At 42.0% G+C, this 286,940-nt stretch overlaps 15 protein-coding genes across 40 annotated transcripts in view; 7 read left to right on the top strand and 8 right to left on the bottom strand.

Annotated features, from left to right (window-relative positions):
• Nucleotides 1-766: 766 nt before the first annotated feature.
• Nucleotides 767-28,494, bottom strand: opn4b (opsin 4b). The gene is made up of 10 exons (XM_056366221.1): nt 28,120-28,494; nt 20,186-20,322; nt 19,722-19,855; nt 15,637-15,840; nt 13,492-13,663; nt 11,959-12,120; nt 11,444-11,551; nt 9,598-9,769; nt 9,282-9,473; nt 767-3,119 (listed from the first exon to the last, which is right to left on the bottom strand). Exons 1-10 carry the CDS (start codon nt 28,240-28,242, stop codon nt 2,919-2,921), a joined length of 1,605 nt encoding a protein of 534 aa, XP_056222196.1. The 5' UTR covers nt 28,243-28,494; the 3' UTR covers nt 767-2,918.
• A 4,594-nt stretch (nt 28,495-33,088) lies between these two features.
• On the top strand, nt 33,089-42,231 carry LOC130162480 (GTPase IMAP family member 8-like). Its single transcript, XM_056366222.1, has 6 exons — nt 33,089-33,206; nt 38,264-38,293; nt 38,383-39,069; nt 39,438-40,187; nt 40,309-40,476; nt 40,565-42,231. The coding sequence occupies exons 2-6, from the start codon at nt 38,269-38,271 to the stop codon at nt 40,723-40,725; spliced, it is 1,791 nt and encodes a 596-aa protein (XP_056222197.1). The 5' UTR covers nt 33,089-33,206; nt 38,264-38,268; the 3' UTR covers nt 40,726-42,231.
• An 810-nt stretch (nt 42,232-43,041) lies between these two features.
• Nucleotides 43,042-48,357, top strand: LOC130162475 (GTPase IMAP family member 8-like). The gene is made up of 5 exons (XM_056366218.1): nt 43,042-43,146; nt 43,236-43,922; nt 45,667-46,416; nt 46,538-46,702; nt 46,781-48,357. Exons 1-5 carry the CDS (start codon nt 43,122-43,124, stop codon nt 46,939-46,941), a joined length of 1,788 nt encoding a protein of 595 aa, XP_056222193.1. The 5' UTR covers nt 43,042-43,121; the 3' UTR covers nt 46,942-48,357.
• Nucleotides 48,358-49,136: 779 nt separating this feature from the next.
• Nucleotides 49,137-53,549, top strand: LOC130162476 (GTPase IMAP family member 8-like). 2 transcript variants are annotated; one of them, XM_056366219.1, is made up of 5 exons: nt 49,137-49,305; nt 49,393-50,079; nt 50,423-51,172; nt 51,899-52,063; nt 52,859-53,549. In XM_056366219.1, the coding sequence occupies exons 1-5, from the start codon at nt 49,281-49,283 to the stop codon at nt 52,906-52,908; spliced, it is 1,677 nt and encodes a 558-aa protein (XP_056222194.1). In that variant the 5' UTR covers nt 49,137-49,280; the 3' UTR covers nt 52,909-53,549. The 2 variants fall into 2 exon arrangements, with proteins under 2 accessions (XP_056222194.1, XP_056222195.1); XM_056366220.1 differs by having other exon boundaries at nt 49,139-49,305; nt 52,146-53,549.
• A 22,022-nt stretch (nt 53,550-75,571) lies between these two features.
• usp54b (ubiquitin specific peptidase 54b) lies at nt 75,572-135,106 on the bottom strand. 4 transcript variants are annotated; one of them, XR_008826268.1, is made up of 21 exons: nt 133,193-133,364; nt 122,788-123,389; nt 113,911-114,003; nt 105,554-105,688; nt 104,032-104,145; nt 103,802-103,884; nt 101,233-101,338; nt 97,413-97,559; nt 93,982-94,131; nt 93,459-93,651; nt 93,047-93,229; nt 92,450-92,669; nt 90,932-91,318; nt 90,546-90,673; nt 90,285-90,443; nt 84,065-84,212; nt 80,823-81,649; nt 79,606-79,733; nt 79,372-79,503; nt 78,991-79,130; nt 75,572-77,992 (listed from the first exon to the last, which is right to left on the bottom strand). XR_008826268.1 is itself a non-coding variant. In XM_056366066.1 (20 exons), exons 2-20 carry the CDS (start codon nt 122,941-122,943, stop codon nt 77,906-77,908), a joined length of 3,576 nt encoding a protein of 1,191 aa, XP_056222041.1. In that variant the 5' UTR covers nt 122,944-123,389; nt 134,994-135,106; the 3' UTR covers nt 75,572-77,905. The 4 variants fall into 4 exon arrangements, 3 of the variants coding, with proteins under 3 accessions (XP_056222041.1, XP_056222040.1, XP_056222042.1); XM_056366066.1 differs by lacking the exons at nt 78,991-79,130; nt 133,193-133,364 and adding an exon at nt 134,994-135,106; XM_056366065.1 differs by lacking the exon at nt 78,991-79,130 and having other exon boundaries at nt 133,193-133,363.
• Nucleotides 135,107-135,760: 654 nt separating this feature from the next.
• On the bottom strand, nt 135,761-145,328 carry myoz1b (myozenin 1b). Of its 2 annotated transcripts, none has more exons than XM_056366069.1 (6): nt 145,191-145,328; nt 142,548-142,634; nt 138,046-138,212; nt 137,889-137,955; nt 137,336-137,519; nt 135,761-136,418 (listed from the first exon to the last, which is right to left on the bottom strand). In XM_056366069.1, exons 2-6 carry the CDS (start codon nt 142,630-142,632, stop codon nt 136,184-136,186), a joined length of 738 nt encoding a protein of 245 aa, XP_056222044.1. In that variant the 5' UTR covers nt 142,633-142,634; nt 145,191-145,328; the 3' UTR covers nt 135,761-136,183. The 2 variants fall into 2 exon arrangements, with proteins under 2 accessions (XP_056222044.1, XP_056222043.1); XM_056366068.1 differs by having other exon boundaries at nt 137,889-137,958.
• A 2,679-nt stretch (nt 145,329-148,007) lies between these two features.
• On the bottom strand, nt 148,008-160,652 carry LOC130162083 (synaptopodin 2-like protein). Its single transcript, XM_056365598.1, has 5 exons — nt 160,356-160,652; nt 156,925-157,076; nt 156,498-156,785; nt 155,980-156,368; nt 148,008-151,675 (listed from the first exon to the last, which is right to left on the bottom strand). Exons 1-5 carry the CDS (start codon nt 160,455-160,457, stop codon nt 148,890-148,892), a joined length of 3,717 nt encoding a protein of 1,238 aa, XP_056221573.1. The 5' UTR covers nt 160,458-160,652; the 3' UTR covers nt 148,008-148,889.
• Nucleotides 160,653-162,357: 1,705 nt separating this feature from the next.
• sec24c (SEC24 homolog C, COPII coat complex component) lies at nt 162,358-179,556 on the top strand. Of its 4 annotated transcripts, XM_056365594.1 has the most exons (25): nt 162,358-162,569; nt 164,353-164,531; nt 164,812-164,892; nt 165,497-165,623; nt 166,690-166,856; nt 167,009-167,743; nt 167,834-167,976; nt 169,237-169,305; nt 170,423-170,531; nt 170,748-170,875; nt 171,499-171,637; nt 171,737-171,852; nt 172,784-172,908; nt 173,266-173,457; nt 173,566-173,659; nt 174,042-174,158; nt 174,289-174,459; nt 174,568-174,664; nt 174,791-174,936; nt 175,206-175,344; nt 175,988-176,106; nt 176,619-176,798; nt 176,998-177,183; nt 178,005-178,094; nt 178,829-179,556. In XM_056365594.1, the coding sequence occupies exons 2-25, from the start codon at nt 164,372-164,374 to the stop codon at nt 178,967-178,969; spliced, it is 3,771 nt and encodes a 1,256-aa protein (XP_056221569.1). In that variant the 5' UTR covers nt 162,358-162,569; nt 164,353-164,371; the 3' UTR covers nt 178,970-179,556. The 4 variants fall into 4 exon arrangements, with proteins under 4 accessions (XP_056221569.1, XP_056221571.1, XP_056221570.1 ...); XM_056365596.1 differs by lacking the exon at nt 164,812-164,892 and having other exon boundaries at nt 162,364-162,569; XM_056365595.1 differs by lacking the exon at nt 169,237-169,305 and having other exon boundaries at nt 162,365-162,569.
• A 1,436-nt stretch (nt 179,557-180,992) lies between these two features.
• On the bottom strand, nt 180,993-186,356 carry LOC130162085 (NACHT, LRR and PYD domains-containing protein 3-like). Of its 2 annotated transcripts, none has more exons than XM_056365600.1 (10): nt 186,251-186,356; nt 185,948-186,137; nt 185,565-185,711; nt 185,421-185,492; nt 183,520-185,299; nt 182,992-183,153; nt 182,729-182,902; nt 182,384-182,551; nt 182,231-182,277; nt 180,993-182,128 (listed from the first exon to the last, which is right to left on the bottom strand). In XM_056365600.1, exons 2-10 carry the CDS (start codon nt 185,991-185,993, stop codon nt 181,608-181,610), a joined length of 3,117 nt encoding a protein of 1,038 aa, XP_056221575.1. In that variant the 5' UTR covers nt 185,994-186,137; nt 186,251-186,356; the 3' UTR covers nt 180,993-181,607. The 2 variants fall into 2 exon arrangements, with proteins under 2 accessions (XP_056221575.1, XP_056221574.1); XM_056365599.1 differs by having other exon boundaries at nt 185,948-186,150; nt 186,251-186,350.
• A 145-nt stretch (nt 186,357-186,501) lies between these two features.
• LOC130162087 (tripartite motif-containing protein 59-like) lies at nt 186,502-191,980 on the bottom strand. Of its 3 annotated transcripts, none has more exons than XM_056365616.1 (8): nt 191,855-191,980; nt 190,640-190,965; nt 190,024-190,364; nt 189,654-189,734; nt 189,331-189,552; nt 189,227-189,249; nt 188,324-188,442; nt 186,502-188,215 (listed from the first exon to the last, which is right to left on the bottom strand). In XM_056365616.1, the coding sequence occupies exons 2-8, from the start codon at nt 190,905-190,907 to the stop codon at nt 187,953-187,955; spliced, it is 1,317 nt and encodes a 438-aa protein (XP_056221591.1). In that variant the 5' UTR covers nt 190,908-190,965; nt 191,855-191,980; the 3' UTR covers nt 186,502-187,952. The 3 variants fall into 3 exon arrangements, with proteins under 3 accessions (XP_056221591.1, XP_056221592.1, XP_056221593.1); XM_056365617.1 differs by having other exon boundaries at nt 190,640-190,826; nt 191,855-191,974; XM_056365618.1 differs by lacking the exons at nt 186,502-188,215; nt 188,324-188,442 and adding an exon at nt 188,517-188,889.
• A 4,081-nt stretch (nt 191,981-196,061) lies between these two features.
• LOC130162086 (calcium/calmodulin-dependent protein kinase type II subunit gamma-like) lies at nt 196,062-229,545 on the top strand. 15 transcript variants are annotated; one of them, XM_056365601.1, is made up of 23 exons: nt 196,065-196,288; nt 198,404-198,498; nt 205,277-205,336; nt 208,991-209,045; nt 209,229-209,294; nt 210,985-211,057; nt 212,285-212,387; nt 212,872-212,955; nt 213,485-213,579; nt 214,191-214,313; nt 214,480-214,563; nt 215,149-215,191; nt 216,037-216,099; nt 218,915-218,955; nt 219,761-219,844; nt 221,637-221,681; nt 221,808-221,862; nt 222,082-222,162; nt 224,471-224,611; nt 225,354-225,429; nt 225,576-225,670; nt 226,384-226,620; nt 226,810-229,545. In XM_056365601.1, the coding sequence occupies exons 1-22, from the start codon at nt 196,224-196,226 to the stop codon at nt 226,614-226,616; spliced, it is 1,860 nt and encodes a 619-aa protein (XP_056221576.1). In that variant the 5' UTR covers nt 196,065-196,223; the 3' UTR covers nt 226,617-226,620; nt 226,810-229,545. The 15 variants fall into 15 exon arrangements, with proteins under 15 accessions (XP_056221579.1, XP_056221582.1, XP_056221580.1 ...); XM_056365602.1 differs by having other exon boundaries at nt 196,066-196,288; nt 221,808-221,853; XM_056365604.1 differs by lacking the exon at nt 219,761-219,844 and having other exon boundaries at nt 196,062-196,288.
• Nucleotides 229,546-234,993: 5,448 nt separating this feature from the next.
• Nucleotides 234,994-264,396, bottom strand: LOC130162455 (neurotrypsin-like). The gene is made up of 16 exons (XM_056366196.1): nt 264,119-264,396; nt 263,506-263,590; nt 261,282-261,460; nt 256,520-256,562; nt 248,831-249,073; nt 247,645-247,783; nt 246,917-247,095; nt 246,468-246,615; nt 244,726-244,904; nt 244,206-244,347; nt 242,718-242,938; nt 241,484-241,625; nt 241,094-241,372; nt 239,985-240,107; nt 239,517-239,785; nt 234,994-238,198 (listed from the first exon to the last, which is right to left on the bottom strand). The coding sequence occupies exons 2-16, from the start codon at nt 263,516-263,518 to the stop codon at nt 237,615-237,617; spliced, it is 2,883 nt and encodes a 960-aa protein (XP_056222171.1). The 5' UTR covers nt 263,519-263,590; nt 264,119-264,396; the 3' UTR covers nt 234,994-237,614.
• On the top strand, nt 250,977-255,633 carry LOC130162456 (E3 ubiquitin-protein ligase TRIM39-like). The gene is made up of 2 exons (XM_056366197.1): nt 250,977-251,064; nt 252,289-255,633. Exon 2 carries the CDS (start codon nt 252,291-252,293, stop codon nt 253,968-253,970), a length of 1,680 nt encoding a protein of 559 aa, XP_056222172.1. The 5' UTR covers nt 250,977-251,064; nt 252,289-252,290; the 3' UTR covers nt 253,971-255,633.
• Nucleotides 264,397-271,398: 7,002 nt separating the features above from the next.
• On the top strand, nt 271,399-279,298 carry LOC130162014 (cerebellar degeneration-related protein 2-like). The gene is made up of 6 exons (XM_056365441.1): nt 271,399-271,628; nt 272,490-272,602; nt 274,883-275,031; nt 275,136-275,303; nt 277,019-277,238; nt 277,446-279,298. Exons 1-6 carry the CDS (start codon nt 271,547-271,549, stop codon nt 278,055-278,057), a joined length of 1,344 nt encoding a protein of 447 aa, XP_056221416.1. The 5' UTR covers nt 271,399-271,546; the 3' UTR covers nt 278,058-279,298.
• An 852-nt stretch (nt 279,299-280,150) lies between these two features.
• Nucleotides 280,151-286,940, bottom strand: part of polr3e (polymerase (RNA) III (DNA directed) polypeptide E) — a 12,260-nt gene continuing 5,470 nt past the window's right edge. Inside the window, exons 13-21 of the mRNA XM_056365439.1 lie at nt 286,880-286,940; nt 286,424-286,505; nt 286,250-286,309; nt 285,509-285,666; nt 285,277-285,338; nt 284,716-285,173; nt 282,538-282,615; nt 281,777-281,899; nt 280,151-281,675 (exon numbers count right to left, since the gene is read on the bottom strand). The exon at nt 286,880-286,940 is cut by the window's right edge and continues 60 nt beyond it. Of these exons, the coding sequence (XP_056221414.1) occupies nt 281,619-281,675; nt 281,777-281,899; nt 282,538-282,615; nt 284,716-285,173; nt 285,277-285,338; nt 285,509-285,666; nt 286,250-286,309; nt 286,424-286,505; nt 286,880-286,940 (1,139 nt within the window). The 3' untranslated portion in view covers nt 280,151-281,618. The remainder of the gene's footprint in view (nt 281,676-281,776; nt 281,900-282,537; nt 282,616-284,715; nt 285,174-285,276; nt 285,339-285,508; nt 285,667-286,249; nt 286,310-286,423; nt 286,506-286,879) is intronic.

Consider the following 286,940-nt stretch of genomic DNA (forward strand, 5'->3'; position numbering starts at 1 on the left):
TCCATCCCTCTCACCCACTTACACCCTCTGATTATGTAAATTGAGTACCAACTCTTGCCTCTGCAGGGCACCATAGTTATGCAGGGAGGCCAAACAGCTTACAGGATAATTGTCCATTATATTTGCTCTCTGACATTTTGGACAAATGACACATATGAGCTACACTGATGCTGTTCTGTTATCTGACATTAACATGTTCAAGCTGTTATCCGCTGTGCCAGATGGATCTCTTCCATTCAGGAAACTGACCCAATGATTTATGAAAATATCTTTCAGCTGACACGGATGGACAGACGATGCATTAGGAGCTGCAGTAACTACAGTCCTTATGGTGCTGCACATGAATGTGTATGAGCAGAGGGCGATTATGTTTAGTTTTTCATCTACCAGATGTTCAAACCTCTTAACTTTTTTGTGGATGGTGTAATGCATTAGATTCCAGTTTAAGGTACAGCTGAATCATTGACAGCAATTTAATTGCCTAAAATTTAGCCAACTGATTAAGTTATTTTTAAGCAAATTCTAGCTTTTTAAACATACGTTTTTGGTGGTTTTCTTACTCTTCTGTGTTAATAGAATTAATCCGTTTGGTTCTTAGACTGTTGGATGGACAAACAGTCTGAAGACTGGACTTTATAAATTGTAATGGACATTTTTGATAGTGCACACCTGCAAACCAACAGGTGCGTAAGAGAAGAAAAAGAAAATGTAAAAATATACTAATGCTCATTTTATCACCATTTAATAAATAAACCAGAGAGCAGGAGTAAATCTTTTGTGTTGACATTATATAGAAAATAATCATCAAATGAATCCATAATGAAAATCATCACTAGTCGCAGTCTCCTCACTTAATAATTGGCTAGCTGGAGAAATGCCCGGAAATCATGCAGGATTCAGCAACAATTTTATTTAGAAAAATAAATAAAAACAACACACAACATTTTGTACAAAGAAAACAAAATCAACATGAAACCATCACTTCATTAGAGCAAAATTTTAATTTTATATATCCCCATTCATGTGAATGGGATAGTATATTTATATATAATTTTATACATTTATATATATATATATAAAATAAAATGTTTTGTTTTGTTATAATGCCAAAAATTGTATCCATGACATTTTAAACATGTAATTTTGTACATTCATTGATGGAAATTCGGGGAAAAATGAGCAAGAGTATCAACCTTTCTTGCCTCATTAAATAAGATTTTAATCTTTAACTTAACTGTTTATGATTTAACAAACATAAAAAATGACAGCATGTGTCAGATTTATTTCTACATTTGAAGAGAACAATTATTACAATCATAGTCAATGATGCAGGAATTTTAGCAATCTCAAAAGGGAACCGTAACGCAGAGGTGGAGGAAAAAATGGAAAAGATGGTGAAACACAGTTTCTGTATATCTGTCTATGACGAAGTCTATGATAACGATCCTGAAACCACACTTTTAAAAAAAACAGTGTCATTTAGCACACTGTCTCCTGTATAGCTACTGTAATAGTAGATATCATAGCAAGGTATGGCATCAAGAGGAATGCTGAATTACAGTACTGAGTCCAGTTCTTCTACACACACTCTCACACTCACATACTCATACACAGTACTGGGCGATGTACTGTGGTGTTGTGACACTTTTGTGACCTGATCTGTCCGATCTGTGGTACTCATGTCACCGGGACTGGAAAAATCATTGACAAAGAGCCAGAGGGGAAACAGAATTGGCTGCATGCTTTCCTGTCCTGTTGCATTTAAAGATCTGTTTGTCTGATTACCCAGTTTTGAAGTAAAACACCTCATATTAAAGATGCATGAAGTATTTATGCCATATTTTTTATTTGAATACACCACCCGCGAAAGACATGCCAATCAATCTGAACTTTCAGCAGATTTCCAAGCAGTCTAATATTTTCCAATAATAAATACAAAAATATACAAAAGAAAAAATCTACACAGGTGGACTGCTGAACATATTTCATATATGACAAACAAATATGGAGGACCAGGGATGTTAAAGCTAAAGTAATAAAATATTTCATTAATTTCATATTTCAAAACCGGATATGATATGGCTGGTTAGCTCTCAAACCAATCAGAGAGCTTGTTATGTCCCATGGCTAATTGGTATTGTTTAGCCTGGTTTTACCAGCACTGAAGGCCCAAAGTGTCACAGAAAGGCTACATGGAGAGGCTAAAAGGAGAAGCTAAATGACTAAATGAATCGATTAGCTAATAGGAAAAGAAAAAGCTGCTTGAAAAAGGAAATGTATGTATTCCCATTTTTAAAATGCCTTTTCAAATAGTTTTTCATTTACAAATTCTTTTTACGATTCCTATTTTTAATGCCAATTAAAATATTAAATTAAATTATGACATCCCTGGTCCTCCATAAACAAAAGCATAGGCAAACTCCTGCCTACTTATCATCTGTTGAATGTACACCCAGTTTCCACTGTCACTTCAGCTCATAGCTTCATCCACCAGCTCCTGAGAAAAGCATCTGTCTCTCTCTGTTTGAATATTTGACTTTCTTCACCTGTTACTTGTTTACTTTGACATTTCACATTGTGTGGATGCAATTAGCAAGTCCCATGAGGGGAAATCTTGTTCTCTTGTTTTGATTGGCGGTTGGCAATCAGCTTGCAGGTGCTTTACCGCAACCTACTGGACTGGAGAGCGGAGCATCAGATTCGCAGAAAAAAACAAAACAATTTTCTCTGTATTAACCCTGTTTCCTTAAGACACTTATTATTAGGTGATTGTACATTCCCCATAATGCATCTCCAAGGAGGTTCCCTACTGTGACGGTTAGCTTGGTCTTGCTGATATCAATGAAGGGAAATATTGAAACACACTCCCACACATAAACACACGATTACACTCTCTCATTGCACTTTTGTCCAGCAGTTCATTGTAATGCTGTTGTCTCCAGCCTGGCTACATCAAGGGGCTCCTTAGCAACAGGGATGTAAGCTTTGGTGAATTTCTGGTTGCCATGAAAACCTGGGGGACTATGCAGTATAGACGGGCTGGATATGGAGGTGACAATGACAGATGATGTTGGTTTACACACAGTCCTTGGCCCCGACTCCTCCACCATGTTATCCATCTATGTAGGCAGAGGAAGGAAGAAAGAGAGAAAGATGTTCAGGTATTGTAACTGAGACTCGACATGTGAGTAGGTGGTTTGACGTTTGTGGGAGAGACAAATGTAGAGAGGAGGAGGTTATGGAAGAGAATGAAGTTTCATCAACTATAGCTCTGAGTTGGATCAATACAGCTCTCCTCCACTTAACTCGCCAACACAAGACATAAAATACTCACAGCTGATCAAAGGCATTGATTGGTTGGATTGATGAATGACTTTTCCACAGTGCCCTTGATGGAGTGGTACTGTATCACTTAGTGGACACCCACAAGATCAATAGCTCTGCACTACAGGAGCATAGTACTCTAGCTGGGCATATTTAAGTAGATTTTTTTTAAGATAATAATTCTTATTACAACTTGGGTCTCATTGTTGAAGTTTATGAGTGAAAATGTGATTGCTGTGACAATGTTAAAGAAAAAATTTACCATTTTGGTAATCTCTCACATCTGTCAGATAAATCTGAAGCTACAACAGCTGATAAGCAACTTTGCTTAGTGTAACGATTGTAAACAGGGGGTTAAAGCTAGCCTGCTAGCCTCAGCAATCACTTTAGTAGGCACATTGTTTTTATAACTGACAAATGATGGCTCAAGTTGTAATATTAGTTAATAATATTAATAATTACCCTTTGACTTAGTTTTACATATACACATAAAATTAGTAAAACCAACCATGCACAGAAATGTAACCAGGTGTTTTTTCGCAAAACAGGCAACTAATGAGAAATTAAGTCATTAGTACAACAATTAATGGCTTCTTTTTTTTTTTTTTTTTAATACTAAAAAAAGTAAAAAAGTAAAAACTTTATGACTTCCCTGTGAAAGTAACTTATTTAAACTTCAGTGATCTGCAGAACAGTAAGTTAGACAGTATTGTTGGTGGGTCACAGTCGGTCTGTCTTTACAGCTTTGGACTTGAAGAAGATGACAAGTCAGTCACTTCCCACTTTTGAATGACAGTAAACACAAACACTTGGTTGCACCAACATGAGGATTGGATGTGAACGTGTGAGAAGAGGATGACAGATCAAAGCTTCTAAGCTGTTGATTTTCCACAAGGTTTGATTAATACTGATGTCAGAGTAGCAGGAAATGAATGAAACTGGACGGGATGGAAAGTATGGTTGATTGGATTGAATAGAATGGGCGGGGGGGGGGGGGGGGGGGGGGGGGGCTAAAGTGATATGCCAACCATTTCACATTACTCTGCACTTACTTTTAAAACAGCTTGGTTAGTTGTGCTGCAGAGTTCATTTTTTAAAATCTGGTAGAATAATTAAGCAATGCAAAATGGGTGACATGCCCCTTTGAAAAGCCCTAAAAGACAAGTGGCACCTGAGCAAGACAAACAGAAAATAATAAATTAAAGGATAAAGCTGGCGCAATTCTATCTCTTTATTATCAACGACAAATCCCTTGACAAGATTAAAACAAAGAATTTATCCCAATGACGTATTTTCAGTGAAGACTAATGTGCGACTTTGGCTGTGAGTGAACGCAGCACTCTTGTTCATATGAATGGAGCTTGTCTGACAACACAGCACGGATGCCAACACAAAGGGCTCTGGACAAAGAAAAAAGGCATAAAAAAAACAAAGAAACAATGCAATGAGGCATGTATTCCCCAAAAGTTTAGTCTGAAACATCTCCATAACAATGACTTCTGATCATCTGAGCTTCTTGTGAGGAAGAAAATCTTGTCGTTTTAATGAGATCTTTTATGCTATTCTTCATGTTAGAATGAAATATTTTACTTGTTACATACCAAATTATTTCCTTTTAACAACACTGTTATAATACATATTTCTTTATCCTCTTCTATCATTCCTGATAATATTATTCATTATATTATATTCCTGTATTATTTCTCATTACTACAAAAACTCAACTAATGAAAACAAGAAATGGTAATATATATCGTATCAAATATACAGTATCTCAAGAAAACACTGAGTATGTTTTCACTGACTGGATCTCCCTTCATGTTATACCATTGATCCAGGTTACAGTGTCTCTGTTGGCACTGACATCTTTTGTTTAGTTACAACAACAACATACAAAGTTGACATGTTATAACAAAATTGTTTTAAGGAAATAATTAGTGCAACAAGGACATTTTGTGATGTTACAAGATACATTGATATTCTGTTGTAACAGGAAAAGGTTCTGTGTTATTTGGTATGTTGTCATAACAAGGAAAATATATCACTATTTCAGTGTTGCTTTTGAAAATCATGATATCCTGCACTACACTATAGAAACACACTAAATGACTGGACTGCACTGCAATAAAGAGACTAGAGAGAATAACGATATTGAAAAAAATGTGACTAATGAATAAAAATATGTTAATTTGTGGCAGCAATATAGATACAATGACCTGAGAGGAATAATCAGTCGTTCACTGAGAACTAAACTAAATCAGGCTTTTTTTACTCAGCCAGTAGTTGTTAGTAGGATAAATTTGCTTTCATTTTTTTCATGGGATTTGTCGATTTTCTTCATACAAAAAAAAAAACAAAAAACAGATGCCACATCTAGTGCACAGAGCAAGATCGGAGGACTCTTACAGTAGCAGGCAGACAACTGGTTGGCTGCAGACTGATGTCCGACATGGAGATGTCTTCAGGCTCTGTCAGAGTCTGAACAGTACGCACATAAACACAGCCCTTTAGTGTTAGTTATACTCAAAAGAATCTTTTGTACTATTTGGGCTTTGAGGTCACACTCTTACTAAATACAGAGCGACTTCAAATTGGGATTTGATCATTGACGTTTCAGGTAAAGGAGCATCTCATTTGAAAGTATCTCATGTTGTTTCCTGTCGTTGTTTCAGTGACATTCATTTTTACTTTTGGGTCATATGAAAAAAAAACGATCACGCTCTTACATCTGTCTGTTAAATATGAAGCTGGAGCCAAGAGAAGAAAGTACATAAATGAGCACATTTTCCAAAATGTCTATATGTCTATGTCTAAACTATTTCTTCAAGTCTAAAAGCATCAGGTTTTAAATGTACTTCAGAGGTATCTTAGTTGTACAAAACTCTGAGCACAAAAATCTGTTCAAATGTAACATGTTACACGACGTGACTTTGTAAGAGAACTGCAATTATAAATAAAAGTACACATATATCCTCTGCTCTGCGCAGGGATGAAAGCAGATGGAGGTCAGAGACTCCTAGAGAATCAGTCATCTTCTTCGGCAAACAAACAGTATGTTGAAACATGGGGTCACGCCACACGAGCTGTGGATTAAGTCTGAAACTCCGAGATTACTGGATTAGTTTTTGGACCCTCTGTAATGGAGTCCTCAATGAACCTGACCTGCATGGTAATACCTCCTGTAGTATGTGTGTGCTTGCATATGTGCGGACATGAGGGTTGCTTGTGGGTTATATTTTTAGTGAAATAAGATGATTACAGAGAGACGGAAATGCCCCATATATCGGATGCCCCATATAGGATGACCTCTTACATTTCAATGGTGCGACAGCATGACATCATATGAAAAGTGTTGGGTTTTACCAAACCTCAACGTGTAACTATCCTAAAATGCTAACAGTTGGATTTCAAGCAATTAAAAGAAGCTCACGGTCAGTCCACAGTTTAACATACCTTTTATCTACTTCCACTAATTAGGAACTGAAGACAAAGGTGATCGATCAAGCCATCCAAGCTGCTGAATGAAACAGCTGATGCCTCTAAGCTGAGGCGAGGCCTAGCAGTCGGCCTCAAATGATGCTATGCTCCGTTAAATATCTCTTGAAGTGGAAAGTCAAAAGGCCACTGGACTTGCTTTGATTGTTGAAGATGTTTCACCTGTCATCCAAAAGATCTGTTCAGATGTGACTGACTGGTGGGGAGTAAAATACATTTAACCTCTGTAGGGTCGTTATCAGCTTGAGAGTTGTTGGGTCGTCGCATGTGTCATGGGTCTCATTAGAATTACATGAGTTAAGGTGTGAATGGATTTTAAACAGGCTGTAATGGGATATCATGCAAGGCAGCGAGGATGCATGGACCTATACATTGGGGCCATTAAATGGCTTATAGTTGGTGTTGTAGACCGCCATGTCTTTTGAGTTATGGTTTTTCCAATTTGACATAGATGGCTTCCTTCATTCTTCTTTAATACCACTTGTCTTCTGTCTACTAGCACACATTCTTGTCTTCAGAGTAACATGGCATTTTTGTGTTCGCGTAGGTAGAATGTTAAAGCCAGATTCATCATCCTGCCTTAAGAGTAGCCACTACACATGAATGAATAAATCTAAAAACACAGCAATTACACAGTGGTAGTTTTGCATACAGTAAGGAAATATGGCAAAAGAATAGGTTGCCTTGATGGAACTCCAGTTCTATAAGTATCTGTGTAGCTTAAAAGTTAAAGACACTGTAAACACGGTTACTGTAGGGTATATAATTAAAGCACAATAGTGGTGGTATTCATAATGTTCAACAATTAAACAGAATCTACAGCTGACTGCCAATAACCCCTTGTGTTGACTATAAATTCAGCTTTAGTCTTGACCTGCTTGAGCTGGCCCCCGTGTTAGCGATTGTTTTGTCTCCCCAGTGTGCACATCTGGGCAATCCTCTCTGCACTGCATGATATCCATTTACAGGCAGTTTAAGACACATGACAACCAGGTGGAGTGATGACTCACTTGTGACCTCAAGCACCCTCAAGGTGTGAACAACCCTACAGAGGTTAAACGCTGAGGACCCTGTATCGTTAAGCTTTGAACAGCTTTGGAAACACTATAAACCCACAGAAGGCACACCCACTTTACTTATGTCAGCTGTGCAGAGGTGAGAAAGGACCAACTAAAGGTGAACCTTTAGTTCCACTTCCAAATAAGTGGTTCAGAATATTTAGGCAAAATGGTGCATTATGAGACTTTGATCACCAATGACATGTCATGTCTTCATGAAACTGTGGGTAAAAAAATCCAGGCTGTATTATGCATAATGTTCCGTATGTGTAGGATGGGATAGGAAAATGACCACACAGACGACTCAGTAAAAGCATCAAAAACATGCATGATGGCTGCAGCAGTTAATACCCTCCCACTGATCAAACCAAGAGACATTGGGAGTTATGATGGTTTATTTTAACTTTAGCATGCACCTATGGGCGCAGGGGCAGCTGTGGCTCAGGAGGTTGAGCGGGTCAGTAGTTTAATCCTTCAGTCTGCATGTCCAAGTGTGGCAAGATACTGAACCCTAAATTGCCCCTGATGGCTGTTCCATAAGTGTATGGGTGTGATTTATAAATGTGTGAGTGAATGGGTGAATGTGACAAGTTTGATAAAGCCCTTTGAATGGTCGATTAGACTATAAAAGTGCTATATAAGTGCAGTCCATTTACCTACAACTTCTACCCAGAGGCTTTAACTTAAAGCAAGTTGGGTGATGATGCTATTCCAGTCTAGGGGATGCTAGTGGCCACAAATCTCATTTTTAGCAAGTCATGTAAAACTCACAGTTGTCTGGAGCTACTGTATCCTTGTTGGAACTTTACTTGATGTGTATTTATACATTTTAAAAAACTGAAACATAAGTCCTCAAAGATACAAATGGGCAGTTCAGAGTGTGAACCACACTCCAGAAGAAGATGGCAGATGATACTGAAACACTGGAATCACAAAGTCAAACCATCCAGGACAATCAGTGATATTCACGGGGGATCTCAGCAACATGATCTCATCAGACTACACGCTGAGGAATCTTGTTCATAACCCTAGGGAGCCTGGATTTTAAGAGGATTCCAACCAACATGACCTTACAGAGTTACCCTGCCATGAAATACCGAACATAAACATGACGTCTATTGACTTTAACAAGACCCCATAACAACATGACCTCACTTCTTGTATTTAGGAGGACAGGATATAGATTGGCCTTGACGTAATGACAAAACAGAAGCAAAACCTCCCATCATAAACCTCATGAAACCAACGTGAGAAAATTTAAACAGAGACTCCAGTCTGATGACACCCACCTGACACCAAAAGCTTTAGATTTGGGAATTGTATGACTTTCTGACTGCATATATCTTTAATACATATTAGTGTATATTAGATATATGTTGACACAAGTCAGGCGTCCATACTCACAATGATCTGTGAGAGGTGGCATATGGCCAGGTCGGTGGGGTTGTGGGCAGCAGTCCTCTCAAACTCTCCTGTGTTGTAACCTCTCACCTTTAACCTCTGGCTGGCACAGCGCACCTGTTTTACATCATTTGACAACTGACAAGTGACAGGCGTCCGAGAGGAGCAATCCTCCTCAGTGTCCGAGAAGCGGGCCTGAGACAACACACAGACACAATCACCAACAAACGAGACTAAAACCGGCAACTCGTAATTCAAAGCATTTGCCATAGGAAGTGTAAGACTGAGACATACCATATTAGATATGAGGTACACTCACTGATTCGCTCTCAGACTGGGAGGAGTTTCGGGGCTTGCTGGGGCCTTTGGTCTCTGATTGGCTGGTGAGAGTTGATCGGCGGGTAGACTGGAAGCTGCTGCTGCTGAAACGTTCTCTGCCAGTGATGCGCAGCAACGCCCCGAGGTAGGGAATGTACCTGCTGAGTGCCGACCTGAGAGGGAGAGAGAAATATTCAAACCCATAATCATTAGTTTTACTAGATGATAGGGAGCTGAAATTTCCACTTTTAATTAGGATCCAAAACAGAGCAATCAAAGTCTATAAGCACATTAGAGTCAGTGACCTCCGCTCTGACATTACATTAGTCCGTGCTGCCAAAAACAGAAAAGTGAGCAGTCCTGTCAGCCAGTCGGCTGTGAGGCTGTGCTCCCTTAAAGTTGGATTATATATATATATATATATATATATATATATATATATATATAGCCTGATACCACAAATTTGCCTCAAGAGGCTTCACAATCTGTAGAGAGAATGTTACTCTATAGCCTTAAGAGAGTAAGAGAAGGAAAAACTGGCCAAATATTTTTATTTATTTATTTTTTAAATTAGAAAATGGAAAATCATGATTACCAAATTATAGATAGATTGCAAATAAGTATGAAGAATATGTATTCTGGGGGACAAAGAGCAACTTCCAGGTGTCACCAAACATGCAACCTCCTCTCCACCAGGTGAATATTAAATTCTTTTAAAAGTGTAAGTGAACAAAGGATAGAGATAGCCTGGATAGCCTAGAGATATCCTAAAAGCTCCTGGCACTGTTAGAGACTGTTGAGAGGGAAGAAAACCTGAAGCAAGTTGAAGAAATGCGCAATAATCTGCTGCTTTTCAGGAACTCACATCTAATAAAGACATGTCTGCTAATTGCAATTGTTGCTCTATATCACAACGTGAAGGAAATAAAGAATGTCAATATAGTAACTGGGAGGAATATAATTAACGTAATTGTGCGGGATCAGACAAGATGCAGCCGGATCACGTACTATATCCATCTACTGCTGCAGTGGTGCTGTCAATGCTGTCAAATCCAACGCTGAACTACAGCAAGACATTAATCCCTTGAGTCAAGAGTAAATCCATCTTAACAGAACACTGCCTCAGCACAACCCTTACACAACCTAGACCACCCAAAGTACAGAAAGTTCACCAGCTATTGAACATCTACTGTAAAAACTTAAAATAATCTAGTGCTGATCAGGCAGCACTGAAAGGGAGATTATCTGGTCACGTTGAGGGACAGGAAACTGAGAACCACACTAACTGTGACAGGTGGACACAGGCAAACCTGTCAGAGTGTCAGTTATGCCAAAAACAAGTCGAAGAAAAACAATACCAAGAAGCTGACACACTGTCAAACCAAAATAAAATTCAGTATTTACTCAAGGAATAAACTGACATTGCCATAGAAGCAGCAAATTATGTGGAGGAATGTAACAGCCAGAGGAACGACACACATGAAACTTTACTGCGCTTCTTCAAAAACTAAAACAATAAAAAAAATTATAATAATATAATATTACTCATATAATTTGGTTCATATTTCATACCGATTTTTGTATCTTCTAATTATTACTAATTTTTTTATTTATCTTATAAAACATGTCTGTAGTACAATTTGATGCACATATTATTATATCTATATTGTCAACCTGCTTTGGCAATACTGTACTTAATGCAAATAAAGGGGAGCTCTGAGGGAGCGAGTGGGAAAGAACATGGTCGAGTCCCAAGTAATAGACTGGATAATTCAGCATAATGTTGTTTCTATGCCATTAATTTAATCTGCAGTTAATGAAAACCAACACTCGAGTGCGCATCCTACCTGTATTTCGGATGTGTAATAGCGTATATGATGGGGTTGTGGATAGCAGATGCTTTGGCAATCACAGCAGGAACAGAGTTCATATAGGGAGTCAACATGTCAGCGTACCTGAGAGAGGAGAGGAGAGAGAGCGAGGGAAGACAAATGAGAGGAGGAAATGAGACACATTCATGTGACAAGGGAAGTGGTGGGTGTGTTGCCTGGTGTGGGATTAGTAGAGACACACAGTCACACATACATTCTAGTTTAGAGATCCCACAACATGTGCACTTGAACTATCAGGAACACAGTATCTTCAAATCATGACTTTACGCTGCAGTAGAAGGTGTAACATATAAACTTCCAACCATTTCTTGGAGAATGCTTTAAAATGTAAGACAGATTTCCTAAAATGGAGTGATGGGAGAATTGCCTTTGACTAGAGCAACTTTAATAGCATAACAATAAAGTCTGATTGTTAGGGATGTCTCTTTAGCAATCTGTGATAAAGTACACACACACACATACACACCTACCCAGCGAATGCAGTGAGGGCTGCACAGGAGTAAGGAGCCCAGGAGATGACAAACAGCAGGATGACGATGAGTGCAATCTTGGCCATCTTCCATTCGCTCCTCATCTTATGGAACCTCTTTGCAGAGTCTCTGTTTCCCTCACAGTTGATCTTTGTTATCGCTCTGTCAAACACAGACATACTCACCACAGTTAAACAAAAAAAAGTCTTCTTCTCAAAAGACAAAGAATAAGATTGAAAACGCTGTGCTAATCAAATAATCAAAGGACAGGGGGGGTTTGGGTCTCCCTAACCTGAAATGTCACTACTGGCCTGGGCCGCTCAGCTTAGTGCTGTGATTGAATGCATTGATAACACCCAGGATGAGTCCAGAGCAGAGCTCAGCACAGGGGATCAGTCTGTCAGTCATACCTTTCTTGAATAAAACATTTTGGAATAAACTTCACATACAATAAAGAATGAATGGATTAGTTGCACTTTAGAGAGAGGCTGGGGGAACACACTCTTTGTCAAGAGCCGTGTCAATTGTTGGCAACATGGATTCCCTGCCATCAATGTGGGATTGTGGTTTCAGATAGAGGGCAGCAAAAGGCCTGAGTCCAATAAATTAACTGTCCGATGGCAGTGAAACAAATTCTTTCACTCAACTCCAAAACCAGTTTACATTACCCCCCAGTGATCTCTTCTGATTCCTACAAATAAGGCGCCATATTAAAAGTCGTAGAGAGTAGGAAAGGATCCCACGAGTATCAAACAGTATTTTATTATAGTATAGTATAGTATAGTATATATAGATAGTATATATCTTCTACTTCTGCAGATTGTAAGCAGCTGATATGTGAGAAAATACCCTCCATGTGAAAGAGAAACGTGAGCTAGAATTAAATTCAAATATTGAGGACAGGACTTGGGAGGATATCTGAATGAGTTGCCACAAAGGCATTAGACATCATCTATGGAAAGAATTTGATTGGAAGATAAAAAAAATGAGATTTTTCAGGACTCCACTGACAGTTTTAATGTTTGATAAAGGTTCAGCATCAGCGCTACATTGGGAGAAATGACTGGAAACCACACCCATATCTTCTGTGAGTGTCCAGCACTGCAGGGATTTTTGGCAAGAAACTGCAAATGATTTTAAATAAAATTTGCTATTTCAATCTTTTTTTCTCAAGAGGGTGTTTATTGTATTTTACTTCTAAGTTATTTGACTTAGACATGTATTGTATTTTATGCACACACACACACACACACACACACACGCACACACACACACACACACACACTTTCATCATCACCTACATTGCCAGTGTCACCTGCACAGGCAGTATTAGTGTTAAGGTTGAGCAAGACATCAGTGGCGATCAATAGGAAAGTGCAGACGCATCATTAATCAACAAGACATCAGCATCAATGCACACACAGCAACGTCTCGGACACCAGTGTCTTCATCAATGCACGGGGAGTGTGTGCTACAACACAGGAAATAGTAGCCTGGCTAAACATAAACGGTGCGGTCTGTGCAAGTACTGACCGTGTTGTGTGTCGGATGGCTCTGAAGATGCAGCAGTAGCAGAAGATGATGATGAAGAGAGGGATGAAGAAGACGAAGGTAAATAGCAGCATGGTGTAGGAGCGGACGGAAGGGGTGAATGTCATGTAGTCCCAGGAGCAAGACGTCATCAGACCCTCTGGGACATAGGCACCTGTGGGAGCAAATACACAGTTTAGTGCTGTGAAATTTGACAATTACTATTTTTATGTCCGCTCCTGGATTGTACAGCGTTCCTGCTTCTTCACTATCTGAAGCACCTTGAATTGCTTTCATCTGTAATATGGAAAATGACAGCTGTCCTCCAAGTGTGCAGTCGCCTTATGATTATCTGTAGGCGCAGCTGAATTTCAAATGAGAGTTGTTTCAATCTTCTTGTCTTACCCACCAAAGCAAAGAAGAAAATAACAATAGGTACAAATTTACATATTAAAATGAAACATGATTTGACACAACTTTGTGTCACCTTTGAAGCACTAAAAAAAATTAAAGTCTATGGTTGTGTTAGGAGTCCCTACGGCACAGTTGCTTGTTTGACTAAAAAGTGTATTATTCAAATGTATGCAGTATTTTCTTACATGTAATACGACCTGTCAAGCTTGGGCTTTAATATATTACTATGGGACCTAAGTGGCCCAAGTGCAAAATCCATCATAGGAAGCGGGCGGAGCTTCTCCCTGGTTGTTTCTGCTGTGGAAATTATCACTCTATGAGTTTCTTCTGTATGGTAGTGCAACCTTTGTTTCACACAGAAGAAAACACAAGATACACTATAGTGTCCTCACTTACACATTATAGAACACAACTAACCATATACATACATGTAATGATTTATAAATATCATGTAGCATCAGGCTTTAAAAACACTATTTTTCCTTTTTTCCAGACACGGAAGGAAACCATATGTCACTTTTATTACTTGTTGTGTTAAGGTGTTGTGATGGTGGGGGCTCCAAACTCAAGAGACAATTTTAGTGGAAAACAGCCACTGTAGCAGAACAGATGCAGGGTGGCAGAGCTTCGATGGGGGCTACCAGTGTATGTGTCCAAAAGACATCTAGTTTCTGTTTGAATACAATATACAATATGTCCGACCTTCTAAACTCGTGGTGCAATCTGTGTGTTCATTGGAAGTTAAAGTGATATAGATACATGTAAAACTTATGGTATAATACGCTATGCACAACATAGCCTATCCAATTGCTAGATACTAAGTACAAGAAATCATAATCACACATTTTGAAAATAAAGGCAAAAAAACACATACAGTATACAAGAAATACTCATAGAATTTGGTTGCCTTACTTTTTATGTAATCATGTATGTTCTGTATGTATATATAAATATGTCAGTTATCTTTCTCATATATTGGTATATACTGTATAGTACTATATAGAGTCTACTTAGATTGTAAAGCTCATTTATGGACAGGTTTGGTATCTAAATTGGTTTGATTCATAATTGCTATTGGAGTTCCCCAGGGCTCTATACTTAGTCCTTTACTGTGCTCAGTTACATTATACAAAGACACAACACTGATGATTGAAACTCTTTTGTACTTTCCCTCGATGGTCACAATGACCAGCAACTTGACAACCTACATAAATGTGTAATACAGTTAAGTGCATATGTATGCAATTTTTCTCCCAGTACCAGTCCCAATTACTGACAGTGTTTTGTTTTGCTCATTGATTCTCCTGTAATTTAAATCCTGTCCAGACAAGCTGATACGTGTTTGAGAATGAAAGTTACTGTTACTGATTTTCAACAGCTCAGTTTATTCCCATTTGGGAGCACATACAATGAATGAAACTTGAAATGTTTGTAGGAGAACAAGACTCCATAACCTCTTCAAATGTTGCTGGGCTGTTGTAATGTCAGCTATATGTAATCATGAGGTGATCTCAGTTATGATAACTGATTTTGTAATAAATGTATTTGGCATGTTGACAAAAGAATAAGTAAGATCTGTTTGACATATTAGTGGCAGGAATTTAAGATGCTGACACAAATAAAAACAGTGAGAGCGAAGTACTACCACAGAGCTCAACATACTAAATCCCACAGAGAAATCACACTGATCAATAAAGACTCTGCTTCCAGGTCTATCAGTGTAGTTGTACTCACTCCAGCCAAAGAAGGGGGGTAGGCTCCAGCCCATGGAGTAGATCCAGGCAACAGCCACAATGCTCAGGGCTTTCCTGCGAGACATCACTCCCAAGGAGGCCAGAGGCCTGGTGATCACCACGTACCGGTCCACCGCAATCACCATCAGTGTCATCATGCTGCAGATACCAAACAGAGCTCCGCAGAAGGCATACAACTCACAACCTGTGGAGAAGAGAGAGAAAGAAGCAGTAGAGAGGAGGGATAAATACGTTTGCCTTTGTTGTTACTGAATGTAACAGGATAAATACATTTTCTGACAGTAGTTCCTGCAGCTCAACGACAGATGGAAATACTGCAGCTGTTTGTGTATCTAAATTCATAATTATGTTTTGGAGGCATATGGGCACTTCCTGTGCTGGTTTGTCAAGTGATCATGTCACTGCCATTTCAGTTCTAATGTATGTTTTTGCTAATATATTAAAAAACATGTGTTGCACCTGTGATTCACACATCATTTTAACTTAGACTGTAATGGCTTATTACGTATCACATTAGCATTAATTTCCTTGACAAATTTGCATCCTGTTTCATCCTACAGTTGATTTAATCGGTCTGACTCTGCTCAGGCTAACGCTACAGTTCAAAGTATTGTGAGATAGATTAAGCAAGATGAGAAGATTCCCATTTGGAGACAAGTTTTCTCACCCACAGTCTTGCTTCAACTGCTTGTGACTGGAATACACCACAAACATTTTAGACATGGCAGCAACATACCCTCGATGGAGGGTATTGGTTGGTTTATTCTGTGGTTTGTTGGAAAGATCTCCATTTGGGCCAACACTTTGATGCTTTCTAATTAATCCTTTGGTTCAAAAAAATATTTCAGCATAAGTTACATGTACATTTTGGTCCACAGCCCCACCATGGAAATTATCATCAGAGTGCATATACATGCTATGTCCATATGATGTGAATCCATTAGCACAAAATGACCATTTGCTATAGCGCCACCCTCTGGGCAGACATTTTATTCTGTTATTATAAAATAACAAAGGTGATTCAATTTTCAGACTATTTAGTTTTGTGGTGTGACTTTATCTTCACATATCACGTCTTTTCCGAGCGCATTTCTTACAAACCAATTTACTACATATTTAGCCATTGTTCAAAGCTAATTCAGGCTCCGGGGATAACAGCCAATGTTGCTGTCAGACTTGTTAGGCATCTGCAAATTTTATTTCTTTTCAGTCACTTGAATGTTATGCTTGGTAACAAAATCATCCTCAATTATATGTTTTGGTCTGGAACAGTAATTTTGTATTTGATTGAACAAAGCCCATTTGAATTGAATTAAGCAGGAAGGAGAAAGTAGGGGAAAAAGGGAACGAAAAAAGGAAAAAACAGGAGCTTAAAAAAATAAATGGAGGATGGAAGGCAGGAAAAAGGAGAGTAGAGGTAAGAAGGAGAAATGGGTGAAGTAGAGGGAACGGAAAAAGACAGAATAATTAAGAGGAGGGAATTGGATGGAAAAGGAAGGGAAAATGAGGTAGAGAATGGGGGAGAGGAGCCCAAGGTGAAGGATGACTTGGGGTGTCAGGTGAAGAGAAGTTGCAGCAACATAAAAGATTGATGGATGGCAGATTGGAGAAAAACGTGTAGGTTGACAGGGGAAAGGATTGGAAAAGTGTGGACTCCACAAACAGCATACGGTATTCATGTTTAAATATTTAATACATGTTGAACATACAGTAATGAAACTATTACAGGCTTTGTATGGTTTAATTCAGAGGCTGCCACAGCGTTGAAAAGACTTCTGACATGTCTCTTCGTTCCATAATCTAAGGTGCTGTTCTCTATGGAGTCTATTATTATGGTAATGTATCCATAATATGTGAAGAATCCATACACCCATTCATGCACACTTGCAGGTATATGTAAGCCAATACACACAGAGAGACACACTATACACACTGATAAAATACACACACTCAATCTTCACTTTATCAGCTTTATCCTCAGGCGTGTGGAGTGTGCGATAGCCATCAACCATAATATGGTCACAGCGCCAAGTCATCACATCCAAACACAAGACAAAATCTGAAGTGTGTCGCTTGTGTGAAGAAACTCAAACAAATAGCTACTACTCAGGCAATTAAATATGTATCAGAGTGCCTGTGTGTCTGTCGTCCTGACTGTCTGTGTGTGTGTGTGTGTGTGTGTGTGTGTGTGTGTGTGTGTGTGTGTGTGTGTGTGTGTGTTTGTTTGACAGCCCCTTTTTAAGTTACCGAAACTAATGAAGTCCAGATTGGCTCCCGAGCAACAGCAGATGTTCTCTGGATAAGAACAATATTTTAAAGTCCTGGGGCATTTCGTGGTAACAGCAAAGTTCACTGCATTGTGGTCAAGCCCAGATAATGAGTACATGTAAAACATCTTGAAAATGGAAAGGTTGTTTAATAAGGTTTTATGATTGTAAGAAGCAAATCTTTGTTTGCTCGTCTCATGCACATTTTCTATCTGTGCATTAAAAACCTGAGTGGTTTATTCCAGATATTTGACAAAAAAAGTTAAAAATATCCCTTTTACACTTGGCTGGAGTGGAAACGTTGGTGAATCAATAAAAACAAAATCGTGACTTGGTGAATAAATCGTGACGTAGCCTACATGAAGCACTTTGGCAGGTTCAGATTTACAGAGGTGCAGTTGTGGTTTAAGCTAACTGGTAATGTTAATGTTAGCATCTTAATTATGCCCACAGTTAGCACATTAATGTGCATTTTAACAACTCTTGATGCCTCGTCCTGCGCTTGGAGACGTATCCATATCAGTTCGGGGAAACCCTTCAGTCATTTAAAACTGCATTTGACTTCATTAGATACTGGTCAGAGTTATGGATATCAACTGGCATTGACTTTGTTTAGATTCCCCAAAGAGCTTCTTCATTTCTCCCACGACCCCCACTTCCTGAACTACTACAACTTGCTTTGGTGCTATGGTACAACGAGTTAAAGCCAGGAATGCTGTGATTGCTTTTTTTTCTTTAATGGGCCTATACATGTTGGACAAGGGTATTAAAACAATCCTGTTGATGGCACTACAGAGGGAAAAAAAGCAGAGGATCAACAAAGTCATCAGAAATCGTTCTTTGGGGACATGAATGTCTTGCACCAAATGGTTGTAGCCTCCAAAATTAAGTGTTCAACCAACAGACTGACAGATCATCCAACTTACCACTGACCTCCCTGCTGCTAAAGAATCCCATCATTAAAGATTGCATGGGGAGGTTTGACATCTATGAATTCTAGTATAAACACAAGTTAAAGACAAGGCTCAGCTGGCTTTTGCTTTGTGATTTTCCATTTACCTCATTTTTCTGTTGACCTTTCTTGTTATGTCTTTTGAGAAGGATAGGCTGACAGAAAAAAAGAAGTGTCTTCTAGGTGTTAGGGGGGAAAAAAAAAAAAAAGCGAGAGTCCTCTTGCAGTAACCACCATGGAGAGTTGAGCTTCAGATCTGACAGCGATTGGCTGTCTTCATTTAGGTCAGGACAACTCCTGAAGGAAAACACAGTGCTCCGACTATCAGTGTTTGATCAGTGGAGTGAGGATTCTCTTTTAACACCTCTGTGACTGTTGCCAATAGGTTGCACACTGATGTATAATACACACCATAGTAGAACCCACCCACTCCCTCCAAATACACACATATAAGACACAGTACCAACATGTATTCCTGCATGCTCTTTGTGATCAATGAAACCTGGATACTGCAGAGTAAACCTTGGGTGCTGCTTTTTCCTCTGTGGCAGAAAGGGATGACAAAGGGTAGCAGGTTTGTGCGTTCATGTGTGTGTAGAAACTTAATTGAGCTATAGGTCACATTCAAAAGGGTAAGGAAATAATACAGGTCCCTGCGGAATTCAAAGTGTGTGTGCATAAATGTTCATGTTTGTGCTTGCATGCACATGTAAAAGCGCATATGAAATATCTTGAGTCCGTCGTTGTATTAAACGCTTTGTGCATATATTTTTTTAAAAATATGAAACAAGTATAAATTGTTGTGTATGTTAGTTAAAATGTCACACTGTGCATGTGCTCAGTTACCTTTTTTTCCAAAGATCCATCGTTTGTGCATGCTGGTGATGAAGAAGATGGGCGTCTGGGTGAGACACATGAGGAAGTCTGTGACTGCCAGGTTAATGATGAAAATGTTGGATGGTGTCCGCAAGCTCCGGCTCCTGCGCGCGCGCACACACACACACACACACACACACACACACACACACACACACACACACACACACACACATACACATACACACACACACACACACACACACACACACACACGCACACACACACACACACACACACACACATACACACACGCACACACACACACACACACACGCACACACACACACACACACACAGCTGTTGAAATACTGATTAAATCGGACATCTCATTATCACACATATTGTTATCACAGTTTGATTCAAAAAAGTAGTGCTGAATAAGGACAATTATAAAAAGAAAAACTGAAGCCTAAGCGCAAAAAACATGGTACCTGCAGAAGGCATATATGACCAGGAAGTTTCCCAGCATGCCAGTGATGCCCACGGCCAGGATGACAACACCAATGGTGTAATGAGCGTGGTCTGGGACGTCGACTGTTGGAAATGGGTGGCTTGGAACTACAGAACCCTAGCAACAGGAAAACAAGAAGGACTGGTTAATCATGAATCAAGGAATCATGATATCAAGTCATGAATGCGAAGCAAGATAATCCAAAAAGAGTGTGGTTTTCACTGCAGGTGTTTGATCGCTCACATCCTGAATGGTGCTAAAAATGGCATTGGCCCTTTTAAAGTACGGAGGATCATTTTAATGGCCAATAAATTATTATTATCTTAGTACTCTGGATGATGAGCCCACAGTTAAATGGAGTAGCTGAAAACAAAAAGTTGTTTCTGAAGCTTTAATTTTCTTGGTTCAATTCCACATTTCAATTCCACATTTGCATTTAAGTTGTATTACAAGAATTTCAATTTCACTTTGTATTTTGAAATTGGTATTTCACAATATCAATTTCAATTAGTAAAATATAATAATAGTTTCTTTGCTAGTTCCCCTTTTAGCCTAATTGTCCATTTTCCTTTTCAATCTTAATACTTGGTGAAATGATCCTCTAAAGAAAAGACAAAGATGTTTTCCGATCGATACTGTGTTTCAGCCCTCATGTCTTCTGTCATAAACTGGGCTGCAGTTGACATTTAAAGCAATAAAATTCAAGATGTGTATATTCTTTGGCGGTTGCACTTAAATGTGTCTGCAAGTATTAGATTAAAGCCTTGAAATGGGAGGAAATCCATTTATTCTGGAGCCCAGTCTGATTGAACTCTATACACCAAAAATACAACCTGTCTAAATAATAATTTGATATGCTTTCCAGTAGAATAAATAGAGTAATAATTGGTTTGAAGTGCTAGTATGTTTTCTAATCATTAGATGACCTGATCAAGTGACCTACGGTGCATCACTATCCGCAACAGCTCACCCCATTTCAAGAGCTGAAAGAAGATGAAAGCATCTAAGCTTTATGCTCCAGTAACTATTTCTTTTTTGAAGGTCATCGAGATCAATGCCTATCGACCTCTGTCAGAAGCAAAGAAACTCTACAAGGCCTCGGGCGCAGCTTATATAGGCTTACAGTATCTGTAACTGACAGGGTCTGAAAAGTCTTTTATTTAGAAATAAGATATAAGTTAAGCAGAGTTGAATCATAAAGCAGATGTTGAAGATGTATTTCTAGTCATTACTCACAGACAGCAAAAGACAATACTGCACAAGTGATACATTCACAGAGCATCTCTATACTACATTAGATTATACTGCTCTTGTTTCTTGCAGATTGTGGAATACTGTGGAAACAGTATTTTAATATTGTAGCTTGTCCAGCGTTGCTAAAGTCAAACAAATTACATGTTGGATATGATATAAAAAACATATACAGTATAGGGATTCATCATAACTGTAAACTGATATACTGGAGACTATTTTGTGCAAAGCATTACATCAATCACAAAAATGTAGAGAAGTAAAAATTTGAATACATCTATTTGAAATATATGTGGAGTAGAAGTGAAAAGTCACACAGAACGGAAACACTTTTCAGTAGCAGTACCTCAGGCTACGTCCACACTGCTACGTTTTCATTTTGAAACAGTTTAAAATGGTAAAGCTCTGTATCAGAAACGATCTCCATCCTGACTAACACACCTGAAAACGCACACAGAACATACATGACCATTCACATACACTGAGCATGCGCGAGCCAGTGTAAACAGGAAGCAGATGGTCTACTCTGCAGTTGTTTAGTTGCATGAAATACTATGAGCGAGGAACAGCAAAGGCAGTTGTAGCGTTAAAATGCAGAATTTAACTGCACAACAGCTGCTATAGCAAAGACAACAAGGTCAGTAACGCTGGTAATTCGTTATTCATGTGGTATTCACCACTGGTAGTCGAGGCTGATAAGACCCAAAGCGACCGTTGGTGCTGATGTCATCATTTCCAAAGGTCAGACCACAACACAACACTGTAGTTTTCACACTAAAACGGGGGCCAGCAGCGTTTCCAAAAGTCTCAGTTTTCAGGGCTTGTAAACTCCAGAGTATTGTGGATGGCAGGAGGAAACGTAGGAAAAGAGATGCGTAAAACATAGCAGTGTGGACGTAGCCTCAGAGTTGTACTTAAAGGTACGCTGTGGAGTTTCTGTCCACTAGTAGCGCTATAGAGCAATGTTTATATAAGTGGGTCCCCATTTTGTTTGTAGTAAGCTCCTGTGTGATCTATGTTGTGTCGTTGGTTGTATGCTCTTCTGCTCAGCAATCATTGGGGGCGGTAACGCACAAAAAAAGCATAAGACTGGGTGGTGGTCCGCTGGCTCACCTGGTAGAGTGCATACCATTTAGGCTTTGTCCTAACTGCAGCGGCCTGGGTTCAAATCCGACTGTGGCCCTTTGCATCACCCCTCTCTCTGACTTTCCTCTCTCCATCACAATAAAGGCAAAAAATAAATAATTTAGGAAAAAACATAGGAATGGGCTCACAAAGCCCAAACAAATGAATGTCAACAATGCGATTTTTAATGTACCAAAAGTCTTTGCAAATGTTTTATGATGAAGGAAATGCCCTTGATGTGTTTGTTAGATCTCAAGGATGCACAATGTGTGCAGTAATAAGGCAAAAAAATTTAAAAAAAGAAATAAAAAAAAAGAAACAAGGCTGTCTGTTGTGAATCCCTAAAAGCAAAAGCAAAGGTTTTCCCTTGACACCGGCATTTTGTTTGTGAAAAGCTGCTGCACCTCAGAGCGCACCGCTCCACTTGAGAATTCATTTCAGGAACCCTGACACACCCCACTGCATTAACACTTCCCTTTTGTCTCTCACTGTGCGTCTTTCAAGCATGTGACCACCCACTCACTCACTATTCTCACCGAGCTGGATCTTCCTTAGCTGTCCTAGTGTTCCAACAGATCTCTCTCACACACACACACACACACACACACACACACACACACACACACACACATCCACACACATCCTTTTCATTAATCCCGGCCTCCACATTTAAGCGTGCATGTGTGTGTTTTTCTGTCTGGTGTGTTTGTCCAACATCTGTTTCAGCAGTCCTACTTTCCCCACAGGGTCACAAGCTCCTGTTACTGAAAGGAGGACATTTGGATAGTACAATGAAAAGTGATGGAGTAGTTATGTAAGCAAATGAGTGAAAAGGTCATGGGATGTGTTCCTGTAAGAGGGGACAAGTGCAGTAAGGTAGTATGCAGATGTGGCGTGTGTGTGGAATGTAAACCCGCTTAGATCCAGTTTAACCCTGTCACTGCTGATGTGGTGGTGACACACTCAAGGTCTTCCTCCCCTCCCTGCTTCAATTCTTCCCCCAGTCCCGTTTATCCTTTTCACATCCCTGCCACTATACCAGCTGAAATCTATTTCTCATCTCCACTATCACTGCTCAATCCCGATCTCTATTAATTCCCTCCTCCATGTTTCCTCATCCTCTCGATTCCTTCCTCAATTGTCTCCTAGCGCGAGCGTCTCGGGGCCAGATTAATGGCGATCACACGGCGTGGTGGAAGGAGAGGGACAGTGAGGGGAGTGGCATGGAAGTCTCTTCTATTGTGCGAGATTTAAAGACTGAAATGGTGACTGGTAATATCTCTGTGCCGTATGCGTGTGAGCACGTGCTGAAGCCAAGGTGCCAGCACTCCTGGGTTTTAGTCTTCGTCAGTGGAGAGTAAGTAATATAAATGTAAATGGTCTGGTGGCTGTCTAATGCACAGCGATTTAGAACCGGCAAAGGCAAATAAACAGAGAGGCACAGATAAAGATTAGGGCTAGAAGACAGAGCGAGAGACAGAGCGGAGAAGGAGAGGAGGAGAATTAAACATCCACTGTTGGAATTAAATCTGAATTTTAAAAACACACACATGTGCAGAGCTATGCTTCTACGTGCATGCATGTGTGTGTTTTTAAAATTCAGATTTGAATGCTTACAAATTGTACTATAATTGTAAAGGCTAATATTTAGAGGCGCACACATTGTGTAGATGGATTAATGTGTGAACACAAAACACGGAAAGCTACATCAGTCTGTAACAGCCAAGACTAATCTAATAAACAAAGCCACAGGGGCTTTTAAATAAGAGGTGCCTCTGGTGACAGCATTATCATACTCGTAAACAGTGGGACGGTTTATCTTCAGTAGAGGGTCGTGTTTTCATTAGAAACAAGAAACAGTTATCTGAGCATATAGCTGCTCAGGTATTGCCTCAGAGCTGTGGACTCAGTGACTGAGCATTAACAGTAAATGAAGAGCCTCACTTGCATGTAAAAAAGGGCTATAGGTATTTCAGAAGTGCGCTGTGGACACCGGTTAGCTCTGGTCGGTATTCCTGTTATAAATCATTCATGGTTGATTGCTATTCATTACAGTCATGGAATGTACATCAATTCTTGACTGTATACTCTTATTGAGTTATTGTTTAATTACGTTCTGTTGTCAAAGTTAATAGATGAAATCAATTAAATTTAAAGAGCCAAATGAACATAAAAAGAAAGGATTAGAGACCATCTTACAATGGGGATCACACCAAGTGACCCGATGAGAACTCTTTAGTCATTACTTCATTATTACATGACTACTCAGTACTCATGGGTTGGACAACACCCATCTTCGAACTTAGCCTTCATTTATATGTCAACTACACACCTGTAAAGTTTCATGTCTGCATATTGCATGGTTGTGATGCATCACATTGACAAAATCAGTCCACAAACAGAAGTACTCAAAACCACATCTGTGGTAGATCCCGCTAAGCAATCATCAGGGCCTGGCTTCACTCCCTTTCACACAGATTTCTATCCGTGGACAAGTCGGGCCAATCACAGTTCTTTATCTAAAATTGGATTGGATTTGAAACGATGATTGACAGAGGAGCACTGATGAAGCATTTTCGTGAACAACCAAGGTGGCTGCTGCTGATGCGGAGAAGTCTGTCGATCACTATCGCGACACTATTAAATGAACTGCATTGTATATTTTCTCGAAAAGAGAAACAAACACCTGCACCTACACCGTTTGTAGATGCGAAAGATGTGTTTGACATACTACCAACAGGATTTGGTAGAAGTTTAATTTACCCACTGGCCCCACTCTGTGCTACGTCACACTTTTCATTGCTCTGATTGGTTGTAGGTCTGTCTGTCTTATGTCAAGAAGCATTTTGATCAGTGACGCCCCGTGGAAACTGACCACCAAGGCTGAAGCCAACACATTAGCACCAAAAAACTACAGGTCTTCGAATGGCCGCTTGAGTCTGGCTCCAAAAGCGAGTTAATAGACTCCCATGTTAAGAACATGACTTTACAGCAGAAATAAACATGTTTACAGCCTGGTACCAAAAATGGTTTTGGTCTTTACAACTAATTTCCCCCTTCATGACAACTGTGCAGGGTGGATTTTATTAAGGTTTAAATTCCTGCATAATTGAGGGCGCGTCGCTTTGAGTGACAGGCGGGTGAGCGTATGCCTGCCACAAGCCAGCATGGACCGAAGTCTCGGCTCAACGCACACCACCAGCACCACCACCTCGCCGCTCATTTTTGGATTAGCCCGGAGTTGGGATGGCGGAGCAGCCCACTCGGAGCTTCAAAACCACTCTTCAGAAACCTGTGGATGACGTCCACCTTTATTTACAGTCTATGTTCTAGACACATTCGAATTGGTCTGATGACGCCAGGCTAAGCTCCCACTACACTAGGTGTCTCCAGGACCGTGTATTTTGCCATGATGACACACACAGACTCACATGATGAAAACACCAGCCAAGCTGTCGTGACTGGAAAGAAAATGATTGGATATACTTTTATTGATTGATTTGACAAACAGCATGTTAGGATACAATCTACAGTTAACGACTGAGAAATGAAGAGCAGTAGTGGGTAAAAAAAAAAGTGACTGAAGACCAATTCACTCACAAAGTGGAGTTTTTAATCCAATTTTTTTTTGTTGATTTGCTTGCTTGCAAGTTAAACTGTATTAGTGCTCAATTGACAGTTTCATCAGGGTCCATCTCTCTTACACCAACTGAATGCAAATGTGAGCAACCAATCAAAAACTGATTCCACCCTTTTCTTCAGTTCAGTATTGATGAACGGTGCACTCACTGCACAACCGATTATCCGCCCACTGAATCTGTCACGCGTCATGTGCAGGTTGTTAATGCGCCTATCACTAATTTGGCAAATAAATCGTTACCTGCAACTTCAGAGGCGAACTCCTTTGTTTGTTTATCTGCTAACACACACTAATCAACCGCAGAGCAGGACAAGATCACAAAGGGGCCACCCACACACACACACACGCTCTATCAATGTGTTCGCTTAGGTCAGAGGACTTGTTGACAAATCCATAAGCACCACTACAATCAGATCAGCAGTCACAGACACTCCCGTGCACAAATGTGTGTGTGGGTGGGTGTGTATGCACACGCACACACACACACACACACACACACACACACACACACACACACACACACACACACACACACACACACACACACACACACACAGGGATTCACAAATTGGACCCATATTTTTTCATAATAGAGAAGAGATTGTAGATTAGATAGATGATTAAGAGAGACAGAGTAACAAAGCAGTGGTGAAAGGAAACACAAACTCCAGAGAGAAACACAGAAAACCTGGAGAGTTTTTAAAATGAAAAGCACACGTCTTCTTCTGGAGTAGGAGATCCCATCTGTCTCAGTCGAAGCTGGCCTCGGGCACCAATTCAGTATCAGCTTTCCCAGCACTTCCACCATGAAGCCCAGACCACAAAAACTGCAGAGACTGAAGCCTGCAGGTCTGAACTTCAAAGTCAAGATCCAAACTGAACCATTCACACTTGCTGATCTACATTTGCCATAGTGGTGGACCCCATGTGTTTCTCAGTAGGTCTTCTAAAACAGCTGTTATAAACTCTCTCTCTCACACTCATTGTCTGTCTGGACTCTTGGGGGTAAAGTTAAAGCAGTGTATTTTGTTTGTATATTTTTTACGTAAAGTCCAGAGGTGGATACACATCTGTATAAAAGGATTTCCCTGAAGGCTCTGCATAAACTAATCCCACACTCAGACAGAGAGGGAGACAGAGAGATGGAGTCTGATTCATCCCTGAGACTTGGTAAGGAAATCATTCTTTCTGCTGGGAGACACAGATCTTGGACTTTCCAGGAGTACAAATACAGGCAGAAAGTGTGATTAAATAGAGTTGGATTGGTGCAACACTTAGTCTCAAAAGTTGTTACTGACCACACAGAAGTCCTCTGACATGTTGCAGGATTCCTAGGTGATGAAGTCCTTAAACTCACCACAAATTAACAAATAATGTGACAAAAACACGTGATTGGCATTTTTTTTATGCGCTCACGGATGGTGGCATCTAACAACGATGCGCACTGCTACTGTCTTTTACATGCATTTTCTCCAATGACACAAGCAGAAGAAAACACCAGCGTTTCATTCAGGTCCGGTGCTGAATGAGCGGAGCGCAGATGCGCAGGGGAGGATGATGTGACTCATTCATTCACAGAGTTAACACCTCGCTCGTTCACACCTCGCACATGCTGTAGTCCTCGAGCTTTATGAATGAGCTGGTGAGGGGAATGAAAAGCAGCAGATAAGAACGGAAGCCCGATGTTTTATTCGCCTGTTTAGTCAGATGTGGCGAGTTGGTATCTGGGTGCTCTGGGTCGGATCTTGCCGCTGTTACGCATCGCTGCGGCGCACAGAAGCTCACCAGTCACACCAAGGGGTGTTCCTTCAAGCAGAGACATTAAATCGAAGAAGAAAAAAGAGGACGAAGAAGAAGAAGAAGAGAAGGAGGAAAAGGCATGGGAACAGGGGACTTACAGTTGTAGCGACTGGCGCCAGCTCCATCAGCCGCTGCGGACTGATGGAGCTGATGTTCCAGGATGCCCGGGCGGCCGGGTCCAGTGTGGGGATCCCCGGTCCAATCAGCAGCCTGGAATCCATTCCCAGTCCACGGTGGTTAATGGAAGGAGGGTTTTGTGTGCGTGTGTGTGTGTGTGTGTGTGTGTGTGTGTGTGTGTGTGAGAGTGAGAAATAAGTGAACGTGAGAGGTGTTGCAGTCGATATGAGGTGGTCTAGGAGTCCAAGTGGCCAGTTGTCATCGCCGCCCTGCTCTCATATCCCACTCTGACAGGACCACTGGTAGTACAGCGGCTTTGAAGGGGTGGGTTAAGAAGTTCTCTCTCTCTATCTCTCTCTCTCTCTCTCTCTCTTGTCCAATCCCTGCTCCTGGGATGCCTCTGAGTGTGTCAGTAGGTCTATGCGTGTGTGCATACATAGAAATGGCCATTGTTCGTTGTTTATTTATCTTTAAGAAATCAGTGGAGCAGTGTTTCTCTCACATATCAATACCTCTTTCCATTCACTTCCTATTTTAATTTTTCCTTTAAGTGGTGAACATGAACAACACCATGAAGCAATAATTGGTTAACACAAGGATTCACCCTTTAGTTTGAATCACACAGGAACCTGCGTGGCTTGTGTTCTCTATTTACAGTCTTTTTATTTTTGTCCCCTTTTCATCTTGCAGAAATCTTGCTCACATCTTCTGCATTTGCATAATAACATAAAATCTATATTTATTATATTGCAGAGAGGTACAGACAAATGGAGCGTGTTTTATTTGTGCAAAGAGGAGCTTTGGATTTTGAGTGGGGAACATGCTGCTCTGTAAAGACCAAAGAGGCATAGGAGAAATGGATAGATAATGGAAGGATTTATTTCTGAGGTTGATTTGGTCACAGAGTCACTGGGTGTACTGTATGCAGGGTTGTAATCCTAAAGAAAGGAAAGGCAGAAGGTGAGGATGTAAGAATACAGACAAAAAATGGAGGGATGTATTAACAGAAACAGGAAGACTTAAAGGGACTATCAATCATGGTAGATGGCAGATAAATTGGTGTATCAGTAGTCTGCTAGTTGGCTAACCAAAGAGCTAGCACAAATAGAATCCATATGCAGTTGGCAAAAGTAGCAGACCCAGAAACAAACTTCATGGAAGATATATGTACAATTTTAGTTCATTAGGAAGACTTTAGGCTTGCCATGATATATATATATATATATATATATATATATATATATATATTTCCCCCTTCAAAAGTCAGAATAGCCACAAATATGACAATACAACCCAGGTTGACAACTAGAATTGAATTTCTTTTGTACACATCCAGCAGATACAGAACAACCTCATTTGAGGTAAATCCTGATGGAAATATCACACTCTTTAGATGCAATTTGGCGTTGGGCGGGTTGAGCTATTTCACTTAAAACAGTTCCTGCTGCGGATAAAAATGACAGACAGCAGCAACAGTGAAGCGCAACAGCAAAAATGTGGGTCAGAAAAACCAAAACAGTGAGCTTAAAGACTGCAAAGCGCTTGCTGCAGAGCTGAAAGGATCTGCAGGACTGGGTGATAACCTGTTTTCGATTGGTTGTAGAAAAATATTGATTATAACCCCGTCAACTAACGACGGTCGTCCACATGAGACCACAACAATGGTCAGGTGAAACCAGTACTTTCACAGGTACCTTGGTGGACCCACCCACAAGAGGTTAAATACCTGGGTCCTACTCCACTTTCTTGGTCAGACCAGTGCGGACTAGAGAGACCAATACATAAGAACTGATGAAGCCGCTTGGATAAGAGGCGAAACGTCATCCACAGACAAATACAAGTCCAGTTGCCTTCGATTTAATCTGAGAAAGAGTCCTAACACATGTTTTGTTAGGTCACCCAGATCTTGACTTTTGACCTTTGACCACAACAAATTTGAGGAAAATTCCCTCTAGGCGTTTCTGAGACATCATGTTCACGAGGATGGGACATACAGACAACACCAAAACACATTTCTCGCCGTCATATAAGAAAATCTTTTTTTTTAATGTTAATGTTTATTAATTTGTGTATGAATGTATAGCTGTAAAGCTGTATGCCAGAGTCACAGACAACGCACCGATAGAGCTCACAGATGAACTATATTTGTGCATAACTACACTACTGTCTCTGTCCCATGATTTCTGGAGCGACTACAGCGTGTTTGCTGATTTACTAGAGAGGAAGAGAGAGCGAGACCTGTACCAGGAACATATTCGGATGTGACTCGAACTGCTCCCTGGTGAACAATAAAGCACGCCTTTCATCGCTACAGATCCAGGGTGACATTTAGCTTAGAGCGCTCTACCCTGTGGACGAACACAACGCTGGAGAGCCTTTTAGAATAATGGTCGATTGTCAACAGAAGAAGAATGATGCTGAGGAATTTAAGCATGACCATCTTCCAGTTTTTCTTCTTCCAGAGGAAAGTGCAAGGTCTTATGATGCCTCTTTTTTGATGTAGCATCCTTGTTTCCCTAACCTCCTTTCATTCTCCTTACTCCATCACTCTGTTTGCCTTTGGGCTTGAATTTGTTTTTTGCACACCGAGGCAAACTAACCCTTGCCCCCATAACCTATTTTACTGTTTATATAACGCCCTATTCCGCAGCCTTCAGTTTTCAATAATAATATGTTCCCAATGCTCTCTAATGCTGTTTAATGCTACGGCAAAACTGCCTCTTCAACTCCCTTAAACCCAATCAAGTTTACCCAACCTCTGGAATGCCGGGTGCTGATATGAGGAAATTCTAGGAGACAGTGGCTTTAATCTGGTGGGAATTTAGTTTTTTTTTTTTGGTTCTGTAGAGAAACGTGATTGGCTAGATCAAAGGTGAGTCACAGAACGGTGTGTGCAAAGAGCATCTACCACTTCTTCCAGGTTTGGTCCCTGGGTACATGAAGGCTTTCTGCTTGTCTGCCTCTCTCATAGCACCTTACTACTCCATAAAATCTCCACCACTTGTCCACACACACACACACACACACACACACACACACACACACACACACACACACACGTTTAAATGTTTAACTTCCATCTTCTTCCCTCCTCACTGAACTCTCTAACAAACAAACATCCTTCCTGCATGGATGTTGTGTATTTTGATTTTACGTGCAATGGTGTGTGTGTGTGTGTGTGTGTGTGTGTGTGTGTGTGTGTGTGTGTGTGTCCGTGCGCATGTACGTGTGTGTGGGTGTGTATTCGCAATCTACACGACCCTCTGGCAGCTGCAAAATCCACAAAATAACTGGTCCTGTGATGAGGGAGCTCTGGCTGATATTAAGAGGATCAAAATTTACACAACAGTAGCATTATACAAACAAAACCAGTAATGCTAACGCCAAAACAATACCACTCTGTGTGGCTTGACCCCCCCCCCCCTCCCCCCTCCCTCGTACTTCCTTCCTCCATCTTACGGATTCCTGTTCAGGTTAAATAAGGTTGTTTTTCATCCCAGGGTCCTACGTCATCCACGCAGCAGCTCAGAGTTGAGAATAAACGATCATTAGTTTCAAATGCAGTGACTCAACTTTCAGGTCAGGCAAGCTGATGTGTCCTGGATATTGCAGACATGTTTGTTTGTTTGTTGTTGTTGTATATGTCAATGAATGTGTCAACCTAAAAAGCCAAATGATTCTCTTAAGCACCACTCAGAAAAAATAAATTGTAACACAGTAAATTGCAAACAAACAGAACAAATATTTTAACTAATGCAGAAATAATCAATTCCAGCATAAACAACTGGGATTTGCTAAACATCTGGCCAGGGTGAAGGCTGAAAGCCCACAGACGTATCCATGCTGGAGCCCTGCAACACTTGCCTGAGACAAGGCAACCCAAAAGTTGCCCTTAATTCAGCATGATGAGGCAAAAGGTGCTGCCAAAAATTTTAAGTGGATGCTCTCGTCGGATTTTCTCCAAGAGCCATCGGATGAGGAAAGGAAGCTTTAATGTCAGTGTGCAAAGGAGGGAAGACCACAGGGGGCAATTAGCCATTTCTGTCCGACATAATTAAGCCAAAAAATCATGATGTCAAGTGATGGTCTTCTTCTAGATATGTTGTTGTACAGCCAGTGTTTCAATGCGGGTTATGTGGAGGCCTTTTGGAAAAAGCATAGCGTCTCTGAGGCCTGGATTCAAAGTTCAATTTTTTTTCTTTTTTTTTTCCATTGAATTAAAATTTCACCAGCTGCATCTCGCCGCTCAGGAAATGCAGGAGGCCTTGGGGGAAACGCATCACTGCATCAACTACCAGCAAACTGAAAAGGTACATGAAAAAAAGGCATCCTTCAAAATCTATTAAAGTAAACCCGTAGCCTGGCTGCATCAGTAGCTTTTTGCATGTGTGCATCCAAAGGAGCATACAAGCAATTCATGTGTGGATTTAGGGCTAAGACATGACTCATATCTCTGGTTTTATCTCTTTATTTTCCAAGAAGTAACAAGAGCCCTTTCTCCTTGTTCTATATAGGATCTATCAAATTGCTCCCTTGAGCAACAGTTTCTTTCCTCCATTGAAAAGGACAGCACGCTCTTTTTTACACTAACGGGGTCATGGATCAGCGAACTCGGGACAGCGCTGAGATGGCTTGGTCTTGTTTTTCTGATTCAGAGGAGGACAACTGTAGTGCCCTGCTACATTTGATTACATTTTGTTTCTTTAAATATGTGTTTCAGTTGATAAATATGCAGCATATGTTGAAATATTGTCTGTTAAATTACTGCTGGTGTGAAATAAGTTTGCATTAATATGGACGAATTTATATTTGATATTTTATCTGGGAAAGTACTGAAATGTCCTCTGTTCTGAATAGTCCTTGAACATCTCATGTGTTTTTTCTTTGTTTATTTGGGCTGCCTCCCTGCTGCTTCCACGCATGCTGCTGCTGTAGAGGGCGCTCAGGACTGTGTGTGTTTATACGGACCGGGCTCCACGACTGGTTTCTCCATCTCATCTCACGTCTCGTCGCTGGACAGAGGGTTTGAGCGAACTGCTGCCAACAGTTTCTGAGTTTCCAAGGATCCGTGAGTACAATGAAAATACTTTTCTTGAGGATTCAAATGAGCTCCAACATGCGCGCCAACGATATGGTGCCATAACTGAGTTTACAAAACCCTGGATATTTTATTTCATTTTATTTTAAGAGTCACCAGGACATTTCAAAAGGGTGATTGCCGGTTTATATTTTTGTGTCAATAAATATATTATGCTGCTGCATTATATGTTGTGGGTTTAATGTTTATTCATGTCTGATAGGTAAGGGCTATGGTGTCTTAAAGGTATGCATGGGAGTTTGTAAGCTCACATAAACAGTATAGCTATAAAATCAAGCTAACCAGCCCTCTCTGCACCCTAGTCAGAGTCATATGTTTTTGTTAAAGTAGACACATCCCAAATTCAATATTTTAGTATCCTCCTACCAATTCACCTCCCATGCTAAAAGTGTTATCAGGTGTAAAGAGGTATGCCATGACAATTCTGTAACAAATTAGAGTTGAGTAGGAGGGCTACACAACATACAGAGGTGGACTACAGTTAAATGTGTTCATTTTTTTATGTGACAGCTGAGGTTAGTGTCATTTCAGAGAGCAGATGTAACTGACATTTAGAAAATCTGGGTGTGGAACAGCAGGTCAGGCTGTGGGACACAGATTTCCCAGAAATGACATGTGGGGTCAGCAGTCATACTCTCTGCAAATGGAGATAGGATGTAGCAACCAGGCTAAAAGGCTAGGACCAGAGAGGTACATCGAAAAAATACTTAATGAATGAAGATTTATTGAATTTGTTTCCAGGATCAGTACACTGTCAAACACTTCTCTACACTACACTCCATGTTAAGAGCTTATTTTGTGCGTAAGCCTTTAATTAGCTAACATTATTGGAATAGACCAGTCTATAGTCCATAGCCATGTTAGCTCTGTCGTGGTCCTCCCAACGTAAACGCACAGCGACTGTCCACATGAGGGATGGCACAGTGCAGTACGCAGTGTTCAGGTGAAAGCCACTTTCCATATCTTCCTCTGAAGGAACCACGTCTTCATCTAAAAAGCTATGCTGGTAGTCTAGCGCGACATGTACTGGCAGTGATTACCGTCTACAGAACCCTGTTAAATTTGAAAAAAAATTCAGGACTTTATCACCTTCCAGTAGTAGTATCAAAAAAGACCAAAAAATGTTCCCTCCCCTCACACACTAAAGATCTGACCTGGGGACAGAGAGAAAAGGGTTGAAAGCAACTACCAGACCTTTTCACCAGCTACAAAGACTTCTGTTAGAATAATTTAAAAGATGCTTTAATCACATTAAAGATCATTGTGGCTTTAAGAGCTGAGGACTTCAAACATAGCCACCAGGTACTGAATATATATTATATTGCTAAAACCCCCGAACTGAAGAATTCCTACATACTGACTGTACATATTGTGACAAAATATGCTAGAAGACACAAAGTGAAATGAGGCCGCAGCAGTAATCTATATATGCTGTGACAGTTCTGGAGCACACATTACGTGGTATATCTAGACATGGTCTATGTAAATATCTCTTCCCTACTGGAGTCATATGAAAACACCTGTGACAGGAGAGATGATGTAAAGGAACACACAAAACACGTATCATGTTTCCCCAAAAGCCAAACAAACTAAAAACAGAATAGCTTCTGTTTCAGGGACAAAACAATAGCAACTTCCCCTTCAGGTTCCAGGAAGTACAAAGGAATTTCCCAAGGGGGGTTTTCTTGTTAGTTTTTTTGCTGCTAAATGCAATTTGTTCTCTAATCAATTGCACCTGATAGTCCAAGTTTTAAAAGTTGACGCACGCAGCTGTCGGCCAAAGAGGCAAGGGGTAAAGACAACAAAAATATACTGAAATACCCACATTTAATTATCTCGGAGCCAAAAATTTGATTATAAGATAATTGAATTGATTTTCAATTTACGCATGTAACAATGTAAAAACCCCACCAGTAACTTTAGGAGCAGCAGCAGCAAGTGGATTGAAATGACAGAGAAACCAACAGTCCAGCGTTCGAAGAGTAAAACTAGCTGTTGAAAACTAAACTCTGTGCATTTTGGCTCATCAGTTTGATTTTATAATAAACAGCTAAATAAAGTAAAGGCTTATTCAAATATTTTTTGTGATATCACATTTCCTCATTTCCTAACATCCTGTAGATACTCCTAAAATGTAATAAAATACTGGTTCTGTGTGACAGTTTTAAGTTCCCCTGTTTTACATTTACAAGCAGTACATAAACATTTAGTAATAGTTTACACACAATGTAGTTAATAAACACATCTACGTTTTTCTTATTGTATTTGTGAACAACTATAGTTCCTCCTATGGACACCTATAACTGGAGGCTGGTGTGTAAACAGTTGATGAATGACAATATAATAAAACACAGCCGTGATAATATAAACTGTATCTTCATGGAGAAGTTATGATGGTTGTCGAGTACCGTCCATTCATAAATGCTTAAAATTATAATATATATATAGTCAAGGCTGGTCAAGTCAACTACATTGTACAGAATAAAGCAATGTAATATTTACGTTTTGGACAATCGGGTTGGCAGCATTATTGAAGAATATGATCTGGGTGGACATCAAGCAACTTCCAGGTGCTGCCTGCAGATAGGACCTGAGCCACACGACCTCCTCTCCACCATGAAGAACTGGAAAGAGTACAGACGACACAAAACCACATCATTCACACGTGCAGGAGAAGCAAACAAACACGGAGAGCAAGGGAGCGACGAGGAGGAGGCTGGGACTTCTGGAGGACGAAGATCCAGATCCAAAACATCTGGAATGAGGCACCGACTGCCAGGGGAGAGGGAGAGAGGTCCCAGAGAGGCCAATGGTCCAGCACAGAGAGCCTGAATGAAAAGAGAGGAGGGAGGGAGGAGAAAATAGGGGGATAGAGAGAGAGAGAGATAGGCACACAGCCTGGACGCTCATGTGCTTAAGGGAATAAATAAGCAGAGGATTAGAGCGCTGCAGTGGTTATCAGGAAGTTTACAGTGACTTTACTGTACGTAGTATTGAGACTGAGACAGACCCGCCAACAGGAGAATGGTAACAAATACCAGACCTGGAGTAATCAAAGAATAAGCCACTAATTGAAGTTTAAGGCATAAAGATGATCAATGTGGTGCCTGTGCGCGCAGCAGTGAGCTCATACAATGGCGATTATCTAAGGAATTTTATTTGAGGGATTTTATCAGGTGTTTTGTGGAACACTTCACCACCACAAGTAGAAGGGTGATAATTAGATGGTGGGGGAGGGAGATAATCTCAACATTATAGACTGGGCTGTCACTCATAGTCTGCACTATGAGGATCAACTATGCCAGTGGACTCCAAAACTGCACCACCTTTAAATCCGACAGACTTGCTTGGTGAGCGTCAAGTCCCGAATGTCAGACCGGACTTCAGCGGCCGTCTGTATTCCTAAAGTATCAGCGTCTGTTCCAGAAGGATGAAGGCCGTCCGCCGTCAGCAGGTCGGGACGGCCTCAGAAAGAAGGTCAGGTATCAACAAAACCAAATCCCTGCTCACTACAGTGACAAGCCAGCCAGCCAGTCAGTGAAGTAAGCCCACTGTGACATCTCATCATCACCAGTGTTGTGCATGAATGTGCTTAAGGAGCACTCTTCATTGAGTGTGTGGGGTTCCTCGTTTCTCCCTATGAAATGCCAACACCCCCAAGATTAGCCACTATGTCAAAAAGGTGCTTTCCCAAGGTAACCAGTGAATAATGCTGCGGGTGATTACATAAAACATACTGTCATTTGTCAACATTTAACCCTCTGAGAGGTTTGTCATTCAAGTTATAAGAACAGCGATCTGATCAAAGTATTGTACAAATGATGCTAATGGAAAACTGCCCATTTCCAACCAGCACTTTATAAGGGTTTTCATTAAGCAGCCATTGTAGATTTCTGATGTTCCAAGTAAGCAACGCACTCCAGGGAGCAGGATTAACATAAATAATAAGGACAGATGAAATTGAATTATAGGGCTTTATGGTCACGCTGGCAAGAACTCAGCGCCCTCTTTCTGGCACACTGGTAGTAGATGTAAAAGATATTAAAAACATTTACAGTGCTCACACGTTGTTGATCAAGACAATATAACTGAGTATTTATAATGAAATCAAACTGTAGCTGGTCGGTCGGGTGTGTTGCTATTAATGTGGTTATGTGAAGGAGCTGGCAGAGGCAGCAGGTAGAGCTTGACACGAGGAAGCTGCTTTGGGACCTGGAATCGATCCAGAACAACCAGTTCAGCAGCATACCAGCACGTCTCAGTTTCTGAGAAACAACGGCTAACAGATAGAATAATGTGATCTCCTCCATGCATGTCCACACAACCTCTCAGTTTGAAGATTAAAATATGCTTTATTTATGGTCACTGTTGCACAGACTGTGCAACAATGAAATAAGACCAAACACTAATTAACCTAATGACACAAAAATAATCAACAGCAGTAATAGGTTAAATGGAAAATATAACATATATGAAGGTTGGTGCAGATTTACATGTATACATACTATAAGGCCACCCATTCACACAAGCAACATATTGATGAGGTGTGAAGCCAGAGAGAGAGAGAAATAATAACAAACAGGTTTCACAGAAGGGTGGTGACACTAAAGGGACTTTTACACCTGATCACTTTGGTTTAAACAAACTGCCGTCTACATATAAACATACTGTGAATTCACCCAATCACCAAGCCACATGTTGCTGATGAGGCTGTAAATTCTGAAATTACTATGAATTTAAGCAGCTACAACATCAAATTGTTAGAAAAACTGTTTCATTGGAGGAAACAAACAGCAACATGGGTTCCATGAAAACAACAGGTGTGACTTTCTGGTGCAGAAAGTCAACTAGATGACAAGCTGATAAGTTTTATCAATGATCTGATCTCTTCTTCATGAAAATATGCTGTTGGTCCTGTGACTGACAAAGGAGGGAGTGGGTATGATGAAAAACAAACACACAGTCAACAACAAGACGGAGGGAATGAAACTCATTAAGAAGCCTAATTAGTTAATTTCCCTCTTCAGAAAACATGAAGAAAGCTACATCTGCCAAAGGTGAGTTAATGTAAATGAGAAATGATTCATCAACAGGCTGTAAGTGTATTTTTCCTTCATGTTACCATCTCTGTCTCACTCTCTGTCAGAGCTGAATGTGGTGATTGTGGGATCACAAGGCTCACATAAAGATCTGGTTGGAAACATCATCCTGGGAAGAAACGCGTTTGATGCCGTAGATGCAACATTCGACTGTGAGAAGGGAGAGGGAGAAGTGTGTGAGCGAAGAGTCACGTTGGTCCAAACCCCTGGATGGCTGCGAGGATATCAGCTGTGTGATACAGCAGGACTTTTCAAGACAGAGACGATTCTCAGCGTCACTCTGTGTCCACCTGGACTGCATGGTTTCCTGCTGGTGATTAATGCTGAGCTTCCATTCACAGATGTCTACAAGAAGACGACAAAGGAGCACTTGGAGTATTGTTTTGGTGAGAAGGTGTGGGATCACACTGTAGTGGTCTTCAGCCACAGAGGCGATATGGACCATGAAACCATTGAGGATTACATCAGTAAAGAAGGGGCACCACTCCAGTCGCTGCTGGAGGCCTGTGGTAACAGGTATCATGTTCTCTGTGATGATGGGACAGACAACAGCACGAACGTCAGACAGCTGTTTGAGAAGCTCGACACCATGGTGGCAGAAAACAGTTGTTATGAAGTTGAGAGCAGGCTGATACAAACTGTTGAAGAGAGGAGGAAGGAGGTGGACAAAAAAGCTGAGGAGTTGCGTCTGCAGACACAACAAGAAAGGCAAAGGCTCAGAAGGCTCCTGAGTGGTCAGTTGAATGTTTTCATGAATGTTTGTTAAAAAGAAAATATCTGTCTTTTAGCCATCATTCCTTTTGGTAATAACATTGTAATGGCAATAAAACAGCAGCTACAACATTGTAAACAAATTTATTTGGAAAGGCAAACAGTAAATTACCACCTAAAATGTCTGTTGTAAACATCCATCACACTTTACAAGAATGATTTAATCTCAAAAGGTCCACTTTTTCAGAGCTTTCAACCACATTTCAGTCACTTAGCAGACCTGTTAAGCTTAGATTGTTTTGTTATAAATTTTAAAAAATTACAAAAATCATACTCAGCAAGAATTGTCCTTTAAATTAACCAGATTTCTAAAAACTGTTTTCTTACACAGAGCCAAAACCCAGTCTGAGAATCTTGATGGTCGGGTGGGTGTTTTCTGGGAAGAGTGCCGCTGGCAACAGGATTTTAAGAAGCAAACAGTTTCAGTCTGGTGAGAGAACAATGAAAGCTTTAAAGCAAAGTGGCGAGGTGGCTGGAAGAGAGGTCGTCATCGTGGACACTCCTGGATGGTGGAAATTCTTCCCAGCGACGTACACCCCTCAGATTGTGAAGTCTGAGATTTTAGAAGGGGTGTCTCTGTGCTCGCCATCACCAAATGTCGTTCTGCTGGTGGTGCCGCCTGACACATCATTTACTGATGAACAAAAAAGAGTCACAGAGGACAACATGAGGCTACTTGGACAGAGAGTGTGGAGACATGTAATACTGCCGTTTACATCTGGGGACACTTTGGGAAACAAAACTATAGAGCAACACATTGAAAGTGAAGGAAAGCCTCTCCGTGGGCTGATTGAGAAATGTGGAAAGAGGTATCATGTCCTTGACAACAGGAGCAAAGCTGATGATCAGGTAACAGAGCTGCTGGAGAAGATGGAGGAGATGGTGGCAGGAAACTGTTCTTTGTACCTCAATGAAACAGATGATCCACAACAACAAGAGAAAAGTGATGAACCAACTAAAAACAAAGATGAGAGCACAGCCAAAGAGATCACAGAACAACTTAACATTGAATGGGATCGCAAGAACTGGGAAGAACACTGTACGTTAAAAGGAGACGACAGTATGAGTTTCCTAATGAACTGTAAGCATCCAGAGGCACTGACACAACAGTAAAAAGCCACACTTTGCAGTATATTTCTACAGTATCTTTAATTTATTTTATCCTTAGTATAACTAACATGATTATTGTATTTTCTAACCAGTTAGTGAAGACAAGCAGAGGCTCAAAGATTTTGAAGGAGAGGAAGAAGACAAACTACAAAGTGAAGATGATGCAGGATCCGTCTCTCTGAACATGATTAAGAGATTGATGGAGAAAGAGTGGATCAGACGAGAGGCAGCAGTGGAACATATCCACATGTTCTTTGCAGGTGAATATATCAAATATCTAAAGTAAAAGCAAATAAATTCTGTCTTGTTCAGTTTTGTATCGTTTTAACATTTTATTTTCTGCCACAGGTGAGAGAGCCATCTCTGAACCAGATGCTGTTAAGCTGCGGGAATCAAGAGAAAAAGTCCTATCATGGCGGGAAACCATCAAAACTTCAGGCTATGGGTCAAACTCTACCACCAGCAGGGAAGCAGAGGAAGAGACTGAACAAGAAGTACTTCCATGTTAAAACCATGTTTATAATGTGAAAGAACACCAAGTCATTTACTGCACTTCATTGAACCAAAGTGTTTGGTACACACAGGACTGTCATCAGGAAGCTTTACACTTGTGTTCAAACCATTTAAATACAAACTACAACACATTGTAGAGGGAAGTTACTCTGCATTGATGATTTGTAGCTGGTTAGGCTGTAAAGACGCTCCTCTCAGTCGGACAATATTAACAAAATATTAGATTGTATTTGAAAAATTATACACTGCAGTATTACTGATGGAGTAACTAGCTACATACACCTCGTTTCCAGTTCAACCAGTGAAAACCATTTCTGTTTGAAACATTGTCATGATCATGTTGAAGAAAGAAACTGGGGAACAAGATGACAGTGTGCAGATATTTTCCATATCTTTTAGTGCAGATTATTGTTACCTGGCCAGCACCTGCAAATGATTTATAGTTGTGGTTGTGGCTGATGATTGTCTTGTTAAAGTGAAAGCATCTCATGAACTAGTACAAAGACGCTCCAGCAAAAACAACCCTTAATACTATGGCCTCAGTTTACTACTATTATGTTTGTGTTGGAGGCCAAATCAAAAACAGGTACATGTGTTTTTAAGTGTAATACAGGAGGATCATGGATATAAAGGATTGTATAACTACATTTTATTACCTATATTATTTTATGATATACTGTTGTTGACCCCAGACAGTGAATAAATATGGTCTGGGTGGAGATGTATGTATATTTGTACAGTTAAAACTCCAGGACCTGCCCTGTTGGCTGAAGCTGGGGCAAATGGCGCCAATGATGGATGAAGAAAATCTGAAATACCTGTCATACTGTACATTGTTTCTACTGCAGACAACAGCAGTTTGACGTGTGTCACTTTGTCCCAGGATGATTTCGTGACAGCAGTGAGATTATCTGTACAGACAAGCACTGATATAATCTCTGCTATGAAGAAGAAATATTTGGGTTTTTTCATGAGAATCTTCATGACAAAAATATTGAAGACGCAGATTTTATTTTCACTTTTGGAAAGATTGTTTTTAGAACAGAAGAAAGTCATTTTTGGAAGTATAATCAAAAGCTTACAATGACATAATCTGATTAATGTGACAAATTAAGTTCCAGACTAAAATAAAATTAAAAAGTAATCACATCTCTAAATAAAAAGACTGAAATATGGTTTGCTTTAGTATCACATAATAAAGGAGAAGCTTCAGAGATAAGATTAAACACATTCACTGATTTTTTTTGTTTTATACTGTTAAATGATTTTCTATACCATATGACTATTTTCATTAAAGAATAAAGTCTTAATAATAAAAATATATATATATATTTTTATGCTGCTATTTATGATCTTGTGAGTCTGTACTTCACTGTATGAAGAATGAAGTGAGATCTACGACATTTACCCAGGAAATGCAGGATTTGTATCATGTGTGCACTGTTGTATTCTATGTACTGGAATAAAGATGCCTTCTCCAATCCTCATCAAGTCCTGCTTTGATCAATTTGATCCTGCTTTATTATTACAGCATTTCAAAGGTGGAGCATTGTTTTCCTGTTCCTTTGTACTACTAAAATAAAAGCTTACAGTTCAGCTGTGTGGCAAAAACAATATGCCAAGACCATGTTCCAACTTTGTCAAAAAACAGTGCCGTGACCCAAATGCAGACATGGTAGAAGCAGGTAAGGATAAGGTGAAGTCTTTTTATTTTGAAAGGAGCAGGTGAGTGGTGGTGAGCTGGTTGCAGGCTTGGCAGGTTAGTTTACAGCGATTCCTGTAGACAGAAAGGACTAAATGTTGAAGTTGCACGTAAAAGCCAAATAACGACCAGCTTGATAACTATGACTGAGCTGGAAGTGAGGCACATAAATCGAGCTTGATAGCCAACGTCTGGCAGAGGGGGGAGGGGAGACAGGTTTCATGGGAGGGTGGTGACACTGAAGGGACTTTTACACCTGACCGCTTTGGTTTAAACAAACTGCCCTATACATATATACATACTATGAATTCACCCAATCACCAAGCCACATGTTGCTGATGAGGCTGTAAATTCTGAAATTACTATGAATTTAAGCAGCTACAATATCAAATTGTTAGAAAAACTGTTTCATTGGAGGAAACAAACAGCAACACAGGTTCCATGAAAACAACAGGTGTGACTTTCTGGTCCAGAAAGTCATCTAGATGACAAGTTTTATCAATGATCTGATCTCTTCTTCATGAAAATATGCTGTTGGTCCTGTGACTGACAAAGGAGGGAGTGGGTATGATGAAAAACAAACACAATGTGAGAGCTACATTCAGTGTTGAGCTCACACAGTCAACAACAAGACGGAGGGAATGAAACTCATCAAGCAGCCTTATTAGTTCATTTCCCTCTTCAGAAAACATGAAGAAAGCTACATCTGCCAAAGGTGAGTTAATGTAAATGAGAAATGATTTATCAACAGGCTGTAAGTATATTTTTCCTTCATGTTACCATCTCTGTCTCACTCTCTGTCAGAGCTGAATGTGGTGATTGTGGGATCACAAGGCTCACATAAAGATCTGGTTGGAAACATCATCCTGGGAAGAAACGTGTTTGATGCCGTAGATGCAACATTCGACTGTGAGAAGGGAGAGGGAAAAGTGTGTGAGCGAAGAGTCACGTTGGTCCAAACCCCTGGATGGCTGCGAGGATATCAGCTGTGTGATACAGCAGGACTTTTCAAGACAGAGACGATTCTCAGCGTCACTCTGTGTCCACCTGGACTGCATGGTTTCCTGCTGGTGATTAATGCTGAGCTTCCATTCACAGATGTCTACAAGAAGGCGACAAAGGAGCACTTGGAGTATTGCTTTGGTGAGAAGGTGTGGGATCACACTGTAGTGGTCTTCAGCCACAGAGGCGATATAGACCATGAAACCATTGAGGATTACATCAGTAAAGAAGGGGCACCACTCCAGTCGCTGCTGGAGGCCTGTGGTAACAGGTATCATGTTCTCTGTGATGATGGGACAGACAACAGCACGAACGTCAGACAGCTGTTTGAGAAGCTCGACACCATGGTGGCAGAAAACAGATGTTATGAAGTTGAGAGCAGGCTGATACAAACTGTTGAAGAGAGGAGGAAGGAAGTGGACAAAAAAGCTGAGGAGTTGCGTCTGCAGACACAAGAACAAAGGCAAAGGCTCAGAAGGCTCCTGAGTGGTCAGTTGAATTTGTTTTCATAAATGTTGTTAAAAGGAAAATTCTTTAGTCTTATTTTTGTAGTTTTGGCATCATTCCTGTTGGTCATAATAACATTGTAGTGGCATTAATGCTGAGCGATCCGACGATTCTATATTGTGGACGATGATGTTCTTTTCAGATGAATCTTATAGATCGCATTATTAAAGCTATATTTAGATATTTAAATCTAACAGTTGAATTGCTGCAAACCAGACCATTGTCAACTGTTAAACAGCTAGCCTAACTGCAGGTGGCAACGCCAGTACTTGTTCTGCTCTGCAGCCTCTGCCTCTGCATACTGGCATATGTACCAGTTCTCCCCCTGAGCAGAACAGGAACTAGCGTCACCAGCTGCAGGTCAAGAGGTGGAATTACAGTCTGTCCTTGTGACGAGAAACCTGCCTGCATTTCACTACATACCTCAGTTTTTAATTCACGGATCAGTATGTTTATGGTACAGTGAAAAAAAGACAAATCATTACATTTCTTTCAATTTATTATGAATTTAACTTGTTAACATTAACATGCAATTGTGAACTTGTGGCAAATTGGCCATAAAACAAAAAGTAGAGCCTGGAGATAAAAGAATTGTAATCATCCGATGTAGAAAAAGTCTTATTTATGAGAGAGCAGTCCAACAGAATTTCCTGAGCAACTCAGAGCACTATTTCTTATTTCAAAAGAAACAATATACAAATGACAAATTCAACCAAAATATATTAAAAAGAATGAAATTGGTCTTATAAAAGCAGATCAATTATACAAACTGTGAAAATTATCATTGCAACAGTTACAACCTCCATCTAATGTCAGAGATATCCAAATATCTTGTAAGTAAAAACCGACCTTATTTTCTGAATCTGCCTTTGTGACGATGTCATCATCCCTTCCTCTTGCTGCTGTAGCCCGACACCCATGTGTCATGCAGTATCCCCTTGCCTTCATATTTTGAAGGGTAAATAAAAACATACTGTTTGTATTATGAGAACTTATGATTTGTTTCAGTGCCAATAAACAATTTTAACTGTCAACAATATATAAATAATAAATTATAAGGAACATGGGGAAAACAACAACATGATTAACTGGTCAGGGGCAAAGAGAATGAAATGAAATGCTTCTACCTATGGAGGTGGATCAAGTAGCTCGATTTTACACATTACGCCTTTAAACTGGGGCAACAATTCAGCATGCCTGATCTCCTCAGGCAGGGCATCCCAAAGACTGGGGGCTCTACAGCAAATGCATAGTCACTTTGGCTTTTAATGTGTTAAATAGGTATTAATGATATTGCTGCAATCTACTAACAAGACTTAAAGTGCTTCAGAAGATTATCAAATAATAAAATAATAAAATCAAGATCCACCAGCCAGATCACCCACCCCTAAGTGGCACTGTAATGGCAAGAAGCCAATCAAAGAGGTCGTTAAGCCCCCATGTTAGCCAAACCTAATTGGAAAATCAAACAAGGGCAAACAATAATTTATCACCCAAACTGTCTGTTGTAAACATCCATCACACTTTACAGAAGTGATATAATCTCAAAGGTTTATTTACAAGTTTTCAGACCTTTCAACCACATCTCACAGTCTAGTCACAGCCATTAATTAGACCTTTTCTTTTGTTATAAACTTTAAAAAAAAATTTAAAAAATTCATACCTGAGTTGTAATAACCAAGAATTGTCCTTTAAATTAACCAGATTTAACTGTTTTCTTACACAGAGCCAAAACCCAGCCTGAGAATCTTGATGGTCGGGTGGGTGTTTTGTGGGAAGAGTGCCGCTGGCAATAGGATTTTAAGAAGTGAAGTTTTTCACTTTGGTGAGAGAACAATGAAAGCTTTAAAGCAAAGTGGCGAGGTGGCTGGAAGAGGGGTCGACGTGGTGGACACTCCTGGATGGTGGAAATTCTTCCCAGCATCATTTATCCCTGAAGTTTTGAAGTCTGAGATTTTAAAAGGGGTGCCTCTGTGCTCGCCATCACCAAATGTTATTCTGCTGGTGGTGCCACTTGATTCATCATTTACCGATGAACAAAAAAGAGTCACAGAGGACAACATGAAGTTATTTGGACCGAGAGTGTGGAGATATGTAATACTGCTGTTTACATTTGGCGATGCTTTGGGAAACAAAACTATAGAGCAACACATTGAAAGTGAAGGAAAGCCTCTCCGTGGGCTGATTGAGAAATGTGGAAAGAGGTATCATGTCCTTGACAACAGGAGCAAAGCTGGTGATCAGGTAACAGAGCTGCTGGAGAAGATGGAGGAGATGGTGGCAGGAAACTATTCTTTTTACTTCAGTGAAAAAGATGATCCACAACAAGAAGAGAAAAGTGATGAACCAACTAAAAACAAAGATGAGAACACAGCCAAAGAGATCACAGAACAACTTAACAATGAATGGGATCGCAAGAACTGGGAAGAACACCATATGTTAAAAGGAGACGACAGTAAGCCTTTTCTAATAAACTGTAAGTATCCAGAGGCACTGACACAACAGTAAAAAGCCACACTTTGCAGTATATTTATACAATATCTTTAATTTGTTTAATACTTAGTATAACTAACATGATTATTGTATTTTCTAACCAGTTAGTGAAGACAAGCAGAGGCTTGAAGATTTCGAAGGAGAGGAAAAAGACAAACTACAAAGTGAAGATGATGCAGGATCCATCTCTCTGAACACGAAGGAATTGTTGGAGAAAGAGTGGAACAGACGAGAGGCATCAGTGGAGCATTTCCACAGGTTCTTTGCAGGTGAATAAATCAAATATCTAAAATAAAAGCAAAAATATTCTGTCTTGTTCCGTTTTAACATTTTATTTTCTGCCACAGGTGAGAGAGCCATCTCTGAACCAGATGCTGTTAAGCTGCGGGAATCAAGAGAAAAAGTCCTATCATGGCGGGAAACCATCAAAACTTCAGGCTATGGGTCAAACTCTACCACCAGCAGGGAAGCAGAGGAAGAGACTGAACAAGAAGTACTTCCATGTTAAACCATGTTTATAATGTGAAAGAACACCAAGTCATTTACTGCACTTCATTGAACCAAAGTGTTTGGTACACACAGGACTGTCATCAGGAAGCCTTACACTTCTGTTCATATCATTTAAATATAAACTACAACACATTGTAGAGGGAAATTACTCTGCACTGATGATTTGTAGCTGGTTAGGCTGTAAAGACGCTCCTCTCAGAGTTGGACAATATTAACAAAATATTAGATTGTATTTGTAAAATGATACACTCCTGTATTACTGATGGAGTAACTAGCTACATATGACGGCATTTAACCAGCATTTTACCCATACACCTCGTTTCCAGTTCAACCAGTGAAAACCATTTCTGTTTGAAACATTGTCATGATCATGTTGAAGAAAGAAACTGGGGAACAAGATGACAGTGTGCAGATATTTTCCATATCTTTTAGTGCAGATCATTGTTACCTGGCCAGCACCTGCAAATGATTTATAGTTGTGGTTGTGGCTGATGATTGTCTTGTTAAAGTGAAAGCATCTCATGAACTAGTACAAAGACGCTCCAGCAAAAACAACCCTTAATACTATGGCCTCAGTTTACTACTATTATGTTTGTGTTGGAGGCCAAATCAAAAACAGGTACATGTGTTTTTAAGTGTAATACAGGAGGATCATGGATATAAAGGATCGTATAACTACATTTTATTACCTATGTTATTTTAAGATATACTGTTGTTGACCCAGACAGTGAATAAATATGGTCTGGGTGGAGATGTATGTATATTTGTACAGTTAAAACTGCAGGACCTGCCCTGTTGGCTGAAGCAAATGGCGCCAATGATGGATGAAGAAAATCTGAAATACCTGTCACACTGTACATTGTTTCTACTGCAGACAACAGCAGTTTGACGTGTGTCACTTTGTCCCAGGATGATTTCGTGACAGCAGTGAGATTATCTGTACAGACGAGCACTGATATAATCTCTGCTATGAAGAAGAAATATTTGGGTTTTTTCATGAGAATCTTCATGACAAAAATATTGAAGACGCAGATTTTATTTTCACTTTTGGAAAGATTGTTTTTAGAACAGAAGATAGTAATTTTGCGAAGTATAATCAAAAGGTTACAATGACATAATCTGATTAATGTGACAAATTAAGATCCAGACTAAAATAAAAAAAAGTACTCTCACATCTCTAAATAAAAAGACTGAAAAATGGTTTGCTTTAGTATCACATAATAAAGGAAAAGCTTCAGAGATAAGATTAAACACATTCACTGATTTTTTTGTTTTATACTGTTAAATGATTTTCTATACCATATGACTATTTTTATTAAAGAATAAACCATTTACCCAGGAAATGCAGGATTTTTATCATGTGTGCACTGTTGTATTCTATGTACTGGAATAAAGATGCCTTCTCCAATCCTCATCAAGTCCTTCTTTAATCAATTTGATCCTGCTTTATTATTACAGCATTTCAAAGGTGGAGCATTGTTTTCCTGTTCCTTTGTGATACTAAAATAAAAGCTTACAGTTCAGCTGTGTGGCAAAAAAAACTTGCAAAGACCATGTTCCAACTTTGTCACAAACAGTGCCGTGACCCAAATGCAGACATGGTAGAAGCAGGTAAGGATAAGGTGAAGTCTTTTTATTTTGAAAGGAGCAGGTGAGTGGTGGTGAGCTGGTTGCAGGCTTGGCAGGTTAGTTTACAGCGATTCCTGGAGACAGAAAGGACTAAATGTTGAAGTTGCAGGTAAAAGCCAAATAACGACCAGCTTGATAACTATGACTGAGCTGGAAGTGAGGCACATAAATCGAGCTTGATAGCCAATGTCTGGCAGAGGGAGGGAGGACGGACGGACAGACAGACAGGATTCACAGAAGGGTGGTGACACTAAAGGGACTTTTACACCTGACCACTTTGGTTTAAACAAACTGCCGTCTACATATATACATACTATGAATTCACCCAATCACCAAGCCACATGTTGCTGATGAGGCTGTAAATTCTGAAATTACTATGAATTTAAGCAGCTACAACATCAAATTGTTAGAAAAACTGTTTCATTGGAGGAAACAAACAGCTACACAGGTTCCATGAAAACAACAGGTGTGACTTTCTGGCACAACCTGGAACACGGAAATCTAGATGACAAGTTTTATCAATGATCTGATCTCTTCTTCATGAAAATATGCTGTTGGTCCTGTGACTGACAAAGGAGGGAGTGGGTATGATGAAAAACAAACAATGTGAGAGCTACATTCAGTGTTGAGCTCACACAGTCAACAACAACACGGAGGGAATGAAACTCATTAAGCAGCCTAATTAGTTCATTTCCCTCTTCAGAAAACATGAAGAAAGCTACATCTGCCAAAGGTGAGTTAATGTAAATGAGAAATGATTCATCAACAGGCTGTAAGTGTATTTTTCCTTCATGTTACCATCTCTGTCTCACTCTGTCAGAGCTGAATGTGGTGATTGTGGGATCACAAGGCTCACATAAAGATCTGGTTGGAAACATCATCCTGGGAAGAAACGCGTTTGATGCCGTAGATGCAACATTCGACTGTGAGAAGGGAGAGGGAGAAGTGTGTGAGCGAAGAGTCACGTTGGTCCAAACCCCTGGATGGCTGCGAGGATATCAGCTGTGTGATACAGCAGAACTTTTCAAGACAGAGACGATTCTCAGCGTCACTCTGTGTCCACCTGGACTGCATGGTTTCCTGCTGGTGATTAATGCTGAGCTTCCATTCACAGATGTCTACAAGAAGGCGACAAAGGAGCACTTGGAGTATTGTTTTGGTGAGAAGGTGTGGGATCACACTGTAGTGGTCTTCAGCCACAGAGGCGATATAGTCCATGAAACCATTGAGGATTACATCAGTAAAGAAGGGGCACCACTCCAGCCGCTGCTGGAGGCCTGTGGTAACAGGTATCATGTTCTCTGTGATGATGGGACAGACAAAAGCACGAACGTCAGACAGCTGTTTGAGAAGCTTGACACCATGGTGGCAGAAAACAGTTGTTATGAAGTTGAGAGCAGGCTGATACAAACTGTTGAAGAGAGGAGGAAGGAAGTGGACAAAAAAGCTGAGGAGTTGCGTCTGCAGACACAAGAACAAAGGCAAAGGCTCAGAAGGCTCCTGAGTGGTCAGTTGAATTTGTCTTTAAGCCATCATTCCTTTTGGTAATAACATTGTAATGGCAATAAAACAGCAGCTACAACATTGCTAACAAATCTATTTGGAAAATCAAAGGCAAACAGTAAATTATCACCCAAATGTCTGTTGTAAACATCCATCACACTTTACAAGAATGATTTAATCTCAAAAAGGTCCACTTCAAGGTTTTCAGAGATTTCAACCACATTTTCACCTTTTAAGCTTAGTTTCTTTTTGTTATAAATTTTCAAAAGTTACAAAAATCATACCCGAGTTGTAATAACCAAGAATTGTCCCTTAAATTAACCAGATTTAACTGTTTTCTTACACAGAGCCAAAACCCAGCCTGAGAATCTTGATGGTCGGGTGGGTGTTTTCTGGGAAGAGTGCCGCTGGCAACAGGATTTTAAGAAGTGAAGTGTTTCACACTGGTGAGAGAACGATGAAAGCTTTAAAGCAAAGTGGCGAGGTGGCTGGAAGAGAGGTCATGGTGGTGGACACTCCTGGATGGTGGAAATTCTTCCCAGCGTCATTTATCCCTGAAGTTGTTAAGTCTGAGATTTTAGAAGGGGTGTCTCTGTGCTCGCCATCACCAAATGTCATTCTGCTGGTGGTGCCGCCCGACACATCATTTACTGATGAACAAAAAAGAGTCACAGAGGACAACATGAAGCTACTTGGACAGAGAGTGTGGAGACATGTAATAGTGCTGTTCACATCTGGGGACACTTTGGGAAACAAATCTATAGAGCAACACATTGAAAGTGAAGGAAAGCCTCTCCGTGGGCTGATTGAGAAATGTGGAAAGAGGTATCATGTCCTTGACAACACGAGCGAAGCTGGTGATCAGGTAACAGAGCTGCTGGAGAAGATGGAGGAGATGGTGGCAGGAAACTATTCTTTGCACCTCAGTGAAACAGATGATCCACAACAAGAAGAGAAAAGTGATGAACCAACTAAAAACAAAGATGAGAACACAGCCAAAGAGATCACAGAACAACTTAACATCAAATGGGATCGCAAGAACTGGGAAGAACACTGTACGTTAAAAGGAGACGACAGTATGGATTTACCAATGAACTGTAAGTATCCAAATGCACTGACACAACAGTATTTGTAATAGACCAGAATTAAATAGAAGAAACTTTATTGTCCACCTGGACTGTATGCATCTCAAATCATCAACATCATACAAAAATACTATATTTGTAGAATTTTCCATTATTGAAATTTCCTGGCATGGGACCATTTTTGGGCTGTGTACTTTAGGTTGGCCCACAACAGCAGGGCCAGCCCTTTAATGTCCATGGTCCAGCCATATACAATGTCTAACCTCGTCATGTTATATAATGTACGTCTTTTACTATGGCTTCCCCCTAAATGATGATGATTTGACTAATTTGGAAGCTTCATCACTGTACACAGACCATCACACAGTAATAGCGCTTGGCAGGCTGTAAACTTTTAAGTCTCTTAGTTCCTAAATTGAAAGTCGTAATAACTTATCTACACCTGTTTTTTTTCTACTATGACAAATCAAAATGGATGCAGTGGGAAAGATCAGTATTGAAACAAAACTAGTAAAAATTCAATTAACTTGGTAGCCTATTGAAATAAGTTTTTCATCAGTGGTTTACGTGACATTCCCCTCTAGTGCACCCAGTCTAGTTCTACGCAGCCCTTTACCTGGACAAAGCTGCATTAAACTGATCGAAACAAAAAGACATGCTTTAGAATATTTTCCAGAAGTATTTTCAGTAGGTTTCATCCTTTAAATAACTAACATGATTATTGTATTTTCTAACCAGTTAGTGAAGACAAGCAGAGGCTCAAAGATTTCAAAGCAGAGGAAGAAGACAAACGACAAAGTGAAGATGATGCAGGATCCGTCTCTCTGAACATGAAGGAATTGTTGGAGAGAGAGTGGATCAGACGAGAGGCATCAATAGAACATTACTACAAGTTCTTTGCAGGTGAATAAACCGAATATCCAAAGTAAGTAAATTCTGTCTTGTTCAGTTTTGTATTGTTTTTACATTTTATTTTCTGCCACAGGTAAGCGCCATCTCTGAACCAGATGCTGATTAGCTGTGGAAATCAATTCTATTGTGTCAGAAAACCTGCGCAACTTCAGGCTATGAGTCAACCTCTGCCACTAGCGGGGAAGCAAAGGAAGGGAATGCACGAGAAGAAGTACTTTAATGTACAAACCATCTGTTTGTAATGTGAAAGATAACTAATTTAATGCACTTTATATTCAAGCATGTTTAGTAAATTTAGCGCGTTCACAGTGAAAACCATTCCTGTTTGAAACATTGATATGTCCATGTTGCACAAAGGAACTGGGAACAAGTAGGCAGAGTGTGGGTATTTTTCTTTTCTTCTTTTAGTGCAGATTATTGTTACCTGGCCAGCACCTGCAAATGAATTATAGTTGTGGTTGTGCCTGATGATTGCCTTGCTAAAGTGAAAGCATCTAATAAACTAGTACTATGGCCTTGGTTTCCCACCTTGTTTATTTGCGTTGGAGGTCAAAAGCAAGTGTAATATAAAAGGATAATATAACCACATTTTTATTACCTGTACTATTTTATAATATACTGTTGTTGACCCCAGACAGTGAATAAATATGGTCTGGGTGGAGATGTATGTATATTTGTATAGTTAAAACTCCAGGAGCTGCCCTGTTGGCTGAAGCAAATGGCGCCAATGAACGATGATGATAATCTGAAATACCTGTCATACTGTACATTTTTCTTCTGTCCCAGAACGATTTTGTGACAGCAGTGAGATCGACTGTACAGACAAACTGATGTAATCACTGCTATGAGGAAGAAATATTTGGATTTCTTCATGACAAAGATATTGAAGATGCAGGTGTTTTTTTCCGTTTTGGAAAGATTGTTTTTAGAACAGAAGAAAATGATTTTGCTTTGTTCACCTGAAATGTAGAAGAAAAAAAAAAGAAGATACTTAAGCACTGTTTTGTTTATTTAAACCAGCTTTTTTCTGATTATTACCTGCTCTACTTTGTCTCAGTAAAAGCTTCACAGATAAGATTACTCCATTAATTCACAATTTGTTCTGTTGAATGATTTTCTATACAATATGACTGTTATCATTTTAGCATTAAGTCTTAAGAGTAATAAAAATGTTTTAGCTGTTTTTATACAGCTATTTATAACCTTGTGACTGTACTGTAGATGAGGCAGTATGATACGGCATGTTGAGGCGGAGGATTTGCACTGTATGACATGATGAGTTGGCTGAATACTGAGAAATCTACTTGATTTTCCCCAGAAATACAGGCTGCAAGAACTCCTTTATAGTTGCATAGTTGATGTACTGTAATTAAGATGCCTCCTCTAATCCTTATTAAAGCAATCACACAAATAGTCAAATAATGATGTACAACTTTGAAATGCTGTTATTATACTAATAAAGCCGGATCAAATATCAGGTGGAGCATTTTTTCAGTTTCTAAAATAGCAGCTGACATTTCAGCTGAGTGACAAAAATCACGGTAAAGCCGCATTACAACTAACGATGCTTTCACACTTTAAACAAACTCTGCTGTGCTGTGTTTCCTCATTTAGATTGGTTCATTTAGTCTGGTGTAAAAGCTGTTAATCGAACACTGCTGTGGACTAGATCTAGATCAGACTGAGGCGGCCCCAAGATGTGGGTCTTGGTCGATTGCCAAGAATACGGGACTAATATTAAATCCATCATCTGGCCACAAACTGTCAGAAAGACTGTCCAATCAGTGACTGACAGCAGGTCATGCAGCATTTTGCTGCGTAGTGTGGGTTTATTTATCTTCTGTCGTTTTCAGAAAGCGACAATGACAAGGTAGAAACAGGACGAAGAAGAGGCCTCCTGTACCACAATACTCGAGCAGGGCTAGGCAATACAGCAAAAGCACAACATTGGATTTTTTTTTTTCTTCTTCAAGCTTGGGAATGATTCACTTTAATTATTTCCCCCTTCAAGATGAGCAGTAAGACTAAAACATGACAGCTGCTCAAGAATAATAAAAGATTTGTACCATCTGAAGCTCATTAAGCATAAACAGAAGTACAGGTTAAACCACACAGTTAAAGACTGAGTGCGAGAGGCTCCAACTGCAGTAAGCAGCCCACAGCACAGACATCCAGTTCATTTAATAATCAGCCCTGCAATAGATACAGCAGAGAGGCCTGCACACATCTGCTCCTGCTGTTTGTGTCAACGACATTGCATCAGCCTGATATCTGCAGACTGATGGCTAGCCAGTGTTAGCTACCCGGCTATACTGCAGGAGCCAAAGACTGACTGAATAAGTTGGAGTCCACACGCTGCAACCCAGTGGCTTCGCCTCTTCAAAACACACGGATCAGTCGGTCTTCTTCATAGATGGGATTCATAGGTGATAGCTATAGAGCCAGTGAACCACCTCTGGAGACTCCTGCGATCACCAAAGTCCCCCACTGCTTTATCAATATCGTCAGGTCAGCACTACAAAGATGTCCTCACAATCCCATCCAACCTCTTCGATGAATTACAGAGGGTCAGAAATAGCAGAAATGCGTAGAGGAGCGTAAGACGAAGAGTGACGAAGAGCCGGGAATGTGTACTTGAATCCCACCGAGGCCCCTGAGCTCATCAGCAGGAAGGGGCAGCAGAGGGGATTAGGAGGACCATGGATTACCAGCAGAACGGTGAGAGGAGATCCGTTTTATCAGAATGAACGTTAATCCAGCGCTAAACCCTCAACATGTCTGTATTCACAAAGGCACAGACATCGATACATGAACACGTAACACACACACACACACACACACACACACACACACACACACACAGTAGCGATGGAGTGTCTGATAGCACACGGTGACATCAGTCTGATACCACGATGTATGCTTACCTGTTTACCATTTAAATGGCTCCTTAAACATCCTGGTCTTCCTGTGCACACGTGCACATAAAAGACCAACAGGTGGGTTTAAAAATAAAAAAAAGAAGAAAGAAAGAAGAGGTGGCAGTGCGGTAAACAAAGAAGGCAAAGGTAACAAAGAAGAAACAGAAGCAGACAGAGGTGATAATGGTATTCACAGATATGACACCTGTTCCCTCTGTGCTCTGTATAAAGCATCTGATAATCGGTCACACTACAGCGCTCCTCCTTTGACGTGTTGCTCATTAACGCTGTCTGTCCTGGTGTCTCTTTGTTCTTTGTTTGTTTTGTGACGTACGCACACGGTCACATCTGAAGGAGAACTGACCCCCGGCGCTCAAAGTGGAAGAAACATGTGCTGGTGCTCACCGGTATCAGCAAATCATTTTTTTTTACAGTTTCTACAGTGAAGGAAAAAGCAGCAGGAGAGTCTGCTGATGTTCACAACATCCATTTAGTTAAGAGGAAAATAATAGATGTACTTTAAAAAGGCTCTAGGAAGTCATGGGGTCGGATTGGTCCTGACTCATGAAGTTGCTGACTCCTCTATAGACTCGTCATGAGTGGAAGAAGCTATTTCTGGTGTCACTGGTTCAGGAAATAAAAGTCTCATTCATTTTTCCTATAGCTGGAGCTCTCCCTGCTAATTCATCAGTACAAATCTACAACTTTGATCAAAAAAAAGAAAAAAAAAAGTCAAACACAAACCAGTGTACAAAACAACTTTGGGGGAGAAGTTATGACTGAGTGCTGGAGTGCATTTAGGGAATGAATATCAAATCATCAAGCTGAAAATTCTGTTTCATGGAAGCTAAATCTACGGCTCCACTGAAGAGAAAAACTGCAGCAGACAAAAACAGATCAGTGCGGACAAGTGAGGAGATTAATATTCCTCAAATGCATACATGACCCAAATATAAATGGAATCATTCAGTTGGATTTTGCGCTACATTTGCATGAAAACCTTCTCATGAGAAGTGTCAGTGCTCAAAAAGAAGTTTGAAAAGATTATAAAGTAGAAATGTGGTGAGTGCAGTGAACACACTTTGAACACCGACGTCCCCCACCTCAAACTCTGCTCGCTCACTGACATGAAAGATCAGAAAAACCAAACCATCACGGTAAAAACACAGCGAATGAACACGAGCACACCTGTATTCACACACGCACTGATAATCCATCGCTGTGAAACTATTGTGAAAACACATTACTGTAGCATCCAGGGATTTCAGATGGTAAAGTCAATGTCATTGTGTGTGATTGCATACACGGTAAATGGAACTACAAGAGTGGACACAGACATGGATTGAACATAAACTGAGGCAAATAGTATGTGTGAGAAAAGAAATTTTCAAGGCACACTCAAGTCCTGTGTATTATTTCTTTTCTTTTCTTTAAAAAGCCTTAAATATTGCATGACACCTCCAGTGCTCTCAGAACGGTCATTTGGACCCCAACTGTGTATGTGTTTTGGCAAAAGCCTTAATCAAGATCAGTCTGAAGAAGGCTTTTCTTTCTTTGTTGTGGCCCTTGACTCCACATAGTAAGACTTTTTAAATTACTTTTTCCAAGGCACACTACACTTCTCTCTGTTGAAGGATCCATGTGAGTCGAAAATGTTTCAGCTCGACACTTCACAATGTCATAAAGACGGAAAGAAAACAAAGAAAATAACAACAAAAGAGTTCCATCTAAGTTTTATAGACTGGTTCAAGCTTGAGCTTTCACCCATACGAATAAACAGCAACATAAATTATGTTTATATGATACCAATTTGTTTTGCCAGGTACATTTTTGAGAAAACATAATTGCTGCCTGGGTAATGTTTAATGGCAAGGTTGGAAAAGATTGTGGTTTTGGTTAAATGTTAATAAAGTAACACGTCCGGTGTCGATGCTGTTGACTTCATCAGGATCAAACCAGAACATGATCTTCTGCTAATCTTATCCAAGTGCATGCTGTGAGTATCTAAACATAACCTTAACAAAGGTTAATCACTATTTGCTTCAAGCAGTTATGATTTTGCAAAAGAGGACATTGAAGGGAGTTACTTTGTTGATCAATGCTCACTATGAACATTCTGTGACTTCTGTGACAGTCATCCATTAAAACCCTTTGTCATTATGTTTAAAACTTCATATGGATTGTATTGCATCAAAAGCAAGAACATTAGCAGTACATTTCTAGGGGACATTGTTGGGCACAGGCACCTCGCACATCTGCTGGCTTATACCTACACCAAATACACATACAGCTGGTACACTGGCTGTGTATGGCAACATGGCCACGGCCTGTCGTGTGGACAGTATATAGCTTATATTACATAACTTAACATAAGTCAGTATAGCCTGTGGTTTTCATCAATACATCACCCAAATTCCTGGTGTTCTGCCCGTATGTTACAAACTAATTTGGCAATGTTTTCTCTATCAGGAGAACTGAGTATGTTTGAAGGTGCATGATGATAAAGACAAAGAAGAAAGTCTCCTTTGTGCTGAGTCAGATGACAGGTCAGATTTCCCCTTCCTGCTGAGTCTGTCGATCTCCTTCAGGTCACAACCAAAACTTGTGACCAAAGGTCAGGCAAGTCACTACAAACACTACAGGCCTATAACAGCAATGACCCAGAGACAGGCTTTCTGTCAAGAACACATGCAAGAAATGAGGCATCAGGGTAAAAACGGTGGGAACCTTGCAAATGGTATTTCAAGGAGAGTTCAAGTCCAGTTCATTGAGAGTTTTGAGCTGGAAAACAAAACACCAAGTTGTAACATTTTTATAGAAACAGAGAAGTGGTTGTTGCAATAATTTCATTTGATCCTATTATCTCGAGATCATGAGTTTCTTGATATCTTCTGATAACGTGTTAATTTGTTTATTTATTCAACTCATAAAAAGGTAATTATCAAGTTCTTATTATTTTCTTCTTATTCATTACTTTGGTATCCCATGAGCAAGCTACTTTTTTCTGGACACAGCCGAAAAGTTGAAATAAAAGCCGAACAGAATCTGCAAAGCTGTTCTGAAACAGCAATTGGCTGAAGTCTCCCAGAGATGCTCTGCAGTTGTGTGATTCTACTATATCTGGAACTCGCCCATCAGTTTCTGAAATCTGAAACCAAGTCTACTGCACGTAATACTCTATGTATAAGTACCTCACACAACTCCATGCCAAAGACAACATTGCCCATAGGAAGGAAAAAGGGATACGACATCCTGCCTCAGACTTTTTTTGGGTGGATAATTTCTAAAAGCAAACAATGCCGTCATTTTTATGGCGAGAACAGTCGTGATTTTGAAGGAGTCTGCCCTCCCGTCACCATGTGCAGTTTTGAAAAGGGATTAATTGGGACTGCAGACAAGATACCGGTGGTTATTTTCCAATGGAGAGGAAGGTCTACCAGCAGCATGAAAACAGGCTGTTTTTTCTACAGGGTATTAACCATGCAAATACATAGTTTTCATTTGACTGCAGTGAAACGCTTTGGCAGCTGCGGGGTCAATTTGTGGATTTGGTACGGTACCTTTTAGCGTCAAACATCGATCAGGCTGCTCCTCAGTGGCTTAGCTCATCAGCGCATGACATCGCAGGAACCTCTTGCTTTCCATTTCAGCGGCCACGTCACCAGGTCACAGCAGCCACTCAGCCTTCATGAGCCGCGTGTCGAAGGTACAGCTCGAGCTTCGCTGCAGCGGTGCATCATCTACAGTCTCGTCATTGGAGGCTGAATCTGAATATGTCACAGAGATGAAAGAAAAAAGTTTTATTATTATTATCTTTAGGGTTGACTGGACCCAACCAACACGGCAGAGTTCTTGCAAAAAAAAAAAACAAATAATTTATTAGATAATGTCAACACAAAAGACTTACTGAAGTGGTAAAACAGAAATCCAAACTGAGGAGGAGAGCCAAACAACGTCCATGAACAAAAGTCCAAACCCAGGAAAACTGAACAAAAAGCACTAGGGAGAACAGGGGAAACCAAACTGGTACACAAGGAAATACTGGGCAAAGTGGGAAAAAAAAACCCCACTGTGAACACAGGAGCAAGAGAAACAGGAAACGTCAAACTGAAGCCAAACAGATGGACAGACAAAGACAGAGACTTAAATACACAAGGAGGCCAGGGTGAACACAGGTGAAACACATTAGGGCGGAGCACACAATCACCAAAGAGAGAAAGCACGTGACAAAGACAGGAAGTAAAAACAACAGTGGACACACAAGGGACTCTACTTCAAAGTGAAACAGAAAATAAACCAAAAGTCCAATTTAAGAGTCCAAAAGGCAACAAAAATAATCTCCTCAGGCCAGATCATGACAATTATTACTTTACTATTGTTTTAGCAATTGTATGTTATTGGAAGACAAAGTGAAGGCTAAGGCTCTGCTGCCGTCAAAGCTACATTTAAATAAATTATTGCTCCAGAGCAAATTAGAGTTGATGCTTTAGTATATGAGTGATTAGCTCCATTGGAAACATTAATTCACATGCAAGGGGGAGTGATCAAAGGTTGCAATCCCAGAACAGATCACAGCGGAGAAGAGAAGAAGCCTTTGACTTTGAACTCTGCAGAGCAGATAATAGCTGCAAAACAGAACAAGGAAGGTTAGGTGGTTTAAAGAGCATACAGTGTGCATGTGAATGATTGCAAGAAAACGACAGTATTGATGAAGATTACCTGATACTGACAGGGAGAATGGAGGATTTAGCATTGTGCTAGCTTCACGGGTGTCTTCATGTATCATTATGTAAGCGATACGAGGTAGTGAGTTGGAGGACATCACTTAAACACAACACAACGGCTGGTGTGTCTTCATTTGATGCAGTTACCACAAAAAAGCATCTGCCTGCCCAGTGCACTCCACACATAAAAGGCAAACAGATTAGATTAAAATGGCATACAACAGATTAAAATGGCACAGCAGGGGAAGCGATTTCATGCAGCTGGCAGACGAGATGAACGAGGGCATGTCAAAACTGACAAACAGCAAGTTGGGACTCTTTCTCTGCGTGTGTATAAAAAGAGGAGATTAGGTGAGACAGAGTGAATGAGGGAGAGAAAAACATTAATCATCAGGTTTTGTAAAGAGTGTGTGGGAGGGAAGGGAGTAGATATTTTTAATGTAGAATAAAAATGAGAACAGAAGACAAAAAATTTGCTTTAAAAAGAAAAACTGACAACACGTCAAAGGGTACACAGATTTGGCCAAAAGAGGCTGTGCCACATAAGCCTGTCTGCCCCCGAATGACCCTTGAATTGAACAATTTTGGTGTAGAAAACACAGCCATTGCATTGTGGGAAGGAAGCATAATAGCTGAGCAGGAGGGGATGGACCACACAGCCACGTCCCAACGTTATTTTTATGCATTTTGATTGTTCTTTACCAAAACATCTGACAATTAAACACGGGGCATAAATGAGATCTGATCAGGATGATGTGGATTTCACCACCTGCTCATAGTGTACATAAAGTACACACACACACACACACACACAAACCCCTCATCCCTCAGACACACACATACACAATGTTTACAGTACAGTGTTGCCAGGTGTGACTGGTATTTAAATGCATACATTCAAATCCGCTTCTCACACTCATTCCACTATGCCTCAAGCTACCATTGCAACTAATGATTATTTTTACTATTGATTAATCTGTTGATAATTGTCTCAGATATGAGAGCGGTATTAACATTATCATCTAACTCTCAGTTTTGTGTCTCTCGCCTTTTGTGCTGCTACGGGATCACAGCATGTCCCTGTGAGCTAATCAGATAGTTAACTTGACTCGGTTAAACTGACAGGTCAGGTGAAAACGCCAAAGATAATGCTGGGTTTAGCTAAAAGGGAGAAAGAGAAGACTGGTGAGACGGCGGAGAGGTTCATCTGTATGGACATCAGGTAGGGATTTCATGTAAGCATGTCACTCTGAGCCTGGTCTGCCGACATCCCTCTGTAAACAAGCAGACTAAGTCCACATTAAACTGTCCCAGTCCATGTGGCATGCATACTGCACGCACACACACACACACACACACACACACACACACACAATCTGGATGGTGTACTGCTGCTCATCCAATTATGGCTGTGCCATGCATGAGGACCTTTCAGCTGGTCAGCAATGATGAATGGGAGATGGAAGCACTAAGGAGGAGAGATCAATCTCTCCCGAGGAACAGGAAATTCCAACCAAGTGAAGAGGACAGTTTCAGTCACTACCAAGACGGCAAAATGACACTTCTGGCCCAACATAGGCCTGAGTCCTCAGCCCGAGTCTGCCCCATTAACTTGCACATCTGGGCAAATTTTGGCTTTTATCCTCTGGTTTTGACTGACAACAGGGAAATTTTCTGTGTTTGCGTCAGAACTGGTACAGATCTGGAAAAAGCATCTGACAATCATGCTGTATATGGGCCAGGTTCGGACCGTAGAACCGGACACATACTGGGCCAGAAAAAAACAAGCATGTGGCCCAAATATAGGCTGGATTTATTTTGCTATCTGGGTAAATGTAGAAAGTATTGTTGCAGCGCACCAACCTGAAACTCAAACGTTTGTCACAACTTGACGAAGCAGAAATTCACATGGTCACATCTGCTCAGTATCTCAAGGAATTCCACTCATTCTGGACACAGTTGACGTCTAGTATCATTAACATTCAGTGCAAGTGCAGTAAATAGTTCATTAGTTATGTAGCATGGAAAAATGTAGTATATAGCAAAGCTACACCAACAGCCACCCTTTTGTTTTCCCTGAGAAGCAGTGGATCCCTCCCAAGGAATATGACAGGATGGTGTTGGACAACCAGGCTGTGTGAAGGGCAAAGTTTAACTAAATGAACTCTGACCTTAAAGGGGTGGAGAACAGTGCAAGTAAGCACACACATATGGAGTGGATTATTATGAGAATGTAGAGTATGCACAGTGTTGATAGCTGGTATCTATAGGCTCTGACCTCGTCACTCCCCACAAGGAGACACGAGGTTCTGCAGAGCAACGAGCGGGGAGTGGCAACACCTTCTTCCCAGACTCAGAGCCTACAGGTGGATTGTTGGAGTGGAGGTGAAGGACAGGGTGGCAATGGACGCGTTCTCCGCACCTGTCTGCCATTTACAAAACAGTAAATTTCATTCTGTAGTCGCCATGTGGTTTCATCTGACCACTTTGCTCATTTTGTCTGACATTAAAACCTAATCACCACCCCCCACCCCAGCCACCCCTTCAGGTAACATTTCATTCGATTGTTTCATTATATTATTAATAATGTGTCCTCTGGCTGGCGCTGCTACATGAGTGACATGGAACAGTTAAGCCCCCAGATCTGGAGGGATGAACTGGGGAGATATGAGATGTTGGAGGAAGAGAGACGGGGAGGATGATTGAGAGGGAGCAGAACATGAAAGGGAGATGGAGACAAATCGGGAGGATCGCGAAGCACACGGAAACGAGCCAAAGAGTCAGAGAGAATGAATTTAAGAGGCAAAGAATGTCTGATAAACGAGCGAGAAGTGAACGTAGAGAGAGGGCTTCCTGGGATAAAGCGTGACTAAAAGCCATACAGAGGTGAGATATTGATTAACAGCACTGTCACCTCTGACACTACGGTATTTTCAATTAAAACCGATGTCAATAGAAAGCCAGGACACGGGGGATGGTGGTGGTGGAAATATGAGGGCTGCACATGATGAAACAATGGAGGTGAGTGGAAAACAAGGTGAAAGGCAGAAAAAAAGTCAAGGCAAAAAGGCAAAGGAAGAGATCCATTATGCTTGTAGAGTGTAGATGGCCTTAGCATCAAGCATTACTGTGAAAGATTAAGGGTTAATGTCCAACTGGGGGCCCTTAATAGAAGAGTGGAATACTTCCATCATGCACGCACACACACACACACACACACACACACACACACACGCACGCACAGACGCACTCACGCACACACACACACGCACAGTGGGGAACCGCGCCGCTGAGTGTGCTGCCGAGGGCTGAAATCCAAAGCGGTTATTCTGAAAATAATAATTGCTGTGATTACTGCTTGTTCGCATATCTCCCAGCCATTATTCTCCTGTTTTTTGGAAGTTTTTTTTTTTTTTATTTCTACCCGACTGTGCAGCCTGCATTAAATCTCTTCAATCTCTAAGTCTGTCAGCAAGCAGGAGCCGAGGAGGAGATTTCGCAAACGAACAAAAAAATAAAAAATCCCCTTGCTCTGGAGTCACAGATGGACTGCTGCTGAAAATGTCATCAAACCCCTGAAAGGGAGTTTTGACTTTTATTCTTTAGAAAATAATGCCAGGTTGATGTGTGCGTGTGTGTGTGTGTGTGTGCGTGTGTTTGTGCGCATCTGTGCAAACATAAGCTTGTTTAACTACATAGTGAGGATTGGCAGCACACTGTTGTTGTGATTTATAAGTGGAGTTATGTACATATCACAACATGCCTGTGCGTACAGTATATTAAAAGCAGTGTATTCGTTTGTTTCAGCTGCACCAGTGACAAAGTGACTTCAGTTTCCAGACAACATGAGAACATTAAGTGACCAGAAAAACAGAGAAAATTGCCAAATGTAATGCAATTCTATGCAAAACCCTGCAATAAATGCTACCTTGCAATAAAAATGTTCAGTTTTTGTTTACACTTCTACAACTAAACTTTACTTTTGAGCGGAGACGTTCATTCCTGACCCGTGAGAACAGATGATTTTACAAAATAGTCTAAACCCAAAGACTCATTATTAGCTTTTTCTTACTTAGCCCACATCTGCAATAAGACAATCCGATTTTTAACGCACTGTTTTCATGTGAGAAACAAATTTTGTCCACATATCATGTACAGGTTATTTTTGAATAGGCCTTGACATAAAAACAGCTAAATCACTTCTTCTGTGACCTCTTTTCAGCAGGATAACCACAAAACTGTGAATCACAGCCAACATCTGGTGAGAAGTGGGACAGACTGCCCGTCTGACCAGATCATTATTTGATGGTAGAGAAGACCTCTGACAAAGTCAACATAAATGCAGCTAAATGGAAACAGCTGCGTGATCAGCTACATCGACATCTGAATTTGGTGATCACAGAGAAAAATTTTAACTCTGCTGTCATGCAGTCGACTGTTGGCAGCTACACACACACACACACACACACACACACACAGACGTTTACTCTGCTGAGTGCCAACCCTGCTCCCTGTGATACAGCTGAATTCACAATATGGTTGTCCTAATTTACGTATTTTTTATGCCTGTTGTCAGACAACTGAACAAGTTTGAAATAGTGATGTAATCGCAGCATGTAAACACTACCTGTTACTAGTTATTCCCAAGCTGCTGTACGGTGGTGCTGATGAAATCATAATTTTGTCTGAGAAAATCATCGTCAACGTCACTTTGGTACCACACAGCCTCCAACCATGACTGGGCAGGCTTACTGTAACGTTACATCATCGTTTTCCTGTGCAGTCTACAGCACCGAGCTTGCATATTAAAAATACATTTATGTACTCTGGAGACTGTTTTGAAAAAGCCAAGTATGTTTTTGTCTGGACAGAGGACTGAAATGGAGAGAAAATATCACTCATGGTAAAAATGTAATCAATACAGGTATATTGTTAACACACAGTATTTTTTTTACCCTCACACCACCAACTATGTTGTCAAACAACCATTTCCAGTTGTCTGATGATGTGAACGTTTCCCTACACCATCTATCTTACATGCTTTACATACGGCATGGACTCTGAACGCTTTGAAGTGGTGCTTTGGGTTTACATTATTTTGCTACATACAATACATAGCTTACTTGTTTGTGTGTTGACTCGGTTCTTTGGTACATTTTAAGGGGGTACTTTGTGGAGTTGTTGTAGTGAATGTTTTTTCCATCTCACTTAAAAATGGAGGAGCAATCTGGCTCCTTATTCAGCATTCATAAGCAGTCTGAAAACATTTAATAAATGATTTATAACACATTATAATGTAATTGTTAAAAGGACATTTTAAGTATTTACTAATGGAGTGTTTGTCAATTGTAACATCGCCTGTGAAGACGGATATTATTTTCATTACATTGTCAAGCATTAGCTGTTTTTACACCAGTATCCACTCATGCGTGCCCACAGGAGGGATTACAGTTGTTGACAAATACATTAATAAACACTTATATCTGCTTACAACTACAATATAGTATGTTATAAACTATTAAATATTCATACTGTATATACTGCTTGTGAATGCCAAATAGGGGGAGCTCCAGTGCATCAACAACCCCATACAGAGCTTGAACTGCCATAGAGTTGAATCAGCACCTCTCTGCCACAGTGTCACAAAGCTAAGATACACTACTGGAAAAATGTATATTTCATGACAATGGTGGTAAGGCTTCTACTTCTCTAGTCACTCAGTGTAAGTGAATGCAATGCTGCTGCCACAAGAACAAAAACATCAATGACAGAGATAAAAGGGGAAAAAAGGAACAGTGGAAAACTGAATGTGTCAATGTGAGTGACTTAATGAATGAATGGATGAAGGAAGCAGAGAATTAATGAAACGTTCTCTGCACGTGTGATAGACCAATGCCCTGGTTGCTATGGTAACAGTGCTGTAGATACATATTTAGTTCCCTGCTAACATTCACCCTGCGTGTTTTGAGGTTAAGTGCATTGATTTGAAGCTGAACTCCGATCACCTGTCTGGAAGTGGAAAGGTGTCTTGACCGGGAAAAGCCACATGGCGGATGTCATGTCATTCACTATGACCCTGAGTCACAGTTTTCTTGAAGAAAAAACTCCAGGTTCAACTGAAAAAAGAGTTCTGAACCAGGGAGGGTGCACACACACAAAAATAGACTAATAAATAAAAAAAAGGCAAAAGGGATTTTACAGGGAAGAAGTCGCACCTGCATGTGATGCAGCAGAGGGACGCACGGGGTAAAAATAACATCCAAGTTTCTATTTCTCTCCCTCATAGTCTTCTCCAGCCCCTCTCCCTCCTCCGCCAGTGCGCTATTTTTATCCCACGATGACTCTCCCACAGAGAGCGTGAGCTCCTCTGTCTGCCACCGCGCTGCACGTGAGTCCTCTGCACGTGCGGCTGCTCTCAGTGCCGTGACAGGCAGCATGGGCGTCAGACACGACCCGCACCACCGCCGCCAGTGACAACAGCAGAGGAGGGAAGGAGAGGAGAGGAGAGAAGGGGAAGGAGGAGGAAGACATCAAGGATAGATAGATAGATAGATAGATAGATAGATAGATAGATAGATAGATAGATAGATAGATCGATAGATCGATCGATAGATCGATAGAGAGATAGATAGATAGATAGATAGATAGATAGATAGATAGATAGATAGATAGATAGATAGATAGATAGATAGATCGATAGATCGATCGATAGATCGATAGAGAGATAGATAGATAGATAGATAGATAGATAGATAGATTTGTCATTGATTAATGTGTCATTCATTTATTCCTTCAGTCAGTCATTCATGGTTTCTATGGAAGACCATCTCTGCCAGAAAAAAGGGCATAGGGACTTTAAGAAAAACAAAATTTACAAATGACAAAAATAACAAGAGTTGCTGCCTCGCGGTCGTGTGCCACCACCAACCAAACAATCTCTCCTTCCCGAGCTAGAGCACTGAATAATGGGCAGAAGTCTTTTTGCAGAAAATTATGATGGCAAGGTGAAGTTGACCTTTGAAAATGTTATCATGTCATTATTACTGTATGAATTTGTGAGTTATGGCCAAAATGGCATTATGACATTCCTGATATATTTTATTCACAAGAACTTGAGATCACCGTGACCTTGAACTTTGACCTTAGACCACCAAAATCTAATCAGTACATCCTTGACATCTGGTGAATGTGCCAAATTTGAAGAAGTTCTGTCAAAGTGTTACTGAGTGTGTTAGTCTAGCTGTCACTGCCACAGAGGCATAAACACACTAAATCAAAATTATGACATCAATTATCACAATTTAACATTTAAACCAAAATTATAGATTATTTATGTTATATGTTCCCAGCATTTGCCTTATCAGTCAAAATAAGATAGAAAGACATAATTAGGAGATAATATATAGAGTCAAAGTTGTCAATACATCAAAATTACAATTTTGATATATAGCCTTTAACCTATAGGTCAAAATTTTGCCAATTACATATTTTTCCCAAGAGAAAACAACAGTGTTAGTATTTTGTGACTTGATGGTCTGTGGTGAGTCATGTCTGACAAGAATATATACAAGCTGTACAAAACAAACAATCGCACATACACAACAAGGAAATACAAATCAATGTCAAGCTCAACAATAGCTCACCTTGGGCTGTTGAACAATTGAAGCAGTGCGTAGGAAGGAGGTGGAATAATCTGACACATGGATACAGCAAGCAGGTTTAAATAGAAACAGTCCAACGTATGGTTTATGCAATTCTGAATAAAGTTCCAGCAGGTCTGATGCAGTATTCATAGCAAAGGTGGGTATTTGCCACAAGTTGTTTCAGCAAAATCCCTGAAATAACGCTTGTTTATGTTCAGGTGTCATAGGCCTCCAGCTTTTCCTGGAGGATTCGCTGCATAATTCATATTTCATAAATCTAACTTACTGTTTCTAACTCTTCATCCATTTTTATTTTCTTAACAGAAATAGACATCCACAGCTTTCTCACACTTTTCTCACTTGAGGGTTTGAAGTCCTGACTGAGTCACAGGACAACACATGCCTCTCTGCGTGATGTGGTTAGGATTACCAGTATGTTTAGATTTGGGTTCTCAGTCTTATCCTTGGATTTTTGCAGTTCATCCATTTTCAGTGCAGGATTTTCTGTTTTGTGGAGTTGCCCATCTGGAGTTTGATCTGGGATCAGCACTTGTTCTTTTAACTTCCACAGGAATCCAGTGTCCTTCTTGACATATTATCTCCAGTACAGAGCTCTTCGAGCTAGTTTTTAGTATGTGTGGTTAGGTGACTGTACTGCTTTTGTGCTGCTGGAATCTGTTCTCAGACACCCTCCCATCAGGTGCTGAGTTGTGTTTCATAGGATAAAAAATTGGATAAAAGGTCAGGGATCACAACCATGTGCATGATTTTCTTGATAATGGGACATTTTAAACTTGATTTGAAAGCAGGAAGTGTGGGTTTTATGTGATTATGTGGCAAGAGCCCCACTATTCTGTGAATTGTTAGCCATACTAGCGGCGTGGCTCTAGTGATGGCAGTTTTGGTCTATTCTGATCCACCACTATGGACCAGACTGAGGTATCTCAAAAGTATATGAATGGACAGCCATGAATTCTTGCACAAAGATTCATGGTCCCCAGAGGATGAATCCTACTGACTTTGATAATCCTCTTAGTTTTCCCTTTAGTGACAACGACTATTGGATGGATCATCATGTAATTTGCTGTAGACTTTCATGTCCCTCTCAAGATAAATTGTGATCACTATGGTGATCCCATGACTTTTCCTCTAGCGCCATCATCAGGAAAAAAAATTCAATATATCCAGAACTATGGTTTATGATATTCACATCAGCGTTAGCTGTACTTTGCTAATTAGCTTGTTAGCTAATTTGCCAAATTTGCCAAACTACGATAATGATGGTAAACCTTATACCTGCTACAAATTAGCATGTTAGTTTTGTCATTGCATACTAAGCATTTTTCTTAATCATTTATGTTCATTATTAACAAAAAATAAACACCTAACTTCCACTTCTCACAAGTGCACTAGTGCATCATAGATTAGAACAGGCAGTAATAAGTTATGTTAATATTTCAAAATTAACTGAGCTTTAAAATCAAGTGATCTACTCCACTTAACAGCCGCTCACTATTTCTCTTATTTCTTTGGAGCATTTAACCAAAAGAGACTTTTCTTCTGCAGTGTTCAGCCCATAAGTGACTCTGATGAATGCAATCAAGCACTTCCTGTCTTAACGGTTGTGCTACAACGAGCCGTCTCCTCTGAAGGAATGAATGAATCTTATCACAGCTCATTATCTGTTCTTTGTAATTCCAGAGGTCCTGAATGCTCCTATAGGAACCAAGCTCATCTTCCCTGCATGATCTGTATCAGTATAATTTCTAAATTATGACACAGGTAGTTCATGCAATTATGTGTATAGTATGTGCCTCTTGTTCCTGCGTCATGATGTCTGGTATTACTGCTTGTAATAAACAATGAGAAACATCACTTCTTTACTAGATTGGTATTTGTCTTCCGCTTATCTGTGATTCAGCTTCCTTTTGTCAACTTCTGCTGTACTATGAGTTTAGTGCTCACTGTACATGTTACAGGTATACTAGAGCTTACACTTAGTATGCTAATGTGTTTGCATAGTATTACCATAATGCTAATGTCCTATGCTAACCATTATCAAATATTTGCATTGAGACTGTCCTCCCAAGAAAAATGGCATTTCCCTTTTATTTCAGCAAATTCAATAACAATATTATATCTTTAAATTCAAGTGACAAAGCCATAAAGGCCAAAGTAATGATTCTTGTTTGTCGGGAGCAAAAGATGAAACAGTGTGAGGTTATCGAGCCACAAAGTGTGCAGAGGTATAGTAAGAGGTCTCATGGATGGGCGAACATATTTCAGACTACGACAGTGGACACTGCTGTTTGTTTCCTGTTTCCTGCTGACAATCAATGCTGGTTTTTAATCATCACCACAATTGTTCTCTAGCCTTAATCAGGTAGTTATTATTTCAAAGACAGTTTGACTTTTTGGGAAATATGCCTGTTTGGTTTCTTCTTCTCAGTTACGTGAGAATTCCACTCTTAAGTCTGACCTTTAAATACGCAGCAGACTAACCTAGCTTAGCACAAACTGGAAATGGGGAAACAGCTAAAGCTAGCCTGCCTCTATACGCTTACAAACTCCACCCACCAACAATCCAAAAGTCTATTCTTTTAATTCTCAAACAGAAAGCATCCCCTAACCTAACTGAAATAATTATTTTTACCTGATGCTCTGCTAACACTTTACATTAATAAAATCTGATCCGAACACTGAATAGCTGTTGACGAGACACAGCTAACAATGATTAAAAAAAAAAACAGCTGAGAGAGTGTAGCTGAAGACTACGTAACGCTCCAAATAATGAAAGTTAAGCCAAGTCTTGCAAGGTATAGCTGAGTTTGAAATGCTGAGACCGAGTTGGCCTAAAATTGTTTTTTAGTAAATGTGAGTATTTTTGTGTTTTCAGCAGTAATCTTAGCCGAATATCTTTTTTCAAAAGAAATGTAATAAGCGGTTTTTCCACTGAAAAACTGATTAAATCTTTCTTTTTTTTTTCAGTTTGTGCTTGGCATTGTGCTGACAGGTGTTAGAGTGTGCAATGTTTTCACATAGTGTCGCATCACACCTTCCTGCCTGAGCTTTTGGAGCAGTGTTGTGTGTTCAGACGGGATGTGAATAAGGTTTCCCAAAGCATCTTTCCAGATTGTGTCTTAAATGATTTAATTTCCTCTTCTTTTGATGTTGCACTTTCTACATTGTCCTGCTCTCGCTCACTCAAAAACTGGATTCATGTTTTTTTCCATCACACCAGCAGGTCATCAGTGTATGTGCCTGTGTCATCCAAGCTTTTAATAATAATCTAGTAAATTGCAGTTTAACCCAAATGGAGTCTTAAAGAATCTACAGCATCAAAATGGGGCGTTGAATGTGCACAGGGGAGAGCATTTATCATCAAGAGATAATCAACATGTGCTAATTACGTGTGATTTCATCCACAGATGTAAGCTGATGGCGTTCTCATTTTATTGCTGAATTTAGATTTTGTGGATCAAGACATATTGACTGCCAGTTCCTGCTACATTATTTGCATTTTCTCATTCAGCGGGCTCATCTATCTTCTTAACAACTCCAACTGAAGCCATCAGAGATCTTTCAGTTTATTTTTAAACCATACTGAAACTTTTGGTACTGCAGTTTCCTCCAGTGTGCTGTGTTCTCCTTCCAGGAAAACCAAGCCTTGAAAGACATCATTGTACTCTTAAAGTGAATCATCTGTGTTGATTTCTTTGGTGGCCGCACCATTCCCATTTATTCTGTTGACCCACTTAATTTCAACACAGGCTTTCAGGCCTGTATAGACTCTAATTATTGGTGATTGCAATTCTAGTCTACACTTATAGATTTTTTTATCTGTACTTTTATCATAATAATCATCAGGCTAAATGATATCACATGTGCCTGCAGAAATGTGTCAGATTAGGGTTAATCTTTTCTTTCTGACATTTCTTGTTCATTTGTTTTTAGTCCCACCAGCAGCATGTCTCTCAGGATCAAAAAGGTCTCTGTTGGTTGGTTTGCTGGTTAATTCAAAATCAAAATTCAAAGATCAAAATCAAAACTAACAAGAATCCCGTCATCCTCCGCTGTACTTTCAGTTTACTACTAATTAGCAAAGGCTGGCTAACTAACGTGCTAAGCTAAGATGGAGCGCATCGTGAACACATCAGCATGTTAGCTTTATCATCACTTGTTAGCATGCTGATGTTAACATTTAGCACAAACCAGAGCTGCAAGCATGACCGTATGTAGCATGACCGTATATTAATTTGCTTGTACTATACTAAGAAATGTGTGTGTGTGTGTTTGCATGTTCATATCTTCCTTGTGCATTTCTTTCAGTTGTGCAGTGGTCGTCTTGGTGCTGATGGCATTATTAAGAGAGATGTCGTCTTCTCTTAGCAACGTCTCATTTATTACGAAATGATCCCAGTCACTGCTCTGTTTCTAATTAGAGACACCTCTGTAACGAGTTCATACACTTGTTGACTGATTCTAACATCACTTGTGCACACACATGAATAGCTGTACTGCTTACATGTCAAGGCCGTGGGCTTCAGTATGGAAGCTCAGTCATGTTCATCTTGTGCATTTCCCAACAACAATGGGCAACACTGTCCACACATGGGGTGTATCTCCTCCGTCCACGTGCACCTTAGCATCATTTTCTGTGTTGCTCTCAGCTTCTAGTCAAGTCCTGAGGATAGTTGTACGCCTGTATTTTAACAATTTCACTGCAAACTGCTCACTTTGTCTTTGCTTAAAAATATAGCATGTTGGTCAAATTTGTAACTTACTGTCAACTAACTACATTTGGTATTATTTTACAGAGAGAGAAAGTTAAACTGATTTTAAACTTAATCGTTGACGTACTGTGCATTCAGAAAGTGTTCAGACACTTTCAAATTTTTCAAATTTTGTTATGTTGCATGCCTCATGCTAGAAGAATAATTTTAAAAAAAAATCCCACATCAATCTACACTCCATAACCCATAATGACAATGTGAAATGTTTGAATTGTTTTGTTCGCAAATTTATTAAAAAGGAAAAACCGAAATATCAATGTGATTTTGCAAGTTCCTCCCATTTCCAAACAGGAACTCTAGAGCTAATCCAGTGTGACCATCAGGTTCTTGGTTCAGGACAATGGAGTCCTGGTTGTTAGTTATAGAGGCCACTGTGATCTTGGGAACCTTCAATGCAGCAGAAACGTCTTTGTAGCCTTCCCCAGATCTGTGCCTCAACACGATCCTGTCTCTGACCTCTGCAGGCAGCTCCTTCCACTTCATGGCTGGGTTTTTAATCTGATATGCGCTGTGTGCCTTCCCCAATCATGTCCAATCAGCTGAATTCACCACATGTGGACACCAAGGTGTAGAAACATCTCAGAGATGATCAAGAGAAATGGGAGGGAGACACCTGAGCTAAATTTCAAGTGTCATAGCAAAGTGTCTGAATACTTAAATGTCAATGGGAGATTTCAGTTTTTCCTTTTTAATAAATCTGCAAAAAGAATTAATAATTCTGTTTTCCCTGTGTCTTTATGAGGTATTGAGTGTAGATTAATGAAGGAAGTTTTTGATTTTAGCATAAGGCTGCAACATAACAAAATGTGAAAAAACTGAAGGGGTCTGAACACTTGAACACAATGTACATTTTCCGCCTTTGAAGAATTGAAGAGAGAGAAACACAGAAACACTAAAACTGCCTGCACTTAAATTTCACATCCTGGGTGCCAAATTCAGGACAGTTGTTCTCTGAAGGATAAAACAGGACAAACAGAAACAAACACACACACACCCACATATAAAAGAACCATTAAATGTACTCTCTCTATAACGGAGAGAGGTGTGTGTGGAGAGTAATGGCTATTGATTCATCACCTTTTCTCTGCTCTGCTCTGCGGGGAGCTCAGAGTTCTCTCCCTCCTGTTTTCTCAGCAAGAACTCTGTCAAACTTTTAATTGTCACCTCAGAAGAAAAACTTTGACAACAAAAGGCTGTCTGCATTAGCGCAAAGAGTATGTTTGTTTTTGTGAGTGTGTTTATGTGTCAGCGATGACAGCGGGTCGATACCTCTGTGAGAGACTGGGAGTGACTGAATGTGTTGTGTGAAAGCAGGTGGCAGGCCGGTGTATCACTGCTTACCTCTAGTGGTAGAGGGGAAAACTGCAGGTGGCAAGACAGTGATTTCAGGCAGCATTAGTTATTGTGTAAAGCATTGATGCTCATGTAAACTCACTCAATCTAGATGTATGTTTTTCACAATGCAAAATGCGTCTTTCACAATTACACATACAAGTGCTATGCAGATCCACACATACATTTTATAGCATTTTTGGATTTTGCAATATTTTTTACCTTTTTTGTCCATGGTGAATATTTTCTTTATTGAGATGGAAACATTCGACCTGTGAAGATGCGGATGGAATCCAGAACAGCTGAAGAAACACATGTATGCAGAAAGGTCACTGGCACTTCATGTACACAATAAAACCATTATTATATTCACACTAAAATAATGCTGCAATTGTTTAAGTATTATATGAATCAAGTCCAATATTTTTTCTGAAACAAACTCTAATTTTCTATGAGCTACATGTGTCCACAGAATATTAGAGCAAATAAAATCATATTACTCCACACAGTACATGTCTCAAGCATTACACTGTAAAATATCATCCATCATGCTGCTCTTTTCTTATTGACCTAATGTCAAAATCTAAGTTTATTGATTTCAAGTGAAATCAATCTTAAATCTTAAAATGTTTTGTTTTCAGAACTTAAAATCCTGAGCTCTTGACATGATGAGTTGATTGAATGAACTGCTGAGTGTCCACTCAACTCATTAAATGAAGTTTCTTAAGAAACATCATCAGCATGTAAGCAGACTTCCCAGCATGCATTTTTCAGAGGGAAAACTCTCCAGAGAATTTTGTTTTGTAGTTTTAGGAAAATGCATATAATGTACACTTGCTGTGCATCTTTAAAACATGTTAAATTAAGTCATGGTTGTTTCTTCATAATAATGTTCATTCCTTATCATTTACTGAAGACATTTTCCAAATTTAAGTTAATGTCACGTTTTAAAATTTTTGTAACTCATTAAAGGAGCTAAGAAAGTTTTGCTATTGCTACAGCCAGCGTTAGCATTTACAGATGTTCACTTACCAGTCGAGAAGGAATGTTTTAAGTTCAGCAACAAACTTCTTTCCTTTACTCGCCAAGAGCTGCCTCCTGCGGTGGAAAGCAACGCTAACCAGCCAGCTGCGGCCCGTCTCGTCACTTTCAGATAGCGACTCAGTGTAGCCTCCACTCTGCCCTGAAGATGCAGCGCTGCTCAGAGGACGTATCAGATCATCTTGTATAATAAAGACAATGATGGCTGAAGCTTGTCAAGAAACCATATTTGGTGGCAGAGAAAACATAGAAATAGCATCTTTTAGTGACTTTGAACTAATTATTCAGCCTGTGTACCGTTAACTCACATATTTAAGGCAGCTGTTTGAACCAGTTTGAAATAATTCCTTTGCCTATAAAAACAAGTGCCATAGCTGAAAACAGTGTACATCATAGGATTGTCAAACTCGATGTTTGTTAGATGAGTGAATATTTCACTTGACGGTTTGCTCTTGTTCAATTCCCTCAAAAATAAAAATATGTCTGTTCAATGTAGTATAAGTAGAAGTAAATCATTTGGATTGTGGTAACAGAAGGCCTTTTTTCTGGCACCATGCTCCACAGAATATTTACATAGTTTTGCCCCAGGGGAGGTAAAAATCTAAGAATAGAAATTTTCAGGCCTGGTAGTGTGTTGTTCATTCACTTTACACTTACTTTCAACTGGAATTGACAGAAAGAAGTCATGAAATAATAATTTTTGCTTTGGAGCAACTATAAAAGAAAGACAGTTACTATTTACAGTGGATTTAGTTTTCCTGTTGTTTAAAAGAAGGTTGAGGAGCGATCTTGTGACTGGAAGGTTGCTGGTTCGATCCCCAGATTGGCAGGATTAAATCTGATTGGGAAAAGTGAAAGAGCTGCACTCATCCAGCCCTCATCAACACCACTGTGGTGCCCTTGAGCAAAGCCCCCCAACTGCTTCAGTGGCCAGTGGCCATCAGGTTAGACTGTGGTTGTTCTGGGGAAGCTTCCCGGTGTGAGAGTGTGTGACTGTGTCAGGGCGTTCCTGTAAAAGAGAGGTGGTCAAAATGAACAAACAGACATGTTACGGTGGTTACGCCCCCTGTGGGAGTGCATTGGTAATAACTTTATTGCAAAAATACAGGTTCCCTCTTTCCCCGAGCAACACTACCCCAGAACTGACACACATAGTCTACACACACCCACAAACAATAAACCAACTTCAGCAGTTAACTCTCCACCCTTCTCTGTCTCTGACCATCATCTCATTCGCAAACACACACTCTCATCCTTTAGTTTACATTCATTCGCTCTCGTTCTCCACCTCGCTCTCTCTCCCTCCTTGTTGCTCTCTTTTTGCATTCCATTGGATGAAACATGGTAGTAGATGCAGAACAACAAAGTTCACCAGCAGCATTAAACGTGAGATTCTCTTCCTCCTCTCCGTGTGTCTCTGCTAGAGTCCATTGAGAGCGCCCGTGGGTGGGTGTGTCTGCCTCCTGACTGTCTCTGATACAGGATCGTGAGGGAAGGTTGATTTGCATAGCGGACTCATGCGCTACAATTGGCTACATTCTCCCACATCCAGAACCCAAACGAAAACAAACTGACAAACAAACAAACAAACAAACCAAAAAACAACAACAAAATCGGAACCTAAATGAAAACAGCAATGTTAAATATGCTCTCTGAGTTAAGTGCCAACCTTTGGTTTAGTTACAACGATCAATCAACATCAGTAAATTCTTGAAAAACGTCACATTGGCCAGTTGTTTCATAAGGACTTTGTTATTTTATATGATATCTAATAGAATAAAGCATATAATAAACATACTCTACACATGTCAGAATGCTACTCAGTAAAGGGGGGAGTGAGTTAAGTTATAACTGTTCATTACTGTATAATAACTGTTCATACAACTGAGGAATGGTTGACATCTCTGAAGAAGATAGCTCACTGGCTGAAAATATACCTCTAATACATATATATCACATAAAGCATAATCATATTAGACATGTCACTGTCTCAGGCTGAAGATGAGCGTTTTTCCTATTCACATCTGAGGTCTCAAAACCAGTTTCAGTGGGTGGGAGAAATAATAAAAGTGTGGATTCATAAGTGCCACTGAAGTTCACCTGAGGCCTTTTAAGTAAAACAAACGCCATCGACTTCTCTCCACCTGCTTCTCAGTCAAATAGCCTTCGGAAAGTGCACTTCTGCCGAGTAACCTTGCAAAGCGCACTTGAGTCGTCTCTAGTTTCATTGATAAAGCCTAAGAGAAGGGTTTCCCTAACCTACATTCTCTCGTTCCTTCTCCACTTTCCTCCCCTGCCGGCCTATTTCTGGTGCTACCGTTTCCTGTTTGGAAGAAAAAAAGCAAGCGAGAATAAAAGAGAGCAAGAAAGGAAAGAAGGAGAGGAAAGAAGCAGAGAAAAAGGAAGCGCTTTTCTTGTTTAATCTCCCGGTAGAAACGGGAGAGCTGTCATTAGGTCGGCGAGCGGTTTTGGGGGGGCGGAAACTCCAGCTAGACACTTGTGAAGTGCACTCCACTCGTATTTGAAATGCAGACATGAGGAAGTACCACTTTAAGTTTATCAATATTCGTTAATTATCATTATCAACATTCCATAAGGTCTTATTAATTAACATACAGGTTTCATACATGAGTTTTTCTGTACATGACTTTTAGTTATAGAGAGTTCGGTCTCGGGCGGGTTTACTGTGCGCGCACACAGGAAGAAGAAAAACAAACAAACCCTAAAACAAAAAGAGAAAAAATATGGCTGTCCATCTGAAACAGACCCAGTTCGGCTACGTGTGCGTCCAACAGGAAATGCCCGTGAAGAAAGAGGAAGAGGCGTGGCTACTTGGTAAGAGCCTCCCCCTGAGCTGAGGGTCCTGTGGGATGGAGGGCGAGTCTGCCGAGGGCTCAGGTCCTGATCAGACCCGGCCGGTGAGCCACCAACGCCAAACTGACAACACCACTGAAAGCGGCATGCTCGCCAGGCTGACTGCACAGGGGAAACCCTCGGAAAACCCAGGGGGAGACGAGAAACAACAGTCCCGGGAAGTAGGGGGGAAGGTTGAGGTTGTAGTTGGGGGTCAGAGTGACTGCATAGACAGAATAGTAGGTTAAAGGAAGGGAGGGAGGAAGGAAGGGAGGGAGGGAGGGAGGGAGGGAGGAAGGCAAGGAGGGGCTAAGCAGGTTGCTGCAGGCGCTGAGGGAGGCTCTACGTCAGTGCAGATGTGCATGTGTGCGTGCATGTGTTTTGCGTGTGCATGTCGTTTGAGGGAGAAGGAGAAAGGACAGGATAGGAGTTGAGTTTGATCCTCCTGAGCCAATTCCAGGTCCGTCAAGGCGAGGCCGCCGAGGACCCCGGCGCTGATGCCCCATGTGGAAGTGGACGCGGTGAGACATTAGTGAAGCAGAGTGGGACTCTGGTCAGAAGACAGCTTGACCCCCGTCAGACACAGCCAGAAACTCCCTGCGCCGCCCGACAGCTCCTGGACAAGAGGAGAGAATGAACAACTGGTCAGCGAGGACTGGCACTGTAGCGCGTATAGGCAAACAAACTCCCTGATGAAGGCAAGACCGCACGAAACATCTGGGGAATGAAGCATCTTCCAATGAGGGCAAACTAATGGAAATATTACTAATAATATATATATTTAATAGTGTCTCCACTGGAGAACATATTGGTATAAGGCATGAATAACAACATCTTGAAGGAATCCTTCAGATCGATGTGCATTAGCCTCAACTCACGCAGCGAGGTGTGATTTTTGCACTCTGAAAGTGAATAAGTGTAAAAACCTGAACTGACACCTCTGCTTGTCAGACTGTTTGTTACCTTTTAAGTTCCGCGAAAGGGGGACCTTAAATGACACAAACAATCCAGGGATGTCTGCAGTTATTCCTGTGCGTTGGCACAGAATGAACCTTCAACATTTGGAAATACAAGTGCATTCGCCCTGATTCTGTTGGTTGCTCTTGTTAAAATGATACTTATTCCACAACTTAATTTTCTAAATGAAATCACAGAGCCTTGTTTATATTCTTCGAAGTGATACCTTAGTAATTAAACTGTTGAGATATCCTCCCTGTAGCATCTGGATGCAGTTAGGGTACAAAATGTAGGTGATTTCCGCTGGAAGTTTTAAATAAATTTGACACATGACAGATTCGCACAGGGATGAAAATCACCTTTGGGTGTCCACAGTTATTACAAATCACTGCACATCCCCAGGATATGGCCATGTGCAAATAGGGACTTAGCCTACTTTTGTGCCAGATGGGTCTGCTTTGCCAGAAAGTGAAATGTTCACCAGAAAATTAATAAAATATCAGGAATATCAGTGCTCTGAAGCCACTCATCTGGCACGCAAAGTAGCTCAACCAAGGAAATCCAGTAAGTAAACTGTTCCCAGTCTTTAGCAGATGAATGGTATTTGCCTTTAAAGTCTATAAGTGTGAGGTAATATCAGCTCAGCGCAGTGTTTACCTGTGAAGCAGTGGAAGGAGGTGGTGATGAGAAGGTGTTGGTGATGAGGAGGATGGAGGAGATGATAGTGGTGGAATAGCAACAGGGACTCAGAAGAGAGGAAGTAAGCAAGGAGAGGCACTGACATCAGCCTGCTTCACCTTTGAGAGAGAGAGAGACAGAGAGAGAGAGAGAGAGAGAGAGAGAGAGAGGAAAGAGAAGGAAGAGAAGCAGAGAGCGGGAGGACAGAAAAAGCGAGACAAGAGGAGGAAACAGGACAAACAGCGGGGAACAAGAGCACAGGGAAAAGCAATGCGTAAAATGCCACGGCGGGAAATCGGGCAGATGCAGTTTAATAGCATGGCCACAGGGGGGCAGCAGAGATGAGGAAGTCACACTCACAAAGCTGCGGGTTGCAGTCAGGCGGCTGCGGCGCGAGGTCACTACTGTGCCGCTCAGGCTGCGTCCAATTCGCCTCAGATTTTCCCCGTCATCAGGCTCCACCCCAAAACGCAGATCCCGCAACATCATTGGCTGCAGAGGGAGAAAAGTCTGTCAGATAATGGGAAATGGATCCAAATGATGCCCAGTGACCATGTGAGGGGATTTCTGTTTGAAAGATTACGTAGGTGTTACCTTGTTGAGGTAGGTGGGGGTGCTGGCGCAGTCCGCCCCGTACACACTCCTCTCCATGTCTGCGTTGGGGGTCTTGGAGCGAGCCTGCCCTCCCACCCTGGATATGAGCCTCTCTGATGGGCTGCAGCCTGAACACACACACAGCAGTTTTGACAACATCATTCATATATTCAATATGAATTCTGCTCCAACCCTTCACTGAAGCTATATATCACACTTTTTGAATAATCTGTTCTGTGGTTGCCTCATTTTAGCATATTAAAAAATTCTGCATGTCTTGTGCATCAATTTATAAACATTTTCCTGTAATTTATCTGTGGAAACTTTGGATTTTGGCTGGAATTTAATATAAAGTTCTGTGAGTTAGTAAAGTAATGTGACAGCACAAGTGCAGCGGTGCTCTGCAAAAATACACTGAAATGTCGAACATCCATATAAAAAACCCAGACTCATAACTTCCCGGAATTAGCTGCAACAACCTGTCCTAACCTAACCCCATGCTACATGCTAATTATAAACAGCAGATGTAATATAGTGTTTTATACTGAAAGGAAATGGTACAATACTCCAGAATACAGCACACTCACAAGTCAACCGTTCCTTAGTGTGTATACTGACGTATATGAAGTATAATTTTGTCACTTTTACAGTGCAAACACACAGCACACATTTACAACCTGCTTAGAAATAGTGTGTACAGTATAGAACTGGGACAAAGCTTTTAATTGGTTTCCAATAATAAAGACCACTGAGCGTCCACAAAACATGGTTTTACATGTGTATCTTTGTACATTTATAACCTCGATTCAAGCAGAATCCAAATGTAATAATAGACATATTGTGCATTATGTGAATTTCAGTTTCTGGAGTTAACAGCAAACTTTACTATACAGTAGCACAGGACTGCAACTGATAATTATTTTCAGTATCACTAAGTCTTTTTGATTGATCGATTAATCATTAAGTCCATATAATCTGACCAACAAAACATATTCTTTACAAAATGACAAAATTACACCATTTATCAAAATTATTGATTCATAATTATTGATTCATATCTAATGATCCACCTCATCGTTCATGTATGTGGTCATAATAACTTTCAATTAATTAAAACAGTTCACTAGTTTAAGGCTGTATTATAGCAGCTCTTGGCTTTGCGTGTGTGTGTGTGTGTGTGTGTGTGTGTGTGTGTGTGTGTGTGTGTGCGTGTGTACCTGTCCTCCCAGCCTGCAGACTGGCCTGGTAAAGGGAGTCAAGCTCAGACAGCTCAGCCTCTTCGCGCTCACAGCAGGGATCACTGTGTTGCCCTGGGGCAAGCTGGGAGCTGTAGTGCCCTGGAGAAGACTGGCAACTGTAGCTGTAGTTCTGGCTGGACGTCTGTGGCCTGATGGGAACACAGCAGTCGGGGGGCGTGCTGTAAGGCGTCACCACGGCGTCGGGGCGGTCCAAACTCCAGGAGGACCAATGACGTGTGCGGCTGTCACAAGCGGCCCCGTGCTTCGGCCAGTGCTGAGCGGCGCCGGTGGGGGAATGGGGCCGAGGAGGCTGCCAGAGAGGCGTGAGAGGTTTCCTAGGCCCAGAGGCTTCCACAGGGGAAGACGAGGGAGGAGTAGAGGGCAGAGGGGGAGGGTGCGCGTGTGTGGGTTCAAGGTGTGTGGAGTGTGCGGTGTGCGTGGTGTGTGTATCCCAGAGACGCAGAGGAAGCGAGGGCAGAGAGATGGCTAAGTGCTTCCCCAGAGGTCTGACACTCACCCCCCCTGCCTGCAGCAACTCACACAGCCTCACCCCCGTCCCCTCCCTCCCATCCTCACCTTCCTCCCCTCTCCTCCCCACGCATCCGCCCACATCCTCCTCTTCCCCTCGGCTGGAAGGGGCGCAAGGGTGAGCGATGCTGAGGGTGAGCGGGGGTCGAGGGGGAGAGGGCCGATAGGGTGGAGGGGGCGGGTCCAGGCCCAGAGCAGCGTCCTGGTTGGGCGTTGCCTGGTCCTCTTCCTCCTCCTGATTGGGCGTCAGCAGTACTTGGACCGGGCCAGGCTGTTCACTGGAGGAGAGAGAGGAGAGGGAGGGTGTCAGTCAGCCAGCAGCACAAAAAAAAAAAAAGCTCTGACGTCAGGTGAGTTACTGCATAGAGGGAAGGTCACAACAGCATACCAGGATAAACAAGCAGACACACACACACACACAGACACACACACACACACACACACACACACACACACACACACACACACACACACACACACACACACACACACACACACGCCACAAACACACAATGATGCAGCCTTGTGCAAGCATCGCATTGTGCATGGGATTTCACAGCCATGCTGTTTATGAGTCAGGCACAAGCTGAGCTCCGCTGACTGACAGATCACAAACTCCACTCTCTGATCTGAACATATGCAGCACAAACAACCAAACATTCCAGTTTAATCTGATTTTCAAAACAACAATCTACCCTCTGCTGCACTGAGTGCTGGCGCAGTATATCAACACTGAAAATAAATGTGGCTGCTACAGTATGGAGCAATTCAGTCTCACCGGGCCACTATATTACTTTATTGATTTACATACATTGATATGTGGAGGATATGATATATGTTGAACATTAGTGCATCCTCTCTGTGGAGACTCCGTACACAGACTGCACTCTATCAGTGTGTAGTAAACTAGTGTGTGTGTTGGTATGTGTGAACAGCAAGTCTGTAAATTTGTGTGCGTCTATTTTGATGTAAGTGCGCGCAGACCTGTACGTGTCTACGTGAGTGCCAGCCCCCATCCCCCACATTAACTCTCCCGTCTCTTTTCAGCCTTAGTAATTACCCAGCAGGCTTTGCAGCAGCGAGCTATAAATCAGAGGCTTGTGTTGATCAATAGAGGAGAGGAGGAAGGTAATAAAAGAGGCTCAGCGCTGGAGCTTTACCTCCTCCTCCTTCTCTTCCTTCCCTTCAGTCCTGCTGTTATCAGTTTGGATTTACAGTTTGTTCATTTCGACCAAATTTTGCTTCAGTTCTGATGAAACCGAGACTACACCCAACATTAACACCACTCAGTTAGCACCTCCAATCAGCTGGCTCCAAATGCAGCACCAAGACTCCTTACAGGATCTAATAGGGGGAATGTTTTAAATTAGATTTTAAGCTTTAATGACGACCTTTAAGGCATGAATTGGATCAGCTCCTGACCATATTTCTAACTTGTTAACTCCATATGAGCCTGAGTTTAACCTGAGATACTCAGAGGTCTTTGTAGTTACTAAGAACCAGAGAAGACCAGACCTTTGCAATCAAGAATAGAATTTAAAACTATACTTTTTGAAATTAACTTTTTTTTTTAAACTGTTTTTATTCTGTATCTCTTGTTTTTATTCATTTTCTATATCTCTAATCAATGCATTTCTTTATTATTTGTTTGATTAATTGTTGCCAAGATGAAGAAACAAATCCTCAAAACTGAGTAACTAGAACTTGTTTGCATGAATGACAACTTAAACAATCAATCAATTAATTTTCTGATGACCAATTAACCAATTAATCAATTAATCAACTCCACTATCAGTGAGCCTTTTGTTCTAAAGCCTGTTGGGTGCTTGGAGTCTAGTTATTGTCATTATTTAACGACACTAAATGCAAAATACTGTATTATGTCTTATTCTACATGTGCAGCCTCACTCTTTTTAAATATCAAATTGGACAGTTTTTCACTCAGCACAAACTCCGCTGCAGAAACTCACACACAAAAAAAACACTCACACATCAGGAGGGAAACAGACTGACTTACTGTAACACACAAACACAGCGGCAAAGAGCAGAAAACAAACCACAGCGCAGGATCTGTGACTGCAATCGCACGGCAGCACACAGGGCAGAAACACAGTGACGGACTGCAGCTTTACAGTGCACAGAGGGACAGATCAGCGGCGCACAAAGAGCAGAGGGAAGCCTTGGCAGCACACAGCTACAAAGAGCAGCACAACAACAATGAAGGGGAAGCAGTGAAGCACAGAAAAGCAGAGAGCAACTCGGTCTCTCTCTTTTTATTCTCGATGGCAACACAGAGCCCAGCAAAGCAGGTTTTTACTGCACTGCAACAAACACACATACACAAAGGAGGATAAGAAGTTACTGTATATAGTCAAGTGTGTGTGTTTGAGAAAACACACACACATACACAATCAGACACACATACACACATTCAGCAGGATGTGAGAGTGCAGTGCTAGGGGGTTACAAAAACAGGGGGATTCTGGGATTTTGGACAGCCAGAGCTGCAGACGCACACATGAAGGTGTTGAGGTGTTTTTAGATGGCCAGCACCCAGAGGACACACACACAGAGGGGTCCTGAGGTCAGCTTGAGCTGAGGACACACACAAAGTGGAGGGGGGAGGAAGGGGGTCTGAGGTGATACTGAAACAGGCACCATTGCGGACACATAAAGGGGGACAGTGGTGGTACCTGTGAGGCCCCTGTGGACGGGCGCTTCCTGTCTCCCGTTCCATTTCCTGTTCCTGCCTGCGTTTGATTGGACCCCCAGTGCTCCTCATGCACGCAGCTACAGCCAATCCGCTATGAGCGTTAGCCTCATGCAGGGGTCTGAGCACAGCTGAAGATGTTAACAACAGAGCAGGAGATAAAAAGGAGAAAAGACAGAAAGATATAATGACAGAGTGGCAGAGAAGGAAAGAGTGAGGGAACGGAAAAGGAAAGGAAACAGCAAAGAAGAATACGCGAAGGAACGAGAGTAAAAGATTAAGACAGAGACAAAATATGGAGGATGAAAGGACAGGTGAGACAAAAGGAGACAGAGAAAAGAGAAGCAGAGCAGAAGGAGTGGTTATGAGGGGGCTGGCATGCATTACGCTCCTCCTACTGTAACTCAATGTGTGTGTATTTTACACTTGTACAGAGTTGCAAAGTGGGAAGATTTATCTCGGGTGTCCTCTATTATTTTCTGCATTGACAATGTCAGGTTACTTAATTTCTTTCAGATAAACAAAATATTAGCAACTACACTAAAAATATGATTTTTTGATTATAAAAAAGTCAAATATGAAAGCATGTGTACATAAAAACATTGTAAGGAAAGTCAACTACGACTCCCAAGGAGCATTGCACCAAGTAACAAAGCTTACAATTCAATTGTGTGTGCTGCTCTAAATGAAGAAAATCAGTTCATGTTCTGGGTCAATTTTAGATAAATGTATGGCATGGTGTTTTGTTTCAAATTACATCAAAAGAGCACTCCAGATTTGCTACAGCTCAGAGGCTCATGGGTATTGTAGTATATTGGCCTTCCACTATACTAAACTAAAACAGACAAATATATAAAAATCTAAAGATGAAATAGCACATTTTTCTCTTAGAAATGAAAGGTTGAAGTCATCAGTGATAAAATGCGTCTTTTCTCCAGTTAATACACTAATGCTTGAATTGGTTTGGTATGACCATTAGCTTGTGTTGGCAAAGGTTAGTGTACTGTATAACAGACATTGCTCAAGTCAATGCTCATCTCTACTTGTGCCACTGTGCCATTGCAGTACTGTATGCTTAACCAGCATTATCCTGTCATTTCCACTTGTGGAAACAATGGCAACAATGGCTGTTGTTCAGTTTCCGAGGAAACGAGCATCATAGGAAGACTTTAAAATGGGGTAAAATACCTCCAGACCCAACATCTCTTCCCACTTTGCAACTCTACTGTAAATGCATCAATATGTAAATTTGTACTGTGGTTAGTGAGTCAAAAAGTTAACATTAGATAAGTGAGGAGCAAAGTCGAGGCTACGTTCATTAAGCTACAGACACCAGACGGGGGGGGGGACAAGGGAAAGATCAAAAGATTTGTTTTCGGAGGAAGGAAGCTTTCTTTATTGCGTAGCCTTGTGAACGCACCCTGAATGTTAGTTTGTTATAATAAAGATGCAGAGAAGGACAACAAAAGAGCAGCCATCTCCCATCTTGGCTTGATTTTGCATACTTCACATGGCTAGAGACAGAATAAAGGAGGGCTGATGGCAGCTCTGTTGTTGTTGTTGGCTGTAACGTCCTCTAAAACACTGAGGCAGATTGTCTGGAGTCTGCCTGAAACCATTGATACGGATGTGGGAACCCAAATTCTGTTATGTAATCGCACTGATAGTGATGCCATCTGTTCGTTCGCAAGGCGTCCTTTCACTTCATCAAGGTTGAGTGTGCTCGCAGGGATGTGTGTGTCTCTGCGTGTGTGTCAGGTACATGAGACTGAACACACTGAAGCACACACAGTAGGACAGACAGGACAACATAATAATCCCTGATATAGATTTAGTTAGTGCTGAGCTGGAGGGGAAAACCTGCACACCTGCAGTTCATACATGGCTCTCTCTCTCACACACACACACATTTTCTGATTTCAGAAACACACACACAGAAAATTAAAATTTGTGGATGCATGGACCAAATATGCATGAAAATACACATAGACACATAGAGTTGTTCAGATACCCATACTAGTATAGGAAATGCTTCCGATACTGCCTAAAATACAGACTCGGTTATCGGCGAGTACGCAAGTCTATGCACCAATCCAATACCCGCTAATTTATTGATAAACTCTATAGTTTCACACCCCGTCACTTTTACCTGAAATGAATTCTTCCTCACCGCTCTGTGATGCCTTGCCACTGGCAACTCGGCGAAAAATAAATAATTTCTGGTAAATAGTGGAACGTTAGTCACTAGCAAAGTCCAAACAGTAAAAAGGCAACGTGTAGATTATACAAAGCTTTAACTTCGAGACGTGGCGCGGATGTTCAGACAGCTAATGTAGGAATTGTTATTTATCCCTAGAGTTTTTTTTATTTTCTTATGACTGACAGTCAAATTAGATAATAAAAGAAAGATTCTACAGTGTTCATGCATCTGTTCATATTTTACAGAGGGTTGTAAAAAAGGCTTGCTTTTAACAGCTGTATACTACTAACTGGTATAATTGCTGTCGTTGTATGGCATATACAACGACAGCAATTATACCACATTCATCAGTTAGTAGTATACAGCTGTTAAAAAAAAAAAAGACGCAATTTTATCGGATCAGTCCTCGGTAACGGCCGTTAAGGTATCGGAATCGGAATCAGGAAGGAAAAATGGTATCGGAACATCTCTACACACATGAACAGAAATATGGATAAACATTTTGGGAGCACACCAGAAATGTCTCTCGAGACAAGTGTCAAGTCTGTCAGATTAAGTCACAAGTTCTTTGTCCAAGTCAGCTCACTTGTTTGCAAATTGCAAGTCAAGACGCACAAATCTCAGGTGTCTGAACGCTGACTGTAAATCTATTCGTAGTTGTTGAAAGTTCCTTTCAATGCACTTGTAATTACACAGTGTATTTCATTTAAGTAAGTGAACTCTCACACCAATTAGAATCATTGTGGCACCAGAGGAAAACTCAAGATGATCATCAAAGTCATTGGGATCCATCATCTGGGGACCATAAATGTCTGTAAAAAATTTCTGGGCAATCCATCCAATCGTTGTTGAGATATTTCAGTCTGGATCAATGTGTTGAATCAACACACCAACATTGCCATCCACAGACAATGTGGATTAAAAAAGAATAATAAAAGATTTGATACAAAGGCCAAGATATCCCAACTTTTTGTCCCTAGTCAAGTTTCATAAACACTGTGTCCTACACTTCCCATAAAGCACCTCTGTACATCTTTTGTCAGATCCTGGCTTCCTGGTATAATTTTTTGAAACTCCATGCCAGTTCAGTTTGTGTAAGGTGAATAATTGCACTAGAAAATGACAAAGCTCCTCCAGAGCCACAGCAGACATTACAGTTTCAGCATTCCCTGTGACGAGAGCAAATAGATTTTAAGGTAAAATTGGTGGGGTGCTCCTTTAAATACGACTTGAGTCAAAGTCATACGTCTGTAGCTCTGAAACACACACAATCTCACACACACACACATTTTCTGATTTCAGAAACACACACACAGAAAATTAAAATTTGTGGATGCATGGACCAAATATGCATGAAAATACACATAGACACATAGAGTTGTTCAGATACCCATACTAGTATAGGAAATGCTTCCGATACTGCCTAAAATACAGACTCGGTTATCGGCGAGTACGCAAGTCTATGCACCAATCCAATACCCGCTAATTTATTGATAAACTCTATAGTTTCACACCCCGTCACTTTTACCTGAAATGAATTCTTCCTCACCGCTCTGTGATGCCTTGCCACTGGCAACTCGGCGAAAAATAAATAATTTCTGGTAAATAGTGGAACGTTAGTCACTAGCAAAGTCCAAACAGTAAAAAGGCAACGTGTAGATTATACAAAGCTTTAACTTCGAGACGTGGCGCGGATGTTCAGACAGCTAATGTAGGAATTGTTATTTATCCCTAGAGTTTTTTTTATTTTCTTATGACTGACAGTCAAATTAGATAATAAAAGAAAGATTCTACAGTGTTCATGCATCTGTTCATATTTTACAGAGGGTTGTAAAAAAGGCTTGCTTTTAACAGCTGTATACTACTAACTGGTATAATTGCTGTCGTTGTATGGCATATACAACGACAGCAATTATACCACATTCATCAGTTAGTAGTATACAGCTGTTAAAAAAAAAAAAGACGCAATTTTATCGGATCAGTCCTCGGTAACGGCCGTTAAGGTATCGGAATCGGAATCAGGAAGGAAAAATGGTATCGGAACATCTCTACACACATGAACAGAAATATGGATAAACATTTTGGGAGCACACCAGAAATGTCTCTCGAGACAAGTGTCAAGTCTGTCAGATTAAGTCACAAGTTCTTTGTCCAAGTCAGCTCACTTGTTTGCAAATTGCAAGTCAAGACGCACAAATCTCAGGTGTCTGAACGCTGACTGTAAATCTATTCGTAGTTGTTGAAAGTTCCTTTCAATGCACTTGTAATTACACAGTGTATTTCATTTAAGTAAGTGAACTCTCACACCAATTAGAATCATTGTGGCACCAGAGGAAAACTCAAGATGATCATCAAAGTCATTGGGATCCATCATCTGGGGACCATAAATGTCTGTAAAAAATTTCTGGGCAATCCATCCAATCGTTGTTGAGATATTTCAGTCTGGATCAATGTGTTGAATCAACACACCAACATTGCCATCCACAGACAATGTGGATTAAAAAAGAATAATAAAAGATTTGATACAAAGGCCAAGATATCCCAACTTTTTGTCCCTAGTCAAGTTTCATAAACACTGTGTCCTACACTTCCCATAAAGCACCTCTGTACATCTTTTGTCAGATCCTGGCTTCCTGGTATAATTTTTTGAAACTCCATGCCAGTTCAGTTTGTGTAAGGTGAATAATTGCACTAGAAAATGACAAAGCTCCTCCAGAGCCACAGCAGACATTACAGTTTCAGCATTCCCTGTGACGAGAGCAAATAGATTTTAAGGTAAAATTGGTGGGGTGCTCCTTTAAATACGACTTGAGTCAAAGTCATACGTCTGTAGCTCTGAAACACACACAATCTCACACACACACACACATGAAGATACACCATATATAACAGATACATACGTGACTATTTATATGTATGTAAATGAATCAACATTAACACAGAAGCATACTCAAACACACATACTGTGTATAAGGAAAAAAACACAGAAGCGCAAACACACAATCAGTCTTTTTGAGAATTAAGAAACACACACGCACTAAACTCTCTCGAGTTTGGCAGGGACATCAGAGCTCTGAGCTTGGACTGGGATTTTGATTTTAAAATGGGAATCACAGAGTTTCCCCACTTATCTGGAACACAGACACACACACACACTTATTCTGACATAAAACACTCATGGATGACACACAAAAACCCAGTATATACAGTCTGAGTTAAAATAGACAAATAAAAAGTACCGACGCAGGGAGACAGATGGAGAGACAGACGAACAGATGGGAACGAGGACAAAGAGGAGGTCAGACAGAAGCACGGACATACAAGTCACTGTCACTGCTAAACTAGACAACAGGTGATAATGTGACCTTAAAGCTGCACCTGGCAAGATTTTAACATAAAAATACACTTAATCACGAAATGACGCAAGAGCTAAGAAAATAAATAAATAAATCAGAGCCTCACATCTCTCCAATTGAAATTCCATTGATTTGCTTTGGTTTAAGGGGAAAATTGAGATTGAAATCCAAAATTATCAAACAAGGTTGTATCAAATAACGATGTTAGCCCTGTGCAGCTTTAAATGCATTGACACTTATCAAAGGGTCAGTTCACACAAATTTTCACAAGAAAACATATACTTTCCCTTCTCACTGCTCACGGTATCTAGCTGTGCAGATAGTGAAGTTTGGAGTAATTTGGATAAAAGAAAAAGTCCTTCACAGCTGTGAAGATCATAGATAAAATTCAACTCACTTTCATTGGAGTAGAGACAAAAATCTAAGAGACATGTATCTTAAAACGTGGGCAAACAAAACCAAAACTATCCTCATGGCTAGATACCACTGGAGAGGTGATCGGAAAATATGTTTTTAATAATTTCGGTGAACCAACTCTAAAACTTTTGCTCTTCCCAAAAACGTTTATACTCCCATACATCTCTTCCTTCTCCTCCTCTACCCGCTCCTACCCTCTGTTTTTCTTTTCATCCTTCTTTCATCCGTACCCTGATGTTGGAGCTGGTCCAGGTCCATGAATTTGCTGGGTTTAGGGTTGAATCCCATGGCTGCCTCCCGCTCGGCCTCCCTCCGTTTCTGCTGCTCCTGCTGGCGGGCTCTCCTCGCCACCTCCTCCTGCAGCTCGTCCAGCTCGCTGCGCCCTGAGCCTGAACACGCGCAGACCCACAAAGGAGATGAAGAATAACTTGTGAATCAAATCAAATGCAAATGGCAGTGGATATGTGCAAATACATGCACAAATAACACACCTGTGTTGGTGCCGCTACCCCAGCTGGGTGAGGGAAGCTCCTGCAGGATGGCACCACTGCTCTTCGACTTGGGCACCGAGCGCCATGAAGGGCCGGACATCAGCACCCGTTTTTGTTGCCCCACTTCCCTATAGAGAGAAAGAAAAAGAAAACAGAGAGAGACAAAAATGTTGAGAATGCACACAACACAGGCAGACGAATGTGTTCATTGATTGATTCGTTGTTATGATACACGACTGCTGGACCATTTGTTGTTGTTAATGTCACATTTGTATTTGATGCTGATAAAGTGAAACTGAACAGAGAGAGAGAAGCGACAAAGAAAGAAGATCAACAACAGAGACAGAAAAAGAGGAGACAGTAATTGTTATTTGTGAGTTTCCTACCTGTCGGGGCTGCTGCTGTTCCTCTCACTGCTCTCGTAGCCACTCTCCATCCTCTGAATCAGACGTGGCTGGTGCTCCACCCCTCTTAGAGGTGGAGGGGCAGGGGGACCCATCGTCTGCCCGCTGCCCAGAGACCTGGGCTGCCCGACCAGCCCAAACCCCGCCTCCAACTCCCCGATCTCCCTCCCTTCCACCTCTTGCAGCCCTGGCTGTGTGGGTGGAGCGGGTCCCGCCAAGGGGAGGGAGTCCTGGGGCTCCGGAGGGAGAGAGGGACCAGGCAGGGTGTTGTAGCCCAGAGAGGAGCCTCGCTGGCGGGTGAAGATGCTGTCGATGTTCAGGGCCTCTCTCCTGGGCCTCCAGGTCGGCCTGTAGCGGCTTCCAGAAGAACTAAAGAGCAGGTGAGAAGTATGTTACACAGGATGTTACATGATTTCAGGAGTGGTGAGGATCCTGTCATATCACACTCAAATACAAGTTCCTTGACTTTTAGAAACCACTTAAGAAGGTGCACATCACATGTATCTCTAAGAAAGTAGAATAACTCATTTAATAAGGTAATCAAAAAAGTAAAAATACATGACCTACAAAATGATATAATTACAGTTCAGTCAGGACACTCACATAGAGCTTGAACCATTTATTGCAACAATCATATGCATTTTAGTTTGGTGGTGTGGCTCTGCTCAAAAAAATGATAGGACACAGACTGAGATATACAACATCCGATGAACATAAACACATATGGGAAGAAACATTCAAGATCCACAGCTGAATTCACAATCTAAGTGCTAATCCAGGCACAGGGGGCGGAAGCAGATTGAAAACAGGCAGTGGTGTAGTAGTAAAGATGTAGTGCTTATATTCAGATACTGTAGAAAGAGTACCAGATAATATGGGTAGTGTTCGATGTTGTGGTTACATATTACTGGACAGTATGAGGAGCATGTGACAATAAAAGGACTACCTTAACTCACGAAAGGTTCCATTAATGAACCCGCTTGTAATGAGTTACTCTCAACCCCTGAATTTTTTATAAAGTTTTATTTGACCTTTATTTAATTTATAAATGGTAGCATGACAAATAATCCTGTAAAAATACCAGAGGTGGTAAGTAACTTTAGTAAGTAAAAGTCAATTCACTGAACTTTACTTGAGTATATGGATTTTATGCTACTTTTATCTTCTTGTAAATTTTTCCAATATTTCGCAAAAAAGCAACAATTATAAAAACGCTTATAAAAGTAAAAACAGAACTTTGCGTAGCAGAACTTTGGTTTTTCTTCTTTCCTCCCTCATGAATCATTTCACGGACCCTCAGATTTATCTTGTGACCCTTCGGAGGGAGCCCGACCTCTAGGGTCCACTGGACTAAACGTAGTCTACATAAAGTATCTAATAATAGACACAACAGTGATGATGCATCAGTATTAACAATCTAATAATGTACATGTTTACATGGTCTGAATGTGAATTCATAGGCAGGGTGTCTGAAGTCCATGTGTGTCAGTGGTGCAGTACCTGGACTTGCTCTCACTGCTGGTGCTTTCATCCTCCCAGTGGGGGCCCCCGACCCCTCCCTCACAGCCCCCTACTCCTGACGAAGAGGAGGAGGACAGGGGACGAGAGGAGGAGGAGGAGGAGGTGAGAGGCCGGCGAGAGGAGAGGAGGAAGACAGCCGTCTCCTTGTACTCCTGCAGGGGAGGAGAGGGAGGGCGGGGAGGACCCTCCACCGCTGACTCTGAAAATGGGAGAAGAGGAGGAGAAAGAGAGAGAAAGTAAATCCAATAACATTTTTTATTTATCCCACAGGGGCCAATTATGTAGGCAACAGTGCAAGTAAATATGAGAATAACCACTAACGAGGCACATAACCTGAAGAGTCTGCAGTGATGAAGCACAGGGACAAAGAGCTCACTTCATTTCCACTGATATATGAAAACTGACCTTTGTTTGCTCTTCCTTGTACCTACATCCTTTAGCACTTTATCTTACTCTCTGAAAACATTGTGCTCACTTGTGTATTTACAGTTTTGGCGCTTCCAAAGCGTCTTGACTGAAGGAGCAGCTGCACTTTGTGAGTATGGATAAGTTTGCTTCAGGACTTCCCAGCATTACCTCTGGCGTCAGCACCGTGCGGTGGTGTGCCGATGTCGTAATTACAGACCACCGTGGTCTGGGATTCACAGGAGAGGTGGCTGCCCGTGGACTGGTGGAGAGGTCGGCTACGAGAGGCGCGGTGACTCGAGCTGTCCGTTGAGGAGTCGGTACGAGTATCGCTGGATATGGACGGCTCCCGACCTGAGAGAAAACAAAAGAAAAAGAAATGACCTTTTAGTTAATCCTGCATCTCCATATGTGTATAGTCAAAGGCAGGAAAAGAAGTTCAGTCTCTGCAGCATACAGAAGCACAGGCTGGATTATAGGGTTGAAGGTCAGAGCTTTACAGCTATAACCTTGCATGCCCCCGGATGATAAACACAAAGTAATCTGATCTGATCTGTAGCAGAGTGTGTCATCTTTGCTGTACCGGAGTCTTCGCTGTCGTAACCAGCCTTGCTGCTGCAGTGCTGGAGCTCCAGCTGCGGGTTGGAGCTGGTACAGGGGTTGGGGCTCTCCTGCAGTATCACCGGCGTCCCACGGGGGTCAGCGTAGAGCAGCAGCAGGGGCTGATAGTGGCCTTTGATACAGCGAGACACCACGTCCTTCCACTTAGGGCCGATCTGGAGGTGCAGCAAGGGAACACACACACACACACATACACACATGAAGACATATGTATTTTCCAGCTTTATAGCACATAACTCAAGCTCAAATATAAAGTAATACAACATAAGACCAGTTTTAGCACTGAGACCTGCACTAAGATTTAAACAAAGAAAGGGATTAAACCTTAAGCACAGAACTGACCGTGCAGCACTTAAACTGACATACAGCATAGTTCCAGTTGTGCCTGCTCTCGCTGCTCTCACAGGCGCAAGTGGAGAGGCAGCAGATGCTGCACAGTGCACCCTCCCCGTGTTGCAGCATGCAGACTCCAAACTGTGTCTCACCTCTTTGACGTGGGCGTCGTCGAAGTACATCCACTTGCGTATCTTGGTCTGGAAGAAGAAGGTGGAGTAGTGCTTGCCGTAGTAGCACACCATGCCCACCAAGTAGAGCTCCGCCTGGCGAGCCCTCTCCTCTGTCACACGGTAGAACAACTACAGAGAGAGAGAGAGAGAGAGAGAGAGAGAGGAAGAGGAGGGAGGGGAGGAGGAGGAGACAGGGAGGGAGGGAGAGATGCAGGGAAGAGAGGGAGAGGTGTGCAGTAAGGGGGGAGGAGATAGAGACAGAGGAGTTAATGTGAATACAAGCACATTTTTGCTCACCTAGTATATATGCTGTATGCAGTAATACCTCACATACTGCCTTTTCTAAAACTCTTCACTTTTCTCTCCTTGTAAACTGCACACACGGTACAGTGCTGCATAAATGCTGCAGATTTTTATGCAGAAATTATGCACAGACCTCACATTGATGTCTCAGTAAGGTCAGCTGCTGCAGACAACACTGCTGCTTTCTGCACGTTTTACACAAAGACCACTGTGACATAATTACTGTATGTTAACATAACCTTCAAAATAATCCTATCTCGCTGTATGTTGATGTACTCCATCTTTGCCCGCTGCTGAAAAGTCCTATGTGGTTCAATAGAGGAAATGACAAACTAACAATTACTGTAAGTATTGATTACTTATTTTTAGTCAATTATAATTAGTCTACAAAAGGTCACGAAATAGTTTCCAAGTCTAAACCAAAACAACGGCCATAACGAAAAATACAAACAAAAAGATAATCAACTGACAATAATGAAAAAACAAATCCTTACATTTAAGAAGCTGGAACGAGTGAGTGTTCAGCATTTTTACTCTATAAATGACTTAGAGTAAAGATGAATCAAAGAAAATTGTTATTTATTGTAACAGACTCATTGTTTCAGCACAATAATCTAATCTAAGGAGAGAAAGGACATAATGGAGTAGCAGGGAGGCAGAAAAGAGAGAAAGCAGATGCAGAAGACTGACAAAAGGAGACAATAGGACATACTGGATGCAAATGGATTCACTTTTTCTGATCTAACAACTACACAAAAGCAGCAAATTCAATAGATTAAGCCTCCGATTCTCATCTAACAACTAGCTTCCTCTCACAGCAGTGGGATGAAAAAAACGAGAGTAACGGCAGCAGGCGGAAGATAGAAGACAGAGGAAAGAACTTGACTCACTATAACACATATTCATATTCACTGATCCATTATTCATACATATCACTTCAGAATGCGGCTGGAGATGTTACAGTGGCATTAAAATGCATCAACATTACTCAGTCATGACACGGAGAATCAGGGGTCAAACACGTGTGTGTGTGTGTGTGTGTGTGTGTGTGTGTGTGTGTGTGTGTGTTAGGGAGGTGTGAAAACTGCAGCAGGAGACGATCTTTACAAGAGTAATGAAAGTAGGGTCAATAGTGTGTGTTATAATTTGTTGTTTTTCCGAGTGTGCTGGATAAAAAATTGGTTGGGTCACTTATTTGTATTCTGTATTTGTATTTATGTATTTGTACTGTATGTGTTTCTGCACATATATTTGTATTTTGAAACTGCACACGGTCCTTGCATTCGTACGTGTGTATGAGTGTGTGTTTGAATATGTTTCTAGGTATTTGTACCTCTGAGCAGGAAGTAATGTTTCTCTTGTAACTGTTTCTTTGAGAACTTCATAGAAAATCTGAGATAAAGTAAAGTAGGTGGGAAGTTCAGCCCTGGGACAAAGGATTCAAATGGATTTAATGTATTTACAAATCTAGGAATAAATGTATTAACCCTTTTAACTCTCTGGACAAATAATTACTAATAACTATCCTAGAACACATATAGTACCACTCTCATGCAAAGTGATGCAGAGTGATGGCTTTTCTGACCAGCCAAGGCAAGTTGTTATGGTACCTTCAAATGGGAGTGTTTACGAGAATAGTGTTTTCACATATTGAAAATAACTAAGCAAGGGTAAGCCATAAGCCTAAAAATGAAAGGACTGAAGAATGCAAAGGCAACAGTAGTACAGTAGTATTTCTTAACACTAGAGAGGGTCAGCTGGTAAATCAGTCCGTGTTATTTGAATAAGATGTCAGTTTAACACCAAACAGCTAACGTGAACATGATTCCCAACTGAATGAACAAAGTGAAACTTAATAGCAGTTCAGTCAGATTATTAAGATAGCTTGTTTTTTTTTTTTAAAACCATATTCACTGTTTTCCTCGTGAACTACAACCCTTACTTGGTTGTATGTTTTCTCTGCTGCCGAACATCGTCTCTTGTCGGGAGCGGGTGGTGGTGATTGTTGCTTTACAAGAGCTGCGGCCATTCTTGCGTTTACAAGATGAGAGGTTATAAAGACCTCCTCTGAGCAGCGCTACATCTTCAGAGCAGATTGAAGGCTACAGTGAGTCGCTATCAGAAAGTAATGAGATGGTCCAGGGCTAGCTGGTTAGCGTGCTAACTTCAGTAGAAGTGAAGACGTGATAGAGACAAGAGTTATCCATGCAGTTACATTTCACCACTGGAGACAGCTCTTGGTGAGTAAAGGAATGAAGTTTGATGCTGAACTCACAACGTTTCTTCTAGACTGCAAGTTAACAACTGTTAATGCTAACGCCGGCTATGTGGCATTAGCAAAACTTACAAATAGCTCCTTTAAATGAAAACAAGACTTAGAGACTAGTCATGCTAACAGCAAAGTGGTGCTTTGGGCTAAAAGCTAACATCAGCATGCTAACATGTTCACTAAAACAATGCTAACACGCTGATGTTTTGCAGGTAATGTTTGTTAGCACACTGTTACCATGTAAGATTAGCATGATAGCATGCTAACATTTGATAATTAGAACTAACACAAATTAGTTTTGCACATATTTGGTCATAGGCCATTTGTATTTGAGAAACACAGTGAAGGGGTGGCCTGATGGTGCTAGAAGGAAAGTCAGGGACCCCCAAAGTCATTGGGATTCATCATCTGGAAATCATGAATGTTTGTGGCAAATTTTAGGACAGTAATTGTGGACCACAGAACTAGACACTGCACTCCCCAAAGCCCTGCCACCAGAGAAGCTAAAATCTGGTACACAAGTATTTTTACAGTTTCACAGTCACATTTTCTGTTGTCAAAGCCTCAAATTTAAAAGGAGCCTTGTGAGCCACTTCAACAAACATTTGTGATTTAAAATTTCTGACTACTGACATTCATCTTACAGTTACAAGAACCTCCGGCTCATTGTTATACACTGCACAAAGGTCTGTTCACTGACAAATATAGAGCATTGTGTCTGTGTGTTTGCGTCAGCGTTTGTGCGTACTTGCTTGCCTGCTCACATAGGCATGCATAACATATGATAATGTGATAACGAGTGTATTATGTGTGTGTAATGTGTGTGAGATCCCCTTACATCTCCCAGACGAAGGCAGGTCCCCAGGCTGTGTATGACGTCTTCTGCCAGGTCAGAGTGGTCTGAATCCCACACCAGCCCGATGGACACAATCTCTGGCGAGTTCATCAGCACCCGGCGGATACGCAACACCTCCCCACAGTTACTCTGTGAGGGAAGGTGGCAGAGAGGGTAAAAAAAAAAAAAAAGGGAGAGCATGTGATCAAACATGTTTATTCATCCTGTGTTAGGAGGCACAGAGTGTGACAGCGGTGCAACCCATTCCTTTATTTGGCAGTGATGAACACATGCAAGCAAGCAGATACACACAGGGATAAAGTGAACAGTAAGAGAATAAAAGAATGGGGGCCAGAGATAAAAGGCAGGAGAAAAGAGATGATGAAAAGACTGTAAGAGAGAACGACAGAGGAAGAAGCACTGTGCTGAGTTGTATTTGTCCCTTGGGCCTTCTGTTGAGTTCAGAACCGTGTGTTCTGAATCCTTCCTTTGAGTCATGACCCACCGCAGAGCTGGTGCACACACACTCAAAAGCCTGCACACATGCACACACACGAGCATGCACACAGTGCTGGCGGAGCGGGCTCGGAAACAGCCTGAGAACACCCTGGCAACCAGACACTTTGCCAAACACACAACACACACACACATACAACACACACACACACACACACACACACACACACACACACACACACACACACACACACACACACACACACACACGCACACAGAACTCTCCCTTTGTGGGCGGCGGGCTGTCTTGCGCTGGCACCAGAGATGGCAGGAAGGTATTTTGCCAGGGTCTGCTTCTCAATTCTCAGAAAGGGACACAAACACAAGCCAGGGAGCAGCAGCCAAACAGCACAGCACTGAGGCACAGGCTATCTGTTAGTTTAGGACACGTTGACGGGACACATAGTCTCAGTTTGCTCTCTGTGCTGTCTCACTGCTGCGAACGGCCGCTGACAACATCATTCATCAAATGATCGTACAAACAGATTCGCTCTGCCTCATAATACAACATTGATCGGTGCAGTCTCATCTCTGAATATTTTATATGCAAAGATTTCTTTTCTCTTTTTTTTTTCGGCTGTGGCTATGCAGACCTTTCCGAGAGAGCGTGAGTTATGTAATTGTGCTGCTGGTCAAAGGATACTGTAGGTTTGCAGAATGCTGATAGTGGCATACTCCAGAGCAAAATGAAACAACTTTAGGAAAATGTTTGCGCTTATGCTTCTTCAACGACTCACACAGCACCGAAATAAAGAGACAATCCCACTTTTATCAGTGTAATGACAGCTGAGGAGGCAAATTGCTGATGTAGGACAGATGAACAGTAAAACCAGCATACATCTAAACAGAGGTGGAAAGTGAATGAGTGCATTTATCGTAAAATCATCCTTAAAGGATGGTTGCAATTTATTGCTACTTAGGTCTTAGTTTTGTAGTTTTGGCCATCATCTCTTCCAGTCATGATAACACTGTACCAACCCAAGTTATTGGGATCTGGGGACGTGGCAGCATCACTAAAACAAAGTCCGATTTGTCAAGAAATATGAGCGACAGATTGCAAACAAGCCAACAGTTAAGCCAGATTATAGAACAAAAGCAGTTTGAGTGATAATTTTATAGTTCTCCTCTGATTTTTGTTCCAAATAAGTTTGGCTAACCTGTTCATGTGTTTAAAACCTGCCCGATCAGCCTAGCTGCTGGTTTGTACCATTTTTAGCAATTACCAATTAACTTAGCGCGTACAAAGTTATTATGCCGATAGGAATCAAGGCCAAATCTACAAAAACAAAACCCAAAGGCTTGTTTCACAAAACCGACAAGCACTGTTATCATGCAGAATGCAAATGATGGCAGTGTCTCATTTCCAAATAATTGTTGCTTGCAAATTGCTGATACAGGGCTCTACAGGGCTCTCTCATGCTCATGCCTGGGAAATGTGTCAAAATGAGCTGGAGGGCATTTTCTCACAGTTTGCATGTCTCAGATTTAGTGAAAAAGGCCCCAGGTTATAAAACAAGTTAAATTAATCTTTAAGTACAATTTTGAGATACTTGTGCTTGCTATTTTATACTTCTATTCTACTTCCATATATTTGAGAGGGAAATATCCTACTTTTTACACTTCTACATTTATCTGAAGGTTATAGTAAGTAGTTACTTTGCAGATTGAGATTTTACATACAGAACAAATGGTCAGTTTATGAACTACGATGCACTGCTGCAGATTAAACTACTTAGCAGTGAATAAAATCAGCTTAAAACAGCTACAGACTGCTCTAACATGAATGTAGCATAATCCAATATGTTTGATACTTTAAGTTCATTTTGCTGCTTATACTTAGAGCACCTGAACCACATGGCATTTAATGTCAATCCCAGCTATCATCAGTTTCTGCTGCTAAATCCTGAGTAGGACATGGATATATGTTACATCACTTTTTCCAACAAAGCCCTGCCCACTTCTAACACAGACGGAAACAGAAATCTCTCATGTGAAATAAACAAAACTGATCTAATTTTGGCAGAAAACTGTGTGTTTTCATGTAGGATCTTACCACTAACAGCTAACTGGGAAAATAGATGTTCATGGCCGTCAAGTACTTTTACATTTTAATATTACTTCTTTCACAGGAATAAATGTGGTAATTTTCTGTATATTCAGCTAATTAAATTCATTTTAATGTAACTCACCAAATTTCAAGTACCCAAAGATTGTGCACACGCGTTCTTCACACTTTCCTGTGTCAAGTCTTTGGCACCAAGCAAACATCTTCACACTCTCCTATCTTCATTCTGGCACCTACTGTATCTTCCAGCAGCCTCACTCCCATCCAAATACCCTTACTTTGTTTGAGCAAAGCCCAAGGCGGTAATAACAAAAGATCAGCGCTGCAAGTGATGGAAGATAAACACAGGCAGGTTATGTGACTCCCGCAGGACTGCGCACACAACGTCAGCGTTTGGACCATGAATAAGCTAATGTCGTGTTCATTAGTGTGGTTGTGGTGGTGGTGTGTGAAGAGAGGGGCAGCTGCTTGACTATACCCAGAGAGGAGGCGCTTTGTGTAGACACCTTGGCAGAGAGGGGTGGGTGAGAGGGGCCAAGCTGGATCTATTCGGCCGCAGCACTTTCCCATGTGGCAACAACACACAAACCTCCAGAACAAAGGAGTCATACGTTCCTCTATCCACCCCGTTCACTACCTACACCTCTCTTTCGCTCTCTTTTACCACCTTATTTCTTTCTCTTACTGTAATCTCTTCTCACCTGTGTACAGTATATTTGAGGCTCATCACCACAAAATACCCACATTTTTTTTTAGGAGGATAATGTTGATTTGAAACAATCTGTCCTGCTCTACTTAGCGCTCTTTAGTTTCCTGCTGCAAGAAGATGATGATCACCATGGTTTACTGTACAGGAGGTCGATGAGGACAACTCAGAAAATGTTTCCGGTTACAGAAAGTGAAGAGAAAAATGTGAAGGGAAATGCAAATGAGCTGATGATTATGTAACACAGACCCACCAAGAGAGAAGGGGAAAAAAACAAACAAGACCTGATGAAACTACCAAAGTGGTTATGCTGCAAATTATATTTTTTAAATCTAATTTTCAGTATTCAGCTTTCTGCATTATTGATGTTTTTCATACATTCATCTTTTACTATTAGAGGGAAAAAAAGAAATTTGCATTCTTTTCCTTTTCTTATAAACAAACCTCACATTGTATTACACTAAAAGTGAAAAAAGCAAACACGTAACAGTGTCGAGTTGCTGAATGTGCTGTGTATACACTGTGTATACTCTCACAGGGCAGTTGCGCAGGTCTCCCATGTTGCTGGCGTTGCGGAGCAGTTCCCCAAACATGTCCGGAGTGGGTTTGTCTCTGCACTCCAGCATCCTCACTGCCTGGTTACTGCAGCATTAGACACACACACACACACACACACACACACACACACACACACACACACACACACACACACACACACAACAATAACAATAACAACAATTAAACCACACAGTCTTTGAATCACTTCACGGTCTGCGTTTAGATACCGATGCTTCTGATGAACAACACACCGAATAATTCAAGAATTTCTTCAGCACACCACAAATAAAACAATTGTCTGGTCCTGTATATTGCTTAGGCAACCATTAAACACATCTACACCGACTCTGAGTCAGTCCAACAGGCATTTTCTCATCTGCTTTAATAAATAAAGGAAAATGAAGGAAAAGAAAAGAAGGAAAAGTAAGGACAAATCTAGATTATACAGACTGTGGACAACAGTAATTCTGAGCAAATTTCTAAATCCTTTCTGGTATTGATCTTTGACCTTGAGCTGAAATAACAGTATAGCGTAGTATAACAGTACAGTATAAGATTATTATTGTTACAGTTACTAAAGGAGAAGTTCATCACCAACTAGAATCATTTGATGAAAAAAGCTTCGCTACTGAAGCAAAACTATTTTTGAGACAATTTCCTTCGGCAAGGCTTAAAGCAGCTGCATTTATCCCTTTTAAGTACAATTGTCCTCTGAAGGACAAACTCAAATATACATCATTATTTTCTGTGAATACCAAATGAACTTGTGAGAGCTGCAGTTCGGTACCATGTATGGGATTATGTGTGCAATGAATCAGCATTGTTTTTCCCAGTGAAGTATTCCTTTAAGAATAACGATTTTAAAAACCATCCAAATCTCTCCCCCTCCCTGCTCTCCTCCCCTGTCCTCTCCTCTCCTCTCCTCCCCTCCTCTCCTCTCTTCCTTTCCATTTGCCTGAAATGAACTCAACCTCTTCACTCGCCTCTCTCACTCGATTTCAACCCCTCGCTCACCCTCTCCTCTTCAGATGCACTGGCAGGTGCAAAGCTAAGAAAGCAGAGAGAGCAACAACAAGTACAGCCAGGAACACATGTGTTCTTTTGTTTACTTACGTCTCAATTCTGCTTGAACCAGACATTTGTTTTGTCTTTTTGTTGCCCTCTGATTATCTCACTCATGTTGACTTTCGCATATTTGACTATGGTGACTGTAAACAACAGGCTCCACTAAAGGTAACTAGAATTACCGCCTTGTGTTTGTCACTGTGATCTTGACCTTTGGCCACCAAAATCTAATCTACGTTTGCACCAAACTTGAGGATATTTCCCTTGAGGAGTTCCTGAGATATTGTGTTGACGAAGCTTCGATTTGAAAATCAGTTCTGAATTCGATTTAGAGCCTTTTTCTGATTGGTTGGTTTTGTTGCAACATTTTGCTTAGTCAATTTGTAGCCGCGCTCTGATTGGTCGGTTTGTAGCCGGGTTCTGTTTGGTCAGTTTGGAGCCTTATTCTGCCTCACAAGGCCAAAAGTATTTTGTGAGGTCACCGTAACCATGACCTTTGACCTTTGACCTTCGACCACCAAAATCTAATCAGTCCATCCTTGAGTCCAAGCGAATGTTTGCAGAAATTCCCTCACGGCGTTACTGAGATATCGCATTCATGAGAATGGGACAGACGGACGGACAACCCAAAAACATAATGCCTCCGGCCCTGGCAGTCTCAGGCACGGAGGCATAAAAATAGTTTGGCAGTGCTAACAGGCACAAACACGGAGCGGTGGCACCGCTGTGGCCCACAACTACCTTGACACAGTATGTTTATTTGTACTTTTGCCCCCCATTCATCCCTCTATTTCCTCTGCCGTGTTCCATTTCCAAAAGGGAGATGGAGTGATATATCCTCTTATTTCCCTCTTGTTCACAGTCTTCCCGACCCACTGTTCCACTTATAGATTTATGTCGCCCCCTGGGTCTACTGAATCAAACAGCTGATTGATTACTTTCCCTGTTCCTTAATTCATTGACTCAGAGCATGTGCGATTTTTATGTAACAGCTCTGAGGATGCGCACATGCTTCCTCTGTGCATGGATTTACCTGTTTGTGTGTGTGTGTGTTTGTGTGTGTGTGTGTGTGTGTGTGTGTGGTTGTGTGTAGGCTACCTGAACATGGGAGAGACAATATGCACAAGCTCACCTGCTCTTGCATATGCATGAACATACACATGCGTGTGCATACTGTGTGTGTGTATGTTTATACATGTGCATGTGTGTGTGCGTGTAATTGTGCTCACAGTTCAGTGTTCAGCGGGGACCCGTGCAGGAGAGAAGAGAACACGCTGTACCTTCCTTTACTGCCACCCAGCCTCAGCTTTCTGCCAGATTTACTGCAGTGTGTGTGTGTGTGTGTGTGTGTGTATGTGTGTGTGTGTGTGTGTGTGTGTGTGTGTGTGTGTGTGTGTGTGTGTGTGTGTGTGTGTGTGTGTGTGTGTGTGTGTGTGTGCGCGTGCACCGAGTGTGTGTGTGTAGGTGTGTGTCTGGTCTTACCAGAGGGATGTAGTGGAGATGTAATGAACCATCTGAATGAAGGGCAGGGGGTCTGATGTGGCTCCACAGCTGTTACACACACACTGCAAACACAAACACAGCCTCAGATTCATAACAGGACATTGTGTTTTCAAAAATGTTTGTGTGGAATATTATTTTAATTAAAGCTGCCAAAGTGAAACACATAACAGCTCTTTAAAGCAACAAAAAAGCACTGAAGAGTCTCCTACCTGTTCGAACAGAGTCATGGCAAACTTCTGGTGTGGTATACAGTGTTTAGCTGTGCAGATGTCCTCTCTGCTCTCTGCGCTGATGTGGAAGTGGATACGCATCAGGAGATTCTCCTGGGAAACACATGGACATCAATTAGTGTGTTTGTATTGTATTCATGTGTGCAACTATGAGCTCGAGTAGGTGTGCTAAGTTGGCATAGGTGTTTGTTTATATTGTATACATGTGTCAAGCATGTGCGTGTGTGTTTGATGTGTGTGTTTGGCATGTGCGTTTGGCCGTTCCTCTCTGTTGGTGCTCCTGTTAATCTGACCGTGGGAGCAGCATCTATATTTCATAAGAAGCCGACGGATTCCCTGACTGAACACATTTACTACCAATCGATCAGACAGCGCCTCTCGGGCACACACATAAACACACACATACATATACACACACACACACACACACACACACACACACACACACACACACACACACACACACACACACACACACACACACACACACACACACTGTGGAGGAAAGAAAGAGGCTGAGGTGGAAGGGAGAAAGCAACAGGAAGGCACAAGGAAGTGTTGTGAGGAAAATGTGAAGACATTTCAAAAGTAAAACCTGTGACTAATGACATTTTCTCTTCTTAATTTTCTCCTTCAATAAATAAAGTTTATTCCAAAATGAGACACCCACCATTTGAAAAATACAACACCCTCACTGTTGAGTACAACTACTGTGAAGACCTTTGCATCTGAGGAAGTAGACTGCAAATATTATATGATAAAAAAAGACTATATAAACAGCACAGTAATATCATTCATGTGCAAGAGTTAACACTGGTGCTGCTTTCCACTGCTGGAGACAGCTCTTGGTGAGTAAAGGAATAAGGTTTGATGCTGAATTCACAATGTTTCTTCTAGACTTGTAAGTAAACAGCTGTTAATGCTAACGCTGGCTATGTAGCAATAGCAAAACTTACAAGTAGAGCCATTTGGCCAATTTTAAATTTTTTTTTTTTGCCAGTTTGAGAAGATTATATGCAATTAATTGATACATTATCATTTTTTCATGAGGTCAGAATGGCAAAGTAATAATACTAACATCAGTGATGCCTACCATATACAACCAAGCAAAACACTGGTGATTCTGCACATCAAATTAGTCATTATAATTAGGCATTTGTCACAGTTTTCAACTTCATAATCTTACATAAATTATCTTAAAAGACAAATTAGCTGGGTGATTTATGTTTGTCACATTGGTCATTACAGTCACATGTGGTTAAATAAGGCCTACACTTTCCATCCATTTGAAGACACAATTGATACCTTACAATGTCAAAACAAAAGTTGAATATTATGCACTTTGTCTTTGAGGCTGCTGTATCCCCTGAGGATTTCTGACTGCAGTAAAGACCTGGGAGTTCCTAAAATAAGCCTTTAGGCAATCCCTCACTTCTCCCGTGTGTGTGTGTGTGTGTATGTGTGTGTGTGTGTGTGTGGCCATGTGGTGTTGCAGACTCACAAAGCACTCGGCAGCGTCGTCCATGATGCCCAGCTGAAAGCGTTGTTCGTCTTGGAAAGTCTTGGCCAGAGCACTCCGCAGTGCATCTGATGGCAGCACGCGCTCACTGCTGAACTGGAACTGAGCAAAGATACTCTGCAAACACACACACACACACACACACACACACACACACACACACACACACACACACACACACACACACATACACATACACATACACACACACATACATACACACACACACACACACACACACACATACACACACACACACACACACACACACACACACACACACACACATATATAGAAATCCATTAATTCTTTATTTCGCTGCTACAAATATGCACCGTGACATAAATGTTTTTCCTGAAAGACCCCTGCATTGTTAGAGTGTGTCCATCTATACATATATATATTAATGTGTTTGTGTGTTTGTTTGTTTTTCATTTCTCTCAGACTGAAACAAAACCCTCTATAAACAGATTTGTCCTGTAAATCGGCAACATGTTCTGTCAACTGACCCATAAAGCAGAACCGGTAGGAACTTGTTGTCAACTTGTCAGGACCAAAGTGCTGCACAACAAAACCCAGACTGGACTAAAACAAACGCCTCACAGCACAGCTGGCCTCAATATCAGCCCATATCAATAATAAATGTGATTTGTAGTGCACTTTTCTTGGACAAAAACAGCTCTCGGAGTGCTTTGTAGCAATAAAATAGAAACCAAATCAAACTGTTGCGCGGGCCTGAGACAGAAAGCTAGGCCACTTAAGTGTGTTTTGAGGCCAGTGCTCCGAGACCAAAGAGGAAGATCAGTGAGGGAAGAGTTGTTTACACCGTTTACATCCAGACAACTGCCAGACCAGTATTTTGACCCCATATACAACCAGTGAGTGTTTTCTGTTTTTCTCCCTAATGTATCATTTCAAAGTGTAATGGTATTATCATCACCACCCCTGCCATGGAGGTTATGGATCCACAATTGTCTTCTGATAGTTCACAGAACATTTTAAACACTATTTGACTGATTTCTGTTCAGTTTTGTGTAAAAAAAAAAAAAAAAAAAAAAAAAAATTTAAAAATGGTTTGGCCAAGAAAAAACATCCCTACATGTAGTGTTTCAGATATATCAGCAATGTGGTATTAGTCAAGCATCTTGTATCTCATAAGCCACTAGTTCCCTGTTCTTTTTCCTTGTGACCCCATAAAATACACCAATGTCTGCTTGCAACTCATTACAAGTGTCAGGATTCAATGAGATGAGAGTTTTCACCGATTGTTGAATTTGCTGGAGACGGTTCTTAGTGAGTAAAGGAACGAAATTTCCTGCTGAACTCGCAACATTTCCTCTAGACTGGTAAGGAAACAGCTGTTAATGCTAACGCTGGCTATGTATCAATGGCAAAACTTACAACTAGCTCCTTAAATCACCATCAACCCCTCAGATTCATCTTCGGATCCATTAGATGGGTCCAGAGCCCCATTTTGGGAATAACTGTCCTAAACTCCTAAAATCTCTATCTTAATACAGGCCTCACACATTTGACATTTGGAAACCATAAAGTCTCCGAATTTTATACATTCACCAACAAATTTGGTACAGATTTCAATGATTTGAGAAAATAGTTTCATTTACTTTACAGATATCCATATTGATATTTCCTCTATGGTTGATATTTGACCTAAATGCCTTAACTGTTAAATACATTGTGTAATTAAAACCACAATTAGGTGACAAATGCACATGTCTACTCCAGACAATATTCATCTGGATCAAGGTGCAGAATAAAAACTTTTAATTCAGTCATTAAAATGACACATTTAGATAAAGATATCTTTCTGGGTTCTTTCTAGTCATTATTACTGTCAAAAAATGTTGCAGGAATAGTTGTACTGACAATAGTTTTAGAAGCAGTAGTATCAGACAACATAGTCAATTACTCTGTGGCTCACGTGGATTGAAAATGAGCAAATCCAGATTAATCAGTACCTTTAATGTGGTGATTTAAGTCTGACATGAGACCTGAAACTAACATTGAGTTCAAGCAGAGGCAGTGAGAGGAACTTTTGACTGAGTCTGAACCGAAGAGAGTTGAAGACGTCTAAAGTGGGAGAGATAAAAGCATGGCTGGATTTCTCCGGATTGCCAACGGATAAAAATGACCTAATTTTTTGTTGGTAAGAATTCTCAGCAGGAAAAAAGCAAAACCGAGCAACTATTTCTGACCAACACTAAAACAGCCCAAAACAGAAATAAACACAAGGCAGTCTGATGTGTCGGAGCAGCGGGTCGGTGCTGTGGACTCTGAGTGCTCCTGGTTTTCTGTCACAGCGGTAATTCAATCACTGATTAGATGGCTGGACTGAAAAGCAGCAGGTGCTCTGTGTCCTCAGGGCTCATAAGCACTATATTAAATGACAGAAAGATATTCGAACACAGTCTCTCCAGAAGCACGTGTCATGGGTTTGTATCCACACTGGATCCATTTTAGCTGTTCAAGCACACAGCCTCAGCAGACATGAACATCTTTGATATGAGCAAGCTTTTCTATTTTGAGTATTTTCAAAATATTGATTATTGGATATAAAATCTGAAGTTACTAAATACATGAAAGGAACCATGTGTGTGTGATAAACTTCTTTAATTTCATAGAGTTGCACAGTTTACAGTTCTTAAGTGTTATGGCAAAGCTTTAATATTCTACAGTCAGGTTTGTGTAGAGTTTGTAACAGGAATCTAATTAAATGTTAAAGTGATTTTTGTAACATGTGGCAGGAAACAGGATATCTCTGGGTTTGGGAATGTCGTTTATTGTCCAAACAACTAACTGATCAATCAAGAAAATAATGGCAGATTATTAGCTGATGAAAATAATCCGTAGTTGCAGCTTTATAGCAGCTTTATTGATCCCTGAAGGGAAATTCACAAATAATAAATGTTGCAATATGTATAGCATTATACACTGATGTCCATAATCTGAATCCAAACTGAACATGGAAAGAAACATGATAGCTCAAGCGGTCACTCAGTCGACTCTGGTTAACAGAGAAAAAAAAAACTAAAAACACTTGATGCTGAAATTGTTTAAAAACTTTTGAAATAAGGAAACTATTTTTTCAAGATACAAAATCCTGATGCAGGTCAGATGCTGCACTGAGGTGGTGAGTGAGTCAGGCAGCAGCTCTGATGGAAAATCCCAGCTCAGTCACTGCTGGTGACTGGTGGGCTTCAGTAGTTACTCTAAGACAGTGGCACAGAGTCAAGAAAGGTCAGAGGTCACTGTAAAATACCAAACCCCGTCACTTAAACATTACATTTATATACGACTCATTTGAATGAGGGAATGCATTTTGTAAGAGATGAATGCCTTTGTTGCCAATGCTAAATATTGTTATTGAACATATGTGCAACACAGTCACTGTCCTGTCATGCATGACTAACCAGTTACTGTTACTGTTATGTTAGAGCTTACAATGATAAACTGTATAACAAAGAAAGTCAGCAAAGTCACTTGTGAGAAATTCGATTGTCAAAATAGTTGCTGCTTTTTGGAGAGAGGAAAGTGTCTGAGTCCCATACTTTATACCACCAACCACCCACTCAAACCTCCACCCTGTGGCTCCTGTCCAATATAAGAATGTCACACTTTCTGTATATGAAAAAAAACATAGTCCAGTTTCCTCCAACACCTATTAGGCAAAGCAAATATATAATATCCATAGATATTTTTTTGTAGGAGAAAAGTTTCTGTTGTGGCAGCTTAGACTTCACCTCTCCAACGAAACCTAAACATTAGCAAAATCTTTGCTTTCCTTCACCACTACTCCACGTTGGACTTTCAAAACACACGACATAAAGTTCACACTAGTTAATGAGAGCTCAAATCTCAAAGTATTCACGTCACAGAATCCTTCACAAGTCAAACCTAAATCTGTGTGTGATTCAGACGAGTAAACAATTCCTGGAGTTGTTTCCTGGACATAGTCACTTAGTTGTATTTCCTCTCTTTATGCGTGTCTAGTTATTCTAACGTGTCAGATGTCATATTTGACGTTTTGGAAGCAGTTAAAGATGGTTGAGAATATACGGAGTGAAAGTGTTAGAAAACAATAGGTCTGTGAGTGTGTGCAGGCTGAGGGTTGGCAGTGGGAAAGGTAATGCAGTCGTGCTGACGGGGAGCAGAGAGAGAGAGAGAGACAGAGAGAGAGAGAGAGTGAGAGAGAGAGAGAGACAGAGAGAGAGAGTGTGTGAGAGAGAGAGGAAGGGAAACAGAGAAAGAGAGGGGGGAAAGGCAGTGTGTGTCTATGTGTGAGAGAGAGAGAGAGAGAGAGAGAGAGAGAGAGAGAGAGAGAGAGAGAGAGAGAAGGAGAGAGAGGGATGGAGAGAGAGGAAGGGAAACAGAAAAAGAGAGGGGGAAAAAGGCAATATGTGAGCAATAGGGTGTGTGTGTGTGTGTGTGTGTGTGGTGTGTGTGTGTGTGTGTGTGTGTGTGTGTGTTATGGTGGCTATGCTGACTGCAGCAATGCGCCAAGGAGAATGGAGGGGGAATATACCCTACAGAGAGAGAGAGGGAGGGAGGGAGGGAGGGGGGAGGAGAACAGGGAGGGATGAGGATGAGTGAGTAAGAGAGGGAGGTTTGTGTGTGTGTGTGTGTGTGTGTGTGTGTGTGTGTGTGTGTGTGTGTGTGTGTGTGCAGTGGTCTAAGTGTGAAGACAGGAGCAATCTACACCAACTCCCACATTCATTCATCTTTCTCCTTCCTTCTCTCCCATTTTCTCTTCTTCTCTCTTCCTATTCCTTGCAGTGCGTGTGTGTGTGCATTCAGGTATCTGCATCTAAGTGTGTGAGTGTTTTGCTGTTGAGAGAGATAAAGTGTTGCAGTGATTTCTAGAGGGATAGCCACAGGCAGCCTCTGAACTTATGTTTACTACAACAGTAGGGCCTCTTTATTTGCTGCAGATAAACCCAAATTCACACACAATCCCTACAAAATAAAAGAACCCCATAATGATCATTTATCTCTTTGGTTGTCTGAAATGGATGTTTGAAAATTTAACACGCCATTAAAGTTCATTTTGTGTGTGTCTCGCCTGGTTATTGGAAGACTTTTATCTCGGTTGCCTTGGGGACTACAGCTCCAAACAGACTTTTGGAACAACGTTACATCTGTTCGTTTCTGACAAAGGAAAGACAGTGACAGGACGGGTAATGAAAACTGAAAATGTGAACAGTTAAAACAGCAAAAAATACCTTTGATTTGTGCACCCACAGCTGACTCACACACAACACGCCCACAAGCCTCTGTGTGTGTGTTTATGTGTTTATGTGTGTGTGTGTAGCATCCCAGCGTGGTAAGAAAGATTTGTGAGACTCTCAAGGTGCATGTGTGTAGCGGTGTAACGTTAGCGAGTAAGATTTGTGTGCAGTGTAGGTGCGTGTGTGTAATATGTGCCTATGAGTGTGTGTGTGTGTGTGTGTGTGTGTGTGTGTGTGTGTGTGTGTGTAGCATCCCAGCGTGGGCTCTGCTAGCTCAGCGCTTTCAGTCAGCCAATTAATTACAGAGAAGCGCTTGAGACAGAACAGCGTGTAGAACACACACATCGACACTGCTGCACACACATATACACACACACACACACACGCTACTACACCACAGCGCATTACACACAATTCTTCCCTTCACTCAGACAATTATTTGTCATCATTGATGCAACAAATGACTGGAGCAGAGCCGCATGAGGCTCGGTCATTATTAGGGTTTCATGATGTTACAGATCTACAGATCGTCTTCCGGCGACTTTCTATCAACACAACAGTGATTCAACCTGTAACTATGTTATAAAAGCTTTTATATGTGCCGCTTCTAAGCAACCATTGAAAGGCAGCTCGGAACCGTTAAAATCTGTCTGGTGCATGGTACGTGATGCTTTTTACACAATGGTAGAAGAAAACGAGGCAACGCCCACAGAGAAGAAATCATGTGTTGCAAGTAAAAGTCCTGCATCCAAGTAAACTATGAGCCAAGTAAAATATCAAGTATATAAAATAAAAGCACTGATTGTGAGGAGGAACAGAGTTTTGTCTTCCTGCCCAGTGAAAACCTTGAACCTCCATTGATTTCAAGGTTTCAACTGATGAAGGAAAAGAAAGGAAATAATGATAAACAAAAGGAAGGAAGGAAGGAAGACAGGAAGGAACGACAGATAATAGGAAAAGGAGAAGATGGGAAGAGGCAAGATGTTAAAAAACTGAAGAAACAAGATAAAAAATCAAAGACAGAAAAAAACAAAGTAAGGACAACACATAGTGCTTCAACCCAGTTTCCTAGAAATTACGTTTCTATACAACAAACTGCAACGGCAAAAACGTTTTGTAGGAAACATAACTGCGACCAGATTACACTTTCTATAAATGTAATGAATAAATTATATTAACTTATTTAGCAAGTTGCAAATATGTTTATACTCAATGTAAGGGCTCAAATTAGGGTCAATAAGACTTTGGGTTGCAAGCTCTTCTACAACCCCGTGGGTTTAACTACATTTGATGATGTTGTAGAAAATAATGGTGAGCTTTTAATATTCCATGTATACATGCAAACCCACACAGGTCACAGAACAGTAAACCCCCCTCAAAAATCTACAAGGGTACTAGGATGAAGATAATGAGCCAACTGCCCTCTAATTGGACGCTGCTTTGTGATTGGACTTTCATTGTCCAATAAGATTCAGGTGTAAAGATGGGGTCGACTTTGAGTGCAGAGTTTTACACATAGTTTTTTTGCTTTGTATCTGTACAGAGATGTTGACAAAAAGCACTTTCTCTTTCTCTTTGTGTAACCTCATCACTGATTTCGTTTGTTCACAGATTTTATTCACACAGTCTCTCTCTTTTTCTTTAATACAAACCTTTTCTACACGTGCACAAACTTGAACTTCTCCTGCAGATTTATTTTAAAGGTTTTAAAAAAACGCTGATTCACAACTACAAACTTTGGAATTATTTGTGAACATGATGTTACAAGCTCAAAATCTTATTGACCCTAAATTGAGCTGAACGTATCAGTAAAATGTTCCAAACCTAACCACAGACGGGGCTGCGAATGCTACCCCTGTGGTTGTGGTGTCAGCCCGCCATCCTCCCCAACCACCTCCTGGCGACTCCACTGCTGTTGATAAATGTATAGTGCTTCATTCATTCATTCAAAAAAAACAAACAAACATACAAAAAAACATTACCTCTGAACATAAGCAACCACATTTCCCACAAAACACATTTTCTATTGCAGTTTTAGTTGGATATAAATGTACAGTGTGTAAATGAAGGAGGTACTTTTCTTCACTTAATGTGGGAATGCTGTTGTTTTCTCCATTTTAGAAACAAGTAATTAAAAGTATTGGAGAGCGGCATCATAATCTGCTGCAAGAATCTCCCCTGCTGTGTTTATTAGCAGACAGATCCCTCCCACCACCGGGTATTTCCAAACAAGAATATGGACTCGTGTTGGCTTCAGGCTTTGTTTGTGCTTCAAGGATTGTTCTGCGCCTTTCGGAAGAGTCAAAGACGTTATTTAGACCTTATTTTGCTGAAAGTTTAAAATTAATGACGCATATTGCCTCTCCTGCATCTCTGATCGCAAGGACTTTTCTACTTTATATGTTTATTAGTTTGTCTTATTTCATTTGCATGCATTTTGTCGGCCCAAATTTGTTGTGTTTGTTCTTCAGTCATTTACTGTAAGATGTTTTCCTTGAGTCCTTGTGTGTTATGACCTTTAGTTTTTTATATATTTTATAAAAAAAAAGTAAAAAAAAAAAAAAAAGGAAAGAGAGAAGGAAGGACAAAAAGATGGAAGAAAAGAAGAGAAAATTAGCGATGACATATGAATTTATGCAAAGTCTTTGAGTGTCATGTTGCTCTAGTCGTCATAAATATGTAATGGAGTAAAAAGCAAATGTCTCCTTCTGAAATGTAGTTGAGGAAATGTAGAGAAACACTCAGTTAAAGTACCAGTACCTCATAGTACACGACAAGTACACCACCTCAGAAAATGTACTTCAGTACTGATCCCTGGATTTATATTTCTGACACAAATGTATTTGTATTAAAAATTGGGAATAAAGAGGAATTAGTAGTTAACTTTAACAACTTTGCCGTTACTTTCCGAAACTCAAACTTACTCAGCAGCAAATCTAAGAAAAAAAAAAAACTGGGTCACTGTGCTGTAGAAGGGACAAGTGATCTGAGAGAAGACCAGGAGTGGAAAACAAAGTGATGAACGCTGCTTCAGGTTTGCAAGTTCAAACCACCACAAGACATTAGAGGACACAGAAATGAGAGTGTCTTTACCTTTAAAGCGCAGAAGATACACGAGTCCTCCATGCACTTGTGTGTGGTCAGCTGTCGAAAGCTTCGGCGAAAGATGTCGAGATGCCACAGAACCTGGGAGGCAAAACACACACGTTTACACACAAGAAAAATAACCCTAAAACCCTAAAGTGGTGTGTAGTCACAGGTCCCACTGGAACTGAGGCCTGTTTCCCTTTCTGTCTTAATCCTATTCTTACTGTACTTTGTTCATCCTCTGTACTTTTTCTGAGTAGCAGCTGTCTGTTTAAGTTGGTTGTTTTTGTTGAATTAATCAGTCGGATGGATAAGTCATCATTCTGTGTATCTCAGGGGGGACAGCGGCTCTACTTAAACATATTATTTTAACTGGGTTTTCCAGTGGATCTAAAATATGATCTGTACCTACCTCTGTGCTGATTTAAGGATAGGGCACAAGATTCGTTGATTCCTATTTTTTATACTGTAACTTTTTAATAATGTTTCACACACACACAAACAAGGAAATATTTACTTAGCTGCAAATGTGTTATTTTATCAAACAGAAACAACAATAATAACTGGAATCCCCGAATTAAAAACCCCATTGAACATGAAGTTTAGGCCTCAGCTCAGACTGATGACATGATGGCTCACAGTTGATGGTTGCCATGGTAACACAACATGCTTTCTAGCAAGTCTTGCAGGTGCACCGCAGTATACAGCAACAGCGACTGACAGAAAAAGTGGAAATGTGGATGGAAATATTTGAAAGGAAAGGCTATTTTGATGGGGGGGCTGCAGTTTAAAGAAGTTTGGGAACTGCTGCTCTGGATACATTTTCTGGATAATGTGTGTAAAATATCAGATATATAAAAACAGCTCGTCCTCCCTGCTTGTCTTCTCACAAAGGGCAGACAATCTGTATGAACTGCATCCCAACCTGGGCCCTGGGATCACAGTGCACAAACTAGCTTTCCATTTAGTTACACGTTATAATCCTGATGTCTGGATCACAGTCAGCTCGTAGATTGTATAGATTTAGGGTGAAAATAAGCAACATTTGCTTTACTAAAACTGAATCACATCACTTGCTGTAATGTGAGAGGGTTGCAGAGAATCCCCAGCCCAGTCTGCAGCTCTGTGTGGCTTTCAGCCATTTTCAGCTAATTGTTTTTTCCCCAACAGCTCCCACTGAGTGTGCTCTCTACTTTGTATATTTTCAGCAACAAAAGAGAGGCAGAGGCAGAGATTCAACGGGACAGACAAACCATCACAAAGCCCAAAGCAACAAGGAGGAAACACATGGAAACTAGATGAGAAGTGGTCTGCATGAGGAAGACATCTTCCTGTCTTCCTCTCTCTCTTTCTGTCTCTCTCTCTCTCTCTCTCTAGTGCATAATTAGAGGAAAGAGCTCTTAGTACATTCATCCAGCATGCTGAAAGATAATATTGACACAACACTGTCCCTTAGGCTTCGACTAAAATCTGCAGCACTCATGCACAGGACCACACACTCTCACACATAGAGTATGCACATACATTTGTAAGTCTCACACAGACACACACACAAAGCCAATACATATGGCAACCTTAGCAATACAATGCTGTGTGTGTGTCTGTGTTAAGGAGAGAGTGATAGGTGGAGGAAAGAGGGGGCGGAGGATGACAGACTGCATGCTGACGCCAGTGTATGCATTCTATCTTTCCCCCCTCTGTTTCCCCTCCTCTCTCTGTAGTTTATTTGGTCGTGATGAATCGGCTCCCTGCACAGCACTGCAGCAGCCACAAGGAGGGCACACTCTCTCCATGCCCATCTCTTTTTATTAGTATCTATCTATTTATCTATCTATCCCTTTTTCTTCTCTTCGAAGCGCATCCCTCGTCTTTCTCTGCTCCTCTACCATTTGTATTTGTTTCTCTCTCTTTCCCTTTCCTCTTCCTGTTTTCTCTCTTTCTCGCCCTGGCTTGGAAACAATGGAAATACTGCAGGAGCCTCTTGGGGGAAAATAAACTATAGTATAAGAAACTTACAAACATAAAAAAGTGATAGAAACATACACAGAATAGAAATTCACCTCATCAGCTCATGTTTTTAGGAAGTCGCCATCTTCCAGCTGTTTGTTGTCATGGTAATTTCAGTGATAGACAAATGTAACCAGTGATACTGGAGTATGGATTGGTTGTGGTGATCTTGGATGAGGTGGTCCTGTCTCCTTGTTTGTCTTTTTTGATTATAAAGCAGGTCTAGGTTGTATATTTATACTGTGAAAGTATCAAAGTGCTCAGTCCACACAGAAATGCACACAGCCTGTATTCAGAAACTGAGCCTTAAAATAAGCCGTCAGAACTTCTATAACTTTGTGATGTCACAACAAAGCAGTCGCCGCTCTCAGCCATGCCCCAAGCCCCGCCCACCCGGACCCACCATCCCACCTTGCAGGATTTGGTTTCTCCAAGGGTTCAGTGCCAATCCGAAGAGAGACTCAGAGCTAGGGCTGAATGATTAACCACATTTGAGATAATATTGCGATATGATAAAACAAGATGTTCTAACTGCAAAGGCTGCGATTACACTCTGGTCATGTGGCATGCAACTGAGAGTAGAGCAGTCGGCTAAAAGAGGACAACAACTTGGCACGCTACACTTTGACCTGTTGTATAAAGGCCTCAGGCGCGACAGAAGTGTCTAGGACGAGCAGTACGTCGGTTATGTGGAACTATTTTGGCTTTAAAAAAAGAAGATGCTGCACAGCATCAGGTATTGTGCAGAACATGCCTTGCTACCGTTGCTACCTCACAGGGCAACACTGCTAACCTGTATCAGCACTTAAAAAAAACTCCATAAAGCCATGCAAGATAGTTGCATGGCTAAAATGCCGACCACCAGTGTGTCACGTAAGCCAAATACCACCCAACAAGGATCACTCACCAAGATGTTTGGAAGCATAACTCCATATGAACGTAATTCAAAACAGCATGAGGAAATTACTCAGGCAATAACAGGGTTCATAGGGAAAGATACGATGCCTCTCAGCACGGTGACCAAGCCTGGGTTTACGGCTTTGATAAATACACTGGATAAGCGGTACAGCGTGCCCTCCCGCACATATTTTAACCAGGTTGCCATGCTGGAGCAATATGAAAAATGCAAGCTGAGAGTCTTTTGAGAGTTTTTCGCTACTAAAACTGACATCTGGTCAAGCCGTATAGCGGAGCCCTATCAGAGTCTTACAGTGCATTTCACTAATGAAGACTTCAACCTCAGAGCAAAACTGCCTACTTCCCAGACGATCATACAGGGGAAAACATTGCAGCCGGCCTACGAGAGGGGCTTGCCAGCTGGGATCTCCATGAAGAGAACCACGTCTGCATAACAACAATTTTACATGTTTACAAGGCTGTAAATTAAACAAATCAGTCGATATACTACTGTGATATAAAAATATGTCATATCAATTCATGCATTATTTAATTTCATCATGACATGTAAGCCTGGCCTACAGGAAAAAACAGTTTATGTTTAATCTATCCAATATTGTGTTAGTCATATTATAGAATGATTTATTGATTATATTTGTTGAATAATACAGAAGATAATAATACAAAAAATAATTGCATATTAAATCGCAATATTGTTAAAATATCCCAAATCATTCAGCCCTACTCAGAGCCTCTATTCTGATTGGCTCATCGACCTGTTGTTACTAGAGCTCCAGAGAGAAGCCTGAGAGAGGAGATGTAAAACTACACTGAGATGGTTTTTGGTCCTTGAAACCACGAATCTATCTTCTTATGAACATCAAAACTTGAAATAAAATACTGTACAAGTGTAAAATATGGGACCTTTAAGATTTTCATGAAATCAACCACATTTTTGGTACAACTTATGGTCTGCTTTCATTTTGCAGTAGCCATTCAATGTATTCAAATTTAGTTATTGTCTTTCTATGTAGTAGTTTTGTTTGCTAGTGGCAGAGTCCACCATTCCTGTGCTGGATTCAGATTGGCAGCATACACACAAGAGATTCACAGGAGAGTGATGCATGAATGAAATCCAGTATCTCATTGTTAATTACCCTCACTGTTTATTCTCTTTAAAACGTGTAAGAGCTGTATGAAGTTACTGCTAATGCTAACAGAAGATAGATTAAAAACATTCAACTGGTGAAACACAGGGTGGCTTTGTGAAGTAGCCACAGGAAACACAATGTGTTTGTCACCCTAGAAAGTGCTAACCATGATCTGTAGAGTAAAAAGTAAATAACAAGAGTTATTACACCTTTCATGCTGTTCCCACGGTAACTGCAGTCTTTATCAAATCAACCACACCTGAAATATTAAGGATTACCACTTCAGTTTAAAGTGTATAACCATGACACCAGATCGCAGGATAGATCAGCTTTAAAAGTTTCCTTATACCAACTCAGAACATGGGGCAGGCAGATTTCTGGTGCTACACAGCTCACTACTGGAATGAACCACAAAGGAAACTCAAATTGGGGACACTCATTGCTCTGAGGGACTTTAAAGTCCTGATTAAACGTACTGATTAACAGCAACTGTGGCCGCAAGTGACGATAATGGAGTAATAATAAATGGTAAGACGAAGTGTAAGAGTAGTACAAGTAGAGTAGAGTCATAAAGTGGGTTCTGGTCCCAACGCTCTGCTGGTCTTTACTGTGAAGTAACGACATCTTCCTGATAGAGAACTAGATCAAGATTTATGAGATTTTATTTATGACTTATACTAAACTATAAGCATAAATAAAGAGGTTATAACACATAAATAAAGCCACTTATAAACCCCTTAGCTTTGTTATAAAGTGGTACCTACTATTTCTAAATAAAACCCACAAAATTGTAAATACAGATTAACCTAAAAAGAAGTTTAATCCCTTCATTACAAAAGCATGAAGAGAATTAGAAGCACAGCTGCTGTCGTTAATGATAGGAAATATTACTGGGGATCACTGAGGTCGTGTGCTTCACCTGATCAGCGTCATAAACTCCAATCACATTCAAACAAGACACCATTCATATTCAGTGTAGACAATAAGGGGCTCTCTATCTAACCAGCCTGTTCTAGTCTTTCCCTGTGCATCTATGTCTGTCACATCATGCTGGGGTTTTTTTCTGCAACAGACTTTTTTCCACAGCAGACATTTTTACTTATCATCGCACAAAAAGCCCATTTGTTATTAACAACAATAACTTCCTTCTATTCAAGTGTCCCAGTAAACCATGACAGTGTGACAGTGAGCCCGCATGCACAACACCAGGACCCTGAAACTGAGGCAGCTAAATGGAATTCAGCCATCATTGATTTTATTATTCACACCTGTGCTTCACCTACTGTGACATGTCAAAATATCCTGAGTAAAAGAGGGCCTTTACATTTGCTGGCATTCCTGCTATTCCCTCCCTCCCTCCCTGCCCTGCAATGTTGCCTCCTGACCTCCACACTGACCTTCACACCTGCTCCCAATCCTTACATTGACCCCTGAGTATACAGAACATGCCCCTTTGCTTTGTAACTCCCTGCTTTATTGTTGAGTTTTACTTTTGAATGTTACAGCCGTGTGTTATTTTTTGGTTGATATTATGCTTCTTGCTAAATTCTGCATTGGATAAAATTGGTCAGCCACCCTTATACAGCAAAACAAAAGTATAAACCAATCTATGCAGTAAATGGTCCTGTATCCTCTGCCTCTGACAGAGCTGGTAATGCAAACCATCACATCAGCAAAACTACTCAAACAAGGTATCCAGCTAGAAAATGTCAGTCAATGTTTTCTTGGCGTTGCTTCATCTGCAGTGCCACCCTACAGCTGGACACATGCAAATACTTTATAGTGAACATTATTTGGTCTTATTGCTCAGGATTCTGCCCCAAGCAATTATAGGAACCAGTTCTGTACTGAGCAAAGTATCAACATTACCACTAGACTGTTCTCTGTTTGATTTGTAGTTTCTGAAAATGTCAATGGGTTCCTTAGTTAAATAGTTAAAACTTACTTTTATTTCTAAAAAAAAAAAAAGATTGTACAAGTGGCTTAAGAGCATATTGTGGATGTGTGTCAAAGTCAAACCAGCACAGGTTTAGTCACAGGATTTGTCATGTGTAATGTCAATTCTTCTTAGTTGATACAAACACACAGCTGATTGGTGAAACTGTAGTCGTCATTTCATCACTTTTGTTTTCATTTGAAACTTAAAATTTTTACAATTAATGTGAGTAAAGTGCCAAAATATGAGTAAAAATTAAAGTTTTCTTTACGATTTTCATGCTCATTTTCCATTTTCAAGTTTTCTCTTATTACAACAGCATCACAAAGACACACACACAGACGCACACACATGCATACCGCTGCCTTATGAGTGAACGTATGTTTTCCTGCTTCAAAGCCATTGTGCTCTGCAACTCCTTAAGCTGTTTTATTTTTCACCTGCGTTCACACCGAGAAAAGTTGCTGAGCATGTACAGTATGAACACACACTTCACCTCACAGCACCTTCCTTCGCTCTCATTAAATCACACACATCATCCACAACAACCGCTGCTGCTGCTGCTGCTGCTGCTGCTGCTGCCGCCACCCAGCAGCTTCACTGCAGCAGCGGGGGGTTCAGTGCCTTGCTCTAGGGGCCCTCAGGGGCAAGGAAGCAGTGCACTAGCAGTAGAGAATTAAACATTACAGTGAGCAAAGAGAGCTTGGGTCAGTTCAGTCAATCAGTTTTACATCAGTTTTGATGATCAATAAATGATCAGAAAGTCTGTTTTTAAGGAAAAATTCAAAACATCGACTGGTTTCCACCTCTTCAATGTCAGGATTTGATGCTTTTTTTTATATTTTTGTATCATTGTAAATTAAAAATGTTTTGGTTTCAGATTGTTGGTCAGACAAAACAAGCAATGTCAAGATGTCACCTTACGCTCGGGTAAAATAGGACGGCCATTTTTCTTCTAGTTAGCATTTGTACGTTTTTACATTTCACAAACCAAATGAACAAATGAACCGATAAAAAAAAAATCATCTTAAGTTGCAGCCTTACTGCTGATAGGGTGATTCTGTCCTAAACCTGAACTTTGACCCCTAATGCTTAATCTCAATCTAATAACATAAAAAAGCACACACACACACACACACACACACACACACACACACACACACACAGTGAAACAGCCAACGAGCACTTTAACGTGCTCTCGGTTTATCCTCCCTTGTCTGTGTCCTGTCTCACTCTCTTCTGTGTGTGTGCGCATGTGTGTGTACATGTGTGTGTGTCCTTGAGGTGGCCCACTTCTCTCCCCGTTGAAGCTGCTTTGCCTTTGTTAGAACATATTCTTCATCTCACAAATAAACTTCATGTCCTTCACTTTGTCTTTTCATCCATCTCTCCCTCTTTCCCTCCCTGGTTTTCCCCTCTATCTCTCATCCTTTCACCACACTCGTTTTTTTCCCCCTCTTACCTTATTTGATTCTTTAATTCCACTCTTTCGCCCAGTAGTATCCCCTGTAGTCTTCTCATCAATTTTGTCATACTGTATACTCCTCATCCCTCTTTCTTCTCTTCTCCTCCTTCAGCAACTTTTCATCTTCTCATCTATCCCACTGCTCTCTTCAACTCTCCCTAAGCTTCTGCCCCATCACCTCCCTCCCTCTTCAGCTTACTCTCTCTCTTCTTCCCTTTCTCTCCCTCTCTCTCCCTCTCTCTCTGTCAAGCCAGTAGTGAAGAAGCATTTATGTGTGTGTGTGTGTGTGTGTGTGTGTGTGGTGTGTGTGTGTGTGTGTGTGTGTTGTGTGTGTGTGTGTGTGTGTAGGTATGATTGTGCCAGCTGGAAGTCTTGGGAGGAGGGAAGAGCGTGTGTGTGTGTGTGTGTGTGTAGAGAGAAAAGAGAGAGAGGGGGGAGATGCAGCAGTAGCAGCGCAGTGTAAGCATCTCCACACACAGACTGGATGTCCACACTGAAGCCAGACTGAGCATCGGTGCCAAAACCCACCGAAACACGCAAACTGCCCGTTAATATGGCGCTAATCTCATCCCTGTCGCATTTAAATACTGCAGTGTGATGGGAGGGCGGGGTGTGTGAACTGTGTGTGTAGCTAAGTAGTAGCTACTTTTTTTTGCCAATAATGCATAAACGCATGACATTTCGCAGGAAACACTATTGCTGTGACAATAAAACACAACAGTAATCCCAGCAGAGCACTGGACTCACGCATTAGCATTTAGCAGTTAGAAAAGTGACGCATTTTTTCATTGTATTGGCTTCGTAATCCAGCACATTGGATTTGACAGGAAACAGTGACTGAGATTAAAATGCTGATATTCATCTTTCATATATTGGTGTTTACAACCACATCAGATCATCAGTTTTGGAATTGTTTCCATTCTTTACCACATTTGTCCTGTTTTTTCCAGGGAATAAATGTAACTGGACAAGTTCCAATGACGTAAAATCTAATAAAGTCATCATATTTAATACAATTGAAGTCTGTGGGTTGTCTGAAGTCCCACAAACTTCAACCAGCCATCTTCCTGTGATCCTCTGCTGGCCTGCACTGCAGCAACCCTCACTTCTTGTGTCTTTTGGGGAGTTTTTAGCTGAGGTCTGGTCTTCAGCAAGTGTGGAAAAGTTCGCAGTCACTTAAGTGTCCCAAAGCCTCCAAATACTGTAGGTTTTTTATTAGCAAAAAATTGCCAATAAAAAGGTCAAAACTATTTGGAGTCTTCAGTGAAAATTGCTTTGGTCAAACATCCCAGACTTAAAATATCTGACACTAGCCTGTGGATTGAGGTCAGGTGACTGGTTCTAAATATCTCCATGATAAACATGTTACTCTCCTAATACTTTGTGAGTGCCCTGAATTTGTGTGTGTATGTGTTTATCCGACTGACCTGCAGAGCGCTGTTGAGGAAGCAGCTGTTCTGTCCCGGCTCGTTGCTCAGGCCTTTGCTGGGTGCAATAGAGGTCATGGTTCTCGGGGTCACCAGCCCCTGCACCCCGCCTGCTGCTCCGCCACCCGACGCAAAGTAGTTCCTCTTCCACGACATCACTACCTGGACGCCCCCGTTTCCACGGCGAGGCGCAAAAGGGGCGGGGCAGCGGACCAAGCAACGGCCTCTATGTCACTCCCATGAGAGAGAAAGAGTGAGAATGAGAGAAAAGCAGAGGAGGAGGAAATGGAGGGAGGAAGACGAGGGAGGTGGCGGCGGTAGATCGAGGAGAGGCGGTGAGTCTTGAAAGTGGAGCTGGCACCCATACAACCCTCCCCCTATCCAGCCGTGTTTTTTCTTTAAAATCTGTCCACTTGCTGGAGCCAGCAGTTGGCTTTTTGTTTTTCTTTTTTCTAGCTCCTTGGATTTAGTAGTCTGTGTTTGAGGACATGAGAGCGTGTCCAAGGCGTCCTTTGGCAGATTCTGTCAGATAAATGTTGATTAGGCAGCACTGCTGCTCCCATGTGGAGACTCCTTCAATGCCTTCTTCTCTTTTACTTCCCCTGTAAGACATAAAGACCAAGCTGTTAGGACTGCTCACACAAAACAGTGAGAACAGCATGAACAGACTAAACAGTGGGGGAAAAAAACAAATTAAAACACACAAAAAAATTGTTTTCTGCTGTTCACTGTATATACTCCAAAATATACTGTGCATGGAGAGTCCTGTCATTAGTTTGAACATTGTTGGCAATGAAAATAAATACTTCAAATGTTGTTTTGGGGGTTAAAAAAGTACCCACTGCAGCTAAGCTTATTCCACTTGGATTGATGACAACATACTGAAGGTTTCAGGGCAACTAAAGAAGGTCAAAAGTGTATGTAGCCCACCCTCAACTGGTGGAAGGAGAGTTAGCTTGCTATCTATAGTGATAGCTAGCTAACACTACTGACTTAGCCTAAATATTAGTCTGATAATATGTGTGTAGCATGTGTGGGGACAGTGTTATGCTTTAAATAGGCCTTGTATTGCAATTGAGGATTCAGCAACTGACTTTTAAAATGCATGGATCCATAATTTTGTGAAAAGGTCACTTATTGCCAACTTTGCAACTTTACAGTCTTCTTAGCTTTTTGTAGCTTGGTTTTACTGCATATTTTCTACACAGGTGAGTCGTACACAGACAAACCCCACTGTACACAAAGTTAGAAACTAGCTAGTAAAAAGAGTTGAAAATCTAGCAACCAAAGAGCTGGATTTTTTGTTTGCTAATGTTGTTCCCTTTCCTCAGAAGGTAGTTGTTTGCTCACCCCCCAATGACCAAAAATTGATTACTGCAGCTTTAAATGTGTAGGTTTGATTGCTTTCGCACCATGAATCATGATAATCATCACATGAACACAACAATGTTAGTCAGGGTAACGTTGCATCAGTGATATGACACAGGGACCGCTTGGAGAAATCTGTTATGTCACTTTATAATCGGTACTTAGGGACTTTATCTGGAGCTTATGCTGGTGCAGCATCACTGTGCACAGTTTCCGAACTGTGTGTGTGAGATGGGAAAAAATGAGGCAGTCAGTGTGTGTTTGTCACCAGACAGTATGTGTGCGTGGGTGTGTGTACATGAAGTTGCGTAACACCACACGGCAGTAACTAACAAATCCGCAGTGCCCCTCTACCCTCCACCCTCCCTCCCTTCCTTCCCCTATAGCTTCCCAACTTTTGGCAAAGCTCCCTCGCCTGGTTGTCGGGTTGCGTTGCCGCCACAGCACCCCCCTTGGCGAAAGGCCAGAGGGCGCAGGGATGCTGCGGTGAGCAGGCGAGCAGCGTGGGCTGTCGCCATGGCGATGGCCACATGGGACTGGGGTGGCAAGGTGGGGTGATGAGGGGGTGGGATGGAGGTAGAGGGGACGTCGTGACAAGTGAAAAGCAGCAGAGCGAATATGAAAGGAAACATTATGCAACTGTTAGACGACAAAAACGCAATGTCAGTTCATCTACATGTCACACAGTCTATCTATCTATATGAAAAAACAGAAATCCATGTTCGATACATTCATCCATAAACAAACAAGTCCAAATTGCCAGAGGATTTATAAAAGGATTTGGCTGGCATGCCCATGTGTGCCATTTTCCTCCACAGCACAGCATCCTGAGCTTCTGTCTCAGCATACAGTGTGTGTGTGTGTGTGTGTGTGTGTGTGTGTGTGTGTGTGTCTCCCGCTGAGCCTGTGGAGTGTGTGATCACACATCCCCTCTCTCCCTCTGACTGCACCCTACAGCCACACACAACCAAGATTGCTCTGGCAAGCCCTCGCACAAGCGCTGTTTATGTGGCCTGTATGTGTGTGTTCATGTGTATGTGTGTGCATGTGCGTGTGTGTCCCCACATCTTCGGCTAGTTACCATGGAAATAGGCCAAGCAGCAGGCACGCGGGGGAAAAGCCGAACCATGTGATTTAACAGAGAGACACACTGTGCTGCACTGGTTGAGAAAGCACACACAGACACACACACATACACAAACACATGCACAGACACACAGGGCTGGCGAGTGATGATGATGTGTATTGATGGTAGAGAGTTCCTGGAAGCCAGAGTGAGTCAAGGCACAAGTCAATCAAACTCCCTGACCCTGCGCTGGCAGGCATAAGGAGACCAAGGACCTGTGGTCACAGCCCAGACAGCGACCACACACCGAAGACATTTCCACGTGTGATGTTGAGGCGAGGACACTGGTTGTACATCCAGACACAGACACAGTGTGTGTTAGTGCTCACAGTCTGTGTGGTTTCATCTCCTTATCTTGTGGAAATCAGTCCCTGCTTGACTTTGAGCATCAGGATGGAAATCTAGGGTTATGTTTAGAATTAGCAGCAAGTGTAGGTTAGACTTAAAAGCCTGGTACACCCAAATTATTTGTGATGCACAAATTATTGAAAAACTCATCACAAGTGTCTCTTCCCAGAAACTTTGCTCTGGTTAATTCACAGACCTCAGTGTCAACAGTTTTCATTGGAAATACTTTCTACTTGAGAAGTAGTCCTTATAAAAACAGCTGACATCATGCTCTGTGGAATTTTAAATGTAATTTATTCTCAATGCTGTGAACACCACAAACATAATTCCTTTCACATCCAAATAACTCATAGTTAGATACCACAGGCCTAAGTGAGGAAATGTACTTTTCAGTAATTTTAGTAAAGTGACCTTTTAACCTTTTCAACTCCACAGACATTTGGCAGGTTCATCATTACAGCCCAGCATTATTCATACCCACAGAACTGTATTTTATATTTTAGTCACGATCCAAAGGTTTCAAAACTTACCAAACAGGTCAGATTGAATTATTAGGACATGTACTTTATAAAAACAATATTATGTAAAAATGAAACCTTGAATTTTAATACACTGGATGGCCAGTAAAATAGAAAACAGGGCTCTTGTGATGTAGTGCAATACAAGTTCATTTGTTTGTGTGTAGATTCAGTTCTAAGGTGCATTTTAATGCTGCTGTTTCTAATAATTTGTCCACTTAATTTGCATATACAGTATGAAGGAGCCAAATGTCCCAAACACCTGAAAATATGCTTTTCAGTGCAACAACACCACAAACTACAGCTTCAAAATGAAAAGAGTCAACACAACAATTAAAAGGTTATGTTTGATATTCTATACCTATCTTATTGTCAACAAATACCATGAAAAGATGAACTCCATCCAACTAACAACTAATGTCTGTGTATCCAAAAACTATTAACAACACATAAATGAGACTGACGGGCTCCTTTATTACCATGAGCATGGCCACTGTAGTTTATTTATACCATCTTGCTGTCGTAAATATATACCGGCACACCAAATGTGTATTCATCCACTGAAAATAGTCCTTAAGAAATTCACTATTTACTCCTGTTTGAGTTATGATTGCTAAACACAACAGTCCCCAGCTGTTTGAGGAAATTAGTGAGGATTTTTAAAACAAATTAAACCATGATTGAAAAAACCATCAATGATTTTTGTCTTCACTAGAAACCAATGAGACTGCAGCACTAACAGGGTAGGGAAGCATCGATGGTTTTGATCTTTTTGTGCCATCTGTTGACAAAAAGAAAAACATTGAACATCATCATCAACCTTATCCTTTAAGAAACAATAAGTTTCATTACAGGAGTGTAGTATTAGACCGTGTTGAATTTACAACAGGTTCTTTCGATTCTCGTCACTCAAGATTTCTTCAGTCACAAAAAGTGACCCAAAGGTTTGGGTTTGGATGTTGAAATTATATTTTTCAGTTTATATCTAAATGGATGAGTGAGTCAGTGTGACAGCAGATGATTACTTCTCAATCAATAAAAGCCAGCGAGGGCGCAGCTGGGAGCACTGAGGGCAGAAAGCTGTTTTTATGGTTCCACTACACTATCACCACTGCTGCTACTGACACTACATATATTACTACTACTTCAACTCCTAGTGTTGCAAATATTTATAGTGCTCTTATTTCTGCTAATATTCCTTCTTGTTTTCTTTCCATTTATCGGTCGTCTCTCTGCCTATTTATATCTGTCATCTTCTATTTCTCAACTTTTCCTGGGCTCATCAAGCGGCATGCAGAACTTCAGAGGGATTTATCCGATGACAGCATCTGAAGGATGGCCCAACGCCTATTTGAGCCCCGGTGCAGCGTGACACCTCTCTGATCCACAATTTCTGCGATTAATGTAAATATTCGGCAAAAACATCCCTCCACATCCATCTGTTATTCCGCTGCTCCGTCAGATCAACATTCGAGAGGAATGGTGCAACATATGACACACGGATCAAGCATTTCTTACATTTTCCCCATCCAGTCTGAGTTCCCATTGCATGTTTCTCAAGTTGTTTACTCCCCTTCTCTTCCTCTGTCTATCATTTCATTCCATCTCTCGGTGCTTTGGAAAGAACACAACATTTATTTCTCCTTGGGATTGGATTTAGCATGAAGCTGTTTTGCTGTGGTCTGTACTGGAACTGCTGGTTTTCCATCCAAATATGCAATGTATTATGTGTCAAACTGGAAAAGCTGAATGGGAATAACAAAATTTCCAAGAATCTCCTCTGCATCTTGCAAAGGTTTTTACGCCCACTTATTTCTACAAAGAAAAACAATTACTCAATAACTCAGAGTGTGATTATCAAGACACCAACATTTGTCTAAAACAGTGGGTCCCAGGTTTTTGGCTTGTAACCATTTCTGAGAAGTGAAGCAGTTTCTACTCTCAATCCATTGTCATAGGTTGCAATATGTTTTACTTGGAAACTATCCAGTATTTCAAAAAACATAAAGGATGTTTATTATTGAATAATCTAGGAACGTCTTGTGTCCCAAACCCCAGGTTAAGCACGACTGTTCTAACATACACTATGTGGCCTAAAGTATGTGGACACCAAAAAAAACCCACACATTACACTCATATGTCATTGTTCAATAATGGGTGTTAACATGCTGCTATAACAGCCTCCACTCTTCTAATTTCACAGGGATTTTCACACATTCAGCCACAGGCGCATTAGAGGGGTCAGCTTCTGACGTATGGGTGATATGGTTTGGCTCGCAGCCATCCCATAGGTGTCAGATTGGGTTGAGGTCAGGGCTCTGTGCAGGCAAGTCCAGATCTCACTTCTTTGTGAACAGGGGCATTGTCGTGTTGAAACAAACTGTTGCCACAAAGTCTGAAAGACACTATTGTCTAAAAAAATCTTTGTATTCTGAGAAAAACAATCCTTGATCGCGTCACATGATCTTCCTTAGCAGATGGAGATGCCAAATAGTTGTTGATTTTCAATTTTCAATTTTTGAAGACCTCCTTAGGACTTGGACTTTGATGTCGGAAACTGCAGTTGTCACCTCAAGGTCCATTAGTTGCTGATCTTCATCTTGTGCATTTGAGCCAACATGATGAGCGTAGCTAAAAAGCTCAGAAAAATGGAAATTTGAACATCTACACTTTTATTAAAACTTGGCAAAGTCAATCGTGTGATACGTTTAAAAGCTCCAGAGCTGCTACTAAATGGACCTTGTGGTGAGATTGTTTTTTGTATTTCCAAGGTCAACAATGGACTTTCGAGCTCAAGTCATTGAACCTTTTAGCCTTTATTTCCCTTAATTCAAACAAAAGGGTTGAAGCTAAAAGTCCACAAAAGATTGTGGAAAGGGGTGTCCGCATACTTTGGGACATATAGTGTATGTGCAACATCTAAAATATGACCTCACCGAAAGGTCACAGAATAGATCTTCAGACAAAGCATTTTGCACATTCAACCAAGGAGATTTCGATCATTTCAAAATTCAAAAACTGGCCTCAAGGTTGGATGGAAATAAAATGCTGTTAATGACACTGTTTTGGATTTTGAATTTACTGTCACCGTTTCTCTCTCTCTCCTTGCTGTGGGTTAGTGTGGCTCGGTGACAGTGACACCAGTGTCAAGCAAGCTGGACAAAGAGCTGATACTGTCCCTGAGGACAATGGGCTGTCTCTCACCCTGTCTCCCTCCCACTCAAGCAAACATAAAGACGAGAAGTGTACTTATATATCACTTTAAACGAAAGAATCTCAATCTCTCTTTCTTCCTCTTCTGCCTGAGCTTTCCTCTCTCCCTCCCATTCACTTTATTCTTGTTCCCTGTCTCTCACTTTCTTCCACTGACCTCCATTTTCCATTCTCATTCACTCTCTCAACTTTTCCCCCATTCATCTGTCTTTTTCCTTTCCATTTCCAGAAAACTTCACTTCACATGCATGTGCTCACTCAAACACAAACACACACACACACACGCACACACACACACACACACACACACACACACAAACACACACACACACACACACAGTGGTTTTCCTGTAACTGGGTTATGTGTAACTTCAAATAGCCCTAGTTGACAATAGGGAGAACCCAGAGTTCAGCCTCCCTCTGTGCTTCACTTTATCCCCCCTTGAATCTAAAGAGAAAATCTAAAGAGAAGTTTTGTGTATATATATATATGTATATATGTGTGTGTGTGTGTGTGTGTGTGTCTCAGAGAGAGGGAGCATACAGCGGGCACACATGCAACTGCATGTGTGAGCATATTACTAAGACTGAAATCTTTTTTTTTTTGCAAGCGTCAAGGTCATTTCCCCGCTCAGACTCTGTAACATTAAAGTATACATGTGAGAACACACGCGTGATCACATGCACGAGCACAAAGACAGACAGACACACACACACACACACACACACACACACACACACACACACACACACACACACACACACACACACACACACACACACACACACACACACACACACACACACACACAAGCTATAACCTAGATGCAACCCATTATCTCCATGGCACATGTGCACACCCAATCCTATTAGTAAAAAATAACAAGAGGGGTGAATATTTGCTTAATATTTAGGTTATTACATAACCATCCTTATTTACAATGCATGATGGGAATCACGTGAGGTTTCTACAGTTTAGATCAGAGTATAAAGAGAAGAGAGGAAGAGGAGCAGGGTTTAAAGGGTGATGGAGAGAAGGAGAAAGGAAAGGAAAGTTGGAAATAAGAGAGGAGGGGATGCAAGAAAAGAAAGAAAAGCAAAGGAGAGAGAGAGCAAACAGAAGAGGACAAAGGAAAGGAAAGAAAAGAATATAATTGGAGAGGAAAGGAAAGGAGGAGGAGAGGAGGTCAGGGGAGATCAGAGGAAAGTGAAGGAAAGGAGAGAGGGGAAGGAAAGGAAGAAAAAGAAATAAGGGTGAAGGATAGGAAAGAAAAGGAAGGGACAGGAAGGGAAATAAGGGGAAAGAAAAGATTAGAGAGGAGAAATGAGAAGAACAGGGCACAAGGCAAAAGAGAGGAGAGGAAAGGAAAGGAAAAGGGAGGGAATGAAATAAAAAGAGGAGATGAGATGAGAGGGAAAAAAGAGAGAACAGGGAAGAGGGAAGGAGAAATGGAAGAGAGGAAAAAGTGGGACATTAGATTGAATAACCAGTCGCATGTCAAAGAAAGAAAAAGAGAGAAAGAGCGCTCCAGCAGATGGTAAAGGTCAAAGGAGACATATAGTGTGAGCATGCCTTTCTCTTCCTCTCCTCATTCTTCATCCTCTGCCATGACTTAATCTGCTCTTCCCGATACCTCGACCCCCTCATAATCCCATACATGCGGACCCAACCAGACCAAGACCACTTTAACTGAAATGCCAATGATAGATGAATCCCCTGGGAAACTGAGACACAAGCCAGGCTCAGTCACACATGAACACATCCAGAGAGAAATGCTCGGAGGATTTAAGCCAATTAAAGTGTAGAATATAAGTGAATTTAATAGAGTTACATATGCTCTAAACTGTTTCTCCACATAACTGATCTGTCTGCAAACACACACAATAAGTCAATGAGACCTTGAGATCGATTGTTACTTCAAGATAAACACTTTGATTAGGTGATCCTCTGATTGGCTATGTGTTTGGACTCTGGTGATATAACAATTCATTCTGAAATGCAACCAATAAACTGTTTTTATCACGTCAAATCCAAACAATCAGAGAATAGTCCGAGAACTGATGAGAAAAAACATTTTTGTCACATGTCAAGTTGCCCGACTGTCCGCCATAGCGACACACTACATCACACAAATCACTCTGATTGGTTTGACTATTTAAATAATGCTAGTGGAAACACCCCCAAGTAAAAATCTCTGAGAGGGAAGAGGGAAGCCAGAGGGCTTTTCTGGCAGCGAGGACCACGGCTAAGGACAAGCTATTTTGTGGATAAAGGTAATGTGAGTTTACCTTCCAGGACAACTACACAATAAAAGCCTGCATGGCCTGGGACAAGAATACAAGAGTATACAGTACAGAGGCTACAGTGACAGACCATAAAATATGGAAACAGCAGTGTATATAAGGACATGTCATGTTAAATAAAGTTGGCTTGGAGATGGTGTTTTTAAGCTAAAACGGGATGAGTGGGTAATGCCCACGTGCAGGCAGCAGACACACACATTAACACACAAACCCATGTGTTGCTATTAACCATAGTGCAAAAAGAATAGCAGAGGATTCCAGAGTATTTCATCTCCAAAAACTAAAATTGATGATAAGTCCAACTTAAATGTCAAGGCGACATTTCAGCTCAGTGTGTGTGTGTGTGTGTGTGTGTGTGTGTGTGTGTGTGTTTTGTTTTCATGATGTTGTGGGGTATAAACTTGTTCAACCAGCCTGACAGATATAAAATGATAGTGTCTAACCCTAATATAGGAGGTTAAGGCTTTATTTTAGGATTAAGCCTTGGTTTTGGGTTTAAGTTATACTCGAGGGAAGGTTAATATCAGGGTTATGTTGGAGTTTAGGTGTGTGTAATGATGGTTAAGGTTAGATTAAGGCTTCAGGAGTTACTGTAAGTCAATGCAATGTACTCAGAAGTAGACAAAACCAATGCGTGTGCGCCTGCTTAATGAGGGTATAGCCAGTACCATATTTTCCCCTTTTTTTTGTAAGTATTCACGTGTGTGCGCGCGCGTGAGGCACGCAGCAGAGGGCTGTGTCACCATCTCTAATGTGACGGTAGTGTTGTGCTGACGGTGACGCGGGCCCCGGTGAGGGGGCCAATGTCATCAATCACGCGGATCGAAACCGCAACATTAAATCAATAGCGGCCCCCGGGAGCGATGACAGCAGGAGCGTGAATCCGCCACGGTAAAAGGCTGCGGTCTCTCGGCCATCCATCAACAAGTCCTCACAGTGTACAGTCCACCAAACCACCGCGCGAGACCAAGACACGCAATAGACTACAGGACGGGAGCCACGCGCACAGTAGTGGTATGCACCTGACTGGATGGATGGGACAGTCTGAACAATAGTAACACCTGTAACTGAAAAACTGACACTGTGATGCAACCGGGATGAACTTGAGGGGAAGGGACTTTAAAGCGCCAACAGAGTATCTGCGCAGGGGGGAATAACCGACCCAAGACCACCTGATCAAATAATAAAGCTGTCAAGTGCAACAGAGGGGTACCGAGAAGCACGAGGAAGAGTTGCTCGTGCTGCTGATGAGAGAGTAATGATGGAGTTAATGAAGATGATGATGAAGAAGATGACAGTCATCCTCAGAGACTGTCACAGGAACACCTTTGAAGAAGGATCACATCTGGCCGACACGCTGATTACCCCCCCCCCCCCCCCCCCAACCCATCCCTCTACAAACACACCCCCAATCACCCCCTCCCCTCCCATAACCACACGCGTCCCCCCCCCTCCTCTAACCCCCCACGGTCCCCTCTAGCTGTGATGGAGCCCGTGCAAGTGCGTAGTGTGCAGGTTTTCTACTCACCCCGGGTGCTGTCGCCGCCAGTCTCCGTCCGATCGCGTGTCCTACCGTGTGATTTAACGAGAGAGAGGAGAGGGCGAAGCCGTGGGCGCATCCAGCCCCCACCAGCGCCATCCAGCGCTCCAGTCGCGGCACGCCGCTCTCGCGATACCGTGCCATCTTCCAGCTCTTTGCTGCGTTTGTGAGTGTGTGACGTAGCGGTTTTATCAGGCGGTTTCCTCAGCCCGATGCCGCCGCCTCCCGGGCACGAGGCGAAAAGTGGGTGGCCATGATGTTATTCCGGGGGCCGGTGACTGTTGCCTTACCTGTTTGAGCTGCACGCATCATGCACACCACTGACATGGTAACATGATGTAACCTGCTGCCAGCAACATGCAGACAAGGGTGGAGTGTAACTAAGTACATTTAATTTGAGGTAGCCTATTTGTTCTTTACTTGTGTATTTCCATTGTATGATACTTTTATTCCACTACATTTATTTTCTATTCACTAATTATTTTTCAGATTAAGATTTTTTTTTTTACAAAAAAACATGCGTTTATAAAATATGATGCTTTGCTATAGCATAGATTAAACTACCCAACAATATACAGTAGGCTATACAAGAAGAAAATGAATAGGAAACCATCTTGATCATCGTTGATGTCCCTTTTTTGATGTAAAAATACTAAACATGTCATGCTGACTCGTTGAGATCTTCTTCCACCAGGACATGCAGACGACATCTGTTTAACTGCTGTCATTGGAGACCTGCCAGCACCAGTTTACTGTCACAGCCTGAACACACTGACTATTCATAGTACAAGTGAGAGGTCATGGGGACACCTTTTAGTTTGGCAGTGAAGGTGCAAGAGAGACAAAAAAGTTTAACAAGTCACATAAATCAGACCTTTTATGAACACGTGTATCAACTTTGCAGTTAAACTGAAGATTTTTGATCACTATGGTAGATTACGAATTATAAGCATTACTGTCCTTGTTGTCTTTACTAGCAGCTGTTGTGCAGTTAATCTATGCGTTTTAACGCTACAACTGCTTTTACTGTTCCTGGTTCGTAGTATTTTCTGCAAGTAACCAACTGCAGAGTATTCAATCTGCTTCCTGTTTACACCGGCACGTGCATGCCAAGTGTACGTGAATGGTCATGTGATGTGCGTTTTTAATATAGGAGGCTAAAATGCCTGTTTGGACAGAGATAGTTTTAATTTTTTTTTTAAATAACTTTTTAACCTTGTTAACATGTCCATATGACATTTCTTATAGAAAACAACACATATCATGCGCAAAATGTGTATTTTAACCTTAGACCTGCAGTGAACCAATGACGGTCAAGGTTTCATACCTGTATAGCTAAGGAACCAATCCTGTCAAACAGCGGGGACGAGGGCGGGCAAAATAATATCCGAAATCTTGTCAGTACGGTCAGTACAAAGAGCGAGAGTTAGCATTAGCACAACCACCAACACTGTGTCAGCCACTGCCAGTTGCGAGCTAATATACAGCATAAACCAGTTAAAGATGCTAACCGTTCTGACATGTCTGCTAATCACCGGTTTTAGTGCACAACATATTCCTTATCTGAGTCAGGGTCTGACTGACGCTTAAACGTGTCGCTGCGTTTCTCCAATGTTTCCTCCAACACTAACCATCATGATACTCTCAGCTTCACCAGTCACTGAAACATTGTCAGTACAGAGAGCAAGAGTTAGCATTAGCACAGCCGCTAACACTGTGTCAGCCACTGCCAGTTACAAGCTAACAAACTAATAAACTAATATTTACAAACTAAATTAAGTAAACTTACCGTTGTGATACGTCCTCTTGTCTGCAATTTTGGTGCACAATAAACTCCTCAAAAGGTCTGGGTGTGGCTGAGGCTCAAACATGTAGCTCAGTCTCCTTGCTAATCATATTGAGGTACTGATGTTTCACCTGTCAATCTCGCGTGAGCAACGATGGTGGGCGGGGCCTAAGGCCTGATCCAGATTTTTCAATGAAGAGTGGATGTGCTCACAGCCCCAGTTTTTGATTTTTTTTTTTTTTTTTTCACTTTTTATGTGGGAATAACATGTTCAACTAAATGTTAATTAATTCTGAGTATTTTACATTGTTTAAAACATGGCAGGAGAGGACGATTTAAATGAAAATGTGGATGAAGCCTAAGTCAGGAAGAAAGCATATTTCCAAAAAAGTCAAACAATTCTTTTAAATTAGATAACTTTGGAAGTCAAACAGGCAAGTTACAGTACAGCAGCCCCCCTCTGGCTTGTAGGTTTTTTGTTTTGTTAAGTCAAGTCACAATAGATGGAAAAGCAGAGAGGGTGATGACTTGCAATGACGTGAGTCCCAACTGGAATGCTGTTACATGATACGTGTCTTCAGCCACTCAAAACCTTTTGCTATAAAATTTCGAACTCAACTTCTTATAAAAATGAATGAGACCCTGAGTAAAAAGTCAATCTGCAGTTGAAAGCTCCAGAAAGAACTACAAAGTGGATGATTTCAAAAGTAAGTAAGTCTTATCTTGTAATCAAATATTTCTCCAGGACTAGCACATGAGAAGCAGTAAGGCATTCTGTAAAGGGGAACTTTATTGCATAAATACATAGTCTTAAGAGTGCAGAGTGCGTATCTGTTTCTGTTCACACAGGTCTCACATTAGCTCATAGTATGCAAAAATCATAGTAAGACTCATTCATAGTTGAGGATGCAAAGGTAAGAAAGCACACAGGAGACCAGGGGAGATACTCTGTCCTTTTCCATCAAGTCGTTTTTAAATAGTTTTTGTTCGTTTCCTTTTTCCATGCAATTAAAGTACATTTCAACATGTTCTTGTGAGCTTCAGCAGTTCTAACAGTGCTTATGTTTTGTAGTGTATGTGATGTCAATTATGATCTGCCTAATGCTCTCATGTATGTGTGTGTCCATGAGTTCTAGTGCATGTACTTTTAATCTGTTTGTGTTTTGGGCTGCATGTTCTGTCTGCATGTGTTTTCACAGGTCATCCGTCTCTCCATCGAAGGGGATGTTGTCCAGTTCCATGTGGATGTGTGAGTTGTCTTCACTGCAGACCCAGCCGATGGGTGTGCGGTTGAACGAGGGGCGTGAACGGATGTCGGCCTGCAGATTGGGAACAGGCTCTGGCTCCTCGGTGGCAACGTTGAGCTCTGGGAGCTCGAAGGTCAGCATCTTGGACGCCTTGTCGTAACCGCCAAATGGCAACGCCATTCTGGGGAAGAAAAGGAAAAAATAGAAATCTGAGACACAAGCTAACATCAGGATGAGCATCTCTGGTGCTGTACTGTGCAGTACAACAACTTTCAGCTTTCAAATTTTGTGAGAAGAACAAATGAAACAACGACACACTGCATTTAATGATCTTCCACAAATTATTGCAAAATAATCTCTGACATGTTCTTGAAGGTGAATTTCTATTAAACATATTTTACTGTTTGTATTCTTCTTCACAAAGATACACAAACCAACCACAAAGAGACACAAACCACTACAAAGATGTAAATTGACTACCAATAACATCTCTGTGTCATATTTGTGTCACTCTGGTTCACCTGCAAAATGTTACTGAAGTCGGTTTGTGTCTCTTTTGGTCTGGGTGTCTTCCTCTTATGTAGGAGGGGTGAGGGGCCTTTACATATCTGTGCCCAGGGGCCTGATGTCTCATAATCCACCAATGGCTGGTTGTTTATTGCTTATTCAGACCCATTAGTAATTACGAAGGATACAGCTACGCTTTCCGGGGTCTACAACAATCAACAAAACCATTACACGGATGGAGATCTAGGGTTCAAATAAGATTAAGATAACTACACGTGGAGCAAAATGTCGTCTCAGTGGTAAGTGTAATAGAAGATTCCTAAATGTGAGTGACGTAGTACAGTATGTTATGTCTGTATCACTGCTGAGTGAAGCCATAGAAAGAGCCAGGAAGGAAGTTCCTTTTTTTACTGCTGATGAGACAGAAAACTGTTGGTTGCCTGGTGATATGGGTTATATGAGAGTAGCTGAGAGAAACCTGCAGAAGTGCTGCAGTTTAAGCCTACAGTTCTGTGATAATAGTTCTGCTATTTAGTGTATTTACAGAGTAACAGTGTTATCTGAACGTAGTTATAAGGTCACTCTGTGTACCTGTTGAAGCTCTTGTAGTGAGGCAGGTCTGGGTGGCTCTGGATGGGTCCCGGCATGGCAGCCTTCATGGTGGCTGTCAGCTCCTCGTTGCCCTTCATGGCCCGTTCCCATGGTGATACATAGGTGCGTACATACTCCTTCCTCCTCTTCTCCTTCTCCGCCTCCTCATCCACTGTCTCCACCACTGAGACACACAGCAACAGGCAGGAAACGGGGAGACCAGACAGATTAAGTGCAAAATCTTAACAGACAGAAAGAAGCTTAAATACTGAAAAGGGGCAGAAATATATATATATATATATATATACACTGTTGCTCATAAAGTTGGAATAAAATATTTTTTTCCTTTTTCCATGAAATGATTGTGACAATGTGATTTATTTCATTTCACCTGGGTAATTGGGACACATAATGTAATCAGCATTGCACCTGGTCAAAAGTGATTACTGATGCATTTAAATAGGAATAAACAGAGGATTGATTGGAAAACAAAATTATTCCAACTTTATGGGCGACAGTATATATATTTAAAAAGGTGCATCTATGACCCCACCCTCTTCTTTTGGCATCTCAGGCTTTGGTGGAATAGGGGGAGGGGACATCAGCAGGTTCTCGAGGTTCTGCTGGCAGACATAGGAGGAAAAAATCTAATCAGTACACGTATAAACATACACAAACACACATACTCCCTTCCTCTTCTTGACTCTCACCATGTTCTCGTTGGTCACAATGAACTTGTCAACTCTCTGCTGCCTCATCCTAAACATCTTGGAGCCCTTGTTAGAGAGCAGGGAGAGCTCCTCCAGCATCAAGTCCTTGGGCGTCTTGATCTTGGTGCCCAGGTCAAGCTCAGAGGCCTCTGGGTCTGACTCATCATCTGACAGGAAGACGAAGGAAGAGGAGGAAGAAGAGGCCAAAATGAATATGGAATAGCAGGTGGGTGTGTGCAGAGAAAAGGTAGAGAGGATATTGTCATGATTAAAGAAAATTGCAGCGTTACAGTGGTATAAGTGGCATTGAATAAAAAGGGGGTTTTTTATACATTGAAAAGTGATGTTAGAAAGTTGTTTGCAATAAGATCATATATCCATATCGAAACTATTGTACACCTGTTGGATACTACATCCTAAGTCAATATAATATACCATGAAATTAAGGTTTCTGTTATTTCTGTCATTCAAAAGTAAAAAAAAACATTTTTGGAAGGTGGTAATCCTAATAAGATGCTAAACATGATCGCCCCATCCCTGTTTCAAGTACTGTTCAGTATTTAATAAAGGCAGCAGCACTTTTTAAAAATGAATTGCAACATATAAATCAAAATACAATTTAGGATAGAATATTTTTCTTAACTTGGCTTTTCCTTTGAGAGTGAGCACTGAGCTTGAAATGCATCCCATCTGATGCAACAGTTCCCTACGTGAATTTACTAACTCTAAGGATGAATGTTTTTTTTTCAGTTTGATTATCCAATCATTAGTTTGCAGGATACATAAGAAATTACAGATTTTGATCAAAGATTTATTGGAAAAATCAGAAATAGTTTGACATTCTGGGAAACACTATTATTCTCTGTCTCGCAGAGAATTCGATCAGAAAACTGATACCGCTCTCATGTTTTTATGCCAAATATGAAGCTACAGTCAGGAGACTGTTAGCTTAGCTTAGCAGGATAACCAGAGACAACACAACAGCGAGAATCCACCTATCAGCACCTTCTAAAATCACTAGCTCACACATTGTTTCTTGTGTACGAAAATCAAAGTGTAAAAATGAGAAGTGTATGCCAAGCTAAGCTTCATATTGAATGGGTGAGAGTGGTATTGATCTTCTCATCTCACTGTCTGCAAGAAAGAAAATTATTTTGTAAAATGTCAAACCATTCCTGAAAACCATTCCATGAAAACTAAAAAAACATTATTATGTGTTAACATTAAAAGATATTTTTAACATTTTCTCATGAACTGCTGTACTTACTAAATAAAAAAAAAGCTGGCTCGTGTTTCCCATGATGATTTATCGCCATGCAGATGAACAATTTCTGAGCATTTTCTGTGATTACAATCATAGATTCAGAGGATGGTGCAGCCATGTCGGAGGCACTGCGCTCTCTCAACTGAGCTCTCTCTTGTCAGTGACACCAATTTGGCAAATTAAAAGGTGGGTTTACAAACCAAAACATGTCTGATATTGAATCAGGGATGTATAAGACTGTAAAGGGCGTAATTGTATCCTCTGGCTCTCATACCATACTTGTCGCGATGAATTACAGTTGGAACCTGTTGTGCTGTGTTAGAGGGTAACCGGGGGGAGATGTAGGCGTTACTAGGCCAAAGCAATATAAAAAAAGGGGCACTGGGGAATGTCACAACAGGTTTTCTGGTAGAACTGTTTATGGAGGGAAATCCTTATAACACACTGCCCCTCTCTCCTCCTCCTCCTCCTCTCTTACAGTGATGGAGAGATCTGATGGATTTTACTGCTCCACAGAGCTCCTCATAAAACACTCTTCTCATCCACTTCATACACTCTGATATCACTCATAACACCTGGAGTCCAGCCATAAACCAACACACTCACACACACACACACACACATTCACACACACACACACACTCGCACGAGGCACATCTATAAAGCGGGGAGTTGGCATTGCGATGCTGCGGAGAGCTGTTAGCAGTACCTCATAAATCAGACTTCTGCAAGTGGGTGTGTGTGTGTGTGTGTGCGTGCCTGCATGCGTGTGCGTGTGTGTGAGAGAGAGAGAATAATTGAGGCTGCTGAGCAGAGCGAACTCTCCCATGGGGATATTGATTAGGGTGTTAATTCAGAAGAATGTGAAACTGGAGCTGGCTGCTGACTGGGAGGAAAGTGGACAGACTGACAGAGGCAGGGGGTGGACAGATGGACAACATACAGAGGGACAGAAGCATGGGACAAACTGTCAGAGCGACACAGTGGCAGGGATGATGGATAGATGAGTGGGCATTAACTGGAGCAAAATAGGGGATAAGCAGGATAAGCTCCTGAGTGACTGACTGACTGACTGAAAACAAACTGCTGGAAAGATACAGATGTGGCTACAGATGTGACAGCAGAAGGAGAAGTAGAGAAAACAGCAAAGGACACAGGGAAACAGGGAAAGACATCAACAGATTGTTCAATGACATATAAGCATGTGCACAGACACAGCAGATTGCATATGCAGAGATTGGCAGATAGTATATTTATGGTGTTTATAAAAGTATTATGCAACAAGTAAATACCAGCTTTGATTCTCTGATAGAAAACATTAAAACAAAAGTCTATGGCCATGCTAGCAGTTCTGCAGTGCTTTTGATCTGAATGCTAAGTCACAGGTCACAATCCCCAAAATTTTGACCTGATGGTGGAGCAAGATGAAAAGTTAGATCACAAAAGCTGTTAAATTCATCCTATCGGAACCATGAACATCTGCACAAAATTTGCTGTTGCCATCACTACAGCTTGCCACTAGTGTAGTTCTTTAATAGATGTATTGTATCATAGTAAGGAGAAAAATGGCCACTCCTCGAGTGTTATACTATGTATTATGTTATCATAATGTTGTAATGATATTGGATTATTTATGCATAGGCAGCATTTGAATGTAGAAGCCGGTTGAGATGGAGCTCACTACATCATATACTCTTTGTCTGGTTTAAAGGGGCTACTCGTAAGTTTTCTCTGCAGCTGAATGTGGCTTCTTTCCGGGAGTGGGTGGTGGTGATTGTTGTTTGACAAAAGCTTCGGCCATTACAATACAAGAGGTTGTAATATGGCCTCTGAGCACCGCTTCGTCTTCAGGGCAGGCTACTTTAAGTATAAGAAAAGACGTGATAGAGAGTTAACATTGTTGTTGCTTTCCGCCGCTGGAGACAGCTCTTGGTGAGCAAAGGAATGAAGTTTGATGCTGAAATCACAACGTTTCTTCTAGACTGGTAAGTAAAAAGATGTTAATGTAGCAATAGCAAAACTTACAAATAGCTCCTTTGATATTATCAGTGATAATTCATTTTATTTTATAGATTTGTGATATGTTTTTATATGTAAATGTTGAATCTGCACAGTGTCAAATTAAATGAACTATTTCCATCTGAAATATAGAAAGTAAAATGAAGTATCAGAAAATTAAAATACCCAATTCAAGTACAATAGACCATAGAGTTGTACTGAAGTACAATAGTTTAGTTGCTGACTATGCTTTTTATGGCTGCACCATCTCTTTTTACGGAAATATTGCAAATGCCAACTGCATCACTATTTATACATGTTTCCCTAAAATTCAGCCTGACAAGTCTGTTTTTTGTTTTTTTTTCCTTTTGGAAACTTTGGGATCTCCACTAGAAATAATAACAACGTTCTGTGAGTTTGAACAATGTTCAGCTGCACGGGAAGAGTTTGAACAGATGGACCTACTGGTGGGTCTGGCAGAGTGTTTCTGGTGGGACTGTTCCTACAGTAAGTCTCACAGACAGGGATTTTCGGAATAAATAAATAAATAAATAAGTAAAGGAAGAATTTTGCTGTATAGCATGAGCACCTATGGCTGATGTAGCTCAACAAAGAAAAGAGCACTGATATACATATGCTAAAGCAACAACCACTTAACTTCTAAAAGATGTTGTGTATACTACAGATTCCTATTTGCAGTGGCGGGTTAAATTCCAAGTCGTGAACTATTTGCCACACAGTTTACACACAGTCTCAAACAAATATGGTGGAAGCAGAATCACAGTCTGGTATTTCGTGTTGCCTCTAATGGTGACAGATTTGTTGCTGCTCTGCCATCTGATAATGAGCCGCAGCCCTCCAGGAGATGCCACATGGATGTCAGATATTGTGTTACTGCTTGGATCTAGTGTGTGTGTGTCTGTGTCTGTGTATGTGTGTGTGTGCGTGTGCGTGTGTGTTCTTATTTAATTGTAGCATCATAAGACCACATGCAACGTTTTACACTCACGCAGTTCAACTTACAGACACAGATTGTGTGGATAGCAGACACCAGAGAGCAAAACTTACAACTGGGTTTGACATTTACTGGGCTGGATAATCAGATCACAGGGGACATAAAAGAAGATCTTCCAGGAAGGATGGAGGATGGACAAGTCTGGCAAAATGTTTCAAGTTTACATGCTGTGTGTGAATGTGTGATCTGGATGCGAGTGTGAGTAGGTGTGTGTTTGTGTTTTACCATTCTGGCTGACGTTGGACAGGTCAGTGATGATCTTGTTGGCCTTCTTCCTCTTGTTAGAAGGGGCAGGAGTTGTGAGAGGCATGGCTGTAGGACAGAGCAGAGACATGATGACTTCATCATCATCATCATCATCATCATCATCATCATCATCATCATCAGTCTCATCATCAACTGTTCATACCTTTCATATGAGAGATTCATCTTCTTTACACTGAGACAAAAATACTCTGTTACAGTCAGCCTGTGCATATTCTCATTTGTCCAGGTCATAGTATCCTAAAGGAGTTTTAAATCGAAAAAACAACTGGACTTGATTATTTGTCTGGGAAGACGTTTCACCTCTCATCCAAGAGGCTTCATCAGTTCATGTACGCATCTGACCAGGCTGGGACTGGCCCTATTTAAAGTCCCAGCCTGGTCAGATGCGTACATGAACTGATGAAGTGCTCTCTAGGAATTACGACAGGAGCAAAGATGTAACGATAGAGCAACAAATTCTGCACAGGGGGGAGGTCACAGTGATGCATGAGTTGGCAAAACACAGGACGTTAACACCAGTGGCCACTGTTCATTTTCTGTTTACTACCTACGCTCAACATTGTTTTCTAAAATATTATAACCAGTATTGTTCCCTGACCTGAATCAAGTACTTACTTTAGGATGATCTAACCAAGTCGTCCTGCCTTTAGGGGTGTCTGATTGGAAAATACTTGTTACGTGTTGCTGTGATGGGCAGTTACAAACAACATATTTTCTCATTTAATTTGGAGGAGCTTGTTGTGTTGCCCCCATGTGACCAAAGAAAATCTATTAATGCAGATTTAGAAATTGAGCAGACGTGAACATAATAGATCAGCAGTGGAGGACTAATAATAGATTCTAGGTAATCTCCATCTGCTGTCCTGAGATCCAGGGGGAGACAATAAAAAAAGTCTGCGTCCAGAGACCGGCTTCACTTTAAGGTCATTTTTTGGAAAATTTTGATACACTAAGCCACAATAAAAACACCGTCTTGTGTCACATTCTCAGTGGCTTAAATACCAGATAGGCAGGTCTAACTGTATTTGTGACATAAATTTCCAACACAGCATTTTGCTCAGCATTGGCCTTTAGATGTGCTCTATCAATAAATAGACTTGAATTGATCACATACTGTAAGAGTGGCTTAATCAGATATTAAGAATTATTGCTTAAATGCTAATTTGGTCTGTCTGGTGTCTGGCCTGAGAGCAGGACAGAATTAGCAACAAGACACTGACAGGCAGTGAAATGTGATACAACGAAATTGTGATACCTATCCGTAAAAATTTAAGAAGAAGGCATAAATTGATTTCCAACATATATTTGGGTGTGACGAAGTTGCACATCGGGTTCCTGAATGGTAAGAGAAATGTTCGCTGGGTTCCCTAATTAAGTGAAGCACATTTTTTTAGCCTAGTGTATAGCCCCCACATGCCCTACAGGACACTAATTCCCAGTGGCAGCTCGTGTCTCTCTTGACTAACCACTCAGATGGGAGCAGGCAGTATGTCGCTGTCTATTGCATAGGTCAAAAGCAATTATGTAAGGCTAGAGGTGAGTCCCAGTACAAGAGAAAAAGCTGGAGAGGCCGTCTACAGGGAGACAGTTAATGTAATTGCTTTTCATCCGCTGTAATTGAAGCTCATTTCCTAGCCGGGGATTCGGTCCTGTATGAGCTATTTTTATGAACCCATGTTCAATACCTCTGCAATGAGTGGGACTGTCACCAGCACGGGACTTACATACAAATGCACCAGCACGCACACACAGACACACACTCACACACACACACACACACACAGATTTGCCCTCAAATAGCTTTTCTTAATTGTGAGTCTGTGGCTGGAGATTACAGGTGTTTTTGGGTGTTCTGGGAAATGCAAGATGGAGGGGAAGTGGTGACCACAAGGAGCTGTGCGCGAGGGCCTGGGTCCTGTTACCGCCTCTGTGAGTGAAGAGGCGGTCCTGTCCCCCCACTACCAGCCTGTTTTAGCTCCAGATAAATCTCGAGGGGACAGCTGGGGAGGAAGGGCATCAGTAAGCACATTCCCAAACACACATACATCCATCCCCCGAGGACTAAAAACTCCACCGCAGAGGGCCACATTCCTCACCTACCACAGCGTTAGGTAAGAAGCGGTGGAAGGAGAGGGAAGTCGTTCACCATCTGTCTCTCGCGATTCAGATTTGCTTTGATTTATATTCAAACTAACTTTTCATTCAAGAAATTGTCAATCTGCGGTATAACTGCCAAACTGTATGCGGTACAATGTGAATTCAAGGGCGTTCTCAAACAATTGCTGTGAATTCTATCAAAGCAAACACCCCACTCTGCAATATTAAGCTGAGCATCTTCTTCTGATTCCCTCAATCATTAATTCATCTATTACAGAGGTCTCCGCAGGCCACATACAGTGTGCTTCTCCTGCAGCCAAAATCTGACCACAGGGATCAAATTCATCTCATAACTGGCTCCTTCTTCTTAAAGACGATACAGAATTATTTGACAGCTCAGAGACCATCAGTGCGAGATAATCCACAAACACTCAAGGCATGTGTGAGGGATTTCTTTGAGCTTTATCCATGCCGTCACACACGTTCAGTTCTCAGCTGTCTTACCTAAGGCCCAGGTATCCACAGGTCAGACACAGGTCCCAGAAAAGGTGTGTGTCAGAGGAATATAGATCCCCAGGTAGGTTTGTGTCCCGCAGGTTGTGTGGTACTGCCTGCCCTCCTCTTCGCCCCAGAGAGAGTGAAACCCTATCAGCAGGGCTGCTGCAGTGCTATGGACTGGGCCTGGAGGGTGGGAGGGTGGGGTGGGGTGAATTGAGTAGGGGGGCAAAGAGGGAGGTGGGTGTGGTGTTTCGAGTTAGGAAGTTGATAGGATGAGGGATAATAGCAAGTTGATGGTAAATTAACTTTATTCATCAATGATATTTGTTAAAAATATAAAAAAGATTAAACATTTTTTTCCCTTTTCCATTTTCTGCCTCTTCACTTAAAATATAAATGAATAACCAGGGCCATTTGAAAATAAGAAATATCTGATGTGAGTAGTTGCATGAGATTTACAATGTATCATATACATATATGTAGGATTTAGGTTCACCTGGAAAATGAAGGTGTAGAATATGACAGCTCATCACAGAACAGTAATTCAACTTCATGAAATCAGTTATTATTATTATCAGCATAGTTAAATCTGTGAGGCGTTCTGACTGACTTTACAACAGCCTCAAACAACAAACAACATACTCAAAGTCACTTTTACTCTCAGGCTTTACTCGAGTCAAACAATTTATAGACTAAACTCTGTAAAGCCTTTTCCACCTCGAAGAAGAATGGGACACAATGTAGTTGCATGCATGGCTTTTTCTTCTAAGAACTAAAGTTACCGATGTTTTGACTGAGCTGCAAAATGCACCAATTAGTTCACGTGCAACCAGAAAAGCTGTGTATTTCTATCATTGGTCAAATCTAAGAACTGATCCTGAAAGTCATCAGTTGCCGGTGTAATGATGCAAGGATCGGCCTGATGAGTGTAGTGAATTCCTCCAGTATATGAACTCCCAGAATCTCTTGTCCTTCCCAATCCGGCTGCAAGGGAACATGACAAACAACACAAGAGAACAAAAAATATCTTTCAAGCAGCTACCTTCCTTCCCAGTCACTTGGTTTGTATGAGCCTAGGGGCATTTATGCTTTTGTTGGTGTGTTTCCCTCCCACTCTCACAGTCTCTTTGTACACCCTCCAGAACCTGGCAAACCTTTGGGAATGATTAGCAGCTTCATGCCTGGCTTGCATCTGGCAGCAGTTACACTTGTATCACCATGTCAGTCAGTTCATCATCGGTCCCGTGCTTTTAAGTTCCAGCCAAGTTTGTCAGGTATTTGATAAATCGCAGTGTCAAATGGAAATTTGAATTTGATGTTATGGTTCATCATCGCCAAAGTTATAACAAGTCATCCTGTGGAAGAGACGAACGTCTGTACCAAATTTCATGACAATCCATCCAATGATTGTGGAGACGTTTCACTCAAAAAGTTATTATTGAGCTGGTCAATCATTACAAATGACCTTTTAGTAAAACAGATGAGATAATAATGAAACAGAAAATAATAAAGGAACCAAAATGAAAACCCTAAAATGACCAAACAAAATAAGGAGGAGGATGGCCATTATTTGTATGTGATCTGACCTGCCCTTAAACCCTGACCATTGACCCCAAAACACTCTGCTTTGCTGACCCAGAAACATGGTGTGAGGAAAGATCCTCTTTGGCAGAGCAGCGAGAGGAGACAGGATGTATGAGGTAGCACTTCCCCTCCACCCACAATCACATTGTAAAAAAGCCATTAGAATTAAGAGTTTAGCACTGGGCCAAATAGCTGGAGATTATAAGCTCCAAAAATAGGTGAAATGAGCCGTGTGTGTGTGTGTGTGTGTGTGTGTGTGTGTGTGTGGTGCAGATGAGTGAGAGAGGAATTATCAGAGATGGGGAGAGAGACCGAAAGAGGAGAATTGCAGAATGAATTTGGTGATATGGCCAGGAGTTAAAAGAGCCACTTCAGTCATTACTGTAAGTGCAGCTACAGCTTTTATGTATTTCTAAAATCCAGTGGCCTAGTTTGTGGAAAAACGAATATGCTACTGCACACTGGAGGGATTTTTGTGTGTGTGTGTGTGTGTGTGTGTGTGTATGTGTGTATGTTGTGCCTTCCACTAGCACAGCAGCTAAGCTTACCAGTGGACCTGAATAGGACTAAAGTTAGCTGCTAAAGTTAGCCCCGTCTGTCACCTGATCCCAGTCAAGGGTCAAAGGTTAGATCCCTTTCTGTGGGCATGGTTGAGTTTCACATTTCTGAAGCCATCAGGTGGCTGCCATTAAAGTGCTCTGAAATGTAAGCCAACAGTCCGAGCAGCTACAATGATCAGATATTGTAAAAATTGAAAAATTAGTTTGTACTTTGTACTATTTTTTATCTTCTCTCATTCAACTCAATTACCAAATATACTGTGTGTCTGCAGCTAGGAAAAGATAAGAAGGTGAAAACTATATATATTTTTCCCAGACAGGTGTGTATGACTGTTACCTTACATGTTACTGACATTTTACCAAGGTAAAATCTGTAATGAGAGGGAGGAGATGATAAACCGTGTCTGGATGGCAAATCCTACAGTGCCTCCATGTGGTGAGCGTTTTAAAAAAAACATTACCTTAATGCCTTAACTGTCGCTTTTGAAGACTGTGTTTTTGATCTCTAAACCACCTAAATCCTGAGACAACAATTAAGCTGTTATTCTCGCCCAAAAGAGAGAAAAGGGTAAAAAAGAAAAAAAAAAAAAACTAAGGGGAGGGAGGGGGGATTCTGGGGACTGGTGTGGGAGCCGGCGGTGACGTGGGTGACAGAGGAAGAAACAGAGTGACAGCTGAGGTGAGTCATGTCTATTTTTATTCAGCTGCATGTCCCTGTGTAAAAGAATCACAGCTAAACAGACACGTTTATGCCTCTCTTGTTCCATATCAGCAGATCAGAAATCAAGTCTACTGTAAAAGCCCGCCCCCCCCCCCACTCGTTACAAGCTGTGAAAAACTACAGGAAACAAAAGCACACACTGCTGCAGAATACAACTAAAAAAAAAGAAAAAAAAGAAGACACTCAGGATCATCAAACACAAATCCTTAGACTATATATTACAAAGGGGGGATTTGTTAGTACTTCAAATATTCTGATCAGCTGTTGTTGGATGGCAACAGGTACTGCAGGATGTTTCCAGATGTGCAGCTAAAAGTCAAATCTCATCATTGTTTCAATAATGTCACTTCATCAGTGTCTTTTCATCTTTTTCCCATCCTTGACTACTAGTCCATCTCTCTTACAACACTCTTGTCTTTTCACATCCTCTATTCTTCTTTATTATGTTTAACCTTAATTCTTTAATCATTCAATACAATATTTACAGAACTTTATTTTCCCATTATTTTTCCCAGCATCCCTCTCTGTCCTTTCAATCTGCAGTTGTTCTCCTTTTTTCTTTAAACCTTTTCTCAGGTTTCCACACCACTTTTCCTTTGCAAAAAAAACACAGTGTTCCCTTTAACTATAACCTAATGCATTGGATAAAAGAGTCAATGATTAAATGTTGGTGATAAAATGTGCTACATGTGTGGCTGATCCAAACAGATCTTGTGATAAAATGTGGCTGATAAAACCCCAAGCTGCAGCCCTAAACAACAACATTACAATACTAAAAACACATAGACTTATTTGGAAAAAAAAAAAAAAAAGTTTCTTATGTCCAGATCGGAATCCGTTTTAGTGCATAGTGGATCCAGGGCGCCAGACGCAAGGCTGCAGACCCAGGTTGGAAGTGCTGAACCTGGGCCTGGGTACCCTGGCAGGCTGAGTGCTGCTGGTCACCGGCTGAGAGGCACCAGCGGGACCCAGGGGGCTCAGATCTGGAGCACTCTTAAACGCCCTGTTGGCCTGCGCGGTGGTGGAGGGCTGATGATGGGAGAACGTAGGGATCTGGACTGGGTTTGGAGCAGGAGCAGAGGAGAAGGTGGAGAAGGTGGGGAGCTGAGGGAGCGGGGCATTAGGGGCGGGAGGCACTGGGGGAGACAGAGGGGCAGCGGCCCACTGAGGTTGGTGAGGTTGGGGTTGAGGCTGATAGGGTTGGTAGGGTGCAGGAGCAATTGTGGGTGGAGGAGACACGACATCAGAGCGCCACAGCGGTTCTCCAAGTGTTGTAGCTGATCGAGGGACGATGACTTTGAGGGCAGGCCCTGTTGCCATGGGAGGGGGCGTGGAGAAACGCTTCACCTCGTATACTCGGGCTGTTTTCTGAGGACCACCTGTCATCCCTCGCTGCTGCTGCTGCTGCTGCTGCTGCTGCTGCTGCTGCTGGTAGGTGGAGGTGTCCTGGGGAACCCCGCCCCCATAACTGAACAGGGTAGAGTTGAGCTGGTAGGGCTGGTGGCTCATAATGTCCAAAGGCTTCATGCCCGCTTTCTGCCCTTTAGATCCAGCTGGCCCAGACTTTTTCACTTCGGGCTTCTTCTGGGCCTTCAGAGGGCAGGAGGGGGAGAGGAGGGGGTTGTAGCTGATGGGTGGTGGAGCACGGATGTTGGAGGAGTACTTCCAGGTGGCAGGGAGTGAAGGTGTGGGTGAGGGCTCCCTTGTTTGGGCAGGAGAGTAAGGTGCTGCAGCGACAGAGGGAGATCGCTCCACAACGTAGCGATCCATCCTGTTTTGTCTGCGGGCAAACAGCTGACCTCCCTTCCCCTCCAGCTGTGGCACCTGAGGGGTTTGAGGTTTTGGGGCAACAGGGGGCGGCCTGGGTCCTCGCTGAGCCTGCATGAAGTTGCAGGCCTCTGCCCCCAGCCTCAGCCAGTCCTCCTCAGGCCCCGACTCATGCCCGGCCTCCCCGCTGGGTGCAACTCCAGGTTCAGCACCCGGGGCTCTAACAAAGCGGTCATCCATGTTCTGGACCATCGACAGCAAGTCCGGGTTTGGAGAAACATCTTTGTTCTGGACTGCGCAAAACATTGGCTTCTTGTTGCTACGACGACGGGCATCATTCAGGATGCCGGTGCGAGAGGCGGGGACAGAGATGCGTTGCTCACGTGTCACAAGTGAATCAGCGGCAGGAGCCTGGGGAGGTGATGCAGTTTCCATGGCAGCGTGGGGGCTGGGAGTCATTGCACCTGTCGTGTTGATGTAAGGGTGGACAGATGGAGATGGAGAAGGTAGAATGGGAGGAAGAGGATGGGCGGGCTGGGCATGGAAGGAGACCTGAGTCGGATCAGGGAGATGTGGTGGGGAGATGGGAGGAGCAGCCATGCAGGTGGAGGGAGGTGGGTAAGTAGGAGCAGGAGGAGAGGGAAATGACAGTGGAGCTGGAGGGGAGAAGGGTTGAGCGGGTGATGGACAAACTGCGGGACCTTGAGCTACACAAGGAGGGAAGGGGGCGGAGGGGGAAGCATGCACGGCAGACTGAGGTGAAAATGTGTGTGGGTTCGCAGGAGGGTGGGAGAAAGACAGGGAGGAGGGAGGCGAGAGAGCTGAGGGGGGGGAGTTAACAGAGGGATGGGTGTTGCTGTCTTTATTTCTTGCAGGGATGTACAGAGAGGTGCTAGACACCGCTCTCCTCGTATCTGGCGCTGATGGATGGCGAGTGGGTGAGATAGTCACCATGGAGACGGCCGCCACCGGTTTGGTCGCCATGGTTATGGCTGTGGGTTTGGGTTGCGGAGGGCGAAACATCACTGACGTCACAGAGGCGCGAGCAGGGGTAGGGCCAGGGGTGAAGGGGCGTGCAGTGCGGTTCAGAACACCTGTATTAGGACTGAAGTTGGCGTTCAGGTGATGGTCTGAGTCTGTGATTGGACTGGGACTAAGATTAGGATCAAGGCCGGGATTAGAGTTGCCATGTTGCCCATTTTGACTGGGAAGGGGTGTCTGAGAGGGCGGGCTGAGAACTACACTAGCCCGACTAACAGCTACTGAACCCCCATTGGTCAGAGCCACAGCTGGAGGAGACATGTGTGCAGCGTGGTTACTGATTGGCTGCTTCGTGACGCCACGTTCCAGCCTTGAACCCTGATAGGCTGAGCTCTCCAGCCCTGAGACCTCCAACCCTGGGCTTTGTTTGACTGGGGTCAGAAGTCCTGGAGTCTGATAGGCTGAGATGTCCAGCCCTGGGCTGTGATTGGTTGCTGGTGTTGTTGGAGTGGTCGGTGTAGTTGACGGGCAAGCAGAGCTTCTCCTGTCCAACAGGTCTAGATAACCACTATCCCACGTGGGATCAAATGATCCTGAGAATCCCTCTTCATCAACCTCTGAGCCACTTAGGATGGAACTTCCTCCTTCCTCCTCTGTCTCTCCTCCTGTCTCCCCTTCTGTCTCCCCTCCTCCGTCTCCCTCAGCTTTGCCGAAGCAGGTCAGTGTGTACTTCTTTGCCCTCTGCCGGCGTTTCTTGAACATAAGCACCCCTTTGGAGTTGGGGTTGGGAGCATCAGTCAGCAAAGAGGCAATAGAGCGGCATTTAGTACGAGCTTCTTTCACCTGTTTCTCCACCAAACTCTCCCCACGCTGTAACTCTGAAAGACAGGAAGAGGAAAGAGAGAGAGAGAGAAAAACCTAAATGATTATGCCGAAAGAGAGAAGAAACAAAGGAGAGAACCGGTAATGGGATTTTTGATGAACACCTAACAAGCCGCAGGCGACAAATAATGGAAGCAAAACAGTGTGATAGCCCTCGTTGACTGCAAATAGTGCCTGATTTCTATAGTATTATCACAGTGAGGAGCTGCAATGAGGATTAGCAGTGACAGACAGGAGTGTGTGTTGTGGATTTAGAACAAAGAATTCCTGCTGCTCTCCAAAGTTGAGTCACATACACTCCGGGAAGGTTAGATCAGAGTGTCTCTCTTGGGCAAATGGTTGTTTGTGCCTGTGTGTGTGTGTGTGTGTGTGGGTGTGTGTGTGTGTGTGTGTGTGTGTGTGTGTGTGTGTGTGTGTGTTTGTGTTTGTGTGTGTGTGTGTGTGTGTGTGTGTGTGTCTGTGTCTGTGCCACATGCCACATGTGTGCCTCTCTGTTTAGTCCAAGGCCATTTGAGTCTCTTGGCTCACCTCACTACATAACTATAGTCTAATACTGTCAGGCTTACCAAAGCATAACAAACAATAATCCCAGAATCAAACCTGATGTTTCTGTTGCACAGTTCAGACATTTCTACATCCAGAAATTGATGCTACCCTCCACAAGACGTGATATAACAAGGCTTAAAGGAGAGAGCGACTCTACACCCATGCTAGCAGTATGTAGAGAGATGCTACGCTAAATGCTAATACAACTTAGCACTAAACATAAACAATAGCAGAGGCCAGTCAGAATTATACTGGTTTTGCAGGTATTTAGTCATAAAACAAAAGTCTTGCACAAATTAAAATTCTGACCCAAACATGGTGCTACAGGAAAGATTGAGGGATCAACAAAGTTAAGACGTTCCATCCTGAGAGGGACATAGATAAATAGATACTTAGATACTAGGGGAAATTCATGACATTAATGTCTGTGTCAAATCTTATGGCGGGCCAATCAATAGTTGTCCCGCCATTGTCATGTAAATACATAAAAACAAAAGCGTCAACTAGCTGGTAGAAGAGGAGGAAAAGTCAGCGGATCACCAAAGTCATTAGGATTCACCCCCCTGGGGATCATGAATCTCTGTGCAAAATCTCATTCTTATCCACCCAATAGCCGTCGAGATATTATCGTCTGGACCAAAGTGGTGTAGCGACAGACCGACATTGCTGTCCATAGAGCCACGCTGCCATCATGGCTAAAAATAACTATAAATAATCTGCAACTTTGGTCACTTTTGCTTTATGTGTCTGACCCATAGTAAGTAAAGTAGCTTCATCAAGTTGATGAAACACACCAACAAAGACACATTGGCTTATGTCATGTGTCTTTAAGGCATAAAACCACAAAACGAGATGCACAATCGCAGGTAGAGGGACTCACTAACTCATCCTCACATCGAAATCATTTACATCAGGATCAACAGTCAATTCCATGAAGTACAATAATGAGAATTACATTAATGCTCAGATTTCTCTGGTGTTGACATGGCATAGAAATGAGGTCATCCCCCTTAATCTGAAAGAGAAAACAACACTGATGTGCATCTCCCCTAATGTGAGCAAGTCCGAGTGCAAATGAAGTTACGTGCACATACCTGCGTACACAGTGTGCGGGACTGTGTGTCCACCTGCGTCTGAACCTGAAAGAGATGTGAGGTCCCTCATCTCACAAGCATGAGTGTGTGCGCGTGTGTGTCCTTAACCTCCCTCAGACCCTCCCACACACACCTCCTCGCAGTGTTCGGTTCTGCTCTGAGCGGGGGAACCGTTCTGTCTCTTTCTTCCAGTTCTTCTCTCAGGGCACAGCCCATGTAAAGACCTTTGTCTCTGTCCAGCAACCCGAACCAACACATGATGTCAACCCACTATTCCTGTCTGTCTGACAGGCATCAAACACCTGTCCAGTCTCTGTCTCATACACACACACACACACACACACACACACACATACACAAGGACAGGAAGACCCCTCACCAGCAGTGTCATTGGGTGTGTGTATATGTGTGTTTGTGTGTGTTTGTCGTATGAGTTCATAAAGCCAATTATAGGTTATAGAGGGAAGTGCGGTCATAACTCTTTGCTGATGTGCCATTCTCTGCTGCTGACACTTCATACCTAACAACCACCTCACACACAGACACACAACTCTAGAGCAGCAAAGCTAACAATCCCACCAAGTCCAAAGCCCAAAGGCAAAGTGTGTGTGTGTGTGTGTGTGTGTGTGTGTGTGTGTGTGTGTGTGTGTGTGTGTGTGTGTGTGTGTGTGTGTGTGTGTTTGTAACGTGAGAAAGGGCAGGTCCCTGGACACCTCAGTCATCATTCATCCTATAGTAAAGCCCCAACGTAATCATTCAGGCCTTCAGCTTCTTGTACCAGAGGACAGATCCCTCATTACTGCAACAGTCACTCATATCACAACTCAGTTATTCAGTGTGAGCAGCTGTGAACACTAGTGCCTTGTTGAGATCAGTTAACCAGACAAAGTCAATAAGAGTTTATGAGATTAAAGAAATGGGTCAAACTTTTTGGGAAACACACTTATTTGCTCTCTAAGTTCTAATGCGCCACAGTTTTTGTACAGATTAAGGAAATGAGATGTAACATGTTTATTAGTGAGCTTTTGTTACTTGATTTGTTATTAGTTTTGTTACTTTTGGACCTTTGCACTGTTTCGTCTTTATGCTAAGCTAAGCTAAATCCCTCCAGGCTGTAGCTTCTTATTTACCCTGCAGTTATAAGAGTGGTATCACTCTTCCCATCAAACTCTAACACAAATAACCATATATTCCCAACTATTACCATAAAATGACACCTCAGTATACAACAGTAATTATTTTTAGCGATTCATTCAGTGGTTCCCAACCATTTTTGCTTGCGGGCCCTTAATACGAAGCAACATCTTCTTGCAGCCCCTTGCTGAAATGTAACCTTATTAGACAGTTTCATTTGAATGTTTTTTGGGGCCTTCAAAGATAAAACTAATCATTATTTCAAAAGTAACAGGAGAAAAAATTAATTAAAGTCTGAAAAACAAATTTAATTTTATGTAGCAGCTTCATTTTTCTTATTTCCTAACCCCACAATTATCTAAGGACGCCTTAGATTCATCTCACAAACGTTTGTCCTCTATTTTTCAGTTGGATGGATTTATTGTTTAACCTATTAAATGTCAGAAAGTATGGAAAATTACATCCCAGACCAACAGGGGACTTCAGGATTATTATTGTCTGGCCAACAGTCCAAAACCCAAACGTATACACGTTATAATGATATAAATGAGAGAAAACTTAGTTAGATTTGTTGCTTAATTTTCTATTGATTGATTAAACAGTGATTCGGCAAATCATTTCAGTGCTGGAAACATTGACATTTTACTGATACAAACCCTACTCTGCACAGCCGACCAACACACGCATACACGCGAACGCAGAAACACGCACATACATACACCGCATATTCAGCTGTGTGGCCTGTAGGCCTAAGTCAGAGATGCGGCCAATCTGTCAATCAGAAGTTTCAGTGCCTATAAATACAGCCAGTGAGGCAAATACCCAGAATACTGACAGAAGAGATAGACTCCTGTTCCAAGGGACAGAGGGGGGGGGGGGCTTCCTCTGTAAGTATCTGGTATATCTCACTCCGTCACCACCAGCCTGTAACTGGAACAGGATGCGCCAGTTACACAAAATAACCACTAGAGGGTGATCTAGCTAAGGATTTGAGCCAAACTTCATAGGATGCCTTTTGGAGAAACCAGGGGAATTTTTGGAATTTAAATTAAAAAGCAGAAACGCTTTGGTGAAAAAGAAATAGCTGCATTAGCTTTGGGAAACTACAGATGTTCCTGTTTCTGCTTTCATACCCTCAAAATTGATAGATGCAAAAGTTTGGATCCAATGTGCCCAGTTTCCAAACTGTATTTAGCCTAACAACAATTATTGGATGGAAATTTAATGGGCTGAAATTGACAAAGACATCCATGGCATGCTGTAAAGGACTAGAGTTGGCTTTGTAACATCAGTTATATATTATCTTTATGATGTCTGGAACAATTACCATACACAAATAAGATCCCAGTAGCCTCTAACTTATCTGACTAAGGACTATTTTTTCTATAAACCCCGACTTTCTAACTCCTCCCTCCTCTCCCCCCCTCTTTTTTCCCTTTTCCTTGTACTCTCCAGTTTTTAGATTTTGAAAACTTTATGACCTGTATGGTTGTGCTGTAGTTTTTTTTATGGAGATATATACTCACTGGCTTGCCGTGCTTTGTCCATGTAGGTGGTGGAGAGCTCATCGCTGACGGGGGTCAGCTGTGGTCCCACCATGGGCACCAGTTGTTTACTAGAGCCCAACATCAGCGCCTCTTTCGCCCGTTCAGGAGACACCAGGGGTGGGCAGGTCAGCCCAATGCAGCCCCCCGCCTCCTGGAAGCCACTGTCACCTTCTCCCTCCGCTTCCACCAACCCCTGATCGGGGGTCGGGGTGAGTGTATGAGGGGTCAGAGTGTGTGGGGTGTGCGCTGGAGTGGTCCACTCTGGCTGGGGGGGCTGGTAGATTAGCTCTCTGCGAGGGACGCCAGGAAGACATTGACCATCCCACTGCCCCTGCGTGGAAAGCCCTGCATCTGTGGCGCTCTCATACCTGAGATCAATGACAGAAGGCAGCAAAGATAATCATTATCAGAATGATGTTTCGGAAAAAGTGATACAAGAAATGGCAGAATACATCGGACAGGAAGTGAGAGAGAAGACTTCAGGTCTCATCTCCTACCCGCTCATCTCTGAGGTCTCTTCTTCTTCGTTGTCATAGCGCGCAGGTGAGCGTGCATGAGGAGGTGTGCGGCGTTGGCGGCGGTGAGTGTGTGACTGTGTGTCTGCGTCGCTGTCCGTTTCTCCGTAGTAGGCCTCGCTGTCCGGAGGGGAGGTGATGCCTCTGGGGGAGAGGATGGAGGGATGGAGGGAGGGCAAGGGGGCTCCGGGGGGAGACAGGACCCTCACGGAGGAGCGGGGCGATGAAGAGCAACCAGAATAAGATGAGGAGTGGAATCCAGAGGGGGCCCTGGAAACATCCAAACATACAAAATGAGAAACATGCGTCAATGATATGCCTTCATGTAACAAGGTGTGTGGTGTACTGTACGTGTGTATGTGTCTGTGTGTGTGTGTGTGTGTGTGTGTGTGTGAGTCAGAGATCTGACCTTTTAACCCTCAGGCTGAGTGTCGCACTCTGTGCATCTATGAGGCTCATGGCCTGAGCGTGACTGAGCTCTTCACACATGTGGTCGTCAATGGAAACCAGCTCATCATGCTCCTTGAGTCCAGCTCTGCAGGCTTTGCTGCGCCTGCGTACCTGCAGAGAGGAAAGAGGTTAATAACACATTAATACATAAAAGCACAGTGAATATACTTTTGACAATTTATTGTCCAGTGTCCCGCTTAATCTACACCTTCCACTCGCTGCTTAACTCTTTAGACCAGTAGTTCCCAACCTTTTGGGCCTGGGACCCTGTTGTTGTAATCTAACAACTATGAACACTGAGACTGAATGGGCTGAAAGCAACACACACACTGCTCTGGTTTCCACTGAAATTGTTTCACTTTTCTGCAAACGAAAACTTACACCATGAAAATATTTTAAAGATGTTGTTATCACATCAAAATTCTACACAGTGGCTTAAATTAAAACATATTTTCTCAATCAGGTTCTATGGATGAACCACTAGTTACTGACAGTGGTTTCATATACACATGAGATGTATTTATTTTCCTGTACTCTTCTCACTGGTGTGAGTTAGGGCTGTCACGATATCAGATTGTCACAACAACATTGTCGTGGCTAAACAAATGCACAATGACAATATTATCGGGATATCTGATGAAAACTTGAAAAAAAAATATAATAATGCTGTCAGTCAAATTCATCTTTAACTTTGTTTATTGTTTGTTTTGTCTGTTTTTTGGCAAATGAATGAGACTCAAATACAAGTGCAGGGAGGTGGAGAGAGAGTCTGTAGCGATAACTGTACAAAAGCGTACATAAAGAACACCTAATGAATAATGAGGAGGCAACAAGATGAACTGATGAGCATCTTCCATAACCATATTATCATAGGTGTATTATTATCACGATATCAATATTTCATTTATTAAATATCACGGTTATCGTCAATACCGGTTTATCACGACACCCCTAGTTTGAAGTGGGAGGGGCTCAGCAGGAAGAGGATGATGTCAAGCATATCTGTGCACCAATAAGGATTTAGCAACATTTGATTTAGAGGAATCAGACCACTGTCAATCAAATCGGACCAAAGTACACCCACTAACCCTAATCTACTAAACCCTGACCCTGACCTTAATAAGTGAGGGTTTTGCTTTTTTAATCAACAATATTTATCATTATAGAGAAATGCGAGAAAAGAAAAAGAAAAAGAAAAAGAAAAAGAGTGTTGCGAGGTGTTAGTCAGTGAGAGCGCTCTTCTACGAAATGGCCTTTAAAGTTCTCCGACTTGTAGCACAGCTCTCCTTTGCTGGCAGCTCTCACCATCCCTGGATCAGAATAACTCATGAAGTCATGCAGCTGTTCCTGGAGGTCGCCGAGAGATGATGTCATAGGACTCTTCAGGAAGTATGTGTGGTGGGGGGTGGTTGATAGATGGGATAAAAGGGAAGGTGAGTATTCTTGTCCGCTAGATTTCAGTTTCCTCTAAAAGAAGAGGATAAGGCCCCTCCCCCTCTGTGCCCTAACACTAATGCGAACACCTTATCGCTGCTGAAGGTAGAAATGTCGAGTGTGTCCTAGCACCTACTTGGATTCTCTAAAGAGGACACGGTATTTCCCTTTATCAGTGTCTCTTGACCCAATAATCCCATTCCACCATCACGTGAACACACGCAAAGGGCAAGCTATCTATCTCAACTCAAAGTATATACACACACACACATACGTATATACACACACACACATGCACAAGTGAACATCATGACAGAGGGGGTTTGAACAGCTGCATCACTAGCCTGGACCAAGGGGCATGCCTGTCATTCAGCATATGTTCCTCACAGACCCAAAATAAAACCTTGCGGGAAAATCAACCACATTCCTAGACGGATGAAGGAAGACAGGAGCCAGTGTGATGTGTGCACAAAAAATAGGTTAAAAAGTTTAAACATTTCACGAGACAGGGAAGTCCAAGTGTGTGTGTGTGTGTGTGTGTGTGTGTGTGTGTGTTTGTGTGTGAACAAGAAGCTTTTTTCCATGCTCACTCAGCTTCCAGCTCCTCTTAAATGAGCTATTCTGATCCTCGAGTTGGAGCTCCATTCCCAACCAGGCTTATCTGAGTTATGCCTAACCACACACACACACACACACATATATACACAAACAACAGATTACACACAACCATACACCAACAAGAGGGAAACACACACACACATACACACACTGATCAAACCCTAATTAAAGGTGACCTTATCTGCTTGAAAATCCTGGATAAAGACAGGTCTTTGGCGCCAGAGCTACTCTGCCTCCATCTTGAATCAGAGGTTATGACAGCTTACGAGTGACTGGCCAACTTTTAACGTCAGCGCGAGCCAGGTCACATTCCTCCTCTCCAGAATAGCCTTTCTTATTAGAGACGACATTCTGGTCTGTCAGCAAATATAAACGCAGATATGAAAAGACTCTGGAGAAACCAAACCGCAAAAAAAAAAAAAAAAAAAAGGGAAAAAAAGAGAATATTATTTGGATTAAATTTGTCCAATAAATATGTGACAGTGACATAACTTAGTAGACGTATTCAGGTGCACAACTACAGACACATGCAAACACGGCATCAGTGTAACGAGCACGCTCACACATTAACTGTGCGTTAACCTATTTGAAAGAAACGACTGATCTTGACTGAACTGTATGATCGCCATCAATAGGATGCAGTACTGAAACCCGAGCCATGATCAACCCCCCCCCCCAAAAAACATGTTCACGCTGTTCTCTGTCCCACAAACCAAGCAGCAGGAGAGGGTGAAATTGAGGCTATGGCCAATTGAGTATAGGAAAATTGTTCTTCCTAAGTATATCCTCGAGGTGCTGCTGCATGAAGCGTAAGAAACATGATCAAAGCATCTCGAGAAACAGTAGGAAAGTGGCTCTTTTTGGAGTAATAATTACCTAATTACATAAGTTTAATATGAAAAGACATCCTGATTGTTATCCTAATTACTGTATAAGCATTTCAGTATGACTTTGCCCATCAGACTAAACCCTCTCCAGTTCAGTGATGCGAACAAAAAATAGTAGACCTACAAGAGTACTTGTATTTAGTCATTTTACACCACAAGACAATCCCCCAGTTACCAGAGATTTGAGCTCTTAGTGCAATGAGCGACTGATTCATTTTTTTCTGATTTTATTTTCACTAAAGTGTTCCTTGCAAAAGCTTGGATTACCTACACCACAAGACTGACCACCAAGGCCTCAGACCTCAATTAACAGCTGCAGTCTCTATTAAACCCATCTACTCATGTTACCACCAAGGCAGTAAGTCCTGTCGACAACATACTGTACACACACACACACATGTAAAAACACACACGCATACATGTATATGAATATATATAGGCTCCACTGTACCTTGGCCACCTGTAGAGGCTTTTGCTGCTCTGCTCCTCCCTGCAGCCTGAAGCCCCATGGAGCTCCTCCTGAGAGGGAGACCACGATCTCCTCCGCTACCATCCCAGCTCACAGCCTGCTGTGTGTATGAGGATGTATATGTCGCTCTGCCCCTCTTGAGTTCCTCGAACTCGGCGCGTATCAATGAGCGAGCGTGAGGCTTCTGTGTCTCCCTGTGACCACGGCAAAGTCACTCCACCCATGAGGAGACAGGAGGTGGCTGGCTTTCATCTGCTCACAGTGGAATGCTGTGTCGGAAGGGGGGGGGGGGGGCACTCAGGAGGGTGAGAAGGGGCAAAAGTGTGTAAGTGTGTGTGTGTGTGTGTGTGTGTGTGTGTGTGTGTGTGTGTCCATCCTCCCTTGTATTCAACACTTGCCATGTCACTCTCAAGCACTCTGTACAGGAGGGGATGCTTGCTGATATACCCTCCCGAAATAACCACCAGCACCACTCCCTCTTCAACCCCCCCCCCCCCCCCCCCCCCGGCTCAGCCAGCCTGGACAGCAGCCGCGGCTCACAGATTTGTCTTCATCTACCCACAGTACCCCAACCCTAGGGTACAGAAAGGGGGTGAGAGGAGGAAATATTTTAGGACTTTCAGTTGGTTTACTGGCTATACATTTTAACAGCCTCAGAGTGGGTGCTACGGGGAGTTGAGCTCCAGCGGCCTCCCAGGAAATATCATTTCAAGCTCCTCTGCAGTGTTGGACAAGATGATGAATACTGGCTCTCAGGCTGCTGTGCATCAGCTTCAGCACCTCTGACTTTGCAGAAGAAAGGCAAGAGATCACAGAATTTAGGTAGCCAAAATGACTGGGCCCACCTGATCAAACCCATGCCAGATTTGTTATGAATCGCACGTTAGAATAATTTCAAATTTGGGTTGATGCCAAAGAGATTCTGGCTCAAAGTCCCATTAACTGGAAGTGATCCTCAGCCCACATAGCTTCACGTTTGCACCCCGAAAACGGGGACAAATCTGGCAGATATATATTGGCATGAGCTGCATGGCTTACATTTGGTGGTGCTGGAAGACAGCCCGCATGTGCTGACACTTTGGCACAATTGACCTAATTTAGATGGCTACCTCTTGTCACATTATCATTATTTGATAGATGACTGGGAGTATCAACATAGACCTAATGGCTCTCAGCCTGAGGGAAACTTAATAGAGCCAAGAAGGCTTTGTTTCCATGGCAAAGCTGGTGTGAAAACAGACACGTTCCCCCCACCTGCCTGTACTTTGTACTAGTTTCAAAATTACCATCTCAAAAGCTAGAGAAACAAAGTGCAATTCTTAAAGTCTCCTTCCTCTCCTTTTTAATGGCGGGTGGCATTATTCCTTTTTGCTTCTACTTGGCCAAATTAAATTTCCATGGTATTATACTGCCTCCTTGGCTAGTGTATCTGCCAGTCCCAGCTCCAATTCAGTCCCTTGAATTCCCCTGTGAGCTGGAACACAAATTCATGTAACTGATATCTTCATTTTTTGAAATCTGAATTATGTTTCACATTTATCATTTATTATGTTCTGTCTAGATAAGAGATAAGAGATAATAATTCTGAACTAAAGTCTGAACACAAAAAGGCCTTGTTTAGTTTCACCTGTTGTACCCACAATAACGACATAACAATTGCTACCATCTCAAATGTATGAGTGGAGAATGAAAATCCTTCCATTTGGATCTGTAGACTCATCTGCATTAACTGCAACATAACTCTTACACAGTTTGCTGCCTTTCTTCAGCATAGACAGATACATTTCCATGTAACTGACTATTCTCCTGTAGGTATATCTTAAGGCTAAGTCTGCTGATACTGAAGGGAATAACCATGGTGGTGCTGGAGTCTTGAAATAACATTAAGGTCCTATTTTTTTTTTTTTTTTTTTACAGTGAACCTCTTGGTCTTGGACTGCTGTCAGTCGCCGGTGCTGTGGTCCGGTGGCTCCGGTACAGTAGAGGAGGTGAGCGTGGAGGAAGTCCCTCTGCTGGTGTCCGGATGTGGACGTGGCACAGCGCTGCAGCAGTTCCGCTGAATGTCCGCTTCTGATACCGAGGAGGGATTAGTGAGAAACACCCCGGGACGACATCGGCTCCAGAGTTTGTCGGCCACCGGGTATCACAGTTTTCTCCGAACACAGGATAGCCTTTACTATTTTCAACACTTCGGAGGTAGGTTTCGATTGGAGACCAGTTGTTGTGTGACATCCCTGCCCAGTTTGACAGGGGAGCTTGGATTTTGCTACATTAGCTCATTGCTAGCTAATGCTAAGACACGGCTAGCATCGCTCCGCGAAATACCTGGAGGTTTACTAGCTTAGCTGGTGGGCTAACTGTTGCTAGCTCCGGTTGTGGCGATCCGGCCACAGCTGATTCAACCCCTGCTGCTGTCATCGTGATCCAAGCTGTCCGGCTGTGAGCGTTAGCAGGTCAACTTTGCCCTCATGACTTGAAAGTTTGCTGAACAAAATGTGTTGTTCTTAGACTTGTGGCTGTTAGCAGCATCATTTGTTGAACTAGGCTGTGTTTTGAGATATTGGCTGACATGTTGTGTTGCTAATGTTAGCTAGCCAGCGAGCTAATTGTAATGCGGCACTGAGGTTTGATCCCGTTAACACACTGCTACGCTCGCCAGCTTTTCGTGTTGTCACACTTTACCCCCTCCGAAGCTGGTGATTGATTTTCCTCTCAAATGTCTTTGATCCCGAAGGATTTCGAAACTGCTAACCCAGTTCCCTAATTGTGCAACCCCAGCCAGGGGAGCAGATGTGGGTCACTCAGTAGGCCCGACATACTAAATAGCGTTACGGCTCCAGCGATTGTATTTCTCGTTGTGGCACCTGCACCGCTGAATTATTCAAAGGCCCCGCTCGTTTAGCCCGTGTTTGTCTGTTAGATGATACTCATCACTCTGTCATATAGGTTAGGCCAGTCTCCTCAAGCCACGAGAGTAAACTACGCCACTCCTGTACGTCTGTTAGCAAGGGTTGAGTTGTCATGTGAAATGTAAGAAGTAATCATGCACAGAAAGTTGAGCTACCTTTTGGGGCCTTGTCATAACTCGGCTGGTAGGACCTCTAAGCGTTTTACTCAGGCACACGCATGAGTGCACTACACATGACACACTGTCCTCACAGTATCAGGCCTTTAAGTTCACCCTCATACCTGAGGAAGTATAAGTTACAAGTATTGAAGTTTGTGTCTGTTTAGCTTTAGATTATTGGTTAAGTTTTGGTCTAGGGTAAGTGACTTGTGGTAACGGTCTCATGTACAGTAGTTGTTGTGTGTGTGTGAGTGTGTGTGTGTGAGTGTGTGTGTGTGTGTGTGTGTGTGTGTGTGTGTGTGTGTGTGTGTGTGTGTGAACTCAATAGTAGGTGACAAAGAAGCAATCTGAGGGTGTGGCAAAGACAAACATTAAAAGCCAATAAAGGTGTCGTCAATGAACCAGGAAATATTGATGTCATAAGAAAGTTTGATTTGTGACTGACTGTAGAAACTTGTCCAGACTCAGTGTTTAAATTTCTTGTTTCTTAGTTCAGGGGCATGACAAACTCTGCTCAGTCTGGATCAAGTTTGTCTTCTTCAGACTGCCTTCATTTCTGTCAGTCTGTTTTCAGTTGAAGACACAAAGGACTGTACTAAAGCTAGAGGACCGTTAAGCTAAATTGGACAACTAGTTAGCAGTAAACATTATTTCTAAGAACAGTTGTTTGTGTTTTTGTTGCAAGCAGTGCTGTGTGCAAAGATCTCCCCACTCCTGGAAAGAAAGGCCGTCCCTTCAGGCTCATTGGAAACCAAACTATCACAAGAGCCATTATCATTTTTTAAAACCTCTACATCATCTCACAAGCTTTTATACTCCAGGCATCTCAGTATACATCCTGGAAACAGGCTAATTAAGTTTAGTCCTAATTGGCGATGAGTCTCTTTATGACTGTGTCACTATTTTATCCAGATTTAGGGATGAACTGAGGATGAATGTAAATCAGCACACTCCAATGGCCTCTCCATACGGCCAGCCCCAGCCTGGCTACAGCCAGCCCGGCTACACTCCCCTGGATGGAGGTTACCCCGCCCCCTACGCACCCTACAACGGCCCTGCTTCAGCTTACCAGCCTGGGGTTCAGCCACAAGGTAAAATGCAGCTTCTGAGCGACAGTACATCTGAATGAATGACAGTGAGAGAGAGTGATACCAGTACAGCTGTGATGCTCCTCAAGCATTCACAACGCCATAACCTTGGAGTGTCCTACATGCTTCCTGCGATGTGGGTGATCATGTATGTGTGAGAAAAGCACTGTGCCAGTGCACACTAATCTAAATCTCAACTGCCCTCTCATTTCTTCACGTTGCTTTACGCATTTCCCACATCTCTCTGTATTTGCCTTCTTTCCCCTCTTTTCTTGTATTTCAGGTTATTCTCCTTTCACAAGCTTTCCCTCTAAGGCTGTGGCATCCAACCCAGTCTCTGACCTCTCCTCTCCTCTTGACTTAGGTAACTGCCTCCTCTCTTTTTCTCAATCATTTCACACTCCTCATGCTCTGCAATCATCGAGTCCTCTCTGTAGCTACAGGCATTAATCTTGCTGCCACGACCTTTTCTCAGCGTACAATAGAAGAAGTACTTTTGAGTCAGAGACTATTATTTATAGCAACTAACTAGTTATTAACCCTTTTTTTAAGTTTTGTAGTAACCAGAAATGTCAATTCAGCTTCAATGGTGAGAAAGAGATGTTTCCCATTTTAAAAAAAAAAAAAAAAAAAAGTAATTTTAAAACAGCAAAAACAAAGACAAGCTGTCAACCTGACAGATTTTAGGTAGATTCTCATGTTCATTTCCAGCCTTGATCAGATCATTGGTCCCATGAAAACGACTCAGCCTCTTAGCACAGTCCCTGCCAGCCTGGTTTCAGTACGTATTCTGTGCTCCGAACTCCAGAGGCAAAATTTTGAACTCATTTAGTTCTAAAATGCGGCCAATAGCCATGTTTAGCTTGCTGCACCAATCTCGTCTCATGAGAAAGACCGATATCAGGATTATTCGTAGCAGGTATTTCTCTGTGTAGGTATGTGCGTAATCTTTTGTCCCTGCTTTTCAGGTCCTGCCAGGGGTCCTCCCACCTCTGGACCCCCGCCGGTCTCAGCGCCTCAACAATATAATCAGTACAGTCACAGTCAAGGGGATATGCAGAATGGACCCCCACCTATGACGCAAGCACCACCCAGGTAATTACATATTTATTGATTGTTCTATTTAGCAAAAATGTACCTGTGATTTCATTTAAACAACCTGCAGACAAGGGTGACATCTTTGTAGGTGTTTAAAAAAAAAAAAAAAAAAAACCCAAACCCAATTGAAGTGCGTTCACTTGAAGCAGGTTATTCAAATTCTGGAGCCCTCCCTTCAGCTCAGTCACGTGGTTGACACAATCCATTTAAAGACACCAGACAACTGCACTGAGACTGTCTGAACCCCCAGGAGTCGGTGCTCCGCTAACTCCTACTCCTGTCGTGTGATTCGTTAAAGAGTGAAAGCAGAAAATAAGCAAAGCAAATTATTCAAAAACACACTCGATGTGATGCATATTAAGAGACGGGTGATGAATTGTAATAGACAGCAGGTGCTCGTGCATAAAAAACACAGAGCACAGTAAATGAGCAGAGAGAAGACGGGAGGTCCAGTTGCTGATCATATTCAGAGCTGTGCGTTTTATGTATGTGCAGGTTTTAAATGCTAAATAAGGTCAGGTTGCTGCAAAGACCAGAGACCAGAAAGGTCCATCAAGCGAGAATTAATGCAGGAAACTCTTGTCATCAGAAACGATAGATAGATAGATATATAGATAGATAGATGAGCCACTTTTCTCAAATGCATTGTTTGTGGTTGAACGTCTGTAGTTAAAAACAGATATCCAGATGTTCAGCTGTGGAAAGTGGCTGTGGATGTCAGTTTGTCTTTGTTGGATTTAGTCAGACTTTGGATGGAAGGAAGAACCTTGTGCTGCGTTATGATCTCTCTTCATGAAGTCTCTCTGCTGCTACTTTCCCCGTCTGAAGTCTTTGTCCTGCACATGTGTCCCTGTAAAAAAAAAGCCACTTAAAACCCTGTCACCTGCACACATGGCTGAGAAATCATTGTTCTCCAAGTGTAGTGTAACTGGGGAAACCAGGTCTCTCTAATCCCTTACCCCCATTATGTTTGTACAAAGTTTAAGAAATCAGCTTATTGTAGGAAGCCAACTGTAACATATTTGATTTCATGTAAACACACTAAATGATTTGTGTTTTTCAGGCCTGCCGCATCGCAGCCATACAACCAGGGAGCTATGAACCTGTCAGGGCCGCACCCCAGCTATCCCCAACACTACGGGCCCCAACCCACAGTACAGACGGTGACCAACCAGATGACTGGGATGCAGATCACCTCCGGTCCGCCAACCCCAGCAGGGCCAGGATATGGTAAATATGGATGGAGTTATATTTGAGTGTAATGTAATTTCCTGGAACAATGAGGGAAATGTGGACAGGTGTGTGTTGTAAATACACGTAGTCACAGTCACAGACTCTGACACCAGGAGACGTTCACACTGTCTGTCGCTCTCTCTCCTCAGTTCCACCTCACAGCTCCCAGCCTCCTGTCAGTACCGCCTACTCAGCCGCACCTCAGCCCTCCTACACCCAAGCTCCTCCCCCCACGTCCTCTGCTCCCATCCAGCCACCACCTCCCAGTGGCCCTGCAACTTCTCAGCAATACTACGGAGGCCCACCGCCTCCTTCGCAACAGCCATTCAACTCTTCTCTTCCCCCTACCTCTCAACAGCAGTTCACCTCCTCTGCGCCGCCGCCTCCTTCCTCTCAGCAAACCTTTCCTCCCTCCTCCTACTCGGGTCCCGTGCCTCCACCCAGCCAAGCTCCTGCTCCCCCAGCGTCCCAGCCACAGCAGTCCTTCCCCCCAACCCAGCCCCCCTTCTCCTCAGCACCTCCACCTGTCAGCCAGTCTGCCTTCATCTCCGGTCCGCCTCCCCCAGCCCAGGGCTCCTTCCAACCTCGAGCACCCCCTCCTTCCTCTCAGCCTGGATCTTTCCCTCCTCCTGGTCCTCTTCCAACCTCAACTCCCTCCGGCCAATACCCAGGCCCAATGCCACCCCAGCAGCAGCCCCCTCCATCCCAACCACCCCCGTATCACTCAGGTCCACCTCCTCCCAGAGCTCAGATGCCTCCCACTTCTATGGCTCAGAGCAACCACCTGCCTCCAGGACCGCAAGGCCCACCGGGCCCCCCTGGGCCCCTGCAGCAGCTTCCATCTCAGCCTGGCATGCAGGGAGGATACCCTCCTCAGCAGAATGGTGAGGAGACTGCAGCTAAGTGGAAGCTAACTGGATTAATGTCAGCTGTTTTCTCTCTCCATTGCTCAGCTGTTTTCTTTCTCCCTTCAGGTGCGTTTGGGCAGGTGAGAGGCCCTCAGCCTGGCTATGCAGGCCCTTATCCCGGGCAACCAAACTACGGAGCCCCTGCACCAGCACCGGCTCCTGCTCCACCTGCACAGAAAAGACTTGACCCAGATGCCATTCCCAGCCCGGTGAGCAGACACCACAACACCACACCCTGTTGATCTCCGGTCATTTCTGTTCCTCACATCGTTTTTAGAGACAGGGTCGTTGTGAGGGAAGATGACTTTGAAGTATGACATGTATACTCAGTGAACACTTTATTAGGTACACCTGTACAGTCGGTGATGATAGTTTTTTTGGCACTGTCAAAGAGGTGTTCATTCAAATTACCACTGAGGTGACAGTGATGGTGTGTTGTTGTAATGTATTATATTGAGGGGTGTTTCTAATATTTTTCCTCCTTAATTTATCTAAATAGAGAAAAAAAATAGAAACACCTCTCAGTACAGCGTAATCCAGTCCAAGACCACCTAACTGATTTCCGAGATAAACATATAATTCAATTTACACATTTCCGACGATGTCAACAAAAACCGAACTCTATAAATTTCACGAAGAGACACGGAAACGGTGGCCAAAAAACAGCTGGTCGCCTCAGGCAGCCGAAATGGAGCCCGATCACAGCGCAGGCGCTGGCTGTGGTCATTTCAGGTTGGATTGTACAGGTGCACCTAATAATATGACCAATGAGGGTATATGATTTTGCGTGCACCACTTAGGGCTGGGCAGTAATTTCCTATTCTTCTTATTGAACTGGATTTCTAATGACTATTGTATATAATTAAATGTAATATTTAATGAATGTCATTATCATACAGCTGTCATGGTTCATTATAATTGACTTTGACGTGGAGTTATTCATTCATTTTGTTTACTGTATTTATTGTCATAATGCTGTTTTTATGGCGCCTTCATGAAAACGAGAGAATTTTATTCATTTATGGAATAAGAAAAGTTTTTTTTTTTTAATGAATCCATATAAATGAGTTTACTCAACCTGGGGCATCACATTCTCCACTGGCTATCACAGCATGTATTGATTTTGACCCTTGGCCTATCTGGATACTGCCCAGCTGTAGCAGCACAGAAGTCTAACAGTAATATTTTCACTTTGTTTGTGTCCTTAAAGCTGCTTAGCATGTGTCAAACAGGCTACTGGTGTATTAGTTTGTATCTCCTTGCACCTGACTGTCTACAATACTACTAATCTATAATCAATACTACTGACCAGTTTCTGTCTGAATAACAACAATGCTGCTTGCTGCTCAGCAGAGTATTTGCTGAGTTCTCTCTTCTCACCCTCCCTTTTTTTTTATCTTTTCACTCTTTGTATTCATTTATTTTGTGCCGTTTCGCACAATTTGCTGGACAAACTTTTGAATGTAAAGCAAGCGTCTGACATGCCGGCTGTGCAGAAATCAAGACATAGAATAGATCCAGACGCTATCCCCAGCCCAGTAAGTTTCCTGTGTGCCTGCTTCTTCCTCTGCTTCATCCTGTCGTCTCTGCTCGCTTTGCGATAACCCACGGCTTTCACCTCCTGTTCCCTCCTTCTAACCCCTCGGAGTCAGTGACATTCACAGCGTGAGGGACGGGCTCCTGGTGGAAATAAGAACAATGTAGACTTTGCTGTATTACTGTTTCTGCGTCCAGTAGGAAATGTAAATATAGACTGATGCTGCATTGGCATTTTAGTATCTGTTCATTCCAGCTGTAATGCCCACATAAAAACACCACAGTAAATTACAGTTTAAAGGGAAGTTCATCATTTTTGGAACTACCTTTACATCCTGAATTTTGCGTAGAGTTAGATGAGAAGATTGACACCACTCTCATTTCATCATAGTCTCATAGTCTGGACAAACTTAGACTACTATAGTTCTTTTTTATAGTTTGTCATTCCTCATAAACCTCAGACAGTCACTCCCCCACTTAATCCTTTTCCATGCTGTGCATGCTAGCCTGCAACATTTTTGACTTACCCACAATTCCTTGCATTGATGGCATGCCTTGATAAATCCTGACATTTTTCCAAGGGGATGTCATTGAGTTTTTGTTTTTATCATATTTGTGAATCTACACAAACGGCTTCAGCATGAACCTCTACCATCTGTCACCTGACTCCTGGCTTGAAAATGAAGTTTGTGTCCATGGATGTTGACAGATTTTGTGTTTAGTAGCTTTGTGTGTCTGTCTGTCTGTCTGTCTGTCTGTCTGTCTGTGTGTGTGTGTGTGTGTGTGTCTGTCTGTCTGTCTGTCTGTCTGTCTGTCTGTCTGTCTGTGTGTGTGTGTGTGTCTGTCTGTGTGTGTCTGTGTGTGTCTGTGTGTGTCTGTGTCTATAGGGGTTTCGTGTGTGTGTGTGTGTGTGTGTGTGTGTGCGCGTGTGTGCGTGCATGCGTGTGTGTGTGTGTGTCTCTAGGGGTTGTGTGAAAGTCCTCTCCTGCATGGGTGTTCCTCTTTTAGACTTAGTGAGACCCGGGACAGTGTCATGTGCACTGAAACGTGTGTATGTGTGTGTATTTATAGTGTGAACATTTCTGGATTAAGAATATTTGTGTACCCTCTCCTTTTCAGATCCAGGTAATAGAGGATGACAAGGCTAAGAGCACCGAGCCATTCACCACAGGGGTCAGAGGTCAGGCCCCACCACTGGTCACCACCAACTTTCAGGTCAAAGACCAAGGTCGGTTCCACTTCTGTTAGAAACATAAAATCTGGCCGCATCTCAGTTATTGAGGAAATGTTGCTCATTCACGTTCCCTTCCTCCTTCTTCCAAAGAGTTGCAGAGAATTAAACTTGTGCGATTTTGACTAGAAAATCATCCTCAAGGTCTCTTCTATTCCCCAACTTGTTACTGAGTGATCGTGATATTAACGGAAGGTTTGCGTCTGTGTTTAGGGAACGCCAGTCCCAGGTTTGTCCGCTGTACGGCGTACAATATGCCTTGCACAGCCGATATGGCCAAGCAGTCTCAAGTGCCACTGGCCGCCGTCATCAAGCCCCTCGCCACGCTGCCGCCAGATGAGGTGAGGCCCCCCCCCCCCCCCCCCCCCCCCGTCTCTCCAGTGTTATAAATGTTATATTTAATTTAATAATTGAAATGCAGCTTTTACTGCACGATGAGAGAGGAAATGTGTTCATTGTAAAAGTGTTTGAAAGCAAAAGCAGGAAGATGCACAATACACAGCACTTATGACAAGGCTACCCAAAACACAAGTGTTAGCCATCAGCTTCCTCTGCAGTTCACCCTCTTCATCTGTACGTACCACAGTGCAGCTCTATCCTCCGTTGAGATTTTCATAACAGGTGGACTGTTTTTTTTTTTGTTTTTTTTCCTGAGCTTGATTTGAAAAAAGATTAGTTTTCAGGGCAATGCCTGATGTGTAGTTGTTGTTGTCATGGGATGCCTGTATCGTCAGCGGGATAATCTTTTCTGAAAACCATAGAGATGGAAGCGGCTGCGTGACCTTGTTTCCGGTATTCGTCGCATGTGTAACCAATATTCATTTGGACTGGATTAGTTCTACGTTGCATCCTTTTGGCAGGAAAAAAAAAACAAAAGAAGGTGTAAATATGAACTAGAGAGTGTGGCACACATCACCGCCTGAATTGTGGTTCTCTTATACCTTTCATTGAACCTGTTTGGCAGACCCCTCCGTACCTGGTGGACCATGGCGAGGGCGGTCCAATCCGGTGCAACCGCTGCAAGGCCTACATGTGTCCCTACATGCAGTTCATAGAGGGAGGTCGCCGCTTCCAGTGTGGGTTTTGCAGCTGCGTCACAGAGGGTGAGTTTGTGTCTGTGTTCATGTCAACCTGTGCGCAAGCTACATGTTTTTCTAAATTGAACTGTATTTATGTTTATCGCCCCCCCACCCCTCCCACAGTGCCTCCACATTACTTCCAGCATCTGGACCACACCGGGAAGAGGGTGGACTGTTATGACAGGCCGGAGCTCTCGCTGGGCAGCTACGAGTTCCTGGCCACTGTCGACTACTGTAAGGTAGGACCTGGTACCTAATTATTATGTGTCCGCAACGGATCGTTTACCCTTCAATTCCCTCGGGGATCTGCAAAATGAATTCTCTGGAGTTAGGAGTTTGTTTTATGAGTTTTTTTCTGAGGGGGTCAGAATGATAGAATAATGATTTAAAAAGCCATGAGCAGTACTGTCCAAGAACGACGCGGGAAATATTAGTTGTTATCCAATGAGCAAATAAAAGCAAAGCCTGTAAGCTACTGCTGCAAATGAGTCTCAGGAAAATCGGTACATTTTATTTAATGGGCATCAGATTGGAAATGAGGCTGTGCAGGGCAGATACCAAACAGTTTGTTACTCTGATACTGGTACTGGATCAATTCTGGTATTGATGGGACAGGAAAGTGAAACAAGAACAAGTCCAACCAATATTGAAGTTTCAGTCAAATTATCTGTTAGAGTAGATACATTTATATATATATATATATATATATATATATATATATATATATATGTGTGTGTGTGTGTGTGTGTGTGTGTATTTCTTTTTATCTCTTCATCTTTGCATTACTAAATCTCTCTTGATCCTGATACTCTCCCAGTTATGGTGGAGTGCTCATTTATATTGTTGAGCTTTGTTCTCCGTGGTTTTGATTTTGGATTCAGGTTTTTCCTTTGACTAATAAGAAAGTGCAGGTGTGACACCAACACAGTGACTGGTTATATGCTGGGATTTAATCAGTGATTACAATATATTCATTAGAAAACAAAGTACAGTAAATTTAATTGGGATGCCTTCAAGGAGAAAGATCTGTATGTAGCGTCTTTGCTTGTTATTGCTCCACCACATGTTAAACTGAACAAACAGTGATGTTCCAGAGTCTGTCTGTAGTTAATGTGTTAGTGTTATTTACACGTCTTCATACAGAGAATTTTTTCCTCCTATCTTCAACAGAACAACAAGCTTCCTCAGCCTCCAGCCTTCATCTTCCTCATCGACGTGTCCTACAACGCTGTGAAGAGCGGCATGGTCAGCATCGTCTGCCAGGAACTCAAGACCCTTCTAGACTACCTGCCCAGGTGCTCAAACACACACACACAAACACACACGCTGGAGGAAGCATTGGTAAGAAGCAGGGAAAGAGTGAAGGAGGAAGAGAGGAAGCAATAAATGGGAGCAGTAAAGAAAAGGCTGATGAAGGGAAAGATTGAATAGAAGAGGTAGAAAGGAGAGGAGAGGAAGAAATCAAGCTTGCAGCAAAGAGGAAGTAAAGAAGCAGAGAGAGTCAGAAATGGAAAAGAAAGAAGAAGGGGATGTGAAGAAGGAAAAACATTTCCTCTTAATCACTCTGTTAGTTTAGACGCTCACTTCTAGTTTATGTAAAGAAATGTGATCTTGACCTTTTCCCCCGTTTCCTCCTCCGCCTCCGCGTCCAGGGAGAACCCAGAGATGGACTCTGTGGTGCGGGTGGGTTTCGTCACCTACAACAAGGTTTTGCACTTCTACAACGTCAAGGGGAGCCTGGCGCAGCCCCAGATGCTGGTGGTGTCGGACGTATCGGACATGTTCGTGCCCCTGCTCGACGGCTTCCTGGTCAACGTCAACGAGAGCCGGCTAGTCATCGAGAGGTGGGGGGCAGACGAGAAGCAGACGCTCGCACATTAGCAGATACATGAGGTGTCTATGGAGAGACAAAAATCGATCCCATTTAATGACACGGTGTTTGTGCTCGCCAGTTTACTGGACCAGATCCCAGAGATGTTTGCAGACACCAGGGAGACGGAGACGGTCTTTGGACCCGTGATCCAGGCAGGACTGGAGGCACTGAAGGTAACTACTCTGGAAAGTCTGGGAAGTCTTCCAAAGGCTTGATGTATTTATTCAGAGTTTGAAAATGAAAAACAAAAGTGTAGAAACACAAGAGAACAAAACTATTGTTCAGTTTAAAGCTTCTACGTCGACCGTTTTCCTGAGAAGTTCCAGAATTTTAGTTTTGTCACTTAAAGTTCCTGGAGCTTTTTGGAATAATATTGTGTTACAACGCTCGTTGTAAACACTTCCTTCAGGTCGAAAAGGTTTGAAATTCTCAAACTAAATATCCAGGAATGACTCGGATGGATCTTAATCCACCCGGATACACGAGACTAGACCTGTACAGAGCTGCCGACGCGGCTGATGATGATTTATATGCTGCCGTGTGTCGTTTTCTCAGGCTGCGGACTGTGCAGGGAAGCTGTTTGTGTTTCACACCTCTCTGCCCATCGCCGAGGCTCCTGGGAAATTAAAGAACAGAGAAGACAAGAAGCTGATCGGGACGGATAAGGAGAAGGTAAACGCGTAGTGTAGCAGAGTTGTGCTTTGTTGCGTACTCGGCTGTATGTGTTGCGTATGTAGCTCCTTGATACGTATCTTACCATTTACTCCACACTGACTCTCCTCCCTCTCCTGTCGTTCCTCAGTCTCTGTTTCAGCCTCAGGTGGGTTTCTACAGCACCCTCGCTAAGGAGTGTGTAGCCCAGGGCTGCTGCGTAGATCTCTTCCTCTTCCCCAACCAGTACGTGGACGTTGCCACGTTAGGAGTGGTTCCCGTCTCCACCGGAGGTTCAGTCTACAAATACACCTACTTCCAGGTGAGAGGAAGTCGCTCTGGAACTGCTCCAGGTTTTCTCGTTTCATTTCGTACTGCAGCTAAAACGATGACGTGTCTCATCAGTGTGTTTTGTTTTCTTCATCACCAGGCTCAGTCAGATCAGGAGCGGTTCCTGAACGACCTCAGACGAGACGTACAGAAACTAGTCGGGTTCGATGCCGTCATGAGGGTGCGAACCAGCACAGGTGAGACTCCCCGCTCCCCTCACTTGAAAACAACAACAAACAAAAAAAATAAATAGTCAAGATTGAGAGAAATGTGACGGTGTCCTCTCCTGGCTCCGTCCTCACCCTCCCCTCCCCTCCCCGCAGGTATCCGGGCGACTGACTTCTTCGGCTCCTTCTTCATGAGCAACACCACAGATGTGGAGCTGGCAGGCCTGGACTGTGACAAGGCCATCACCGTCGAGTTCAAGCACGACGACAAGCTCAGCGAGGAGACAGGGGCGCTCATGCAGGTGTGCACATCTGTCTTTGGAACAAATTCTTTTTTCTTTTTTTTTTTTTTTTTTTTTTTTTGGAGGGAACACACTTTATTTAGGGTTTTTAAATCAGATATTGTAGGATAGTCTTACAACTTGCAGGATGTGGAGGACTGATTTAGCGGTGTTTTAAAGCAGAAACACAACAGGAAAAGTGACTTGACCGAATTACTAAAATACCCTCACCCTTTTACATTTTGTAAAAAAGATAACGTGACGTATCTGTCTCATTTGTTTCCCCGCAGTGCGCCGTGCTGTACACCAGCTGCAGCGGACAGAGGCGTCTCCGCATCCACAACATGGCCGTCAACTGTTGCTCTCAGCTGGCCGACCTCTACCGCAACTGTGAGACCGACACAATCATCAACTTCTTCTCCAAATACGGTGAGGACGGCTCGCACAGCAGAATGTCCCCGTCTCTGTCGGGTCATGGAGGCTGAACGAGAAAATTATTTAGTTTTTTTGGGAATATGTTTATTGATTTTTCAAAGGAAAGCGTGTTTGCATTGAAGCAACACACATTCACAACAGAGGAAGAAAAAAAACATATTCAAGTGTGATTTTATGCCGATATGTTTTGGATGGAACTTTACAGAAACATTTTCTAAAATTTCTATCAAGCAATCACCAAATTCTCAGTAGAAAAGCTGTGGTTGCTGTTATGAATGTATAATGTATAAATGCAGCTTTATAAAGTCTGAAGCCGGACACCGTTCACTCACCGTCCACAAGATAACAAGAAGTGGACGATGAAAAAAATCCACCTGTAATCAGTTTTATGAATTAAATTAGTTTTCTGCTGCCCCAGTGTGTAGAGATCAGTGCAATAAAGCTTATTTACAATAAGCCATTTATTTTATACCATTAATTCCTTGTGGCTATCACAGTTAATGTGTGTGTTTGTTTGTTTGTGTGTGTGTGTGTGTGTGTGTGTGTGTGTGTGTGTGTGTGTGTGTGTGTGTGTGTGTGTGTGTGTGTGTGTGTGTGTGTGTGTGTGTGTGTGTGTGTGTGTGTGTGTGTGTGGCAGCTTTCCGTGGCATCCTGAACAACCCCACTAAGGCGGTGAGAGACACTCTGGTCAACCAGTGCGCTCAGATTCTGGCCTGCTACCGGAAGAACTGTGCGAGCCCCTCATCAGCTGGTCAGGTACTGAGAAAACCTCCGTTGTTGTTTCCTGCTTTTTTGTTTTGTGCTTCATTCATCCACATTTTCACAACTTTTGGTTCAGGACTCAAAAGACTGTAGAAATTATAACAGGCAGTTTTCATGATTCACTGTCATTTGAAAGGTAAAACAATTCATTGATTAATTGAAAAAATGATCAATAAAGAGAACAGTTATTAGTTGCAGCCCTAAAGTCATCATATATTTGGATCTCCCTCTGTGAAAAAGACAAAAGACCGTGAAATGCATTTGAAAGATCTGAAAAGTTTTTTTTTTTTTTTTTACTGTTCCCAACGTCAAGAATGAACTTGACGCTCATTTGTCACGTCAGTCAAGAAAACTCAAATTTACACATTATCATGAAGTATTTAGCTATTTGAAGATGTTACCTTGGTCTGTGTGTGTGTGTGTGTGTGTGTGTGTGTGTGTGTGTGTGTGTGTGTGTGTGTGTGTGTGTGTGTGTGTGTGTGTGTGTGTGTGTGTGTTTTTTCCAGCTCATCCTCCCAGAGTGCATGAAGCTGTTACCGGTCTATCTGAACTGCGTGCTGAAGAGCGACGTGCTGCTGCCGGGAGCCGACGTCTCATTGGACGACCGGGCTTACCTGAGGCAGCTGATCAGCTGCATGGACGTCGCAGAGACACACGTCTTCTTCTACCCCCGCCTGCTGCCACTGGTGAGATCACACACACACACACACTAAAGAAAGGTTTAAAATGGCTTAGAAAAAGACTCGGTTCATCTCTGCCATTAGAGTAATATTCATGTTTGCAGGGGATGAAAATGTAAGACTCTCGACTACATGTAATGTTTGATCAGTGGATGGTGAGGCTAACATATTCATCTCATGTTGTCACTCCCCTTTAACTTTCCAGATGAAGTTGGAGGGCGGGTCGTTGCCGGTGGCGGTGAGGGACTCGGAGGAGAGGCTGTCGAAAGGTGGCGTTTACCTCCTGGAGACGGGGCTCCACCTCTTCCTGTGGGTGGGAGCCAGCGCTCAGCAGGAGCTGCTGCTCAACATCTTTGGCACGCCGAGCTTCAGCCAGATCGACCCGAGCATGGTGAGAGGAAATGGATTTACCGCCATGTTGTTTGTTGACCCCCGCCAACCGACCCACAGCTGATGGTTTAATCCTAGTTTGTGTTAGTGAGGGCAAACTCATCTCTAATAAACACGCGCTGCAGTCTATGAATTAGTCATGTGAGAAATTACAGTTACAGTTAATACAACACCTAGAAGTCAACATTACAAGATTGTTTCATCTTAACCTGTCTGACAGTAAAGGTTGAATTTCATTTTCTCCAGTAGAAAACAGTCAATTCTTTCCGCTCACATTTTACACTCTACAGTCAAACGAGTCGTCAGGGTCACAGAGGCAGAAATCCACAATTAAGAGATTTATTTTCTAAACCGTGTGCATGTGTTTCAAACCCTTGTTTCCATATACAGTTAATGAATCTCTTATTTGTTAATCTGCCTTCATTTTATATTCCCTTTTTTCCCAGGACAGTTTGTTTTCAGCCAGTTGTTATATCTGTAGCGTCATTGGTCATTTTGTATCATCAATTTTCCCGTCAGCATTACTAATTATAAACTGTTAGTAGAATCATATCATATAATCATATTTTGTCATATTCTGTCCATGTGAACTCTAGTTGAAATCTGACTAAATGAGTTGCTATTAGTTTTCCATTCAAATTTATTTTTTTGTGATGTAATTTCGAACATTGTGACACATTTTTTTTATTAGGGTGTGTTTTACATGCATAATGTGATTTATCAATATTGGAAGAATATTGTGTTACTGTGATATTGATTCATTCTAAACACCCAGCCTTGTGTTAGTCTGTCACTTCTGAATGTCTGTGCTCTGTCTTGCAGACAAGTCTGCCAGTGCTGGATAATCCCTTCTCTCAGAGACTCCGAGAGATCGTCGACTCCTTCAGAGCGCAGCGATCACGATACATGAAGGCAAGCGCTCTCTCTTCCATATTCCCCCTCTGATATCTTTACGTCCAAACACTTTGTCTCCCTCTTTTGTTCTGTCCCATCTTGGGCTGGGTACCAGTTAAAACACTTTTTGATACCAGTGCCAGTAACTGGTAACTAAGTGTCTGTGTCCATATCTAAACAATGTTTTTTTTTTTTTTTTTTTATTTTATTTATTTGTTTTTTTTTGATGCCTTACTGTAAAAAAGTCTACATGTTTTTCCTCACATCCCTTTTTTTTACATTTAAAGTATCGGTATCAAGACAAAGCAGATGAACAGGACATTTATTTAAACTTGGTTAATAAATATAAATTTTGAAATAACTGATCTAAAAATAATAAACAAATGTAAAAAAACATTTGTCAGCAACTATTTCGATAGATTTGAATCATCAGTTGTCGAGCAAATTGTCGATCATCAAGCAAAAATATCAAACTGTCTTTGATTTCCAGTTTCCCAAATGTGAGGATTTAATACTTTTCTCCGTGTTATATAATTGCAAATTGATTTTTTAAAATAAGGAATTTTGTTTAAAAGCCCTTGGGCCCCGTTAAAATCTTCAGATGTTTCAGACACAAGTTTTAGTCAATTTATTAAGAAAATAATCAATAGAAGATGAATCAGCCATACTTGGATATAATAAAGAAAAGTCCACAGGTTTGAAACCGGGTCCCGCTCGTTGTGTCTCACACTCCTCTCTCCTCTCTCCTGCAGCTGATGGTGGTGAAACAGGAAGACAGAGCTGAGCTGATATTCAGGCACTTCCTGGTCGAGGACAAGTGCGCCAGCGGGGGAGCGTCATACGTGGACTTCTTGTGTCACATGCACAAGGAGATCCGCCAGCTTCTCAGCTAGGCCCCACCCAACCCCTGAAATTCCCATGTTCACCTGTATGACCCCCCACCACTGACCCCTGCCTGGTTCACCCCTCCTTGTGAAAGAAAGAAAGAAAGCGCTTTATCTTTTTTTTTTTTTTCTTTTTCTTTTTTTAAACCTAATAAACTAAAGCTCTCCTTACTGTCTGCCACAGACCAGCTGGCAGATCTCGTCGTGTGAGTGGTAATGTGTGTGCATGTGTGTGTGAGAGTGTGTGTGAGCGAGAGAGAGAGAGAGAGAGAGAGGATCCGATGTTAATAGAGCTTTACTCTGCCTCAAATCCCCTGCTCCAACACAGCAGGAGCAGAATAACTGACGAGGGAGGGTAATGTGTATATACACACGTGAACAATTATGTATGCAACAGACTGATCGAGTGACGGGGGGGCGACTGATGTTGACTGTAGTCGGTGTACTGTCTGTATTACTAGCACTGAAAGGCTGTTTTGGGTGCAGAAATGACCCTCAGATAGCAAAACACTTTTTATATGATTGAATCCCAATAGAGTGAAGGACATCTACATACCAAGACATAATGGAATTAAATAAATGCTGTTCTTTCTGTATCTTCTCCCCTTTAATCATGGCCTTAGTATCCCCTCCCCATGCTGCTCCAATCATCCATAATGTGTGCGTGTGTGTGTGTTTGTTTCCAGATCTGAGAGGATTCGTTGCCCACTGCCCAACTCTTGTTTTCCAGGTGTTAGCATCTGAATTTAAGCCCTAGATTAAAAGCTCAAACTGGAGTTTGGTGAGTTCTCACCTGCGGAAATTATTTAAAATCTAAACTCTGGTTTCAGCCTTCACAGATAAACTGAAAATAAAGGTGCACTGACAACCAGTCATTACAGTAATTGGTATAATCCAGATTTGTTCCAATCAGCTTCAGTTGAGTTTTCTTTGTTGATACGAACATCTGGCTCCAATGTTTGGCCTCGGATGAACCAGATGTGCATTTGAAATTGCTGTCATGATTCTGTTTATGAGAGTTTAAAGTCTATGCAGCACTGTGCGAGGCCAGAGATGAAATAATAAAAAAAATAAATAAAATAAAATAAAAAAAATCAAGGAAGGGTGTGAACTTTTGATGTCAGCTTCACAGTGATGGGAAATTGATCAGTTTCTGTGGATTATTCTGTCTGTTGACGACGTGTATGTGCTGCAGACTTTAAAATAATCAGAAGTTTTGATTTCCAAAAATGTATTAAAAACAAAATGTGAGTTCCAGCAGACAGAAGTGAGCACAGAGCGACAGCGGAAAACTGGACATCAGTTCATGTTTGCAAACTTTTGAGTTGTATCCACACTGACGATGTTCGGTGTGTAAATAAAATATATAATCTGTACAGAATTAATAGAAAATTACAATTTTAAAGACCTGCCTGAGCAGCTGTGGTTTGTTGGTGGTTGGTTTCTCTATCACAGAAGCCGCAATATGAAGTTACGGCTTTTACTGAAGGAGGAAGACGCAGAGGCTTGCTTTGTGGTATGCTTGTGTGCGTGTGTGTGTGCGTGTGTGTGTGCGTGTGTGTGTGTGAGAATGTGGGGTCGGTCCTGGTGAATTTCTCCTGAGGAACAGAGGGATCAGCCAACACACACACACACACACACACACACACACACACCCTACCCATGAGATTAATTTCAGTCTTCTTCATTTATCACTTTCTGTTCCTTTTTTATTTTAACTATGTGTCGTTTGTGTTTTTGGTGTGTGTGTAGCCCTCTGTTCCGTCTCTATGTTCACTGAGTTTGATAGACCCATCGTCTTGATTGTAATCTTAATTTCTGTTTTTCCTTTTCTCTTTGATTTGTTTTTTTTTTTTTCATTGCCTCTTGGGACTGCTAATAAAATGAGGTTAAAAGTGAAACTCCACACTGTGCTTCTCCTTCACTGAAGAAAGGCTTTTTTACAAATTATAAATGTACATACTTTATATTTCATACAAATACACTCTTCACATTGCTGTACAAATGACATCTAGATTATTGTGCAGTACAGATTTCCCCCCAGCTTTTCCAAGTTACAAAACATTTTCACTTCCTCTTATCAGTATCCGCATTAAAACACAACAATTACAACAGAGGCGAAAGGAATTTTGTCTGTGCTCCTCACAACATTGAGAAATTTACAAAGTTACTTTCTACTGAAGAAAGACATTGATCAAAAACCACCACCAAATAATGGACAAATTAAGACACGATGAAGACGCAAGGTGGAAAATCCAGGAATCAACAGCAGTCATTACAATACATCACGAGTGGAGACAAGTCTCCTGGTAATCCGTCCAGTCGTCGTAGACACAGTTCACTCAAAACTACAAATGTCAACCTCAGTGGTGCTAGAGGAAAGTGCAGGGGATCAGCCGAGTGTGTAGGATTCATCCTCTGGGAAACATAAATGTCTGCGTGAAATTTCATGGCAGTATATCAAATACTTGCTGAGATATTTCAGTCTGGACCCGAGTGGTGGACATTGGCTTCCCTGGAACCACGCCGCTGGTATGGCTTGAAACAAATCCTCATCAAAGACCCATCATATCCCAAAAGCTGAACAAGTAAACCCAAAATTGAAGAGCAGCATAAAAGCAAATAGTACATCATGTTACATAATTATTTATCGCAGGAAGATTGTGGAGTCCACCCAGGCCAGCTGAAACCCGGGGTGGACAGGTTCTGTGAAGGTGGTGTGGAAGGTGTGGAGGAGGGTGAGTGTGGCACAGGAAACCTGGTAGAAGGAGAGCGTCCCCGCTGACCAGTCCAGAAAGACTCCTACTTTATTGGATCTGGGTGGGGTGGTGACAACATTGTTCATGCCATTGTGCAAGATCCTGTAGGCATCTTTGGAGCAGCTCAGGCCCCAGGAAGAGTCATTTCGGCCTAGCCAGCTGTCGTCTCCCTCTCCCTTCCTGCACATCCGTCTGTAGGCTACTCCTATGAAAGCTCTCCCGCACCATTCTGTCTCCCAGTAGCAGCGCCCGCTCAGTCCCTCCTTACACAGCACCTGGCGCGAAAAATCGAACCTCTCTGGGTGATCGGGATGCGGCTGCTCGGTCCAACGCGTTGCTTTCGTGTTTCCCTCGGACAGAGACAGGTCCTTGTGTGCTGTGTTTGGGTCCAGTGTGAGTTTGCGGGTGTCTGGTGTAACAGATTAAAAATGTTAGTCAGTATTCTATATTACTCCTTGCTGTTTTATGAGTTTAGAAGGAAGCAGAGACGTCCTAAGTGCTGGTTACTCACATTTCTTTGGACCTGGCTGAATCCTGGATTCATCACACTGTTCCACACTGAAACATAACAGTAGACCACAGTTTTGTTTGTGTTTATATCATTAATGTAGTTCAAAGTGAGTGGAAACGTTATCATTCAGGCTCTAGACGACACCATCACTACCTGAGTTTCTGCAGGCTGCATTGTGGGTCGTCTAGCAGAGTAGACAGCAGCTGCAGACCTGAGTTTCCTGGGTGGTTGTAGCTCAGGTCGAGCTCTCTCAGGCACGATGAGTTCAAAGCGGATGCCAGGAAAGTGCAGCCTTCCTCTGTCACTCTGCACAGGGGCAAACTTCAAGAAAACACACCAAGACATTTCATCTAACTGATCACCACCAACGATAACAGCAAGAAGTGAGAGTGTGTGTGTGTGTTTGTGTGCGTGTGTGTGTGTGTGTGTGTTCAGCCCTGTACCGTATATCACTTTTAAATAATTCATCTGGCATGGAATTACACTCGGGGCACTCACATGAGTATTTCCAGTTTACAGTGAGGACTGCCCAGTCCAGCAGAGAGCCTTGTGACTCCCACGTCCTGAAAGTCATTGTCAGTGAGGTCCAGCTCTTTCAGTTGGCAGGATGCTGAGCTGATAAATGAGGCCAGGGCTTCAGAGCTCTTCTCTGTAAGGTTGCAGCTCCTCAGTCTAAACGAATAGAAAATACAGCTACAAACAAAAAAATCTGTATTTGACTTGGGGGGGTGGGGGAGAAAGAAATGTGTTGGATTTTTTACTTCAATTTGTCCAGTTTGCTGTTCTTCAGTCCACCAGAGAGCAGATTTATGCCTGAGTCTGTCAGGTTGTTGTTACTCAAGTCCAACTCTCTTATTTGGGATGAGCTGACGCCATTTGCCAGGCTTTCACAGCAGGTCACAGTGAGATTGCATGCATTTAGACTGCAGAAGGAAAGACAGTATGAGAGAGGTAAATGATGAAAAGACTGATTATAGCCTCTCTAAGTTGTATGCTCATATGTTTTTACACTGTGAAATAGAATTATTTTGTTACTTGTTACCTACTTAACCTTTTCGTTACCTACTAACATATTCATTGCACTCAGGCAAATGATCTTGCATGCACTGCTAACTAATGACTCCATGCTCTCAAACAACATATCACACCTGTACACCGTCAGAGGTTCAACGGACACTAATGTGGAGTTAATTCTTTCTTTTAATTCATGCCAAAAAGAACATTTGGCCTGAAGTCTACTATCTTTAATATAAGGAGCATATCTGCTTTTCTAAAAAAAAATCACTTACTTCGCCACTTGAGCCGTTTTCACAACAGGCAGCAGCATCCGAAGTCCCTCCTCGGACCTGGCATAGTTGCTCAGCTCAAACACGCTCAGTTCTTCTTCTGAGGTCAATAATACAAAGACAAGAGTGGCCCACTGAGCCGGTGAAAGCTTGGCTTTGTCAAGACTGCCAGAACTGAGGTAGCTCTGAATCTCCTCCACAAGGGAGTGGTCATTCAGCTCATTCAGGCAGTGAAAGAGATTGAGACATCTGTCTGGGGATGGACTTGACCTGATCCTCTCCTTGATGTGTTTGATGATCTCTGTTCTTGTTCTTTGGTTTGATCTGTTGCTGGTCATTAGCTGTTTCAGCAGTGTCTGATTGGATTCCAGAGACAGGCCCAGGAGGAAACGCAGAAAGATGTCAAAATGTCCATTTGGACACTGCAAAGCCTTTTCTACTGCTTGTTTGTAGAGGATGACCTCTGAAGAGTCTCTGAACAGGAAACGTCTCGAAGCGGACGACTTCTTGACCAAGACGTTGATGTTGTCGTTGTGGAAGGTGAGGAAGACGTACAATGCGGCAAAGAATTCCTGAACGCTCAGATGCACAAAGCAGAACATCTTCCCCTCGCACATTGTCAGCTCCTCGTTGAAGATCTGTGTGTAGACTCCTGAGAACATGGATGCCTGTGTGACATCTATACCATTTAGTTTGAGGTCGTTCTCGTAGAAGATCAAGTGGCCCTTCTCAAGCTCTTTGAAGGCCAGTTTACCCAGTGAGATGAGGTTAGCTCTCACGCATTCAGCGTTTGACTCTCTTCTTCCAGGCAACCTCTTCTTCATTGTCTCCACGTACAAAGACAAGAAGTGTATGTACATTTCAGTGAGGGTCTTTGGTGTGTCTTTACTGTCCGTCGTTGTCAACTTCTTCTCAAGAACGCTCGCCGCCATCCAGCAGAAGATGGGTATGTGGCACATGATGTGAAGACTCCTGCAGGATTTCACATGCGCGATTATCCTGTTTGCCAAGCTCTCGTCACCAATTTTCCTTCGGAAGTATTCGTCTTTTTGCAGGTTGTTGAACCCTCGAACCTCGGTCACGAGATCAATGCAGTCCACAGGGATCTGACTGCAAGCTACTGGGCGGGATGTTATCCATACAAGACTCAAAGGAAGCAGTCTTCCTCTGATGAGGTTGGTGAGAAGCACAGCAATTCTGGTTGGCTGTGTCACATCAGACATTATTTCACTGTTGTGGAAGTCCAAAGATAGTCGGCTCTCGTCCAGACCATCCAGGATAAAGAGCATTTTGTGTTCACCATTATTGAAGATTGCTGTGTCTTTTGTCTCAGGGAAGAAGACACTGACAAGCTCCACTAGACTGAAGATTTTCCCTCTCATCAGATTCAGCTCGCGGAAAGAGAGCAGGAATACAAATTCCAGGTTGGTGTTTGCTCTTTCCTCAGCCCAGTCTAGAGTGAACTTGTTGGCAGATACTGTTTTTCCGATGCCAGCGACTCCCCTCGTGATCACAGTCCTTATGTGGCGGTCTCGTCCTGGTAGAGAAACAAAGAGTTGATTGCAGTGGATTGACTGCTCCTGGGCCACATGCATCCTGGACACTGTCTCAATCCGTCTCACTTCATGCTCCCTATTGACGTCAGCAGTTCCTCCCTCAGTGATGTAGAGCTCTGTGTAGATTTTATTGAGAGATATTTTGTTTGACTCTGTTGTCATCCCCTCAAGCAAGTGGCTGAACCTTCTCTTCAGAGTAACTTTCAGTTTCTGTTGACATTCTGCGACTTTATTGACAAAAGGAGAAAATGCACTGGAAGGTTATTTTAGTTTTCAAGAATCAAGCTGTTCTAGCAATATGTCAGATTCTTAAATGTGATAAGGTAATGGGCTGTAAGAAATACTCACTTTGGGACTGCAGAGCCCCACAGCTGTATTCAGTGTCAGGGATCAGTGCGTCTTTTAATGTAACGATAGACCCTGCAAAAGAAGAAAAAAGCTCAGCAGAGTCCAAACCACAATTTCAGTTACTCAAGGATGTAATATATCTACCGTGGCCTTGGCCCGTAGAGGTGATACTGATGTTTATGTTGCCAATAGTGGAACCAATAATGGAGGGAGCGACCACATTTCCCCCACTCTGAGCAGTGAAGCTGGGACAGAAATGATCAACCACAGCCTGAAGAGAGGGAACTGACTCTGAGAGAAAACACAAAACTCAACTTCAGCAGTTTGTTACAAAAATGAATTGTAGCGAATGATCACAGCAGCAAATGATCACTAAAGAAAGTTTAGGACATGTTTGCGGCTTTTGAGGTTATCAGTTTTTCAGCCGTATTTACTGTTTAGGCATTGAACTCTTGCGCAGCAACCTTTTTTCTCACAGGTTCAATTTCTTGCAATATGAACTTTTATTCATAATCTGACAGCCTTACCTTGAAAGACCTCGTCTGTTTTATTATCGACACTCTTTTCCTCCATTTTGTTTTTTCATATCAGCTCGTTCATCCTTGCATGTTTTCTATCAACTGGTGCTTTTCATCGGTGGTCTTCATCTAGACCTTGGAAATGAGAGGGAGACTGTCCTGTACAGCTGCAGTCAGTTACTTCCAGAGGATCAGATATCTGTTCACACAAACTACATTAAAGAGCGAACAGCATTCCTTCAGATACAGGATGATCATGTTCAGTCAAGGCTATTAAAATGCAATAGATCAAAACACAAAGGAAACTCTTACCTGCATAAAAACAATGATGACTGTTATTGCGATCTGATTCACACACTGAAAGTGGCTGCTCATGAGCAGAGGGGGATTTGCACTTCTATAAGAAACTGCACTTTCTTCCTCCTTCCCTGATGCTCACGAAAAACGGAAGCTGGTGTTTCCTGTCTGCACAGTCTTTACATGAAATCATTGTATGAACCATAGCTCTTAACACAGTTTCATTTACCAAAAAATGAACTTTGGTTTCAAAAATGAGCTTTTTCAACATTTTTTGATTTTCTTTATTGGAAAATTGTAGATTGAATTTGTTAATACAATGATCTGGCAATCAAATAAGTTTTTCAGTATTTCTGTGGTGTGCTTTTTTTTTTTACATAACATTACACTTTTGTCCAAAGCAACTTAAAATCAGGGTATAATAACTAGATATCTTCCAAAAATGGGCATGTATATCTTTTAATCAAATGATTTAAGACATGTTCAGTGCTACAGTACAAGTAATTCAAGATTTTCCACTTTATATGATGGATTTCACATTAGTATATCACAACAAAGACATTGGCTTAAGAATTCCAAATCATGAAACAGCGAATCCAACTGTTTCTGAAAACACAGTAAAACCTGACAGATGGTTTAAGATAAGGTAATATGCGTTCCTAATATGTGGCTGAATCTGTAGCAGCCATTTCCTAGAACTATGACACTGTGGTCATATTCCTCCTCATCATTGTCAAGGACAAGAGAAGAAAGGATCAAGAGACCAGGTGTGTAAAGCAAAAAAAAACTATTTACAAGTTGTTTCAATTTAACCAAAATGAATTTAAAACTAATGTTATGATTAGTTTTAGGTTAATTTTGGTTAAGGTCAACTAAACATACAGCAAACGGACCTGACCTAACAAATGACACAAGGTGAGTTTATATAGATACAGGCTACCCTACACAGTAATAAAGGGGGACAGGAATAAACAATTAACAATATATAGAAAATTAACCTTAACACTACCAAAGATTCAAATCAAACTATTTACAAACTAACTAACTGCTAAACTAAGAGAAAAAAAACTTAAGCAAGTCCCAAATGATTTAACTGAAATGGACCCTAAAAGGCCCATCCAGACGGCGTCCCTCTTTTTCAGTACCACTTGTTTAGGCTAAGGCAGGTCTTTCTGGATCTATGCAACAAAAAAGGTAAAAGCAAGTAAAAATAATGTTACGAACAGAATGTTAAAGTTCCTCTCCAGAACTTTAAACTATGTAAAAAAAATACTCTGCTTTGATTAATATTCTGTTTAACATGGTTTTCACACATAAAAAGTGAAAAAAAGAAACTGGGGCTGTAAGCACATCCACTCTGACTTCCTCTTACTTACTGACTGTCTGAATCCTTTTTTATGAGACTGTCATTGGGTCACTGCAGTTCCAAGGTGGAAATGCACAGTCATGGTGTTGACTGTTTAATTCACTCATTATATGTCTTGTATTATATTAAAAAAAAACATCACAGGGACATGTTAACAAGGTTAAAAACTTGATTTTCATCGGAGGGGGTCTTTAACTAAAACACATAAACTCAATTTAGACAACAAACTGTCAAACCAGTAAAGTGTGAATTATGAAAACAAAAGACTGAGTACTGTCATTACTTGAAATGTTTGTATGTTATCAATTTTGAAAAAAGGTCCTCACATTTCGTGTGAAACTGTCGTCATTATTAGTAATTGTTGTCACTGTCACTGTCACTGTTACTGTCACTGTTACTGTCATTCATCGTTGTTTCAAGTTGGACTGCAACTGGCGAAGTGGGTCGAACAATCACCAAATCTGTAAAGGTTACAGTCCTCGCTGCAGTCGGCCCTGGTTCGAATCCTTCATTGGTCGGCCATTTACTGCATGAAGGCCCCAAATGCCTAAGATCTATCTTTCGCTTCTCATTCTTCAATATTTTTGGCCTCTTGGACGACTTCCGGTATCCATCTGGTGCAAGATCAAACAAAAGGACAAAACAAAAAGATTTCTTAATTGAGTTTCCTGAGCAGAGGTGAAATATGAATTAATTCAGGGTTTTTGTGCCTGCAAACTTACCGCTTTCTATGTCGCTCCTTATCTTTTTCCAGACTTCCAACTGAAGGTTTTTCACATGTTTGGACTCATCTATTTGTACATGTGGAAGCAGCTGTGGATCTGGTAGTGCATTCTGAGCTCTGGGGAAAATTCAAGAGATTAAAGTGTAGCTTCACATTTTTTAAAATCTGCCACATGCCATATGTATGCTGAAAGAGTTATCGGTCACTCTAATCATTCCTCGTGTCTATAATCGCCTAGGAGCGATCCCTCCCAGGCACAACTGCACTGTAAAGGTGTAAAAAGTGAAATTAAATTCTGCCTTGTGTCATTTCCTTGAATTTAACGCAAGGTACTGAATCATTTATCTGTGTTTATTCGACCCAATACTCAGTGCACCAAATGTGAAGGTGGGAGTTACGCCCCGGGATTTAGCAGGTACCAAATTAAAACATTTTTAACTTGCCTGCCTCAGTTCTTGCTTTTTGTCAAGTGCATCTTTCCACTGACTTTATTTGCATCCTGTCTGACCACTCCTGAAGAGATGGATGTGACATCCTCATTCTGTGCAAAATTATATGAAAGGTCTAGAAAATGGAGACTGACTATTAATGTTGTAAAAACACAGATAACACATTCTCTAAAGTACACCAGGTCCTATAAATATCTTGGTTTGGTCTTAAATGAACATATGAGTTTTAATGAGGGAAAGTTTTGGCAGATTCAGCTGGAAGAGCATTACGAGTGATGAATAAAATGAAGCTATCATTGCCATCAAGTGTATGGTTGAGTCATTCATTCATTCTCGAAGCTAGCCTGGACATGACTTTGGCTCTCTATATGGGAATCGTTGAAACGAATCTGTGTAACCTACAGAAGGAAAAGGCTCCAGAAAACAGGGAAAAAAGGATTAATAATACGTACCTTTCCATTTCAGTCCTAAAGGTCTGTAAATAAAACAAGAAATGCATCAGAAGTCTTCAGATCACATTGAATGAATCAAACCTTTCCTGGGTTTTAATCAGTACCTGTGTGAACGAGTTGTCAGCCTGTAAGTCTTCCACACCCTTCACAATGTCAGAGAGCGAGAGTGTGACTTTGTTCAGCTCTGTGATCTTATGCATCATTTGAATCTTCTCAGTCTCTTCTTTCCTTAACGCCTCTAATCTGGCTTCTTGTTCTCTATGGAGGCGGAGATGAAGCTTCTTAAAGTTCTTCTTGATCTTATTCTCCGTGTTACGGCTCTGATTCTGTGGGTCATGGTAAGAACAAGAGGTCATCCTCTCTATTTCTTCATGTGTTTAAGACTAGACTGATCAAATTCCAAAGGTCTGTACAGCTGCTGACAAACCTTTATCTGCTCGATTGAGGAATCACAGAACTGCTTGACTTTTTCAAAAGCTTCCTGCTTCTCTTTGACGTTCACTGAAGTCTGGAAAATAAATGCCATACTTGAATTTGTTGAAAAAGAAACAGATCCTCATTCGGATAGGATCTGTTAATAACATTACTGTTTACAGGTTCAATCATGGCTTAAAAAATTAATTGTTCTGTTTCATCATCAAAAATCACACTATGACACACACTGACTTAAAGGTTGAACAAACTATACCACAATGTCCCAGTAATAAATGCAGAATTACAGTTATTTTAGTCCTGACTAGTACAATTCTCCACAACACTACATATATCGTAGTTAAACACATTTGAAGTGACCTCACCTGATATGAGTCATCTCTGTGTCGTCCTGAGGGATTGACCCTTCTCTGTGTGTAGTTTTGAATTAAACTCTTCAGGGCGAAATTAATTGGAGGTTCACTGTCATTATTGACCCTCCGACAAGATGGGCATTTCAGAGACACTCTTACACTCTTCCAGTAGCAGTGAATACATTTCCTACAGAAGCTGTGGCCACACTGCAGCACCACAGGCTCAGTGTAAATAGATAAACAAACTGGGCAAGAAATATTCAGAGTGAGAGTTGAATCTAGATCTCTCTGTGTCTTTTTCACACCAGAGGGTGGTGGCTCAGACACCTGCTGTTCCACAGGTCGGTCTATGGCTGCAAATCAAATAAACAAATTATTATAAAATATTGCTGCAATAATTCAGTCACAGGTTTCTCAAATGGAATTATAATATTTGTAATTCTCTAGTGAAATGTTCATTTTCTTTCTGCCTCCACATAAAGCTCAGGGCATCAGGGTGTGACACTCAATTAGAAACAACTAGTTACAACAACACAATAAAGGACATTAAAAAAATGGACAGATAAAAAATGAAATAATATGTTACCATACAGGCAGGAAACTCCCATAGCCTACTATAACATTTTACCTTGAATTATCCTTACTGCAAGGTCATTAAAATTCATTCTAAAGAGAATGTCCACTGCAGTCTCCAGAGCACCGTCTTCCCCATAAACCTGCACCATTATGTCCACAGTTTGCTCTCTGGTAGCCCCCTGCAGCTGGGATCTCTGGATGGGTCGGCATCCCTCTCTCACATTCAGGGCCAAATACCACTGAAATGACACCAGGTTGCTTTCAGTCAGATCGTCCAGGTGATCTTTCAGTAGTTTTTCAATTCGCACAGGTGTCGTCATTCTTGATTCTCAGCAAGTAAACAATCAGCTGATTGGCTTCTTTAGAGATGTGAACTGACTGAGAAAGATAAAAAACAAGTTAGAATTAATTAATAATAATAATAATATAATTAATAAAAATCAAGGACCTCATTCAACAGACACAGAGCTGATTCGACTTGGAGCAGTTAATGCAGCTCTATTCTACACAAAATATAGTTTTGCGAGGTAGAAAAACTTTCCAAAGACTACATTTAATTAATCTAAAATTAAAAGGTTTTAAAGTTCACTGTCCAATAAAAAGTATCATAATTTGTTATAATTTTGTGCTCTAGGAGTCACATTTGTCTGTAAGATAAAATCTTTATATGCTTCTCTTTTTATAGAGAAAGGGACAAAAATACAGGGGATACAAACATCCATTCCAATTACAGAATGGTACTTCTTCTTGTTTCTTTCCATCTCAGTTCCCACACAGTTCTGTTACTCAGTCTTCTCCATCTACCGTTATATAGATTTATTATGATTTTTTTTATATCATTACAATGCAATGGATTTCATGTGAGTGTGGGATCAATCATTTTAAGCACCAGTGCAGTGAACAGCTGTATTCTTTACAGCGTCAAAGTACTGTAGCTGTTTTTCCTGCTCTGGCCCTACTTGCTGCAGCTTTGCCTGTTGAACAGATGGTGGAGGCAAAGTCCATGCAGTGTTGTGAAAGTTTTACTTCCTCTATGTAAGTACATGACTTGACTGATTATCTCATTGTGCAAACTAATTTTAAATGTATCTTAATTTCATATAAATAATCAGTTGTATGAGTAGATATCACTTTGGCACAAACATGACTCCATTTGAAAGAAACCCAGAGGTATCACATACTGTATTTTAAACTCAGCTCATCAGGCTAAATAAATAAATCAAAAAGTAAGCCTACTAATTCTTCGTTAGCATCATTTGCTGCTCACCTTTGTTTTTGGGCTAGATCCAGTATATTCACAAATATTTAGCAATTAGAAGTTGTTCGTTCTTTGTTATGTCTTCCGCCCTATTCCCCCGGCAATTAATGGCCAACATATAAAGCACTAAGTTCCTCTTCCTCTTTCTGTTTGTCACACCGTGGTGAGGTTGTCTTGTCCTGGGTTTGTTTTGTCCTGTCATTTCCTGTTTTATTTTGAAAAGTAATTCTCCTCTCGTTTCAAGTTACTTGCCCTTCCTCATGTGTCTCAGTCTGATTGCTCTAAGTGTTTCCACCTGTCCCCTATTTCCCTCCATGTGTTTAAATAGTCTGTGTTCCCCTTGTCTTGTGCCAGAGTGTCTTCGTTCTCGTCCTGCACCCGAGCCTTTGTCCTTGTCCACAGCCAGGATTTTCCTCCGTACGGAGCGTTTTGTGTTTATTAGTTGTTGTTTTTTTATTAGTACCTTTTTCCTCCTCCTGGAGTGTTTTTTGTTCCTTAGATTCAGAGTCTAGTGTCTAGTTTTTCATAGCCATTGGTTTGTCACTCTGTCTGAGGTCGCCAGAGAATTCAATAAAAGCCTTTGGTTTTCTAAACATCTCTGCATCTGAGTCCTGCTTTGAGTTGCGGCCTGACACTGTACTTGACCGACCTCTTGTGGAGAGAGACAATAATAATAGTAAAATGTGAAGAAAAGGAAAAGAAGAAATCATATACTCTAAACTACAAATTACAATGATTAAGGCTGGATTACCAGTCAGGCAAAGTGGGCGACCCCGAGAGTGCCCACACCCCTGTGGAGCCCTGTGTAGCCCCTCAAAGCTCTTGGTGTGGCAATGAATTTGTGATTTATAGTAACTTGGTTTAAAAATATGGGAATAGACACCAGTAAAAGTAAGAGTATCCACAAATATGATAAAGCTGTTTTATTAGCTGATGTTGAGGCCCTATCCTGAAGCAAGGCCCTAAGAATCGAGTTTTAAGACTTTCTTTATTTCTGTGCTGTTATTGTGCATAGTATGAAATTATAATTTTGTGGGATTAATGACAAAACAAAAGGCCTTGTCATATTCCAGGACATGGACTCGGGGGGGGGGGGGGGGGGGGGGGTTAAATCTCTAAAACCAACTTTGTTTACCTCCATGTTTGCTGGTGCCTTGTTGCATTTCTTGGCTCAGTGTGTGTTCTTGTGAACAAGAGAACAAACAAAACGGGGAACCCATTCACATTGCTCCATAATGTTACTAGTTGTTATACACTCCACAGGGCACCTATAATGGTGGCCCAACAGCTTGTTTTTGCCCAGGCCCTCCCTGGGGAGGTTAATCCAGCCACAGTGATGGTGCTGCCCAAGTTTAAAGGAGAGGTTCACATTATTTAAAGTCTGTTTTAGAACAATAATCTCATACCCATGTGTACGCTGTAACAGTTTTGTTTGCTGTAATCATTCATCCTGTTCATACTGGACATTAAAAGATCCCTGCCCAGCAAGCTTTTTCTTAATTCTCCCCATTTTGAATATCTTAGGCAGGTTTGAAGAGGCAGTTTTGGTTCATTTAGAATAATATGGTTATAGCTGGTGGATCTAGTCAGTAACCAGAGCTTGACAGAGAGATGTTTCTGAATTTTCAACAGTGCACCTGAAGTGTCCATGTTTGCCTGAGTGAAAAATAAAATAATCAAAAGGAGATTTCAAACTCTGAAACACTGCAAAGATCAAGTACAGGAGTTGAGTATGTATCGCGTCAGATTTCCTTTGCTGTGATGTCCAAAAATGTATCATTACTTATTTATTCTGGCCAAGCTGACAGAGCACATTGGCATTTCATCAGCAACACCCTGCTTTTCACCCGCGCAGCTACGCACACTGACGCCCGGATGCTGCCAAACACGACTACGGACGACTGACTTGCTGAGCAGTTGGGGGTCAGTAGCTTATTGCTCGGGGGCATCACGACAGTATCTGCTGAAGCAAGAAAGAGCGTTACTCATTCACTTCCCCCAGTCAGATTATTTCTCCAAAAACAGCAGAGAACGGGACTGTCATGACTCAGCTCTTGGCCCCTTCCATTCCTCTCAGTTGTGATGATGTAACAGATGGCATATTCACCCTCATTAGTCACAACAAATGAAAAGTCGTGGCTAAATGTATCACAGCTAGTGAAGCTTTGATTGCACAATTAGTCTGTTCTGGATACAAACAGAGACATTTTGGCTCTGAAGATGATACCCAAGGACTGTTTGGCTCCAAAGAGGCATGGAATTATAGAAATTTAAGGAAAAGTCCTGAATGGGTGTATTCCTGCAAGCTTCAACTGGCCCCATACAAAAAGACAAGTGACATAAAGCTGGATAGATTTTCTCTACTGCTAATGCTACTGTGGAGTTGTAGATAGATATGTTTCCTCTCCTGCCTCCAGCTACAGGATTCAATATGGGAAGTTTATGAGGTGGATTTAAGGTAGTGAAACATGTACTACTACGACGACTATGATCTACTACTTCTCCATTCAATCACTACTCATTTTCTGAACAGAGCTAAAAAAAAAAATCAGCTGCTGTTTTCATGCGTGTTTTCCATTGCAAAGTCAAGAGGGAAGTTAATATAAAGGACTGGATTTCTTTCTCATGTCACTGTGAAGTCATAATCAGTCAGAGTCTAAAATGTAACACACAGTTGTAAGGTGAACAGTGTATGATAGCCCTGAGGTTGATTAAAGTGAAGATGGCAATACGTCTGATGGTAATAATACTCCAATAATAATACTACATAATGGAAAATCATGCACAGACTTTCTTTCTTCACTGATTTCAGCTGAAACCATCCTACTTTCTCTTCTCTCAGCCTCCTGTGCTCTCACTCCTCTTCCCTCCTCTGCTTCTCTGTCTCTCATCAAGCGGGCAAGGCATAGTGTGTGGTTGGTGTGAGATAACAAAGGCTGAGGAGTTCACCATTATATAACTTCTGTGGAGGCTGAGGAGGTGGAGGAAGAGGAGGAGAGGCAGCAGGGTTAGCACGTAGGAAAAGGAGGGCAGGAGAGGGCCAGTAGCCTACGTTGCAGTGCTCATTTGTCTTCCACATAACACGCGAACATGCACACACACACATGCTGGCCTCCTTTTCCTGCTCTCCATCACGGATTCAGCTGGCTGCACTTGCAGATATGGCCCCACAATATTTGAACTTTTTCAGTGTTTCAGCGTTGTGTTCCCACGCTGACAACCACGCATAAAGATTATCAAGTGAAATCACCATTTTGCTCTCTCTTCTGCTTGACAGTTTCTGTGTGCTGTTTGTCGTCCCACCTCTGAGGCAGAGCATTGAGCAGGAAGCCACACACACAAACGGGGCCTCTAAATCTCAAGCTCTATGTCTCCCTCCAGCCCCACCCGCCTGTCCTCCGATGGCCTCCCACTCATGCCACATTAAACATTTAGTGAGGCACTCTGGATCTGTGTGACACCATCTTTTAGCGCTGCCAAGCTAACAGCCCTCACACTGTGGAAAAACATAGGTGCATGCTCGTTGGTGGAAACCTGATACAGGAGTCACACTATTCCCTCTGCCCGTCCCTATCTCTCTTATGCACACACACACGCGCATGCTCTCGAATGCAAAGGCAAAATCAGTGATTCAGAAAGGCCTACTGTGTTGAGAGCAAGACCTGCATTAATCAATATTGATCTGTGGAGTGTGTGTCTGAATGTGCATGTGCATGGACTTATGCAGTGTGTGCGCGCGCGTGTTTGTGTTTATTTGTGTGTGTCACAGTTTGCCTCTCTGCTGCAGTGAGGTGTGACCCAAGGTTGGGTGTATCCCAACCAGTGCAGTAAAATGCTGCTGTGATGTTTTCCTGCAATATTTTTTTGAAGATATGAGAAGAGACAGGAACTGGATGTCAAAGCCATTTTCGAGCTAGGAATATGCACCATTGCCAGAGTGTGTACCTTTCAACAATATGTCACCTAATGATCTTTACTATCCCCCCAAAATAAGTTTTTAAATAGTCTATTCTAGGCAAAGAATTCAGCACCTTCCTCCTACATTTTCAGTGACTTCATTGAACGTGAGGCCTTGGTCTCATTCTGTAGGAGCCCATTCTCGCGAGGATTCCTCCCCTTTACTACACGTTCTCACACACACACACACACACACACACACACACACACACACACACAATCATCATCATCACTCCTCCTCCTCCTCCTCTCCCCAGCCCCTCCCTTTCCGTCTCTGCTCGCCTCTCTCCTCTTCAGCCTTGCCTGCCTGTCAGAAAGGTGCTCCAGTGTTGGAGGCTAGGCTACCCTCCTCCCGGACCCCGTACGAGAGCCAGCCGCCGTCGTACCCCAAGGCTTGGGCTCCCCACTCACGGCTCAGACCATGGCAACCACCGCTACTTCCACCAGGTTTACCGACGAGTACCAGCTGTACGAGGAGCTCGGGAAGTAAGCAGCAGTCGTAACGTTACAGTGTGCATCGTGTTTGTCTTGTCGTTTTGTCCCCCACCCCCGCAACCTCGCCTCACATTATTTTTGCTTAGCCAGCTAGCAGGCGATAGCTAGCCAAAATCGCTTACAGACGAGTCATGTTGAATGCTTTAATAATTTGTCAGTTGGTGTTAAGTGGAGAATGTAGTTGCCGTGGTGCAGTCATGCTAAATAACCGCTGCTATCGGCTAACTAGCTCCCCCCGCAGTAACGGTGAACAGCGCACTAACGTTCAATTACTAGCCAGCGAGCTACCATGCTGATATTGATAAACTAGCCGAGTTAGCCCACTAGCGTTGCGTCTTTTAGTCGCTAATGGTGATGAATATACCACACTGAGGTTGGTGCATTAACAGCTGGTAGCCCTTCCGTGTTTGCTAGCCGGTATTTTCTGGTCTGCTGGACCCGTCAGTGGGGCCCCGAGAGACGCCGGAGATGTAGCCCTGTGACATTTCACCGGCCCACGGGTCTGACAGCTCCGTGCGGGCTCCGTAGTTAGACCAGAGGCTGTGGTCGGTAGCTAACTAGGCCGACCACTTTTTTCCGAGCAGCTGCAGATGATTTGTGTAACCGTGTTGAGTAACGTTACGTACCCCTGGATCACTTAATGAGGAAGTTATTCGGTCCAGGCTGCGCTGCTTTATGTTTGCACTGTAATGCCCATACGCTCCGCACACCAGCTGGCCCGATCATCATGTTATCAATAAATACATTGTAATTGCGGCTCTTAAACTGCAGTAATCGAAAGCACTGGCAGTTTTACAGGCAATTCGGCGTTTACTGTGCAAGAGGCAGTGACGTGTTTTCTCGGTATTTTGATGACGGCAAGAAAACCGGGCCACTACCTCCTCTGTTTCATCATCATAATCATCAGCAGCAGCATCTGTTGTTCTTGGCCGGTGAAACCCCCCCTCCCCCGTTGTACCCAAACCAGCGGCAGCAGGACGACATTGGCTCTATAAAGCTACGCCAGCCTTAATTTCCAGCTGCCATTTACACTATCTGCCTAATAATTGACAGCAATCGTGGTACTGATTGCACAGTCAATGCACTAGCACACATACACACCTACACATCCTTCATAATGTATTTGGGCTGTACTGCTCCTGAGTCCTCCCTAGACTGACCACTTACCTCAGCTTATGTTTCTGCACCGGTTTGTTAATGCATTTTGCTCCGTCATAGGTTATTAACGTCAAAGCCCTGAGTTGTACTTCTGTCACCTGTCACTTCTCATTTACTGGTAAATAATTGAAACTAAGAGCAGAGTGGTAAGAGCAGAGTGCAGCAAAAAGTAGCAATCCTCCATATACCATCAAGAATACGAAAAAGCAGCCCCCCTCTTTTGGGAAAACTGCAGGGCCAGATACTGCAGTTTGTGCATGCTGTGATATAGGCACTATGAAACTCATGCATAATTACTTTTTCTGTGATGCACAAAATTGAACGATCACCATAGAAGCTAGCAGGTGAAAAATATGGAGTGTCCAACTAGGTCAATATGAAACTCCTCAAGGTAGGAGTTGGTTTATAATGTGTTATGCACTTCATTTTCTGCTTGAGTAGATTTATAACTGAACTTTGTTACCTTGTGAGCGCATTAAGTTGCCTATTGTTGTGCGTGATGCAGCCCATTCTTTGTGATGGCTGTTGGAAATTGAATTTCCTTTGGAGTGGTAGATTGCATTGTATTGTGGTGCCTATCAGAGATTAGCAAAAGTACATGGCCATTCACTTATAATCCAAGACCTGAGCTGATATCATCACTCGTGCTGGGAAAGCTTGGCTATATTGGTCCTGGTTTTGTTTGATTGTTGCTCATGTTTTCTGGTTGCATACACTGATGTTGTGATAGTAATGACTGTAAACTCTTTGTGTGTGTGTGTGAGTGAAAGACAGATATGGTTGTTAGCATACACAAACAAACCACTGCCACACGCATGGATGCAGTTTCAAATGTCACACTGTGTGTGTGTTTGTGTGTGTGTGTGTTTGTGTGAGAGAGAGAGAGAGAGAGAGAGAGAGCATGTGAAATGGAATTGATTTTTGGTTGTTTATGTTCTTTCTTCTTAGGGGAGCTTTTTCAGTGGTGCGTAGGTGTGTAAAGAAGTCATCAGGACAGGAATATGCTGCAAAAATCATCAACACTAAGAAGCTGTCTGCAAGAGGTACGGTAACACACCATGCACACTCACCCAGACCATGGTATGTGCATGATTGTTTTGCTTGTGATGAATATTGGAATGGAGCGCTATATGTATAATTTTTATATTGCAGTAGTGCTCTTTATTAGTATACAATAAAGTTTCTGGAAAGTCCATTGAGAAGCAGTTCATAGATAAAGTAACTTTCTGGGGCTAATCCAGTCAACTAAAAATGCCTGAAAAAACCTTAACCTATCGCTACAGAAATCCTGTAAATTGAATATTGCCATAAAGCAGCTCAGCTCACTGATTTGCAGCTATAACCGTACTGAGATATTGAGGGTATGACTACCCTGGTGTTGTATAGCAAAGTTGTTAGTGGTTCATGTCTTTCGTATATATTGTCTCATCATCTTATTGAAAATGATGCATATAAACAAGAGTCTCATAATTCCAATAGCAGACAAATTCTTTAATCCAATCATTGTGTCTGTGGGGAGTTTTAATCAGCAACTTCTCGATGGTTTAATGATCCTCTTTATAAACACTGTATTGAATAACTCTCAATCGCTCCTCTGTGGTATCATCACACAACCACTGTACAATGAATTGATCCAAATTTCTAAGAAGCTCTTCATGGCAAGGGCACACGGATGGCACCGAAATCAAGCAATAAGAACCGGCAGGACCCAAATGACTTTCCTTGTCTGTTGTCTTGTTAATTGCTGCCTCACATGGTTCCACAGTCCTCTCTCAAATTTAATTGTCGCGTTACTCATGCATTTCTGCATAGGTCCACACCCACGTGCACATGCCTGGTGTGACGTGCCATGTTGTAATGATGATGTGAGCTCACGTCAGTGTGTCAGAACCTCCCTTGGTTTCAGACTGAGATACTTAATTGCCCTCTCCGTCTTGTTTCTGACAAATTAGGCCCGCAGTCCTTCCTGACATTCACACACACCTGGGTTCCTTTGTTCTCCTTACCTGGACACTCACTCATTATCTCTGCACCTCTCTTTCTCTACTAGCCTCTCTCCTTCTCATTGCCTTTCTCTTGTCTTTCTGTAAAGGGGGATTGGTTTGTATTGAGGCTAATCCACTTATGCTAAATGTATCTCATCAACCACTAAGACCCCATGGATTCCATAGGCGCCTCCCTGTTTGCCCTGTTGTTGTCTGTGTCTGATGGCATTTTGAAAGAGAGACGGAGGGAGCAGAGAGTAATGCTAATAGAGCATGTGTGTATTGTGAAGCATCTGTGAGTGTTTTGTAATGCCGTTATTGTTCTATCCCATCAAGTGTCCACATAGGGCAGCTCCTGTTATTAATGTCCCACCAAGGAAAAGTAAGGGCTCAGCAGAAAACTGCTGGCTCTTCTGTGAGGCAGGGAGTACAATGTAGGCCTGTGTACATGTGTGTGTTTGCCAGGGAAGAAGAAAGCTGGCCAGGAGAGGAGGAGTAGGAGGAGGAGGAGATTTTAGCAGTATAGTCTTGCAAGGAGATCAGTGACACTCCACACCAGGGAAGCAAGGTGAAATGAGACAGAGAACGAGACACTATAGAGTGAGCGAAGGAGGGAACAAGAGGATTTTGTGCTAAGAGAAGAACTGCGGTAGGCCGTCTGGCTGACGCAACATGCACCTACACGCACACAAAACACAACGTCCACACACAGGCCGCCAGTGCGTGAGCAGGCAGCTTGCCTGGTAGGATTTGGGTGGGTTTTTTTTAGCCCGATGGGGCGAGCGTGACCTCACGCGTGGCCTGGTGGGTAAGTCTCTCAAAGCTCTGGTAAACACTGCAGTAATCTGAGGAGGGGGGAGGGGGAAGAGGCAGGGAGGGAGGGAGGGAGGGAGGGAGGCAGGCAGGCAGGGAGGGAGAGGAAGGAAGGAAACGAAAGAAGGAAGGAAGTGAGGGAGGGAGGCCAGGGATGGATGTAGGCAGTTGGCTGTGGGATAGTCCAGCATTCAGGCAGTTTGAGGTGGATGCGAGTGGGCAGCAGTGTACACATTACACACCCACACTCACAAACGCATACACCTGATTCTCACCCAGGGAATCAGGGGACTTTAATGCCATCTCATTTATAGTGTTTTTCTCTATATTCTTTGTCAATATATTATAAAATGATATTGGTTTTATATCGCAGTAACGCAGTTAATTGCTGCTTTGGTGTGATACGACTTTTGCTGCGTAGAACAAATGCTCTGTTTTATTTTGTTGTTGATGAGTGAAGTGACTTTGGAAAGTAGATGGCTGCTGCATTGTCTGCTGCAACTGTGTGTGAGTGTGAGTATGAGTGAGACAGACTTTAATGCACTACCCTAATACTTTTCCTCCTCAACATTTTTTTAGCGTCCTACATCTAGTGTCCTCGGGCTGTGTGATTGTCCCAGTGAAAATAATCTACGTTGTGCTTCTTAATATTATTTATTGATCAGCAATTTCCTAAAATCCTGCCTGTTAGTTCCTAGCTCACCTTTTGCAGAAAAAATATGTTTCATAATTAATGTTGCCCAACCAGGAAAATTCAGCTGTCTCCCCTGAGTATTGCCAGGGTTCAGACCACTGAATCACTACCCACATCTCTGTTTTGTGCAGTGATTCAGATAGGTTTGGTGTTGTAATTGCTGATGACTATTTTCACATGAATGAAGAAGCAGCTGACTAATGAAAGCTTTGTCATCAGGATTAGGAATGGGGACGTCATCTTCCCATGATGGGTAGCTTGCTATATCCACAAAGAAACAGTGATGGAAAAATGGCTGCAAAAATGGCGACAAATGGGGACAATCTCAAAACAATTGTACAAGTTCTTGAAAGTCGACTTTTCCTTAATCACCATGAAAAGCATTAAGTGAACTTCTCCCAGCAACAGATACCACAATTTCTTTGTCCACTTAAATTGGCTAACAAGAATAAGATGTCAACCTGAATAATGAAGTAAAACAAAATGGCACTTCAGACTGATTATCAGGCTCAGCTATGTTTCCTGCCATTGAACAAAAAGTGACGATAGGGCTTTGTCCAAATTGGTTGTGTGTACTGGTTACCATGGTTTCTATATTGGCAGTTGATTTTTGCATTTGAATCTTCCTGAAGCAGCAGATCAGTACCTGTCTAATTCAGACAAGCTTTTTGCTATAGAGAGCCGAAGTTAGAGACCTTCCGGGTTCTGTTACTGAAGCAAGTAAACATCATTCAAAATCCCTGCATTACTTGCATCCTCAGGTCAGAGCTTGGACAGTATGTTGTGTTGCACACTACATATGTTCAGATAAGGATGGCGGCTTTTTTAAAAAACTATTTAACATTGCTCAGTCAACATTTTCTGGTTTTAGCAGCATTAACGCAAAAGCCCTAGATGTTCACAGGCTAACCATCACAGCTTAACAAAAAAGACGAGTCCATAAGCCAGTAGAGGGGTTGTGGTTAGCTCAGACGTGTCTTAATAACAGCAGGATAGCAGGACTCTGTAAAAGGTTTTAGATAGCAGAGGCAACAGCTTAAAAAGTGGCTGTTGAAGAGAACAATGGTGAGTGTAGTACCTGAGCGAAGGGGAGCTGTAGATTTTTCTGTGGTCACAAAATAATCCATGTTAAACTTGAAATCACAAATGGTTTGAATTCTTATAGCAACTGCGGTAGTGGATTTCGATCTGGGAAGTAAAACCCAGTAACATGCTCAATTCTTTCAGATAGCCCATTAAAAGAAATTCCTGAATGAGAGATTGCATTGAGTTACTGAAGCTAGTGGAAGAGAGGCTAGCCCAGATGCCACGTCATGACTCAATGTTCAGCATATTTTATCTGCCAAATAACTGGGAGTGATTATTCTTCCAAATAGCCAGTTACGTTACCAACACTTGGGGTGATGCTCAGGTGAAAATGTATATGGTTTTCATGAGACATTATAGGCTGAAGCGGTTATTATATCATGAAATAGCTGAAATATGTCTGTAATTGGTTTTTCAGTAATTGTTTTAGGGGAATTAATAATGAACGACCATTTCATGAACATGGGATGCACCAATTCTCAGAATTAACATTAGTCAGAAATTCGGCAGAAATACCCTAAAATGGCATGTTAATCTGTATAGCCACACTTCGTCATTAAGAAAACTAGCAACTTGCCACCTGATAACATAAGTAGCTACATTAGTAGGGTGTTGAACCTCAGTACTTTTTGGGCACAGCCAAAAAAGGTATTCATAGCTTTGTCTGAGTCTTAGTCTTTTTTATTCTTTGGTTAGATATTTCCTCATTTTAAAGAATAACTAAGCCAATTTGATTTAGGCGAAGTGCATATATGAACTGTTTCTTAATAGCTTAATAGACATTAAAGAGGAAAAACTAAATATTGCACTGCTATCAGTATATGTATATTTAATGCTGTTAGTATTGTGGCGTATTTGTTAAATATCCCTTGAAAACACTTATTCTCACCCCTAAAATACTGGCACAATATCAATATTGAGGCACTCTCGCAAAATAGTGGTGTTTGATTTGTCAGTATTTCCCAGGCCTAACAGTTTGGATGTAAACTTGCCTGAAACAGATTGAACTGGATCCTCAAGCCGTCAGTCAGATTGTCAGCTTTGTATGTGTGGCAGAGAGAGGGGTGTGTGTCTGTGCGTGCGTGCATGCGTGTGTTTGGTCCTCTCCATCCTCCTCAGCTGATGTAAGATGGCTGTGAGCCCGCCCCATGGCAAAGCAGATGGCCAATTAGAGAGTAGCAGGAAGTGCCAGTAATTACCCTCCAGCCCTCTCTTTCCTGTCTTCTTCTACCACACACTCTCGCACCAACAAATAAGGAGATTGAATGAATTAGTGAGTGCTGCAGTGACACTGCACCAGGGTAGTCAGCTATGCACAAACACGCGCATACACACACCAGGGAGCTGTGATCCTCTTCTAGCAAATGGACGTTCTGTGTAATCCTCCCTCCTTCTCTCTGTCTGTCCCTCTGTCCTGCGTCACTGGTGTAATTAGGAGGTTCAGGTCTCTCCCTTATTCACTTGCTTTCTCTCCAATGAGGGAAATCTATACCTGCAGGGAGACGACAGGGAGGGTAGAGAAAGGTAGATGTGGATTGTGTAGCACCATGTTAGAGTACAGAAGACATATCTTCAAAACACCTGTCAGCAGCCTTAAAACTTGTCCAAGTAAGCAACAAGTTAGAGAAAATCAGGTGAAGAACAGGTGGTCTGAACAGTCAGAGAAGATGTAGAAGGATGCAGAGATGGATACCGAAAGTGACACTGCTTTTTATAATTATGTCCTCTTGTATTATGCCTGTACATACTGCATTGATTTTGTAGAACAATGGGGTAAGGTGGTAGTTGATTGCTCAGCAACAGCATGTGAATTTTATCTGAGGCTGTTGCTGCACTGGGGAAATGAATGCAAATCTTAGTGAGGCTGCCTCATTGTGTGTGTGAGGTGTGGTGTACTCGCCGTGGAGCTGTGGGGTTGAGTTGGCTTCACCACAGTGATAACACGCTCACATCTACACACTGAGTCATACTGGATCTTCACTAGTTACCCCAAGTGACCCGTGACCTCAGCTGCATGGCTGTAGCATGGTTGTGGCCACACCCTCCCAAAGTGATGGGAGGGAGCAGTGTCACAGTGGTTTACACACCGACATCTCACACAAACACGCATGTGTACACGTGCTGCTAAAGGATTCAGTAAAACCTTCAAACAAGGATGTTGGTTTGGACATGAGGCTTGTGTGTTCTTGCTAGCATCCCCTCCCAGACTGAAGTGCAAACACTGCAATGTTCTATAACTGGGATTCACAGTAACCCCTTTACACACACACACACACGCACACACAGACACACACATATCAATGCACGTGCAAACTCGTGCACCCATTGCTACACTCAGCCTCATTAATTTGCACACACAGTTTAATAACCTCAAATAAAACCACACATGAAATCATTGGAGCTGTGCTTGCGACTGTTACCTTTCAGAAGCAAATGCAGCCGCTCAGTTTGAACGAGTGTTTTACTAATAGGTTAGCACCATGGCCTGAAGGATTTGCATTCATGTAGACAAAAACAAATACTTCCTTAAATATTTGCATTTGAATATTTGCACTGCAATTATTTAAATGCACAAATTTGCTTTGTTTGTGACTGATGCTCAAGTAAATAATTATAACAAAGGAATTAAATTAAGTTAATACAAGTTATAGCAGTGTGCGCATGTTTTAATTTAGGTTTTACTAGACATATACCATACTAAAAACTCATCTTCATCACTGACTTAAAGACATTTTGTTGAAAACACTGATGTGATGATGAAGGAACTGACCTGTTTGCTAGCCTCTGTGAGAGCCAGACTTAAGTTGGTGCATGTGTGGCATCTGGTAGCCTAGTGGTTGTGACCCACACCTTATAACCACAACGTCCTTCTTTCGATTTGAGGTGCATGCAAGTGTCTCTCCCTTGCCCACCTTTTCTCTCTGTATCTGCTTTGTCACTTAACAAATAAAGTCAAAATGCCAAGGAATAAATAAATAAATGGCAAAAACAAAATACAGTATATTGCAGGAATATTTTAGTAACCAACTTATTATTAATTGTTTTGGTTATTTTGTCTGCCCCCTACACCAATGACCTCCACAAGTGAAAAGAATAAATACTGACTTGTTAAAAATCTTATAAGCGTATGATGTGCTGTTTAAATCATGCACTGAACACAGTCGTTTGACCAGGTAATGGCGTATAAATGCTTTCTTGCTCTGTGATTGTAACATGTCCTAACCGCGACTTTTCTCTCCGCAGACCATCAGAAGCTTGAGAGAGAGGCTCGTATCTGTCGCCTCCTGAAGCACCCCAACATTGGTGAGTTTGCGTACACAAAACCAAATGTGTGACATGCGATTATTGTTGCTCATGCTGAGGGAATAAGAATCTTCACTGAAATGCACCAACACAGTTGCTGTTATCAGAGTTTCGGCTAATTCTAATATTGAGAATAGCACAGAAATTCCCAGCTATTTTTAATGAGTATTAATATGTTGACCATGAAAGTTCATTCTTGACCTTGGAAAAAGTAGTTTGAAAATATTCTTAATTCAGAAGAGGGAAAAACTCATTTTACACATTTAAGCAACCTAATCTGTTTACAGAACCATGATAACCTTTATGTAGACACTGAGAAATCCACATATGCTATCTCACTAATTTATTTGCAAATAAATCAGGGTTTCTGATATGATTTTATTAGATTAGAGCTGTGCAGGGGCTTCTGTGCTTCTCGAGTAACAAGGTGCTTCGACCAGAAAAATAAACTGATGATCATGATCTGATCTGATGTTCTTACATGGAGCCTGATGCTGAGAATCCTAATCCACAGGATGATTTTGAAATGTGTAAGGGGAATCAACTCAAAGTTTGAACACAGTTGAAAGAGAAATTGCACAGACTCACATCGATGTTGAGAAGTGTTCAGACACCTGAACAACATAAACAGTTGAACTTACTTCATGATACAAGCCTCTGTATCATTCCCAGTTTACATAAGTCTGGCTCACTGGTAGCACAAAGCTGGTTATCAACTGACAATGTTGACTGAGTTTTCCTGTCCCTGAGATTGCAGAGGAGAAACTGTAAGAAATACATGCATGAATTGATCCAACTGACCAAAATGTTGCATTAGAGCTAATTAACATTGTGTAAAAAAGTGTCATAACAGTGAAAAAACCTTTCATCCCCAGCTATCATGTTGATGAGTCTAAAACGATTTAAAGTTGCCTCACCTTAGCCTGAGAATCAGACTGTAAAAGCTACTTATATTCAATAATGCTATCAGTTATAACAGAAACTTGATTAATAATTAACAAGATGTCTTTCAATTAATATAAAACCACACTCAACATTCATTATGCGGTTAGTGTGGTTAACTCTCTCTCTCTTTATTAGAAGCCTTGTTTTAAACTTGGAATGGACACATGGTTGTGCAAAAAATGACTTCCTCTGTCAAAATTGATTGTGAATGTGATCTGATCACAGGTTTTGATCTGATCTTCTTAAGTTAGCCTGTTAGCTTGTGCAGAATGGGTTACCATGTTGATCCCTCTCAGGTAAAAGTTAGCCGGCTTTGTAACACCACAAAGACTTTTATACCAGAAATTGCACTGAGACTGTTGTGCAGCAGAACTGATGGCTGGCATCATTGTATTGTTGCCGGTAATTTAACATTACTACTTGGTATCAATTGGTATCAAGATGCTAACAACTCAGGACAGCTAGCTTTGGTTAGGATTTTGTGAGTTTTGTTCTAATTGGCCGTGCAGTTGTTGTGACCAAAAGAAATGTAGATGACATCACTAGTGTTGCCTTAAAACACAAAATACGTGATTCCAGTCAGAATGAGAGGGGACAGTGGGTCAGCTTGAAGCTTTCTCTTGTTGACGGTGTTGAGGACAGATTTCTGCTCTGTCTGTGAAGATGATGCAGAGGTTCTGTCAGACATGCTTCTTCGCTTTCTGGTTTTACCTGTCTGATATCTTGGCCTGTAACCGTGTGCTAATTGTGGTAATTCATATTACATCGATGAAAAAATTAAAAGCATTGTGCCGCTCTAATGGAGATTTCCAGAGGACAAGGGTGTTAAAGGTCACAAAATCAATGACACCTTTCACACTACACTCCTTATTTCTCTTTCCTCTCATGTCCTAGTTCTGTGTCAGTCAGTCAGCCCCCCCACCCACACACACACACACACACACACTCATTTGCACCTCACTTACTTTTCCCATTATCTGCCACCTCTTTATAGATTTTCCTCCTTTTCTTGTCCTTTCTCCTCTTTTGACATGTTTTGGCATCGTATGTATTCAAACTTCGGACAAAAGAGGGCACAAAAAAGAGACAGATGGAGAGACGAAAGCAGGAGGAGTAGGAGACAGATGGAGGGAGAGCGAGAAGATGGGAGGAGGAGGAAAGAGCAGTCGTTCTCGTTTCTTGCTGCAGGGCCATCCTACTTCGTCTTATTATACAACTGATATTCATTTTACATAACGATAACTGTGGCTCCCCTGACACAAAACCTAAGCTGTATCACAGGCCCAGTCTCTAACGCCTGGCTCCTGCTGCCTGGATTCTGCTTTGTCATTCTGCTGCTGTTAAGTTACGTTGACAGTAGTGCCCTGGTGGTTACCGCATAACCGCAGTATCATGGTAATGTGAGCTCATTACTGTAACCACCACTTTATTTTTTCTGTCCTTGACTAAGCAATCACTTATCTCCATCAGTAATCAGGAAACATTACTGGTAACAAGCACTTGTGTTTTTTCTTGTTTCGCTTGTGTTTTTTATAACCATAACATTTCCTAACCTGGCTCCTGATCTCAACCTCCCTCATCTGCAATTCATTTTTTGTGCGATTTTAGATTGTTGTTGTGCTCTTTGACAGTTAGCTCCCTGGTAGCCTATCAGAGCTTTGTCACACGGGATGAAGAACAGACACCTTGTTATGTGCCAGAGCCAGAAAAACTGCCACAAAAACATAGCTATGCAACTTGTTGTAAGTGGACATACAAAAGTATGTTAACTATTCATCATTAGTGTAGCTTCTGTGAAAATTATGTAAACGGAACAGATACATCAGTAACTACTGAATGGTTGGTGCAAAATACCCTTATATAGGGGTGTCATAGTAGCCTAATGGTTGAGGCAGATACCATATAACCACAAGCCCTGATTTGATTCTAGCCAGAAGCCTTTGTTGTATGTCATTGCCCTCTCTATCTCCCACTCTCCCTGTCTATCTCTTCACTGTCAACTATCAAATAAAAGCAGAAATGCCCCCCAAATTAATCTACATTCAGGTTTGTCACTTTTCTGCACTTTTTCATCAGTGATAAGTTTGAAGTTTTGCAGGGAGGACTGGTAAAAGAAGACACAGGCATTATAAGTTCATAATGAAGAATATGTGCATGGCAGGTACTACTGTTTGAAGAACATCAAATATCCAACATGTCACTTACATATGAAATACCTTTTCCTCTCATGTGGAATACCCCTACTTCTTTGCTGCATGCCAGGCCACATTCACAGTTGCTCATGGTTTGCTACAGAGCCGATGTCCCAGCTGTATACAAATTTGCCATATGAGGGGTGTTCGTTAAGAGATATATTTTTAAAACTACTGGTAATTTGGCCCCAAACAAAATGCCTTCTTGACACCCTCGCTCAGTTTCAGCAATCAAAGTGTGGGGTTTAATTAAATGGTGGTTATTCCCCTAACCACTGGATGTGCCGTCAAATCGCAGCGGTGAGGGAAAAAAATCAATTTGTCACAGCCATGGTTAACAGTAATTTCTCTTGCTCTGCCTTGGTCCATTCTTCTCTTCAAATATTTTTGATTTAGCATTTTGTCTTAGCCCCAGTTTATGTGGAGATTTAACAGTCTAACAAAACTGCAATTCTTTATTTCTTTTGTCTGACTCCTGTCTTTATATCTGTCTCACTGCCCACCCTCTCTGTTGCAGTGAGACTCCATGACAGCATTTCAGAGGAAGGCTTTCATTACCTAGTCTTTGACCTGTGAGTATATTCTGTACACAAACACACAGTGACATTTTATCCATGCATGTGACTGCAGTTTGTTTGTGTATGCTAACAACTCCTCTCTCTTGCCTCCCTGTTTCTCTTTCTTCCTTTCCTCCTCATTTTCTTTGTCCTTTCCTTCCTTCCTTCCTTCCTTCCTTCCTTCCCTCCCCCTCCCAGGGTGACAGGAGGAGAACTTTTTGAAGACATTGTAGCCAGGGAGTACTACAGTGAGGCAGATGCCAGGTAAGCGCCTCCTATGGAGCTGTTGCTCACATTTACATGCACACACACTCTGCTGCAAACATACATCTTTATCCCATTAAATATGTGAATAACTCACTCAGTTTGTGAATGTGACCACACAGGATGTAATTGGTTTGCTTGTATTCTTGTCAGCAAAGGCCCCCCCCCCGTCAACAGTTGCATCGATATAATTGTCTCCTTCTCTCTTGGTCCACATGCATCACTCTACATCCTCCTTTATATTTATATTTCAGGCAAAAATGCCACAATTCTGCTGGTTCTAGCTGGCAGCTTTGTTGCTTTTGTATGTTTTATGACATTGTAAATTGAATATCTTTGGGGATTTGTGTTGTTGAATGGACATAACAAGCTCTTTGAAGACGTCACCTTGGCTGCTGTGAAATTATAATGGGCATTTTTCACAATTTCCTGACATTTTGTTGACATCGTGACATTTACGCTTTCTCTCCTCCCTCTCTACTTCCTCCTCCTCCTCCTCTGAGTTCTTCTTCTTTTCCTTTCCTCTGGCGGTTTGGTCGGTGGCTTATGAAGTCTGTTGTACAATTGGATTAGGGTACTTTGTCTGTTCATACTCATAGGGGGGTTTCGAAACACACACACACACACACACACACACACACAAACTAAGCCCAATGGATTGAGCCTTGGCCACACTTTCTCAAGCTCGGCCCAACCTTTGACCCATTAACCTTTCTAGAGACATGACATGAGCGTGAGCCTCGAGTAGTGGAACCGTGGAGCCTGACACCGCAGTGTGTAGGGCAGTAATAAGGTGGTCGGGAACTGGCTTGTAGGAAAAGACTCATGACAAGACTCAGCATGAGCCAACACACTCACCAGGCTGGTGTGAAAACACGCTCACCAGCCAGAATTGAGAAATAATGGCAATGGTATTAGTGGCAGCTGAATTGACGCCCCCATTATTTAAATTGCTACTGGGATAGAGATTTATTGACTGCGTGGTGTAAGGCCTCCCACACAAGTTTCTTTGTATTGATTGTTTAAACTACAGAACCTGGATAATGTCTTTGAAAAATAATAGTTTTTGTATAGTAAATGTTTGTTGTGCAACTTAGCTTCAGCCTCCACTGGATTAGAATGTGATGGAGGTGATTTTCAGTTTTACATTCTTTTAAGCATCGTGCTACCTATTTTCATTATCAATTTGTTGATTATGTCATAAAATTGTGAAAAATGCCTGACACAATTTCCTCAAGCCCACAGTAATGTCCTCATAATGCCTTTATTGTGCAACAAACAGTCCAAACCCAAAGATAATCAATTTAAGTGTGTATATCAGAAATGACCAAATCCTCACATTGAAGAAGCCGTGACAAGAAATGGTTTGATGTTTTTGCTTGGAAAATGGTTTAGATGATTAAGCTGTTAATTTTCTGTTGATTGACTAATTGTTTCAGCTTATATGTATTTGGTAAACCTTAAAATGTAAGACAGCTCTAGTTTCATGCTATCATGTTTCTCTTCCTAATGATAGCTTTAAAAAGTGTTGCAATGAAATGCGTCAGTTCTGTAACCAGACCATAATCCACCAGGCTTCAGTGAAACACATGACAGACAAATCATGTCGAGTGTATGTGATGTTTTTTGTAATGAAGGGCAGTGAGTGACAAGTCTTTCTCTCTGTTTGTCCCTTTTTCTCTCTCCGTAGTCATTGCATTAGTCAGATCTTGGAGAGTGTCAATCATATCCACCAGCATGATATTGTGCACAGAGACCTCAAGGTGAGTGGCTGCCCGTTACCATGACAACCACACACTCGCACACAACTCTGCTCGTGGCCATGGCAACACACAGATGGCTCTCTCTCTCTCTCTCTCTCTCTCTCTCTCTCTCTCTCTCTCTCTCTCTCTCTCTCTCTCTCTCTCTCTCTCTCTCTCTTGCGCGTTTCTGCTTCCATCCCTTTTTATTTTTCCCCTGCGTCTCTCCCGTCTACTGTTTTTACCCTCTATTCCTCTATCTGCTCTCAGATCTGTCAACTTGTCTGTCCTTGACCACAACACTGTGTGTGTGTGTGATCATGTCGAGCACAGAGATGGTGAGTCATGATCACGTGGAGGGGTTTGTCTCTCACCTGTGGCAAGGAAAAGACAAGGACTCCAACAGCACATGCACACACAAACACACACTTTGTACTGATGTGAAGGGGGTCTTTTATGAGAGAGGAGGTGAAGGCATAGATGAGCCTCGGGAGTTGCCAGGACAACCCATTTGACATCACACCACCCGTGGAGCAGCGGGGGAGGGGCTTGAGTTGTCCCAAATTGCTGATAGGCTCAAATGCAAAGAGAGCAGAGGAAGCAAGCAGTTTTCTTCTTAACCCAGTTTAAGGTGGTGATGATAATTCCTGGCAGGAAGGACAATATTAATATGTATTGAAACTTTTCGAGCAGAGAACGCAATGTGTGGAAAAAACAATCTCAAGGGATGTCTCAGACATGTGTGGGCGGCTTTAGTGTGTGTTTGCGTGCTCTGTGTCGGAGAATAACGCTATTACCTCGAGCACTGCCTGTCTGATTTGTTGGCCTTTTATCCTGAGTGGGCTTTTACTGCAGCCCTTTATGTCCTACTGCCCAAACAACGGCCATTTAGAACGCTGCCACACACGCTGCCTCTCACTAAGTACACTTTCCATTTAGCATGCAGTCTGCAGCGCTGCCTAAATGACTCCCGGGTGGTTTCTATGGCTACGAACCCATGCCCATATAAGGTGTTGTGGAGATTCTCAACCACCCATCCTCTTCCTTCTTCCTCCGTCTCTCCATCGCCTTCTCACACCTTTACCCCACCCCCACACGAGCTGTGTCGAATACATCAAATATAAATATTTCTGAGAAAAAGCTTTTCTGAGGAGTGCCTGTCACTATCTGTCTCTCACTGTCTTGATCTCTTGTCCTACATTCTGCTTCACCGTGTGTGTGTGTATGTGTGTGTCTCTCCCTCACTCTCAGCCTGAGAACCTGTTGTTGGCCAGTAAGATGAAGGGAGCTGCAGTGAAGCTGGCAGACTTTGGCCTTGCTATTGAAGTGCAGGGAGACCAGCAGGCTTGGTTTGGTAAGAAAGCACAAACAGTGACACACACATATCAAATATGCTGGACCCATTACGTGATCTGTTATTCTGTCTGGGTGTTTAGCACTGGATAGCTTTTACACTTAAGTAAACGAGTCACTGCTGAATAGGCCTTCTTTCATATACAGTGGGTCTGTATAGATATACATCCGCCTGCTTGGAAGCCGAAGAATATTTGTGCACATTGCTTAAGAGGCTCACAGACACTTTCCACATCATGCTTAGGTCATTGTGTCTTGGCTAACAGCCGAGCTGCCAGCATTTGGCTGACTCTCCAGCGGGGACAAGATGATTAATGGTCATTTTGCTTGTGCCTCTGAACTCATAATCTGGTCTTGCATTAGAGTCCAGCAGGTCCCTTATCATCTGAACCATTCATAAACCCACACAAAAAATTTGTGTCAAAATCTGAATCCAAATTTTAATAAAAAAGGCATCAGTAAATCTGTCTTTTTCTGTTGGGCAGGGTTTGCGGGCACCCCTGGTTATCTCTCGCCTGAAGTCCTGAGGAAGGACCCCTATGGCAAGCCTGTGGACATATGGGCTTGTGGTAAGTCTTGAGCCACACCTTTGGGCATTTAACCTGTGGCAATCAGCCGCGGGAAACAAACACTGAACTCTGGCCATGTTTGTCTTTAGTCAAATGAACCAGTTCAACAGCCTTACAAAGAATCATTTACAGGTAAAATTATTTTCAAAAGGTAAATGGGTTACAGTAACACTGAGGCAAGATAATCTGTTAACCCTCCAGCCAGAGAGTCAGAGAGAAACTCACATAAACAGCATCTCACTCAGGAAGTGTTGGAATAACCAGGTTCTTTTAAATAGACATTATGATAAAAAAAAAATGCTTTTTTATTTTGTTATTGTTGCATTTTCTTGTATTTAATCCACTACATACATCTGCAAATGTTACCTGTTGTCGTGCGCATATTAATGTGAAGTACATTGAGTTTGCTTGTATTGAAATGTGGCATATAAATAAAATGGCTTTGCCTATTTGATGGAAAAATTATGTAAGTTATATTAAGTATTGTAACATGATCTTTCTCACTTTCTTTCGCTTTGTTTTCTGCCAGGTGTTATTCTCTATATCTTGTTAGTGGGATATCCTCCATTCTGGGATGAAGATCAGCACAAACTCTATCAGCAGATCAAAGCTGGGGCATATGATGTAAGTGTGCTGTGTCTGTCTGTCTGCCTGTGTGTGTGTGTGTGTGTTAGGTATATAATTGTAAAGGGTGCAGTGCAGGAGTTTGCTAAGCAGTTTTTGAATGTTTAATAGTGTCCAATTGAGAGTTGGTCCAAAGCTATTGATCCTATCAGGGCCTCCCTGACGCATTGCAGAGGTGTGTGTGTGCGCGCGCGTGTGTGTGTGTGTGTGTGTGTGTGTGTGTGTGTGTGTGTAGGGGGGGGGGTCAGAGAAGGGGTATCCTCCTCTCTCAGTCTCTGGATAATCAAGTCACTTTTCAGTTTCAAGAGAGTGGGGAAGTCCGAGGCAGCCTGTTTGTAGGGAATTTACTCTTAATAAAAACGGTTTAAGGACCTGGAACAGGAGCATGTGTTCTGTTAATCCAAAAAGAAAATTAGCAGTTTTGTTCTCATCTCATCATAATTTTGACAGATTAACTCAAGACCTCGTGCCCAGATGGTGTGGATTAGCCAGGAACATGCAGATGCAGGCTCCTAAGCAGTCCGTCAGGAAACTGTACTCTTTCCAATCTTCTCTCCTTTCCTTCCATCCTTTCCAACTGTCACATTGACTTTTTTCTCAATTTTCCTCAGTTCCCCTCCCCAGAGTGGGACACAGTGACTCCAGAGGCAAAGAACCTGATCAATCAGATGTTAACCATCAACCCAGCCAAGAGAATCACTGCCGAACAGGCCCTCAAACACCCATGGGTCTGCGTAAGTATTCACTCACCTAACTGACTAATGAGATTTATTGGAATAACCAACACTACCTATACAGAATTACTGTATTAAGGCCTAGAAGTAACTGTGATTCTGTGAAAACAGGTTCACACAAAAAATAGGAGTTTGTAATGTGTTTTATTTTCTTGTTTTCCTACAGCACCGTTCTACAGTGGCATCCATGATGCACAGACAGGAAACTGTCGAGTGTCTCCGCAAGTTCAATGCTCGCCGAAAACTCAAGGTACTCATCTTTAATCTGTTGATTTACTGCTTCTCCTTTCACTGTTGTCCAATGTATTGAGATTTTTAAATGTACTTATTTTGTTGCCCCTTCCTTTGATCTTATTGAAATAAGTCGTTTGTAGGAAATGTATATTTATTCTTCTCAAAGTTAAGGTATCGATACAGAAACTCGGGTATTGTATTAGTAGCCATATTGAAACATTTCACGGGATACTGCTGTAGCAGCTGTAGTTTGCATTGCCGCACATGCAAACTAATGAAGCAAGTAGCAGCTGTTCATCATTTCAATTCATGTGCATTGAGGAATACAGTATAAGACATACACTGGGGTCCAAATGTCTGAGACAGTGCATAGCCCATAGAAACGTACACTTGGCCTTGACTGGATTTAGCTGTTGAAAACAGCTGCTCTCTTATGGAGGCACTGTTTCTAAAAAAAACAGAAAGATAAAAATGTTGCTGTCCCATTAGAAGTAAATACATAACAGGCAGTGAGCAAAAACTAAAATCCTGTTCAACATTACAAAAGTCCTTGCACTTATTATACTTCCCTCACTTCTTCCTCCTTCTTCCTCTCCTCCAGGGAGCCATTCTCACCACCATGCTGGTGTCCAGAAACTTCTCAGGTGGGTGTGCCCTTCGCCCTCAGCCTCCCACGCAGCACATGCAGAGGGAGTGGAGGAAGGAGAGTGGATAGAGTCCTCTGCACCTCTTTTAACCCCCTCACTACACACACACACACACACACACACAGTCACACACAGTCACCCACTCATCCTCAAAATAACAATTTGTTTTTGTGTGTGCACAGGAATTTGCTTGCTTACGACATTAAACAGAACTGAAACATGAAGTTCCTTCGAGTCATGGTAGAAATAATGTATTGATAACGATGGATTATTATGAGTGAAATTACTTCCTGATGTATGTGAGCAGGCTAAAAATGTGATATTCTCTCATGTAACAGATTATATGTGGGTGTCAGTTTTGTCCTTGTCCATGCTAATGTATTTCTCCCTGTGTGTTTTGTGTGTCTGAGTGTGTGTGTGGGCGTGTGTGTGTGTGTGTGTCCCTCTCTTCTGCTGCCCGTGGAGCGTTTGCATGTTTGAGAAAGGGAAACGTAGACTGTTAAGAGATTTTTATGTTGGGGACAAGTGTGGTGTTATAAAAACAGGTGACTGCTAAGATTCTGTGTTTTTAATCTCAGTCTGCTGAGAGTGACTTGTTTTCGTTGAAGCCTTGTTCTCAGTCCCTAAGTAATTGGTCAGTCGATGGCTAATGATTTCAACCCTGGGCCTAGGAAACCACAGGGGTGCACATCTTCGCTTTAGCCCATTTCTGTCAAACCGTGTGATATATCTGGGCTGTAGCCAGCACACCCTGTAGCTTTCTAGGCCCATGATTGAACAGCGTAAGATAGACCTGCCTAATTTGCATAGCCCCTCCCAACTGTAGCATTTCTGTCCAATAGTGGGCCGGCAGCATACCAACTCTGCTGCTGCCGCCTCCTCCACGGCCTCACTGGCTCAGGAAGGTACGTCCCAGAGACACGCCCATCCACTTCCTCTCCACACACACAACTACGTCTTTGGTTCATAGTACAGGGTGGGCCCTCATTCCCACACTCCCAAACTCCTGCATGCAGCCTCTGCCAGCATCTTCATCAACATTCACACACATATGCATGCATACTCACACAAATTTTGTTCATTTAAGTTATTCTGGATGTGTGTTGTCTTTGGTCTAATGCAAAGACATCAGATTTTATAGCACACAGTCATGAACATCAGCATCACTTAATAGTAATCGATAGAGTTCAACCTGCACTTAACAGTACTTTTTACATTTACACCTCACCACCACTCAGCATCAACCTTGTAACTCCCATTTCATCTCCCAAATCAGTTATGTCGTCACTTCTAGCAAGCTCCATCCTGACTTCCAGCTGACCCCTTACACCCGTGTGCTCTCCCCCAGCCGGGGCTGCGAGGATGGGCACAGGGTGGACTGGGGCAGGGGATGAGGAGGGGCATGTATCCTGGGGGCGGGAACTGACACTGCAGGGGGCCGGCAAGAGCTGGGTTGGCGTGCTGCCATCGTCAGACCTGGGTCTGGTGGGGGGAAAGGGGAAAGGCGGATGTTGAGGAGCCAGGGGAGGGGTTGAGACGGAGGATGGGAGGGCTGCCTTTGGTGCTGCTACGAAAGCCAACTGTTGAAACCATCATCGCTGTGCAGCCTTCCTGCTGAATCCCTTGAGGTTAAAGGCATCCCATGTCTCATCAACCCCTCCTGAGGTCTGTTTTAGTACTTTCAAAAAAGTCTCCGTGCCTCCTCGAAGGAATGCCGCAAGCCAACGTGGCAGCAGGACTGCCGCTGCATTGGTCAAATACTAGGTGACACTTCCCATCACTTATTTCACCGTGGACGGAGGGAAGGATTCCTTTACTTTGAAAGTACTAAAATCAGACTTGGCTCTCATCCTGCTGGGTGGGGATGGGTGGTAAAGGTCGGCGATTCCGATGGTGGCTCCATGGATTGAGTACATTAGAAACAGTGTAGAGCAGATGGGCTTCCTTGTCACCCTTTTCAGATGAGAGAATCTTCTTTGCTCTGCAGTGTGCATAGATCTCCTAATAAGTTACTAGGATCTGTGTGTAGGCAGGATAAAGGTAAAATGTGACAGGGAAGATGACCTCAGTGGTTACTCCTGCAGTGTGTGATTGGTGCGCTGAGTATCAGGGTGTTTGTGGTGGTTTGACTGTCAGGTAGAGCCCTCCAAATGAGGGCTTCCTCAGTGACACTGGACCAAGTTGCCTGTTTGTAAGTTTTTGTGAATATCATGTTTGACATCATCACTCCAAACTGGACTCCTCAGCTCTCCTCCTTCCTTTTAATAGCTTATTTTTTTGTGTGTGTTTGTTTTTTGATCCTCTGATGATGTCACTCATCACCACAAATCCTGGCACTATTTTTTTTTTTTTTTGACTACAACTGCTTCCCTGCACTTCTCTGTAGAGTATGGCTGAGGCAAGGCTTGGCAGTTTGCTCATGATGTTCCCTTTTTAAATGACATTATAGCAAAATGTGACAGAAGTGTGCGTTTGAAGCATTTCTGTATGTTCCTAGAAAGGTGTTTGCCTTGCTACCTTTCGCATGTGGGTGTCCTGTGTGGTTATATCCTGTAAAATGTTCCCGGGAGATACACCTTCTGTTGCTTTCCAATACATCCTTCCCTGATCATCATCGAGCTAGCATATTGCTTGAGTGGTGGTGCAGCCCTCCCTGCATCTTGACTTTAGTCATCCTGTCATGTGGCAGTGGCGATCATTCTCTTGAGTGGAGGAGGGAAGGTTTGTATTTAGAGAGCATATGAACACGGTGGTCCCATGCTGTCACAATTAGCACCCTGGTGGCTGTTTGGTAGAAGATTTAGTCGAATGAAGAGCAGATGTTTGTGCTCTGAACAATCAGCTCTCCTTTCCCTGGATTTTGGAATGAAAACGTATTTTGTTTTATTTAATATATTTTTCTTTGGATGCTGCATGGCCAGGCCAAGAAAGAAGCTGCATAACGACGCAACAGCCGAGATTAAGGAGCATGAGTTGTCTCTTGATATTGTTTGCTGCTGTAAATGCTGTGCCCCTTATCTCCACTCTTATACTGAAATACAAAGCCGTCTCTTTCAACCCTCCCTCCCCTCTCTCCCCCGCTCTCCCTCTCCCATTTCTTATTGGAAGGTAAGAAACACAAGATAAGATTTTTGGAACGTGTGTGTCAGAAGAAAATGAGAGAAAAGGAAGCAACAGACAGTTGAGAGCTTTAGACTAAGAGGAAAAGTGACTGGGGCCCTTAAAGGAAATCAATGATTTACATTAACCTAGCTCATCACCATCAGTCCTGGCGGCAGTTTGAGTCTGACCATCACTCTCTTTTTAGATCTGCTGGGGCCTTCTAGACAGGAAATGGATTGAGGAAGTTTACTTTGCTCTCATGTTTCTCTTTTATCCCCAGATGGCAATGAATGGACTCATGATGTGAATGGGTTTTGCAGTGTAGCAACCTGTACAGCCAAGGGAGAAAAAAAATGCCAAAGAAATCCATTAAATGCATGTTATTCTCTAACAACATCTAGGCTTACTTTGTCACAAAGGCTCAGGTTGTGGGGGTTACGTAGATATGACAAATTGTAGATTCAGATTTTTTGCTCATGTTGTGGGTTTCTAAAAAGATTGGGATGGATTTAATGGATGCTGTCGTCAACAGTAAAACTCAGTTACCTTCCCTTTTCTCTCCCTTTCTATCCTTTTTTTTTTTTTTTTTTTTTTTTTTTTTTTTTTTTTTAAATACAGCATGCAAAAGTTTACTCAACAAGAAGTCAGATTCTGCTAAGGTAAGGTTGTCTCGTTACCTCTCTGCCCTCTTTTGTTCTGCTACATCGTGTCCTGTCTCTCCTCTGTTAGCTGACCCCCTTTTTCTACCTTCTGTTCTTTTTCTGTGCCTCTCACTGTCTCTTCTCAGCTCACTCACTTTCTTTTCCTTGTATTATTTATTTCAAGCGGTATCTTTTTCATACAGTAATGACGTTTGTTTGGTTTTCAAGGTCTTGTTTTTTTGGCTGAAATTTCTTGTTCATTTCTATAGAGGCTTTTACCTCAGGGCTTCTCAGCCTTCTGTGGCTTGTTTTTTAGACCCCACAATTCCAAGTTTAAAAAAACAAGTTTTTTTTATTTTTTTATTTTTATTTTTTTATACAGTTCGTCATATTCTTTTGTGTTATTATCAGTTAATTCTTTTTCTATATTGGTTTTTACTCTTTCACCTTTTAGTGGGTCTCTGTCAGAGGTTCACGAGCAGTCTCCATCATTCTCTGCTACTACTAAGCATCTCTCTCCTCTCTCTCCTGCCTCCTGCCTCCCTCTCTTTCTCCTCTGCCCCAGGGGTCTCTCTGTGCAGTTAAGTGGCGGAGGCATAGAGGGTTAGTGAGGCAGTAAAAAGGATGATCTAGAGGCCATTCTGTGGCACTCACCCTCTCATTTACCCTGTTAGCTCTCAACAGCCTGGGAGCCTCCACCACCAATTAGCCCCGTTCCCTAAAAGGCGTATAATTCTAATGCATCTATGTGTGTGTGTGTGTGTGTATGTGTGCGTGTCTGTAACGTATGTGTTCACTTTGAGTGTTTGCGTTCTCGTCCCAGCCTTCTACCAACAACAGTAAGAACAGTATAGTGAGCGCCATCAATGCCCTGAAAGACACCAACATGGCAACCAACGCCCAGATGGTACAGTAGGCCGCCGCAGTGTCGGTCCCTGCCTCTTAACCCCCCCACCACCACAACCACCCACCCAGTAGTTGCATAGTAGCCCGTTGTGCCTCATCCTCCATTGTCATAGTCGCTGCTTGTCATCCTTCATCTACCATCCAGGAGGTGTTGCACCGTGACATTCCCTGTCCCGGCAGTACCCATCCTCTGGCCATTTTACCCCCCTCTCCCTCCCTCCCTAAGGTGCACATGTGTTCCTGACTAAATCAAGCAGATAAAACACTTTTTTGGGAAATTATTTCAAATCTCAGGCTGCACATATGCACCTTTCAGATTTCTAAGGAGCATGACCTTGTCTTCAGGATTATGTGCCTCTAAAGTGGCAGCACAGAGAACTGTAAAGTCCTGGTTCAGAGCTACAGCTGCTGATATCCAAGCAAAGTTTAGTGTTATCATGTAATGGCCTCTGTGTTATTCTCTGTATATAATCCTTCCCTGCCATGATTAACCAGCTATCCTTCAACCTCCCCATTAAAGTCAACACGGCCTTGCAACCATCCATCCTAACATCTTACTTTGTCATCCAACTCTTCTCGTCCATCCAGCCATCGTACTCACTAACCTGTTTATCATGCCCTCATTAACAACCTCATCGACATCCTTATCATACTGCCAAACTTTATCCTCACACCCAGTACAAGCATGTTGTGGTTATAAGATGCTTTACTAGCATGCATTACATTTCACATGTAGTAGTGGTGTGGTGTGGATAATTCTGTCTGGTCTGGTTTGGTTTAGTGCTTCTCAACAGGTGGTGCCGGACCCCAAAATAGGCCATGAGTAGGGCTGGGTGATCAGGTTATAATCAGTGTTAATAAGAATAGTTTTCATGTTATGGAAATTTCTCACTTTTATGTATTACATTAGATTAAAAAAAAAAACCCGCTTAGTTGATCGACCAAAAGCAATTATTTCGATTATTGATTAGTCGTTTAACTCAATGGCTCTCAATGGAAAATGCCGCCCTTTCTCTGGTAGCAGCTCCTCCTGTGCGAGGATTTGCTGTTCTCTATTTTATATTGTTGTAAACTGCTATATTTGGGTTTTGGGCTGTTTTTATGTAAAACAAGATACATGAACACGTCATTTGTGAGAAATTGAGAATTTGAGCCATTTATCTGGTATTTGTAAACCAAACAATTAATTGAATAATTATAAAAATTAAGGGGTAATCAGTCGATGAATAAAACATCTGTTAGTTCCAGTCTCAGATAAAATGTTTCACTAGCTTAAAGATTTGTTTTAAGAGAAGTGCACGATGAAGTGAAAGTCAAAAATTCATCTTCACCAATCTTGGTAATAAATCAATTATAGTCAGAGTCATTTTTAAGTGAAAATGCCATAAATTCACTGGTTTCAGCCTCTTAGATGTAAATACTTATCATTGTCCTTATCTTTGACAGTAAAATAAATACCTTTGGGTTTCTGATGAGCATTTTTCTGGGATTTTATAGACCAAACAATCAATAACATTAACTGAGAAAATAAATGGCTGATTCATTGATAAAGAAATGAATCATTAGCTGCAGTCCTGATAATAATTAAATGATAATATTGATTAATCTCCCAGCCATAGCCCTGACAGTGCACTTGCAAGTTTATGGGACAAACCAACTGCCAGGAAAGACATAATGTGTTAGGTTGTGTCACCAGAGCTGAGGTAAAACAAGGGGCCCAGTTTGAAGCCAGTTGAGAGGCACTGGTTCAGGATTGTGACGTGTCGGACTAACTCTTCTGTTCTGCATCGCAGGAATCGCAGAGCACGGTGGTGCACAACCCTCCCGATGGAGTCAAGGTGAGACCTGTGTTCTGTTTGAATGAGAGGCAGAGCTTCACTCTGCTGTTTCATTCTCAGGCCTGTTGGTCTAGATCCTGGCTTTTTTAGTTTCAGTGTCTTTGTGTTCGTCTCTCTGCACTCCAGGGATCAACAGAGAGCAACGCCACCAACGACGAGGAGGAAATGAAAGGTAGGAAAGGTACTCTAGTGTTTTATTCCCTTTTTCCTGTTCTTATCCGCTCTCTCTTTCTCTGTCTCCCATCTAGTGAAGTGTGTGTATTTGACTGTTGTGACTGACAGGCGTGCTGAGATGCAAACACGTGTCTCTCACACTCTTCTGACTCGACTGTGTGCCTGTGGTATGTGTATGTGTGTGTATTTATTGTGTGTCTGGCTGCGTTTTGTGTGTGTGTTCTAGCGGACAGTTCGGCGCTGAGTCAGAGCAGCGCCACAGAGGAGATGCCCCCACTTCTGCCCTCACCTCAAAGCTCACCTGCCAGTAAGTTTATCCATGGCAACCAGAAACCATACGGTTGCCCCTGGCAAGGACCTAACACCCCCACCCACCCCCCACTCCCCCCTGGCTTTATGTACCGGCAATGACGTCTTACATCTCTGAGCTCCCTCACTCTGATCCACCAAGCTTTTTGAGGGTTCCCACTGGTTTTCAAATATTCTTGATTTTTTTATGTTTGATTTTAGATTTTAGATTTTAGATTTTCTATTCAGGGAAATCCAGAAAATTCTCAAGGAAAGCTCAGGGAACATCATAGAATTTGATACTGATTGATATTGGTTTTGATATTGGCAAATTCCACTTTATTCCAATTTGGATGTTATTTTTGTAGTTTTGGACATCATCCCTGTGTTAAAAATAACATTTTACCCACCATTTTGATTGGTGAGATCTGGGATCACGAGGGTCACTAAAAAGATTTCTGACGAGGCAAGAAACACAAGCAGTCAGACAAGTTTTAAACAAGCCCCCAGGACTGTGTCCTTTGTGTCCCAATAACTCAGTTGTTGTTGATGATTTGGCAGAAGTCTGAAGTTTTCAATGCTTCAGAGCATAACATTTTTCTGCAGTTGTTATTTGAGAGTTATTCACGGTTAGCTGGTTCGTTACTGAAACATTTAAAAGAAAACCCCCATATTTGAACCAGTTTTTAAATACAAATAAGGTATGATGATTTTAATCATCACAATAAAGCTTTAAAATACCTCTACACTATAAACTCTCTGAGGATTTAATAAGGATCAGATGCATCTTTTGATACCCAATCAATAAATCTGTAGTTTACATTATGTGTGATTGTCTCACCATTAGTGTTTTTTGCCCTGTTACCCAGATCTCAGCATTTAATTTTAATACAATGTTATTAAACCTAATAGTCTAAAACTACAAAAGTAAGAGCCAAGTTGTTATAAAACAGAATATTAATTTACCATTTTACGACTTGTCTTATATACCTACAACATACAGTTATTTCCTGCCCTTTATGTCCATTGTTCTGTACATTGTTTGCTCACTCATGAGGAGCAAGACCACACCTTCACTGCCTCACCTCTCTGTGTTCACAACAAACTTTAAAAAACAGAAGGGACTAATTTTTCCGGTTACAGAGGCACTTTGACCTCATTCTGGAAAGTCATAAAAAAAAGTCGTAGAAATTTTTTCATCAGGGCCACTGTGGGAACCCTGAAATGTGTGTGTGTGTGTGTGTGTGTGTGTGTGTGTGTGTGTGTGTGTGTGTGTGTGTGTGTGTTCGTTCGTGTGTGTGTGTGTGTCTGTATGTGTGTTTCTTGGTGATCACGGCATCTATCCCCTTGTCCTCCTAATGTGACAGCTCCAGCTGGAGGAAGCCTTGCTTACCTTGCAGCTGTGTGTCCTAAACCAGCCTCCCAGTCTGACAGGGCCCCGGAACCATGCACACCATAGAGCATCGTGTTTCTCTCTCGTCCTCACATTTTCTCCCCCACTCTAATGCTTTATTCTCCGTTACGTTCTTTAATCCTCTCTCCGATTCATTCTCCATTTCTCTCTCTTTAAGCACCATTCTCAGCTACTTTCTTTTCTCGTCCTCCTGTCTCCTCTCACAAATCCTCCCTCCCTCCGCACTCTAATCTTTCCTCTCATCTCTTGACCTCTTGTCCTCGTCCTGCTGCTCTCGTCAGACACACCTGCACTAAAGGACGGTCTGATCTCCTTCCCCTCTCTACTCTGCCTTTCCTGTGACCTTTCTCCACTCCCGCCTTCCTTTCCTGACCATGCTAAGTTCCCCCACAGGCATAACATGAGCTAATAACAAACAACGGCTTTCGATCCTTTCTTTGCCGGGCGCTGCAGTTCATCAGAGGAGGCTGTTGTTAATGTATACGAGCATTAAGAGCAGAGTAGATGTGAGCAGAGCAGGCAGTTAAATGACTTCCACATCACGCAGCATCACGATCAGAGCTGCACTGATCTCGCTTCCAGCTGCCATCCTGTCCTCATGTTACCCATCTGCATGTCTGTCATAAACCCACACTAACTCTGAGTGTTGTTTATGCCTCACTCATTCTGCTGAACACTAACCCACGTCATCTTTGTCTCTTGTTCAGTTTTGGCACTTTTGTTTAACTGCATGAGCTGTGGTTGCATGGTGTGTGTGTGTGTGTGTGTGTGTGTGTGGATGTGGATGTGGATGTGTGTGTGTGTGTGTGTGTGTGTGTGTGTGTGCGTGTGGATGATCACATGTGTGCGTTTCTGTCTTCTTGTCATCCATCCATGTCGTTTGTGTTTGTTGACCATCCGTTGTGTGTTTCAGTACCACCGCATGACGTAAAGCGCATGGCATGGAACAGCACAGGCAACAGCTCCTGCCCCGAGTCTGAGCTCTCACAGTCCTCCATGCCTGCCGCTCCACTAGGGAGCAACACTGTCGCTGCTAAAAGCAACACTAAGCAGAGTAAGAACACAACTGGACTAACTGTACCTCAGCTTTTCCCTGCCCTCTACTCACTGTAGCTGCTGCACGCTGAAAGCTCACGTCTCTGAAACAGCAGGTTTTTCCTCCAGAATGAAGAAGAGCAGGCAGGAAATGACGTCCACCATGACAAGCCATTTAGTCAGGCTTTGAATCTTTATTTTCAGGTCATGTTCTCCTGTTTCAAGACTTAGAAGCATCTTGAAATGAAGCAGATCATGTATCACACACTTGGCTTGATGCATGTTCAGGTCTTGAAACGGTTAATTTATTTTGGCGAGAGATGGACGAGCTTTCAAACGCATCTCGTGGTCTTCCTCAGGGGATAGTTCGCTCATGTCGTGGAGCTAGGTCAGTTGTCATTATGCATGAAGCTTCGGTCTCGTCAAAACAGGAGCTGAGGTTGAAAGCTCTGGGTAAAGCTAGTAAGAGGACCTTGTAGCGTTCAGTCAGTTTCTGGGTTGTGCAGAAGGTGAGAAGCGACAGACAGTGACGAGGTCGAGTCGCAGTGAGGAAGCCGCCGCCGCAGACAGACTGATGAGGTTAAAGAGGAGTGTCGAGCTGTAGCAGCAGAGGAAGAGAGCCTGAAGGAAAGCAGGAGCTAAAGTGATGAGAGAAAATTTCATCAAGCAAAACCACCACATAGTTAATTGTTGTCTCACCCTCTCAAGTGGTTTCTCATCATTCACCATCTGTGTGTGTCTCTCTCCTGTTCGTTCTGTAGCCCGTAAACAGGAGATCATCAAGATAACGGAGCAGCTGATTGAAGCGATCAACAATGGAGATTTTGATGCCTACACGTAAGTACAACTGTTTGTAGTGATTTTTTTTATTATTTTATTTTTTGTTCTTATTGTTCCTTTTCTTGCTTTCTCACGACTCTCTGGTCTTTGTTTCTCCGTCTCCCACTCTTTCACTTTCTCGCCCACCTCCTCTTCTTCCTCAGGAGGATTTGTGATCCTGGACTCACCTCTTTTGAACCCGAGGCCCTGGGGAACCTGGTGGAGGGCATGGACTTTCACAAGTTCTACTTTGAAAACTGTGAGTCTCCTCTTGCGCACAAGCAATTCATCTCTTTATTTTTTTCTGCTCTGAAAACCTGCTGGGTGAGGTTTGCTCTCAGATGGGAAGAAGAGCACCACAGAGTCTTGTCAGTTTTTGGTAAATATCAGGTAAATTTGTCTTTTGTGGTTGACAGCAGCCACTGAAATATCCCAACTTATACTCTTAGTTATTATTTTCATTATACATTGATCTGCCATGTGCTTTTGTTATGTAATTGTTTTCGATCACAAAGCCACAAATTGTCACATTTGGTTAATCGACTATCAAAATTGTTGCAGATGAATTTTCTCTAAATTAATGAAAGAATGATGAATTATTCAGTGTAGCTGTTTTTGTTTTTCTAGTTTTTTAAGAGTTTTTCTACTTTTGTAACGGTTTCCCTTCATGAGTTTTCCTGCCCCATCTCTCTGCAGCGTTTTCAGAGTTGCACTAAAATAGATCATAGCTGTGATTGTATTTCTCTGCTTGAGCAGCCATGGATGCATTTTGAATCAGTTGAAGCTGGTGTCTGTTTTCATTCTTATAATAATACATTTGATTTTAAATACCACCTTTCATGTAGCACAGGGACATTAACGTACAGAAAAGAAGCAAAGACATTGCTGTTAAAACTCCACGGGTCTGTGTAGTTGACCACAGACGGTATTGAAGGATTAATGAATGAATGTGTCTCTGTTTATTTTTTCCAGTGCTGAGCAAGAACAGCAAGCCCGTGCACACCACCCTGCTCAACCCACACGTGCACCTGATCGGTGAGGATGCGGCGTGCATCGCCTACATCCGGCTCACACAGTTTGTGGACTCCACGGGCCTCCCTCGTTCCAGCCAATCAGAGGAGACCAGGGTGTGGCATCGTCGCGATGGCAAGTGGCTCAATGTTCACTTCCACTGCTCAGGAGCGCCTGCTGCACCACTACAGTGATCAGGTAATCGGCACACACACACACACACACACCACACACACACACACACACACACACACACTCTTCCACAAAAATGGTGAAATCAACTAGTTTTAAAGCCACTATATGAAATTTTTTTCCTCTTGCCACCACTGAATTGTCATGCCAAAAACAGAACCTAATTAACTCATTTCCCCCCTCCCCCCCTCCCAGTGGTCCTGAGCCTCCAGTCTACTGGAGTGTGTGTTTTGGGGGGCAGTTTTTTTCAGCGAGCGTGTTTAAGAGGCACGTCCTCTGCGTGGATTGGCTAGTGCCAGGAGCCCGGCCGGGCGAGATCGCATCCCTCTCCACGAAACCAACCAATCCTGTCCCTCCTTTGACCTGCTGGGGGCCGGCTGAACACAAGACACCGCCCCCATGGGATGATGCATGCATCTGGCGCCTGATTGGAGGGCGCGTCTTTGCCCTCTATCCCTCCCCTGGCAGCCATCTTTTTTCTGCCCGCGCGAGATGAGACGTCCTGGGGGAGGAGAGGATTTACAGTTGAACTTGTGACAGTTTATGAGTATGAGTTATGAATATACTGTGTAAATTATGACTAGATGTACCAGAAACCACCAAAACCCAACCAAGCATTTATATTCACTATCTTATAAGGGAGGAACAGAGAGGAGTGTGAAGTTAGCAGCTGAGATTTTGGACACATTTTTGGCATTGTAGGGGTTACCGGGTAGAAAGTGTTGTGCTCTTTACCCGGACGTTGATGTAAACACATAGGGAGATTTTCCCCAACTGAATTAAAGAGGGAAAAAAATCAAGTGGGCTCAGTCAGAGAACTTGATGATGAGAGAAACTTGATATCAAAAACATGAAGCACCAAAGTGTAGAACTTTAGGCTTTTTATGTGTTTATGTGTTTTCGTTTGTGTGCTTGTTTTCCAACAGAACGGAAAATCGTATTGTCGTGGGATTGGGGCGGGGCGGGGGGGGCGTCTGATTTGAGGTTATGTGTTTTGTTGTGTTTTTACCGTCCTGTTCCCTTTGCGTTCCTGTGAAAAACCGGAGCCTTTTCTTTTTTTTTTTTTTTTTGTTGTTGTTGTTGTTGTTGTCTGACAGATCCTACATTCAAGGCTCCTTTTTAATGCAGCTGAGTTTTTAAAAAGAGGGATTTTACTGTGCAAGTTTAAAAGCTAACCTGCGCGTGATAACACGTTCTGTTGTGTCTGTATGCAGTGGAGGGAGAGACTGGGCCGGGAAAGGCGTCTGCGTTTTGCATGTTTGCCCGCCGCCTCTCCCTCATCCACCCCTTCCTGCTCTCTCCCCGTTTAGCCTCTCTCTTTAACCATTCCCTCTTTTAACCGTCCCTCCCGCTCCTTTTCCTGCTTTCTGCAAGGGCCTGGTTTGTTTATAATCACTGTGTAAATACAGTGTATGTATAGATATATGTAGAAAAGTGTAATATATGTACATGTATCTAAGAGACACTCATCCTGTGCATCTGGGTATAGCAACCACCCCATGACCTCTGTGACCCCTGAGCTAGTTTAGGAGCAACATTTTCCTCAGAGACTTCGATTTGCCTCCTTGAAAATACTTCCTCGAGATATTGGTAGCTTTTGATTATTCTCGACAAACATGAACACACACACACACTCTCATTTAGGCTACCAGCTCTAGTCCCATGGCCGTAAGACTGTTTTTGAAGACGGGGAATTAAAGAAATAAAAGGTTGAAAATAGTTTGACCCCTCTTCCCAACAACTATGAGTTTTTAAAATATGAAAACCTTCATCATAGTTTCCTTAACTCCTAATTCCACAATGCTGTGAGCCATCTCTTCATATCATATGCACGCACACGCACACACACACACACACAAACAAATGCACATACACACACACGCACGCGCCTGGTGGTGTGTTTAGTCTTTGTAACATATCTGCACCACTACTGTGTGACCACGGTGCCACCCTTGCTGTGCTGCTTAATTGTCTCCATCCATCCAGCGACAGTTGTATCTTAAACCCCACCCCCCTCTCTCTCCGCCCCCTCCTCCAAATATCTGCTCCTCCTCTCCCCGGTGTACCCACAAGTCCCTGCTCTTGAGATGTTTAGTTGTACCTCTCTCTGTTGTTTCTCTGTTCCCGTGTTACTGGTTTGAGTTTTTTTGTTGTCGTCGCTGTTGCTGTTAACTTGTCGTTTGGTAATTTGCCGATCTGCCAAGCTGGAGTTCTGCACTCTCCCTCGCACACAGGAAAAAAAAATCAAAAAAGAAAGAAAGTAAAAAAAAAGGGAAAAGAGGGAGAAAGTAAAGACAACACAAAACTACAGATTGAATGATCATAGATTGATCAGGACTAAATTATTTATTATTGTAATCTACCCTTGGTGGTTTTAAATCGTGCCTGCTCAGTTGAGAGGAGTTTTGAGAGTCAGAGAGAAAGAGTTGGTGTGGGTGTGTAGGTTTTGTGACCTACACTGTTGAACCAGAGCGGGAGACCTAGTTATATGCATGTTTCAGTTACGCATTTCTACCATGTACCTACCTGAATAAGGATGGAGCCTAGTGTTAATATATGATATTTGCATCTTTTGAAATAAGAATTTCCTCCGTCCAGAATGTTGAATAGGTGACATGAAAAATATTTAAAAAACAAAAAAATGCAAAATTTAAAAAAAAAAAAGGATTCAGGAGCCGTAGCTTGGTATGAGGCCCTCGATGTTAGCGTTTTCCCTGCGTTGTAATGATATACTATTGGGCTGCGCTTTCTCCCCCAGCCTTCACATGGATGCTGGAGTTTTTTTGCATGATCATGATGTACAATGAAATACAACCATGAATTGACGACTATCAAGTGTTTGTCTGAGTGTTAGTTGGTCTTCATCATAGCTTTGTTATTCTTCAAACTTGGATCTTGAAAGTATTTAATAAAAATACTATTTCAGCACTGGTTTGTCTCTCCCGCCTCGTTTATTTCTGAAGGACCGCCGCCATCCCTCTATGTCAGATTTTATTTTTGTCGTCATACGGAAACATTTTTGTCCCTTGTCCAACAAATATCTTATTGGAAAGGCATCTATTCCCTGGGAATTAATCCCCAGACTGAACGACCTGCCAAAACAGTTTTGTGTTTACCCTGGGTGAGATGGTTTCACACGTCCGCTGCCACATGCCTACTGTCCGGAAAAAATGACACCATAACAGACCTTTTGTTTTTGTTTTGTTTTGGCCTTCTTTTTTTTTTTTCTAGCCTGATCACTGCACATTTTTGACATTCTCAGCCTTTATTTTGAGAGCGTTTCATCAGCGCAGTCTCACCCTGAAATCACCAAATTTGGAGCTAATAGAGATATGCAAGACACGTTTCAGATTATATAACACTGCAACATTGATTAGTCATGCTGAATATCTTGCTCGTGCAGTCTCTTGTCCAATTTTAGGAAAGGAAATCAGTTCGTCCGAGGTGACATTAAGCAGGAAGACGCAGATGTTTAAGGAAGTTAAAGTTAAACCGGCTCTAGATGACAACATGTTTCTGTGGGTGGCTGGATGCGATGAACAACACTTCAGCATCACAGCTGGCATCATATTTGCCCTCCATACTTATCTGTCATCACATAACAAAGTCAGATTAAGTTCTGAGTAACACTGCATAGACTCCAGGCCACTAACATACGCATAGGACAAAACCATCACTGCTGTCCATTCAACAGCTCCTGTATTGTTCTGTCTCCTCGTGCTCTTATTTTAGCCGAGCTGAACACAGTCAAGTGTTGAGTAATGCTACAGCCTTATTTAAAAAGGTTTTGTGCTGTTATTTATGATGGTCCCAGTTAGTGTGTGTGTGTGTGTGTGTGTGTGTTTGTGTGTGTGTGTGTCCGTGTCCCTGTCCCTGGGATGTAGGACAGCTCCCCCTGGTTCCTCTGCTTTCTGTGTGATTAATGAGGAGAGCTCAGCAGTTGGATAACTTGGACATTCGCATTTACTTTTTTCAAAGACACACAGAAAAAGGGAGGAAGTCTTGAGGGAGCTCGTCTTGCTCTCTCTGACCTCCAACTCTTCAGTGTCAATAAAATTAGGAGAGAAGTTGACCCAGAACGAGACTCTTGAATCTAAATTACTTTTGACTTTGTCGAGGTCTTAAAGGACGAGTTCCCCGTTTATCTTCTCAGAGCTTTTACAAATATTTCCAGTCATTTATAATCATGCGTAAGAGATAGAAAATAGCTTCTTCTTTTTTTTTTGTCCAATGTGAAACTCAAAAACAATGAAAATTTATAAAAAAACAAAACTCAGTAAATTGAGTTTCTTTTTTAAATCTATAACAAAGGGCTTCACAAACCATGCTTTATAGTGTTTTTCTGAACCTTTTTGCTGAAATGAGGAACGGATCAGAACATTCCTGAACAACAGAACATAAAGGCCTGTCCAAGAAACCTGAGAGGTTCCTGCTTCGGAGGAAAATGTCCTGTTTTTCAGCGACAAACTGAAGCTAGTTTTCCAAAACACACGCTGTTGGTGAAATTGTTCGACATACTTAATACAATTACAAGTAATGGAAAACTGTGTTTCATCGAAACGGTGAACCCGAAACACTGAATAGTGATGATTAGTTTTCTTAGTAGATCTGTATCTAAAATGCCTCTTGGTCATCTTACATGTCCTCCGTGCAGCGTCTGAAGCTCTGAGAGATGCTACAGTCTGTCAACATGTCAACATGGACCGGTATGTTAGTGTGCTATATGGACTGAAGGATGAATAATGTACCTGGGAAACCTGGATGAACAGATGAATCACTCTGCTGGTCTCTATATAAATAAAAAAAACTTGGTGCAGTCCTTTAAATATTTCTGTGGAGCAGCACAGCAGAGCCTGAAGTGAAAAGTCGAGGTAATGGAGAGAAGCAAAACCGTTAGCCTACTTTCTTTATGTAATCTGCACACTTTTTCTTTGCGGGGAGAACTTTGGTTTCAAGTTGATGATGGCGTCACTCTCCTATGATATAATTTACCAAACTGGGTTAAGTATGAGTAAGTAAGTAACGACATACTTCAAAGTACTGTTTGACCCTGATCTCAGCATCACAAGGGTTTCTTCAGGGAGTGGTGTTTCTTTTCTGCTCCAATCCGTCACTATTAATCATTGACAGGCTTCACTGCTGAACGCTCATTGACTCGCCTTTCTCTGATTTACATTTTCTGTTGTGTCGAACGGAAGACAAACTGCGGAGTGGTTTGAGTGAGAACTGAAAGCAAAACTGCAGAGGAGACCACAGCAGGGCTTCTGCTCTGAAGTGATAAACAGCAGTAGATTTGTATGGGCTAGTTAGTTATATAAAACATATTGTATACCTTCCGAGTTTATTCAGTGTTTTTCTTCATGAAATCCACGAGGAGATGAACAGTAACGATGAGTTGATCCTGCTGGAGCCTGATGTAGCTTTTTCTGTTTGAAATGAACCATATTGTTAAACTGGGCGACAATGACCATGGGCGCTGTTGTTTTATATGAATCCCACATACACTGTCCAGCTGCTATAAATACTTCCTAGCATGTAATAATCTGTGGCTGAAGCTCGTCCCCAACAAACGCACTAATTACTTCTTTTTGTTGTTCAGTTGTGACATGCTTTTAAAGAATCACAATCTTCTGCAGGAACAAATTGGAGATGAGAGTTTGGAGCGCATCGAGAGGCAAACTAACACTTTGTTGGTTTTGTTCTTTTCATGGGATTTGTTGACAATAAAGACAAAGAATGTCACCAGACGTATCTCTGTAAAGTCCTAGACCACAAGATTTACAGGGATTACACCCAGTGCCGCAGTAACAGCATGGGTAGAGCCGATGAATGAGTACGTATGAGACTTTGCCGTCAGTATCGTAAAAGGACACCTGTCCCTCCTCATAATCCACAAACACCCCAACCTTTCTCAGCCTCCCTGGATAGAGGTAGGCAGGTGGAGAGGCTTTGGTTTTTATAACCATCTCCCACTTCTATCGTCCAGTATCCATGTTCTGTTGATTTGGGAAATAGTTTCTTCATGTCCACAGACTCCAACAACTCAAATGGCCCGTTTGCTCTTCTCTTCCACTTGAACCTAAAAGTAAAATCACCCTGGGGAGTAGCCATCTTTGCCACAACCAGTGAACTCAATAACACTGTGAATCTTTACGAGCTGAAAGGTCTCATCTGCCACTTGCCCTCCTTTATCTCCTTCCCATCATCGGAGAGAGTGAGGAAACGATGTGCGACCTCAGGGTCCAAGGTTGTTGCCGATTCCACTTCAAACTCTGATCGGGAAACTTCTGTGTTGTCTTCAAAGTTCTCATCTCACAGTGTCCTCGAGTTCTTCTGTTCGTGTTGGCTTCTCTGGACGTTGAACTCTTGCTGATCATTCATGTGCTGAAGGCTGGAGAGAGATGACAATCTAAGGAAGACATGGAAATGGATGGTATGTGAGAGCTGCTCCTGCTCTGTGAATCATTAATGTAGTACCCTAATTACTTACTCAAGAGCTGTAATGACATCTTCAGCTCTCCTCTCGATCGCCTTCTGCTCCTTCTTAATCACCCAAATGAACTCTGATTGGCTCCTTTCAATCAAGGCCACCGGAGTGGTGAGCACCTGCGCACTGTTGCGTATGTTCCTCTGAGCATCCGTCCTGCTGAGCTCCACCAGGCATTTGGCCTCCACCTCCTCCTCCTCCTCTTCCTCTTCCTCCTGGGAGCTTCTGCAGCTTCTCCTGGATCATCTGTCGTACTCGGAGCTTTGTCGCTCTGAGTTGAGTCTTTTGATGTTCGCCGATGCAGAACTGGCAACTAGTCTCTTCGTCTGTCTTGGAGAACATGTCCAGAAGAAGCCTCTGCTGCCTTACCTGAGGGTTGAGCTCTGTGGTGTCGCAACAGGTGAATTCCACAGAAAGATGTCAAAGATTTGAGGCAGAACTTTGCAGCCTTCAGCTCCTTCCAAGCGCAGATGTCACCGGCTTCATCTCCGTCCACTGCAACAGATTCATCAATGCTTCACTCTTCCATCCCTTTATAATGATGCTGTGTTTTTGTTTTTTTAACTCCTGGGCACTGGCAGTGGCGACTGTTGTCCCAGTACCAAGTGATACAGGCCTCGCAGAAGTTGTTGCCACAGGTGATGGACATGGGCTGGGTGAAGACCTCCAGGCAGATAGAGCAGTGAAACTACACTTCACACAGCAGACTGCTGCAGGAAGCCATGCCTGCAACACACCACAGTGTTACTTCCTGGAAAGTATATCAGCTTTTGTTTTTCCATCTCTCAAACCAATATGCGAGCTTGTGTTTTTTTTCCCCCAATACTGTCGCACACTGAATGAAGCAGATTAACGAAGAGTAACTGTATTTTGTCATTGACTCCAGACTTTGAGTTGACCCTAACCCTGAGCTTAACACTAACTCTGAAGATTTCACTCTTGCTGCAGATCCAGTTTAAGACAGATGTGACTTAGCCCTTTGAAATTTGTGTAAAACTGATTTGTTCTATTCATCTTTATGTCTTATCATTTTCGCTGTTGTCCACACCAGCATATAAATAAATACATATAAACTCATCATAACTCATCTTCACCTACTTGTACTTTCTATTTTCTGCTACTTTATGCCCCCACTCTACATGTGAGGGAGAAATATTGTTTTACTTCCCTACAGTTATCTGACATTTAGTTATTAATTTCTCTAAAATTCAAATTTTAGTTACAACACATATTTATAAATAAAATGTGTTACATATAAGTCATTTATGCCCCACCAGTACTTTTTTTCAGTCACTGAGGTCCATCTTATTCAAATCTTCAGCATATTTTCAGTCAGATTTCTAAATATTCTGCCATGTCCCAAAAGCTGACTCATTTATGCTCATTATAAATCACTTTTTCTAGTTTTGAATAAAAATTGGCCAATCCACAGCAACAAGGGTATCCTCTGATCCCCCCCTCTTTTTCAGAGAGAAACCCATCCAAACAAAAGAAAAGATTAACAGGGCTCATGGGTGACTGAGAGCAGCAGCTAAGCAGATTTACTTTTCAATTACATGGAGGCAATAAACGTTTTGTAAGCAATTTTTTTTTCTAACTTATAAAATCCACGTTTTTGAATGTAGGAAATGAAATGGCATATTATTCCTGCAGGGCTTTAAGAATCTTTTATATTAATGAAATATATACTGAACTCACTATAAGACAGAACAGAAAGGATCTTGTGTATCAAGTGTTTTGCTGATTTCCTTCATCTAATCTTTCTGAATGTCTCCTCCAGACGTAAACATCATCTTCTTACTGTTGTGCAAAATGTGGATACAAACTGAAAATAGCGCAGTCACCATTATGTGGAAAAAAAATAAAAAAGAGAGAGACCACACCACCACTGATGACGTTTTCTCACCAGGTATATGTTTTAATACTCAACCATGATTCAGCACATTACACTGAGGAACAGACGATGGGTTTAACACAGGTAAAGTAGGCCTACATCTGAAACACTTTACTCTGCTCCCTCACCGTCCAGCCGTAGACATACAGTATTTACATTAACCTACAGGATCTGCATGGTAAAACATCAAAGTCTCGGGAAGGAAGGAGTAAGTGATAGGCTTGAGTTTATGTACAGGATCATAACAACAGGCATCGGACAGGTCCATGTTGGAGAAACAGCAGTCGCAGGTTACAAGATGCTTCACGACACAGTGGTTCACAGTACATCAAAGCACAAGTCAAGTCCGTACACTTAATAGCAAGAGTATAAAAAAGAACCATCAGGGCCACATTATCCAACGGCCGGTGGCCCTGTGAAAATAGAGCAATGTCGCCATCTTGTGGTTGGATCACACATCTGCTCAGCGAACAAGAGAACAGACAACATTAAACTTCAACAGTTCAGCTACCTAATTCAGTCAAGAATGAATGCAGTACACACACTATCTAAACTCTGGAGTAGTAGCTATCTACCCGTCTATCTGCCTACTCATTTAGCTATCTAGCGCCATCTGCTGGAATCAGTACAAAAAGATATTTTGTGACCCGACAGTCAGCTTCCAATGGCTTTGAAAGGAGAGAATTGTCCTGTACAATTTTGAAGGACCACACCAGTTTTGTGGGTTTTTTTTTTTTTGCATGTTTTACCTCCTTAACTACAAACACAACAAACTGTGTACACTTGATGTAACTGCTGACAAAACCATATTGTAGTGTTTCAGTTTTCCAGGCAGCAGTTTTTTTTGTTTTCCTTTTGGAATAGAAATCAATGAACGGACCTTTAAAACCTGCGCGATTATTTTTAAAAGGTCCGTTATTGTTGTGAGGTAATGCAGTGTAATTGATCTGCACTGCATTAGCTCTCGACAATAATGAAACCGACAAAAATAACTGAAGATTTAACGTTTCTTGTGATGGATTCCACAAGTTTCAACTCTGTGGATTGATTTCCCATATTGCATTAATATCAGAGGTATCCAAAAAGCTACCTGGGAAGTAGGAAGTAGTTTTGAGAGGATTGCTGCATTTACGACACAAGTCTGAGGTGAAGGGTGGCCAAAAACCAAAAACTGTAATTATAAATGACAACACAAAAGTTGTTCTTGTCATACACTTGAACTATTTACTAACCACAAATAAAGTCATTATTTACAATGTATAAACCCTTAACAATGGCTGCCGTATCAGGAAGTGGTTGCCATGACGTTATAGTTTCCTGATGCGTTTGAAGGTAGTAGGTACTAATAATAATAATAATAATTCTTTATTTGGAGAAAACTTTTCGAGATTCCCAAAGATGGTTCCCACAGAGGATAATACATAAGAAAAACTATAAAACAAAGAACATAATAAGAGCGTACTAGGTAGCAGTTAAACATTAAAAGCAATCCTACACAGTGAGTTTGAGGAGCTTTTGAACACGGACTGATGCAGTCGTGGAAGCTCTCTCAGTATTTGTGCAGCATTTCCTTCCCTTTTTTTTTTTTTTTTTACCTCTGATATGTGTCTCCGTTATTTTGATTTCTCAATTGCTCTCTGTATTGATTCACCCTCAGCTTTTGTGAAACATAATTGGGACTTGGAAACGACATTTGTGCATTAAATTCCCATGTGTGTATTTGACGTCATTACAGGCTTTGAGGTTCTCTTTTGTCCAACGTTTGCTCTGGAAACGACAGCACGGCTTTCAGAACAGTCAGCAGCAGGGTAAATTTTACATCACTGGTAAGAAGGCAAAACATGCTGAATCACTGATGTGGTCCCAAGGTAAATAGCTTAGTCATGGGTCTGAACGAACAACAGCACTTTCACCAGTAAAGGTATAAGACAACAGCCTGAAGAGAGGAGCCCTGTTTGAAAAAGCAACATCACCCACATCTGAATTTTTGTCCAAACCTGCCTCACCTGCTGCAGCAGTTTGGGGTTTATCTACACTAATAATCTCAGAGGGACAGGGATGATACGCAGTCAGCCTTTATACTAGCTTGTTCTAACAGCTCACACAGCAGACACATTAATAGGTGAATTTTAGCATAGATTCTTGTGTGACCGTCTTAGAAATGTCCCCCCGAATGTTTTGATGCTAACGCTATTGTCATTAAAATACATGCCATGCTGATTTTTTGGATTTTCAGTATCAGTGAAAGGCCCTCATCGGCACGCTGATAAATCTGCCGGGGCTCAACCTTAAACATCGCCGACCCGTCAGTCATTGTTCTGGCTCTTAACGGACTGCAACTCACATGTACAGCACCACAAATCACCCACACACGCTCACATCCTGGCAGTGATGGGAGGGTCTGCCCACACTGCTCATCTGATGCTTAGCAACCGCAAACACTTGGGATTCACAACACTGAGTTCAGATTTGAAATGAGCACAGAGACTGCCGGTTTTTACTGACTTAAGCTAAGAGCATCTTTCTTTTCTTTTGCTGTCAAAGTTAAGTTTTGTCCTCCTCCTCCTCCTCCTCAGGCGGTCACATGGCACAGATGGTAAGCCAATGGCACGGCCTCGATCAGACCAGAATTTGTGTGTTTGTGTCTGATTCCCCTACACGGTGGGTTTGTGGGCTCTTAGTGTGTGTGTTAACGTGCTGATCGGTGTGTGAGTGATGAGTGTGTGTGTGTTTCAGTTTAATCTCACTGATTTCATTTGTCTGTGGTTGGTCGTGCGTGTGTTTGAGCTTGCCGTGCGTGTGGAAGTATTTATCTTTGCCCTCGCTGTGTGTGTGCGTTAGATCGTTGTGTGTCAGATCTTCTTGTGTCTGTGTGTGCGTATGCGGTTCCTCTGGACGCACTTGCACGTTGATGACCTCGTCGATCCAGCTCCTGAAGCGGCTGACTCGAGTGTAGAGCGCAGGAGAGGAGGGGTCAGAGCAGCTGTAACTCCCGGCAACGACTCCAGTGAGGACCCATCGACCCGTCTCCTTCTGACACACCAGCCCGCCACCAGCGTTTCCCTGACAACTGTCGCCATGGAGGAGACTGGTGTCTGGAGGGCTGCCGGCACACAGTGTGCCGTGGCTGGAGAAGCTGTCGCCATAGCGCTTCTTACATTGCCATGATGACATCAAAGGGACCCAGGATGCAAGAACTGAGTCTAGGAGAGAGGGTGGAGAAGATGACTAAAGAGGTGACATTACAGAAGGGTTGAAACAATTTGTTGATTAATTAATCAACATAAAATGTATAATTCTGACTATCAATTAATCGTATAAGTCATTTACAGCAGCATGCTCGCAGACTTACTGTGTCAATGCTAACATGATGACGGGTATAATGTTCACCATCTTCACCATCTTACTTTGGCATGTTAGCATGCTAACATTTTCTAATCCATTTTCTAAACACCTGAGGCTGATGGGAAAGTCATTAGGTAGGTGTTATATATTTGGTCATAAATATATATTCAAAGTAATTACAGTTCATTCTGATGGGAACATGAATCAAATTCCATGGCTGTTGATCCAATAGTTGTTGAGACATTTCACTCAAAACCACATGGTGGCGCTAAAGGAAAGATCAGGGGCTCATCAGAGTCAGTAGATTATTCCTCTGAGCACCTACGAATGTCTGGACCAGATTTCATGGCAGTCCATCCAATAACTATCAAGATATTTCACTAAAAGTGGAAAAACGGGGGCACCCCTGTGGTTCAGGGGCTTAGAGACCCAGTATGAACTGCAATGAACTTGGTCCCCAAGTCTGGCCAAGTCTCTCCCTTGTTTCCACTCATCTCTCTACTGCCTGTCTGTAATAAAAGCGTAAAATGCCAAAAAGAAAAAATAGTGATGGCTCTAGATGAAAAGTCAGACAATCACCAAAGTCATTAGATTGATTCTCTGAGGAACATGAACGTCCACCTGCTGAGATATTACAGTCTGAACCAAAATGGTGGACCGACAGCCCAACATTAACATCCCCAGGGCATTAACACTAGCATGGCTTAAGATGGCAAACATTCATTAGTTCCAACTTCTCACATGTGAAGATCTGCTGCTTTTCTCTGTTTTATTCCCTTAACAGAGTCAGTTAACCTCTGATGTCAGTTGGCAACAATAACAGGTTATTCGTATATTAATTTTAATTTCTCATGGTTGTCATGATTGAAGCAGCTCAAACCTAACACAAGTTCAAACTTACATTTATTATTTATTATTATTTATTTATTATTTATATCTATGTATTTATTTTTAAAGTGAATCTGTTGAAATCGGTGGCAAAACAAGCTGTCCGCTCAGTTGCTAACACACGTGATTTAATAGATACAAACATTTAAAAATACTGACTTGAGGCTTCAGTCTTCTAATCCTCTTTACTGCGCTGCACTGGTGTTGTATCTAAAACATATTTCTTGATTCGTTCTGATGTTGATATAAAAAAGAGATATACTCTAGAGAGGGAAAAAAAACACATACCTGGTCCTGTCCAGCCAGTGGTAACCATGACAACACAAGAAGATGGCACAATTCCCCCCGATGCTGTGTCTGCAGCAGGAACGCACGCCGCGTTAGTGTTAGGGTCAAAGGTCAGACAGTGACCCTTGGTGCTGGGCAGCTTCAACAAAGCCAAATCATGACCTCCGCTCTCCCCCTTAAACTTCCTGTGAACCACCACCTGCTCCGGGGTGAGAGTCTGCTCCGACGCCCCGACACGCACCACGTACATGGAAGGATCGCGGCCGAACCTGGAGAAGAGAGAGAGAGAGAGAGAGAGAGAGGGAGAGGGAGAGATAGATAGAGAGATAGAGAGAGAGAGAGAGAGAGAGAGAGAGAGAGAGAGAGAGAGAATGAATTTAAGGTGGATTTATAGTTGTTAGCGTTCAGTGGACCCACTGAAGACGTCTCCAGTGTAGGAACTGATTAATGGTTCAGTGTCAGATTTACCTGCTGACACAGTGCGCTGAGGTCAGGGCCCAGCAGGGGCTGATCAGAGTGCCGCTGCAGAGAGGACCGCCATCTTTTCCTTGGGACTGAAGCCACACTGACACTTGCCATGGCCATGTGGTCCTGACAGAGAGCGGGAAAAGATCACAATCGAAATTATTTCCTTATTCTACATTTGAGTTTCTGAAGGTTGTTCACAAGGAACGGTTCAAAGCTGAATTCCCACCCACTCAAAGACTGCCCCGGGGCATCAGACCCACAGGGGCCCAAAATGCCCCCGGTTAACTTTGTGCTACTTTATGTCAGATTAATGAAAAGTACAGAGTGGAGTGTTTGACCACTAATAACACTATGGAGCAATGTTTTTGCGAGCGGGTTCCTGTTTTGCCTGTATCACACTTTGGTCTCACTTTATTCCACCGATCGACAGTAACACGACTAGTCACGAAACCATGGACCAAATATTGGATGCAAATGATGCAGCTTTAAAATTATAATGTGTATAAATCTGATAAAAACTGGCTTTGCAAATGTTTTAATGCATTCAACATCAGTCACACAATTCACAATATTCATTTCGGTGAGTAACACTGGCAGTTCCCTTAATTGCATTTTTTTTTTTTTTTTTTTTTTTTACCACCAAAGTACTATAACAACTAAGGTGACTCTTGTATTGTTACCTAATCTTGTGACCCTGTTTAATGGAGGACTCTGTCCAGTTTTAAAACCTCTATGGTGCATATTCCTAAATAAAGCTAGTTCATCAAATTCTTACACAGCCAGTTGACTCAGAAAGTCTGTGGTCAGGTTGTATATTGAGTCATGAGACTAATGGCTGTTTGCATTGTACTTAATGGAAAATAGGAGGCCACAATGTAGATAAATAATGCACAGTGGGTGGGGGGTGAGGTGTCATTTATTTCACATGCAATAAATACACTTGATTAAAATATACCATAACTCACTGCAGTCTTTTTGTTGCAGTCAGTTTTATTGTAATTTTGTATCGTGTGTTCAATATTTACACTTGCCACCGATTAGTCACCAGGACAAAGCCACAGATCTGGACATATTGTACGACCACATTCTGTCCAAATTCTGAATCTCACCTGAGCATGTTTTCCTCTCCTTGGTTCCTCCTCTTGCTCTCCTCCTCCACCAGCTTCCTCAGCCCACAGCTCAGCTCTTGAGGCTTGACCTGCACCGTAGACTCCTGCGGCGTAACGTCGCACCTCACCCCTGCATCTTCCCTGCGCCTGCAGCCCTGGACGCTCTGACCCAGAGAGGGACACTCTCCCAGGAACTCCTCCTTCCCCGTGCACCTCACCTGGTCCAGGTGGATGGGCCCTTTCCCCTGACCGAACCCTCCGGCTGCTACCGCTCCCCCACTGGAAAGACGAAGGCGTTTGTGAGAGGATGTGAATTTTTATGCCTTATTTTTTTTTTCTTCATCAGACTCTTTTTCTTTCATTAACATTAACATTAACATTAACATTAACCTGTGTCCAAGCTGTCTGCACACAACAGCTGCGTTCAGGTCGTTCCAGCCTGAGTCACAAATACTCCCCCAGTCACCATGGAGATACACCTCGACTCGACCCTCCTTCCTGCTGCTGCCACCCACAAGGCGCACCAGGGGACCTGACAGAAAAAAAACACACAAAACTCTCATTGATATTCATGTCTGTGCATCTACATACTCCAGTCTCCACGTACCGAGAGCGAGTTTCATGTCCACTGACAGTGTTAAATGTCATCTCCAGCCTGGTGTGTCTTTACTCAGCCTCTATTCTCATTCTAATGGACCGTGTGTGTCGACAGGAGGCACAGGACCTCTGGAGCACTGAGACAGTAAACAACGCTCTGTTCTCTCTGCTGTCAACATGTGGCATTTAAACTATGGATGGACATACAGACACACACACACACACACACACACACACACACACACACACACACACACACACACACACACACACACACCGCTGTTTTCACAATGAGGTAGCGATACAGAACTAGTTTCATTTGTTCATTGACGAATGGATGGATAGATTTATAGATAGATGTATAGATGTGTAGATAGATATTATTTCTGTGAGTGAAAGAGGAGTGAACAGCTCACAGTCTGGCATTAGACCAGCACTCTGCAGGGACAGCTTGGCCTTTTGGTACAAAATTAATTGCAGTTGCACAGTCACCAAACTTCTGTAGTGCAGTGCAATGATGGCCTGGTTTCTTCCTGCCTTCCTCTGTTCTCACTGTAATCGCTTACCAGTGAACAAAAACCCTCAAAATGTTGCACAGCGGTCTGGTCTGTTCTCGGCTGACATACAGGAGACTCAAGTGTCGACCATATAGTCCTGATCGTTGTGCTAAAACTGGATTCTGTAGAAATTCTAAAAATTATGAATCATCAGACATGAACTCTGTCATCTTATTTCTCTTTGCAGCTTTGATTCACATGATTGTTAGCTTGGCCTGATGATTATTTTGATCCACACACACTGGGGGAAGCAGTGTCGGTTGGGGAAGAGAGCGACAGTTTGGGGAAAACAAATCTGCTACAACTGCTACACTAAAAGCTGCGGTTGCGCTCGGCAGCTTCGAGGTGTGAATGCGCTAACTGAATGTTGATCAGAGCGTTAAGAGCATCTCAGCGAAATGATCCTGAAGAGATAAAGGTAAAAATAAAACAAAAGTAATTTGTAGCTCGAGCCAGGTTTCATCTCTCACCTGTGGAAGGTGCGATAACCGGCACCTCGTTTGTCTCGTGGCTGGATCGGCCCCTGCAGCGAACCCCGACATCCTCGCTGTGGGAGCAGTCGGTCCGCCCCCAGATCCCGTGTGGACAGTCCAGCAGGGAAGTCTCAGATCCCTCGCAGTTGACGTCGTCCAGGAGGATCAGACCGACACCCTCGCCGAACGTCCCATCTGACACGACCTCAGCGTGACCCCTGAGGGTGGAGAGGAGGTTAATGTCCACTCTTGTCTGAGTTTCACATCATGGAGCTTTTGGAGAAAAGTTATCCAAGTTGTCCATTGCGCAAAACTACAAGTGGAATATTAGTTGTTCAGACTCCAGAATATTAAAAAATGAGGCTGATGTTGTTGTTATTGTATTTTTCCCTGCAACTCTGAATTCTTAATGTTCAATATATCGCAGCTACTCAGGGGAAATAAACAGGCTACAGACTTTAATCAGAGCAACAAGAGAAAAAACATCCAGACTTTGTCTTTTAGTCCCAAATGTTCGACATAACAGAAGGTAGAAAAACAAAATTAAGCTGCAGGACTGAGCAAGTTCACCGATACATGTCTACACTTAGACATTAGCAAATGATAATGAAATAATAACAGCTGGAGTAACAGGGATAAAACTTGTCACTGCAAAAGTCCAATATAATGATGTGAAATTACTCCAACTAAAAATATGTAATGTACCGCAGAATGACTTCATTATAAAAACTTATATGAGTTAAGTGAACAGTCAAGCAGTAAAATTGTATATTCGAGTTTGTTTTTAATTAAACAAATACAAAAGAAAATAAATAATTATAAAATCATTAAGTTGGAGTAACAGAACCAAATTATTGATAATTTAAAGAGTTTTTACTATTATTTGAATTTACTCAGTGTATGTGTATGAATGCACACACACAGTGGAGGGTTTCAGCTGCTTTGTTGCACCTACAGTATAACCACACCCAGCAGTGATGCCACAGGGTCCTGGAGTACATGTTTACATCACTGCAGCAAGGTGAGAAGTTAAACCTGTGCAGGTCAGTAAAGACAAAATGTTCCAGGGTTGTCAAGTTAATCTTTAAGTATATTTACTCAGAGTTTAACACTCAGCGGTTCAGCTAATCTGCCTGTGTGGTTGTGTTTTAACAAGATGTGATAGGCCTTTATTTCTAATTTCCCTCTGTTCCCCAGTTAATCCAAACACAAAATGTCCCCCGTGTTTACCTTTTGTCTTAATAAATTCAGTATAATGCCACAGCACTAATTACATCAGCACAAAAAGAGTCATGCCACATTTTACCCCAAAACAACATTCATCTACCTTGAATGAAACACAATGAGTCCTCCAGCCACCGTCTTTTATAGGTAGGCTTTTAATGTGAAAAAACATCAGGAAGTGTTGAGTTTTGTTAACACTGACCAGGAGTCATGAAACTACTACTTCTTATTTTGATTGGTTTGCTGGTTATGTATTCATACCTGTAGCCCAGCTGTCTGCAGACCACCTCTGCATGCTGCTGGCTCCAGTGGTCGTCACACACCGTTCCCCAGTCACCATTGTGGAAAACCTCGACTCGACCCTCCCAGGGACTGTCTCCTCCCACCAGACGCACCACGCCATCTGAAACATTTCATAGTGAGGGGTCATTATTAAGTCCTCCGGGACCGTAAATGTGATTAAAGGTAGATACACTTGACTTGAAAGTGCGACCACAAGGCAAGATTACATTTTACGAGATGCTTCATTTGCCATTAACATTAACCCTAATATTTCTTTTCCAGATTAATTATTAATCTTAGATTAGTTAGTTAAATTGTAGCTGCTGTTTCATGCCAGTAGATATGTTGCTGCCATTAGTCCTGTTTCCACTTGTCACACGGAGGATGTTGCTGCTTCATGTGGTAATGATTTATTGATGTTCAGGCGCTATAAATAGCAGCTTTATAAGCCTACCGCTGTGTACAGTAGCCTGTGTGTGTGCGTGTACAGTACACGTACCTGTATAAGGGCTGCAGGAGACTCCAGCATCTTCCATGTGGTCACAGTTGTGCTGCTCCCAGTCGCCATGGGGACACTGATCCAGGAAGAGCTCGTTTCCTGTGCACTTCACAGCATCCAGCAGAATCGGGCCTGAACCCTGACCGAAGTGAGCCCAGGACCAGGCCTTCGCCACACCCCTGCAACACACACACACACACACACCTACTGAGTTCTACACCTACTCCATATAAACCTGAGATACATGTAGTGCCGTCCAGTTCTTACAAAACAAAACAAAAAATAGCAACATAAAATACTTTCTAAATAAAGCATATGTCTAAAAAAAACCAATTCATCCAAATAAATAATAAATAGCTCTTACAAAGACGCTGTTGCATTCATGTGGTGATGATTTATTGATACCAAAATGCAACATTTGTTGTGTTTGTGTGTTTCCATGTATTCCTGATCCTGTGTGTGTGCAGGTGACACTCATGTTTAGGCTGAAAATAATATGCAGAAGGTTTGTTAAAAGCAGTGAAGAATAGAATATAATGAATGGCTCTGGACTACTGGATGCTGAACTCCCTCAACACCTTCATTTTCTTCATTATTATTATCATAATTATTTAAATGTGGCTTTTAAAGTAGAAAATGGCCTCAGAAATCAACAGAGGAGAGATGAAAAGACTATTTTGTCATCTGTGTTGTCACTCATGTAACATAGAAATCTGTGAGCAGATGGATGGTTGATGTTAAAAATCATTTTGTTGGAGAATTTATTTCACATGCCCTGTGGGAAGGGGGGTTGTTTTGATTGTTGAGAACATGAAAAGTGTTTAAATGTTTGACACACATATCTGTTGCAGGAAAAAAAAAAACTTTCCCGGTGGGAAAAACAAATCATTTTTGGTTCATTTTGTCTTCAAGTGTCAAAACACCTCGGTGCCTGTGTGCAGCTGTGTGAGAACCTGTGCATCAGCATCAAGACATCTATTATTTAGAGGCACAGACGCAGATGGCGAGGTGTCCCCCCGCTGTTTGAGGAGATGAAATACAACCTCGTGTTGAACATGGAAGGATTTCTCTCTCTTCACAGCTACAACTTCATCACTCAGAGTCATGTGGGAAGTTAAACCTTCTCTGCAGGGGTGCACACTCTGTGCGTCTGCACAGATTCAGACGGTGTTTTCCCTGAGATTCCTTTTTGTTTTTTTTACCAAATCAACCAAACGACACCCATGTGCTCCACCTCAAAGTCAAACGTTCCAGCTCACTAATGGTTTACTCACTCAAGAGCTTCAGAAACAAAATAACTGTTATAACTTTGTTATTGGGCTTTTAAAGAGAGTGTCAGCTCCTGTTTATCTAATTTATAGTGAATATACCACAACTGCAAGGACGTGTCCCATTTATATTATTCAAAATGACCCAAAGTAGCTTCCTCCTCATCTCCTTTTCACTTAGTCTGTGTTAACACACACCCTGAGGGTCATCCCAAACCAGAAAGCGGAAATTAAAACCCTCCGACAGCAAGTCTGCACCAGCTGACTTAGTAATCTTCACTATCCCTAAGCAGAAGAACAGGAAAGAAGAAGACATCCTACATCGTCCTGGTAACTTTGCCGTATTTAGATTAATGTTGTTTGAGTTAACATGTTAACCCTGTAGTTAAGTGCCAGTATGGAGGACACGGGGACAGAATGTCATCACATATGTTAACTTGGCGTAGTGTGAAGGTGTGAAAAAGCTCAGCATACCCAAAACCGAGCTGTCTGCACACCACTTCGGCGTCTCTGTCGTCCCATTGGTCATCGCAGACAGAGCCCCACCTTCCAGCGTGAAACACCTCTACTCGACCTTCAAAGTCTTCCTCGCCTCCGACCAAACGCAGCGGAGGGCCGCTGCCTACAAAGCAGAGGGGATGTAGAAACACACCTGAAATCCAGCAGCATCCTCCTGTGTGACTCAGATGGTCCGTCTCCCTCAAATTTGTTTTTATTTCAAATTAAATTTCCTTTATCAGCTTGACATTAAGTAAATTACTGCAAAATTACGGCTGCATAAAGTATTACTATAGTTTCTATAACAGGCAAACAAACAATTTAAGAACAACAAGTATTATGATAAAAGTGTTTCTGTCTCTCTCAGGTGTGTGCGGGGAAATATTCAGGTCTGGTTGCCATGACGCTGTAAAATTCATACTGACCTTCTGGCGGCGCACACACCACTGCGGCCTCGTTTCCATGGCTACAGTCGCCGGTGACGAACGTCCTGCTCCGGCACTTACTCAGGGTGTTCTCATCACCGCGGCAACCCAGACGCTCGTAGTGAAAGAGGCCGGAGCCCGAGCCGAACTGCGAGTGCTGCAACGCTGTGCCAATGTCCCTGTCAGAACAGAAAATCATCAATAATCAGTTGATCAACAGAAAATTAATTGTCAACTATTTTGGTAATCATTCAAGTAATTTTTCATCCTAAAACGTCAAACATTTCAGCAAATGTGAGAATTTACTGCTTCAGTTTGTTGTTAATAATTTTGAGGATTGAACTATTGGTTGGACAAACTTTGTGAAGGTGTGACTGTGGATTCTGGATAATTTGTGACAGACATTTATTATCACTGTTTTCTGAATTTTTACAAACCAAATAAAGAATTGATGAATCATGAAGCTAATCAGTAGATTAATCAATAATAAAAATAAACATTAGTTGCAGCCCTATGTAAAGTAGTAGAGAAATAGCTCTGCTTTGACCAGGTAAAGGAGTAAAATGCTGCTTACGCATTCAAGTAATAATAATCTAATGAAAATATTTTCAATGCATGTATTTTATTTGTTAGGGAGTATTTTTACAGTGTGGTATTAGTACTTTTACTTAAAAGCATCCAAGTACTTCCTCCACTACAGATCAAACTTGAGTTTTGTCTCCTCCTACCCCAGGCCCAGCTGCCTGCAGATCACACTGGCGTCTCTGTCTGTCCAGTGGGGGTCACACACCGCCCCCCACTGGCCGTTCAGGTAGACCTCAACCCGCCCGCTGCCGGAGGACGAGCTGCCAACGAGACGAGCAGCACCTAAAAAAAACAGAGAGAGATGAGGAGGTTTAATGCTCAGGAAACACAAATATACAGCGGTAATGGTCATATTGCCTCGCCATGTACACAACAGTCACACAAACATACAATCTCAAATGTTATGCTCGTGTTTCTACGATATTCTTTTTAGAGGCTGTGACAAATTGTAAAAAAAAACAAAAAACATTGTTGTGTCCTTTTGATGCTTACATTGATTTAAGAGCAATATTCACTCCTCATTTAGCTCTATTTTGTTTGAGTTTGCAGACCAGAAAACAGAAGCAACGATCCAAAAAAGACTAAACTGCTCTATACATTATTACACATTACATTACTTTATTTGATCCATGTCATTAGTGCAGTTTTTATTCTATCAACCAAAAGTTCACTGGATCATTGCAATCAATTTGAAACCATCTTGAACCCTGGGAAACTTTGTTTGATCTGATATTTTATAGACTAAAAGTGGTTCCTACGTCCCATTAAAAAGGGCCAGTGTTTATTTGCGTCCCTGTCAGTTGTGGGCATCTGAACAAAAGAACAAGTTTCCTTTCTTATAATGTTTCATTTGAATTCATTTTGGAAGCCAGAAGAAATAAAAACAATCAGTATCTCACAAAAACAATGCAAATATTAAGAGTTACAACATAATACAACATCATTTTGTAGAGCAGAAACATCCTGTATTTTCTATTTTGTCTCCTTTATTCATCTCATGACACCTCAGATTTACTTTGCACAATTGATTGAAAAATAAAAAATCAACAGATTATTTGATAATGACAATAATCATTAGCTGCAGCCCCAGTTTCATCCCGTGCTATGCTGTCATCACTAATCAGCCCAATATTGGAAATGGCTGATAGAAATTAAATTGGTTTGTAATAGAATAAGGAAGCATGATTTTACTGTTTAATAGTGTCTCCTGTTCCTCCTCGTGTGTTTTATTCTAAACCTTTATAGCGCTTTATAACTCTATGAATATAAAGTTTACGATTTTTACAAATGGTCCTAGATCAGTCATATACTGGTAATCTGTGGTCGCACCCTGGTGGCAGTCGCAGTAGGCCCATCCAATGGCTCCAGAGTTTTGTCTGAAGAAACACCAGGGGTTGGACTCTCGGTCCGGGTTCCTGCAGTAGCTGTGGTCGCCCAGCCCTCGGCCCGGGTACTGCATGACATAGTCTGGAAAGTCGGTCCATTTCAGACAGGGGGCGCCAGAGTCCGTCTGGGACACGGTGCCGTTGTAGTATCCCAATTCTGTGAATCCCTCAGAGCAGGACAGAGGCACTGCACAGAGACAGAAGGAGAGAGGGAGGGGAGGGAGTAAGGAAATGTTAAGGAGGATGCGAGAATAAGATGTTTTGTATGAAAGGAGGAGGAGGAGAAGGATTTGGGTCAGAGAGGACAATGTGGATGAAAGGAAGTGAAATGAGGAAAGTCTGATAGCAGAAGGAGGAGTGGAATTGCTCTTTATTGAAATCACATTAACCCCGTGTCTATATTTTATCTGAACATAAAAGCTTACATGGATGATTTTCATATGCTGTCCACCGCCACAGTAGGATCCTGCCTAATGCACTCACCCACGCTGAGCCATGTTGGACTGGAGAAATTCCCATAACCTTAAAATCGGCCTTATTTAACCTGGAGGTGACCAGATACTCGCAGTAATCTTCTCTGAGAAGGAGGAATGTGTGAGTGAAGCTTAGGCAGACTGAGAGGGAAACTGCTGACATCAAAGTGTTGCAAAATTAGGCCACAAAGCAGAATAGCTTACACACTGTAGCCTGTAGAAAACTTAGATCACACATTAATGAACAGGGATCACACTGCAGAGCATAAGGAACAGAGCGGCACACATAACATCACCAGAAAGAGTAACACGCTCGGAGGTGTAAAGCAACTGTAAAAGAGTGAAGAAGTGATATATCAAAGTGACCTATGAGTAGTTTGTTTAGATAAGAGGTATAGAAGGAGCGTGGAAGATAAGCTAAAGTACCTCTGTGTCCTTGTTTGCTGCTGTTAGCTTTGAGCTCAAAGCACCACTGAGCCCAAGCACAGCCTCACAGAGCCGCTGGCGTGGCTGTGGACTGTTGTTTAGTGTCTTGAAAGCTACGTGTTCACATTTAATTCACATGTGAATTGTCCTTAAAGCACACATGCCTGTGTCATGTGAAAAGTCTAAATGTACCAATATCATGTAAATTGATCACACTTAAAATGCAGTTGAATATATATTTAGAAAACTCTCAAATTTTCACACGTTACATATCACACAGCTGCACATGCCTGTATGTGGCTTTACACATGTGTAGTTTTTCTGATATTATAGTGACATATAAAAAATATAATAAATCCACTTGGGAGACTTTCCTCCACTAGCATACATTTCAGAGGGAAATTTTTTTTTATATTCATCTGACAGCTTCAGAGTTACTCTGTATGGAGCCGCAGAGTGCTCAGTATTGAATAAATCAACAGGACTTTATTAAATAAATTATAATTAATGTTATTTCATCATTCATAATGGCAGCAGAGTTGTCACCACCCCTCGCCTTTCAGGCAACCATCAATCCGAAAACATGGAAATCCCCAAATGGAGTATTACTGCCGTGTTGTGTTTTATACTTTCTCTTAAGAATTTCAGGACTTTCCACACTGAAGCTTTAAGGGCTTTTGAGACCAAGCAGCGACTAAACTATGATTAATGGTGGAGGTGCTTCAATAACCAGCAACAGTCTTATCTCTTCGACACACACAGCTTGGCCGTCCTGGAGCATTATCTACACAGTGCAACACTTATGCCCAACTCGCACACTAACACACAAACACACACTCACAGACTTTGCTGCATAGCGACCAAGAAAGAAGCACTACAACAGATGCAGAAACACACACACACACACACACACACACACACACACACACTCTGAGTGCAATTTGGAGGGAGATAAGAGAAAGAGCAGCAGGGGGAAGAAGTGAAAGCACTGGAGAATCTGAGAAAGAGGAAATCAATCAGGCAGAAATGTACTGAATTAAAACAGATCTATCCTCAAACAATAAATAATACACTACACACTCAGGCATTGGACCCAAAAACAACCCTCACTAGTATCCAAACCTAAAAGAAATAAGCTTCTGGCTACAGCGACAAAAAGGGTGTCTGTCCCTTTAAGAAACATGACACAGGAAGAAACTGAAAGTTAAGTTCTTTCTTTAGAAAACGGCCGAGTGCTCTCTTGTTTTTCTTTCAGCTTTACAAACCTACGCCACCACACGTAAGTAGTCATTTGTATGTCAAATGTTCATTGTAACGTGTAAATTGTAGTTTCATCCCACTCTCTGCTAATTTCAGCCTCTTTGTTGTGAAATGCCGCTGCTGCTGAGTCAAGCACAGTTTTGAATGTGCCGTCTAGTTCACAAAATAATCTGACCAGAAGCTCCATTTATTGAGCTTTCATATCACATGATCGTCACCAGACGGCAACAGTTTGATCAGTTGTTATGTAACTGCAGATGTTCAAACTGTCTAAATGCACTTTACTTTCTGTTCAGGTTGGCTGAAACGTTGAGATTCAAATTTCAAACTTGACCGTGGAAACAGCTGACAACAAAGTCCATTTATTACATTTTCTGGAGCTTTCACACCAATGAAATGAAAAATACATTCTCCACATTCTAATTAAACCTGTGTTTTTGTCTCAGTTGTTCAGTTATCCATTTGTATATATACATATACATGAATTCATCCAGTCAAATTTGATTTGAAACAACTAACCAACCCTAACTATCTTATACAGATGCACATTACAGTTCGTCATAGTAGTTAGCAGAGCAACATCATGGTAGGAGGTGTGTGTTTAGATTTCAGGTGTGGGAGGCAGTCTTCTGCAGCTACATATCATTTTATATGAACCAATCACATGTTAACTATCTAATTAACATCGCTCTAAATACCAAGCCCAGGTATTCTGTTTCACTCAGAAATACATCATTACTGAAGTCAAGATGCTCTAACTTCCATTTTAATATGACTTTAAAGGTGCTAGCAGTGCTTAGGAGTAATTTATTTTGATGAATGGATCCCTCTTTTGTTTGTACCTCGTACAAGAACGCACACCAGTAGATGTGGTGTTGGTGTTGTTTCACAACAGCGCAACAAGGAAAGCATTGTTTTCAAAAGAAATTGGCTTTGCAAATGTTTTGCGGTATGAAATAAAACTAAAAATTACTTTTATTATTGGTTAATCTGATGATTATATTTTTGATTAATTATCAATCATTTGGTCATAAATTATTGGTAAGTAGTGAAAGATTCTCATCATGGTTTCTAAACCCAAAGATATTTACTTTGTCAGAAGAGAAAGTTGAGCCAGTGAATTTTTTGCCATTTTCGCTCAAAAAATGACTTAAACATTAGTCAGTTATCAAAATTGCTGCCGATTAATTTTCTGTTGATCGACCAATTAATTAAGTGATGTTTGTTTGTTTGTTTGTTTTAGAAATGGCCTCCAACGTCACTCTTTTATCTGAGGATCAGTTTCTCTGTCCAATCTGCCTGGAGACGTTCACTCGACCAGTTTCCACTCCATGTGGACACAACTTCTGTATATCCTGTCTCACGTCGTACTGGGACAACGAACCAATCTGCCAGTGCCCGGTTTGTAAGGAAAAATTTGAGCGGAGACCCAATCTCAAGGTCAACACTTTCATTTCAGAGCTTGCATCACAGTTCATGTTGCTTCAGGCGACAGATGCTCACATCTGGAGCCCAGACCAACTGAAGGCTAACACTGGTGGTGCAGTGCTGTGTGATATTTGTACTGACATCCAGCAAGAGGCCGTCAAATCCTGTGTGGAGTGTCTGACTTCTTACTGCAACGTTCATCTAGAGCCTCATCACAGAGCTGCCGGACTGAAGAGACACAAACTGGTCAATCCTCTGGAGGACCTGGAGGACAGGCTCTGCAGGGAGCACAACCACCTCCATGCGTTGTTTTGCAGAAAGGACAAAGTTTTGCTGTGTGACGTCTGCGCCAGTTCGCAGCACGTGAACCATGATGTTGTTCCTGTGCCTCGAGCATACAAAGAGATGAGAGATCTGCTGGGAGACACAGAGGCAAAAGTGCAGCAGATGATCCAGGAAAGGCAACAGAAGGTGCAAGCCATGACGGAGTCAGTAAAACAAAGCAAGACAGAAACCAAGGATGTTATAGCTTATAGCGTGCAGGACTTAACAGCACTGGTGTCTGAGATTCAGAAGAGCCAGAGGGAGCTCGTAGAAGTGATGGAGAAGAAGCAAAAAGCTGCAGAAGAACGAGCGGATGGTTTTATTAGCAGTGTGGAGCAGGAGCTCACTGAGCTTCAGAGGACAGCGGTGAAGCTGAGGGAGCTCAAACAGACTGAAGACCAGCTCCGTTTCCTCCAGAACTTCCAAAACGCATCCCAACTACCACCCATCATGGACTTGTCCTCATTCAGCTTTGACAGACACGTGGAGATACAGCACATACAGAAATGTTTGGTCAGCTCTGTGTCTCAGCTGCGAATGTTACTGAACAACATGAACACAGAAATAAATTCATTCTCTGCGTCTGAAGACGCCACGCTGAGGTACGTTCGCCAGTATGAGGTGAACATTTTGCTGGATCCTGATACAGCTCACCCTCTGCTCATTATATCTGATGATAGGAAGCAGGTGAGATACAGCATGGGCTCAGGTTTGTGGGGACTCCAGAACCTGAACCCAAACATGTTCACTGAACACCTCGCAGTGCTGGGACAGAGAGGCTTCTCGTCACGCAAGTTTTACTTTGAGGTGTTTGTGGGTCAAAAGACTGAATGGTGTGTGGGCGTGGCCACGGCTTCGGTCCAGAGGAGGGGGGCGCTTGTTCGGAGTCCTTCCTCTCGACTCTGGGCCATCTGGTTTCTGGAGGACAAGTTTGAAACCTTCAGTTCTCCAGGTGTGTTCATACACTTTGGGAAAGTGGAGAGGGTCGGAGTGTTTGTGGATTATAACGGAGGTGAGATATCGTTCTACGATGTACAAACCGCCACACTTATTTTCTCATTTACTGACTTTGTCTTCACTGAGGAGCTTTACCCTTATTTAAATCCTTGCGATAATGAATATGGTTCAAACTTGGATCCAATGGTTATTGTTCCCGCCAGTCGTATAGAGTGAACGGAGGCTTCAGAGACGCAGTGGTTTGTGGGTTAATTACTAAAATGCAGCTGATGAGATTGATTTCAAAAGCACCTTAAATTAAATGAAAACTTTTTGATGAGGCAGTTTTTCATAATGATAAAATATGTAAAGCATTGATGGAGAAGAACCATCTTCAGCTGCCATTTGTGCGGCTTAGATCCTATATTTTTCTGCTGTATGTGTTTATATACAGTGAAACAATATTTCTCACAACCTTAAGCTTTTCTATAATAATGCTTTGTGAAAAAATGTGTTCTTGTAGGTGCCTGTGTTTTATTTAATTATTGTTGGATTCCTGGACCCACTAGATGCTTAAAAAGGTTGACGCAATTAATCAATCGTTACAAACTATTATTACTTATTATATGTAAATATTGTTCATTTATTTTGATTGGTTAACTGATTGTTTCAGCTAACCAGCTACTGTTGTCTTATGATGGCAGGATGTTGACTTCAAGATGTTGATTTGATCAAACAATATTGCTTTATTATATACAGGGAGCAAACAGCAGAAACAATTCATTTACGTACTAAAAATAAAATATAAGTCTCAAACTTTACTGGCCACAGAAATACAGAATAATGTGGGGTTTTTTTCTACAATGTCCTCAGACAGTATTTGGAGCTCCTGCACTCACTAGGTACTTATCGTGATGACACAGGTGATGTCAGTTTAAGTCTATGAAGGTCGAGGGTTTTTCATCAAAGACATTTTTTAGAAAAACACAGTTGTGAGTAATAAAATAAAGTATGGCTCAGTTCCATTTAAATGCTTCAGTGTCAGGGAGATTGTTTTGTTAATGCTGCCTCACTGTCACACTGTCACGGTTTACTGGGACACTTGACTAGATAAGACTTGTGGTTAATTTCATTATTATCTACACCGTGGCTTTTACTGCCATGAAAAGTGAACATGTCTGCTGAGAAAAGTGTGGGAGAAATGTGGGAAAATAAATAATTAACATTGAAAGTTAATTCACCATGAATAAAACCCACTCATATATTTCTATATGAGTTGAGTCAGTTCAGATGAGTAGTGAAGGTACAACAATGAAGGAGGTATGAAATAAAACCTGCATCTATGAGCCCTCGAGCTTTCTTTACAGACACAGACATTCATATCTAGGCTATTATATTAAAAAAAACACTATTTATACCTATGCAGGTATGTTCAATATGAAGTAATATTGAGGCAAATATCTACCAGTCTGTTTGCTGATGTTGTTTTCCTAATTCATACACTACACTAATATATCCACGTTATTTAAATCATGCCATGTTCTTGTGTTCATTTTTTTTTTTTGATGACATTATGTACTTCTTGCAGTAAATGCAGTTGTTGTTGGTAATGATAAGCTAAATTAATAAATTAAATTATGTTTTAAGCTGTATATGCTCTGTAATTGTAATAAAACTTTTATGTCAGCTTGATGAAATTTTAAATAAGTAAAAAAGTATTACGTAACTAAAGCAGGCAACATTTTCAGTGTATTTCTGTCTTAACCCTCATTTCTGTCATTGGTGAAAGATGGACATCTTAAAACAAACATTTCATTTTTGGTTTTTAGTTGAATTTCAACTCCACATGTCTGAAATTCATCATTAAATTCCCCTTTCTTCCTCTTCTTTTAAAATTCACTTCTTGCTCCCACATCTCCATCCTGTGTATCTCATTCAAGCTCTTTAATTCATCTCAACACCCGCAGCGCTCAGACACACACACACACACAAAACACTCACTGCTGCTAACACCCTCCTCATCGCCACGACAACGGTACCCTGCCCATCGCCATGGGAACGCTCAGTCTCCCTGCTCCCATAATCCATTTCCCAGCCACAATGGGTATTTGACACGGTTCACACTCGGAGGTTTGCTGTATTGGAGGGGGGGTGGGGGTGTGGGGGTGGCAGCGGCATCTACTACACAAAACACACACATCGTTACACATATGGAAAATGGGGAAATTCTGTTTTGCACCATTTAACCTGATTTTGATACAATTTTATGCAGCAAAGGAGGAAACGCACAATATCTGTGCAACGTTTGCTGAGTTGAAAATACATCCATGACATCAATGTGCACAACCATTTAAAAAGTGTCTTGAGATGATAATAGAAGCGGTTTTGCTGATAGATGAGAGGTGTGTTTGTAACAGCGCATAATTTGAACTTGTCCGTCAGTGTGTACGTGGCTTCAAAAGCACAGATATTTCAGCACTGGTAATGACACCGAGAAGGAGGAGCTCCTCACCCCACCCCCCACCACCAATATCATCATCGTGGCCTTCACTCCTCTCAGGGATGTGAAGAAAGAAAGAAGTGGAAAATGAAAAGCAGAGGGGGTGCAGGCCGGAAGGAAGAGGAGAGGTAAAGCTGAGTGTGGGAGCAGGGCGGCAGCAGAGGGGGTTTCATGTGTATGTGAGTCAGAATGAGGGTTAAACTGGAGGGAAGAGATGGTGTAGGAGGAAAGGACAGATGGAGAAAGGGATGAGAGTGCTGTGTTCAGAGTATCACCTCCCACCTACCTGAGTTCTGCACCTCGTTTAAGTAACTGTCCTCAGCCACCACCTGCAGACGGGAAGAGAAAGATGCAGAGTTAGATATGTTGCATGAAAATAACCAATATTAAGATATTAAGAGATTATTTGTACTGCCAAGGAGGTTTTGTTTTCTGGTCTATTTGTCTGTTAATTAGTTAGAACGCCTCAGCAGATTTCACTGATGTTTTGGTGGATATATAGACCAAGGCCCACGAAAAAATAATCAGTTATTGATGCAGAAAGCACCAACATTAAGCCATTTGTTAGAAGTGGAAATGACTAATCACTTTACTGATTCGAGGCATTTCGGTCATTTCGGTTCAAAGATTTTTTGCCACCGACCGAGTTAATTCGTTTTGGTTCCTCAGCCAAGAGGTCGAACCACTGTTCTTCAGTTTAATATCACGGTTCATACGGCTGCAGTGTTCATCTCTACAATCCATCCCATGTAACATCAATGTGACATTACAGTGGCTTCAGAAAGTATTCAGTCCCTTTCATGTTTTGCACATTTATTTTTCAAATGAATAAAAATGCCATATTTGACAAAGTGAACACATGTTCTTAGATTTTTTTTTTTTATTTTTTTTTTAATGTATTAAACTGAGTTGGCTGGCAAGAAGAGCCATGGTCCAGGAAGGTGTCCAAGAACTCAAAAGCTCATATTAATAGAGCTCCAGAAGTCCGCTGCAGAGACGGAGAACCTGCTGGAAGGATGAATCATCTCAGCAGCACTCCCATCAACCGGGCCTTTGTGGTGAGTGGCTAGACTTACTAAAAGGCTTATGTTGGCGTGCTCGGAGTTCACCAAACGGCCTTTAAAGGGATCTGAGAGCATGAGGAAAATGATTCTCTGGTCTGATGAGACAAAAACTGAGCTCTCTGGGCAGAACTCCAAACATTATGTCTGGTGAAGACCAAGCACTGCTCATAAAGAATGGTTGTGGCAGCTTCACGCTATGGGACGGTCCTCGGTTGCAGGGACATGTCGACTGGACATAATAGAGGGAATGATGAACGCAGCCAAATACAGAAAGGTTTCGGTTCATTGGTTCACCTTTTGACCTCAAGCATGCAACCAAGAAAATGGTGGAATGGCTACCTTTGTAAATGAGATACTTCAGTTTTTGATTTTTAATCATTTGATTTGCAAAAATTTCTAAAAACATATTTTTGATTTGGCATTGTGGGTTATTGAGTGCAGATTGATGGGCAAAAATATTTTATCCAAAAAATTGTAGCTAGCATAGGAAACGCCTCTTATACGGTATCGGATATCTGCGAGTACGGACGTCTATGCAGCCATCCGATACCATGTAATTTATTAGTTTCATACCCGGATAAAACTTCAGTTTATCTCTTGTTTAGCTCTAGAACAGTAGATGCCAGTGGTTGCACGGCACAACTTCCTGTGTAAGCTGCAGTTTTAGAGCTACAAAGATTTTATTTTCGGTTAATAGTGCAACATTAGCCATTAGCAAAATGTCAGCAATTTGGCAATACATTAAACTGAAAAGTCCCACCAATGGTATCAGACCAGCACTTGGTATTGGCCAATGCACAAGTTCGAGAATCTGAATTGTTATTGGGAATTAAAAAATGGTATTGAAACCTCTCTATAGCCAGTGTTAAAAGGTGAAAGGAAGTGTACATCTCTAAGAAGGTTTTGCAGTATTATAACAATTTCCCACTACTTCTGCTTTTGCTCCTGTCAGGAGTCAACGGTCAGTGTTTGTACAGCTGTAAGAGCTCTCTATCAGATAAACAGAGTTTTTGAAAAAAATATTACTGCTGTTGTTTGTCTCCATGAAGGCAATGTGTACGTGCAACCAAATGTGGAATAACACAAGCACATACTAACTCAGAGTGATCTGACAAATCTGAAGGCTCTCAGCACAGAGGAAGGTATTTTAAATGGACATGTAAAAGATGAATCTGACTCATCTTTGCACAAAGCCCAAATATTTATTTAGGTTATGCATGTGCGGGCGCGAGCATTGTCTATTAAAATACTGTGCAGCCTTGTTAAGGTGTGTGCTCTCTGAGTGGTTTCTACATATTTTTGAATATGAAATACAGTCACTCGGGTCAAAGCCAGACACCAGAGAACAAAGAAAAGTCAGAGCGATTAAGAGGTACAACTGTATTATTCACTGATGGCAGGGATCACCAACCGAAGGAAAGAAATATTACAAGTATAAAGTACCCAGGTACATAGTGTACAGTGTAAACACACACACACACGTCACACACAGACACACCAATAGCACTTGACAGCATCAGATGATATCTGACAGAGGAGTGTTTGTTTCAGTTTCAGAAATCAGGTCACACCTCTACACAGCAGGGCACCTGAAAGAAGAGGACACACACGAGTATATAATACACACACCCATGTACTCTCTCCCGCTCTCTCTTTCTCTCTCTCTCTCTCACACACACACACACGCACGCACGCACGCACGCACGCACACACACGCGCACACACACACACACACACACACACACACACACACACACACACACACACCCTCAGCCACCACTGTGGAATAACTGTAGTGAGGGCAGTGAAATACAACACATTTCACCTTGACACGAGTTCTGCTCTATGGTTGTTTCTCTCCAACACACACACACACACACACACACACACACACACACACACAGACATATGAAACCAACATACAAACACCTCCCAGAAGGCACTGCTCATCCTAATGTTATTAATGCAGGAACAGGTGACCTGTGGTAGTGAACATGGGGGCTGATATCTCCATTCATATCAATCACACAGCTCGATTACAGCGCTAATCAGTTATGATGCTCTAACACCTGCATCCACTGAAAACACAGCTACAGACAGTCCATTTCTGCTCTTGGTGAAAAGACATTACTGTGGGATGGAAGATTCTCCAAGGTGATGTTTTCAAACTGAGCTTTTAGTCCTAAATAATAAAAATTGTGTTATCCTGACTGGTTGTCGCTGGTTATGTTTTGGGAAATGACAATGTTTCTTTCTGTGTAACAGCACAATTTGTGACAAGTGCTTTTAGTTGACGTTTCCAGCTGTCCATCATTACACAATTTCATTCATATGTCCTTGAGAAACAAGTGGTGCTGAAAGCTTGGTGACATGGTGACCACTTGCACCACTAAGTAGATAAATGGAGCTACAAATCAACCAATCAGAATAGTGCTGCAAATCAACCAATCAGAATAGAGCTACAAATCAGCCAATCAGAAAACGGCTACAAACCAACCAATTTGAATATGGCTAAGATTCAACCAAACAAAATACAACTACAAACCAACCAACCAATCAGAATATGGCTACAAATGAACATGTTTGAGCCTTGCCATGGCTCCACTCAGGACACTTAAACCTAATCTCAGAAAACTAAGTAATATTGGATGTGATGCAGGGTAAAACATAGCCTATTTTATAGGTTACGGAGTCTGGTTCCTTCCTGTTTACCTGTGCAGGCCTACGTCTTTGACATTTTGTTTAGATGATGCCGACAAAATAAGGTGCTGCTGCGTTCAGGATCCTCCCAGAGAAAGGATTTGTCTAATGAAGTTGAAATGAAAAGGAAAAAAAGCTGAAACTAATCTACCTTGTGCTATTTGTGCTACATGGAGGCTGCTCCCAGTGTTAGTGGGTCTAATTAAATCCTGTATATCACTGCTCTCCACTAATGACTACACAGGCTACATGGCTCATATATATGCTGTGCATTAACACAACACACAGAGTAGTAAAGGAGAAGAGAGAAAAAACGAAAATTAATGAGTAAACTGATTAATTGATTGTTGTATCATTAATTGATACTCAGCTCGTTGCAAATCCAACATTCAGAGTCAGCATAAGAAATAAGAACCATTAACCAATTTTGTCTTATAAATAACTGAACCTGACCTCCAGCTGAGACTCGGCATGTTCTAACTCACACCTGACAACAACACCTGCTTCACCAGTTTTCACTCTCAACATGTCTGAGTTGACTGAATTGCTGTGACAAGCTCCAACAGCCCGAGCAGGGTTCATTCCCACAACACCGCGGGGGCAGAGGAGCCTCCGATGGGTTCCTCTCATGATATCCCGCCGAGGGGGAAAGATGGGGCGGTGGGGGGGGGGGGGGGGGGGGTGATTGATTGATACCATGCATGAATGTGTGTGTGTGTGTGTGTGTGTGTGTGTGTGTGTGTGAACGTCCGTATGAGAGTGTACAGTGTCCGCTTTAAAGTGGATAATGACTGAATAATGATTCCGGCTGGAGGTGTTTGATGCCGTTTCATTGCACCGACCTGCACCTGCTTTGTTGGAAAGGCATCCTGGATAAAGGGCTCGCGCCGCAAGACAATTTAAGAGGGTTGCATTGACTGCAGAGTTGCTCGTGAGGGGGTTTAAAATACTGTGCATTTACAATACAGCAACATATCCATTAAATGTGTTTTCAGCTACGCCGAATGACAGACTTTGGCTGTGGATTTATTGTAAAGCGTGAAAACATATCCTACTGTATATGAGCCGGTACTCAAAGCTTGGTTGCATTGCCCTGAATTCTGGTACAGGCTTGTCAATCTAATTATCAGTAAATTATCGATCGAATAAAGGTTTTTGGTCAAATGCAGCAGCGTGACTGTCCAGAAAAAAGAAAAGCAGGAAAAAAAAAAAAAAAATCAGGCCAAATTGCAAAATCAACCCCATCATCATCATCATCATCATAAAACAGGCTACAGTACGTACCTCAGCCAACAGCGGCAGCCAGAGGCAGGTTCCGATCAAGCACAACATCTCCCGGCTGGTTAGAGCCATCCTTCCCGCCCGGTGTGTCCGTGTCATAGCCAGAGAAGCCGTCGCTCCACTCCCATCTCTGTTCCCCAACTGTCCGTGAGGTGAGCGGTTATCCTCCGCGCGTCCCGCTGCTGGAAGAAACGTGGTGTGTGATGATGTACGTGGGAGGTTTTACGCACAGAAGACAGGGTGGGGCACAATGAACGGGATGGAAAACACACACACACACACACACACACACACACACACAGATCCCGAGTTAAATAGTGTTGAGCTCTGCAAAAACCTGATGCCACAAGCAGCTCCTTCTCTAACCCCCCCCGCAACACACACACACACACACACACACACACACACACACACATTTCACTTCAAAGACTGAACACACTAAAGAGAGGTGCAATAAGAGGTCAAACATGATTAAATGGGAGATGGAGCTATATATGTGAATGAATGGGAAATTAAATGTTGTACAGGAGCCCTGCAATGCAAAAACTTTTCCACAGTTGTGTCTCAGTTATGTTTGTGTGCCCTGTACAAAATATTAAAATTCTACATTACAATATATACAGTTAAAAAAACGTATCCACCCTCATGTTGAAGCTAAATAATGGGTTTCCATCACAACCCCAGCTCCAGCTCCAGCGTCTATGTCTCTATGTCGTTCAGGGTGGGGTCACTTCACTGTGGGTGCTGGATATCAAAATTCACAGCAGATCCTGAGGATCGAATTGAAGACCTCAAAACTCCAGAGTATTCATCTTACTCCTTCAGATATTTCAACAGTGACATTTGAGGGACATTTTCAGGCCCAGTTTTTTTATGAGGGTCAGTGAACCAAAGTAAACACTCAAAGCTAGTGTTACAAAACTGGTTTGAAATTTTCAAGGTTGTGTGTTCAATTGTGGCCTGGCATACATCAGAAAAAGACATTTGAAGGGATTAATACAAATAGTCTGCTCCAAATACATTTCAAAAAATCAATATTGATATCATGAGGAAAAACTGGACTTTGAATTCAACACCAATGACTCCTGACTTCATGTAGATTTGTTGTGACTTGCAAGACAAGTTGAAAACTAAACTCTAAACTAAGCTCTCAGATGTACAAACTATGAAATGGAGACACTTTCTAACATATCTCGTATATATCTGTAGCATGTCTGTTGTAAAATGTCTTATTAATCACTAGACTGCAACAGAAGCCCGGAAATCAGCTCAGAAATTATTATCATATATATTAGATATAAGTGTATCACAGGAATAATATACCATGTCACACCCCATCATTTTGTTTTCAGATGTTATAAAAGTAATAAATACGAATTATTTATGTAAATTAGCTACACAATTTACAATGGAATTAAATCTTGTCTTGAAACACGACAAGAGGCCATATCACTGCATGTGTGTGCAGGAAATCTGTCCATACTCACCGATTTAAACTACAGAGGAAAAGCTTTTTTTATATTGCTGCACCTCTTATTTGTAAAACTGATAAAACATGATCAGCTTTGTGAAGAAGCATCCAAAACAGAAACTGGCTGTGAAATAAAATCAGCACAGCGAGGATTTTGGCTGACGGTGACAAAAACTTTTCCAAAAAAATACACATTTTGATTATAGTTGTTGACAAAATTGTGTGTGTGTGTGTGTGCGTGCATGTGTGTGTGCGTGCGTGTGCGTGCGTGTGTGTGTGTGCGTGCGTGCGTGCATGCGTGCTGCTTCAAAATGTTGTATTTGAAGCTGATACGGGAAGAAGCATTTCAGATCAGGAAGGATAAAAACAGAGTCAGCTGCCAGGACGTGTTGTCTTTATTCAGCAGTTGGACTGTGCTGCTGGAGAGAAGTGGTCAGCTCAGCTTTTTCAAAATTATCAAATCTGAAGAAATACAGTCACACGAGGTGCAGTGTGGGAGCATGTACAGCAAATTCACTCAGAAAACACACAAATGTACTAGATTATTGTTGCAACAAGTATCGATTGTAATTATCATTGATGATGTTATTGTCTCTCTTAAATATCTATTGTTACAAATTTTAATCTATCATATATCTGTTTTTATAATATTAGGCCTTCGCTGCATTATGAAAGATTTTTGTTTCATCAGTCCATATAACTCTTTTTGTATGTTTCTACAAACTGCAGCCCGGCCTTTGTGTTTTTGAGCCTTACCAGGAGTTTGCATCTTGTGGGGAATCCTCTTGAGGTTCTGGTCATGAAGTTTTCTCAGTCGTTGTCCGCCATGTCCGTCTAGATCCTGGAGAAGATTCTTGACTTGATTTTCTGCTCATCCACAACACTGTTTCTCCTGTGTTTACCAGGGCATTTTCCATTTTCTACTTTTCCTGCACACCTGTTACAACATACCCAATTGTTGATAACTACCTCTGATATCTCTGATAGATTTTGCTTTCTTGAGTGTGATGGCCACAGCCACACATGGTAATATTATCCCAATCCACCCTCTTCACCTCATTAGTTTGTTACCAACACAGACTCTTGCTGTGTTGGTAACTGATTTGCAGTCAACCAAACTTAAACAATTAATATCACACAATGGGGGAGTTCCCCTCCTGGTGGACCAAAAGGTGTGGCTGAAGGCTGAGGACTCAGCACCTGATCATACAACCACTTGCACTTATAGAATTCCTCATCAATGACAGCGGCCGCATGTTATCACCAACACAGATCACAGTAGCTGTGCCTTTTATGAGAGGCAACAATTACGTTGCTATAGATTCAAATTTCTGATCCCGCCCCATACAAAAGAGAAACCTGTACTCACCTATTTGAAGTTCATGCGCCGGGCCCCGCGCTCATCAGTCATGGACAACACTGCTCCGCTCCACATCGCTGCCTCTGCGCCTCTCACTGAGAGTGAAGCCAGTCCAGCTAACGTTAGCATCCGGCTGCTCGTAAACTTTGCTAGCATTCGACGAACTTGAAGGATGGTGAGTAAAATGTTATCTAATGTCGTCAGTTCATCAGTAAACTCCTCCTTTTTCTCTCCTGAGCGCCGCTTTGTTGTTTGGGCTTGCTTAACATTTTGTTACTAACTGAATCGCCCATTAGCTAAAGAAGTAGCTTCTTGCTAAAAGGTTGAGAAAAAAAACTGACGTAACTCACGCAAATTATCACAAATGACAGGGAGCAAGCTCATTGGTCGGATTAGGATTTCCCAGCAAGCCTTACTTAGTCATTTTTGGGAAGAAGGTTATTTAATTATATAAATGGTGGGTGGAAATAATATTGATTTTTAATAAAACATGCAGTTTTGGAAAATTTCAATGAGGGAAATAAATAAATAAAAGACCATGACTCAAAACCGTAAGTGGGATGGGCCCCTGACAGCAACTGGAGCACAGTGGTTTACAGAATAATACTAATACATATATGTGCTTCTTAATAAATCACCATACACTAGTTCATATTATGTATATGAAAGTTTCAAACTCTCTTGAGTCAAGCATGAGATAGGTGTTCATGAGCTGTCAGAAAAGTGGTACTATCTTAAGAGACATTTAGTGAGTACAAGCCCAAATACTTTTGAACTATTGCAATTTGGGCATCATGTGTTGAAAGGTCTACATCTCACATGCATTTCTTTCAATATTTGTGAAAACCTTCTCAAATTCAAGCTCAGACTTGGGACTTAAATGTAGTTCCTCAAGAAACAAAAGTGTGTAATGATTACTGTTCAAATTATGGTCTATGGATTCGCACAGACCTCAGATTATGGGGAGGCATAATGCACAATATTTCTATCATCACAAAGGGGTTGCACTGAAAAGTCAGGAGATCAATCCTCTGGGGATCATGAATGACAAATCAATTCAGCCAGTAATCATTTCAGCTGTAAAGTGGATTGCCTTTATGAAACTGGAGTTTAGCACCTCCTCTCCCTCACCATCCATCATCCCTCCTGTCTGCTGTATCAGCAGTGTGTTTTGATGCAACATCAGCCACGTCTCCTCTCATCCACACACACACACACACACACACACACACACACACACACACACACACACACACACACACAACAGAAAACATCTGAGCAGGAGACGAATGTCAGTTATTCTTTTCAATTTGTAAATGCAGAAGCCTTTCATCCCATCTCAGACTGGTTTTCCTCTTGGATCATGATTAAAAGCAGGTTCTTCTTCTTGAGTTTAAGACCATTCATGCTCAGTACTGTTTCTGCAGTCTGAGATTTCTCTGTTTCATAAAATTTCACCACCGAACCAGGCACTAGGGTGATTTTCTTTTCCTGTGCCTCTGTGATCCCCTGAAGCTGTGCGGGAGAGATTAGCTAAATTCATCTACTTCACAGAGTTTTGTTTTACCCATGAGCCCCAGGGTGCGGAGATTACTTATAAAATTTAACTTTTTTTTTTTTTTTTTTTTTTTTTAAATCTTCATAGTTTCCCCTGCCAACGATGCCTTTGATGTTGCTTTTCAGTGATAACAGTTTATTATCTTTAACCCAAATCCAATTTCTCATCATCATCATCATCATCATCATCATCATCTTTTTTTCTCTCTTGTTATTTCTGTGTCTCTTTTTCCCCCATCTCCATGTACGGCATTCAGTGTGTGAAAACAACTGAACTGGTGCAATATAAAAGTAATATGTGCAACACACACATGCATACGCACACACTGTGCATGTGTGTTTGTTTGCCTCATGCCAGCGTTTTGTCTCTCCCCCTTCGCCACAAACGCAAGCCCATATGTGATACTGGATGAGAGTTGGCATCACGGTGATTTTTGCAAACGCTTGGTTGTCATGGCAACATGCCGGCTCCTCTCAATGCAAGTATACCTCCCATCTTTTGGCTGTTTGTGTGCGTTTTTCCAGAACAAAAGGGTACGGAAAACAATAAATGAAGGGGGAAAAAAAATAAAACATGGAAGAGAAGAGGAACAGGAGTCAGTCAAAAAAAAAAATTCACAACAAATTAAAATCACTGCGGGCTCGCTGCTCTCCGCCTGTCATGATGGATTTCTGCGGAAAGGAAGAGCTTTGAAGATTAACTTAAAACAAGCAGTCACACACACACACATTGTCATATGCATTGTGTGTGTGTGTGTGTGTATGTGTGTGTGTTGAAGTTCTACCCAGAAGTACTTCCTCAAATCCCATTACACCCCCCCCCCCCCCCAAAAAAAATCCAGTCCCCACAGTTAAGACAGTTGGTATGGAAACGGATCAGTAAAGCTCCAAATCTCTCTTTTAACGGCTCATTACTGGGTTGCTGCTGCCCATTAATGTCACTGCTTCCACGCTGTGGAAGCAAGAAACAGTATTACTAACCCTGAATGCTGCAGGGATGAGGAGGAACGTGTCAATCGGCTGATGAGCACAGTGGTAATGATCCTGTTTGCTCGCACCCTCGCCTGTAATATTTCAATTTCCTCCTTTAGTTTATCTAACTTCCTTTCATTTGCAAACCCATTATTGTGCTACTTGAAGATTCCTTCGCCACCACAGAGAGAGCATGATTGGAAACCTCGTTTTGCATTTGTAATACACCTCTAATCCCTCTCTGACAGGAAGATAAAATAACGGGAGGGCTACAGGAGAGCATGGGGTCCCATTCTGTCATTCTGGCATTTCACACCCCATGAAATCCAAAATGAAAAGGCAGTTCAGCATCAATAAAAGCAAAAAAAAAAAAAAGGCATGTAAGTGTAGATAGCAGAAACACAAGCAGAGTGTGGATTCTGCAGAAAGAAAGATCACAGCTATTTTATCACTCTGAGAGGCCGAATCCCCACAGAGAAGCTCTTGCTTCCTGCTCTGCATTCTCTCTCATCTCGCTGACAAGCCACAAAACAGAGGTGCAGGAATCAGGAGGATGGAGGAGGACAGATGGGAAGAGAGGGAACACACTTTGGGGTGGAGCACCAAAAAAAGGGGAGAGCACTATAGGACATGAAAGGAGCTGGAGCTAAGAGGCCTTAAAGGGAAAGCTTGTGATGTTACAGCATCTAATCCTCAACCTGGCTGAATGCTGTGGGCCGGGGTAAGTGAGTTAGAGATGTGACAGTTTGACTTCTGTTCCAGCATCTCCCAGACTTACAACTATTCTCACACAGTCTGTTTGTGGAAATCTGCTCTGACTCAGCTTCCTGCTTTAAGTGACACTTAGTAATCAGGGCTTAGATTCATGGGTGGTAATGATGATTGATGAATTAATTGCACCACCAACATTAACTGATGCAAATATAAAATTTTAATGGAAGAAGTGAGTTGGCGAACAGAAGACTCTGATACTGGAGGATTTCCAGTGTTCCAGTTTTTTTTTATTTATTTTTTTTTATCTTTATTCTCTCGAGGCTTTTTGGGTTTCCAAGTTAAAATGTCTCATAATCTCATTTCCACTGATGAACTATTACCAAGACTTCACTAGCTGCTCTGTGAGGCTGCACTCATGCACAGTGCTTTGAGTTGAATCCTAACTAACATCATCTTGCTAATGTGCTGCTAATGTTTACCAGGTGTAATGTTTCACCATCTTAGTTCAGTGTGTTAGCATGCTAACGTGCTAATTAGTACACCTGAGACTAATGGAATGTCATTCGTTTTATAGATAGACGGACGGACGGATGGATAGATAGATAGATAGATAGATAGATAGATAGATAGATAGATAGATAGATAGATAGATAGATAGATAGATAGATAGATACTTTATTTATCCCCCAGGGGAAATTCAGGATGGTTTTATAGGAATTTAGTCATAAACCCAAGTATAAATGAACTAGATGAGAAGTGTGTGTGACTAAAATTGCAATTACGTGGAGGCCAGAAATGTGAAGCTCCTGCTTAGTAATTGCTACTAATCAACCACGCTATTAAGTCCCTAAAATCCATTCAAATCAATCAACACTATCACGCAGAGCCGCGTGTTAAAGGTCCTTATGTCCTCAGCTAAGAACTGGTACTTTGCCTCTGGAGAGTAAGGCTTTGGTTTTTTCAAGTATTTGTATTTCGAGTATTTGTGTGTTTTTTTTTGTTTTTTTGTTTTTTTTGTGATCTTGGTGTTGAGGACAAATTTCATTTCATATTTTATTTCACAACAGACTGACGCAGTCCACTCACTGAAAACAATACAGCCACAGAGACATGGTTTGCTTTGGTTGTCTAATACAGACGTGTGACAAATTAGAAGAAAAACCAGATACAGGCCTGAACGCTTGACCCCTAGAGTGAGGGGGTCGGGTGGCTCTGCTCTGCCATGGTTAGGGTCCACCTGTCCCCTTAAAGGGAAGGGTCACTGCAAATCAATACAAAGTTGTTCTGAGTGACCTTTATCCTATGAGGAAACATTTCTATCCTGATGGGAGCGGTCTCTTCCATGTTGACAAAGGGTCACTGAATGGTTTGACGAGCATGAAAATGATTTGAATTATATACTATGGCTTACGCCGTCACCTGATCTCAACCCATTGGAGCACCTATCACCTAGCGCTATCCACCACCACCATCATCAAAACACAGAATGAGGGAATATCTTGTGGAACAATGTCGTTCATTTCTCCAATAGAGTTCAGAGACTTGGAGAATCAAAGCCATGGAGCATTGAAACTGCTCTGGCAGCACGTGGAGGCACAACACCTTATTAAGACACATTATGCTTTATGTTTTCCTTTGTTACCTGTATATTCAAATGACTTTCTAATCAGGGATGCTAAGACAGAAAGTATCCCTATATCTTTGATTATTGAAGATTTCTGTATTATGAATTTTGCATAATTTCACAAAAAGGAAACCGAAAAGCGATGGAGGACAAAAGGGAAGGTGAAGAAGCTGGAGCTGTACTCATCATCATCATCATCATCATCATCATCATCATCATCATCCTCTGGGTGCAGAGCAGCAGATCATTTATCATCAGCTGGCAGGATGTTTCTCGGAGCAAACATGTTTTCATCTGTCCGCGTCTGATAATGAAACTGCAATATGACTGAGCTGCTGAGCAGATGCTTTCGTTTATGTTTAGACCAACTGTGGGTCAACACCATGTGTGATGTTGCTCTGTTTAATCATTTCTTTTAAAGAACATTAATGGAAATAAAATCATGTTGACGTCGTGTTATTTCTTTTAATGTGTTGGAATGAATAATTTACAGGAAATCAGTGTGTGTTTGTTGAACATGTTGAAAGTGTCCTCTTTGTTAGGTTGAAATGACGACTTTAGTGATGTGCTTAAGAAGGAAATCGGGGGAAAATGTGAGATTACACTGCCACCAACTGTTGGGAAACAACGTCTGCAATACACATAATAGCACTGGATTTTTGTTCTTTCTCTATAAACTGAATTGGAAATCATTTGTAATCATTTTGTACGTCTTTTGTGTCTGCTCCTTTGCCCTTTTTTTGGCTGGTTCTCCTGCCTGCTGTTGGGGGAAGTTTGCCTTCGGGGCTGTCTGGTTTTCACTCACAGTGTGGTTAAGTTTAGGCAACAGAACTACTTGGTTAAGTTTAAGAAAACATCATGGTTTGGGTTGAAATAGACCATTTCTCAACGTTAACCATGTACAAAGGCTTTCTGGCACTTGTGCCTCTTTGTGTCCATTTTGTCTCTTGTAGTTGTCTTTGTCTCCTTGTCATTGTTTTTGTGTATTTTTGTTTGTTTTGTCATTTGACTTTCCAACAAAGGAATGTAGTAATTCATACGGTGACTCTGGATGAGGGGCCCCAGGGCCTGAACCACATCCAGACAGCCTCTCAGCTCGGTGTCTCCTGTCCAGCTCAGGTCCAGCCGCAGGGCAAGAGTCAGAAAACAGCAATCACCAAGATGAAACCAAACACAGTTTTGTGAGATCACAAACCCGTAAAATATGTGGCCGGTCAAAAAAAGTCATCACTCCCAAATCTTTTTTCTCACTGCAAACTGTATTTTAATGTTTGATATGGCCACTGTTGTATTCCCTATGGTAATCAAACTACTTCTTTATAATGTGGCCTAATCTCCACCATAGACCCGTATGTAAACTCTTAATCTGGATTCACAAAATAACATTTATCTCCTGCTATCAGATGAATTTGATGATGATGGTGATAAAGTACAATATTTATATGAAATGTAGGCTAATGTAAATAGTTCAAGTTGTGTTTTGTCGCTGCAGCGCCCCCGTGTGTTCACCGACACTGTGATGCGATTACCAAGGGTGGAACCAAAGGTGTGGTGAGCTGATGGTGAAACTCACATAGAGAGGCAGTGCAATACCGGAAGCATCTCGTTGTAATCTTCAAAATAAAAGCACAAAAGAAATGCACATCAGGAAAGAAATGTTAGAGTCCTTGGATTATTTGTTGGGTTAAACTTATATTCAAGTAAAAAATGCAACTTCTGAAGAAACTGCAGTGGGATTGCCAGTTTCTACTAAAGCTGAAGCTAAACTGTTTATATCCAACTGTTGTCATATCAGGACTGGATTGCCAAACAGGCAAAACCAGAGTTATGCTAATCCATATCCTTTTGGCCCTTTTGGCCTTGTCTCATTGAGGGACCCTGTGTAACAATCTATTTTAGGACCTTTATTGTTTACATTGTGTTCTTTTCTGTAATGTCCTGTTTTATTAAACTGCTTTTTTCAGTCTAAAGTAATTAACTGACAGAAAACCTTGGGCATGATAGCATTAGTTCATCATAGAAATACTGTGATGCTACAACTAACAAGCATTTTCAATACCACTACATGTAATAATTGACTGATTGTTTCATTTATAAAATTTCAGAAGATATTTACTGAAACCCAAGCGAACAGTCATTTCTTTGCATCTTTTTTGGAAATGTTGTGTCTGTTTTCTGTCCCTCTGTACATATTTCTAAGAAGTAATGTTAACAGCCACTCCATATGCCTCAGGTCCAGGGGCCCCCTGACTCCTTGGACCCCAATGGCCCTACACCCTGTGCCCTTTAGCCCCTTCAGAAATCAATCCCTTTCAGCCAGATTGCAACACGGTCACCAACGCTGCTTTTATTTTGAAGTGGAAAACCGGAAACATGTTCGCACGGCAGCAGCAGTTCAAAGCAGAGATCCGTCTGTCTGTCCGGTAATGAGCGCACACCGGTGCCGGCTGCAGGCGGGAAGACAGCAGCGTAAAGGACGCGCTCTGGACCGTTTCCTAAACCGTGTCTTTGTCATGTTCAAAAACCGGAATAATCCCTTGAAGTGTGTGTGAGCGTTTTTAGTCGTGAAGATGCTGACAGACATGATTGTTGAGGAGGAATTTGAGATCAAGGAGGAGGAACCGTGGTACGACAAGCAAGACCTGGAACATGGTACAATTTCCTTTCAGTCTTTGTCTTTGACCCTTTAAAGATAACATATTTAACATATTGATACTTAATCTCACAGTCAAATAACTCAAATATGCACATTACAACTGTAACACAGAGGTGTAATTCATGTGTATCATCTAAAAGAAAAAAAAAAACTAGCTATCAATCCCTGCAGATGCACAACAGAATACATTTGTAGGAATTTCCTCGCAATTATCTAAAACTAAAATGGTTATTATTTTGAATCAGCGTGTTTAATTTGTGTACAAGCTGTTTTGGTGGAGATGAAGCACCTTGCCGGCGGCAGGAAAAGGCAGAAGTCAGCAGGACACTCACATATGCGGCAAATTGAAAAAATAGAAAAGGTCTATCTGAAATGAAGAATTGACTTCCTTCGTCCCTTTTGTCTTCATCGCATGTCCTAACACTAAAGCTTATGTTTGTGTGTGAAATATTCCCACGTTCTGTGTCATATTTGTATCCCAGTTGTATCATTTTCACTATTTACTCTGGATTTTGTTAAATATCAGAGGGTGGATAAAACAAGGGGTCGGATAAATGTCAGAGGAAATTCATACCTGTGCATAAGAAATAAGCAGCAGTCCCTACCCATCAAAAACACCTTCAAGATCCATTTGCACTAATGTCTGTCAGTTAGTGAAGGTGGATAAACCATGTGGCACAAATTTAAAAAAGGAAAAAAAAAGAAAAGTGGGTTACTGGACTCCTGCCAGAAACAACAAAACCTTCCAAAGCTGCTTGTACAGTATAAGGTCCCCAGGTCTCCGCCAGTGAGACTAACCCATGAGCTCTGAAACACTGCTGTGCTTCCTTTCCCTCCTCGGTCCGTCTCCCCTGCAGACCTGCAGCTGGCAGCCGAGCTCGGGAAGTCTCTCCTGGAGAGGAACAGGGAGCTGGAGCAGGGGCTGCAGCAGATGTACTCCACCAACCAGGAACAGCTGCAGGAGATCGAGGTAAAAGAGCTGTCCGATATCCCTGTCACTAGTCTGACTTTCTTGTGTCTCTGTTAGACCTGGATATGCTGCGAGTAATGAGGCTGGACTGGGAAAAGTGGTCAAACTGTCAGTGAAGTTCCTGCTGTATTGAACTGTACAATCAGAGGTTTACATTATATTAGAAATGTCTCAATTTAGCCAAAAAGAAAAATACAACATGCTGCTGTGTAAGGACATAATCTCCGCTGGGGGTGGGGGGCATGTCCCCCTCATGCTGCTTTTTAATACCCTTGCGTCAGTCCTGAGTCTCCTCCAGTTATTTCTATACTCTGGCAGCGTTTACGCTTCACATGCAGTAGAAAGGGATTTCCTAACTTTTTTTGCCCCAGATTCTGCTTGTTTGGCAACATGCAAGCAGTCCAGCCTTGTGTGGAAGACTGCAGACACCACTAATGGCTAAAAAAAAAAAGGGGGTTAAAAATGTTTTTATTTACAGATAATTCTCCTGAAATGATGCTGGAACTGATCAAACATGATGCAGTAAAAGGCAGATCTCTTTGCAGTAATGATAGAAATAAAACACGTACTGAGTTTAAAGGTTCATTTTTGGAATTGGAAAGAGTTTTGCCAAATATTTTTAAATATTAGATAATAATAATAATATTTATCAGGGTCAAGTATAAGGTTTCTATGAATAAAATTATAGGTGATTATTGTTGTTATGCAGCTTTAATATTATGGAACGCATGATAAACAGCTCATTTAGAAGTCACTGTTTGTTAGTGGTGAGATTTTTATGAAATTAAGAAAAAAAAAACAACTTTTATATTACGTGTATATGCTTGTTTTGTTATTGTTGAAGAGCCTTTGACTTCATCGCCTCCCCCACTTTAGAAACCAGCCCTCCACCCTTCCTGCTGTGTACCTGTCGTCTCTCTGTGTATCCCCGTGTTCACATTTAGAGATGTACAAGCAGGAACTCAGCAGCAAAATCATTAATTCAAGGTCTTATTTCAAACTCAAGTGACAGAAACTCGATCTTAACTTATGCTTTAACAGATCTTTCTGGATTTTGAAGCCTGGTTTTAATTTCCTTGAATAGGGTCAGTCCGGGTTGTCTGGCAGTAAATCCCTCTATACATGTCACTGCTGACATGTAGATTTAATCTCTCTTAAGACCTGTGCTGGATACTTGTGACGTCACAGCTCTGATTCAAGCTCATTACCTGTGTTGTAATTGATCACCCGTTTCCCGTCGCATTTACTGTCACTCTTTACCCGGAATAAACAGAATCTAATGGAGCAGAAACGCTATGAAAACAACCCTTTTTAAAAATAGAACTATCCTCCCGAACGTTGACATACTGTACATACAACGTTACTCATTGACGTCTGACTGTTTATGTCCAGCGTATTTGTTTAGGTTGACATTGAACTGCTCTGCTGACGGCAGGTCTGTTGTCAGCGTGAAGTTGGTTTTCAGCAGGTTTCAGTTTGTGTGAGGAAAGGTTCAACGTGTCCTGGCTGCAACAGCTGATAAGATAAAGCTGTTCTTAAAGAAATTGTTCCACTGAGGGAGCTTTTAGAGACATTTAGGTGCTACTGGGAAATAAGCGTTTCCATTGTCTTACATTTCTTCAAAGTTGCATTCCTTAAAATTAGCACCTAAAACAGCTAATTAATAAGAATAATGATGATAATAATAATAACAGGGGTTTAGTTCCCTCATGAGCACCTTTTTAATTAATAGAAACTCCCGACTCTGCTGGTAATTTAACCTACTTATTATTTATTTGTTTGACTTGTCCACATATTTCATGTTTTATAGTAAAAAATATTACATTTAGCCTTGAATCGGAAAGAGGAGGTTTAAGACATGAAGTCCGTTTGTTGGGATGATGCCAGACACCCTTCAAGTCAGAGTCCATCATACAACATCTAACAACTTTTAAAAGAAAACTTAAAAACTACCTTAATACTGTGGATTTTTTCTCTCCCGCAGTATTAATTGTCATTTATATTTACTGATAATCAATTTCTCTTGTATTTAAAATACTTTTTTTGCAGTGTTTTTAATGTTCCTGTGTCTTTTTTTTTTATGTGTATTTATATATTTTTTTTATTCCAGTTTAATGTATAATATCAATCTATCCAATAATAATGATAACAGTAGACTGGATGTGTCATTATTATAGACATCTCAACAGATGCAACAAACTGTCCTTTCCCTCATGTCCTCACCCCCCGTCCCTCCCGCTCTCGTCTTCACACTTGTGTCTCTCTCTCTCTCTCCTCCAGTACCTGACGAAGCAGGTGGACCTCCTCAGGCAGGTCAACGATCAGCATGCTAAAGTGTACGAGCAGCTGGACGTGTCGGCCAGAGAGCTGGAGCAGAGCAACCACAAACTGGTTCTGGACAACCGGACGGCCCAGCAGAAGATCCAGGGGTGAGACGGGAGATGTAGAAGTGTTAGTGGGCAGATTCCCCTGGTTTCGGATTAAGATATCCCTCATCAGTGACCTAACAGAGCTCTGTATCTTCTCCGTGCAGGCTGACAGAAACGGTCGAGCTGCTGCAGACGCAGGTGGAGGAGCTGCAGCATCAGGTGGAAAAGCTGAAGTTGAGTCCTCAGCCTCAGAGGCCTCCGCACGGAGAGAGGCGGTCGCCCCGCGGCAGTCAGAGCGTATCCTGCCTGAAAGAGCTGCAGAACACACTCGGGTGAGGATGCTCGAAATGCTGCATTTACATCAGTGGTGCTGAAAATGATTAGTCAGTTAATCAAGTAGCAGACAGACATTAAATTAGAGAACAGTTTTGATAATCAATTAATCGTTTTAAATCAAAACGTGAGAATTTGCAAGCGCTGCTCTTCGCCGCACTCGGACGGGAGAAGAGATGAGAGGATTCGGCTCACAAGGGTCGAAAAAATTAATCAAACCATTTATTAACTTTTGATAAATTTAAATGAATTTAAATTATTAAATCTTAATTGCATTGTCACTGATCCAGAAGCTCTTTGTAAGCTTCAAGAAGGGAAAGAGCAAATCCCGTCTTCAGCTCTCCTCTCTGTATGTGTGCTAATCCTCCTCGCTGGCAGTCGGCCATGTCTACCTCACAGCGGTCTCAACGTTTCATGCTGCGGTCACTTCCTCTTAAACTTGGACCAAGACGAAGAAGTTCATTCACTGCCTGAGTTTAGTCTGTGTGTTGTGTAATCCTGCGAGGTCCGCTCCATTAAAAAACATCCAGGTCAGATGGTTGGAAACTTCACTGATAAAACACGACGGGGAGATACGAGACGGGTCCGAACGCGATGTAGATGAGGTTGGAAGGACAGAGGTCGAAGTCTGAGCCGGAGGGAACGAACATGTCTCAATATCTCTAATTGATTCTTCAGCTGATTTCTAATCGCCTTGGTTCTACTGATAAGTTCTTGTTTCTTCTGTGCTTAGTGTGCGTTTTCTCTTTATCTTACATCACCTGCTTTTGTGTTTCTCTTTTTTCCTGTTGTTCAGCTGTGTATTGGTTTGGCGTATTTTGGTTAAAAAAAGAAAATACTGTATACATAACATACCTGCAAAAATATACACAGGTATCCAAAACTGATGCAGTACATATTGGGATATTTATAGACAAATACAAATATTATAATAAACTTTTTTAAAAATGCATTAAAATCCCCACTGTTCGCTATAAAATATACATTTTCTGTCAGTTAGGCGTCACATGTACGTATCCTCTGTAAAAAGACTGAACCTGGCTCGTGACCTTTGGTACATGTTGTCATCATCTCGCTCCACTCTGCATTTCCTGTCACCTTTCACTTTGTAGTGAAAGTCACCTTATAATAAAGCAGACAAGTGTTGAAGATAAAATGCCAAGGTCAGTTGTAAAAGAGAGGACAAAGTATCAGCCTGCGTGGGTGATATAAAAGATACTGGTTGATTAAGAATAGGTGTTGAAATAATCTTCACTCAAGGTCCTCTTATTGGCCTGGTCTGCAGGTTTTGACTGTATCGCATGGTCTTCAACAGCAGATGTATTAAGTGTAGCCGTTGAAACATTTCATTATTGTGGTGTTTGTTAAGACCTATAGTCCATTCATTCTATGGATGGAAAGGTCAGTCTGTCGGACCACCAACTGGGCCCTCTCTCAGTTCCCTGTCTTTATGCTAAGCTAAGCTAATCAGCTGCTGGCTTTAGCTTCATGTTTACCTTACAAGAGTCTTCTCGTATTACTCTCAACAAGACAGAGAATATTCCTTTAAATAGACTGGTTGTTTACTTGACGATAGATGGATGATCAGCATTCATCATATTGTAAAATCATAAAATCCAATCAGAAACAAGGTCTATGAAAAAGTATGGTAATAGTAAACATGGGTTTATGACAAAAATCCATATAGTTTATAACTGTCTGTGTTTCTGTACAGGTACGACTACGATCCTGATGAACCCTCAGACGACCTCGTGTCCTCCGACGTGTCGTGGCGCGAGGAGGAGCAGGCATCACTGCGACAGTCCCTGCGCACCCTTCAGACTCAGTTTGCCAAGGAGCGTGCTCGGAGGGAGGAGGTGGAGCGAGGGGCGGAGCTGCTCGCCGGCGAGAACGCCACGCTGGAGCAACGGCTGACGAGGCTGGAGGGATGTCAGGTGTGATACATTAACAAATTTTTGAATAGGTGCAATTACATAAATATACACCAGTAATGTCAGATGAAAGGGTGAAAGATAATTCAACATTATTAACATATAAAGGAGAAAAAAGTTGCTGCTCTGCTCTTTTCTTTTTATTCTTGGATTCATTGCAGCATTCATTCACAGCATCGCTTTTCTAAATCACTCTTCTCTCTTCTTCAGGCCAGAGTGTTTGAGCTGGAGCGTGAGGCTGAAGAGCTTCGTCAGCTCTGGAAATCAGAGTCCTCTACAAGATCCTCCAGGCCGGACGTCATCCACAACCTGCTGCCGGACTCGGTGTTCCTCAACCCGGAGGAGGAGGCTGAGGGGGATGCAGATGTGGGCAAAAGCCCCAGGGTGCTGAAGCGCTTGGACAGCGAGCGGCTGATGAAGGCGCTGCAGATGCCCGACTCCCCCGACAGGATCTACGACCATGAGTGCTCCTGCGTGCGCCGAGCCGAGGTGGTGAAGTATCGCGGGATCTCGCTGCTCAACGAGGTCGACGCCCAGTACAGTGCCTTGCAGGTGAAGTACGATGAGCTGCTGCGCCGCTGCCACCTGGGGCCGCACGAGGACGAGCAGGACGGGCAGAGCCACAAATCGGTCCAGACCCCGTCCCTCGCCGGTGCTTGTCCTGCTCTGACGGACATGGAGGACTTTGAGGACGACTTCCACCAGCCGGAGTACAAGGAACTTTTTAGGGAAATTTTCTCCCGCATTCAGAAAACCAAAGAGGACCTGATTGAAAACAGGGGGAGATCCTCAGCTGGTGACGTGCTGCCTGTTTTGAATTAGTTGCTTCCAAAAAAAAAAAAAAAAAAGAAAAAGACCTGCTGCAAGATAAATCGCCATCTTCCAGTTGCAGAGCGACTCTTTGGAAAGACTTACTAAGTGTACACTTTACTGTACGTTATTTGCCCAGAAATGACCGGCAAAGGGGTTAAGACACAAGAGTGATGCAGGAACACGAAGGCCCAAACACCACCAGCTCACGTCTCAGATGTGGCTCATTTTGCACAGAAACACCAGTGCCTAACGCCGCCGTCTCTACTGTCCAATCGCTCTACCTCACTTTGCACAGCCCTGTTTTTAAACAAGCTCCTGAGGAAATCATTTCTGGGGAATAATCTGTCTCCTTTTCATAAGCTGTATCAGTAACACTTTATTTTAAAGGTCATGGTAGTTTCCTGTAATTCCCCAAAAAGAAATGGACAGACTTTTTTAAGTCCCAAATTAACATACCCCTTTCCAGGAAACTGGAATATTACTGTGAAATGAAAGATCTGTAAAACATAGTGCTACTGTTGTATCTGCTCTTTGTGTACTGATCTCCTATGGTCGAATGTGAACTTTTTCATTTATTTTTATTTTTCTTCTTTGCAACTATGGTAAAAAAAAATGTAGCTTTCTTGGTGATAGTTTTGACTAGGCCTATATGAACGACCAATGGAAAGGAGCGACCGATATAGCACCTGATGTTATATCGGTGAAGGAGGTGAAGTAAAAGCTGGTGATTCAAGGTGCTCAAATGTATTCGGATTTTTCTAATTGTAATATGCATTTCTCTTAAGTTCTACTTGATTATTGAATGTTAGGTTAGATGACTGTGAGTGAATGTTATATTAAAGGGAAGTTCGGAGATTTACCAAAATAATAACTCTATGTACCTGATAATGTAATGGCCTCCTGGTATATTAGCCTCAGGAAGCCACGTATGATTAGAAGCTGTTGCTTTTGCTGCCTGTCGTTCCCGTGTCCTTGTTTAAGCTTAAAGATTATGCACATATTTGTAGACGTCCTGTTAAATCACATTGAGATGCACTTTAGAATTGCACAGGCATTATTAATGCTCCTCCGACACTTTATATTTCTGTCTTGTGTAGTTAATGCAAGTGTGATGTGCTACTGTTTGAATCATATTCTAGACCTGAATAATCTGCAGTATGTATGTATGTACAATGTGTTTTTACCTGTTTCATGACTGGACCTCATAGGGAATGTTATTGCTCTGAGCCATAAACCATGAAGCAAGCTGAGACAGCAAATGTGTGTTTCTTTTTTTGCTGAGTCGGTCCATTGTAAAGAGGATTAGACTTTATGTATAGATTCTGTGTCACAGTCAAACCTGGACGTCATAGGTCTACTGTGAAAATGACAGAATAGTGTTTTTGCCGTCTGATGTGTTAAACTGCTTTAATGTCGGCCGTCCACACGTCCTGCTGGACTTCAGACAAACCCAACACATCAGCCTAAAAATAAAACTGACCAAAGAATAGGCATTAACAATTCAAATTAGTTTCGCAACACCCCCGAGCCCCATGGGAAGTGGTGTTGATGCAGCAACATATAATCTATTATATTTGCGATATTTCCCGCCATATGCAATATTTTTCATTACATAAAAAAAAAAAAAAGCTGCAGTTTTGGAGTCCGACCTGATGAGTCCGACTCTGAAACATAAACTACAATAATATAATTGTGTAATATAAAAAAAAAACGCAAACAACTGAAGAATAAGATACAACAATGTAATTATATTATAACCCCTCACCCACTCACGATACTATCATATATCGCGATATTTGGGCTGGACTGTATCGAGATATTACATTTTGGATATCGCCCAAGCCGATTTAACATCATAAAAACAGTCTGTTTTGTTCTGTTGTCCTTTAAACAACAGTCTGCAGCGAACATGAGTATTACAGTCAATCTGTTCAAACAAAAAAGGACTAATAGAAAATAAAGATTTAACCTTATTAGTCGAGGGATGTACGAGGCAAAATGTCCCAGTTTCTACTGAGCTGCTGTTCAGGCACATTCGAGTCAAATCATTCTCATCTCATATCACCACCAACATCTATAATAATGACAAAACAACTCACAAGACAAGTTGACATAACAATGTTTATTGAGCAAAGTAACAAACCAATGAAAAAAAAAAAATACAACTGTCATTTTCTGATGTAGGAAATTCTAAATTTAGCCTGAAATGAAGAACACTTTCAGATTTAAGGTCTAAATGTCTTGAAGTATCTCAGTGAAACTAAGCGTTATTGTTCCTGTAATTCATCATATGAGTGGGTGGGAGTTTGTCCTGAATGCCTTGAGAGGCAGAGGCACTTTAGATGGAGGCTCAAGATAGCAGCACATGGCCATAAACCAATGTATCCATAGCAACAAACTCCCCCCATCACCCAGACGACGGTCCAGTGTTTGTACTGGGCCAATATCCAGTCCATAGACACCATTCATCCATTCCACTATGTTTGTACGACAATCCCAACAGATTTATGACAAAACTTTATTCCAAGTTGCATCTTTATTGGCTCTCGTCAAAATCAGTCACTCAAGTTTCTCTCACATAGGAAAACCATTTGAAACTCTGTACATTCAACCAGGAAAAACAAAACCTCAACATCATGCTTTTAATCCACTTCTTCTCAAATGTTTGACTAAATAATACAGAAATGTGGGAAAAGCCACATTTGATGTAGCAGCGTCCAGGTCCATGATTGCCAAAAACAAAGTGATTTCAGTTGAACAACATGAGAATAAGTCATGAGGGACTTTTTGCAGATTTTTTGCATAATTTTTTTTCCCTTTTGTTTCACATTTGTCGACTCAGGAGTTTGGCAACGTTTCCCCCCCTATTTGCTTTAATTTTTATTAAGCACATCACTTCATCCATCTTTAAAGCTCTCCCCTTTCATTTGTGGATTAAGGGTGGAATAAATACTCTGTTCAGTTGATATTCTTTAACCGAGTCAGTTAATGGATAAAAAAATAAAAAAAATAAAATCAGGTTTAAGGTTTTTTTTTTTTTTAACCACAAGGCATTAAACAATGTTTGCTTTGTTGATAATACAGTAAAACGTGTTTTCTCTGGCAAAATTTAATTAAGTTAAATGAAAGCACTCTGAGCCACGGTTGCTTTCCATAGTAAACACCACCCTGATCTGGGAAAAGTTTAATTCAAAAATAATCAAACATGAGGTCATAAATCCAGAAATCTACTGATAAACTGTATATGTATCTTGCCATTTCTTCATTTTTTTCCTAATATTCATATTTCCCCCTCAGATTCTCCAGCTGTCAGTGTGAGTATGTGAGGAGTTTCTATCCTCCGTGCAGCATCAGAGTGCTCACGTTAACGTCAGAGATGCTTCAGTTGAAACGGGAAAAGCTTCGTGTTCTGAGCAGAGCAGACGGCTGACATCTTTGTCCTCCAGTCGCCCGCCCTCAGAGCTGGGGCGAGCTGTGATTGGCTCTCATCTCTCTTGACTGCCCTCCCACTGGACACTCAGGAGAGGATTTGATTGGCTGACGGTGACCGCAGGAGGTAGGATCTCAGTGTCAGGACTGTATCGTTCCCTTGAGGTACCACATCCCTGCGTGGCTGCTGCAGCACTCCTGGAACAACAGAGAGAGACGTTAGATCAGTGGAGAGAGAGAAAAAAATAAAATTTAAAAGTTCCTTAAAAAAGGTGCAAGTTAAGTTTCGTCACTCTCACCTTGAGCAGCCGGTCGATGTCCGCTTTATTGACGTCTCCAAACTCCTGTGCCAGTCTGGCTTGTATCATGTTCCTCCTGACCCGGTAGTTCTTTGAGAACAGGTCGAACAGCAGCCGACGGTGCTGCAGGAGCAAACACATCAAACAATTCATTTAAAAAGGGATAGTGCAGCATTTTGGAAATCAGGTAATTGTTTCCCTGACTACAGTAGGAAGAGAAGATCGATACATCTCTCGTGCGCTTGTTGAATTCGAAGCTAGAGGCAGCAGGAGATGAGATTTAGCTTAGCATAAAGACTGGAAAGGGGAAACAGCTAGCCTAGCGTGTCTGAAGATAACAAAAGTTGCCTATCAGCACATATAAAGCTCACCGATTAACACGTTAGATTTTGTTTATTGAATCCTCAAACCAAAGTGTTATTGTTACTCCCAGATGTGAAGAAATACAAATGACCCCCCTTCCACTCGTGTAAAACCACAACAAACAAACTAGTGACCTTTAGAGGCACTGAACTCAACCGTCTGCTGTCTGTAGCTTTATATTGTGCATACGTATGCAAGATAAAGAGCAAATAAGCATACATCACAAAATGTCATACAACACAGGTCAAAGATGAGCTCTCGTGGCTCTCATGTGGTTTCTGAAATTCATGAGAAATTCACTGATCGCTGAAGTGATGTGTGGCTTGTGGTGCCTTTCAGCTGCAAGTACAGAGAGACGAGAAGGATGTTGTGACAAAAGTGATGCTATCAGTGTTTACCTTGTCGAAATCCTCTCCAGTTTCCCACAAACCAAACACCTTCTGTTCGTCGGGGGCTGCTGTGCTCTGAGCGGGAAACTACAATCAGAAGGAAGGAGCAAAGTTAGAAAAGTGACTGACCTCAGCAGTCAAACCAAAAGGTTGTTTAGACTGGCAGAACTGTGTTTATGATAAACACAATAAAGCACGCATGTTCATCAAAACCTTGATCCAAGCGTGCAAAAGCCATTTTATTCAACAGTTCACAAATTAGAACTAAATGGAAACTAGTTTCCTTTGTCTCAGACACTTATTTGGATCTCTTGTCGAAGAGTCAAAACAAGAGCAGGCCGACCACCAGAAGGATCAACATTGAGCAGCCCAAACCCTCCAGAAACAACCCACTGACTCAAAACTGATCTAAGAACTGTCAGACACCCAGACAATATTAATACAGTGACATAAACAACAAGTCACCTGATTCCAGATCTGCCTGCGTTTGCAAACAACCTGTCGGATTAACCCCCGCCTCGGCAGTAATGAGCTTTGCTCTGAGGCCAATAATCTGTTGCATAATAAAGATGGCGGCCAGCCATTCCCTCCCCCACAGTGGTTGAAATCCTCTCACGTCAGGGATACACATGGTATAAGACCTAAGTCCAGGACAGGGCTGGTCCTGGCAGGAGACCTGGCTGCTTGATGAAACAGGAGGATGTGGCACGGACCACGCTACTCCACACCCTGCGAGCAAACACCGCACAAAGACAGCCGATTAAAAGTCGACTGATAACAGACCACATCTAACTATATTAATCCTCCGAACAGCAGCCTTAGTCCAAACACAGAGCACAAACACACAGAGCACACAAAAAACACACACACACACAAAAAACACACACACACACACACACACACACACACACACACACACACACACACACACACACACACACAGGTATCAGGTGCTTGTTGGAATTTGAGTGGAACCTGAGAACCACTTCTGCATTACTTCAGTGCACCTGCTCCTTTACAGGCAACAAAGCTCGCAAGTAAAACAACCGTTAATGTCGTTATTTCGTGAGAAAACTGATAGCAGTGTTTGAGCTGCTAGAGAGAAAACCACCTTATGCAGCACCCACCCAGTTTGACCCCGACACAGACCAGAGTTTTAGCAGCTCCTCATCCAAGACAAAGGGGACAGTAATCTCTGCGTTTCAAAAAAAAAAAAAACCTGACGTGCAGGTGAAACAGGGGATCACTTCATTCTACTTCCTGCTCAGATGTGGTCTCTGAGTCCATCTCAGCAAAAAAACAAAAAACAAAAGCCCCAACAACAGATGTTTGACACTGGGGTATATCTGAGCCATTACCACATCTCAGTTATGTTCTGCTCAACATTTCAGTGACTTTGCTGCATGTACTCAACAGTGGATGTGGTCACTGGTATTGTTGTGCGTGTCTCACTTCTTCCTGTTGTGTTGCACGATCTGTGCACTGACTGGTACATGCCCATTTTGTTGCACTAGTCAGTTTGGTAACCTGCTGTCCCGTGTTTGTATAACTTTATCTGTCGTTTCATGAGAATTAGCCATCTGCCTGGCACATTTACAGAGAAGCTGATTAATGTGCACCGTCTGTGTAAATTCAAAAAAAAAAAAAAAAGAGATGATCAGGCAGAGAACAGAAGCAAATTGGCACAAGAATTTCTTCATCGACTTTCCAGAATATGTGGTATATTACAATGTACTGCAACATTTTATCTATATTCCCCAACTCCAGCTACACATTTTACGTGCCTTGTATTAATATGTTTCATTAAGCTAAAGCCACCGTTTACTGGCCGAGTGTCAAGACAGAGGAAGCTGTGGCTGCTGTGAAAACTTAAACTTCTTGTTTCCTGCCTCAAAGCACAACTAAATGCTGTGCAGAGTTTTGATGCCTGATAATCCTTGAACCGCGATTTCCAGGTGTTTGCTTAGTCACCTTATCATCGACACCTTTTGCAACACACCCGCAACAATGTTTTGCCAGACCACTGCCAGTCTGAACACAGCCTTAACAGAGTGTGCATTTCACTGTTTAGGCTCATAGAGACAAAGACTGAGAGAAGGGAGGAAACTAGATGCATCCAGTGTGAAGGATTTCGATTGAATCCTTCATTTTGACCATAAAAAGGCGAAGTCCTGCCCGAATACTCACAGGCACCATTATCTGTTTGCAGTGGCAGAGCAGTATGGCGTCCTGTAGCATGTGGTCCGAGATGGAGTGAAAGACGCTCCGTCCCGCCGGTATGGAAGCCAGGTGGAGGTTAAACAGCCTCTTTAGCTCGTTCAGCGTCAGTACAAAATGCTTCCTGAAAGTCTTTATCACAAACTCCTGCAGCTCCGGGGACGCCGTGTTGCCGTTAGTGTGATCGAAGCCGGGGGAGGTGGCACTGGGGTACCCGTTTACAGAGCCATTGGGGATGCAGGAGGAGGAGGAGGGGTGGCAGGAAGTGTCCATAGGCTCGTCTTCCTTGTCGCTGACGGGTTCCTGTTTGATGTGGAAACCGCCTCCTGCCCTTTTGGCGTCCAGGTCCTTCTGAAGGGACGACTGGTTTTCTTGTGCTCGCTCCTGAGCCATCTTCAGACGCTGCTCTCCGCTGACATGGACAGGCTCTACAACACAGACATCATCTCCAGTAAGATTCATCTCTGCTGAACGTTTAATGTGTTATTTATTATCAACAGTTGGCCGTTACAAATACAAGGTGATACACACCAGGCTGAGGGGAATTCTTTGGCATGAAGTCTTCTTTAGAGAAGTTAAACACCTTTTCCAACCTTTGAAAAAGAGACAAGAGATTGGCACAAATAAAACCTGATTAACAATCAACCATCCTCCAAGAGAAACATTTACTAGCACTTCTATGATTGAAATAATACTCCAGTGAGATAGTAGAGCTTCTTCAGTTAAAACACATTATGCCCCTGCTTCTCTGAGTGTAACCTACTTGCTCTGGATGCCGAGCCACAGCATGTGTTGCCTGTGGGCAACATCTGGGTGCTTCTTAATGAAGTCTACATCAGTAGGCAACAGGAACTCCCAGCCCCGGTTGATCCGAGGTGTTGCCACATGCTCCAAGAACTCCTTCACATCCTCTGGAGGAAGCTGACGGAGACAGAAGGAAGGACTTGTTTAGTCCCGTTTCCCTGAATGAACCATAGCAACTGCTGCCTCCGGGCGACAGGAGCAAGCTAGAGCAAGTGTTCAAAGACACTCCTGCTCCACGAAGCTGCTCTGCCTCTGAACAACCCATGACTTTATTCTGTACCTGCTTTTTTTCTGTAAAATGAATCAGAGGAATACACTTGAAGAATAACCAACCAGTTGCACCTTCAGGCACAAATGAACAATCCAGTCTAAGAAACGAGTGATATTACCAAAGGGAAATTATGACACCTCCGCAAATAACATCCTTGGATGTGCTGTATGTTACTGTATGTATGTCACACCCCATGGGACTAATTTGCCATGAAATGAGCGCTGAAGGCAGTACGTATTCTGAGGTCGTGTACCTTAAAACAGTTCCAGTTTTACTCTGCTACTTCCAGGTTATTAACACTCCAGACACAACAAAGATTTAAACACTCACATGCTAATGGGGTTTCTTGATTAAGATTCACAGTTAAGAAAATTCTCTCTCATGCCATCTTTGGGTAAACTTGGTATTTTGGTCATGTGTGATCCTTACCTTGATGATGGCTGCAATCTCCTTTCTCATCACAGAGCGCTCCAGAGTGAACCTCCACATCTAAAAAAAAAAAAAAAGGAACCAACAGCTGAGTCAAAACTAAACTGGCCTAAAATCTTGGGCCTTAAAGATTGGTTTAACTTGGAGTAGTGCCATGACGTGGCAGCAACTCACCACAAAGTCTCTGCCACGACAGAGCACTTCAGCAGGGACACCACTGTGAGGACTGCAGGTGTTTTTAGGATACAGGACATCACTAAGAAAAAAAAAAACACACACACACACACACACACACACACACACACACACACACACACACACACACACACACACACACACACACACACACACACACACACACAGAAACATCACTCAGCTGCCAGACCAGTGTTTAATGTGGAAAATATTAAATTATAAATAACACAGACTCTCTCCCTGAAGGCTGCGACGGCCTCTTGTGGGTTCTGTCAGGTCTAACTTTAAATCCTTATTTTAATCTATACATTTCAAATGTGATATTAGTCCTTACAATAAAATCGGTCTGCACTGGAACAATGGGTACACTCTTCATATTGAATTTCCACACACAAGGGGGAAGGATTCTGTTAAATAAAAGCTGCTTGGACTCACCTCTTGACAACCCAGTTCCCCTGAACCAGCAGCGCCACCTGTTGGATGCAGCGCAACACTG

This window comes from Seriola aureovittata, chromosome 21, assembly GCF_021018895.1.
Source record: "Seriola aureovittata isolate HTS-2021-v1 ecotype China chromosome 21, ASM2101889v1, whole genome shotgun sequence".
Taxonomy (NCBI): Eukaryota; Metazoa; Chordata; class Actinopteri; order Carangiformes; family Carangidae; genus Seriola; species Seriola aureovittata.

Excerpts from the sequence above, each read along its gene's own strand:
- LOC130162475 (XM_056366218.1), top strand. The coding sequence starts at position 43,122 with ATGAAGAAAGCTACATCTGCCAAAG. Across the intron at positions 43,923-45,666 it reads GCTCAGAAGGCTCCTGAGTG|AGCCAAAACCCAGCCTGAGA; the intron begins GTCAGTTGAATT and ends TTTCTTACACAG. Across the intron at positions 46,417-46,537 it reads TAAGCCTTTTCTAATAAACT|TTAGTGAAGACAAGCAGAGG; the intron begins GTAAGTATCCAG and ends TTTTCTAACCAG.
- LOC130162455 (XM_056366196.1), bottom strand. Across the intron at positions 247,096-247,644 it reads TGCAGGCAGCTGGGCCTGGG|GGACATTGGCACAGCGTTGC; the intron begins GTAGGAGGAGAC and ends CTGTTCTGACAG. Across the intron at positions 238,199-239,516 it reads CACTGGCTGGACAGGACCAG|ACTCAGTTCTTGCATCCTGG; the intron begins GTATGTGTTTTT and ends CCTCTCTCCTAG.
- sec24c (XM_056365594.1), top strand. The coding sequence starts at position 164,372 with ATGAATGTAAATCAGCACACTCCAATGGCCTCTCCATACGGCCAGCCC. Across the intron at positions 175,345-175,987 it reads CAACTTCTTCTCCAAATACG|CTTTCCGTGGCATCCTGAAC; the intron begins GTGAGGACGGCT and ends TGTGTGTGGCAG. Across the intron at positions 176,799-176,997 it reads ACCCCCGCCTGCTGCCACTG|ATGAAGTTGGAGGGCGGGTC; the intron begins GTGAGATCACAC and ends TTAACTTTCCAG.
- LOC130162085 (XM_056365600.1), bottom strand. The coding sequence starts at position 185,993 with ATGGAGGAAAAGAGTGTCGATAATAAAACAGACGAGGTCTTTCAAG. Across the intron at positions 185,300-185,420 it reads TGGGGCTCTGCAGTCCCAAA|TCGCAGAATGTCAACAGAAA; the intron begins GTGAGTATTTCT and ends TTGTCAATAAAG. Across the intron at positions 182,278-182,383 it reads TGCAGCCTGCAGAAACTCAG|TGTGGAACAGTGTGATGAAT; the intron begins GTAGTGATGGTG and ends GTTATGTTTCAG.
- LOC130162014 (XM_056365441.1), top strand. The coding sequence starts at position 271,547 with ATGCTGACAGACATGATTGTTGAGGAGGAATTTGAGATCAAGGAGGAG. Across the intron at positions 275,032-275,135 it reads GCCCAGCAGAAGATCCAGGG|GCTGACAGAAACGGTCGAGC; the intron begins GTGAGACGGGAG and ends TTCTCCGTGCAG. Across the intron at positions 277,239-277,445 it reads CGAGGCTGGAGGGATGTCAG|GCCAGAGTGTTTGAGCTGGA; the intron begins GTGTGATACATT and ends TCTCTTCTTCAG.
- LOC130162083 (XM_056365598.1), bottom strand. The coding sequence starts at position 160,457 with ATGGTAGCGGAGGAGATCGTGGTCTCCCTCTCAGGAGGAGCTCCATGG. Across the intron at positions 157,077-160,355 it reads AGCCTCTACAGGTGGCCAAG|GTACGCAGGCGCAGCAAAGC; the intron begins GTACAGTGGAGC and ends TCCTCTCTGCAG. Across the intron at positions 156,786-156,924 it reads CTCAGCCTGAGGGTTAAAAG|GGCCCCCTCTGGATTCCACT; the intron begins GTCAGATCTCTG and ends GGATGTTTCCAG.
- LOC130162456 (XM_056366197.1), top strand. The coding sequence starts at position 252,291 with ATGGCCTCCAACGTCACTCTTTTATCTGAGGATCAGTTTCTCTGTCCA.
- myoz1b (XM_056366068.1), bottom strand. The coding sequence starts at position 142,632 with ATGCCTCTCACAACTCCTGCCCCTTCTAACAAGAGGAAGAAGGCCAAC. Across the intron at positions 138,213-142,547 it reads GTCCAACGTCAGCCAGAATG|ATGATGAGTCAGACCCAGAG; the intron begins GTAAAACACAAA and ends TCTTCCTGTCAG. Across the intron at positions 137,520-137,888 it reads TGAGATGCCAAAAGAAGAGG|TGGTGGAGACAGTGGATGAG; the intron begins GTGGGGTCATAG and ends TGTGTGTCTCAG.
- LOC130162476 (XM_056366219.1), top strand. The coding sequence starts at position 49,281 with ATGAAGAAAGCTACATCTGCCAAAG. Across the intron at positions 50,080-50,422 it reads GCTCAGAAGGCTCCTGAGTG|AGCCAAAACCCAGCCTGAGA; the intron begins GTCAGTTGAATT and ends TTTCTTACACAG. Across the intron at positions 51,173-51,898 it reads TATGGATTTACCAATGAACT|TTAGTGAAGACAAGCAGAGG; the intron begins GTAAGTATCCAA and ends TTTTCTAACCAG.
- LOC130162480 (XM_056366222.1), top strand. The coding sequence starts at position 38,269 with ATGAAGAAAGCTACATCTGCCAAAG. Across the intron at positions 39,070-39,437 it reads GCTCAGAAGGCTCCTGAGTG|AGCCAAAACCCAGTCTGAGA; the intron begins GTCAGTTGAATG and ends TTTCTTACACAG. Across the intron at positions 40,188-40,308 it reads TATGAGTTTCCTAATGAACT|TTAGTGAAGACAAGCAGAGG; the intron begins GTAAGCATCCAG and ends TTTTCTAACCAG.
- usp54b (XM_056366066.1), bottom strand. The coding sequence starts at position 122,943 with ATGTCGTGGAAGAGGAACTACTTTGCGTCGGGTGGCGGAGCAGCAGGC. Across the intron at positions 92,670-93,046 it reads GCACGGTGCTGACGCCAGAG|AGTCAGCGGTGGAGGGTCCT; the intron begins GTAATGCTGGGA and ends TCCCATTTTCAG. Across the intron at positions 90,674-90,931 it reads AACAGCAGCAGCCCCGACAG|GGAAGTGGGGCAACAAAAAC; the intron begins GTAGGAAACTCA and ends TTCTCTCTATAG.
- opn4b (XM_056366221.1), bottom strand. The coding sequence starts at position 28,242 with ATGGATTCCAGGCTGCTGATTGGACCGGGGATCCCCACACTGGACCCG. Across the intron at positions 13,664-15,636 it reads ACCCCCCTTCTTTGGCTGGA|GTGCCTATGTCCCAGAGGGT; the intron begins GTGAGTACAACT and ends TTGCTCCCACAG. Across the intron at positions 3,120-9,281 it reads GCCACCTCTCACAGATCATT|ATGGATAACATGGTGGAGGA; the intron begins GTGAGTATGGAC and ends CTGCCTACATAG.
- LOC130162086 (XM_056365601.1), top strand. The coding sequence starts at position 196,224 with ATGGCAACCACCGCTACTTCCACCAGGTTTACCGACGAGTACCAGCTG. Across the intron at positions 213,580-214,190 it reads TCAAAGCTGGGGCATATGAT|TTCCCCTCCCCAGAGTGGGA; the intron begins GTAAGTGTGCTG and ends AATTTTCCTCAG. Across the intron at positions 225,671-226,383 it reads CAAGTTCTACTTTGAAAACT|TGCTGAGCAAGAACAGCAAG; the intron begins GTGAGTCTCCTC and ends TATTTTTTCCAG.
- LOC130162087 (XM_056365616.1), bottom strand. The coding sequence starts at position 190,907 with ATGACGACACCTGTGCGAATTGAAAAACTACTGAAAGATCACCTGGAC. Across the intron at positions 189,735-190,023 it reads ACAGAGATGACTCATATCAG|ACTTCAGTGAACGTCAAAGA; the intron begins GTGAGGTCACTT and ends TTTATTTTCCAG. Across the intron at positions 189,250-189,330 it reads CTGACAACTCGTTCACACAG|ACCTTTAGGACTGAAATGGA; the intron begins GTACTGATTAAA and ends TTTTATTTACAG.